Here is a 288,358-nt window from a genome sequence, read left to right as displayed (position 1 = left end):
ATTTGCAACAACATGGATGGATATAGAGGTATTATGCTAAGTGAGATAAGCTAGAAAGAGAAAGTCAAATACTATATGATATAACTTATATGTGGAATCTAAGAAGAAAATAAAGAAAACAAGCAGACTTATAGATACAGAAAACAAACTGATAATTGCCAGATGGCAGGAGACTTGGGGGACAGGGTGAAAAAGAGGAAGGGATTAAGAAGTACAGATTGGTAGCTATAAAATAACCACAGGGATTTGAAGTACAGCAGAGAGAATATAGTCAATATTTTAATAACTATGTATGGTTCCTGGTGAGTACTGAACTACTTGAACTTATTATTTAATTATATAAATGTTAAACCACTTTTGTGTATACCTGAAACCAGTATAAAATAATACTGAATGTAATGAGAATCAAAGACATTTTAAAATACTCTAAAAATAATAAACAAACAGACAGACAGACAGACACGATACCATCTGGCAATTGCATTGCTGGGCATTTATCCCAAAGACATAAAAACATTTGTCCACTCTAAAACTTGTAGTCAGTTTCTCATAGCACTAAAATAAATCTAGGTTTCTTTTATTCATAATAGCCCAAACCTGGAAACATCTCCAGGTTCTTTAATATGCGAATGGTGAAACAAACTGGTATATTCGTACCATGGTATTCTATTCAGCAAGAGTAGAACTGCAATTTATAACGTCAAAGAGAGTATGTAGAATTTTCAACTCACACAAAACTATCCCTTAGCTATCTGCTTGCACAGTACTCCTCTTTACGTGTTATATTTCTGTGTTCATCTGAATGTAAATATTATCCAATTTTCTCCCCCTAATTTTCATAAGCAGAATAATAGTATTAGAAAACATTTATACTCATCGATGCTTTTAATTAATTATCATGCATAACTTTAAACATCATGTCTTTTTTTTTAAATTAAGTTTATTGGGGTAAGATTGGTTAATACAGTTATATAATTTTTAGGTGTACATTATAATTTGACATCTGTATATTCTATTGTGTGTATACCACTCAAAGCCCGGATTCCTTCAGCTACCATATATTTGATCCATTTTACCCACTTCACCCTACCCTTACCCCCTTATTTTTGACCCCCTTTACCCCATCTACCTCCCAGTTCCTCCCTCAGCCCCTACCCTCTGATAACTACTAGTCTATAGTTCATGTCCACGAGTCCCTGTTGTTTGTTCTATTCATTCATTGCTTTTAGATTTATATCCCACATATAAGTGATATGCAATTTTCAACTTTTTCTGTCTGGCTTATTTCACTTAGCATGATTATCTTGAGGTCCATCCATATGGTCGCAAATGGTAGTATTTCATCTCTTCTTATAGCTGAGTAATATTCCGTTGTATATGTGTACCACAACTTCTTTAGCCAATCATCTATGGTAGGACACTTCGGTTATTTCCACGTCCTGGCCACTGTGAATGCTGCTATGAATATCGGTGTACAAATATCTTTTTGGATATGGGTTTTCAAGTCATTGGACCAAATACCCAGTAGAGGGATTGCTGGACCATATGGTAAATCAATTCTTAGTTTTTTGAGAAACCCCCATACTGTTTTCCATAGTGGCTGTACCTATTTGCAGTCACACCAGCAGTGTATGAGGGTTTGTTTTTCTCCACATCCTCTCCAACATTTGTTATTACTTGTCCTGTTGATTATAGCTATTGTAACAGGTGTTAGATGGTATCTCACTGTGGTTTTGATTTGCATTTCCCTAATAGTTAGTGATGTTGAACATCTTTTCAAATATATGTTGGCCATTTGTATGTCCTCTAGGAAGAAGTGTCTGTTTAGGTTCTCTGTTCTTTTTTTGATTGTGTGGGATTTGTTGTTGTTGTCGTTGTTATTGAGTTGTATGAGTTCTTTGCATATTTTGGACATTAGGCCCTTATCGGAGGCATTACTGCCAAATATATTTTCTTATTCGGATGCTTGTAATTTTTGCTGAACAAAAGTTTTTTAGTTTGATGTAGTCCCATTCATTTATTTTAGGTTTTACTTTCCTTGTTTTTGAGGTCAAATTCATGAAATCTTCTTTAAGTCCAAGGTCCTTGAGTTTAGTTCCTGTTTTCTTCTATGTATTTTATTGTTTCAAGTCTTATATTCAGGTCTTTATTCCATTTTGAGTTACTTTTGGCATATGGTGATAGACAACAGTCTAGTTTAGTCTAGTTTCTTTCCTTTGCAGGTGGCTTCCCAGCACCATTTATTGAAGAGGCTTTCCTTTTTCCACTGTATCTTTTTGGCTGTCTCCTCGAAAATTATTTGCCCATATACATATGGGCTTACTTCTCGACTCTCGATTCTGTTCCACTCATCCTTGTGTCTGTCTTGCTGTCAATAACATGTCTTTTTGATTACTGTCACTTTGTAGTATAATTTGAAGTTGGGCAGAGTGATGCCTCCAGCCTCATTCTTTTATCTGAGGATGTCTTTTCCAATTTGGGGTCTTTTGTGGTTCCATACAAATTGGACAATTTTTTGTTATTTTTCTTTAAAAAATTCCGATGGGATTTAGATGGAGAATGCATTAAATCTGTATAATGCTTTAGGTAATATGGTCATTTTAACAATGTCGATTTTTCCAATCCAAGAACCTGGAATATCTTTCCATTTTTCTGTATCTTCTTCGATTTCTTTTAATAGGATCTTGTAGTTTTCATAATGTAGTCCTTCACAGGCTTCGTTAAATTTATTCCTAGGTATTTTATTCTTTTTGTTGCAATTGCAGAAGGAATTAATTTTTCTACTTCTTTTTCTGACACTCCATTATTAGAGTATAGGAATGCTATGAATTTTTGAACATTAATTTTTTTCCCAGGAACTTTACTGTATTAGCTTATTGTTTCTAGTAGTGTTCTTGTGGAGTCTTTAGGGTTTTCTATATAGAGAATCATGTCAAATAGTGATAGTTTGACATCTTCCTTTCCTATTTGGATGTCTTTTATATCTTTCTCTTGTGTGATTGGTCTGATTGCACTTGCTAGGACCTCTAATGTTATATTGAATAACAGTGACAATAGTGGACAGCCTTGCCTTGTTCGTGATCTTAGAGGGAAGGTTTTTTAGTTTTTCACCATTAAGTATAATGTTGGCTGAGGTTTTGTCATATATGGCCTTTATTATATTAAGGTACTTTCCTTCTATACTAATTTTGCTAAGTGTTTTGATCATAGATGAATGGTGTATCTTGTCAGCGGCTTTTTTCTGCATCTATTGATATGATCATATGATTCTTATTTTTAAATTTGTTAATGTGGATATCACATGAATCAGTTTGCATATGTTGAACCATCCCTGTGCTTCTGGGATGAAGCCACTTTATCTTCATGTATAATCTTTTTAACATGTTGTATTTGGTTCTCTAGTATCTTATTTAGGATTTCTGCATCTGTGTTCATGAGAGATATTGGTCTGTCCTTTTTTTGTGCATGTTATCCTTACTAAATTTGCTAGCAGAGTACTATTGGCCTCATATAATGAGTTGGGAAATATTGCCTCCTCTTCAATTTTCTGGAAGGTTTTGAGAATAGGTATTAAATCTTCTTTGCATGTTTGGTAAAATTCACTGGTGAAACCATCTGGTGCTGGAATTTTAATTTTTGATAGGTATTAATGACTGTTTCAATTTCCATACTGCTGATAGGTTTATTTAGATTTTCCAGATCTTCTTGATTTAGTTTAGGAAGGTTATATTTTCCTAAGTACTATTCCATTTCTTCTAGGTTATTAAATTTGGTGTTATATACTTTCTCATAGTATTTTTACATGATCCTTGGTATGTCTACAATATCAGTTGCAATTTCTCCTCTTTCATCCCTGATTTTGTTTATTTGTGTTCTTTCTATTTTTTTCTTTAGTGAGTCTAGCCAGTGGTTTGTCAATTTTATTACCCTTGTCAAAGAACCAGTTCTTTATTGCATTTATTTTTTCGATTGTTTTTTGTTTGTTTTCAATTTGATTTCTTTCTGTTCTAATTTTTATTATTTCTTTCCTTCTTAGACATCATTTGTTCTTTTATATCTAGTTTTTTTTTACAGTGAAGAGTTAGGTTTTTTATTTGGGCTTGTTCTTGTTTTTGGAGGTAGGCCTATGATATGAACTTTCCTCTTATGACCGCTTTTGCAGTGTCCCAAAAGTTTTGTTATGTTGTGCTATCACTATCATTCATTTCTATGTATCTCTTGTCTCTCTTTTTATGTCTTCTCTGACCCAGTTATTCTTCAGTAGCATGTTGTTTAATCTCCATGTATTTGTAGTTCTTTCCAATTTTTTTTTTGTCATCGATATCCAGTTTCAAAGCATTATGATCAGAGAATATGGTTGGCATGATTTCAACCCTCTTATATTTATTGAGGCTGTCTCTGTGTCCCAGTATGTGGTTGATTCTTGAGAATGTCCCATGTGCACTAGAGAAGATTGTATAAGCCGCATTTTTGGATTGGAAGGCTCTGTAAATGTCAATTATGACCAGTTGGTCCAATTTTTTTTTGGAATGTTACTTCCTTTTTGATTTTCTGTTTTGATGATTTGTCCATATCCAGCAGTTGGGTATTTAGTTCCCCTACTACAATATTGATTTTGTCTGTTTCTCCCTTTAGTTCTGTTAATAATTGCTTTAAATATTTAGGGGCTCCCTGATTGAGAGCATAGATATTAATAAGTGTTATGCCTTCTTGGTGCCTTATTCCTTTTGTCATTATGAATTATCCCTCAGTAGTTTTCTTTACCTTTTTTATTTTGAAGTATATTTTGTCTGATATTAGTACCACTATCCCTGCTTTTCTCTGAATGCCATTTGCTTGAAGTATCATTTTCCATCCTTTCACTTTGAGTTTATATTTGTCTTTGGAGCTGAGATGTGTCTCCTGGAAGCAGTACATGGTTGGGTTCTGTTTTTTGATCCATTCTACAATTCTGTGCCTTTTTATTGGTAGCTCAGTCTATTTACACTTAGGATGATTATTGATATATGAGGTTGCCCTATAACCATTTTATGTTTTTCTTTATGTTAGCTCAGTGTTTCCATTGTTTCCTTGTCCTTGTGTGCCTGTTTTTTTAATTTTGGTTGGCTTTTGTGGGTTTTCCCTCTGGTCCTTCTTGTTTAATGTTATATACTTCAGTTCTGAAACTTTGACATGTGGTTACCATTGTGAACATGTAGAGGATGGTTATATATATATATATATATATATATATATATATATATATACACACACACACACACACATACATACATACATATATAGACTATATATATATGGACTATATATGTATGGACTAATATATATATGACATTCAGAGAAAAGCAGAAGTAGTGGTACTAATAACAGACAAAATTAACTTCAAAATAAAAAGATATATGTATATTATATATATAAAATATCTCTATATATGGACTAATTACATATACATACATAAATGGACCAGTTATATATATTATATTATATATATATTATATATAAGTAGTCCATTTTCTTCTGCGTGTGCCTTATCTCCATTTCCCTTTATGAATTTGGATCTTTGATTACTCCCTTTTTCTGTTATTGTTGTCTCAATTTGTCCTTGTGTATGCTGAACATTTATTGCTATCTTGCTATTGGAAATTTCTTCTTATTGTTTTAGCTTATAATTCCCTGTTCTTAATAAGGGTTTCACCCTTCTATTTCTATCTGTCTGCTAGTCGCCTAACTCTTAGTTATGCATTTTTTGTTATTTTGTTTTTGGTGAGCTGACCCCCTTCAGTATTTCCTGTAGTACAGGCCTCATAGTGGAGAATTTCCTCAATTTTTGTATGACTGGAAAGGTCTTTATTTCTTTTTCATATCTAAAGGAGAGCTTAGCTGGATACATTATTCTATGCTGGTAGTTACTTTCACTTAATACTTTGAATATTTGATTCAACTCCTTTCTGGTTTATAAGGTTTGTGCTGAGATGTCTGATGATAATCTAATGGATTTTTCTTTATAGGGTATCATCTGCTTTTCCATGGCTGCCCTGAGAATTATGTCTTTATCGTTGATTTTTGATAATTTTAATACAATCTTTCTTGAAGAAGGCCTTTTTTGGTTGAGATAATTGGGTGTTCTGTTGACTTCTTGAATTCCAAGCTCCAACTCATCAGCTTTGGAAAATTCTCATCAACTATTTGTCTGAAAATGTTTTCTAATCCCTGCTCCTTTTCCTTCCCTTTGAGAATTCCCATTATTCTTATGTTTCCTTTCCTGATAGTACTAGCTAGTTCTTGTATTTCTCTTTCATTGTTTTTCATTCTTCAATTTCTCTCTTCTTCTGATTTATTTCTAGATTTCTATCTTTCATGTCTCTTTGCTGGTCTACTCTATTTCCTAAGCTTGATATTCCATTTTTCTTCTCTTGCAGTGTGTTCTTCATCTCCAGAGGTTATATTTGGTTCTTTTTGAGGGTTTCAATCTCCTTGCTAAAGAACTCATTCTGCTTATTGAGTTGTATTTTCAAATCCTGAAATTGTTGATATTAATCATTTTGGATCTCACTGAGTTTTTTTCAGAAGTATCATCCTGAAGTCTTGTCATTTAAGTCACACATTTCTATGTCCATTAAGGTTTTTTTCTGGAGATTTTTCTTTTTCTTTCTGAGATGCTTTGTCACCTTGGTTGTTCATGGTGTTTATTCGACTATTTCTCCACCTGGGCATTGACAAAAGTGTGTTCTCCTTTTTTTCCAGAAAGATGATTTGTTATATAAAGGTCTCTCTTTAGCCTGTTGTAAAGAAGGCATTTTTCTTTCAGCTTCCATTAGGTGGCGTCTAAGCCTCTTGGATCCCTGCTTTATATAAAGCTTTAAAAATGCCTTTTTTTATTTCCTAATAAATATTTAATCATGCTCACTACCCTTGGTTTCAGTCCCTGTCATTGTTAGTTTCATTTTCAGTAACATTTCTTAGGTTCCCCTGGGGATCTGGGGTGTTTGGTCTTGGAGTATATTGGGTGAGAGGCCTCTGGTTTGGGGGGTGGGGACAGCGGATTAGCCTCAAATTTGCAACCATGGCTGGAAATAATCAACTATTGTTTCTCTGCCATCCACACTTCTCTGCTTTCTGCCCTGATGCCTAGATCTGCCAACAGACATGTGGAGCTCCAAGCTCTCCCAGGCAGGGCTGTTCATGGAAACTGCCACACCCTCTCCCCTCTCCCTTCTCCTGCAGGGAGCTTTGGCTGCAAGAGACAGCTTCTTTGTTTCTCCTAGTGTACCTCCTGCCTCCCGGGATTCTGACCTGTGGCACCTTTATGCTCAGATCCCACCCTCAGATGTGCTGGCATACAATTTTGGTGTATTTTTTTATTGAATTTTATATGTTCAGCTTATTGTTGTTTCAAGGGGAGCGGTCTGAGGACATCTCTCATTCCACCATGTTTCTCCAATTTGTATTTCTTAATCCCTTCCCCCTTTTTCACCAACCCCTAAGACTCTCCTACTGGTAACCCTAAAAATGTTCTCTGTATCTATGAGTTTGTTTTTGTTTTTGTTTCTTTTGCTCTTTAGATTCCACATATATGTACAATCATATAGCATTTATCTTCCTCTATCTGACTTACTCCACTAAGCACACTATCTTCTAGGTCCATCATGCAATATCTTTTTTCATTCCATTGCTTTTAGTCTGTGTGTGTCTATTAATATGAAGCAAGTCTCTTGTAGGCAGCCAATGTAAGGGTCTCAGCTTCTTATCCATTCAGCCACCCTATCTTTTGATTGTAGCATTTAATTATTTTTCTTTTAAAGCACTTGTTGATAGATATATAGATATTGCCATTCTGTATTTAGACTTTGATACATATTTTTTTCTTCTTAAAGAAGTCCTTCCAACATTTCCTGTAATACTAGCTTTGCGGTGATGAACTCCATTAGTTTTTTCTTGTCTGGGAAGCTCTTTCTTTGTTTGTCCTTCCATTATAAATGATAGCATTGCTGCATACAGTAATCTTGGTTTTAGGTGTTTGTTTTCTGTTGCTTTGAATATTTTGTGCCAATCCATTCTGGCCTGCGAAGATTCTGTTGAAGAAACAGCTGACAGTTTTATAAGTGCACCCTTGTAGGTAACTACTTTTCTCTTGATGCTTTTAAGATTTTCTCTTTGAATTGAAACTTTGGCATTTTAATGATGATGTGTCTTGGTGTGGGTCTCTTTGAGTTTATCTTGTTTGAGACTCTCTGAACTTCCTAGGATTGTATGTGTATTGCCCTCATCAGGTTAGGGAAGTTTTCTGTCATTATTTTTTCAAATAGGTTTTCAATTCCTTGCTCTCTTATTTCTCCTTTTGGTACCCCTACGATGCAAATGTTGTTATGCTTGATGTTGTCCCAGAGGCTACTTAAACTATCTTCATTTTTTTGAATTCTTTTTTCTTGTTGCTATTCTGATTGGGTATCCTCTGCTACCTAATCCTCTATGTCACTGATTCAATCCTGTCTCATCCAATATGTTGATTCCCTCTAATGTATTCTTCATCTCCAATACTTATTCTTCATTTCTGACTGTCTCCCTTTTATGTTTTCCATATTCATTTTTATGTTTTCTATCTCTTTGTTAAAGTTCTCACTGAGTTACTCTACTCTTTCCTTAAGTTTCTTGAGCATCCTTATAACCAGTGTTTTGAACTCTGCATCTGGTAGATTGCTTGTCTCCATTTTGTTGAATCCTTTTCCTGGAGCTTTGTTCTGTTCTCTTCTATGGGATATGCTTCCTTGTTTCCCCATTTTGGCTGCCTCCCTGTGTCTGTTTCTGTTCCTATGTATTAGGAGTCATAAGTCTCCTAGTCTTAGTAGAGTGGCTTTATATAGTAGGTGTGCTGGGTTCCCCCTGGCATAGACCTGGGAGTGGTCCAGCTTCAGGTCAAGTTTAGCCACAGCCTGTGCACCTCTAGGGCCAGAGTCACCAAGCAAACTACATATGGATGCCACTTGTGCTGAGCTTATAGGTGCTTTGAGGGGCCAAGTCAGAAACTGAGCACGGCTGGTGCATGGCTTGGGGCTTGAGATACTGTTGTAGAAAGTGACACTCATCAGAGGAAATTGGATGTTCAGACAACTTTGTTAGAGGAAGGAGAATTTACTGCTGGTGGAGAGCACCGGGCATTCAACAGACCCATAGCACGAGTTCCATTTGGTTAGATTTATCAGCTTATATACCCCTGCAGTGTTCATGCAAGGGACACATGATTCCTTTGTCTGAGGTTCTACGTGCACTTCGTGACTCACGATGGGGAGAGAAAGCTTCAGTTGGGGGGCTGCAAGGGGGGAGGAATTTCCAGACCACTGGTCTTATCTATTTACAGGTCATTTTGCCTTTTAGAACCCACAACCTTGCAGTTATCAACACTGTTATAGGATTCTTGGAGAGACAGGCCATTGAGGCTCTCAGCAAGAAGTAGCACTTATTGATGCTGGCACAAGCTCAGTGGATTCCTATCCAAAGGCTGAGCACTGATTGTAACATAACAGGCAGTTTTATACAGTCTTGTTATTCCTACACAGCTACAGAGATAAGGAAGAACATTAGTTGAATAGCAAGCTATGAATCAACAGAAATGAGCTAGAGAGTCCTTGAGGTTGGGAGAGCAGTCAAGAATGGACTTTAACCGGCTGAGTTGGTCATTTCTGCAAGCCCTTTCTTTTGCATTTTTTCAGATGCCTCCTCTCCTCTCTTAGTATTGTGCACGCTGAGACCAGATACTGCTTATTTGGGTTTTGTGAGCTTTTGAGAGATTTTAGGAAAGTTCACAGCAGGAGACAAGACAGCCCATTTGTATGGAATGAATCACTGGAAGTGGCTTGGATGGGCCCACAAGTTGGGAGAGGCAGTGTCTCAGGGAATCCTCTTGGCAGAGCAACTAGTGTTATCTAGGTTATGGTACCTGCATCTGCAGGCTGGTAGTGTGGATGACTCAGCAAAGGAATAATGGCTTCTGCTTGCACCTCTGTTCGGGAGCAAGCCACCCCTCCAAAATTTCTCTGAAGCTCAACAGCTCAGCACTCTTTGTATGTCTCTTGTTCCCCTTTAGCAGCTGCCACAGTGCTGGAGCTCAGAGAAAGTGAGTCCATCAGTGAGTATGTCTCGTGAGTTCTTAAAGAGGAAAGTCTCTACTCTCTGAAGCCCTCTGTGTCACTCAGCCACAACCTCTGCTGTTTTTCACAGCCAGAGGATGCGGGGACTTTTCTCTTTGGCACTGGAATCTTAGGCTGAGGAATCCAGAGTGCAGCTGGGACTCCTTAGTTCTTAACTGGGGAGTGACTCTGTAGTCAAGATATCCCTCCCGATTCTTGATCACCACATGTAGTTGTGAGACTTGGCAGTTTTGCATTTTCTCCCCTTCTACTGTTTTGAGGTGACCTATTATTTGAGGTGATCTAGTTGTATGGATTCTGTTCAGCCAGACCTCTAGAAACTCTGCATATTGGTGGCTCTGTAGTTTTGTTATAATTTTGGTGTGTCACTAGAGGAGTGCATCGGTGTTCAAATATCTTTTCAGATATGAGTTTTCAAGTCTTTGGGGTAAATACCCAGTAGAGGGATTGCTGGATCATATGGTAGATCAAGTCTTAGTTTTTTGAGGAACCTTAATACTTTTTTCCATAGTGGCTGTACCAATTTGCAGTTCAACCAGCAGAAAATGAGAATTTTTTTCTCCACATCCTCTCCAACAGTTGTTATTACATATCCTGTTGATGACAGTTATTCTAACAAGAGTGAGATGGGATCTCATTGTGATTTTGAAATGCATTTCCCTAATAGCTAGCGATGTTGAGCATCTTTTCATGTTTGTTGGCCATTTGTTTGTCGAACAAACAAATGTTGTCTATAACCACACCAAAATTAACTCAAAATGGATTAAGGACCTGCATATAAGACCTGAAACAATAATAGTCCATTCTATATATGTACCACTTCTTTTTTATCTGTTAATCTACTGATGGACACCATGGTTGCCTCCATATCTTGGCTATGGTAAATAATGCTGCAATGAACACATAGATTCACATGTTCCCTCAAAGTAGCATTTCAGGTTTGTTCAGATAAATACACAAAAGTTGGATTACTGGGTCCTTCTTTGTATCTCATTATAGTCTTTGTTTTAAGGTCTATTTTGTCTAATATAAGTATTGCTACCCCAGGTTTTTTTGTGTATTTTTCCATTTTGATAAAATATCTTTTCCATCATTTTACTTTTAGTCTGTGTGTGTCTTTTGCTCTGAAGTGAGTCTCTTTTATCCAGGATATGTAAAGGTTTTGTTTCCTTATTCATTCAACACTGCATTTTGATTGGAGTGTTTAATTCATTTACTTTTAAAGTAATTGTTGATAGACATGTAGTTATTGTCATTTTATTAGTCATATTTTTGATCCTCCTCCTCCTCCTCCTCCTCCTCCTCCTCCTCCTCCTTAAATAAGTTCCTCTAACATTTCTTTTAATACTGGTTTGGTGGTGATAAACGCCTTTAGCTTTTTGTTTTGTCTGGGAAGATCTTTACCTGTTCTTCAATTCTAAATGATAGTTTCACTGGGTAATATTGGTTGTAAGTCCTTGCTTTTCATCACTTTGAATATTTTGTGCTAGTCCACTCTGGTCTGCAAAGTTTCTGTTGAGAAATCAGTTGACAGTCTTATGGGAACTGCTCTACAGGTAAATGATTGTTTTTCTTGTACTTATTTTAAGATTCTTTCTTTAAATTTAACATTCGGCATTTTAATTATGATGCATCTTGGTGTGAGCCACTTTAGGTTCATCTTGTTCGGGACTCCACACATCCTGGGCTCGTATGACTATTTGCTTTGCCAGGTTAGAGAAGTTTTCCATCATTATTTCTTCAGATAAGTTTTCTATCCCTTGCTCTTTCTCTTCTCCCTCTGGTACCCCTATCACACAAATGTTGGTATGCTTAATGTTGTTCCAGAGGCTCCTTAAACTATCCTCATTTGTTGGATTCTTTTTTCTAGTTGCTATTCTGATTGGCTATTCTCTGCTACTTCATCTTCTAGATCACTGATTTGATCCTCTGCTTCATCTAATCTACTTTTGATATCTTATAATGAATTCTTCATTTCAGTTATTGTAGTCTTCATCTCTGACTGGTTCTTTTTTACATTTTTATGCTATTTTTTATGTTTTCTCTCTTGTTAAAGTTTTCATTGCATTCACCTACTCTTCCCCTAATTTCATTGACCATCCTTATAATCAGTGTTTTGAACTCTGTATCCGGTGGATTGCTTATTTCCTTTTTTTTTTTTTTTGGAGCATTGCTCTGTTTTTCATTTGGAACATTTTTTTGTCCCCTCATTTAAGCTGCCTCCTTGTGTTTGTTTCTATATATTAGATAGGGTTGGGATGTTTCCTGGTCTTAGAGTGGCCTTATATAGTAAGTGTCCTGTGGGGCCCAATGGTGCAGTCTCCCTTTTCACCTATTCTGGGTGTTCCGTATGTGGCCCTTGTATGGGTTGTGTGTGCCTTCTTTTTGTAGTTGAGCCATGGTTACTGTTTGCACTTCATTGGGAGGGACCGACCCTTGAGCCAATTAGTTTTGAGGATTGGATGTTGAGGGATAGACCCTATGGAGCAGAATTTTCTTTAGCAGCACTCTAGTGTCTTCCTAGTCTGACCTTTGGGCGTATCATCCTTGGATGCAGGCCAAGATGATACTCGAGCTTGATCTAAAGCTAGCCTCTGTGGGTATCAGCTCCAGTGCCTCCTAGGTGGGGTCCCACCACAAGCAAAGTTTAGCCCCTGCCTGTGCACTGCCCAGGGACTTCTGGCAAGTGTCACCAAGCAATTTGCAGATATCTTCCACCCACACTGAGCTTGGAGGCATCTCAACGGGCCAAACTGTTAACTGAGGCCTACTGCCTACCACTAGTGCTGGGCTTAGGACTACTCAGCAGAGGTACAGAGCACGCCGAGGTCAAATGCTACTTGTTGAGATTTTGTGAATCTTTGAGATATTTTAGGAAATTCCATAGCATGAGCCAATACAGGTCATTTGTATGGAAAAACCACTGAATGTGCCTTGGGTGGGCCTGAAAGTTGGGTAGAGTGAGGTCTCAGGGAATCACCAGGGGGAAATGAACAGTGCAAGCCCATTTGATTGAGTCTCAGAAATGAAGGATGCTTGTGCCTGCATGTCTATAGGGGACTATGTTCAACAAAGAAACAATGGATTCTGCCCTCATTGCTCTCTGCAGGAAACCTGCCCCTCCAGCCCTAGTCCTGAGCTAGACATTTCAATTCCTCCCCATATGTCCCTGGTACCTTTCAATCTGCTTCCCCAGATCTGGGCCTTTTAAGGTACTGCCCCAGTGCTGAAGCTTTGATAGAGTGATTTCCTCAGCAATTAAGTCTGTGCACAGGCTTTTTAAGAGGAATGTCTGTGACTCGAGCCGCCCTCAGTCTCACTCATCCACAATCTTTACTGGTTTTCACAGCCTGAAATTGTGGGACTTCTCTTCTCAACACTGAAGCCCTGAGTTGAAAAGCCAGGTGTGGGTTTGGGACACCCTCACTCCACCTAGGAGCCCTCCAAATCAAGATATCCCTCCTGATTCTCGACCATCAGACATGGGTGTGGGACCAGCCCATTTTGTGTGTCCACCCCACCAACCAATCTTGTGGTGGCCTCTTTTGTATGTCTCCAGTTATAGGACTTCTGTTCAGCTAGATTCTAGGTGACTCCTAATGGTGATATTCTGTAGGTTAGTTGTAATTTTAATGTGGTCGTGAGAAAAGGCAAGCCCATTATTTACCTATTCTGCCATCTTGACTGGAAGCTCTATATGTTTTCTTAAGATAAATTTGTTAGTGTTGCTTTCAAATATATTAGGTCCTTAAAATATTCGTCTACCTACGTTACTGACTACTGACATTTAAAATATTTTCCAGAGTGATTTTAGAAACATGGGGAAGTGAGAGACGTCCCAGATATCTCACTTTGAAAGAATAATAAACTGAAAATCTAAAACTCAATAAAAAACACCCAAGCTGCACATCTGAGCATAGGATCACTGGATAAGAGCTACCACATTTCAGAATCTTGGGAATCAAGCAGTAGACTGGGAGAAACGAAGAAGCTGTCTCTCACAGTCTGACACTCTACAAAAAAAAACAGGAAAGGGAGAAGATGCGGTGGGTTCTCTGAACAGCCTAACCTGGAAGAACAGTGAGTTTCACATGGCCAGCAGCAATACCCAGGCATAGGGGCAGAAAGCAGAGAAAACGGGATGGCAGAGAAACAAAATGTGATTTATAACAGCTGCAGTTGCAAAACCGAAGCTGAGCCACAACCCCCAACTTCTAACCCAGAGGGCCACTCCCCACATATTCTCCAAGATAAAACACCATGGTGCCCCAGGGTAATCTGAGTAAACACTACCAAAACAGTCGCTAACACTGACAGGGATTGAGACTGAGGGTAGAAAGTGTGATCGAATATCTATAAAAAATAAAAAAAGGCATTATTAAGGATTTACATAAAGCAGGGATCCAAGAGGCTTAGACGCCACCTACTGGAACCAAAAGTAAAACGCCTTCTTTGCAACAGGCTAAAGAGAGACCTTTATGTAATAAATCTTCCGGGGCGGGAGAGGGCGGGGAGGAGAAGCAGAATACACTTCCACTGGTGCCAAGGCAGAGAAATAGTCCATTAAGCACCATGAACAACCAAGATGACAAGGCATCTCAGAAAGAAAGAAAAATCTCCAGAAAATAAGCTAACAGACATAGAAATATATGACTTAAATGACAGACAATTCAGGACAATACTTCTGAAAAAAACACAGTGAGACCTGAAATGAGTCATAGCAACAAGTTCAAGAATTGAAAAAACAACTAGATGAGCAGAATGAGTGCTTTAGCAAAGAGATCGAAACCTTCAAAAAGAACAAAATGGAAATTCCCGAGATGAAGAACACACTAAAAGAGGTAAAAGATGAAATAGCAAGCTTGGGAAATAGAGCTGGCCAAATGGAGGAAAGGATCAGTGATATCAAAGACAGAAATATTAAAATAAACCAGAAGGAAGAAGAGAAAAACTGAAGAATGAAAGAGAAATACAAGAACTGATGATATCATCAGGAAAGGAAACATAAGAATAATGGGCATTCTTGAAGGGGAGGAAAAGGAGCAGAGATTAGAAAGTATTTTCAGACATAAAGTTGACGAGAATTTCCCAAATCTAAGGAATGAGCTGGAGCTTGGAATTCAAGAAGTCAATAGAACACCCAATTATCTCAAACCAAAAAGGCCTTCTCCAAGACACATTATATTAAAATTATCAAAAACCAATGACAAAGGAAGAATTCTCTGAGCAGCCAAGGAAAAGAAGATGGTAACCCATAAAGGAAAACCCATTAGATTATCATTGGACATCTCAGCACAAACCTTCTATGTCAGAAACGAGTGGAATCAAATATTCAAATTATTAAATGAAAAGAAGAACAAGCCAAGAATAATGTATCTAGCAAAGCTCTCCTTTATATATGAAGAAGAAATAAAGACCTTTCCAGACATACAAAAATTGAAGGAATTCTCCACTATGAGGCCTGCATTATGGGAAATACTGAAAGGAGTCAGTTCACTTGTGGGTCCCAGGTTTAGCTGTGATCCAGGCTCACGGCTAGGGATAGGACTCCGGATTTAAAGTGTTACTTTAAGGTGGTTGGGCACATGCACCTAACTTATGTAAGTATGATTCGTTTTATTGTATTACGCACATGTGGCAGAATGCCACCATTGTTCTCTGACGTATATAAATCTCATGAGGCCCCCAAGCGCAGAAGCTCATGCTCCCCACAATAAAGTTGGTGCCTGCCATTTCATTCTCAGGTCAGCTCCTTGTGAATTCTTTCAACTAGGCCTCTCACCACTGAATCCTTCTGTTCTTGATCAGCTTTGGGTCTGACACCTGGTGTAGCTAGCAGGATGAGGTGAGTACAGCCTTCGGCACTCTGGATGGTCCCTGGGTGGAGGATAACTGGGTGAAGGACATGTGGCCACCTGCCTCCCAGTGGTATCCAATGACTGCATATCTAGCTACATGGACATCCCTAGAGGATTGGGATGGAGTGAAGATGCATCTGGAGGATGTCTGTAAAGCTCTGGAGATGCTGGAGCTGAATGTTCTGACCACTCACCAGGAAGCAGTGGGTCAGGTGGCCTGGATGTTCTTGGTGGTGCTGCTCAGGCCAGCCTGGAGGTTAAGGACCAGGCTCAGTGGGTGCAACAAGTGCAACGTCAGGAAGAAGCACTGGAAAGGTGGCTGGTGGCAGCAGAACACATGCTGCAGGGCCTTGACTGGTCGCTGTCATCATCCTTGTCTGGAAGCCCTTCGGTAATATTGCATCAGTTATGGCCAGTGATGCAGCAGCAGAAGAGCAGCCATTGGCCCCAGAGGGGACAAGCTGGTGGCACCTCTCAGGTTAAAAAACATACACTGTGATTCAATACACCCCCGCCGAACTCTGAGACCTGATGAAACAGATACAGCAGCGAGCCTGGGAGACAGTTCCGGGGTGGCTGTTGCAGCTGTGGGTTGACAGGACTGAAGGGACTGAATTATCTCCAGAAGAAATGGCTCAGCTGGCCTCTGTAATGGTGATACCATTCCTCAGGCAGCACCTCCAGAATGTGGCACATATGATGTAGCGTGCAGGGAACCACTCTCTCATTAACTGTCTCATGCCTGCTGCATGGACAGTGTGTGTCAACCCTGGGGAGCTGCCAGAGAGAGTGAACAGATGGACTATGTACTTAGATATGGTCCAGATAACTCAGGAAATAGGCTTGAGACAGATGATGTTTCGTGCCCAGTACAGTAACCCTGATGAGGATGTATTTACAACCCATACGAAAGTCTTTATCTTGACTTCTGGCCTGGCTGGTACTTTTGGCACCATGGCAGCACTGCCATATATTTGTTGGCCATTTCTTTGTCCTCTAGGGAGAAGTATCTGTTCAGATCCTTTGCCCATTTTTTGATTGGATCATTTCTTGGTTTTTTGTTGTTATTGAGTTGTATGAGTTCTTTGTATATTTTGGATATTAGGCCCTTATTGGAGGGGATGCTTGCAAATATTTTTTCTTATTCAGATGGTCATCTCTTTACCTTGTTGACAATATCTTTTTCTGAGCAGAAGCTTTTTAGTTTGATGTAGTCCCATTCATTTATTTTTGCTTTTACTTCCCTTGCTTTTGAGGTCAAGTTCATACAATCCTCTTTAGGTCCAAGGCCCTTGAGTTTAGTTCTTATGTTTTCTTCTATGCAATTTATTGTTTCAAGTATTAAATTCAGGTCCTTAATCCATTCTGAGTCAATTTTGATGTTTGGTGATAGGCAACAGTCAAGTTTCATTCTTTTGCAGGTGACTTTCCAGTTTTCCCAGCACCATTTATTGAAGAGGTTTTCATTTCTCCACTGTACGTTTTTGGATTTTTTCTTTGTCGAAAATTATTTTCCCATATAAATATGGGCTTACTTCTCGACTCTCGATTCTATCCCACTCGTTCGTGTGTCTGTTTTGCTGCCAACCATGCTGTTTGATTACTGTCATTTTGTAGTATAATTTGAAGTTAGGCAGATTGATGCCTCTAGCCTCATTCCTTTTTCTCAGGATGACTTTGGCAATTCGGGGACTTTCGTGATTCCATACAAATCTAATCATTTTTTTCTATTTCTTTAAAAAATGCCAATGTGATTTTGATGGGAATTGCATTAAATCTATATAATGCTTTAGGTAATATGGTCATGTTAAGTATATTGATTCTTCCAATCCAAGAACATGGAATATATTTCCATTCCTTTGTATCTTCTTCAATGTCTTTTAATAGGGTCTTGTAGTTTTCATTTTATACGACCTTCACAAGTTTTGTTAGATTTATTCTTAGGTATTTTATTCTGTTTTTTGCAATTGCAAAAGGGATTATATTTTCCACTTCTTTTTTTTCTAACACTTCATTATTAGAGTATAGGAACACTGTGGATTTTTGAACATTGGTTTTGTATCCAGAGACTTTACTGTATTTGCTTTTGGTTTCTTGTGGAATCTTTGGAGTTTTCTATATAGAAAATCATGACATTCACAAATAGTGACAATTTGACTTCTTTGTTTCCTATTTGGATGCCTTTTATATCTTTCTCTTATCTGATTGCACTTGCTAGGACCTCCAATGTTGTATTGAATAACACTGGTGATAGTGGACAGACTTGCCTTGCTCGTGATCTCAGAGTGAATGTTTTTAGTTTTTCACCATTAAGTATAAGGTTGACTGAGGTTTTGTCATATATGGTCTTAATTATGGTAAAGTACTTTTCTCTCATACCGATTTTATTAAGTTTTTTATCATAAATGTGTGCTGTATCTTCTTGAAGGCTTTCTCTGTATCTATTGATATGATCATATGATTCTTATTTTTTAATTTGTTTATGTGGTGTATCACATGAATCAATTTGCATATTTTGAACCATTTCTGTGCCCCAGGGATGAAGAACACTTGATTGTGGTATATAATCTTTTTTAATATGTTGTATTTGGTTCTCTAGTATCTTATTTAGGATCTTTGCATCTTTGTTTATAAGAGATATTGATCTGGAGTATTTTTTTTGTGTGTTGTCTTTACCAGGTTTGGGTATCAGAATAATATTGAACTCATAAAATGCATTAGGAACTCTCACTTTCTCTTCAATATTTTAGAAGAGTTTGAGGAGAATAGGTATTAAATTTTCTTTGAATGTTTGGTACAATTCACTATTGAAGCCATCTGGTCCTACACTTTTCATTTTCGATAGGTTTTTGATGATTGTTTCAATTTTCATACTTCTGATTGGTCTATTTAGATTTTCTAGTTCTTGATTCAATCTAGGAAGGTTGTATTTGTCTAAGTACTGGTTCATATCTTCTAGGTTATTAAATTTGGTGTTATATTCCTTTTCATAGTATTCTTGTGTGATCCCTTGTATTTCTGCAATGTCTGTCATACTTTCTCCTCTTTCATCCTTGATGTTCTTTATATGTGTCCTTTCTCTTTTTTCTTTAGTGAGTCTAGCCAGGGGTTTGTCAATTTTGTTAACTTTCTCAAAGAACAGCTCTTTGTTGCATTTATTTTTTTTTCTATTTTTTGTTTCGTTTTCAATTTCATTTAATTTTGCTCTAATTATTATTTCTTTTCTTTTGCTGACTTTAGGCTTCAATTGTTCTTCCTTTTCTAGTTTCTTAAGATGAAGTGTTAGATTGTTTATTTGGGCTCGTTCTTCTTTTTTGAGACATGCCTGTAATGATATCAACTTTTCTCTTATGACCACTTTTTGCAATGTCTCAATAGTTTTGATCTGTTGTACTATCATTATCATTTATTTCTATGCATCTCTCGATCTGTCTTTTTATTTCTTTCTGACCCAGTTATGCTTCAGTAGCATGTTGCTTAATCTCCATGTATTTGTGCTTCTTCCTGATTTCTTTTTGTAGTTGTTCTCTAGTTTCAGAGTATTATGATTATAGAATATGGTTAGTAAGATTTTGACCCTCTTATATTTGTTGACGCTCTCTCTGTGTCCCAGTATGTGGTCAATTTTTGAGAATGTTGAATGTGTACTAGAAAATAATGTAGAAGCATCTGTTTTGGGCTGAAGAGCTCTATAAATGCCATTATGTCCAGTTAGTCTAATGTATCATTTAATGATGTTATTTCTGTTTTGATTTTCTGTTTGAATGATCTGTCCATATCCAACAGTTGGGTATTTGGTGTGTTTTTTCCTTTAGGTCTGTTAGTAATTGCTTTATATATTTTGGGTATCTATGATTGGGAGTATAGATATTAAGAAGTTTATGATTTCTTGGTGTATGACTTCCTTTATCATTATGAAGTGTCCCTTGGTATCTTTATTTAACTTTTTATTTTAAAGTCTATTTCATATGATAATACTGCGGCTACTCCCTCTTTTCTCCGACTGTCATTTACTTGAAATATCATTTTTCACCCTTTCACTTTGAGTCTATATTTTTCTTTGGTACTGAGATATGTCTCCTGGAGTCAGCATATGTTTGGGTTTTGTTTTTTGGTTCAATCTGCAAATCTGTGCCTTTTTATTAGTGAGATCAGTCCATTTATATTTAGGGTGATTATTGAAATAAAATGATTTCCTATAACCATTTTATGTTTTGCTTTCTGTTAGCTCAGTGTTTTCACTGTTTCCTTGTCCTTTTGTTTCTGTTTTTTTTCCATTGGGTTTTGTGGGTTTTCCTCTGATGTTTCTTGTTATATGCTTAAGTTCTGAATATTTGGCATGTGGTTACCTTTAGAATATGTAGAGGACAGTTACATGTATATAGTAGTCCATTTTCTTCTGCATGTGCCTTATCTCTATTTCCCTTTGTGAAATTGAATCTTTGATTTCTCATTTTTCAGTCATCGTTGTCTCAATTTGTCCCTATGTATGCCGAATGTTCATGACTATTTTGCTATAACAAATCTGTTCTTATTGTCTAAGCTTATAATATCTTGTTCTAAGTAATGTTTGCAGTTCTCTCTTTGTAACTGCCTGCTTGTCACCTTATTCTTAGTTATGTATTTTGTCATTTTGTTTTAGGTGAACTGACCCCTTTCAGTATTTCCTATAATGCAGGCCTCATAGTGGAGAATTCCTTCAATTTTTGTATGTCTGGAAAGGTCTTTATTTCTTCTTCATATTTAGATACATTATTCTTGGCTTGTTCTTCTTTTCATTTAATAATTTGAATATTTGATTCCACTCGTTTCTGACATAGAAGGTTTGTGCTGAGATGTCCAATGATAATCTAATGGGTTTTCCTTTATGGGTTACCATCTTCTTTTCCTTGGCTGCTCAGAGAATTCTTCCTTTGTCATTGGTTTTTGATAATTTTAATATAATGTGTCTTGGAGAAGGCCTTTTTGGTTTGAGATAATTGGGTGTTCTATTGACTTCTTGAATTCCAAGCTCCAGCTCATTCCTTAGATTTGGGAAATTCTCGTCAACTGTATGTCTGAAAATACTTTCTAATCTCTGCTCCTTTTCCTCCCCTTCAAGAATGCCCATTATTCTTGTTTCCCTTCCTGATGATATCATCAGTTCTTGTATTTCTCTTTCATTCTTCAGTTTTTCTCTTCTTCCTTCTGGTTTATTTTAATATTTCTGTCTTTGATATCACTGATCCTTTCCTCCATTTGGCCAGCTCTATTTCCCAAGCTTGCTATTTCATCTTTTACCTCTTTTAGTGTGTTCTTCATCTCGGGAATTTCCATTTTGTTCTTTTTGAAGGTTTCGATCTCTTTGCTAAAGCACTCATTCTGCTCATCTAGTTGTTTTTTCAATTCTTGAACTTGTTGCTATGACTCATTTCAGGTCTCACTGTGTTTTTTTCAGAAGTATTGTCCTGAATTGTCTGTCATTTAAGTCATATATTTCTATGTCTGTTAGCTTATTTTCTGGAGATTTTTCTTTCTTTCTGAGATGCCTTGTCATCTTGGTTGTTCATGGTGCTTAATGGACTATTTCTCTGCCTTGGCACCAGTGGAAGTGTATTCTGCTTCTCCTCCCCGCCCTCTCCCGCCCCGGAAGATTTATTACATAAAGGTCTCTCTTTAGCCTGTTGCAAAGAAGGCGTTTTACTTTTGGTTCCAGTAGGTGGCGTCTAAGCCTCTTGGATCCCTGCTTTATGTAAATCCTTAATAATGCCTTTTTTTATTTTTTATAGATATTCGATCACACTTTCTACCCTCAGTCTCAATCTCTGTCAGTGTGAGCGACAGTTTCAATAGAATGTTTGTTCTTGGAGAACATGGGATTAGGGACCCTCTGGGTTTGGGTATGGGGGCTGCAGGTTGGCCTCGTGTTTTGCAACCATGGCTGGTAATAATCACTGTTGCTTCTCTTCCACTCTACTTCTCTGCTTTCTGCCTGATCCCTGAGCACTAACGCTGCATGGAGCTCACAGATCTCTCAGGCATGGGTTGTTCAGGAATCCTGCCACACCTTCTCCCCTCCCCCTCCTCCTGCTGGGAACTCTGGCTGCAAGAGACAGCTTCTTTTTTCTCCCAGTCTACCATCCGATTTCCAGAGTTCTGACTTGTGGTAGCTCTTATGCATAGATCCCACACTCAGATGTGCTGGTGTGCATTTGCGTGTTTTTTGCTAAGTTTTAGATATTCAGCTTATTGTTTCAAGGGGAGAGATCTAGGAATGTCTCTCATTCTGCCACGTTTCTGATTTCACTCCAAATTGATTCTTTCTGTAGGAAAGAAGACACTCCTCACTCTTTCTTGGCCTGTGAAATCTGGCTTACCTCAGAATAGTAGGGGCTTTCAGAAGTTCAGACTGTGTGTCCTTGTCCAAGATTGGAAGTGCTTCATCTGGAGTTCCGTCCAGTATGCATAATGAGGCCTTGAGACCCAGCCCCATTCCCCCTGTTCTCCCTGGGGTCAGAAACATGGGGAACCACATTGCTTAGGCATAGTTCTGGAGATGCCCTTAACACTGTACCCTGAGCAAGCCACACATCAGTGTGGAAAAGATGGGTTCCAGCAACTCCAGGAGTATAGGCTACCCAGGGTCCAGAAGTGGACAGATGTGTGATAAGAACAGAATAATGCCATTTTCACCTTTTATTTTTGTTCACACATCCAATACTTGGATCTTTTATTCATTGGAAGGAAGGTTTTCAGTGATAAGCTACTTACAATAATAGGCAGAATACTGAGGTCAGTCCTCACAGGTCATCCTGTAGTAGGTGATACCAGCAATGAGGCTTCACCCTCTAGTGGACATCAAAGGAATTGGCAGAGGCCTGGATAGATTCATGGAATCTGTTGGAGAAGCCATAGAAAGGATGGATATATGAGGCCTTTTCAAAGTCTCTGTAAAGCTACTCCTTATCAGCAGAGAGCCTATTCCTGTCTTGCTGATGGGCCAGGTTGTACACGAAACGAGCTCCCTGGGGAAGGGAGGAAGTATCAATTTTCTTTATAGTAACAGAACCACTGGCTTAATTCAATGATAGAGAAAAATTATTATCACCAATAAGAGGATGGATGGTTTGTGTTTCAGGTCAGATCAGTTTCCTGGCTCAGCAATATTACAAAGAAAACGGGTTACTTCCATATGACTACCCACCCATATTCACTCCACTGACATGTCCTCATTCTGTACCCCTCAGGGTACCAAAATTATGCATATACTTCCAGGTACCACAATTAGAGAATAAACACATATAAAAAATTTGGAAAAAAATTTAAAAATCATTTCTATGCTACCTAGATGGAAATTTTACGTGTTTGCTTTTTCTTTCTTACCACGCATATGCGCGCGCGCACACACACACACACACACATACATATACATGTAGACAGACACATATGTTTATAAGTGTTTATTATAATTATTCTACTAAAACAGATATTATAAGACTTTCACTTGTAAGTGTTCCCACTTTTACTGTTTGTATATAATATCCTCATCTCACCCAAATAAACAAAAGTTACATAATAGCATGTAATATTTAAATTAAACCACTATTCTCAAAAATGTATTATAGAAGTATTTTTTGTAGTGAAGTTGTCTTTTTTATTTTAATTTTTCAATTAGAGTTGACATTTAATATTATTTTATATTAGTTTCAGGTATACTGTATAATGGTTAGACAATTATATACTTTATGAACCAATCCCCCTGATTAGTCTAGTACTCACCTGGCAATATACATAGTTATTATATACTATTGACTATATTCTCTATGCCATAATTCACATTCCCATGACTATTTTGTAACTGCCAATTTGTATTTCTTAATCCCTTCAAAATTTTCATCCAGCCCCCAATGCCCCTCATATGCATGGAAGCAGGAATGGATATTGGTGAGGAGTCAGGAAGAATAGTCACATCCATATCTCCAGAACCCAAGAAAGGACAGTTGGTAAAGATATTCTAAATGCTAAGCTGCCCAAGGTATCTCCAGCCTATATCAAGCAACAGAGAGTCCTGTCATTGCTATTATTATTATTATAACACTGACATTGCTATTATTATTATCATTATTATTATTAAGTACAACCTAATGATTCAATATTTGTATATTTTGTGAAATGATCACCACAATATGTCTAGTTATAATCTAGCACAATTTGTAGTTACAATTTTATCGTGATGATAACTTTTAACCCATTTTTCATTTGCCCTTAGAATACTCTCAACAGCACTTGAAACTGCAGCATTTACCCCAAGATGCCTCACAGATTACAGTTCTAATCTCACTCCTAAAGTTTGCAATGAAATATCTCATTTTTATTATTATTTTCACATAGCTCTAGTATATTGATAGTCTTTGGAAACAAATGACATCATTCTATTTATAGCATTCTGTTTTTAGTAGTGGTATTTCCATTTAAAAAGTATAGTAATTCTCACAATTATTTCCAAAGGAAATGTATCAACCAGTTGTATTGATCATAACAACTCCAAAGAAGGATGAATTCTGACAGTAACATTCTCTAACATGTTCTATAATAGGCAATAACGTAAATACTACTCATCAAACTAACTTTCTAACTATAGTGTAAATAGTGCATATTAAACAGAAACTGGAAAAATGAGATATGTGTCATCTGATTTGCTTAAAATGTCAGAGGATAGAATGATTAGACCATTAATAAACATATATTTGGTCTCGCTAAAGTATTGCCCACAATTTTTAGCTAGTAAACTCAGTTCAAACATGGAAATCAACCCTATTGAGACAACTATGGGATGAAGACAGAGGAAAAAAGTTGCTACACTAACCTGAGAAGCTCTTGTGAAAAAAAAAACCTCCTTTTTTGCTGATAAAAGTCTATTTTGGGCATAAAGAAAGTGAGTTGGGCATAAGAAAGTGAGTAGGGCAACCCTGGGTAGTTAGAAGCATTTTGAGTTACTGCTAGATACTGGGTCCAGTTTTGTGATCAAACTTTTAGGATGCAGATATGTGAGTTAAGGTGCATACAATACTGTCAGAGTCCAGGCAGATGATGCAGATATCAAATATGACAGAGGGAGGGGCCATAGACTTGTTCAGAGTCTTAAAAATATATGTGACTTAGGAAAGTATAAAAAGTATTTTGAACCCCCATAAGAACGTCTGCCAGTTTTTCAATGGAAAATTTGCAAGCTAGAATGGACTGACAAGAAATATTCAAAGTTATGAAAAACAAGAATCTATACCACGAATACTCTACCCAACAAGGCTTTCAATTAAATTGGAAGGTAACACAAAGACCTTCCAAGACAAGAAAAAGCTTAAGAAATTTAACACCAACAAGCCAGTATTACAAGAAATGTTAAAGGGACATCTGTAAAAAGAGAAGGGGTAAAAAAGAAAATAGAAATAACAAATACGAATAATAAAATGGCAATAACTATGTACCCTATCACTAATCACTTTAAATGTAAATGGATTAAATGTTCCAATCAAAAGACATAGGGTAGATGAATAGTTAAGAAAATAAGACCCACGCATATGTTGTCTACAAGAGACCCACTTCAGATTAAATGATACTCACAGACTGAAAGTAAAGAGATGGAAAAAGATATTTCACACAAATGGAAATGAAAAAAAAGCGCCAGGGTAGCAATACTTATATCAGATGAAATAGACTTTAAAACAAAGGCTATAATAAGAGACAATGAAGGGCATTACATAATGATAAAGGGATCAATAAATCGAGAGGTCATAACCCTAGTAAACATATATGCACCCAACATAGATACTCCTACATACATAAAAGGAGACATCAACAGTAACACACTAATAGTAGGAGATTTTAACACCCTGTTTATACCAATGGACAGATCTTCAAGCCAAAAAAACAACAACAAAGAAACAGTGGGCCTAAAAGACTCACTAGACCAGATGAATTTAATAGATATTTTTATTTTACCCCAAAGCAACAAGTATACATTCTTCTCAAGTGCACATAGAACATTTTCCAGGATAGACTACATGTTAGGACACAAATCAAGTCTCCATAAATTTAAGATGATTGAAATCATATCAGCCATCTTCTGTGATCAAATGGTATGAAACTAGATATCAGCTACAAGAAAAAGCTGGAAAATACAAACCCATAGAGGTTAAATAACTTGATACTAAGCAATACATGGGTTATTAATGACATCAAGGAAGAAATTAAAAGATACTGAAAGACAAATGAAAATGAAAACACAATGACTCAAAATCTATGGAACACAGTGAAAGCAGTTCTAAGAGGAAAATTCATAGCAATACAGGCCTACCTCAAGAAACAAGGAAAAGCTCAAATAAACAATCTAACCTTATACTTAAAAGAACTAGAAAAAGAACATTAAACAAAGCCCAAAGTGAATAGAAGGAAGGAAAAGATAAAGAACAGAGCACAAGTAAACGAAATAGAGTCTAGAAAAACAATACAAAAGATGAATGAAGCCAAGAGCTGGTTTTTTGAAAGGATAAACAAAACTGACTGACCTATAACTAAACTCATAAAGGTAAAAAGTGAGAGAACTCAAATGAAAGAGGAGCAATAACTACAAACTCCAGAGAAATGCAATGGATCATAAGAAAACACTATGAGCAATTATACGCCAACAAATTTTAAAATCTTGAAGAAATGGACACATTCCTGGAAACATACAATCTCCCAAGACTGAGTCAAGAAGAATCAGAAAATCTGAACCAACTGATTACTATCAATTTAATAGAATCAGTAATCAAAAACCTCCCAAAAAACAAGTCCTGATCCAGATGGCTTCATAGGCAAATTTTACCACACATTCAAAGAAGAATGAACAGCTATCCTTCTCAAACTATTCAAAAAAATTCAAGAAGAGGGAAGGCTCCCTAACTCCTTTTATGAGACCACCATTACCTTAATTCCAAATCCAGACAAAGACATTACAAAAAAAGAAAACTGTAGGCCAATATCTCTTATGAACATTGATGCAAAATGACTCAACAAAATATTAGCAAACCAAATTCAACAATACATTAAAAATATCATACACCATGATCAAGTTGGATTTATTCCTGGGATGCAAAGTTGGTAATACAATATCCACAAATCTATTAATGTGATATATTACATTAACAAATTGAAAGTTAAAAACCGTATGATTATATCTATAGATGGAGAAAAAGCATTTGACAAAATCCAGCATCAATTTATGACAAAAACTCTCAGCAAAGGGGAATAGAGGGAACATACCTCAACATAATAATGGCTATATATGACAAACTTACAACTAACTTCATATTCAATGGGGAAAAGCTAAAAGCATTTTCCGTAAGATAAGGAACAAGACAAGAATACCTACTTTTGCCACTCTCTTTAACATTGTATTGGAAATCTTTGCCACGGCAATAAGACAAGAAAGAAAAATAAAAGATATCTCTCTGAATTGGAAAGGAAGAAGTAAAACTCTCACTATTTGCTGATGTCATGATACTGTATATAGAGAATCCTAAAGATTCTGCCAAAAAACTGTTAGAACTGATCAATGAAATCGGTAAAGTAACAGGTTACAAAATAAATATTCAGAAGTCAGTGGCATTTTTATATACCAAAGATGAACTTTCAGAAAGAGAAATTAAGAAAACAATCCCATTTACAGTTGCATCTAAAACTATAAAACACCTGGGAATCAAATTAACCAAAGAGGTAAAACACCTGTTCTCAGAAAATTATGTCATTGAAAAAAGAAACTGAAGAAGATAAAAATAAATGGAAGCATTTACTATGCTCATGGGTAGGATGAATCAACATTGTTAAAATGGCCATACTACCAAAAGCAATCTACAGATTTAATGCAATCCCTATCAAAATAACAATGACATTTTTCAGAGAGCTAGGACAAATAATCTTAAAATTTATATGGAACCATAAAAGACCCTGAATAGCCATGAGAGTCTTGAGAAAGATGAACAAAGTTAAAGGTATCACACTACCTGATATCAAACTATAAGACTACAGTAATCAAAACAGCCTGGTACTGACATAAAAATAGATACATCGATCAATGGAACAGAATAGAGAGCCCATAAATAAATCCACACCTGTGCACTCACTTAATATATGAAAAAAGAGGCAAGAATATACAATGGGCTAAACACAGTCTCTTCAATAAATGGTGTTGGGAAAATTGAATAGATACATGCAAAAAAAAAGAAGAAGAACAAAGAAACTGGACCACCTTCTTACACTGTTTACAAAAATAGACTCAAAATGGATTAAAGACTTAAATGTAAAACCTGAAACCATAAAACTTCTAGAATAAAACGTAGGCAGTAAACTCTCTGATATTGCTAACAGTAATTTCTTCTTGGGTATATCTCCTTGGGCAAGGGAAACAAAAGAAAAAAAATAAACAAATGAGCTTACATCAAACTAAAAGTTTTTTGTACAGCAAAGGAAACCATCAACAAAACAAAAAGACAACCAACTGATTGGGACAAGATATTTGCTAATGATACATCTGATAAGAGATTAATATCCAAAATATATAAAGAACTCACAGACTTGGCAACAACAAAAAATTAATTTAAAAAATGGGCAGAAGACCTGTACAGATATTTCTCCAAAGAAGAAATACGGATGGCCAATAGACATATGAAAAGATGCTCAAGGTCACTAAACATCAGAGAAATGCAAATTGAAACCAAAATGGGATATCATCTGACACCAGTCAGAATAGCTATCATCAATAAATCAAAGAACGACAAGTGGAGAAAATGGAACCCTCATATACTTTTGGTGGGACTGCAAATTGGTACAGCAACTATGGAAAACAGTTTGGAGGTTTCTCAAAAAGTTAAACATGGAAATATCTTTTGACCCAGCATTTGCACTTCTGGGTATTTATCCAAGGGAAACAAAAATAATAATTCATAAAGATCTATGCACCCATATTTTCATGGCAACACAATTTACAATAGCCAAGATACAGAAGCAACATAAATGCCATAAACAGATAATTGGATAAAAACGTTATGGTTCATATATACAATGAATTTTACTCAGCCATTAAAAAAAAGTGAAATCCAATCACTTGCAACGACATGGATGGTTATTATGCTGAGTGAAATAAGTCAGGCAGAGAAAGATAAATATCATATTATTTCACTTATATGTGACATCTAAGGAACAAAAAGAACAAACTAATCAAAAACAAACTCACAAATATATGACAATCTGATAATGGCCAGAGGGGATGGGGTTTTGGGGGCCACAAGAATGGTGTAAAAAGTTAAAGAAATACAAATCAGTAGTTGATAGATAGTCATGGGGATGGGGAGCACAGCATAGGGAATGCAGTTAGCATTAATGTAATTGCTAGGTAGAGAGCCAGAGGAGAGAAAGAGCAATTAAGGGAATCGTTTTATAAACTATATAAATTTCTAACCAATGCACTGTATATTTGAAACCAATAAAATTAAATTAAATTAAAATTATTTTGAATGGAAGAATTTATTGTCTAGAAGCAGATGAACTTTGTAAAATTCTAGGATCTGCCACTGACTAGGAGTGTGCCCTTGGACGAGTTTCTTAAATACTCTAAAGTCTTATTTTTCTTATGACATGAGAATGGTAATATTTGCTTCAGAGTTATTGTCAATAACTCATTGTATGAAAGCACAATGTTTATTCTAAAATGCTTCAAAATTCAAAGTGTTCAGATATATCTTTAATTCCTTATTTAATCAAAGTGAATAGTTCTGCTTGATAAAAGAAACAATGTAGAAAATGTTATTGTTAATGAAAGGGGGTCAAATATATGGTGACAGAAGGAAATTTGACTTTGGGAGATGAACACATAATAAAATATGCATATGATATATTATTGAATGGTACACTTGAAAACTATAGAATTTTATTAACCAATGTCAAATCTAATTAAAATAAATGAAATTAAAAGTATGAAAATATAAATCTGGGAGATTACTTTGTAAGTTATATAAATGTCTAACTACTATGCTATATACCTGAAACTAATATAATATTAGATATCAACTGTAATGAAAAAATTCTAAAGCAAAATGATGTATTGGTATAGTTTCTATATGTGAAAATGACGTTTTTAATTCTAAAAGTCTGTAAGCGTTTTTTATGGGGATGTGACATGTTCAGAAATTCCTTGTAAGCATTTGTCTAATTAGTTTTTGATATGCACTGATTGCTTGAATTATATGTTTCATGTGCAGTGGTGATAGCAACAACAATAATGATGATAATGTTTTGTATTTCCAAGGCACTCCTGATTCATTTACTAGATGTTTCCAATAGTTGTGCCTTTACTCTTGAATGTTAAATACATTTATTGCTTGGACCACAGTGTTCAGTTTCCATGGTTTCCCTGAACTTCACAAACTGTTGCTTAGCAATCCCACTTGTCATCCAGCTATTTTCTCTTTGTACTGTCTACACATTCATTATGTCTCCAGTAAAATGTAGCCGAGCCTATTGGCAAGGGAACATACTAGTCTCTGGGCAAAGTTTAATCTTTACACTTTTGGCAATTTTCTTTCCTTGTATTTTCTTCTTTCTTAAAAATCAGAATGCCATATGTCCAAAGGCTTTATAGATTAGTGGTAAAAATAAGATCCGTGGAGTCATATAGACTTGGATTCACAGCTTGGGTATACTGATTTATTAAGTGTTTGACCTGTAGTCTGTCTCTCTGTGTCTCACAATCCTCATCTATAAAATGTGATAATTATATTTATAACATAAGTATATAGTGAGGATTAAATAGGATAATATTTTAAAAATACACCTGATGCTTAATAAGGTTTCAATAATTGTTATCTACATCAAGAGAGAAGTAAATTGTAAAAATCCATTTTCCAAATGTGCAACTATAGCAAACTGATATAATTTACTGGTGAGTGTTTAAAAATACCACACCAACTACTAGATTTGAATTACCTAGTTTTGATAGGTAGTACAAAGTTATAATATAATTCTGTTTTTATAACCAGCTTGTAATCACTGAAACACTGGTCAATACATTCCCTTTGGTCCAAATGCCAGTTTCCATTGGTCTGATGACTTTAATACCTAGAGGAGAGACATCATACTGTATCGATTTTACACTTTATTTGCTTATAACTGCTCCTAAAATATATCTGTGAATGGTTATCTTAGTGGATACTGCTAATGAAATAACATAATACTCAATGTGTCCATCCTACTGAACAATAACTAATATGTTCATTTACATTGTATAAGGTTCGGCCACTCAACAGACAGAGTCTGACTCAGGAATAACAGGCATCCTTTATTGAAAGGCGAGTGGTCCCAGGCAAGTGGTCCCAGGCTCAGGAATAACAGGCGTCCTTTATTGAAAGTGGTCCGAGGAAAGGGGCCAGAGAAGTCGCACCCAGGCGGGGTCAGGGCAGTGTTTTAAGGGTCCCATCCAGGAAGGGGAAGATTCAAAAAAGGCAAAGCATAGCGTGGGGTTCTTTCATCGGTGCAGAGGTGTGGCACCACGGGTGTAGTCCTGGCACCCGCAGATTGGTCTATGGGCTTCAGGTGGCTAGTAGGTGGGAGCTAGGGGCAGGGACCTGCCCCTGGGCAAGCCTTGGGGCCTTTTCTGGGAGCACTGGCCTTACACATTGCATATGCATTTATAGGAAAAATAGTTACTTAAAACTGCCTTTTAAGGAGGGTAAGTTCTGCTAGATGGAGGACATATAAACTTCCTGTCTAGACATACTCTCGATACTCATTCCATTTCAAAAAGGGCACATGTGTTAGACAAAAGCTAGACTAAAATGGGTTTAATTATAAGGCTGTTAGTAGGCAGAATCTGGAAGTGCCAAGAGTCTAAACTGAGCCCAAGATTTAAAAGAGTGGATTAAGGGCGGATTGAGATGTAAATCAATATGGAGTAGTAGAACTTGAAAGGGGCTGGGCACTGTGGGAAAGACAAAAACAGAATGACTTAAAGAGGTGTGAGATGTAGAATTTGAGAAAAGGTTTAGGCAGTCTTGATTCAATGACATCATGCTCTACTCTCTTGTCTCTCAAATTTATGGTTCTGCTTTCTTTGTTGTTTCTTTCTGGCATTCAGGCAGGGACTGTACATTAACATTTGCATTGTAGGGAATCATGGTTAAGTTGTGTCTTGGCTGTCTGTGAAAACACTCTGTTCCGTGCCCTTCCCACTACAGTCTACCTGCAACTGTCCTTTGTGGGATTAGGAGCTTCAGTAAGTTTAAAATGATAGTGCTGTCTCTACTTCCCAAATATTAACTAAGATAAAAGAATCTATCCTGGTGCACTTTTGAGAAAAGGAAAGGGAAGGTGGTTGACTTCTTCTGTTTTGGAAATCAAGGCAGTGTCAAGTAAACTCAATGAAAAGAAGTGCTCATACTTATGACTCATCTTACTGGCTCTACCATTATGTGTCCTCTTTTAATATGGGAGGGTGTTGGGTGAGGGGACTGACAAAATGGATGCAGTCAGGCTCCCTCCCAGCAAGCCATGCAGTTCCCATGCAGCCTTAGACACAGTGTCCTATACAACCTGCAGATTGTGATTGATTATAGTGCCTGCCCTTAAGCCACTATTATGCACCTTGTTATAAGAACAGCTTCACCTGTGCAGGCTGGGAGGAGGGTGGTAGAGCTGGGGTGGAGCTGGAGCTTGGAGCTGTGCCTGTGCCTTGCTGTGTCCTGCTATGCCTGAATAAAGCTATGTTACATTTGCCCACAGCTCCTCCCATATTCTTACAGCTGCTAGAATCACACACCACAAGCTTCGGTACCCGGAGCCTGCAAACAGAGGGTGAGGGGGGAAAGAACACTTTCCACTGTCCCATAACTGAAGGAATAAATTCTTAATTATTCTCCCACTTCTTCATCTTTTTAAATTTAATAATTCTTCTATAGCTACAAATAATTATTAAATTAATTTTAAAATGCAGCATAATTTTCCAAAAATGAATTAAAGTTTAAAATTAAAATATTCTTTAAAATTGGGAAAATGTTAATTCTGTCATAAGAGTTGTAAGAGATGACTTGAACTGGTTATTTTTCTCAATGAATATGAAAAAATAAGCAGAAGTGATCACAAGGAAATTCCACCAATGAGAGGGGAGTTCTCTCAGAAGAGGATGTCTTTCTGCAGTGCATGAGAAAATCTCTTTATTTATTCAATGATCGGGACTTAGCAAGGAAAAGTCAGTGTAAATCTATTTGCAGTGTCCTGTCTTGGTGAAGACCATTCAAAATGTATTTGTGTTTTCAGAGATTTGGTAGTGTCTTAAAAGATTTGACAGTGTCTTAAAAGCTAATAAAATAATTTTGAGTTAGATTTGTCAAATAAAATACAAGAAAACCAGTTAAATTTGAATTTTATATAAATAATGAACAAATTTTAGTGTAAATACGTTTCATTATTAATTGTTTATCTGAAATACAAATTTAACTGTATATTGTATTTATTTGTTCTCTGGCAAGCCTAATCTTTGTGTCCTGAGTAAATGAAGATCACACAGAAAGATGTGAAGAGATTAAAGTAGCATGCGATATTCATATTAAAAGAGAAAAACCTACATACATGAAAATAAAATATAAAATCCAAATGGTAAGAAATTATTACTAGCCAGCAATAAATTTAAAAATATAAAAGGCAATAATTTTTCCCAAAAAGTATAAAATAGTTTTAAATTCTGTATAAGTTGTATAATAGTAGACAAAATTTAAGGTAGCCCTAAATAATCTCCGCCTTCCGATATTCACATCCTTGGGTAGTCCTCTGTTACACTGTGCCAGGACTGGTCTGTGTGACCAATAGAATACAGCAGAAGTAAGAGGTACTAGAAGTAAGAGGTGCTAAGACTAGGTTATAAAAGATAATGCAGTCTCTCTCTCTCTCTCTTTTTCTCTCTCTCTCTCTCTCACACACACACACACACATACACACACGCACACACACACACACACACCACACACACACACACACACATACACACACCCCGTGTCATGAAGAGCCTTATGGAGTAACCCAAGTAGCAAAAATACAAAGGGTCCTGATAATAGCTGTATGATTGAGTCATCTTGGAAGATAATCCTCCAGGCCTAAGGATGCCTTCAGATGGCTAATGTAAAAATATATGCAAATTATGCAAAAGTGTGAACCAATGATTGAAGACATTATTCTTGGACCAACCTGAAAAATTAAAAATTCATTAAAGCATTGCTAAGTAAGCTGGCTTACGATAAGATGTGAACAATCTTAAGCAACTCATTAAACTCTGATAATTAATTCCCTGCCAGAAGAAGACTCATATCTTGTCTCTCATAACACAAGATTGTTTCAACCAGCACTGGGATGTTTTACTTCTGACTCTCAGGAATGATCATCACACATTCGGACCAGGGCCTTCACCTTTTCTCCTCAAAATATGAAGCAGAACTATATGTGGAATATGATGCCATGGATTGAAAAAGTTAGGTAAATATGTTAAATAAATTATAACATGAGGACAGCAATGACAGCAACGAAACATGATGATTGCAATAATAAGTAGGTAAAGTAGAGATTCCTCACTCATGATTTTTTTAGGTATATAATATTTGGAAATTCAATATATTGTGTACAAAAAGGACACAAATGTCAAAAGGATTTTGGATACATTCATCTTCAATTAACTTGCAAATTATTTTATCAAAACATTAACAACAAAAAGAATAATTGAGATAAAATTTATTGAAACCTAAAAATTACAAGAAAATAAAAGTTTAAAATTTCTAAAAATATAAAATATAATTAAATATACCAATTACAGGCTTAAAATGGCCCCACAGAACTTAAATTTATCACAAAGTTGACAGTGAAAGATCATAATCAGGTTAATATTTTTAAAGTGCTAAAAATTGTGTTTTAATTTCCTGTATAGTAACATACTCCTTTTGTAGCTTTCTACCTCCGAGACTGAACAATTAAGCTTATTACCCTAGATAAAAATGTTTTAGAAAAACAATAAACTTATTTTTCTAACTGACAGGAGAATTTAAAGTATTTCTCCAAATACATAGAGAAAACATCCCTGTCTGCCATTAAATGTTAGCTTTAATATTTAGAAGAAGGAGGGAATGCTATTAAAAGAAGAAAGGTCTCCACTGAGGACCAGGAAATTGGGGGAAGGAGAGAGAGAGAGAGAGAGAGAGAGAGAGAGAGAGAGAGAGAGAGAGAGAGAGAAGCTTCTGGACCCGAATTTCTATCTCTTAGGAGGTGTTTTAATAGTTATGAAGAATCCTAAGGGAATGGGAGACTTTGCTCAGTTGCAGTTTTGTACTCTACACAGGTGGAACAAAACAAAACCCCAACAAAATTATCTGTTATATTAAACCTCAACTATATCAATAATTAAATTAGAATTTAAGTACAAAAAATGCTCTAATTAAAAGGCAATGTTCACCATACTGGATTTAAAAAAAATCTAACTCAGAGCATATCTAGGTTGAAAGTAAAGGGCCAAAAACTATTTACCATGCAAAGACTAATCCAAAATTGTTAATATAGCTATTTAATTAAAAAAAATAGACTATAGCAAAAAGAATGAACACAGATAAAGAAGATCACTTCATAAAGATCTTGGCCTCAATTTTCCAGAAATACACTAGTATAAACTTACATGCACCTAATAATATAACTTTGGATTATATAAAGCAAAGTTGACATAAATATAAGGACAAATTGACAAACTAACAATTTTATTGGAAAATATTTTATTTTATTTTTTAATTCATTTTATGTTTTACTATTTTTTAAAATTTATTTATTCATTTTTAATTCTTTAAAGTCAATACATATTTGGCCTCATATTTGGCCACTCTGCCAGATGACCATGAGGAAATAGGACTCACCATTCTGAAGCTGGAAGAAGCCGGTGCCATTTGTGCTCATAGCCAGTACAACTCCCCCATGTGGCCAGTGAAGAAGCCTGACGGCTTCTGGTGCATGACAGTTGACTATTGGGAGCTGAATAAGGTTTTGCTGTCTCGGCATGCCACTGTACCGAATGTCACATGTGTCATGGACTGGTTGTCACATAAACTTGGACGATACCATTATGTGGTGGACTTGGCAAACACTTTTTTCTCTATTGCCATAGCCCCAGAAAGTCAAGAACAGTTTGTCTTCACTTGGGAAAGGTGAGAGTGGAAATTTCTTGTCCTTTCTCAGGGCTATCTGCACAGTCATATTTTGTGCCATGGTCTCGTGGCTCAAGATTTAACAATGTGGAAATGACCGCCCACATTGCACTTGTATCATTATATTGATGATATAATACTAACCTCCAATCCTCTTACAGAACTAGAAGTAGTGGGGACCAACCTGCAAGAAGCTCTCGCTGACTGGGTTTGGGCAGTCAACGAGGATAAGGTCCAGGGACCTGGGTTCTCTGTCCAATTCTTGGGAGTTGTCTGATCAGGAAAGACAAAAGTAATGCCAGAGGCAGTGATTGATAAGATACAGGCATATCCCTGACCCAAAACCATGAAGCAGCTCTAAATCTATTTGGGACTGCTGGGGTTTTGGAGAGTGTTCATTTCTCATTGAGCCTCCTTGATGCAACCCCTGCACTACATAGTAGGATGGGTGCTCAGTGGGATTGGACTCCTAAGAAAGAAGAGGACTTTAAGGCTACAAAGCAAGCTGTAGCACAAGCCCAAACTCTATGGGTAGTAGATCCATCCCTCCCATTCCTGCTTACAGTGCAGGTGGATACTGCAAGATTAGGATAGGGTTTATGGCAGAAGCATGGTTCCCAGAAGGTGCTGATAGGCTTCTGGTCCCAGTTATTGAAAAGCACAAAAGTGTGGTATTCTCTGATAGAGAAGCAGCTGGCAGCCATATATGCAGCCCTTCTGGCCAGTGAGGCCATCACTGGCCCTAATCCTGTGACCATACCGTCTGTGTACCCCGTGTAAGGATGGCTATGATCTTGGCTGAAGACTCCCCATATGGGAATTTTACATATCCCTACACTGACCAAATTGGGGGTACAGTTCTTGGCAAGCCCCTTGTCAGGTCAACTGCAGTCTCTATTGAGACCAGTGCAATTTCAAGCAGAGCTCCTGGCAAAATCTACTAAAATGGGGGATGTACTAAGTCCCTATGTAGTGGGGTTGGGCTCCCATCCCTGAGGACACCTGGTACACGGATGGCTCATGTCACGGGCAGACCCTGATGTGGGCTACCGTGGTGTTACAGCCATCCACAAAAACCTTTTGGTATGAGATTGGTGCTGGTAAATCCAGCCTATGGGTGGAGCTTTGTGCTGTGTGGTTGGTCCTCATGAATGAAACTGGCCCAGTGCACATCTGCACTGACAGTTGGGCTGTGTATCAAGGTCTAACTCTGTGTCTGCTCTGATGGGCTGCCCAGGAGTGGAAGATAGGTCACTGCTCCTTATGGGCCTGGGGGTTGTGGGAAGACCTCTGGAAGCGGAGTCTTCAACAGGGGGTCCACCATAAGCCATGTTCTCAGCCATTGGCCATTACAAGCCCCAGGCAATGATGCAGCTGATGCGCTGGCACAAGTCTGTTCCACCCATGTACCACTGGCTCTGGCAGACATTGGCCCCTGGCTCCACTGAAAACTGGGGCATGTAGGGCCCTGTACCATGGAACAGGTAGTGAGACAATGGGGGCTATCGTTGACCCGGACACAAGCACAAGTTGCAGTGTCACAATGGCCCTGGTGTGCTGAGCAGCACCCAGAGAGATGACAGGTAAAGAGTACCATAGGGGTGCTGTCCCACAGGGCTAAGCCACTCCAAGAATGGCAAGTAGACTACATAGAGCCTTTGCCCACAAATCAAGCACACCATTATGTGTTCACAGATGTGGATATGACTACTGGTCTAGGGTTTGCATGGCTGGTGGCAGCTGCTGATCAGTGCCATACCGTGACTGTTTTCGAGCACCTCACAGTGACCTATGGCCAGCCCTTGTTAATCTCCAGTTACAGAGGCACTCATTTTACTGGACAGGAGGTGGAGACCTGGGCCCACACCAGTGATGTGTGGTGGCAATTACATGTTCTTTATCACCCACAGGTAGCTGGAATGGTAGAGTGGTTCAATGGCTTGCTGAAGGACAAACTGCGCACCTTGGTGGTATGTGCCTTGGGCCCAGGCTGGCACCATTGATACACAAACCTCCTACAGGCTATACGCCTTCTGAATGAGCGGCTCCAGTGAATGGGATTGTCTTCCCTCAACAGGATTGTAGCAGGCTTGCCACAAGCTATCAAAGTGTGCCCAGGCACCACTGATAAACAGTTCTTGCCTTGGGCCTACCAGGGAGTTTTGCTCTCACCAGCCCTGGAACCTTTGGCAGCAGGTAAGCAGGCCACCTGGTCGCAGCCCTGGACTATACAGGTAAAAAAAGAGCCATGGGTGACCCTGGTAGAGACCTGGGGACAGGGTTTATGCAATGAGTTGTGGGTAGAACCATGGATTTGCATTTGGCCCTCACCCTTGTGTCACTGTTGATGACTGTGAAGGGTTCACTGTTAACAGGGAGTTTTGTCCTTAGTTTCTGGCCCATTCTTCTATATTGTAATGTCAGTGGAGACCCCTTTGCCTGCTACCCTTGGAGAAACTGTCTAGTACCACAGGATAAGGGAAGCTCCTCTCCCAGCCACACTTCTATCTCAAGATGGGCAGGTGGCCTGTGTCCTTCCAGAAGGATAGGACTTGCCCCTAATGGTTCCTTTGTCTGCTCCATCCTAACACCCAGACTGACAACAAGGAACAGTGTCATGTCCTGGGCTCATGTGTTTGCTGCTGTCCACAATGTTTACCGCTGCTGGGTGTGTACTGAACTACCAGCGGAAGCAGCCAAGAGACTGCTGTGGGACATTACTCCGGCTACGGCTGAGAATTAGATGTGGCTGCGTACCTGGAACACTACACTTGAATGGGACCAGTGACGGTGGACAGTGGAAGCGCTGTTCCACCATGATCATTGCAACTCCCCACCCCTTATAGGCTATGCCATTTCTAATAGGTGGGGATGGCTGGCAGAACATGTGGAATTGCAGGAGCAGGCCCCTCAATGCATAGAGCAAGAAAGATCTGTGCTCAACCATATCATGGGGTGGTTACCCCCTAAGCTGTGTGCTAACACCACCCTTGATAATATTTCCAAGATCTAGTGGAATGGGCAACGTTATGTTGGTACAGAGCCTACTGACTGGCTACCTGCAGGTATCTCTGGGACTGGAGACACTAAGGCTGGCCCTACTTGCCCATTGATTGATTCAGCCATTGTACCTGGGGACGTCCATATTTAGCTGGATGCATCCTATCCACCTTACCCCAATTGCCACATAATCAGGATCCCATATATCACTGCTGGCACTGGAAGAAATGGAGAGCATGGTGATTCTATACCCTGGCGTTATTCATTCTAAGGGTGGGATCCATAGACATAGAATGGCAGGTAGGAGCTTTAGCCCAGCACACCATATAGGCATCGAATGCTATGTGTCAGTCTATAACCCTTTTAATGGATGAAGCCATGCAAATGCAGAAAGTAGTTCTACAAAGCCGCATGGCCCTCGATCTGCCAACGGCTATCCAGGGTGGCACCTGTGCCCTACTCCATGTAGAATGCTGTCTACATTCTTGATCATGCCAAGAAGGCACAGGCAGCTCTCCAGGAAATGGATGCTGAAATCCAAGCCATACATGCCCTGGGATAAGACTCCTTGACAACTTAGTGGAATTCCTTAAAGTCCTCCTGGTGCTGGACTGTATAGCTGTCCTAGCCCTTGTAGCCTTTAAACTCATAGTATTTTGTTGTTCTTTATTTTGTTGTTGTTGATTGTGGGCCCAAGAAGTGCCCTCTGGGCCAGATCCTGCACTGGAATCCTGTATGTATGGAGTGTGAGTCCCAAATCTGGCTGTGGTCCAGGTTTGCAGATAAGGATTGGACTCCAGATTTAAAATGTTACATTAATGTAGTAGGGCACCTGTGCCTAACTTATGTAAGTATGACTAAGCTTATTGTATTACACATATGAGGCAGAATGCCACAATAGTTCTATGACATTTATAAAGCCCATGAGGTCCACTAGTGCAGAAGCACACACTACGCAATAAAGTTTGTGAATGCCATTTCATTCTCATGTCAGCCCCTCGTGCATTCTTTCAACTAGACATCTCACCACCGAACATTCCCTTCTTGATCAGCTCAGCACTGACATCACATAAAACAAAATGACCAAAAAAAATTATAACTAGGAGTAAGACTACTAGCAGGCAGATAGAAGCAGAGTGTAACCCTTACAAAGAACAAGAGATTATAAGCTTGGCAATAAGAAGAGATTTGCTATGGCAAGATAGTAATGAACGTTCATCATATATAGGGAAAAAATGAGACAACAGTGGCAGAAAAGGAGAGGATTCAAAGATCCAAATACACAAAGGGGAATGGAGGTAAGGCACACAAAGAAGAAAATTAACTAATATATATATATATATATATATATATATATATACACACACACACACACACACATATATATATATATATAAACTAGCCTCTACATAATCATAATTGTAACAACACACCAAAAATTCAGAAGTGAAATATATAACAAAAACAAGAAGGACCAGGAAAAAAAACCACAAAGCCCAACCAAAATTTAAAAAAACAGACACACAAGGACAAGAAAGGAATGGAAACACTGAGCAACAAGAAAGCAAAACATAAAATGGTTATAGGAGAGCCTCATATTTCAATAATCACCCTAAATGTAAATGAAATGAACTCACCAATAAAAACACACAGAGTAGCAGATTGGATCAAAAAACAAAAGCCAACCATATGCTGCCTCCAGGAGACACATCTCAGTTCCAAAGACAAATATAGGCTCAAAGTGAAAGGGTGGAAAATGATATTTCAAGCAAATGGCATTCAGAGAAAAGTAGGAGTAGCCTTATTAATATTGAATGAAATATATTTCAAAATAAAAAGGGTAAAGAAAACTACTGAGGGACACTTCATAATGATAAAGGGAATCATGCACCAAGAAGACATAACACTTATTAATATCTATGCTACCAATTAGGGAGCCCCAAAACATGTAAAGCAATTACTAACAGAACTAAAGGAAGAAAGAGAGCAAAAGACTATTGTAGTAGGGGAACTAAGTACCCCACTGTTGGAGAAGGACAGATCATCCAAGCAGAAAATAAATAAGGAAATAACATCTTTAAATGACACATTAGACCAACTGGACATAATAGACATTTACAGAGCCTTCCATCCCAAAACAGCTGCTTATACAATCTTCTTTAGTGCAAATAAAACATTCTCAAGGATTGACCACATACTGGGACACAGAGATAACTTCAAGAAATATAAGAGGGTTGAAATCATAGCTAACGTGTGCTCCGATCATAATGCTTTGAACCTGGAGTTCAACTGTAAAAAGAAAGTGGGAAGAACCACAAATACCTAGAGATTAAACAACATGCTACCAAAGAATAACTGAGTCAGAGAAGAAATAAAAAGAGAGATCAAGAGATACATAGAAACGAATAATAGTGATAGTACAACATATCAAAACTTTTGGGACATGGTAAAAGCAGTCATAAGAGGAAAGTTCATATCATTACAGGCCTATCTCAAAAAACAAGAAAGAGCCCAAATAAATAACCTAACCTTTCATCTTAAAAAACTAGGAAGTGAAGAATAAATAGAGCCTAAAATATAGCAGAAGAAAAGAAATAATCAAAATTAGAGCAGAATTAAATGAAATTGAAAACAAACAAAAAAAGATAGAAAAATAAATGCAACAAAGAACTGGTTCTTTGACAAGGGTAATGAAATGGACAAACCCATGGCTAGACTCACTAAAGAAGAAAGGGAAAGGAGACAAATAAACAAAATCAAGAATGAAAGAGGGGAAATTATGACAGATTCCACAGAAATACAAAGGATCATACAAAAATACTATGAAAAAATACATAACGCCAAATTCAATAACCTAGAAGAAATGGAATTGTACTTAGGAAAATGCAATCTTCCTAGACTGAATCAAGAAAAACTGGAAAATATAATAGATCGATCAGCAGTATGGAAATTGAAACTATCATTAAAAACCTACCAAAATGTAAAATTCCCAACCAGATGGCTTCTCCAGTGAATTCTACTAAACATTTAAAGAAGATTTAATACCTATTCTCTTCAAACACTTCAAAAGATCAAAGAGGAGGAACTACTTCCCAACTCATTTTACGAGGCCAATATTACCTTGATACCAAAGTTGGTAAAGATAACACAAACAAAGAAAACTACGCACCGATACCTTTCATGAACACAAGCGCAGAAATCCTAAATAAGATACTAGCAAACCTAATACAGTAGCATATTAAAAAAATTAGATACCATGATCAAGTGGGCTTCATCTTAGGGGCACAAGGATGGTTCAATGTATGCAAATCAATTAATGTGATATACCACATAAACAAATTAAAATATAAGAAGCATATGATCATATCAATAGATGCAGAAAAAGCCTTCAACAAGATACAGCATCCATTTAGGATCAAAACACTTAACAAAATCAGTATAGAAGGAAAGTACCTTAACATAATAAAGGCCATCTATGACAAACTCTCAGCCAACATTATACTTAAAGGTTAAAAACTAAAAACCTATCTCCTAAGATCAGGAACAGGACCAGGCTGTCCACTATTGCCACTGTTATTCAATATACATTGGAGGTCCCAGCGAGTGCAATAAACAAGAGAAAGATATAAAGGACATCCAAATAGGAAACAAAGAAGTCAAACTGTCACTATTTGCAGATAACATGATTCTCTATATAGAAAACCCTAAAGATTCCACAAGAACACTACTAAAAGCATTTAGCAGATACTGTAAATTTTTTGGATACGAAATCAATGTTCAAAAATCCATAGCATTCCTATACTCTAATAATGAAGTGTCGGAAAAAAGAAGGGAAAAAATAATTCCCTTTGCAATTGCAATGAGAAGAATAAAATACCTAGGAATAAATTTACTGAAACATGTGAAGGACCTACATAATGAAAACTACAAGACTCTATTAAAAAATCAAAGAAGATACAAAGAAATGGAAAGATATTCCATGTCGTTGGATTGGAAGAACCAACATAGTTAAAATGACTATATTACCTAAAGCATTATACAGATTTAATATAATCCCTATCAACATCCAATTGGCATTTTTAAAAAGAAATAGAACAAAAAATTATCAGATTTGAATGGAAGCAAAAAAAAAAAAAAACCACCCCAAATTGCTAAATCCATCCTGAGGAAAAAGAATGAAGCTGGAGGCATCACTCTGCCTGACTTCAAATGATACTACAAAATGACAGTAATCAAAACGGCATGGTACTGGCAGCAAAACAGACACACGGTCCAGGGGAACAGAATCGAGAGTCCAGAAGTAAAACATTTATATGGACAGATAATTTTCGACAAAAAAGCCAAAAACACGCAATGGAGAAAGGAAAGCCTCTTCAATAAATGGTGCTGGGACAACTGGAAAGCCGCCTGTAAAAGAATGAAACTAGACTGTTGTCTATCACCACTCACACAAATTAACTCAAAATGGATTACGGACCTTACTATAAGACCTGAAACAATAAAATACATAGAAGAAAACATAGGAACTAAACTCATGGACCTCGAAGAGGGTTCTATAAATTTTACCTCAAAGGCAAGAAAAGTAAAAGCTAAATAAATGAATGGAACTACATCAAACTATAAAGCTTTTGCTCAGCAAAAGAAACTGTCGACGTGGAAAAGAGACAACCATTCGAGTTGGAAAATATATTTGCAAACAACGCCTTCAACAAGGGCCTAATATCCAAACTAAACAAAGAACTCATACAACTCAATAACAACAACACCAAAATGATCCAATCAAAACAATGGGCAGAGGACCTGAACAGACACTTCTCCGTAGAGGATATACAAATCGCCAATAAATATCTGAAAAGATGCTCAACATCACTAGCTATTAGGGAAATGCATATCAACAGTATAATGAGATATCACTTCACATCTGTTAGAACAACTATAACCAACAGGACAAGAAATAACAAGTGTTGGAGAAGATGCAGAGGAAAAGGAACCCTTGTACGTTGCTGGTGAGATTGCAAATTGGTATAGCCACTAAGGAAAACAGTATGGAGGTTCCTCAAAAAACTAAGAATTGATCTATCATATAATCCAGCAATATCTCTACTGGGTATTTACCCCAAAGACTTGAAAACCCATATCTGAAAAGATATTTGCACACTGATGTTCATAGCAGCATTATTCACAGTGGCCAGGACATGGAAGCAACTGAAGTGTCCTACGATAGATGATTGAATAAAGAATAAGAAGAGATGAAATACTGTCATTTGAGACATTATGGATGGACCTTGAGATAATTATGCTAAGCGAAATAAACCAGACAGAAAAAGTTGAAAACAACATAACACTTATATGTGGGATATGAACCTAAAAGCAACAAATGATCAGGACAGAGACTCATAGATGTGGACTATGGAATAGTAGTTATCAGGGGATAGGGTGTGGTGGGGAGGAGGAAGGTAAACAGGTAAAGGGGGTCAAATATGTGGTGACAGAAAGTAATTTAACTATGAGAGGTGAACACACAGTGTAAATATGTGTGTGTGTGTTACTGTTAAAGTGTATAGCTTAAACTATTGGATTTCGTTAATCAATGTTGCCATACAAAATGAAATAATTAATTAAATAAAAATAATAGAAAATAGAAAATTAAAACAAAGGAGATGTTGTATTTCACCTACCAGATCACTAATTAGTAATTTGCTAGGGCAAGTGTTTATGTGGAAAAACAGTTGCTTTCTCACACTGTGAAAGGACACAAGCATTCAAGGAAGTCAAGTTGTTAGCGTGCATCAGAGTTTAATTGTACAAAAACTATCTAAGAAGAATTTCCACTACTACAAATTTATTTTAACTAAATGGATATGTGTACAAAAAAGTATAGACAAGGGTGATGACAATAGTATTGTTTCTAAAAGTGATCAAGTTCCCTCAATGTACAGCATAAAAATTGGGTTGAATAAAATATGTTACTTCCATGCAATAGAATTCTATGCTGTCAAAACTCTAACTGTGTCTCAAGATCATCAGGCCACAGTTATGGTATTTATAAAGGAAATAAAACCACTTGAGAGAAGGGGTTAACACCACCAGAATCCATGAATGTGTGACTGTATCCATTTTGGCTTTCAGTTTCTCAAATACTGTGCATAAAACACTTTCCCTTATTCTCCTCAGCCTTCAGGTTTCAGCTCACAAGTTACTTACTTCCTCCTGGTTGTTTTCAATGACTACACAAAACTAGTTTTTCTCCCTGCCCCATGCAGGCAGAGAGTACAGTATTTTCCTAATCTAAAAAACTATTTGTCAAATTCCTCTTTATCCACCTTTTTCTCCTTTTATTTCCTGAGAGTTTAAGTTTGTAATCCCCAATGCCTTGTCAAATGTCCAGCAAACAGTGAACGCTCCATGATATTGAATGCATAAAGTGGCTGCTAAATAAGCAACAGTCATTATGACTGTTGATATTATTCTATTCAGAAAGGAGCACTATGAAAGGAAGTGAGTCAATGAGAATTTTGTGCATTGCTGATCACCAGAGTCTGGATCCTGAGGGGAGAAGTACTGAGATATCAGCACCAATACTGAGCTAGAACAGAAAAGTCAGGAGTAATCATAGCTCCTCCTTCTCTGTGTGGAATTATTTGTTTGTTAAATTACTGTGATATCTGAAGAGACAAAAAAAATGGCATAGATGATTGAGGCTCAGTTCATCCCTCTGGCAACCAAATCAAAGTTGTGACAGAAACAAGGTGCAAACAACAAAGAAAACCACCTGGTATCTAGATGAACAAGTCATATAATTAGAGAGAGAAATAAGAAATCTCCCTGCAGTGAAAGGAGGGAGGACGGGGCAAGGACACGAGGATGCCCAGTCCTGAGTGGCTGAGTGGGATGGAGGCTATGGGCAGCTGCAACCAGCAGTTGCAGACACCTCTTAAAGGAGCCATGTCCACAAGTGGACTTTTGCTGTAATGCTTGCTCTGAGCACCAGATCTGGGTGGGCTGTGCAGGGGGCACCAGGGATTTATAGGGGGACACTGAGTCATCAGAGTGAAGGCCAAAGTGAGACTCACTCTGTACAAAAATGCTCGTGGTATCCATTGTTCCTCTGTTGGGCCCTCCCTACTCCCAGAGTGCAGACTCAGTGCCACCATAGCTGAGACGTCATCGTGCTGCATAGCAGAGGTCGCTCCATCCACAGGAGTCCCTGAAACTCCACCTCCCCCAACTCGTGGCCCCACTCAAGCCACATACAGGTGTGCCCTCACTTTGTCAGGTGCCCCTTGCTGAGAAGTGCCTAGACTCACACTGGTGGCAGCTAGTCTCGGTTTCTGGAGTGGCTTTTTGAGGACACTGTAAGCACAGCATCTGTGGATTGCTTGTTGAATCCTAACAGGTGGCCCCGAAGGGACACTGGCTGTGGCTAGATTTGGCCTGCAGCCGAGCCCCTCTCAGAACTTTGCCACTGGATACCTACCTCACAAAGCCACACTAATAAGACTGGGAGACTTAAGATCTTTGTTTAGTACATAGAAACAGACACAGGAAGGCAGCCAAAATGGGAACACAAAGAAGGAGAAACCATATGAGAGAACAGAATAGAGATCCAGAAATAATGGAGTCAAGCAATCTAACAGATGCAGAGTTGAAAATACTGGTTATAAAGATGCTCAATGAACTTATGGGAAGTGTAGATGGATTCACTGAGAACTTTAACAAAGAGATAAAAAACATCAAAATGGAAATGGAAATTATAAAGGGAACCAGTCAGAAATGAAGAACACATTATCTGAGATGAGAATCATATTAAATGTAATAAACAGAATTACTAAATAAGAGGATCAAATGACCCACATAGAGGATGGGAAAGCCAAGGACACTCAGCCAAAGTGGCAAGAAAAAAAAAGCCAAGACTATAATAATAATTTAAGGAACCTATGGGACAATACTAAAGGTAAAAATATCCATGGCATAGGGGTACCGGGAAAAAGAAAAAAAAGACATTGAAGAGATGTCTGAAGAAATAATGATGAAAAACTTCCCTATCCTGGTGGAGGAAATAGACATAAAACCCCAGGAAGGTCAGAGAGTCCCAAAAACTGGGAACCCAAAGAGGCCCACACCAGGACATGTCATAATTAAAATGCCAAAGGTTAAATACAAAGAGAGAATTTTTAAAGCAGTAAGAGAAAAGCAGTAGTTACCTACAAGGGAACCGCCCCCCCATAAGACTGGCAGCTGATTTCTCAAAAGAAACTATGCAGGACAGAATGGTTTGGCACAAAATATTCAATGTGATGGAAACCCAGGATCTACAATCAAGAATACTTTATCCAGCAAAGCTACCATTTAGAGTCAAAGGACAGATAAAGATCTTCCCAGACAAAAATAAGCTAAAGAAATTTATCACCACCAAGCCAGTATTACAGGAAATGTTGGAGGGATATCTTTAAGAAGAAAAAAAAAATGTATCAAAAAAAACAGGAATAAAGAATGGTAATAACTACATTCCTATCCACAAGTACCTCAAATGAAAAAGAATTAAGTGCTTCAACCAAAAGATAGAGTGGCTGAATGGATGAGAAACAAGATCTCTGCATATGCTGCCTACAAGAGACTCCCTTCAGATTAAAAGACACACACCGCCTAAAAGGAAAGGATGGCAAGAGCTACTGCCTTGATGGATCTAGAGGGCATTGTGCTGAATGAAATGGGTCAGATAGAGAAAGACAAATGTCGCGTGATTTCACATACATGCTCAATCTAAAGAACAAAATCAACAACAACAAGAACAAAATTGGAAATAAACTCATAGATACAGAAAATACTTTGTGGGATACTAGATCGGAGGCGGGTTATGGGGGACAAAAATAGGCGAAGGGATTAAGAGGTGCAAATGGATTGTTGCAGAATAGACATGGAGATGCAGAGTGTAGCATGGGGAAGATGGTTAATGTTGTAATAAATATGTAAGGGGGAAGAGGGGTACTAGATTTAGTGGGTGATCACTTTGTGAGTTATGTGGATCTCTGATCACTATGCTATAGAACTAAAACTGGTATATTATTGTAAGCCAACTATAATTGAAAAAATTCTCATTGAATTGTATGATGTAAATACAAACAACTAATTGTCTATTATATTCCAATAGAGACGGAAAAAAATGTGATGAGACTGGTAAAGAATAAACAACTAAAAACGTTTTAAAAAAAGAACTTGGGATGTTCTGTTAGAGGACACTGTCAAAAGTGAGGGATAATTTTGTGATTGAGGATTATATAATTGTTATTTATAAGGTGAGAAGCTAGAACCAAGCTCAAAACTTTGGCTGGTAAAAGAGCAGCAGTCACTCCCATTAAGCAAGATAAGGAATGTTAGTGGTAAAGGGGAAAATGTGTGCTAATGAATTGAAAAACATTGTGTCTTGGGCAGAAGCTGTCTTCTGCAGTTGCAATAGCATGATGGCACTAACAGTACTTGATAAGTCGTTTTCCAGGCCAGTTTTTTCTTGATGACCTTTTTCCCCCCAGAAGGTTAACTCTCCAGGTGTTAGGTCATGCTAGGTGCATGTTTCAGAAATGAAACTTGAGCAAGTTGGTGGCAAATCTGGAGGCATCATATAAGTGCTCAGCAGTAACCATAAAATTACCCTACCAATGTTGGTTCTATATCATTACCAGCTGATCTTTACTATTGTGAGCAATGCATAAAAGCAATTTTCTAAACTCTGCTTATTGTGGCAATCTCTTCAGGTAATTGGCAAACATGCCAAGGTTCTTTAACTTGCTGCCCATTTTATGGGGTTCCTAAACAGTCTTGAAAACTCTTTGTTTCCAAAATATTTCAGAGTTATAGACTGACCCTAAATCATACCTGTAATCAGTATAAATTTTTGACCATTTTTCTTTTCTCGGCAGGCAGGACTAAGCCAGGGGAATTAATTTGGCCATGTGAACTGCCAAGAAGTGCTAAGTGTTCTGTCAATAGAATATTCTGCACAACTTTGGAAACCATTAAGTTTAGTGGTGACCCTAAAACTAAATTAGCTGAAGTTTTTACACATTTGGTTCTTGCTGTTATTATTCTTAAGCAAGGTGGATATGTTTTAACTAGCAGATCTAATGAAAGACTGAAATAAGTAAGAGGCCTCTGATGATTCCTACGTAGCCGAGTCAGCCCTTCTAGTGGTTTTTATTTTTTAGACTTCTGCTGAAAAAAAATGGAAAAAATGATTTGATAATCTGGAATCCTACAAAGATTTATTTTGGGGTATAGTTATTCTGCCAGTCTTTGTGTTTAAGCTTGCATATGCTTCTTTTAACCTGAAAAGTGTACAATCTTTGAAATGTGTTTATATTGGAATAGTTTACTTGGGTAAAATTAACCCAAGTAGGTAAACTTTTATTTTAATTTTCAGTGTTTTCCCATGATTTTTGTAAACAAAATATCATTCCTACTATTTTAATCAACTAATATTTATAGAAAATTTTGAATAAACCTAATTATTCCTATGGTTATACCTTTTATAGGGCAAAGGAACAAATCGTTGTGTTCCCTTATGGTCATTTTGACAAAGTACATAAGAGTTTAGGCCTAAAAGTCAAGGATGATCAAAACCAAAGAAAGGCAAGCTAAAAAACATTTGGTGGAGAAGGCCATATATAAGTCCTAAGTATCTGAGGATAAGTATATGAAATTAATTAAATAAGGAGGACATTTGACTGATGTAGCTCTAATGTCATGGAGGCCTATATCAGCAAACCAAAGTCTAAGCCTGTAAATACCTCAAGGTTATGAAACCAAAATGCTAAGGACAACCAATCCCAAACAGCCAACCAAGCTTTAAGCTGTAGCCAATCAAGTGATTTACTTTCCCTGCTTCCACATTTTCTCTACATAAGTCTTCTAGCTGGCTCCTGTCAGTGGAGTGCTTCTAACCACATCTGGCTTGACGCTGCCTGATTCTAATCAACCTTTGCTCAAATAAACTCTTAACAGTTTTAGTATGTCTCAGTTTATTTTTTGACAGTTCTGATGTCAGAAGAGGGAAACGAAGAAAAAACCCAATGGCCCCAGTAGCAATGGGCGACCAGATGTAGGTATCTGCTGAGCTCTTAGAACACACTGCTTTCTTGTTACCTCTAGAGGTCTTGGGTAAGTCCCCGTCAGATTCTAGCATGGCAGCTTTATTGGATCGTTTCTTTTTCCAGACTGGGTTCAGAAAATGATCAGATTTGGACTGGGTCTGATATGGAAAACAGACTGGGTCCAGTGTAAGACCTCAGGTGAATAAAATTTTGTGTTAAAGTTGAATAAGTAAAGCAATCTTACAAAAGATAATCTTGGAATACAGTGGCCACGGTGGAGAACCTCTAACCTAGATAAGCTTATCCATTCATAAATCACCTAGAATAAAAGGGGGTCTCAGCCAAGCACTCACTATAAAGGGTAGAGGGAAAATTATTCTTCCTTCTCTACAGTTTTTGGTGACTAGGATGAGACCCGTGGGAACACCACACTTGCTCCAGAGGCTGCAGAAGAGATCCTGGAAAACTGGCAGAAGAAAAAAAGGGTGCAAATTCTTACCAAAGTCAGTCTTCCTGTATCTCTGTCTGTGGCGCCCAGTCAAGAGATGAAGGTCAAATTTCACATTGTCCCTTCCTTTCCAAATTCACAATGGCAAAAAAAAAATTTGTAAAACTAGATCTTGGACTAAGGAAGGTCATAAGTATGGAAGTGCGAGGGACCTCCCTAGATCTCTCCCCTTGAAATAACAACAAGCTGAATATCTACAACTCAACAAATAACACCCAACCTGCAAACAAGCATGTCTTAGAAATCTGCACATCAGAGCATCGGAAGGTCAAAATCACATCAGTCTAGGAGGGTAGATTGGGAGAAAGAAAGGAACTACCATATGCAGCTGGAGCTCCCTGCAGGAGGAGGGGTTAGAGATGTCAGGGCTGGTTCCCCAAATGGTGCTGCCTGAGTGATCAGTGTGTTCCACACAGCAGAACCCAGGGATCAGGGCAGAGAGCAGAAAGGGGACTGAATGTGGAGAGGCAACAGATATCTCTTAACAGCTGCCTTTGCCAAGTAGGAGTTCAAGTCACAGAGTCTGGCCATGCCTCCCCTAACCAACCCAGAGTGCGCCCTCCCCTCCCCAACTCCATATGCACTCAGAGCTAACACCTTCAAGCCCCAGGGGAAATTGGTATTGAAACACACAATACAGCCAGTGCCATAGACAAGTGCTGTGATATTGAAGCAGAACAGCTGAGACCAGGAAGGGAAGCAGTCACACATACTGCAGGCCTCTCCCCGACCGAGGCAGGCTGAGTCAGAAGGAAACAGGGGAACATTGCATCTAACTGTTAGGGCAGTAACAAGACTTCAAGACCTCTTCAGAGTCCCAGACCCCCCAATGCCCTTTGCACCCTGTCACCAGGACAGAGCCCTGGGACCGAGCTCACCTGATCGCAGAAAGACTATACAGCCTACCTGAGATAAAGGAACATTTTTAGCCCCAAAGCAGAGACCCAAGACACTTGGACAACACCTACTGGGTATCGAAAGAAAATCCCCTTCTTATCAGCCTGCTAAGGCAGATTGCAACATGATAAATTTTCTTTTTGGAAAAAAAAAAGAGCACACTCCCATGAATGCCCAGGTGGAGAAATAGTCCATCGAATACCATGATCAACTAAGGCGACAAGGCAGCTCAGAAAAAAAAAAGGAAGAATCTCTGGAAAATAAGCTGAGAGACATAGAAATGTACAATTTAAATGAGAGAGAATTCAGGATTGCCCTTCTGATACCACTCAATGCGATGCAAGAAAAGGCTTATCTACAATTCCAATAAATTAGAAACAAAATAAACCAACAAAATGAATACTTCAGCAAGGAGATTGAAACCCTAAAAAGGGACCAAATGGAACTCCTGGAGATGAAGAACACATTAAATGAGTTGAAGAATGAAGTAGCAAACTTAGGAAATAAAGGTGACCAGATGAAGGAAAGAGTTAGTTATATCAAAGACGGAAATCTGAAAATGACACAGAAGGAAGAAGAGAGAAATTTTGGAATAAAAAATAGTGAAAGAACTCTACAAGAACTGTCTGTCACCATCAGGAAAAGCAACATAAGAATAATTGGTATACCAGAAGGAGAAGAGAGAGAGAGAAGGAAATACAGAGCATATTCAAACAAATAGTTGAGAATTTCCGAGATCTATGGAAAGTGCTGGATCTTTGAATCCAGCAAGCAAACAGAACATCCAATTATCTTTTTCCAAAAATGTATCCTCCAGGAAATATTATATTAAAATTTTCTAAAGTTAATTACAAATACAGAAGTTTTCAGGAGCTGGGGAAAGATGACAGTCACTAAATAAGGAAAACTCATTAAACTATTTTTTGAATCTCATAACAAACATTACAAGCAAAGAACAAATGAAATCAAACATTAAAAGTATTGAAAGAGAAAAATATTATCAGCCAAGAAGAGTATATACAGAAAAGCTCTCCTTTAAATATAGAGAATTTAAGACCTTCCCAGTCATACAAAATGTGAGTGAATTTTCCACCACAAAACCACAATTACAGGAAATACTGAAGTGGTCATTCTACCTGAAACAAAAAACAAAAAAAAATATATAGCTATGAGTATAATGAATAAAAGGTGGATGGAAGCAGGAAATTCAAAATAAGCATAAATATTACATAATGGTTAAAGGTCAAAACAAACACTCTTAAAAGAGAGAAGATAACAGCTGCTGGAAGTTAGAAATGAATGCTCAGCATACATAGTGTTAATTGAGAGAACGAAATTAGATAAAGGGAGGGAGTAAAGACCCAAATTCAAAACATGGAATGGAGATAAGGCACATAAGGATAAAATGTGTGTGTGTGTGTGTGTGTGTGTGTGTGTGTCCTTTACATAAACTTAATGGTAACCACACTCCATAAATCTTGAACTGAATTACTTAGCATCAGACTGGAGGGAACAGAGGGAAAATCCATATATACCACCAAATTAAAATAACAGACAAAACACAAGGACAAATAAACAATGGGAAAACTAAACTACCAGAAAACAAAAGATAGAATGGCTATAGGAAAGCCTCATATTTCAATAACCACCTTAAATGTAAATGAACTAAATTCACCAATCAAAAGTGATAAAGTAGCAAAAACAAAACCCAACCATAGGCTGCATTCAGGGAACACATCTCAGCTGCAAGGACAAAGACTCAAAGTAAAAGGGTGGAAAATGATACTCCAAGCCAATAGCATCTAGAGAAAATTGGGTGTAGCTGTGCTTATAGCCAATGAAAAAGACTTCAAGATTTTAAAAAAAAACTATGATGAGAATACAAATAAATAGAAGCATATTCTGTGCTCATGGGTAGGAAGAATCAACATCATTAAAATAGCCATACTATCCAAAGCAATCTATAGATTCAGTGTGATCTCTATCCAAATAACAATGGCATTTTTCAGAGAACTAGAATAAACAATCCTAAAATTTATGTGGAACCATAAAAGACCCCAAATAGCCACGGCAATCCTGAGAAAGAAGAACAAAGTTGAAGGTATCACACTATCTGATATCAAACTATACTACAAGGCTACAGTAATCAAACAGTATGTTACTGGCATAAAAACAGATACATTCATCAGTGGAACAGAATACAGAGCCCAGAAATAAATCCACACCTATACACTCACTTAATATATGACAAAGGAGATTAGAATATACGATGAGGTAAAAACTGTCTTTTCAATAAATGGTGTTGGGAAAATTGGACAAATACATGCAGAGAGAGAGAGGAAGAGAGGGAGAGGGAGAGGGAGAGAGAGAGAGAGAGAGAGAGAGAGAGAGAGAGAGAGAGAGAGAAGAAAGAAAGGAAGGAAGGAAGGAAGGAAGGAAGGAAGGAAGGAAGGAAGGAAGGAAGGAAGGAAGGAAGGAAGGAAGGAAGAAGGAAGGAAGAAAAGAAAGAAACTAGACCACCTCCTTATATCGTACACAAGAATAGACTCAAAATGGAATAAAGACTTAAATGTAAGACTTGAAATCATACAACTTCCAGAATAAAACATAAGTAGTAAAGTCTCTGATGTTGCTAACAGTAATTTCTTCTTGGATATATCTTTTTGGGCAAGGGAAAAAAAGAATAAATAAACAAATGGGTCTACATCAAACTAAAAAGGCTTTGTACAGCAAAGGAAACCATCAACAAAACAAAAAGACAACTGACTGATTGGGAGAAAATATTTGTTAATGTTACATCTAATAAGAGGTTATTATCCAAAATATATAAAGAACTTACACAATTCAAGAACAACAACAACAAAAAAAACAATCCAATTAAAAAATAGGCAGAAGACCATAACAGATACTTCTCCAAAGAGGAAATACAGATGGCCAATAGACATATGAAAAGATGATCAAGGTCAATAATCATAAGGCAAATGTAAATTAAAACCACAATGAGATATCACTTGACAGCAGTCAGATGGCTATCATCAATAAATCAAAGAACAAGTTTTGATGAGGCTTCTGAGGAAAGCATACCCACATACATTGCTGGTGGCACTGTAAATTGGTACAGCCACTATGGAAAATAATCTGGAGATTTCTCAAAAAATTAAAAATGAATTTACCTTTTGATCCACAATTGCACTTCTGGATATTCATTCAAAGAAAACCAAAACAATAATTTGTAACAGTCTATGCACTCCCATATTCATGGCAGCACAATTTACATTAGCCAAGACATAGAAGCAATCTAAATGCCCGTATGTTCATATATACAATGGAATATTACACAGTTGTTAAAAAATGAAATCCTACCATTTGCAATGACATGGATGGACCGAAAGTTTATTATGCTGAGTGAATTACTCAGACACAGAAAGATAAATACCATATGATTTCACTTATATAGAGAATCTAAGAAAAAAAATCAAAAACAGACTCACAAATATAGAGGACAATCTGGTAAGTGGCAAGCAGGGTGATGGGTTGGGGGCCTGAGAGAATGGGGCGAAGGGTTAAAGAAGTAAAAACTAGTAGTTACTAGATGGTCACAGGGATGTGGAGCACGGCATATAGAATGCAGTTAGCATTAATGTATCAGTTAGGTGGAAATCAGAGGAGAGAAGAAGCAATTAGGAGGATTGTTTCACAAACTACATAAATGTCTAACCAATGTACTGTACTTGAAGCTAATTAAATTTAAAATTCTTTTCAAGGTGAAGAGAGACAATAATGGATACTTTATAATGATAAAGCAGCCCATGTATCAAGAAGACCTAACACTATCAGTATATATGTTCCCAATCAGGGAGCATCAAAATATGTAAAGCATCTATGAATAGAATTGGGGGAAAAAAACTAACAAAAAAGACAATCATAGTAAGGGACCTAAATACTCCAATGTCAGAGATCATCCAAACAGAGTATCAATAAGGAAATAATATCCTTAAATGATACATTAACCAAAAGGACATAATCAACATTTACAGAGTGTTTCATCATGAAACACCAGGTTATACATTCCTCTCTAGTGCATATTGAACATCCTCAAGGATAGACCATCTGTTGGGACACAAAACTAACCTCAACAAATTTAAGAAGATTGAAATTATACCAAGCATATCCTCTGATCATAATGCTTTGAAGCTGGAGATCAACTGTGAAAAGAAAGTGGGAAGAACCACAAATACGCAGAGATTAAACATGTTACTGAAGAATTACTGGGTCAGAGAAGAAATCAAAGGAGCAATCAAGAGATACATAGAAATGAATGAGAATGAAAGTTCAACATATCAAAACTTTTGGGACATGACAAAAGCGGTAATAAGTGGAAAGTTCATATCATTATGTGCCTATCTCGAGAAACAAGAACGAACCCAAATAAGGAACCTAATATTACATCTTAAAAAACTAGAACAGATGAAGCCTAAAATCAGCAGAAGGAAAGAAACAATCAAAATTAGAGCAGAATTAAATGAAATTTAGAATGAAAAGACAATAGAAAACAGTAATGCAAAAAAAGCTGGTTCTTTGAAAAGATTAATAAAATTGACAAACCCCTGGCTAGACTCACTAAGGAACAAAAGAAGACATGAAAAACTAAATCAAGAATGAAAGAAAGTTATAATAGATATCACTGAAATACAAAAATCATATATAATAATACTAGGAAAAATTATATGACACCAAACTTTATAATATAGAAGAAATAGACAAGTTCTTAGAAATTTACATCCTTCCTAGACTGAATTATGAAGAATTAGAAAATCCAAATAGACCAAACAGCAATAGAGAAATTGAAACAATCATCAAAATCCTTCCCAAAAATAAAAGTCTAGGACCAGATGGCTTCACCTATAAATTCTACCAAACATTCAAAGATTTAATACCTATTCTTCTCAGACTCTTCCAAAAAATTGAAGAAGAGGAAACACTTCCTAAATTATTTTATGAGGTTAATATTACCCTGATACCAAAGTTTGGTAAAGATACTGGATTAGTGGTTATGAGAAGGAAAGAAAGGAGGAGTAAGATAGATAGGAGTAAAATACGTCAAATATTTGGTAACAGAAGGAAATCTAACTCTAGGTGGTGGTGAACACACAATGCAATATATATATATACAATTTACTGCCGAATGATACACATGAAATTTATTCAATTTTGTTAACCAATGTCACCCCAATAATTTTTAATAAAAAATTTGTACACTTAAATAAATTAGAACTTTGAATTGTGAACTGTGAATTTACTTTTGTGTATCCTTTTGTTATGGACTCTTTCTTTCCTGTGGAGGGCTATTGCCTTCTTTTTTGTCTTGTTTTGCATCCTGAGAACTTGAGTAGGCTTTCAGCCTATCTGGGGCATGCAGGTTGTTCAAGTAGGTCAACTATCAGGTTGAGGGCCCAAAAATTTGGCTGAACAGAAATGTGGATTGCACTCCATTTTTGGCTAGGGTTCTACTGACTGTTCTCATATCTCATGGAAATTTTCTAAATTTTTTTTCTTTTAGTTAAGTTTGGGAATGGGTCTTGAAAGGGGTAGTATATTTTTCACCCTCTTTGGAGATGCTTCTTGCATCCATGGGGTTGTTCAACACTTCCAGGAATATCTATAGTTTATCCTAGATGAAACTTGACAATATAGCCAAAAGTGTTTGGAGTGGGGTGTTGTTTTGTTTTGTTTTGTTTTAAGTAGCTCTTTGGTTAAAAGTTTGCCAAGTTGGAAGCTGACATTGAGCCTGATAGGAAATTTTTTCAGGCCATCTCTCCTAAGCTAAAGTGAAACTGTGTATTCAGAGAGAAAGAAAAATAACATTTTGAAGCTCTTTCGGAAGGATTTACTGAAATGTTCCAAAGACGCACAGTTCTAAATTTAAAACATAGGGATATTTTTGCTTCCCATCATAGTTGATGATTTTCTCCCTGATATAAAGAAACAAATTGAAGATAATGTAGTTGGATGGGTGGGTTCATTCAGGTTGCAACCTAATTCTTGAGGAATTAGAAACTTGTCTTCCAAATTGAATCTTATGATAACAGAAATGTGGCTCTAGAAACAATTCAAAGCCCACTCATCTTTTTTACCAGACCCCAAGTCTCCCCTATTATTTCAAAGGCTTGCAGATATTGTAGAAGATCTGGACTTGGCAGACAAAGACAAATACCATATGATGTCACTTATATGTGGAATCTAAAACAAAACAAAACAAAATAAATAAACAAAGCAGAAATAGACTCAGATGTAGAGAACAAACTGATGGTTGCCTTATGGGAGCAGCATTGGGGGACTGGGTGAATAAAGTGAAGAAATTAAGAAGTACAAATTGGCAGTTACAAAATAGTTATGGGGACATAAATTACAGCATAAGGAATATAGTCAGTAATATTGTATTAACTATATATGATGCCACGTGTGTAATAGACTTATCAGGGGGATCACTTTGTAAATTATATAAATGTCAAAACATTATGTTATACACTAATATAATGTTGAATGTCAACTGTAATTGACAATTTTTTAATTTAAAAAAAGATCTGAACTTGGGAAACAAAAGGTCTTCTTGGAGAAATTTACATTTATTCTCTGTGCCTGTGAGATATAAATGTTTTAACTGGTCTTCTCTACAAACCCAGGGCCATCTCTTGAAATGAAAACATCAAGGAGATAATGATTATCAGAAAAAAACCTATTTAGAAATTAGACAAATGAAAAATCTTAAAAGTCTTTCCCACAGATATCAGTAAACAGCTTTAGCCATCTGAGAAGGTAAACTTAAGGTATTCTATCTGCCAGAAACACAATTTGGATTCAACTGTCCTTTTATAAACTAGTGAGTAATGTATTATTGTACTTGGCTCATGGTAAAAATTTTAAAACAAAAGCTGTAGGATTTCTTTTTGTGTCTGTTAGTACATTTACATATGTCTATATACGTTATAGATGTATGATATTTACTAACTCTAGGTGGTATTGTTTTAATTTTTATTTTTCAATTACTGTTGAAATTCCATAATACTTTATATTCGTTTCAGGTGTACAGCATAGTGTGAAGATATTCATATAATTTATGAAATGATCCCCTCAATTAGTCTAGTACCCACCTGGCACTGTACATAGTTATTACAATATTATTGACTATATTCTCTATGCTGTACTTCACATCTCCATCTCCATGACTATTTTGTAACTGCCAATTTGTACTCCTTAATCCCTTCAATTTTTTTTACCAAGCCCCCAACCACCCCACCCATCTGACAACCATTAATTGATTGTATAGATTTATGAGCCTGTTTCTGTTCTGTTTGTTCATTTATTTCATTCTTCATATTCCACATGTAAATGAGATCATATGTAATATTTGTCTTTCTCTGTCTGACTTATTTCCCTTAGCATAATACCCTATAAGTCCATCCATGTTGTAACAAATTATCATTTCCTTTTTATGGCCAAGTAATATTCCATTGTATATATATACCACTTCTTCTTTATCCATTTGTCTTTTGATGGGCACTTAGGTTGCTTCCATATCTTGGCTACTGTAAATTGCACTGCAGTGAACATAGTGGTGCATATCTCTTTTTGAATTAGTGTTTTGGATTTCTTCAGATAAATACTCAGAAGTGGAATTGCTGAGTCATAAGGTACATCTATTATTTAATATTTTGAGGAAGCTCCAAACTGTTTTCCATAGTAGCTGCATCAATTTGCAATCCCACCACCAGTACACAAGGGCTCTCATTTCTCCAAATCCTAGCCAACATTTGTTTTTTGAATTTCGATGATAGCCATTCTGATAGGTGTAAGGTGATATCTCCTTGTGATTTTAATTTGCATTCCTCTGATGATTAGTGACTTGAATCTCTTTTCATATGTCTTTTGGCCAATTGTATGTCTTCTTAAGAGAAATGTCTATTCAGGTCCTCTTAATTTTTACATTTTTATTTTTTTCAATTATAGTTGACATACAATATTATATTAGCTTCAGGTTTACAACACAGTGATTAGACATTTACATAATGTATGAAGTGATCATCCAAATAAATCTAGTACCCAATGACACCATCCATAGTTATTACAATTAGTTATTACAATACTGTTGACTATATTCTTCATACTACATTCTACTTTTCCATGATTATTCTGTAACTATCAATTTGTACTTATTAATTCCTTCCCTTTTTGCACTGACCTGCCCAACACCCCTTCCATCTGGCAACCATAAAAATATTCTTCATACCTATAAGCCTGTTTCCATTGTTTGTTTCTTAATCTTGTTCTCTAGATTCTACATATCACATTTTTCTTTTTCGATCTGACTTACTCCACTCAGAACAATACCCTCTAGGTCCATCCATGTTATTGCAGATGGAAAGATTTTATTCTTTTTTTATGGTTGAGTAATAGTCCATTATGTATATGTATGTGTATGTGTGTGTGTGTGTGTGTGTGTGTGTGTGTGTATAGCCCATTTGTTCTCCATTTATCCATTTGTGACACCTTAGATGCCTCCATATCTTGGCTAATGTAAATAATGCTGCAAAAAAAATATATGAATTCACATGTCCCTTAAAAGTAGTGTTTGGATTTCTACAGATAATACTCAGAAGTGGAATAACTGGGTAGTTCTTTGTCTCTTATTATAGCCCCTGTTTTAAAGCCTATTTTGGAGTTGCTGCTCCTGTTGCTAATCTGGAGATCACGATTTGAAAATTACTAATGTAGAAGAAGACTGTCAACTTGGAAAAAGACAGGATATTACAAATGTACCATGAACATGTTATGAGAATACGTGATGCACCACTTCTGATCAAGGTTCTCATGAGGACTTCAGTGATGTCAGAAACATGGTGAAATGAGAGATGTCCCCAGAACTCTCCCCTTGAAAAAACAATAAGTTAAACATCTAAAACTCAACAAATAAACACAAAACCTGTACACAAGCACGTCTGAGTGAGATTCTGTGATTAAGAACTACCATGGGTCAGAACTCCTAGAGTTAGGCAGTAGATAGGGAGAAATGAAGAAGCTCACTCTCACAGTCAGAGCTCCCTACAGGAGCAAGGAGAGGGGAAAAAAGTGTGGCATGTTCCATGAACATCCCAGCCTGAGAGAGCTGTGAGCTCCACCCAATGGCAGCCCAGGGAACAGGACAGAAAGCAGAGAAGCGGAGACAGCAGAGTAGTGGGAACAACAGAGAAGCAACAGTTGATTATTACCAGCTCTGGTTGCAAAACATGAGGCCGAGCCGCAGCCCCTATTCCCAAACCCAGTGAGCCTCTCACCCCATATCCTCCAAGACCCGACACAGCAGAGCCCCCAAGATAATATGAGCAAACACTAACAAAACTTTCTCTGACACTGACACAGACAGAGGCTGAAGGTAGCAAGTGTGATTGAATATTTATAAGAAAAAATAAAGGCATTATTAAGACTTCACATAAAGCAGGGATCCAAGAAGCTTAGATGCCACCTAATGGAAACCAAAAGAAAAATTCCATCTTACCAACAGTTTAAAGAGAGACCATTACATAATAAATCATCTTTCTGGGGGAAAAAAAAGCAGCATATACTTTCATTAATACCCAAGCAAAGAAATAACCCATTAAACACCATGAACAACCAAGGTGACAAGGCATCTCAGAAAGAAAGAGAAAACTCTCCAGAAAATAAACTTGAAGACAGAAATATGTGACTTAAATGACAGAGAATTCAGGATGGTACTTCTGAAAAAAAACTTAATGAGAACCAAAATAATTCATATCAACAATTCCATGAATTCAAAAAACAACTCGATTGGCAAAATCAGTTTTTGAGCAAGGAGATAGAAACCCTTAAAAAGAACCAAATAGAACTTCTGGAGATGAAGAACACACTGAAAGAAATGAAAAAATAAAATATATATATGCCTTACTGTTAAAGTGTACAGTTGGAACTTCTTGGATTTCATTAACCAATGTCACCATAAAAAATAAAATAAACAAATATTTTTAAAAACAACAAAGGCTATAATAAGAGACAAATAAGGGCATTGTATAATTATAAAGGGATTAATAAATCAAGAGGACATAATCCTAGTAAACATATATGCACCCAACACAGGAGCACGTACATACATAGAGCAATTATTGACTGACATAAAAGGAGAGATCAACAGAAATACACTCGTAGTAGGAGACTTTAACATCCCATTGACACCAATGGACAGATCTTCCAGGAAAAAAATCAACAAGGAAAAAATGGGCCTAAAGGATGCACTAGACCAGATGGATTTAATAGATATTTTTAGAGCATTTCACACCAAAGCAGCAAAATATACATTCTTCTCAAGTACACATGGAATATTTTCCAGGATAGACCACATGTTAAGTCACAAAACAATTCTCAATAAATTTAAGAAGATTGAAATGATATTAACCAACTTCTCTGATCATAACGGTATGAAACTAGAAATCAACTACAAGAAAAATACTGGAAAATACACAAACACATGGAGGATAAATAACATGCTATCAAACAATGAATGGGTATTAATGAGATCAAAGAAGAAATCAAAAGATACCTAGAGAGAAATGAAAATGAAAACACAACGATTCAAAATCTATGGGACACAGCAAAAGCAGTTCTAAGACAGAAATTTATAGCAATACACGCCTACCTCAAGAAACAAGAAAAAGCTGAAATAAATGATCTAACGTTACACTTAAAATAGCTAGACAAAAACAGCAAACAAAGTCAAAGTGAATAGAAGGAAGGAAATAATAAAGATCAGAGCAGAAATAAATGAAATAGAGGCTCGAAAAACAATACAAAAGATGAATGAAACCAAGAGCTAGTTCTTTGTTAGGCACTCAGCCAAACTCATCAAGGAAAAAGGAGAGAGGTCTCAAATAAAGAAAATCAGAAATGAGGGAGGAGAAATAACTATGGACTCCTTAGAAACACAAAGGATCATAAGAAAAAACTATGAGCAATTATATGCCAACAAATTGTACAATCTGCAAGAAATGGACACATTCCTGGAAACATACAATCTCCCAAGCCTGAGTCAAGAAGAATCAGAAAATCTGAACCAATCAATTACCACCAATGAAATAGAATTAGTAATCAAAAACCACCCAAAAAGCATAATTCCTGGATGAGATGGCTTCATAGGTGAATTTTACCAAACAGTCAAAGAAAAATTATCACCTATTCTTCTCAAACTATTCCAAAAAGTTTAAGAAGAGGGAAAGCTTCCTAGCTCTTTTTATGATACCAAATTACCTTGATTCCAAAATCAGACAAAGACATTACAAAAAAAAATGAAAACTGTAGGTTGTTATCTTTTATGAACATTGATGCAAAAATCCTCAACAAAATATTAGCAAACCGAATTCAGCAATACATTAAAAATATCATACACCATGATCAAGTTGAACAAGATCCAGCATACATTTATGATAAAAACTCTCAGCAAAGTGGGAATAGAGGGAACTTGCCTCAACATAATAAATAAAGACCATATATAACAAAACTACAGCTAACATCATACTCAATGCAGAAAGGCTCAAAGCATTTTCCTTAAGATCAGGAACAAGACAAGGAAGCCCACTTCTACCACTCCTGTTCAACATTGTATTGGAAGACCTAGCTACAACAATAAGACAAGAAAAAGAAATAGAAGATATCTGAAATGGAAAGGAAGAGGGAAAACTCTCACTATTTGCTGATGACATGATACTATATAGAGAGAACACTAAAGATTCCACTAAAATACTGATAGAACCAATCAACAAATTCAGTAAAGTTGCAGGTTATAAAATAAATATTCAGAAGTCAGTGGCATCTTTATACACCAATGATGATCTTTTGGAAAGAGAAATTAAGAAAACAATCCCATTTACGATTGTATCTAAAACTATTAAACACCTGGGAATCAAATTAGTAAAGGAGGTAAAAGACTTGTTTTCAGAAAATTATAAGTCATTGAAAAAGGAATTGAAGAAGATATAAATAATGGAACCATATACCGTGCTCATGGGTCAGAATAATTAACATCATTAAACGGTCATACAACCCAAAGCAATCTATAGATTTAATGCAATGCCTGTCAAAATACCAATAACATTTTTCAGAGAGTTAGAATGAATAATTCTAAAATTTATGTGGAACCATAAAAGACCCCAAATAGCCATGACAATCTTGAGAAAGAAGAACAAAGTTGGAGGTATCACACTACCTGATATCAAACTATACTACAAGGCTACAGTAATCATAACAGGGTGATACTGGTGTAAAAACAAAACATTAATCAATGGAACAGTATAGTGTACCCAGAAATAAATCCACACCTATACACTCACTTAATATATGACAAAGATGCCAAGAACATACAATAGGGTAAAAACAGTCTCTTCGGTAAATAGTGTTGGGAAAATTGGACAGATACATGCAAAAAACTGAAAAGAAACTGGACCACCTTCTTATAGCTATACAAGAATGGATTCAAAATGGATTAAAGGCTTAAATTTAAGACTTTAAATCATAAAACTTATAGAAGAAAACATAGGCAATAAACTCTCTGATGTTACTAACAATAATTTCTTTTCAAATATATCTCCCTGGTCAAGGGAAACTAAAGAAAAATAAACAAATGGGACTACATCAAAATGAAAAGGTTTTGTACAACAAAGGAAACCATCCATAAATCAAAACGACAACCTACTGATTGAGAGATGATATTTGTTAATGTTACATCTGATAAGAAGTTAATATCTAAAATATACAAAGAATCATACAACTCAAGAACAAAAACAAACAAACAATCCATTTAAAAAATAGGTAGAAGACCTGAACAGATACTTCTCCAAAGAGGAAATACAGATGGCCAATAGACATATGAAAAGATGTGCAAGGTCAATAATCAACAGAGAAATGCAAATTAAAACCATAATTAGATCTCACCTAGCAACAGTCAGAATGTCTATCATCAATAAATCAAAGAACGGCAAGTGTTGGTGAGGATCAGAAAAAAAGGGGACCCTCATACAATGTCGATGGGATTAAAAATTGGTACATCTACTTGAAAAACAATCTAGAGGTTTCTCAAAAAAAAAATTGATATACCTTTTGACCCAGCAATTGCACTTCTGGATATTTATCCAAAGAAAATGAAAACAATAATTCACAATGATCTATGCACCCCAATATTTGTGGAAGCACAATTTATAATAGTCAAGATATGGAAGCAACCCAAATGCCCATCAACAGGCAATTGAATAAAGAAGCTGTGGTTCATATATATAATGGAATATTACTCTCCCATTTAAAAAACATCCTACCATTTGCAATGACATGGATGGACCTAGAGGTTATTATACTGAGCGAAATAAGTCAGACAGCGAAAGATAAATACCACATGATTTCACTTATATGTGGAATCTAAGGACCACAAAGAACAAACTAATCAAAAATAGACTCACAAATATAAAGGACAATTTGGCGAAGTACAGAGAGGATGGGGTTGGAGGGGTGGAAGAATGGGGTGAAGAATTAAAGTATAAATTAGTAGTTGATAGATGGTCACGGGGATGGGGATCACAGCATAGAGAATGCAGTTAGCATTAATATATTGCCTTGGTGGAAAACCAGAGGAGAGAAAGAGCAATTAGGGGGATTGTTTTATAAACTATATAAATGTCTAACCAATGAACTATATACTTGAAACTAATAAAAACTTTTAAAAATATTAACAGATACACTCAACTGTATATCTGAAAAAGTGCAGATATACATCTAAAATTGTTTACATAGCATTCAAATAGAAAAAAATACTCTTGCATTGAGCTGCCTGCAGCAGTCATGAGAGTACAGTCTATACACCAGGGGCAGCAATGTATAAGAAATGGTGATGTTTTCAGATTACATTTCCATCAGACTCTGATATTTGACCAAAAACAAACATTAATTAAGCATTGAAAGTCCTATATTTTGGTAACAATTTTAGGGAGATTAAAGGAGGACCTTTGGGAGAAGGGGTTGATTGGTGTAATTTGTACCTGTATTGCATTTATTTATTTATTTGTTAGTTAGTTAGTTAGTTAGTTAGTTAGTTAGTTTTAAATTTTATTACTGTTTTCTTTTCTTTTTTTAAGTTTATTGAGGTAATATTGGTTAATACAATTATATAATTTTCAGGTGTACACTATAATTTGACATCTGTATATTCTATTGTATGTTTACCACCCAAGGTCCAGTTTCCTTCAGCTATCATATATTGAATCCCCTTTGACTCACTTCACCCTCCCCTACTCCTTATATTTGACCCCCTTTAATCATCTACCTACCCCTCCTTCCCCACACCCTACCTTCTGGTAACCTAGTCTATAGTTCATGTCCGTGAGTCTGTTTCTTAGTCCTGTTCATTTCTTGCTTTTAGTTTTATATCCCACATATAAGTGATATCATGTGATTTTCAACATTTTTTGCCTGGCTTATTTCACTTAGCATAATTATCTCGCAGTCCATTCGTGTTGTCGCAAATGGCAGTATTTCAACTCTTCTTATGCTGAATAATATTCCATTGTATATATGTACCACAGCTTCACACGCATTCATTTTGATGTTGCACAAGGACACCATGACACCCCACACACCCATTCAGATATTTCCCTCTCAGTGAGATGAAGCCATTACATATATGAACACTGCCATGCGATGTGGACACCAGGGAATATGAATACTTACTGAGGGCAAAATTTCATGAAGCCTGTGACAGAGCAAATGCTATGGAGCTGAATACAGAGACCTTGATAAACATTGTATGCATACGATTCAGATTCTAGGAAGGCCAGACATTAGGAGTAAGAACCATGTCCTAGAATAAATGCCACACTATAGAGTTCAGTTGAAAATTGATAAATACTCACTCTTACAAAGAATAAAAGCAAGGCTGACAGAACCAAAGGTACCAAAAAGCAACTTAGCTACCTACCAGAACAAAATTGAACAACTTTTATGGAAAATAATAAAGTAAAAATACAACAATGTATCATTCAAAATGTACTGCATGAAATTAAAATATATACATATTTTAATATTTTAATATATATTTTAATATATATTTTAATATATATTATTAAATATTTTTATATGTGTATATATATATTTTAAGCATGTCAAGAAGGAAGGATGTGTGAGCCAGAATCAACAAAAACAGTAACTAAAAGTTCAGACTTTAAGATATCTAAACTATTATAATTAGCAGAAAAGTTAAAGAAAAGCATGCCTCTTCTGCCTTGTCTTGCCACCATAGCTATCAATAGTGATCTGTGTGAATCAAAGATGTTTGTTTAATAACTTGCTCAAAGTCACACAGCCAATGGTGGAGCCAGGATTTGATCCAAAAGATTTTTTACACTATGCTGGTATTAGTGATCATTTCTGACTCAGAAACTTCTTCCATGCATAAAAGTCTTGGAAATAGGAGTCCGGACTAAGGCACAATGGTGGCAGCCCTTCCAGCCCTTCTCTGCTGCCAGGTAATGCAGACTTTCTCAGAATGATTCCCACGCAAGCCTCTGACCCACCTCTGGTGTCCTGGGATGGTTACCAAATAGAATTCTTCTCTATCTTCAAAATGAAAAAAAAAAAACTTACCTTAATATAAAGATAAGAGAAACATAGTGAGTGAGAGACGTCCCCAGATCTCTCCCCTTGAAACAACAATACGCTGAACATCTAAAACTCAACAAAAAACATCCAAACTGCATATCAGCACATATGACCGTGGGATCTGTGCATAAGAACTACCAGAGGTTAGAACCCTGAATGTCAAGCAGCGGACTGGTAGAAATAAAGAAGCTTCCTCTTGCAGCTGTGGGAGCTCCCTGCAGGAGAAGGGGGAGGAGAGAATGTGCAGAGAGTTCCCTGAACAGCCCTGCCTGGGTGTGCTGTGAGCTCCACATGGCTGGCGGCAGAGCCCAGAAATCAGGGCAGAAAACAGAGAAGTTGGGGACAGAGAAACAACAGATGATTTTTACTGGCCACTAGGTTGCAAAACCAAGGCTGAGCCACAGCCCACAACCCCCAACTCAGAGGGCCCCTCCACCCATACACTCCCAGACTGAACACTGAGGAACACCAGGGGAATCTGAGCAAGTGCTACCGAAAATGTTGCTAAAAATGACAGAGACTGAAACTGAGGGTAGTCAGCATGATTAAATATCTACAAGAAAATAAAAAAGCATCATTAAGGTTTTATATAAAGCAGAGATCCAAAAGGCTTAGACACCACCTACTGGAACCCAAAAGAAAAGCGACTTTTTTGCAGCAGTCTAAGAAAGAGACCTATATATAATAAATCTTTCTGGAAAAAAAGCAGAATACACTTCCATTAATGCCCAGGCAAAGAAATATTTGATTAAGCACCGTGAACAACCAAGATGACAAGTCATCTCAGAAATAAAAAGAAAGATCCCCAGAAAACAAGCTTACAGACATAGAAATATGCAACTTAAATGATAGAGAATTCAGGATGGTACTTCTGAAAATCTCAATGAGTTCCAAAACAAGTCATATTGACAATTTCAGGAAGTGAAAAACACCTGGATGAGCAGAGCAAGGAGATGAAAACCCTCAAAAAGAAAAGAACAGATCTTCTGAAGATTTAAAAAACACAGTGCAAGAGTTGAAAAAATGCAGTAGCAAGCTTGGGAAATAGAGTCGACCAAATGGAGGAAAGAATCAGTGATATCGAAGACAAAAATCTAGAAATAAATCAGAAGAAAGAAGAGAGAAACCTAAAAATGAAAAATAATGAAAGAGAAATAGAAGAACTATCTGATACCATCAGGAGAGGAAACATGAGAATAATGGGCATTATCGAAGGAGAAGAGAAGGAGCAGGGACTAGAAAGCATTTTCAGACAAATAGTTGATGAGAATTTCCCAAATCTAAGGAATGAGCTAGAGTTTGGAATTCAAGAATTCAACAGAACACTCAATTATCTCAGCCCAAAATGGCCTTCACTACAACCCATTGTATTAAAATTATCAAAAATCTATGACAAAGTCGAAATTCTCAGGGCAGCCAGAGAGAATAAAATAATAATGTATAAAGTAAAACCCATTTAGATTATCCTTGGACTTATCAGCACAAACCTTACAGGCCAGAAAGGAATGGAATCAAATATTCAAAACATTAAGTGAAAAGAACTACCAGCCTAGAATCATGTATCAAGCTAAGCTCTCCTTTAGATATGAAGGAGAAATTAAGACTTTTCCGGATATAAAAAATTGAGGGAATTCTCCACTATGAGGCCTGCACTACAGGAAATATTGAAAGTGGTAAGCACACCTAAAATAAAATTACAAAAAATTTAAATAATTAGGAGTAAAGTGACTATCAGGAAAATAGAAGCAGAAGAGTGCAACCTTTACGAAGAACAAGGCATTTTAAGCTTGAATAATAGGAAGAGAATTGCTATAGCAAAATATTAATGAACGTTCAGCATACATAGAGACAAACTGAGACAACAGTGTCTGAAAAGGGAAGGATTCAAAGACCCAAATTTGCAAAGTAGAATGGAAATTAGGTACGTGCTGAGGAAAATGGATGACTGTATACATATAACTATCCTTTACATATTCGCAATGGTAACCACACACAGAAGATTTAGCGCTGAAGTATATAACATAAAACAAGAAGAACCAAAGGGAAAACCCACAAATGCCAATCAAAATAAAGAAAACAGACACATGAGGACAAGGAAGTAATGGGAACACTGAGCTACCAGAAAGCAAAAGATAAAATGGCTATAAGAAAACCTCATATTTCAATAATCACCCTAAATGTAAATGGACTGAACTCACCAATAAAAAGGCACAGAGTTGCAGATTCGATCAAAAAACAAACCCAAAACATATGCTGCCTCCGGGAGACACATTTTAGCTCCAAAGGCAAATATAGACTTAAAGTGTAAGGTTGGAAAATGATATTCCTAGAAAATGGCAATTCGAGAAAAGCTGAAGTAGTGGTATTAATATCTGAGAAAATAGACTTCAAAATAAAAAAGTTAAAGAAAGATACTGAGGGACACTACATAGTGATAAAGAAAATCATGAACCAAGAAGACATAACACTAATTAATATCTATGCTCCCAATCAAGGAACCCCGAAATATGTAAAGGTATTACTAACAGACCTAAAGGGAGAAACAGACCAAAACATTATCATAGTAGTGGACCTAAATACCCCACTGTCAGAAATGGACAGAGCATACAAACAGAAAATCAATAAGGAAATAACATCCTTAAATGATACATTAGATGAATTAAATATAATTGACATTTACAGAGCATTCCATCAGAAAACATTTGCTTATACTCTGTTTTCTAGTGCACATAGAACATTCCCGAGGATTGAAAACATACTGGGACAGAGAGATAGCCTCAACAAATATAAGTTGAAATCATACCAACCATATTCTCTGATCATAATGCCTTGAAACTAGAGATCAACTGCAAAAAGACAGCAGGAAGTACCACAAATATATGGAGAATAAATGACATGCTACTGAAGAATAACTGAGTCAGAGAAGAAATAAAAAGAGAGATGAAGACATATATAGAAATGAATGAAAATGATAGTACAACACATCAAAACTTTTGAGACATGGTAAAAGCAGTTGTAAGAGGAAAGTTCATATGACTAAAGGCCTATCTCTGAAAATAAGATCAAGCCCAAATAAACAACCTAATGTTTCATGTTTAAAAAAAACTAGAAAAGGAAGAACGAATGAGGGCTAATGTCAGCAGAAGGAAAGGAATCATCAAAATTAGAGCAGAAATAAATGAAATTAAAAAAAAACAATACAGCAAATAAATTCAACAAAGAGCTGGCTCTTTGAGAAGGTTAATAAAATTGTCAAATCCCTGGCTAGACTCACTAAAGAAAATAGAGAAAGGGCACATATAAACAAAATTAGAGAAGAAAGAGGGGGAAATTACGACTGATATTACAGAAATACAAAGGATTATACAAGAACACTATGAAAAATTACATACCACCAAATTTAATAACCTAGAAGAAATCCACCAGTACTTAGAAATATACAGCCTTCCTAGACTGAATCAAGAACTGAAAAATCTAAATAGATTGATCAGCATTAGGGAAATTGAAACAGTCATCAAAAACCTATGAAAACTAAAAGTCCAGGACCAGATTTCCACCAAACATTCAAAGAAGATTTAATATCTATTCTCCTCAAAGTCTTCCAAAAAATTGAAAAGGAGGCAATACTTCCTAACTCATTTTATGAGGCCAGTATTACTCTAGTAACAAAACCTGGTAAAGATCACACACACACACACACATACACACACACACACACACACACACACACACACAAAACTACAAACCAATATCTCTCATGAACTCAGATGCAAAAATCCTAAATAAGACACTAGTGAACAAAATACAGTAACATATTAAAAACATTATATAACACAATCGAGTGGGCTTCATCCCAGGGGCACAGGGATGGGTCAACATATGCAAATCAATCAATGTGATACACCACATAAAGAAAGTAAAATATAAGAAGCATATGATCATATCAATAGATGAAGAAAAAGCCTTTGACAACATACAGCATGCATTTAGGATCAAAACACTTAAGAAAATTGGTATAGAAGGAAAGTACCTTAACATAATAAAGGCCATCTATGACAAGCCCTCAGCCAACATTATGCTTAATGGTGAAAAACTAAAAACTATCCCTCTAAGATCATGATCAAGGTAAGGCTGTCCAATCATCACTATTATTCAGTATAACAATGGAGGTCCTAGTGAGTGCAATCAGACAAGAGAAATTTATAAAAGTCATCCAAATAAGAAATGAAGAAATCAAATTGTCACTATTTGCAGATGACATGATTTTCTATATAGAAAATTGTAAAAACAAGAACACTACTAGAAACAATGGGCAGATACAGTAAAGTCTCTGGATACAAAATCAATGTTCAAAAATCCATAGCATTCCTATTATCTAATAATGAAGTGTCAGAAAAAGAAGTGGAAAAATTAATTCCTTCTGCAATAGCAATGAAAAGAATAAAATACCTAGGAATAAATTTAATGAAACATGTGAAGGACCTATATAATGAAAACTACAAGACCCTATGAAAAGAAATTGAAGCAGATACAAAGAAATGGAAAGACATTTCATGTTCTTTGAATGGTAAAATCAACATAGTAAAAATGATCATATTACCTACAGCATTATAAAGATTTAATGCAATCCCCATGAAAATCCCATTTTCTAGAGAAATAGCACAAAAAATCATCAGATTTGTATGGAAACACAAAAGTCCCCGAATTGCTAAAGCCATCCTGAGAAAAAAGAACAAGGCTGGAGGCATTACTCTGCCTGACTTCAAATACCTAGGAATAAATTTAATGAAACATGTGAAGGACCTATAAAACGAAAACTACAAAGTGAAAGTAATCAAAACGGCATGGTATTGGCAGCAAAACAGACACACGGACCAGTGGAATAGAATCGAGAGTCCAGAAGTAAACCCATGTTTATACAGGCAAATCATTTTCAAAAAAATAACCAAAAACATACAGTAGAGAAAGGAAAGTCTCCTCAATAAATGGTGCCTGGAGAACTCAAAAGCCACCTGCAAAAGAATGAAACTAGACTGTTGTATATTACCACACATCAAAATTAACTCAAAATGGATTAAAGACTGAATATAAGACCTGGAACAATAAAATGCCTAGAAGAAAACATAAGAACTAAGCTCAAGAACCTTGGACTTAAAGAGAATTTTATGAATTTGACCTCAAAAGCAAGGAAAGTAAAAGCTAAAATAAATGAATGAGACTACATCAAACTAAAAAGCTTCTGCTCAGCAAAAAAAAAAAATCATCGACAAGGTAAAGAGGCAACCATCTGAATGGGAAAATATATTTGCAAGCAATGCCTTCAACAAGGGCCTAATATCCAAAATATACAAAGAGCTCATATGACTCTATAACAACAAAAACACAAACGATCTAATCAAAAAATGGGCAGAGGACCTGAACAGACACTTCTCCCTAGAGGATATACAAATGGCCAACAAATATTTGAAAAGATGCTCAACTTCGTTAGCTATTAGGCAAATGCAAATCAAAACCACAGTGCGATACCATCTCATACCTGTTAGATTAGCTATAATCAACAAGACACTTAATAACAAATGTTGGAGAGGATGTGGAGAAAAAGGAGCCCTCATACACTGCTGATGGGACTGTAAACTGGTACAGACACTATGGAAAATGGTATGAAGTTTCTTTAAAAAACTAAGAATTAATCTACTATATGATTCAGCAATCTCTCTTCTGGGTATTTACCCGAAAGACTTGAAAACCCATATCTGAAGATATTTGCACTACGATGTTCATAGCAGCATTACTCACAGTTTCCAGGACATGAAAGCAACCAAAGTGTCCTATGACAGAAGATTGGCTAAAGAAGCTGTGGTAAATATATACAATAGAATATTACTCAGCCATAAGAAGAGATGAAATACTGCCATTTGTGACATGTGAGATATAAACCTAAAAGTAACAAATTAACAGGACAAACAAACCAACAGAGAATCATGAACATAGACTATAGACTAGTGTTTACCAGAGGGTAGGGGATGGGGGAGGACGGGATAGGTAGACAGTTAAAGAGGGTCAAATATAGGGGGGTATGGGGAGGGTGAAGTTCATAAATGAGATCAAATATACAGTAGCTGAAGGAAACTGGAATTTGGGTGGTAAACACACAATAGAATATATAGATATTAAATTATAATGTACACCTGAAAATTATATAATTGTATTAACCAATGTTACCACAATAAACTTAATTTAAAAATTTTTTTAAAAAAACATTTTAAAAAAATGAAGTACATATTTGTGGTTTGAAAATTGTCACGGGGATGTGAAGTGCTGCATAGGGAATATAGTTAATAATATTAATAATTATGTATAGTGCCAGGTGGATACTAAACTAATTAGGGGTATCACTTCATAACATATATGAATGTCTAACTACTATGCTATATATCTGAAACTAATATAAAATTATGTTAAATGTCAACTAATTGAAAAGTAAATTAAATTAAAAGTACATAAATGAAAGAAAGAAAGAACTTGAAAGATATTTCTGCAAAGATATACAAGTGACTAACCAGCATAAGAAAAGATGCTCAACATCACTAATCATTAGGGAAATGCAAAGCAAAACCACAATGAGATGCCACTTCACACTGATTATAATAGCAATAGATATGATTTTTAAAAAAAGGGGGTAAGTGTGGATGTGGAAGAATTAGAATCCTGCTACGTTACTGGTGTTATTGTAATTGTGCAGTCACTATGGAAAACAGTATGGCTGTTCCTCAAAAAGTTAAACATAAATTACTATAAAATTCATCAGTTCCACTACTGAACATATATCCAAATGAATGGAAAGCAGGGAATCAAATAGATATTTGTACACTAATGTTCATAGCAGCATTATTCACAGTAGCCAAATGGTCGTAACAACCCAAATGCCCATCAACAGATAAATGGATAAATATGTGGTATATACATACAATGGAACATTATTCAAACTTAAAAAGAAATTAAATTCCAATACATCCTATAACATGGATGAACCTTGAAAAACATGTTAAGTAAAGTAAGTTGGGTACAAATAGACAAATATTTTATGTTTCCACTTATATTAGATATCTAGAATTGGTAAATTCATAGAAACAGACTATATAATAGAAATTACCGGTGGCTGCGGGGAGAGAGAGATGGGGAGTTATTGTTTAATGGGCAAAGAGTTTCTGTTTGGGATGATGAAAAAATTCTGGAGATAGATGGTGATGATGGTTGCACAACATTGTGAATTTACTCAATGCCATTGAATTGTACACTTAAAATGGTAACATGCTATGAGAAGTACAAAGGAGACTAGCTATAATAAAAAAAAATACATCAAAATTGCATAGTACTTTAAAGTATACAAAATGCATGGCACATTCTAAATTCTATATTTAAAAATGATTAAAATGTTAAATTTCATGTTAAGTTTATTTTACCACATGCACATACACAAACATACAAAGAAAATTGAAGAGAGACATGGTGGGAATCATGAGAATCACTGGACCAGCCTCACCACCCTGTGACATTCCCTTGGGAGTAACATTGATCTCAGAAGTGATGGTCATGACAATAATAACTAACATTTATTGATCACTTAATATATGTCAGGCATTTTGCTAAGCACTTTACAAGGACTCTTTCCTTTCTCACAACTGCCCTTGAGTTAGGTCATCATTGTACTTTCTCAGAGGAATCATCTGGAGTTGAGAAATAAAATATAATTCTTTTAAGGTCACATGACCAGAAAGTAGAGGATCTAGGATTGGGACCCATGTCTGTCTCCAGAGCCCTCACTTTTATTGACTATGCCAGTGTTTCCTAGACTTTTACCACCTTTACTCTTTTTGCTAAAACCTTTAGGATTTTTGCCTTAACCTAACTCCCTTATTTCCCCATGTCTGCTCTCTGGGTTCAAGAACTACTTCAGCAACTTTAGAGATAAAATATTTTTTCTAAGTGGGACTGAAAACAAGAGCCATCAAATATAACATTGTTTCTATGGCAAACCAATTTTTTCAGGAAATGAATAAAAGTTACATGTCCATTTTTCAAGAATCCATTCTCAAGTTAGCAGCTTCACATTTCTTTGACTTTCATTTGGCAAATTTAATTTGGGGGTGGGAGATAGGTAATTAGGGAAAGGCTGAACCTGCCTAAAAAACACAAGATGACAATGATCCCCTCCAAATTCCTCCCCATATCCCCAGTAGATGTCTCTGAGCCCAAAGGAGAAAGCATGGGAAGGAGAAAGCTTACCCAACTCTGTTCTCTGCCCATACAATTTACACAGTCTTAATATATAAAAACTGTTTTTTTTCTTTATCTGTTTAATAGATGGTACAGGATATTCACTTTATGTCTAAAAATCATCATTTCTCAACAAAGAGAATTTTAGGGTACCTATCCTGTTTGGGTTAGAGATTGATTAGGTTAAACTGGCTTGATTAGAAACATCATTTGTCTCTTCTAGCTATAAAACTTAAATATGCTCTTTTATTTACTCTCCCTGAAGTAATAGGCTCAACATTGTCAGATCTAGCATATGTTCATTGAAATACTGTGTCATTGGACATAAACAAGTTGTCAATTTATGCTTGATGATAACTTTTTACATGGAGTCAAATTTTCTGAGGTTTTTATAGTTTCATAATTTACTAGGTATTATTATTCAAATGCCTTGAGATTCCATATTAGGTATTTGAAATTCTTGCATGTAATACCTAAAAATTAGCAGTTTATAATTAGGAAATTTGTTGTAGTAGTTCATGTATGAGTTAAGGAGGCAGTAATAAAGATGAACAGAAGTAAATAGAACTGAGATATATTTTTAAAAGTAACATCATAGCAGCATTATTTGCAAAAGTCAAAAGGTGAAAACAATACAAACATCCATGGAAAGAGAAACAAAAATGTAGCATATACCTACAACAGAACATTGTTCAGCCTTAAAAAGGAAGGAAATTCTATACACATGCTATAACATGGGTGAACTTTAAAGGCATTATGCTAAGTGAAATAAGGCAATCACAGAAGGACAAATACTGTATTTCATTTATATGAGGTACCTAGAGAAGTCTAATTCATAAAGACAGAAAGTAGAATGGTGGTTGGTGGGAGCTAGGGGAAGGGGGAATGAACAGTTATTGTTTAATGGGTATAGAGTTTCAGTTTGGTACATGAAAAAGTTCTAGAGAAGGTAGGAGGTGATGATTGTACCGGATGTAAATGTATTTAATGCCATTGAATCAAATACCTAAAAACGGTTACAATGATAAACATTATGTTATGTATATTTTACCACTTACTTCCTTTCCTAAAGTCTGCTTCCAGAATAAGTTTTCTATACATAAGTTCTTTATTATACCTATATGCATTATTATTATTTAGGTTTTAAAGAGAACATTCCAGTAGTAACAAGGAGTAAGAACTGAGTGGGCCAGTGAAGAGGCAGGGCCAAAAAAAGAGTCAAGGCTCGAATTGGGAGGAATCAATATTCATAGTATCTATTACAATGACTTTTCTGTCATGGATTTTCTTGTGATTGAAAAGATTGTGCTTTGATTAAGTCTTTGCCACATACATTGTATTCATTGAGTTTTTCACTGGCATGGATGACTGATGCTTAATCGGGCCTGAGGCTGATTGAAGGCCTGATGTATAGATGACAAAGAGCTTCACATCACTATGAATCTTTTGAGTCTTATAAGGTTGGACCTCTAAGTAAAGTGTTGTTTTGTTTTGTTTTGTTTTTACCCATAGATATTGTATCCATAGGATTTTTTCCACTATTGATTTTTTATAGTTAACAAGATTAAGAGCTTCTGCTAAAGGCCTTTTCCACAGTCACTGCATTTATAGGTCTTTTCCACTTTGTGAATTTTCTGATAGAGGATAAGAATTGAATTTCATCTAAAAGCCTTCAAAAACCAGTTACTCTAGTAAGGTCTTTCCTTAAGACTAATTCTCTGGCTCCCTAAAAATTCTGAGTTGGTATGATGGTGAAATCTTGTGAATTGTTACACCAGACTCTTTGGCCTATAGCCACTTTCCTTGGATCATGAGACTTGAGTTATTTGCATAGATGTTATTTTCAGGGACTCTCCTAACTGCTGTTTAGTGATATAACTGAAAATTTTTTCTTGGAAAGAAGCATCTATCAAGCTCTGTCCCACCTGCTACTTTAACTTGCCTTAATACTCAGAAGTGTTCCAGAGTTGGGGGCCTGGGGAGTAACCCTACTGGTAACATCTCCAGGAGTTCTTCTATGACAGGCATTTCCTGCTTTGGAATAGAACTTTTATTAATCTCATCATCTGAAAAAAATTAACAGGCATATGTGACAGTTGGCTTTGGTACACTGAACCCTCTTAGAACTCAGTCCTGGCCATACAGGAGAATTTACAGGAAAAAAATACAGACTGGAGAGTTTATGAGAACTAAAATATAGCTTCCCATGAATCTGAGAGGATGGGGATTGTCAGGGACATGAGCACATGTATTGAGACTGAAGAATGAGGCCCAAGTCTGGAACAACTAGGCAGTTTTGCCTCCATGAATCCCTGTGAATTACACTAATCCAAGAAAGTAACCAATATCCCCATTGTCTGAGAACAAGAAAAAACAAGACACAGAGAAAACCATTTTATGTTCCTTTTTCATACATTCATTCAACAAATATTTGTTGAATGCCTACTATAGTCCAAGATTTATTTTAGGTTACTAGACATACAAATAAAGTCAAACAGTATATGAACTTTGCCCTGCCATTGAAGAGCTTAAAGTCTTGTAGACACATAAACAGGGGATCAAGGAGGCACAGAGGAGGGACATTTGTCACCGTCAAAGGTGAGTGGCAAGTTAAAGAAGGTTTCTGGGGTAGATGTTATCTAAAATGAATCTTAAAGAACAAGTAAGTTATTAAGCAAAACCAAAACAACAAATAAAGGTAGATTAGAAAAGGTAATTCTAGGCAGAGAGAAGAGTATAAAGACAAGGAGGAAAAAGAGTAGAGTTGAACAAAGGAAAACTTGCATGGAAGTGTCAACAGGTAAGACATAAGATGAAAGCAGATGAGAGTTCATGAATGGCTTTTTAAGCCTGTAAAAATATCTGTTTTGTTTTCTTTCATGGCAACTATGGGAAGCCATTGAGGGAGTCTAAACAGCAGAATGACATGTTCAGATTTCTGAGATAGAAAGATCATGCCAACAGCCAGTGGGGATAATGCAAATGATGATGCCTGAAATGAGATATATATTTTGGAGAGAGATAAGGAATTAGTAAAAGAAATAAAAGTGAAAACAAATGAAAAGGGCATTTGCTGATGGCTTTCTGTATGTCATGCATTATGTTAAAATTTTCATTTTTCACTCTTTTACACCTCATAAAAACTCTATCAGGTAGATTCTATCAGTATTTCCATATTATAGACAAGGAAACTGAAGCTCAGAGAGGTTAAGTAGCCACCCAAGTTCACATAGTTAATGAATGGCAGAACACAGGCAGTCTGGTGCCAGGGCTCATGTTCTTAATCACTATTCATTCTGGTACTGAAACTTAGAAAAACCAAGCACCAGGATAAGATCTCATCCTCCAAAAATTAACTGAACAAGTAATTCCAACTCTTCTTGTTTTCTATAATATCTGGGGAACTTACTGTTCCTGAAGCACAGTAAACAATTTTAAACCTCTCTAATTGTGTTGATATTGCACCTTCTGCTTGGATTGCCCTTCCCTCTCCTCTACCTGGTAAAGTCATGCTTCATAACTTATTTTAAAATATCATCTTTTCTCTGCAGTGTTTCCTGAAACACACTAAGCACTTTCAAACTTCTTTGCCTTTTGTTTATTTTGTTCTCTCTCTGCTTGCTGAATATGGGGTTGAGAAAGAAAATGTTTTTGTTTACCAAAAACCAGAAAACTATAAACAGTAAACTGCATACGTCTTCAAGTCATTTTTATGTAAACTGAAGGAAATGTTTCTCTGCACAACAGAGAAACATATAGGACCGTCATATAATTCACATGTCACACATGCCATGACACAAAATGTAACTTTCTTTATGAAACGCATACTTTTGCTATGATAATGCTGTAGTGAAAATTATTGTTGTTAGATCAATGATCATACTCGTACTAAAAAAGGCCAAATATAAACATTTTCAGCAGCTCACTTTGCAATCTCAGAATGCTCTTCAATTAAACAGTGATAGTAAATAGAGCTTTACCTAGAATTTAAAGCAAAAAGAAGTTCAGGCATTATTCCAAAATATCCTAAAATTTAATATGAGAATATGTGAGATTTCGTTGAACATTTGACATTGTTAGGTAGGATTAATGAAACACCACTTGTATCAGGATATACCCCAGGACTTTTCTGAATTCTTATAATAGGAAAATATTACAATTAAGCATAAAGATTATTTATAAAAGAAAGAATATGGTCTGACCATTGAACATCTTTTCTCCAATACTAAATGTTAGAAAGCCACAAAATAATATTTACAATAGTCTGATGGAGAAAAGACTGTATTTTAGAATTTTATACCTAACCAAAAATCTGAACAGAATTTTTTGTATTACTCTGTTTTTAAAAAATATATATCAATTACTAAATTGATGGGGAAGAAGCTAAATATTCATATAAATAAATAACCATGGAAACCATTGGACATGTTGTCAAATAACAACCCAACCGCCACCACTAAATGACAGTGGGTTCAGGTGATTATCTTGGCTGGTTCTATCAAATATTAAAAAAACAAATGTGTTATTTAAATTAAACTAGAAACTACAAAACCATTTTACAAAAAGAAGGAACCATGACACATCTTGGACATGGCTATCAGAAATCATGAGGATATAGGCTGCTCTCTAAATTTCACTGCAAAATCTTGGTAGGAGGGATAGGTAATGGAGGAGAGAGATGCTGATAAAAAAGACTGACCCTTCAGGTAGTAACCTAAGAAAGCTCAGTGTGTTCCTCAACCCATATTTGTCACAGATGGTTGGGTCTATCTGGTATGTCCTTTTAGAGAGCTATTTGATAACATGCATGAAAAAAAGCTTTTAAAGGTTCACATCCTTTGATCAAGTAATTCCACCTCTAAAATTAATACTAGAATTTCATTGTTGTCATGGCTGCACAATTCTGTAAATATACTAATACTGAATCTTACACATAAAATAGATAAATTTTATGGTATATAAATTATACCTCAATAAAACTCTTAGAAAATTAATATTAAGAAAGTAATCCAAGATGCAAATATTTAAGCACCATCATGTTCATTGCAGTGCAGCTGCAAAGTGAAAAGTTGAAATGCCAAAATCATAGAAGTGTATTCAATAAAACACCATCTAAATTTCTATTCATTTCCAGGTTGACAATGAGCATACAGAAATGAATCAGATTTAGGTTGAACACAGAGGAATTCCAAGGCAGGTAGAAGTCAGCCAAGTCATAGATAAAATCAGTGCAGGAAGAGAAGAAACTGTGGAGAGGAAGTTCAGGGAGATGTTCCCTGAGGAGATGCCATAAGAGCATCTGGGACTGGAACTCACTCCACCAGCCCACCCACCTAGATTCTATTGTCTCTCTAGAAGATCACACCCACAAAAGCACCACCCACAGCGAAAAAAAGAGATTTCTGGTGAAGATGGCAGAGTAGGTAGGCACTGTGCTTGCCTCCTCTCACAACCACATCAAAATTATAACTAAACTACATATGACCCATCATTGAGATTTGCCTGAAATCAACCTGGATGGAAATTCTATAACTAAGGATATACAAAAGAAGCCATGTGGAGACTGGTAGGAGCAGCAGAGATGCAAAATGGGCTGATCTCACACCCATGTGTGGCAGTTAAAAATTAGAAGGGATATCTCAACTGCAGAGGTCCCCCTAAGGAGCAAAGGGTCCCAACCCAGCACAGGTTCCCTATGCCAGAAACAAAAGTTCCCACAACTTCAGGCAGTAAAACCCAGTGGAGATTATGGGTGAGTGGGACAACGGGCTGCGGAAGTCTCAAGTATCCCACTTCAAGGGCCCAGGCATGAACTAACTTGCTGACAGACTCACTTGCTCTGAGCTCCAGCAATGGGGCAGCAGCTTGAAAGGCACCAGGGACATATGGGGAAGAACTGAGTTATCTGACTTCAGGGCGAAGGCTAGGGGGATAGCTTTATCCCAAACAAAACTGCTGGCAGAATTCACTGTTGCTTTGTTGAGCCCTCCTCTCTCTTGGTCTGCAGGAGCCATATCTGATTCTTCATCAGCCTGGCTAACACTGGTTGCCCTACCCTGGAGATTCCTTGAGACACCAACTCACACGAATTGCAGGCCCACCCAAGCCACTTTCGGTGGCTTTTCCATACAAATGGCATGTCTTGGCTCATGCTGTGGACTGTCCTAAAATTTCTCAAAGGTTCACAAAGCTCGGACAAGCAATACTTGACCCCAGCTTGCCCTGTACTTCTTGCCCGAGCAGCCTCAAGTCTGACAATACCGGCAGCCAGCCTTAGTTCCCAGCTTGGCCTCTCAAGGCACTTCTAAGCCCATCTGCAGATTACTTCATGGCTCATTCCAGGTAGCCCCAGGCAGGGCACAGCCTGCAACTGAATTTTGCCTGTGACAGGGCCCCTTAAAAGAGGCCTTGGCCTGCATCCTCAGTGGCTAGCTTCAGACTGATCCAGAGGACCATCTGAGATGCATCTGAGGATGACACACCCAAAGGGCAGACTGCGCAGGCACCAGAGCCCTGCTAAATCAAATCCTGCTTTGTAGGGTCAACAGTTGCACAATAGCTCCTCCACTGTAGTCATCAGCCTGTCCTCACAACAAATCAGTCTGAGGTTCAATGCCTCTCGTTGATGTTCAAACAGCAACAAAGGCTCAACTACAACAGGAAGGCACATGCAACCCATATTATGGACACACCTGGAGCACCTGGCCCAGGGACACTGTGCCATTGGGCTGGAAACCTACTATATAAGGCCACTCTACTAATACTAGGAGACATAGCAGCCCTACTTAATACATAGAAACAAACCAAAATGGGGAGACCAAGAAACATGTTCCAAATGAAAGAACAGAACAAAGCTCTAGAAAAACAACTAAACAAAATAAATACGAGCAATTCACCAGACACAGAGTTCAAAACACTGATTATAAGGATGGTCAATGAACTTAAAGGAAGAGTAGATGAACTCATTGAGAACTTTAACGAGGAGATAGAAAACATAAAAATGGAGATAGGAAACATAAAAAAGAATCGGTAATAAAAAATAGTACAATAACTGAAATGAAGAATACCTTAGGAGGAATAAATAGTAGATTAGATGAAGGAGAAAATCAAATCAGTGATTTGGAAGATAAGACAACAGAAAACACTCAATCTTTACAGCAACAGGAAATAGACATATTAGTCCAGGAAGCACAGATAGTCCCAAACAAGATGAACACAAGGAGACCCACCCCAAGATACATCATAATTAAAATGCCAAAGGTTAAAGACAAAAAGAGAAACTTAAAAGCAGCATGAGAAAAGCAATTAGTGACCTACAAAGGACCCCCCCCATAAAACTTCCAGCTGACTTCTCGACAGAAACATTGGAAGCCAGAAGGAACTGGCACGAAATAGTCAAAGTGATGAAAAGTAAGGACCTACTACCAAGATTGCTCTACCAGCAAAGCTATCATTTAGAATCAAAGGACAGATAAAGTGCTTCCCAGACAAAAACAAAAAAGCTAAATACCTGAAATGCTAAAGGTTAAAGATGAAAAGAGAATCTTAAGAGCAGCAAAAGAAAAGCAGCTAGTTACCTACAAGGGAGCTCCCACAAGACCATCAGCTGATTTCTCAACAGAAACTTTGCAGGACAGAAAGAATTGACACAAAATATTCAAAATGATGAAAAGCAAGGACCTGCAGTCAAGATTACTCTACTTAGCAAAGCTGTCATTTAAAATTGAAGGACAGATAAAGTGCTTCCCAGACAAGAAAAAGCTAAAGAAGTTCAACACCGAGCCAGTATTACAGAAAATGTTGGAGAGACAAAAAAGAAAGGGAAAGAGGAGAAATAGGAGGATGCGGAGGAGGAGGAGTAGGAGGAGGAGGGGGAGGAGGAAGAGGAGGAAGAGGAGACATCAAAAATATGAATAATAAAATGGCAATAACTACATATCTATCAACAATTACTTCAAATATAAATGAGTTAAATGTGTCAATGAACAAATAGGATGGCTGAATGGATAAGAAAACAAGACCCGTACATACACTGCCTACAAGAGACTCACTTCAGATAGAAAGACACACACAGTCTATGGCCATGCTACCCTGAACAAGCCCAATCCCATCTCATCTCATGAAGCTAAGGAGGGTCAGGCCTAGTTAGTACTTGGATGGGGGACCACCTAGGAAGACTAGGTGCTGTAGGCATAAAAAGTTTTTAAAAAATAAGGGATTGTAAGCTGACAAGGTCCTTGCGATTTGTGAGGCCAACCAAGGATTGCCTCGCCGCTCCCCCCCCCAAAAAAAGACGTACAAACTGAAAATAAAGAGATGGAAAAAGATATTTCATGAAAATGGAAATAAAAAAACTGTGTTAACAATATTTACTTCAGACAAAATAGACTTTAAAACAAAGGCTATAACCAGAGACAAAGAAGGATCCAGTAATCCCACTTCTGGGTATTTATTCAAAGTAACCCAAAACACTACTTTGAAGGGATATATGAATCCATATGTTCATTGAAGCATTATTTACAATAGCCAAGATATGGAAGCAACCTGGGTGTCCATCAATAGATAAATAAATAAAGAAGATTATATATATATATGTGTGTGTTTGTATATATATATTTATATTGTATTTATATATATTTATATATATATTTATATTTGTATCGTATTTATATATATTTATATTTATATATATTCAGATATATATAAAAAGATATGGTATACACACAATGGAATATTGCTTAGAAATAAAAACAATGAAATCTTGCCATCTGCAACAGCATGGATGGAGGTATTGTTCTTGCAGGGTAAGTCAGACGAGAATGACAAATGGCGTATGACTTCACTTACATGTGGAATCTAAAGAACAAAATAAAGAAACAAACAAAACAAAAACAAACTCATAAATACAGAGAATATTTTGCTGGTTGCCAGATGAGAAGGGGTTAGAGGGGTGGGTGAAAAAGAGGCAAGGATTAGAAAGTACAAATTGGTACTTACAAAATAGCCATGGGGATGTAGAGAATAGCATAAGGAATATAGTAAAACATACTGTAATAATGCTATGCATGGTGTTAAATGCATACTAGATTTATCGGGGTGATCACTTCATAAGTTATGTAAATGTCTAATCACTATGTTGTAAGTTATTTTTAAAAAGAGAGTAAAAGAGGCAACATTATCCCTGCAAAGGAGAGGTGGTGTCAGTCACAACCACAGCGACCCTCTCTCACGTATTCACCTGGACCAAGAATAGTACAGAGAAGCTTCCTAAGCACCTATCCCATTACCTGAGGAGTCTCATAAACTTCTAGGGCACTTCATGTGCTTTTCTAGGACACCTGTGAGGTCTGCCACCACTCTCAATAGATTTTTATACCCCAGTTCTTTTCCTAGGTACAAGCAGAACAAGTGGGAAGATCAGAGCAAATGCAATTGAATGCAGCAAATATTTCTGACAGCTCTTCTTGTCAATGGTTCTATGTCCTTATCTTCAGGTTGCTTAAGGTCTTATGGAGGAGAAATAATACAAAATATTGATATTACAGTGTAGTAAGTACTGGCATGGAGGTTTGGGAGGCCAAAAAAGTGGTGCCAGACCCAATGTGGGGATTAAGAAAGGCTTCCCAAGTTTGATGATATCTAAGCTCATTTTCCAATGTCACAAATGGTTAACTAACTAGAGTTGGAGGTCAAGGTTATTGAAAATTTATTTGAATATCTTCCAGAACTGGAGACAATCTTTACTTTTAAAAAATGGTTAAGTACATCATGCTAGACTCACACTCTCCAATTCTATGCAGCTGTATCCCAAGTACATAACACATTGCCTGGTGCACTGTTGACACTCAATAAATATTTGTTGAGTGCATTGATGAATCCAGGTGGAGCAACAAATATCACAGAAAATAAGATTAATACCTATACTAGTCAAAGGTCTCCAACCCTAAAAGGAAGCTATAAACAACAGCAATAATAATAGTTACATCTCATCCTCACAACAACCCTATGGGGTAGATTCTATGACTTCCCCATCTTACAGAGAGCAAGCTGAAGTTTAGTGAACCACACAGCTACTGAGTAAAATAACCTGGGTGAATCTGACTTCAGAGCTCATACTTTTAGACTACTACTCTTTATTAGCAACACATCCCCAAAGTGGGCAAAGAACGAGATTGGGCAATTCACAAAAGGAAATAAATGATTAAAAAAAACATGAAAAAATTGAGCAATCTTGTTAATAATGAAAGAAAAGCAAACAAAGCAATGCTGAGATAGCACATCTAGTGGCTATCATATTAACAAACATTTTAAAAGTTAATAAAAATAAGTGGTGGTGGCAAGTTGGTAAGAGATCAGATATGCACACTCTTATGTACCATTGGTGGGGATGTATAGGATATGCATAGGGAAAATTGACAGTATCAAGATTTTAAATATCTATATACTCTTTGACTCAAGATTTTTGGGGGGATTCTACCTTAGAAAATATATTATCATATATGCCCAAAGGTGTTTATTGCAACAGTATTCATAATTGAGGGAGGAATCCCTGGAAGTAACCTAAATTCCATTAATAAGAAAGTGTTTAAATAAATTATGACAACATTCATATCTGAAATATTATAACTCCACTAAATAGAAAGAATTTGTGTGGAAATACCTATGTGGCATATGGTCAAATGGATAAAAGGAAATTGCAGATCAATATAGAGAGTATGATCTCATCTGTGTAACTATGATGTTAATGATGATAATCTTCCCCACAGATGAAATTGCCTGGTTATGACATAGTCCTGTTGCCTTACGATTGAGAAGGGAAGAAGACAGTGAGAAGAAAGGAAGAAAAATTAAAAAGGAATGAGAAAAATATAATAGAAAAGAGAACTTCAAATTTTTAAACTGTATATTCTGAAAGAAAGAATAGTACTTGAAGAGTGGAACCAGACTGCCTGGGTTCATAATTAATCTACGTACATAATAGCTGGATAATTATCAGTTAATTACCTCACTTCTCTGAGCCTCAGTTTCCTCATCTGTAACGTGGATAATAAATATCTTTTAAGGTCCTTATGAGGATAGACTAAATTAATCCACGTAAAGCACTTAACAAAAGGCCTGATGCATAGTAAGCACTCAGTCAATATTGTTATTATTTCTTTGGATCAGGAACTGTGCTTAGTGTTTCCTGTATATGATGCTGTTGAATTGTTACAATGTCCTAGAGGTCGTCCTTGGAAGCCGACTGTTAGACAGTCCTTCCCACTTGTACTACAGTTGTTTTTGAGTTTTATTGCCTTCCTTTTATAGTTGAGGAAACAGGGTCAGAGAGGTTGTTTTGCTCAAGTTGTCCTAGCTATACATGAATAGTCTGATTCCAAAGCCCAGCAGGTTCATTTTACTACTCCAGAGAGAGAAGGGAAAGAAAATAGAGAGGGCAGAGCCCGTACTGGGTGATGGGGAGGAGGCAAGAGGGGACTACACTAGGTTTTATCTCTAGGCTAAGATACCTTTGAGGCCAATGCAAGGCCAGACCAGCAGAAGGCAGGGTGGGTGGAGCTGAGCCAAGAAGGAAGGGATAAATGCCAAGTCCTGACCCACAGCGCCCACTTGTCCTTCGTTCGTCCTCAGTGCAGGGCAACAGGTAAGAGTCACTTTCAACCTGGTATCCTCTTTCTGGTCTGCCTGTACACCTCAAGGCTGCACATGTTGACTGTCTGGCTTGGCTATATCTGACTTGGTTTTTTGAAATCTGTCTCTGTCATTTTCTTTCTTTCCCTTCTATGTTTTTTTCCTACCTTTCCCAATTTTAGCTTTCCTTTGTTTTTCTTCTCTCATTTCCTCCCCTTTGTTAGTTTTCAACATTACTCACTTCACTTCATCTCTCTCTGACACTCCAGCTTTCTCTTATTTTTCTTTCATCTGAGTTCTGTCTGTATATTTTTCTTTAAATCTCTCTTTTTTTCCTTTCTGTCTCTTCTACTCTGTATCTCTCGATCTCACTGTCTATCTGTCTCTCTCTTCCTCTCTTTTGTCTCTCAGGAAGATGTCTTGATATTTCTTCCAGCAATTCTCCATTCTTTTCTCACTTTAACTCTTTTTTTCTGCTCAACTGACAGCAGAGCTCATTGGGTCAGAGGTAGAGAGAGAATGTGGAAATGATGGGAATGATGAATTGGGTAGGGGAGATTTGAAGGAACTGAGAGATAATTAGAAGAAGTAAGGGGAAAGGGGAAAGAGGAATGTCATGTCACTGAAATGGCCCTATGCAGAAAGTCAATAGATTTGTATTCTTGCCCTAATTAATTGTGCGACCCTAGGCAAGTCATTCACCCTCTAAAAAAGTGGTTTGGCCTTTGATTTCCACAGTCTTTCCTAATTTTGATTTTGTGGTCTTCTAAGTTTTCATTTCTAAGAATTTCTGATTCTTTGCCTCCAGGCATCTAAAACTATTTATGATTCTTTCATGATGGCAAGAAGGTGCTAGGAGGGGAAATAAAGCCTGATGCTACCAACTCCTGAAATGAAGTGAACATTCCCTCCAGACTTAACTGATTGTTACAAAGCAGTCTACAAGGGCAGAGAAGGGGAAGGAATGCTGCAATGAGTGGTTTCTGTTTCTCTGCTGGGATAGAGTTGTGGTTGGCTCTTCTGATCTCTGTGACTATAGATTGGCTGCCAGCATAAGAGAGGACTTTAAGGTGCAGGGGAAACCTTCTAATCATTTGGCCCAAGACTTCACCATTATCTTTTTGAGTAAAAGTGTTGTTTTAGGAAGACCCATGGCAGGGATTGCCAGACAATGGGTCTATAAGTTGTTAAGTGGTGGAATTAAATGAATGAATGAATGAATGTTCACCAGTACCTGAAATTCTACTTCAGTTAAAAATCTGTTTCTTTGGTCACAGTCCAAAATCAAATGTCCCAGAAAGGGGCCTGTTAGTGCAGAGAGGGGATTAACCTCTGGAGTCAGGCTCTTAGTCAAGAAAATATGCAGTAATATTTGAATCATAGATCCACATTGGTTAAGTTAGTAGGCTCTGGAACCAGATCCCCTAGGTTCAAATACTGGTTCTCCTGCTTATTATCTCTGTGACCTGTACAGGTTAGTTAATCTTTTGGGGCCCCAGTTTCCTCATCTTTGAAATAAAGTTGATATTAGTGTCTACCTCACAGGGTTGTCATGGGGGTTAAATTAGTCAATGTATGTGAAGATGGACAGACAGCCTGGGGCAAGGGAAATTCCCAGAAAGGATGATGAGAACAGAGAAACTGAAACTGAAGCTTGAAAGAACTTAATAGTTCAACAAATTCCAAGAAGTAGTCTATATTTTTTGAGATCCCTGAGAATATCATGGCAAAAAGCCCCTTAGCAATGATGAGTGTATTGTACTTGTTCCATTTTTATGAGGGAGTAGGAACAGACTTTAATCCACCATCATCCTAAAGCAAGACTGGACTTTGCTTCCAATCTTGAAGGCTTTCATTACCATTACATACTTCAATATTGTCATTACTGACAAAATGAATGTTGCAGAAAGGAGTTTACAAGAGCCTGGAATCTGGCCATCTGCCTTGCCTGGCTCTCCCTGGGCTATCCACTCCTCCTCACCATTAATAGCCAGGGTCAGCCAAAGCCAGATGCTCAGACATGATTTTAGAAAGGAGCTCCTCTTCTGTCCCACACCCTGGTATCATCTTGGGAGTGGTCAAACCCCAATGGAGATAAACTCTGGGGACTTTATCTGTGGTTTGCAGGCTCAGCCCCAAGTGCTTTAGCTTTAGCAAGCAGGCAGAGGAAGGGAAACTCATCTCCAGATACAAGGTAGGCATTGGCTCCAATTCATTACCTACCATATGAGATAGGCATAAATACCTTACATTTAGCAGCTGATGAAAGCTGAGACCCAGAGAGTGGAAGTGACTTTTCAAGAATGTTCAACAGAAAGTTGGGAATCTGGAATTGAAATTTTTTTGAAAAGCTAGCATTTATTGAAAACTTACTTTATGCCAGGCACTGACCTGAAGGCTTAACATGATGGGTTTCCTTTAGTCCTTTAAATATCCCTTGGCCTTTCCCAATTTCAGGGCTCACACACCCTGCCCCACATACTAATCTATGTTCCTATGACATCCTATGAGAGTTAGAGGGGAGGATGCTCTGGGATGGAACAAGGGGAAGAGATTTCTTTGTGAATTAGGGGGAGGGTGCTTGCTTTATGAGATCTGGAAGGGAGGGGTGTTGCTCTATAGGAAGTGAAGGAGGTTGCTGTATGAAGAAGAAAGGGCCATGAGTTCCTCCTGTTCACCTATCTCCCATAACCTAAGACCAACAGGATTAGAGGTGCTATTAGATTTTACTTGGTAGCTCTCCTGGTGGTGCCAGGACCTTAGTCTTTCCACATTCCTCCATATCTTTCCCATTGTCCTATCCCATATCTTCTTTCTTTATCTTCTGACACTAGATATTCACTTTGCTTTTTCTTTTAATCTATTTCTCCCTCTTACTCTTTCTAGCTGTCTTTGTGTATCTCTCAGCCCTCCCTCATCCCAACCCCAATCCGTCTTAGCCACTTCTTTATCTTTTGATGTTGTCTCTACTCCTTTCTCTCTGTCACTCAGTCTTTCTGTCATCTCCCTCAGCAAGGCCAAGCTTCTCTTCACCTACCTCTTTTTTGTTGTTCTCCCCCATTCCCACCATTTCTGGTAGCATTTCTCTATTTTTGTTCCTGACTGACACTCTGCTACTGCTAGATTCTCTCCTCTCCTGCTCTGTTTTCTGAATGTTTATATATGTTCTGTGATCTCTCCTCATGTCCCCTTTGTATCCTATATATATGTCTCTGCCTCTATCTCTGCTTTCTCTGTTACTCAATCTCTCTCTCTCTCTCTCTCTCTCTCTCTCTCTCTATTTCTCTCTCCTTTCATCCCCTCTTTCTACCCTCCCTCACACTCTCTTTTGGTTATCTCTTTCATCTTTGTCTCTTTCCCAACCCTTCTGTATTTCCCACCATCCTTTTGTCCTCTGTTTTTCCTGAATCAGTTCTCTTTCCTTTGTTCTTAACTCTACCCTGTCCCCTTTCCCTCTGGCTTTTACCTCTTTCTCTTCCACAATTTCTGTACTTCTAACTCCACTACTACCACTGCACCTTTGTTCGCTCTCACTTTCCTTCTTTCCCTCTTTTTTCCTTTTTAATTTTATTTCTTCTGACTCTTCCCCTACTCTCCTTGTTTTCTCCATTTGAGTCCCTGATCGCTCATTAATTTACTCCCAAATCCAAATATTTATTAAACACCTACTATGTGTGTTTCGTTCCTGTTTATGATCTTCTCTCTGTCCCCTTTCTCTTTTCTGTCTTAGCCTCCACCTCTTTCATTCACCCATAAATTGTTTTCCACATCCCTTTGGTCTTGCTTTCCCCTCCTTCTCTATTGGTGCTTTTCCATGAGCCAAGAGCAAATCCAAAAACAGCAAAATACCAGCCTGGTGGCACATGGCCTGAAGGTCTTAAGGCTTGCCCTTTCATCCTATTCCCTAAATCTACTTAAGCTTGCACTTGTAGCCTTAAATTACTTCTCCCTCTCTGCCTGTTCCTGCTCAGGAAAAAACTCTGGGCTGAGCCTCAGGAACCCTGGTCAATGTGATCTGCCTGAATTGTCAGGCTGAATTGTCACTTGGCTGAGGTCAATATTCTTAGAAAAATTCTTGGTCTTAAGGTGTTGATCAAAGGGTTTGTAGGTTATCAACTCTCATCATACCACACACAATCACACTTCAACAACCTTAACTGTCACAAAGGGGGTCAGTGGCAGTTTGAATCAGAATTCAGGCTTTCTGACCACCAGTTGGAACTCCTTTTTTCACCCCTTTGTCTAACAGTCAGGTTCCTATTTCTTACTCTCTGATGATCTATTGAGACATTTTAACATTGGGAAATTTTTACCTTGGAAGGACAATAAGGGAATTTCTGGGGAGGGCAGCAAGCATTGGGTGGAAAGCTAAAGGCAAATGATAAAACACAGAAATGACCTTTGGCTTTTGGCCAAGACTTCATAATGGAATCTCATCTCTCCCACATCTTCTGCAGGACTTTAGGCTCAAGATGGTGGCAGCAGCTATGTTGCTACAGCGCTGCCCAGTACTTGCCCAGGGGCCCACAGGCCTCCTGAACAAGGTGATTAAGATTCATCAGTTCCTGTTTGGTATTGGACGCTGTCCCATCCTGGCCACCCAAGGACCAACCTGTTCTCAAATTCACCTTAAGGCAACCAAGGCTGGAGGAGGTAAGAAGGAGCTGTTGCCAAGTGGGGAGAATGTCTGGGTCCTGGAGAAAGTTTCCACGTCATACTGGCCATGAGAAGAATGTCAAGGCAGAATGAGCTGGCCTAAAAATATACCTGGGATTCTGCCAGTATCTCTAAAGAGTCTCACTCACCCTCATGCCCCTCGTACTCTATATACTCTTGCCATTATGAAACTACTTAAAATTCACTAGATCAATTTTGTTGTCTCAAGCTCTGTGCCTTTGCTTCTGTCAAATGACCTTCTCTCATAGCCTTTACCAGAGTATCTCATATTTCTCATGAGACACTTAACTTGGGCATCTCCTCCTCCATGAAGCCCGCCTAGACCTCAAGCTCATCCAATTCCACTTCTGAGTATTGTGCCCTCCTTCTTCTAGACTTCCATAGCTTATGCTCTCTCTCATCCCAGCACTGTTCATAATGTGTCTTCAGTGTGTTTCTTCCCTGCCAGTTTAGGAGCTTCCCTAGCACAGGGCCCAGATATCCATCTTTGTGTCTCTACCATAGCTTAAGACGGAGATTTGGAATATAATAGGTCTCAGTAATAATTGTTAAACTGAACTTACAATGAGAAATGCATTTCCACTTACTCTCTTACCTTTTCATAGACTCTCCAACTTGGGCCAAGGGCCACTGTCCCTTCATGCTGTCTGAATTCCAGGATGGGAAGAGCAAAATTGTGCAGAAGGCGGCACCAGAAGTCCAGGAGGATGTAAAGACTTTCAAGACAGGTTGGAGTCAAATTCCATCACATCCAACCTCTACTCCTAACACTAGAATTCATTTCACTATAGTCCTGAGATAGGCTAATCCAAGGGCAGCTACTATACATCTCATGATGGGAAGTTCAGTCTTTCCAGGGAAACCATGGTAGGCAATAGCTTAGACTGTGCACTGAAATGCATCCTCCCTAACACACATACATGCAGGGGTTCCTGTAACTTTTAGCCATTAGTCTAAATGAAGCCCTTTAACATTCTGCCTCTTCTCTCTCAAGTGGCTAAATGGATCCCAACAAGCTGGGCTTCTAGGTTTAAGCAATACTGCTCTATGACAATCTAACTTTGCATTAAAGAATAAATGTTGGAAGCAGGTACAGCTTATGCAAGGGTATGGAGCCTCAAATCAATTTAAATGGTACAGACCACTCAAGATAAGCACACTTGAGAGATGGCCACATTGTTGAAATCTGTTATAGACCCTTTTGGGATATCACTAAAGGTAAAATTTTCAAAACTGAATTTTAATGACATTGAGAAAAGAAGAATTAGTTACACCATACTACCTCCCACGTGTAAGACTCAGGGTGGCTGCCCTAGTTACTTTGCCCAAGGGAAAGTCCTGGTGGAGAGAAGTGTAATTCACCTCACAGAAGGTTTACTGACATAGGAGTCTCCACTTGGGGAGATGAATAGGGGCTCACTTTGCAGAACATTTTTTTTCTCTCTGCAGAAGGCTTCCCTGGTTCATAAAATTGAATTATCATGTGTTGTACTGAGTTTAAAGAGGAAAATGCATGCTTTCTTTATGCCCTCTCTCTTCATGGCCAATGTATCTCATACTCTCTCTCAGACCTACCCAGCTCCCTTGTCTCAACCAGCCTGAGGAAGCCATTCTCCAGTCCACAGGAGACAAAGGAAATTTCAGAGGTCACATACCTGATTCAGAACCACATAACTGGTGAGTGTTGAGGTGGAAATAAAGGGGATTGAGAACATGAAAGGAATACTGAAAGGGCTTCTGACATGGTATAGGAAATAGCAAGGAAGGACTTTGAAACCAATAGGAGTCTGAGTTTAATGCTGGCACTTGCTAGATCTGTGTGCTTTGGCAACTTAAATCACTACCCTTTCATAGGATTTTAATACTTGTCTCAACAGGTTATGATAAGCAAGAAATAAAATTACTTTTATAGATGTGTCTCTAGGTCATTGTGAGGCCTCATTAAATATTTTATTTTTTCCTATTAGTTTTTCTCTATGCTTCCCTTAGACACTCTCATCCTTCATAAAGCCTTTCTCCTCTTTTGTATGTGTTTATATTCATTTTCAAATAGAATTTGTTTATTTTCTTAGTATAAAAGGAATATGGTTCATTGTAAAATTTCCAACAGATACAGGAAAGTATAAAGAAATTTAAATCAGAGTTCTACTATCCACCATTAACTTTTTGTTGTATTTTCTTCCAGATATTTCTCTGTGTCTAAAACACACATACACACACACACACACACACACACACACACACACACACATCCTAGACTCCCTTCCACACACATTTTTATTAGGAATGTCATCTTATTGTACCCAGAGTTTGTTATTTTTCTTTGTTCACTTAACATTATGTTATGAGCATCATTCACTGTCTCTAAACATAAAGCTGCATAATAATTATTAATGGTTGAAGTGTGTTCTTTAACAGTTAATCAAGCACCTATGTTTCAAGACATTGTTTCCAATTTTTTGTGTGTATTCTTCCAGTTTATATTGTATGTTGGTTTTACATACATATAAATATGTTCCAATATAATATATGGTATTGTCTTAGACTTAGTATAAATATACTAGGGATTATTTATCTATTCCTCTCCTGGATAGCTTCTAATCTTTCCTATTACAAACAGTAGTGCAGCAAACATCATTGAATGTACCTCCTCTTCATGCACATAGGTGTTTCCTTAGGATAGACACTAAGAGGAGGAAATTTTGGGGATATAAATGTGTGTATATTTTCAATATTAATAAATATTGCCAATTAGCCCTCTAAAGTGATGTACCAGTTATCGAAGAGAGTATCCATAGTCTCTTTAGCACTTGATATTCTCAAGCTTTTAAATCTTTATCAATTTGATGGGTGAAAATTTGTTTTTGCAGTTTGATTTTCCCAAGTAAGCATCTTTTTCTACATTTGTTGAATTTTCTGTTTATATTCTTTGCCCACTTTTCTACTGGGTTGAAAATTTTTCATAGTAATTTTTCATTTTTTTAAAAATAAATTCTGGACATCAATAATGTTTCTGTTAAATATGCTGTAAAATTTCTCTAGGTATGTCAACAAGTGCATTTTAAAAACTACTGATACATATTTCCAAACATCCCTTCAGCAAAGATGCTACCAATTTACATCCCTACCTCATAAGTTCCCATTTGCAACAATCATGATTTCTGTCTCATATATAAAGTTCTAGAGTTTAACAAGCCCTTTCACACATGTTATTTCAATTTATCATAAAAATAGGGTTGCTCCATTTTGTAGTGGTAGTAGTTAAAGAAGTGGAGACTCTAGGTCACTTACTTGTAGGCCACTTACTTGCTGCATGACCTTGGTCAAGTTACCTAACCTCTCTATGCCTCAGTCTCCTTATTTGTAGAATGAAAATACCAATAGAACTTTCCACATGGGAAAGTTGTGAGAAATACATGCAACAATACCTATAAAATTCCTAAGAGAGGGCATTACATGTACTCGGCACTCATTAAATATTGGCTACAATAATATAATTAAATATTAGTTATTAGTATTATTAACACTACTAATTATTACTATAGTCATAATACTGCTATGTGCCAGATGTTAGTTTGGGTGTATTACATTCTAATTGTCATCAGATGCTCACAATTCATCAAGGAAGGTATTATTAGCCTCATTCTATAGATGAGGAAATTAAAGCTAAGAGAGAGGATTCATGACTTGCTCAAGGTCACACAACTAGGAAGTGGCAGCATGATTACTAGTAACTAGATCTGTTGATATTACTTCCCCTGAAACTGGAAGTAGTGGTTTCAGTAAGGAGGCTTCCACAGTAATCTCAGGAAAAGAGATGAGGCCATGCCAAGGATAAAAAGCATGAGTGAATGTAAAAATAAATCACTGAGTCAATGAGTAAGTTAAAGAAGAAAAGGGATCATTGAATCCTCGAAGTAGTGGGGAATTAATGTGGCTCAGCAAGTTAATGACTGATCACGTAAATGAATAAATGGAAAGCAAATTGGAAAATGCAAAATCAACAGTGTGAATAAAATATAGACTAGCCAGGAAGTGATTTGAAATGAATTCTTTTCATCCCCATCTCTACTTCTACAGGAAACCATGTCTTTGGTTATGACCAGTTTTTCAGGGACAAGATCATGGAAAAGAAACAGGACCACACCTACCGTGTGTTCAAGACCGTGAACCGCTGGGCTGATGCATACCCTTTTGCCCAACACTTCTCTGAGGCATCTGTGGCCTCAAAGGATGTGTCTGTCTGGTGCAGTAATGACTACCTGGGCATGAGTCGGCACCCTCGGGTCTTGCAAGCCACACAGTGAGTAGTTGGTGGGGGCCATGAGCTGTGTGGACACATCCAGAAAACAGCCAAAGGCACACATGGAAGGAAAAAGCAGAGCTGGCAGAGAAAGCCTGGGTTACACCATCACCTCTTTTGTACAAGTCCTCCAGCATATTTAATCGTCAGATATGAACTAAATCAGTCAACAAACCATGTTTTCTAAACTCTTGGGTATCCAGTGCTATGGAGGAGAAGATGGGAAACAATGTAAGCCCATTCTCTATGAGCTCTTATTCTGGCTATAGAATGAGTATTGTCAGAGATGGTATGTGACCTCCTAGAGAAGTTCTTCCAACTTGCTCAACTTCAGCCTAGCTTCTCCGTCCATCCCTGGGTGCCTTCGGCCTGAGAAGGAGGGCCCATGTCTCTCTATAATCCCCATCCTGCCCTCTACTTGGCCACATAGGACACAGCTTGCACAGGATCACTAAGTCAATATTAATCCCCATTAATGAAGAGAAACCTACCCAGTTCTTCAGTGTCTGACAAAAGATTTCATCTTCTTCTTGGGCACTGTTTTGTTTGTTTTTTTTTTTTTGTTGCTGTTGTTTTTGCCTGGCTAGGGAGACCCTGCAGCGTCATGGAGCTGGAGCTGGTGGTACTCGCAACATCTCAGGTACCAGTAAGTTTCATGTGGAGCTGGAGCAGGAGCTGGCTGAACTGCACCAGAAGGACTCAGCCCTGCTCTTCTCTTCCTGCTTTGTGGCCAATGACTCTACTCTCTTCACCTTGGCTAAAATCCTGCCTGGTAAGCCTGGGGCCTGAGCTTTTATCAGGGCTGGTATCCTGCACTATGGCATCCAGTCTCACTGTCTCCATCACTCATTCCTTCAATTCTGAGTTCATTTGCTCCCATTTATCTTCCTTCTTACAAACCTTACACATCATCAACACTGGATGACCATATCCTTCTCTTTTCTCCCCTTCCATACATAGGCTGAAGCCACTACTGGGGAGCATTGCCCAATCTCACAGAAAAGTAATAACATAAATTTGTCACCTCCCAACTCAACTGGGCTCTTAAAACTCATAAACAGTAATTTTATGACCCTACATTTGCTTTTTAAAACTTCCTTCCCCTTCTAAAACCTTCACTCTTAGCAAATTATCTCACATCTTACATCACCAGTCACCAGACAGGGACTCCTTTAACGTATAGCCGCCAAACCTACAAACTTATCTGATTGTTCATCTAAGCTTCTCTTGTTCCTTCCTTTTAAAATTTGAAGGTACATCTCTCCTTCTGCCTAAAGTCAATTCCTTTCCATATACACTGGATCCCACCTTCTCGCTCCCCCACTCTCAATCTCCTTAACTCATATGCCTGCCATCCTTCCATCACAGCCCCAACTTCAGATGAATATAACTCTCCACCTACTCTGTCAATCTTGGGCTTATACAATTGTTCAGATGAGAGTCACTAAAAAATTTATGGTGCCCAATCTCTACCAGGTCCTCTATATTCACAATCCTGTTTCCATGGTCAACTCTCCAAGTCTCCAGGGAAACTTTGCCAATCCTCATTCCCCTCAGCCCACCTCACCCTTATTCACATGAACATCCCCACATGTCCTTGCCTTGTTCCTTCTCTCCTGTCACAATGGGAGATGTGTCCTTTTTCTCATTGACTAATCCTGCCACTGGTGTTCTGTGTTCCATTCCCCTCTGCCTCCTCAGGAACTTTGATCTATCAGCTCCCTCTCTCCCTCCTGCATCTTCAGCCTTTCCCTTTCTTTAAACATGTTGAAGTTTCTTGCATCTAAAAAAAAATTCCCTCATCACTCTCTAGCTACTGCCCTATTTCTCTCCTTAAAACTGGAAAAAGTACGTGAAAGAAGTCTCCCCACTTGCTATCTACTTCCTCACTTCCTGCTGATTCTTCAGCACACTATAAACATCATTACTGCTTCTCAGAAACTTTTCCCAAGGTAACACATATCCCCAACAGAATTGTTTTCAGTGAACCACTTTCTCAACCATTACAATTCAACTTCTTTTCATTTCCACTGCCACTACCCTAATCTAGACACATATAATTTTTTATTTCACCTGTGCCCTCCTGAAATCTGTTCTTCACATCAGGCAGAATGATATTTTTAAAAAGCAAACCTATCTTTGTTACCCACTTGCACAAGATCCTTTAATAGATCCCCATTGCCCTTAGGACCAAATCCAGATTCTTTATCATGGCTTCTAAAGCCCTAAATAATCTGGCCTCTACCTACCTCTTCAGCCTCATCTTTTGACATTCCTCTTATTCTTTCATTCAGTAATATATTCATTCATATGTTCATTCACTCACTTACAAATCAGTTATGTTTATTCATCCATTCGTTCAAGAAATGTTTACTTAGCATCTACTGTGTACTTAGCCTTATACTGTGTATCAGAGACAGAAAGATAAAAAGATGTGATTCCTGCTCTCAAGAAACTCCTAGTCTACTTGTTCTTCATAGCAGGTCCACCATGAAGTCATGCCTGATTTCCTCAGGTATAAGTGATCCCTTACTCTAATGAAAGCCCAGAGTTACTTGATGTCAGTGTAATTTAGGGGACCAGGAATCAGCTCCCTCCACCAATTTTCCACCTCTAGCTGTCCTCCTAGCATTGCCTAGTAAACAGCCTTACATTCATCAGGTCCTAGAGAAAGGTCTTCCCCTCTCTGGACCTTAGCTTCCTCACTTATACATTGAAGGGGCTGGATCCCATGGTCGTTAATGGCCCTTCCTACTCTGACTTGCTGTAAGCTTATGATTCAAACTGTGAACATCTGATAAGTATCCACGTCATAACTATAAACAGAGGGATACTACCTAGAAAGGTGGGATTTCATCTGGACCAAGAAGAATCTAGCACCAGTTCAAGTCAACAAGCATTCTCTAGGATAAACTCCTTTCCAAGGCTTGATCTTACATGTCTAGGAGAATGAACCTAGGTCCTAGGTCCTCTAGGGAACTCTAGAGCTTCTGAGGAAATTAAAATTTCCTCTACCCCCAAAGAATCAGAGGCCAGACCAGGGTTAGAAATGACTGGAGATGTAGAGGTCAGAATTTCAGGACAGGAAAGTTCTTCCACGGGAGGAAGAGGTGTCAAAAAGACTTCTAGAGGAGGAGGAAGCAGAGCAGGGTCTTCAAAGGAAGGAAGGGGTTGGCACTCTGCCCCTGTTGCATCAGTCCCAAGGTTGAAATAGGAATACTGGGACAGAAGATTAAGAATTATGCATGTGGTTCCTCAGGGTGTGAGATTTACTCAGATGCAGGCAACCATGCTTCAATGATCCAAGGTATCCGCAACAGTGGAGCAGCCAAGTTTGTCTTCAGGCACAATGACCCTGACCACCTGAAGAAACTTCTAAAGAAGTCCAATCCTAAGACACCCAAAATTGTGGCCTTTGAGACTGTTCACTCCATGGATGGTATGTATATGTGTGTGTATGTTCGCCAACATTGGTCTCACAAAAACAAAGATAACAGCCAACATTTACAGAGTGCTTATTATGTACCAAGAAAATTTATTAGTATTTTATGTTTATTAATTTACTGAATCCTCACAATTCTATGAGGTAGGTACTATTATTTATTATTTGTATTCATTTACATAAGGAAATTGAGACACAAACAAGTGAAGTAATTTTCCCAAGAGCACACAGCCAGTAAATGCCAAAGGATAGAGGTAGTTATTATGCTGATCTTGCAGGTTAAGAAATTAAAGTTCAGAAACAGCACACAGTTTATCTTGGGTGATTCAGTAAATTGGCGCCAAAGTGTGTATTTGCTCCATAGGACATATGATTCCATTTCCTTCACACAACACTCCCTCCATGAGAAATGATGAGCAAATCAATGATCCCAGTGTCTATTTTCTACAATGGAAATTTTTACAAACCATTGCTTAGGAGTTTTTTCAAGATCCAGTATGAAGCAATGGAATCAAAACAGTTTTTAAGTCATACAGATCTGCGTTCAAAATCCCACCTCTGGCACTTACTGGCTCTATTACATTGGGTAACTCTAACTATTTGAACCTGTTTTCCCCAAGGTAAATATCTAGTTGTAAGAATTAGAGATGAAAGAAGTCATTTCATTTATTATGATTTAAGTAGAAATAAATGACCTTTACCCTCCCACCTTTTTCCCCCTAACTGAAACAATGCCCAAATCATTCTATTGCTACCCCTCTTGAGCAGAAATCACGAGTTTTAGGCATCATCTTCTGAATTTATTAAAGGGAAGAGGTCTTCACTTCATTTCAATTTGTCACTTTTCAACAAAGAAAAAGAAGAGTCCATAGTATTCCCCGATTTAGCCAGCATAAATGCTGCCAGCATCGTGTAATGGTGATACACAGCCTGTAGAACTAGACTATTAGTGTTCAAATCTCAGCATGACAGCTTAATAGCTTGGGCAACTTTCTTAATTGCTCTGTATCTCTGTTGCCTTATTTGAAAAATGGAGGTGATAATGACAGAGTAGCTGTAAGAATTAAATAAATTAATATATATGAAGAGCTTATTATTGTGCCTACTCCCACATTTCTACAACTAGCAATTAATTAAAACCATCCAATGATTGTATTTCTACAGGCAAGACTACTCTAATTCATTATTTCTCTAGCGGAAACCATGTTAGGACCATTCTACTTCCTTATATTTACAAAAGAATGGTTTCTTATTTTTGATGGAAACTGCCTAAACTGTCAATCCTAGGGTGGAAGTTCTTCCATGAAGCCATCACACTGTCCCCTTTGTCTCCGATTCCACCTCCTGTGGTTATCTCCCCTCATGTTGCCCTACCAGTTGTTCACATTCTTTAATCCTGACCTGGAGGCTGCTTCCACCTGAAGAAGCTTCTTCTGTATTCCAACTCTCTGCACCTCAGCAGTTTCTAGGGATGGAGAAAGTGTGGACTCATATCTGCGGAATGGCCAAAACGTCTACATATGAGATTCACAGCCATTTGAAGATGTTATAAACAAATATCAGCATAGAAGATGTCTAGAATAACATGGAAAATGATAAATCTGTATGAAAAATGGAGAGGAACATACATATCACTTCTAATTCATTTTCATTCAATAGATTGAGACTAAGCCTATGAGAGGCAAGGTGCCCTCATATAACAACATTGACAGAAATAAGAAATACACTCCAACAGAGGCATAGAAAAGACAGAGATAAAGGCACAAAGAAATACAGAAAGAGACACAGAGGTACAGAGAAAGTATGAAGCAGAGAGATAGAGTGGTAGACCGAAAGGGACACAAACAGTGAGAAAGAATGGAGGGAGGAAGGAGGGAAAGAGACAAAAAGAGAGGAAGGAAGGGGAGTGGGGGAAGGAAAACCAAGGCAGAAACAGAAAAACAGAGATATAGAAACAAAGACAGAAATGACCACAAAAGATAGTGACAGAAAGACAGAAAAATAGAAACAGGGAGGACCAGTGAAGAATAAATATATTGACAGAGCTGCCAACAGTACCAATTTTCATACAGATTTATCTGAAATCAGGACTGCATTAACCTATAGCGAAAGGTGACTTTTTTCAATTTATTTACACAAAGGTATCACATAGGCTAGTGCCAACCCTAAATGGAAATAGGAAGACTTGTAGGGAAAAAAAATAAAAGAAAGCATAGAGATGCTGGAAAATGGCATAAACAAGAAAATGCCATTTCAGAATGAAGTAAAAATAGAAAGGCAAGCCTTGATCATAAACTGGAGAGTGGGGGGGGGAGAGAGAAGCAAGTTGGGAGGTGAGGAGAGGGAGAGAGAAAGAAAGGAAGGAGGTAGGGAGGGAAGGAGAGATAAAATGGGAGAGCTAGCACACTTGAGCGTGAGTGAGTTGAAGGCAGTCAATACACATAAGGTTTGGAATAGTCCTAAAGTAGTTGTGGGTTGTAAATTCCAAGCTGTAAATGGAGCTGGGGAAGGGTTATGACCTCCTACCTCTATTCCTTGTTTTTGCTCAGGTGCCATCTGTCCTCTTGAGGACTTGTGTGACATAGCCCATCAGTATGGGGCTCTGACATTCGTGGATGAGGTTCATGCTGTAGGACTATATGGTTCCCGGGGTGCTGGGATTGGGGAGCGTGATGGAATTATGCACAAGATCGACATCATTTCTGGAACTCTTGGTGAGTGCCTTGGACTGCTGTTACATACAATCCAGAAAGGAGTTCCCTGCAAGACCCTTTTCTTTCTCCTCTCCAAAGCCGCAGGAGCTATTTGAGTAGAATTCACAGCCCAAGCTATGGAACTCCAGGATTCCTTCTTTCTAGTCTGTCCTCACAGCAGAGCTGCTGGAAAAAAAAATCTGGGTTTTTTGAAAAGACCCTGAGCTGGGCCAGATAGCCAGGTTCTACTCAGTAAGTGGAGAGTTGTAGTTCTAAACTCCTTTCCCACCCAGCCCCAAGCTTCATCTTAGCTCCACTTTTGGGCCTAACCAGATGAAGATCCCCACCTACCTCCTGCCTATCTTGTCACTGCAGATGGCAAGGCCTTGAAAGCCCTATCGCAAAGCAGCAGAATTATCAGCTCTGTCTGCCTTGTCATGGAAGGGTGTATAGAACTCCAGCTTCTAGTGTACATCCTTGTGTTACCTGGGGCATGACTCTGTTCCTCTGGGCACTGATAATGGGGTCTGTGCATATCCTCTTTCCGTCTTCAGGCAAGGCCTTTGGCTGTGTGGGTGGCTACATTGCCAGCACGCATAACTTGGTGGACATGGTGCGTTCCTATGCTGCTGGCTTCATCTTCACCACTTCACTGCCTCCCATGGTACTCTCTGGGGCTCTGGAATCTGTGCGGTTGCTCAAGGGAGAGGAGGGCCAAGCCCTGCGGCGGGCCCACCAACGCAATGTCAAGCACATGCGCCAGCTACTAATGGACAAGGGCCTTCCTGTTATCCCCTGCCCCAGCCACATCATCCCCATCCGGGTGAGAACCCCACCCTTCCCATTGCCTTCCCCTCCTATCTCTTCTGGAAGCCTTCCTACACCCTACAAACAAATTACTGCTCCTGTCATCAACTCTTTGCTTTGCTATTAACACTTTTTGAAAAATTATCAGCTGTTCTGGATTAGCCAGTTTTTATGGCATTAGCTATTATGTCATGATTATTAGACTGTCCAGACACTCACAATATTGTGTACCCATGACTTATAATTCAGTGTTTTTTAAACTGTGCATCAAGACTAGTGGGTCATAACATTACTTTAGTAGGTTATGACTAATATTAACAAATAGAAATTGTTGGAGTATATTACACATAGTAATGATATCATTTTATGAGAAATATGTTTCAGTTTTGTATATAATTATATGTGCACGCATGTATATATGTGTATGTGTATATCTGTATAGTACAGTCATGGTGTGAAACCTATTTCTTACTGAAATTGAAGTCAGAAAATATAAAATCAAAAGCCATGGGACTAGCTGCTATTTTGGATTTCTAACAAAGTGTTTACTGCCTTTAAAAATGAACTGCTACTTCTTTCTTAAATAACATTTACTTGTGTGTGCTGGTAAGTCAGGGTGTGGAGAGGATACTTCTCTGTTACTATTTTATAGATGAGAAACAGTCATTGCTCCTTGGGCTAACCCAATATTCACTTGACCTGGTTCAATCCACCTGCTTAATGGTAGTGATAGGAGGGTTCAGGGAGGCAGATACTGACAGGTTTTTCTCCTGAGCCTAGGTGGGCGATGCAGCACTGAACAGCAAGATCTGTGATCTCCTGCTCTCCAAGCATAGCATTTATGTGCAGGCCATCAACTACCCAACTGTCCCCCGGGGTGAGGAGCTTCTGCGTCTGGCACCCTCCCCACACCATAGCCCTCAGATGATGGAAGACTTTGTGGGTAAGTCTTCAACATGGTTGCCTACAGCACTCTCCCTCCTTTTGGCCCCAGGACCTGAAAAAGTTGAGATAATGGATGCCATTCACTTTAAAAATATATTTTTGGAACATATATTATGTGCCAGACCCTACTGCAGTCATAAATGAATGAGAAACAGTCCATAGACTTGTAGGGCTCCATTTTGGTTAAGGAGGTCATAGCATACACAATGACTTTAAAGAGTGATCAAATTTCAACAAAGACAGTGCATGGGGGAGTTGCAGGGGCAGAGAGAAGGGGCCAGACCCAACCTATGGGATTCAAGACAGTTTTCCTAGTGGAGATTAACACCTGAGCTGAGTCTTTCAAAGTGAATGGTACAGGGCCAAGAGAAGAAAGAGGGTATAGAAGGAGTATTCCTAGGAGAAGGAAGAACATGAAGAAAGGTAAGGAGGAGGGTGAGAAGCAGCCTGGGATATATCAAGAATAAGTAGGTGTTACTGGAATGTAGGATAGCAGCAATGAAGTAGGTGAGGGAAGTGTTGATCTATGAGTCTACAGAGAAGACACAAAACAGGGACTGGATTGAGCAACTTGTAGAGCTGACTGACGAGCGTGAGTTTTATCCTGAAAGATGGAAGTTTAATCAATTCAACTAAAGTTTACTGGGATCCTGTTGGGTACAGATTTTAGCACAGGGCCTAGAATAGGCAGGTGCTCATTCTAGGTCTGTTAGGTGATAGACACGTAGGCAGTCAATGGTCTAGAGGAGGAGACAGACACAGATATGAAAGTCCTCGTGTGGTACCTTAAAGTGCATATATGGTGTAAGGCATTCCAGAATAAGGGAATTTCATCAGCAAGGACCTAGAGATAGGAAAACAGAAGGCATGCATTGGCAACAGTCACTCTGTTTGTCTGGAGCGCAGACAGTATATGAGTTCAAGGAAGACAAGATAGGAGGTACCATTCATTCATTCGTACAAAAACATTAAATAATGCTAGCCAACATTCATTAAGTACTTATCATGTACCAAGCACCATTCTAAACACTTTACATGTATTAACTCATGTAATCTTCATGGGCTAGTGATGCTATTATTAGGACTTCCATTTTACATATGTGAAAATTGAAGCATAAAAATATATAGTAACTAGTCCAAGGTCACACAGCTACTAGATTTGAACTGGGGAGTCTGTTTCTACCTCCATGGTCATAACCACTCAGACTATTACTTCTCTGAGCTGATGATCCAGATTTCTGAACCTTCATCTTAGTCTTCTCAGTTGTTCTGGGCTTCAATTATAGAGCTCTCAGCACCTTCAGTTCACTGAGTGTCCACTTATACTGGGTGCTTGCAGGAAAGAAATATAAGTGTTATCCACCATGACTCCACCAGTCCTTCATACCTACAGCCAACCCATACTGAAATATTGCAAATGTTTTCTACAATCTCTCTCAAATCTATTCTTTTCTCCATGGATACTTTTTAAATCTATATAAATGTAATTTTCCCCCCTAATTTTTCTTCACTCTTGCTTCTTTCTAATCCCTTTTCCATACTGATCACCTGGGGAATTTTTCTAAAAATCTGACCATATAGCTCCCTTGCTTAAGCCTCTTCATGTTTCCCTTTTGTCTAGACTACAGCAGTGGTCTCCAAGGTGAGGTATGTAAGAGGATGATCCATAAAGTGAGGGAATTTATTAGAATCTTATGTTAACTCTTTAATCTTAAAAATAGGAAATTGAGCATTAGTAATATTGATCTTTAACATATAGAATGGCAATGATACTTGTATAGGGTATATAAACAAACATATATAGTTTGGTAGTACATGCTAAAATGTTTTTACTGATAGAATGTATAGTCCAAAACTTGGAGACCACTGGTATGTAGAGCACTCGAAGCACCTTGGCATGACATTCAGTGCCTTCAACCTGGTGATCCTTATGCCCTCATTTTTTCACCCACATTCACTTTATTTCTTCAGCTACACTGAATAACTTGTAGTTCCCTCATTTTGCTCTATTCTCTTATGTAACTCTGAGACTTTGCTAATAACTCTCCCTTCTGTTTGGAATGCCCTCCCTCAACCCTTCCTCTGACTTACTTCATTTTCTTTTATCTTCTTTACTTAATTACACATTCTTTTATTCATTCATTCAACAAATATTTATTGAATATCTACTGTGTACTAGACACTGTGTTCTAGGTACTGGGGAATTCAGTAGTAAACAACAGACAAAATTCCTATCCTTCTGGTGCTTAATTTCTAGTAGAAGGAAATAGTAAAAAAAAAATACTTTAAAAATAAGAATCATAGTTGACCCTTAAACAACACAGGCTAGAATTGTGCAGGTCCACTTCTACACGGATTTGTAAATATATATGTGTACACACACACACACACACACACAGACACACACACAGAGGCCAGGATGGTACAGATATAAATTATATCATATAAGTGTTTCCCAAACGTTTATATACCACAGCACTCATATACAAATGGTAACATTGATAACACACAATGGAGCAAATAGGAAGCTACTTCTGGTTCCATCTTGAAGGGTTGAGGGGATCAATATCTTGTCACATCTGTACTGTGACACAGGGATTAAGAAGACTTAGTCTAACCAATTCTGTCCTTCCCCTTCTCCCGACCACTTTCAGAGAAGCTGATGGTAGCTTGGACTGAGGTGGGGCTGCCCCTCCAGGATGTGACTATTGCTGCCTGCAATTTCTGTCGCCGTCCTGTGCACTTCGAGCTCATGAGTGAGTGGGAACGCTCCTACTTTGGGAACATGGGGCCCCAGTATGTCACCACCTATGCCTGAAAAGCCATCTACCTCAGATTCCCACCCCACCTGCACTTCACTTGGAACTGCACCTCCTGTCCTCTGCTTTGTTGTGTGCTTCCAGCTGACCTGAATCTGAAAACAAATAAAGAGCAAACTGCAGCATTTGTAGCCCCCTGTTGGATAGAGAACAGACAACTGCACTACACCTGATGCCCTAAGACAAGTGGCAGAACCATTAGGAAACCATAGATCACTTGTTGGTCTAACCATTCCATTTTACTGACAGGAAAAGTGAAATCCAGAAAAAGATGGCCAAACTACCCAGTAAAGTTGCACGAATTGCTGAGACACTTGGCATATTATTTGAAATGGCTCTTTTCCAATTATTTAAAAAAAAATCTGGGGACTGACTCTTCACTGGTAGGCCTGGAAACTTGGGCCTTAGATAGCCTCTGAAGTCAGGGAATAGAGTTGGCCGTAACCAAACTGCCTAGAAGAGTAGCAGTTCCCCAAAACATTGGAGGTATTTTCCATCAGAGGGAATGGATGTCTTTCTCAATCCATTATCCTCTTTCCTTCCCATAATACTTTATAGAACAAGACTTATCAGCCCCATTTCATTTTCCAAGGTGAGAAAGAGGTTGACTATAGTAAGCAACTTGTTCAAGGCAGGTCACAGCACAGTAAAACATTGGCATGGCACACTTGGGTCGACTAGGAGGCATTCTTTCCTGACACTTGTGCCTGGAAACTCTAAAGCTGAAGGACCTACCTCTTTGTACTCTGTAACTCATTTGTGGCAGCTGTTGGACAAACCAGTTGAGAAATGCTGATTTATGGCCACAAAGCCCACTTAAGCTTTCTGCCACACCATACCCACCTCCCTTGCTGATCCAACCTCAGCAGTGCAGAGAACCTCTACAACTCAGCAGAGCCCTTTATGTTGAGCATCACTCCTCCTTCCTCTCCGCACCCTGAGAGCTATAGGCAGTTGACAAACCTAATATTAAGAAAACATCTGACTCAAATTCATAGAGCATATCCAAAATGTCCACATGACATGGTGCACTAAAACAGAGGCTTTATTTAGGCACAGATACATTTTCCAAGGAAGGAAAGAGTTTAAAATCTTCTTAAAGCAACTGGTTCCTATGTACTTCCTACAGGAAAGGTGGGAAGTGGGCTGGGGGACTGGGTCACAACATTAAAGCACTAGAAGCTCACCAATGAAGAGGAGCTTGGCAGGGAGAAGAGAGAGGAAGAGAGACCTTAGAGGAGGAAGGGAAAAAAGAAACAGAAGGGTCCCTGAGGTAGGTGGAAGAGGAGAAGGCTGGGAAAGAAGCCTTGAAGGAGGAGGTGGCAGCTTAGGAGTGTGGGCCTCAGATCATGTACAGGGTTGACCATGCCAGACATCCCTAGGCCTGCGTTGGTTCAGCTGGGCCTGCTCCAAAGAAAGAAGTTGCAGCGGGAAGAGGGATCAGTGGGAGGACCCCGGGGCCTGGCGCACATGTAGAAGTGGCGGCCCAGGTTGGGTCCTGGCTTCTTCACAGTTCGCATCACACATGGCTCCCCATGGCCCCTGCAGAGGGGCATGGGTAAGGGCCCCCCCAACACTGACTTCCAAAACGAGGTCCGTAGGTCCTTCTCATCTTCTGCCTTTGAAGCCTTGGTCTGTACCTCCACCACTTTGGCCATTACCTTGTCTTCTGTGGTCTTTGGAGTCACAAGGGCATCCAGGCTAGGAAGCTCCAAGTTAGGAGAAACCTGAGGATGGCTGGAGGGCAGCTGGAAGTAGCTCATCAGTTTTTTTTGGCCTTTGCTGGAGCCAGCCTGACTTGGCCGAGGCCTGGTTGAACGCATGTGGGCTTTGTTTTGGCGCATCTGTACCTGGGTTTGATTGCTGAGCTGCAGCGCTGACTGCTTGAACATAGGATCTTGTTTGTGATGAACTAGGAAGTGAAGGATCTTGAGCTGGGTGCCTGCAAACTCGGGGAGGAAGCGGGTGCAAAGAGGTGGGCACTGTTTGGCAGGCACAGAGGACACACTCAAGACTGCACCCACAGGGCAATGGTCAGAGCCCATCACCTCGGGCAGCAGGAAGGAGGCCTGGAAGGTGTCTATAACCAGGGTCCTGTCCCCCAGTACATAGTCAAGCCGGGAGCCATAGTTCAGATGGCGGGCACCAGTGACTACTGACCAACAGGTGAAGGCCCCCTCCTGCTTGGGCTGGAAGCAGCGGTAGCTATCAATGAAGTGCCCTACATGGGACCCAGCCTGGCAACCCAGATTACTGACCAAGCCATCCATCCACTTGCGTCCGGGGTCCTCTTCAAAGCATTCCTGGAAAAGGGGAAAGGAGATAAAGAAAGAAATAGAACTAGATGACTAAAACTGGAAGGGACTAAGACTAACTGCTTCAATTGATGGACAAGAAAACATGGTTATTCCAAAGACTACTGCTCAAGGTCACACAGTCCAAAATTGGCAAAGCTGGGATTCAATTTCCCTCCTTACTGATTTGTTATTTGCTTAATCAAAGCAATTCTCAGAATTGCTCACCAAAAGAATGGAAAATAGGAAGTTAAAAGTGGTTGCCTCTACAAAGTAGGGCTAGGGCCAGGAGTTAAGAAGACTATTGCCTTTTCGTGTAAACCCTCTGGCTCTATTTGGCTTATCTTGTGTCAAAGCCCTAACTGACCATCTCTCCATGAGGTGAGGGCTCCAAAGATCCATGTCTTAATAGTTCCTTTGGCTCTGCTCCCCAGTTCATCCATCTATCCAATCCACCCACTCACTCATTCGATGAAACAAATGTTCAAAGAACACTGATTATGTGCCAGGTATGAAGCTAGGGACAGAGTGGGAAACTGATCTCCTTCTGGGGATGAACAAGGTTTCCTTTCAAGAAGTGATCTGGAGTTGAGAAGTAAAGGCTGTACAAAAGTAATCCAGCATAGAGTGTTACAAATTGAGAGAAGACAGGCCCGTGGAAGGAAGGGACAGCATACCCCCCCAAAATTGAGGGGAGACCAGACTTGGGGCCAGAATACCAGCAGGAGATAATAATTTTAGTTCATGCAAGCAAGAGATGACAGATTTTTAGATTAGGGTGGTGCTAGATGAACAGAAAAATGAAATTAAAAGATAATTTGGAGCTAGACTCTACAATACATGTTGACCAACTAAATGTGGGAAAGAGGGTAGAGAAGGACAATACTAACACAATTCCCAGGCTTCTGGTTAGAGCAACCATAGGGATGATGGTGCTATTTAGGGAGATAAGAAGACTAGAAGAATCGGTCTTGCAGGAAGTGGGCATATTCTGCTATTTTGGAAAGAGTGTCATGTGACCCAGTTGTATTGGTTCCCTTTTCCTGAAAGGAAGAGGATAAGAGGTACACTTAGATCTAGGATAGTTCTTAACTAAGGAGAGAAGGCACATGACACTATCACGGGAAGCAAAAAAGAACAAGCTGAGTAAATGTCTGATGAGGAAAAAGGTAGGGAGGGACTGAAGGCTTATACTCTGTAGTGTACACCCCCTTCCCCATCGCACCACCACCACCATTATCTCATTTCTGCTCATTTTACCAGCTGAGAGCCACATCTACGTTTATGTGGCTCTTCTGCAAATTAATCAATAAATCTTCTTACAGCCCCTTCTTTGGGACAAAGCAAGTGCTGAGTTGAACTATGCCAACCAAAGTTACCAAACCTCCCCACCCCCAACTCATGAGGCAAGGCAAAATGAGAACTGGCTTCTAGATATAGGGAAGTAGTTCTCAAACCTGACTGTACAATAAAATCAGCCTGGGAGCTTTTAAAACATACTGCTACCTTGTCCTGACACCCAAAAGTTTGATTTAATTGGTCAAGGTATTGATATTTTTGTAAAAGCTCCTTCTTATAACATGCTTTCAGGAGTTTAGAACCATTGGCCTAGAAGCACTCAGGGGAAAAAAAAAACAAAAGGAAGGGGATGTCCATCAATTCAGAGTATAGCGAGAAAAGCGAAAATTAGAATAATTTTTCAATGGAAAGACAGAAGACAACCTGGATGAAGTGGACAGAGTGGATAGAGGTACTAAAGATGAAAATGGAGGGGGGAAAAAGTGGCATAGATGATAGAGGCTCTGTTCATCCCTCTGGCAACCAAATCAAAGTTGTGACGGAAACAAGAAACAGCAAGGAAAAATGTCCTGGGATCTTGATGAACGAGCCATACAAATAAGGAAAACTCTAAGAAATCACCCTGCAACAGCAGAAAGTAAGAAGGGGCGAGGATGCAGGGCTGCCTACTCTCCAGCGGCTGAGTGAGATGGAGGTTGTGGCAGAAGCCTCTTAAAGGGGCCACGTCTGTGAGCGAATTTTCACGGTGACAGACCTCCTCACTTGGAGCACCAATGCTGATTTGTCTGTGCGCAGGGGGCACCAGGGACTTACAGGGAGGCATTGTCGGGGTGAGGGCCAAGGCAAGACTCCTCTGTACAGAAGTGCTGGCAGTATCCCTTGTTCCCTGTTGAACCCTCCCCTCTCCCAGGGCACAGACACAGCGTTGCCATAGCCTTGAAGTCATCAAACTGGATAACAGAGGTCGTTCCACTCAGAGGATTCCCTGAAACCCCTGCTCCCACAACTCGCAGGCCCACCTAAGCCACATCCAGGGGTATCCTTGGCGAGTCAGGTACTTCTTGCTGTGCAGTGCCTAGACTCACACTGGAGGCAGCTGACTGTGGTTCCTGGTGTGGCCTTTTGAGGCAACTATTAGCAAAGCATCTGTGGATTGCTTGCTGAATCTTAACAGGTGGCCCCGGAGGGGTAGAGATTTGGACTAAATTTGGCCTACAGCTAAACCCCTCTCAGGACTGTGCTACTAGATACCTACTTCACAAATCCACACTAATAAGACTGGGAGACTTAAGAGCTTTGCTTAGTACATAGAAACAGACGCAGAAAGGCAGCCAAAATGGGAAGACAGAAGTAGAAACCATATGAGAGAACAGAGCAGAGATCAAGATATAATGGAGTCAAGTAATCTAACATATGCAGAGTTCAAAACACTCATTATAAAAATGTTCAATGAACTTTTGGGAAGTATAGATAAATTCAGCAAAGAGATAAAAAAAACATAAAAATGGCAATGGAAATTATAAAAGGTAACTGGTCTGAAATGAAGAACATTACCTGAGATGAGAAGTATATTAAATGGAATAAACAAAGGAACAAACAAAGTGAATAAAGAAAAGGATCAAATGTCCTACCTAGAGGATGGGAAAGCCAAGGACACACAATCAGAATGGCAAGAGATAAGATGCCAAGACTATAAAAATAATTTAAGAGGATATAGGACACTATTAAGGGTCCGAATATCTGATCGGTGTAACTGAAGAAAATCAAGATGTTGAACAGTTGTTCAAAGAAATAATGATGGAAAACTTCCCTAACCTGGTGAAGGAAATGGACATAAAACCTCAGGAAGGTCAGAGAATTCTAAAACTCAGGTATCCAAAGAGGCCCACACCAAAATACATTATAATTAAAATTCCCAAGGTTAAATACAAAGAAAAAATATTAAAAGCAGCAAGAGGAAAACAGATAATTACTCAAAAGGGAATACCCATAAGACTGGCAGCTGATTTCTCAAAAGAAACTATGCAGGACAGAAGGGCTTGGCAAAAAATATTCAAGGGGATGAAGACCCAGTATCTACAACTAAGAATAATTCATCCAGCAAAGCTATCATTTAGACTTGAAGGACAGATAAAGAGTTTCCCAGACAAAAATAAGCTAAAGGAATTTATCACTACCAAGCCAGTTTTACAGGAAATGTTGGAGGTACTTCTTTAAGAAGAAAAAACATGTATCAAAAACAGGAATAACTACATTCCTATCAGAAAGTACCTTAAATGGAAAAGAATGAAGAGCTCCAACCAAAATATAGAGTAGCTGAGAGGATAAGAAAACAAGGCCCCTACACATGAAAAGAAAAGGAATGGAAAAAGATACTGCTTTGATGGACTTAGAAGGTATTTAAGTCAGACAGAGAAAGATAAACACTATACGATTTCGCTTATATGCGGAATCTAAGGAATAAAAAAAACAAACTAATCAAAAACAGACTCAAATATAGTGGACAATTTGGTGACAGGGGGAGATTTGGGGGGCTGTGAGAATGGGGTGAAAGGTTAAAGAAGAACAAATCAGTAGCTGATAGATGGTCACGGGGATGGGGAACACAGTATAGGGAATGCAGTAGCATTAATACATTGGCTAGGTGGAGGGTCAGGAAAGGGAGGGAGCAACTGGGGGGGATCATTTTACGAACTATATAGATGTCTATCCAATGTACTATACACTTGAAACTAAAATAAAAATAATTTTAAAAAAGTGGGGGAAAAAGATGAGCATAGACCAGAAAGAGCCTTGAATGCAAAACCTAGATGTTTTCTCTACATCAGAGGTAACAAGGAGGTGTTGAAGGTTCATAAGCAGGAAAATGACCAAGGCAATGTCAAGTTTAAGGCCCTTAAAATCTTGCCCCCAAAGGAGCCCCATTTCCTGCCTCTCATCTCCTTTCCCATGTTACCCACTAACAGCTCCCCACGCACACCAGGCAAATTCTCACCTCACAGCCTTTTCTCATGCTAGAATGCATTGCTGCCCTCACCCCAAAGCTCTATTCTACTAATCTTTTAAGATTCAAACATTTTAAATGCCTCTCCTTATGTCCAGCCTGGCGCAAGAATCCCATTCTGGTCTCCCTAGCCTCCTGGGCTTCTATCTCTGCCTCAAGCCTAAAGACACCATTCCATAATTGGCTGGTTATGTGTCCATAGCCTATCACCACACAGAGAGCTTAGAAGGGTCAAGGCCCAGAACCAAGTGGGAACTGAGTCCACAGCATATTGCTCAGGGCCAGGGGAAGGTAGGGTCAGTAATGTCTTTTGAATGAATGAACAATCCTCAGTGCTTCGAGAATACTATTTTTACTTTTCCATGAAGGAAGCTGCCCTGGGCCAAAAGACCAGCATTGGTTTGCTGGCTGAACAGAACCACAGTCAGGAGGCCGAAGGCCTAGAATAAGGCTTACCATGTTGACTGCATCCCAGTGGTCAATGGGGCGGTGGGCTGTGTTCAGGTCACCGAGAATGATCACATGGCTGTAAAACATAATATGGATTATCAACTGGTCATTGAAGAGAGAGAAGCAGTAGTCCTGGCCCATCTATTTCCTCCTGGACCCAAGAGCTCAGATAGACCACCTCACATATTGAGGCCAAGGTAAGAGCCAACAGCAACTCATAGCATCCTACCTCATCAACCATACCATAACCTTGCTGCCTTTTACACCTGATCAACCCAATTCTGACCTCCAAAGGTGACATCATTCCGTCTGACATTACTTTCTCAGTGATCTCTGCCTAATGGCATCTTTCTGGTCCTTCAAAGTTGAGCTCAGATACTACCTCCTCTAGGAAGAATCCCTTGGTTTAACCCCCCTCACTTTCCTGTCCCTCCCTGAGATAACACTTTTTATTTGCTCCCAGGCACTTTATCTTCCTCATCTCATTTCATCCTTAAAACTATTCTATGAGGTAGGGATTCATACATTCATTTGGCAAAAGAGAAAATAAAGGCAGGACCACTTTTGGGGCTCTCAGTAAGTAAAAGGAGGAGGTGGGATAGGTATCTGAACACAAAACTCATATTTATGTCTTCCTCACAGCTCTTAGAGAGCAAGGCCTATTCAGCTAGGTATGCTGGTGTCTGCAATTAGCCTGTGAAGAAACTCAAAAGACAAAGATCCCAAGACAAACTCAAGGAAGCCTTGCCGCCCACCTTTGCAGTACCTGCCAGCTGCCAGGAGGGCTTCTGCTCGGATCTGCAGCAAGTGATAGAAGCGCATCTTAAAGGCTAGCCGCTCAGGCTTCCCAGGGTCCGCGTGCGGACAGTACACGTTGATTAGGGTCAAGGTCTTCTCCTTCCCTTCCCATGTGCTGGGGATTAGAGACAGCCCCCCCCCCAAAGGAGTCATTTTCAAGCCTCTACTCCACACATCATATGGCTTACAATGAATGGTTGTCTGTGGGATGAACACAGACAGACATGAATGAGCTGGCATGCACAGGACTTGGGGACTAACTATGGATGAAGCAAGGAGAGGGGCATCTGGGATGACACCCAGATAAACCAGGTGATGGTGCTGCCATTTGCAAAGATAAGACACCCAGAAAAAGAGCAGCTTGGGGCAATGAATTAGTGTTGGCTAAGCTGCTTTTGGAGTGCCTCTGGTAATAAGAGCTGGACCTACTGGTCATCCACCCACTGCAGAGATGGGGAACTCAAGGCTCAAAGGGGAATAGGATTTGCCCAGGGTCGTATAGTGAGTAGTCCGCTAGAACTGAAGTCCAGGAAATGCAAGTTTGGGAAGTTTTCTACCGTGAATGCATGTCTAGCCTCAGAATCACCACAGAGTAGAACCAGCAGTGCTCAGTGACAGGGTAATGGGGGCTATTACCGGATCTTGTGTTGTGTGAGGAGGGCTCGACCCTCACTATCCAGAGCCCGAAGCTCCTCTTGCGTGAATGCCTCCATGTTTCCATAGCAACCCACATTCCCATGCTGAGTGGCAAGCAGGCCACTCAGGCCTTCTTCAGCAGCCACTGGGGTAGCACTGTCCTTACAGAAAGTGGCTACACCTGGGGACAGACAGAGTACTCTAAACAGGCCTGGCAACCAACAGCCTGTTGCACAGACTTTTGCCCCCACACACTTCACCTGAGTCATCTTCATCAAGTATGGCTGTATTAACAATTCTCCTAACTCAAAGGCCATTGATAGTTCTCTAGAGCCTGGGGCAATTCTACTCAAACCCTGGTGTCTTGATTCCTTCATCTACGAAAGCCACAGATTTGTAACAACTAATATTCTAAGTGTTGCACACAGATATAAGAAGTGTCCAAAAGATGTTAGCTATTATCATTCCAATGTGAACTAATTAGGTTAATCCTTGTAATAGCCCTAGGAGGTAGGCATTATCCCCATTTTCCAGCTCAGGAACCTGAGGCATAAAGAGATTAATTTGCCAGAGGGTACACAGCTAGGAAGTGAGCTAGGATTCAAACCCGGGCTCCAGAGCTCAAGCAATTAACCACCACACTATTGTGCTTCTGAGATTCAATAAGATAATTTTATACTTCACATAATTTTACATGGCTTTAGCTCTGTGGACTAAAAGCCTAAATTTCATATTACCCTCTGATCAAATATTGGAAACCCTTTCCCCCTATCTGCCTCCATCACTAATTTAAAGTCCCAAGAAAGTCCCATTTACCAGAATAGCCACTACGGTTGCGGCTGAAGCTGAAATAGGAGTTATAGCCCTCAATGATAGCCAGGGGCTCTGTCAGTACATCCCCTGGGAAAAAAGATATAAGATTATGTCAGAGATAAAACTAAGACCCAGGACATACAAAGGCTGGAATTACAGTTGTAGGTTAATTATTTATACACGTCAGAGTCAGAGTTGAGAAAGAAAATGAAGCATCTATGATTAGAGGAGGAGCTAGAAAAGTGTGGACTAGAGAGGGAATTAATATCAGAATTAGAAGGAGGGGAATCTATAAAATGAGAGGAGATGAGGTGACTAGGTGACAGGAGGGAGCTAGGAGTGGAAAATGGGGATCTGAGCTGGAGGTAGAAGGTAGGAAAGAGAGTGAAGTAGAGGATCTGAACTGGAGAGATGGAAGGAAAAGTAGTTAGGGGGTCTCAGAAGGGAGTTGCATGGGGTAGGGAAGGAATCAGGGGAGTGAGTGGGGGTAGAAGATGGGTGGGAAGGAGAGTTAATTTGGAAGTCTGATCTTGGGGTGGGGCTGAGGTAAGAATGACGAGAGGTGCTGACCTGGAGAGAAGAGATGGGACAAGAGATGGGGGTAGAGATAGGGGAAACCAGGGATCTGACTTGAAGCTGTAAAAAAGACGAAATTAAGGAGTCTGACCTGGGAACAAAAATGGGGTAGGAATTAAAGGATCTGAGCTGAGGGTAGGAAGGAGGAACTGGGGAGTGTGACTTGAGAGTGAGAGATGGGACACAGTGTGGAAGGAAAAAATTAGGGAGACTGAGCAGGGGCGGGAGAATGAATGGGAGTTAGAGGATGAGAGAGGATGGAAGTTGCAAGGGGTAGGGAATTAAGGTTCTGCTGAGGACAGGAGGTGTAGTGGAAATTAGGAGATCTAGTCGAAGTGAGAAATAGGGGCTTGAATGGGAGGGGATCAGGATTCTAAATTGGGTCTAAGGGGAGGCCTCTGAAGACAGAGAAATGAGAAAGTGAAGTGAGATGGAGCAGAGGCTGGGAAATTTAGCATAAAGGGGAAAATATGGTAGGGATCCTGGATTCTTGAGCGCTCACTGGTCACTTTGGTCTCCTGGAGACAGACGATGTCAGCATCCAGCTTGTCCAAAATGCGCCCCATGGCCATGGCGGAACAGTTGCTGGGTTCCTCATAAACTACCCCCTGGAGGGGACTTCGGATCCCATTAATGTTCCAGCTCACCACGCGCAACATCTTGACAACAAAACGCAACACCTCCCAAACCGCGCCGAACCTACGGGAAAGAGAATCGCCGGACTCTCGGAGGACGTACAGGCCCGTCCTTCCGCGCGCATTTGCGCAGGCTTTCTCGTGCGTGCGACGGCAGAGTAGGACGCACGTGGGGCGGGGCTTCGAGCCTCTCAGTTCCCATTGGCGAGAGGGGCGGAAGCTGAAGGGGGCGGTGCAGATGCCTAGAAGGAATGAATGGCGGGAGAAAGTCCTCCAGTTTGGGTTTTGCTCCTTTCACCTAAGAACCTTAGCTTGGCTGCGTTTCTGCCCTGCTCAAAAGTCCCTTTGGTGCTTCCAACTACTTACAAGTGGAATTTCGCCACTTTTTAAGCAGAGGAACCTTGAGCAAAACCGCGCAGCGACCGAAGCCCCGCCTCCAGTGTGACAGATCGCCCGGCAAGCGCGCAAATGGCTGCGGGCTGCCTCCCTAGGAGTAGCTGACGTAACTGCTTCGGTTGGGAGGGCGACACGCGAAGGGAACATCGCCGCCAGTGGAGGGAGCAGTAAGAAGTGCTCTGATAGAATAAGACTTAGGAGAGGTCCTCTGGCTTTATTGGGCAGGGGGCTAAGAATGGGGGTGGGGTTGTCTCAAGCCCGTCCTGTAGTCATTAGTTATCTTGGGCCTTATAGCATATCTAAGGACATGGCCTGACACATACCTTCTCTTGGGTCCATTTCTCAGTTGAGTAAAATCGAGGCTCCGAGAATTTAAGTGAGCTACCCAAGCTCCAAAACCGCACTGTCTCGCAGTGTTGCCCATAGCTCTTCCGTATGCATTATCTCATTCTCAGGACAACCCTTCAAGGAGTATTAACGCTAAGTAAGAGAGTTTGAGTGAATTCTCCCCAGTCTCACAGAAGTGGTAGAGCCAGGATTCAAACCCTTTCCAATTCAGCTCAAGGGATATTTTCTGGAGTAAGTTTTTCCTAACCACACACCTACCCAGTTAGATCTTTTCCTCTGGGCCCCCACTGCACGCTATGGTCCATCTGTCACAGCATTTATCACATTGCACAGCTACCATTGATTTCTGTTTCTATCACTAGACTGCCAGCAACTTGAGATAGCAGTGACCATGTCTGATTCATCTTGTTAGCCCCCTCACCAAGAGCATCAACAGGTTAGTGGCCTGTTTTGGAGAACTCAAAAATAGAAATAATAGATATGTCCAATGTCCGGGAAAAGTCATAGCTTTGCACCTTAGGTTCCTCACCCAGAATTGCAACATAATTATCCCCCCTCCCAGAATTCTATAGCCTTAGATTCATCGTCCTCAAATCTGCAGAAAAGACTCGATGAGCTGCTTTTCCTCCTGGAGAACTTAAAGGTTACTTTCCAGTTGTTATCTCAGAAAATACCTCTGTGATTAAATTTTTTAAAATGATGCTTTGAGCTTTTTCATGCTTTGGTGGTTATTAGTTCAAGATTGAGTCCCAGGAGTGGGATAACTAGGACAAAGGACATGAACATTTTTATTGCTCTTGCTTTATATTGCCACATTGCTTTCCAGTAAGGGATTGTGCCCATTTACACTGAAGACCAGTCCGAAACTCAGCCCCAAGGAAATACCGATCTTGCCTGTCTCAGTTGCTGGTTTTAATTTCCCCATTCTTTAGTGGCTTGTTAATATTAGTTCTGACCTTTGGGGCAAGGTGAACACATGATTGGCATGAAGAGAAAAAGCTTCGGGTGGCTGAGAAACTTCTTTGGCAACTACAACATCTGATATTTCAACAGAGCACACACACCCCTCTCTTACTAAGGGTACTTCCCCAGCCTTCCCAGGGAACCAACGAAGGACTGACTCCAAGCTTCCTCTTTGATGCCACCCACTGGACTTGCTTTGGGGGTCTAAATGCAAGAAAGCCGTGTGTTGGATAATTAGCAATGGAAGAAAAAACTTATAGGAGAACAGGTAGGTGAAACATAAGGAAAAATATATAGAAGTTGCACAAATCCAAATTTGTTCTGTAGACTGGAGAGTATTTTTGTTTTGGGGTTTGTTTTTTTGTTTGTTTCGATATAGGTGGTCACTTGAAGTGTGCATTATAGGGTGTAGGAAAGTTGGGGAAAAGATGATATCTATATCTAATTACCTATCTACCTATCTATTATCCATTCTGATCTGTCTTTGTGGGACACTGGCCCAAAAGGCAGTTCCCTAGTACCTTTAGAAGGCTCTCTAATTTGAGGTTTTAATTTACTGGATTATAGAGATTATATCTCTTACCTCCTCCTGATATATAAGGTAGGGCTGGTTTGCTATGGCATCTTGAACAAGGTTTTTAGCTTCTCTGGGCTTTAATAGCCTACTCACTAAAAATGAAAATTGATGTTTTTAGCCCGCTTCCTTCAGAGGGTTGTCTCAAGGTGAAGAGGAGTGGGAGGACAGGAACCAGAGCTCTTTTGAGATATTTTAGTAAATCTGTGCTCTTTCTGAGATTAGTGATCCTGATTTTTCTGTAGCCTTCACAGGCAGTACCACCCACAAACCTCCAGCCCTTCTCCTTGAGTAACTAAAGTCTGTGAAGAGCCACTCCTAGGACTAGAATGCAGTGAGCCTTGGGTCCTAGACATGGGGCTGAAAATAGTAGGGGTATGGTCGGCTAAAGCAGTAGCTAAGAAGGAAGTAGATCCTAGCCTGCTGCCACAAAAGACCTGATACTTATATAAAGGCACCTGACCTATAAGGATGTGGCCAATCTCCCCTCCACACCCTGATCCCCCACATATGCATTCACACCCACACACTCCCAAGAATTACTGATAGGGAGATCCCATTAGTGATTTTGTTACCCATCAGTCCTATCAATACCCCTTTTAATGGGATTCCTCCACATACCTCATACTTTGGGAGGATGGTATACTGTATGCTTTCCCTCCCTAGAGTTAAACCCATTGTAGAATTTGTGGCTCTCGGCTCTTGAGTGAGTCTCTAATACTGAGTAAACCATTTTACTTTTAACAGTTAATTGGACCCTTTCAGAGAGGACTTCATTCTTTTGTTTATTCTGTCCTGCCCCATTCAAAGTTGTGAAACTTTCTGGATGCCAGCTTCTACCTTCATGCCAAGTTAGTTCCTCCATCCAGGGCCTTGCATAGCTCTCCGTATAACACTTACCTTGTTGAATGGGGATTATTTGTCCACATGTTCATTTCATCTAGGGCAAAGAGATGTAGATTGTACAAACACTCAGCTGTCTCCTCTGTGCCACGACCTTAGCTGGACACTGGAAACACAGATCACAAAAAAACAGATCCAGTCCCCATTCTCAAGGAGCTCACAGTCTATTAGGGAAGTAGACCAACAAAACACAGATAAATACTTGCTCAGATAGTCAGAAGCATATAGGCAATATGAGAACCAAAGACAAAGCCTGTCCTGAAGATATAGGAAAGCTTCCCAGATGAGCTGAACTTTGAACCAGGTGTTGAAGAGTGAGTCATATTTTGTTGAGACTGGAAGTGAGTAGAAGGCATTCTTAAGCTGAGAAAGGCCCAGATACAAAAAAAAATAAAAAGTACACAGTTTGTTTTGAGTCAGCCAGTGCAGTTAAAGCATTGGGGACAAAAGAGAGACATGACTGGAGAGGCAGTTTGGGGTTCGATTGACAAGAGCCAGGCTGAGGCCTTGCTATAAGTCTTGTTTAGTACTGCTTCTGGGACCAGAATTGACAACAGTAGTAAAAAGGAAAAAATAGCTAATTCCAGATAGTTTAAAGTTGGATTTTTAAGCCTGGACCCTAGGTTTACCCTTTCGGACCTTGTCAAAAGCTCGCTAGCCTCCTATCTCAGGTTTCCTGCTGCTAAAATTATCTTTCTGCCTCTTGGCAGGATCATGAGGAAAAATTATAAACATAGAAGAGGGTTCATGTGACTGGTTCAATTACCTTGAACAAGCCACTTCCCCTTCCTAGGCCTCAGTTTCTCTGTGAGGCTAGTGAGGATGTTTGTAAGGAGCAACCAAGATAAGGAATGACTTGTTGCTTTGTGGGCCATGAAAAACATACACATAAAGCATTAAGATTATTAGCATTAGCAGAGTGATACATATTAAGAGACTTATAAGGATTAAGAGAGACCTTTCAAAGTCTAGTTCTGAAACTCAAGGTTCTAAGCTAATCTAGATGACCACATTCTTAAATCAAGCTAGATTGATCAGTTAATCCAACAAAAGCCCTGGACTGTTATAAATCAGGTCCCCAGTGTTCTACTCCTGACTTGGTGACTTATTTGCTGCAGGACGTTAGGAAAATACTTTCTCTCTCTAGGCCTCCATTTTCTCACCTGAGAAGATTGAATGTAATGATTTTTAGCAGGCTTGTGTTTAAAAAAACCCAAAATGTAAAAGTGAATTCATTTTTCTAGTTGATTGGCAGGAGGTCTTTATTATAAATATCAATCCTTTGTCATAATATCGTAAGTTTTATTTACTGAGTGTTTTCTGTATGCTCAGCATTATATTAGAAGTTGCAGATTAGCCAAAAAAGGTGCTTGATCATTTACTTCACAGTGTTATGTGATATATATTGAGCATTTCCCAGGTTGCTTTATATGTATTAATATGTTGAATCTTCAACAACCCTAAGGGGGTAGGTACTCTTACCAGATGAAAAAACTGAGGCACTGAGAAATTAAGTCTTCTGCGCAAGGTCTCATAACAAAGGGCAGAAGGTAGTATGGTTCCAAGAGCCCGTTGCTTTTAACCATTGTTATCCACTGCCTCAGTAAATTCATTTACATGGGCAGCCTCTGAAATGTGTTGAAAGTTTGGTATGATTTATACACAACAACTGGAGGGAATCTAACCCTTGTGTAGACTAGGACACTGAGAATGTATTTTAGGGAACTTCTTAAAAGGCAAAGTGGAGCTGGGAGCATTGGAGGGCAGGGATTGGAGATTTCTATCCCCAAGAGATTACCCCTATGTGGCCCAGCTCAGTGGAAGAAAGTTGAGCTTCCTCATAGCCAATCACCGGAGGTGCATCAGGGGGTGGGAAGGTTGCAAAACAATGAAGTAAGAGCACTCTTGGACATCTTCCAGGTAAGCCTGCCATTAGATGAGTTCTACACACAAAAACCTCAACACAACCAGGGAGTGAGGGAGAGTAAAGTGGATACATTTGGATGTAGTGTTGTACTTTGAAGCCATTTCTCCCTGCTTCCCACACTCCACCTGCTGCAGCCTTTGCCCTAAACCTTCATCCCCACGGCCTGACCTGAGGAATTTTAGCCAGTTTCTGCATCAGGTCGCAACTCCTTTCTCCCTAGGGCACCTGATGGCAGCTGGCAACCATGTGAGCAGTGCTTACCATCTCTCCCCCAACAAAGGCTGTGTTCATTTTTCTTCCCATAGGTGTCAGGTTTACTCTGATTTATTTAGCCTTGACTGGAGAGAGCAGAAATATGATCAAATAGTGCCCATCTCTCCAAGAGTGCCCCAGCAGCATATTTTAGGAGGGAGAGGGCATGCCATAGGAATAGCAGCAAAATTCAGGGGAAGACAAGGGTTTCAATGCCATTTTGTGGGGGAATGTGGGGCAGCAAGGCAGTGAACCTTCTTCCATCTCCAATGCAGGCCTTTGATTGCTAGATCAAAACAATGCATTTTTTCAGTATGGACTTTGTGTGTTTGTACTTTGGAACCTTGAATTTCTGATGCAGATCTCTGTTTCTGGGTTGATACTTGACATTGTACCTGGGCCTGTTATTTTATTCCAAAGCTGTAAAAGCTGCTGAGACCTCCCTCCAACATCTTTGCCTCCCCACCCCACACGGGATGTAAGCACATGATCTTTGGTCTTTTATTTGCATATTCTACTAGTCCTGTCTTCATTGGAGGAAAGTGACTGGCCAGACAGAGGCTGTCTTGCTGGCTGCTTTCCTTGCTGGAAGGAACTTATCTCCTATGTACACAGCTCTTGGAGTTCAGAGGCCTTTACTGACCTCTGCCCAACCTCTCACTCTCTGCATCTAAGCCCCCATTGGTACACACAGGAACAGAGGCAGGCAAGGACTAGGGAAGAGAAGAGAAAGCTGGGGGCAGGCTGCCAGAGGGCTCAGAAGCCCAGTGCACCTCCCTCTCACAACTCTCTCCACCTACTGATGTGCCACAGCAACAAAAGAAACAGCAAGACAGGAAGTGAGGTCTGGTACTTTGTAGACAGTGGCGTCATTAGCTGTGACACCTAAGATGTCTCGAGAGATGGGAGAGCTCACCCAAACCAGGTTGCAGAAGATCTGGATTCCACACAGCAGCGGCAGCAGCAGGATGCAACAGAGGAGGGGCTGTAAGTGGGGTTTGCTTTCATGGGCTTCAAGGTGGTGGTGGTAAAGTGGGTATAAAAGAACAAAGGACATGACCCCTCATCTATCCCCACCCCAACCTGAAAGTTGGAATAGATGAGCAGCTCTGTAAATTAGCTGTAGAATAACAGGAAGGCTATTGTCAGAAAAGATAGAGAAAAAGAAAAAAAAGATGTTTGGGTAAAAGACCATTTAATCAGGGATTTTTGACTAGGAACTTTTCTTTATCCAGAGCTTATTTGGAATGCTTCTTGTTTGAAATTTGACATTCATAGTTTGGAAACGTTCAGCGCTTAGCCTAGAATGTTTCATTTTGGTGACCTCAATGAAGTTTCTGAAAATTTTTCCTGTCTTATAGTGCTCGGGTAAAATAAGGCGATGGTTCCTGGAATCATTTCTCAGGGGACAGGTGCTGGGTACACAGCAGTACCATGTCATTGGTCAGTTTTCCTCCTCCCCTTTCTCAAGCCTCTTCTAATAAGTCTATATCTGACTGGGTTGGGAAAGGCTTGGTGTCCTATCTCCTGCATTGCCTTCTTGGCACATGTCGACAATTTTGCTGCTTTCTCCAGAGAGAGGGAGAAGACACCTAGTCTTCTCAGGAACAGCCTGTTGGTATAATGTTCACTTTGAAAATTTAAGAAAGAGAAAAGTCAAAGAGAAGCAAACAAAATCTCCATGTGTGTGCGTGTGCGTGCGTGTGTGTGTGTGTGTGTATTTAACTGTAGTATGCCATTTCCCATAGATAACAGGACAGTTGTGGACCAAGGTGCTTCCAGCCCAACTATTATGGCCTGAGGATCCATAAGGTGGGTGGAGATAAGACAGCTGTGGACTGTAGGACTCAGACATCTCAAGGACCAGTTGACCAAGCTTCTACTATGCTAATGATAGAGGAGGTCCAGGGTCTGGGCTAGTAGGGAGAAAGGTAGTTGCTTAGAGGATCCAGGAAGATGTAGGATGTTAAATATAGTATGTAGGATGTAAAGTGTGAATGGAAGAAGAGGAAGAGTGGAAAAAATCCCAGCCTCCTGTTCTCCTTATTCCTCTTTTCCACCAGCAGTTTTTCTTACTCGTCTGGAAAGGAACCTGGATGAGACAGAATTACATCCTACCCTCACCCACCCAGCCACTCTTGATCCTTTCCATGGGGCTGTTGGGTTTAGCTGTCAAACAGACAACCCACTCTGCATACCTGGGAACTTCATCTTTCAGGTTGGAGAAATAACATACATAAATCACCTAATATAGTCTCTGTCACATAAAGGGTACAAAATAAATATGTGCTCACTTTAGTTCTGAGCTGCTCTTTCCTGAGCTGTAAAAAAGGTTTAGTATCTACTCCACCCCTACATTGTTGGAGTGATTCAGTGATTCAGAGGTTCTGGATTCAGACTACCTAGGTTTGAGTCCCAGCTCCTGCCTCTATGACCTTAGACAAATCTCTTAATTTCTTTGTGTTTCCATTTCCTCAGCTGTAAAAATAAGTTAGTAATAGAGCTGTTGTGATGATTAGAGAGCTAAAGCATATAAAATGCTTAAGAGTTTCTAGTTCATAGTAAACACTCAATAAATATTAGTTATCATTATTTAAACAAGAAGGTGAATGTGTGGTCTTTTTGTCCATCACATCCCCAGCATCAGGCCCACAGCATGGCACAGAGCAGGTGCTCAGTAAATGGTCATTCTATGCTGCTTCCACTCTACCGCTTACCATAGGCAAGCATGGGGCTCTGTATGCATAAGACTCATTAGGATTGATTGAATTATGACAGATCACAAGTGCAATAAACTTAGATAGCAGTTTCCTCTTCCTGCCTCGGGCAATGTGTGCCTCACCTTTTTTCCTGGAGATGCCAGGCTATTTACCCCAGAAATGTCTGAATTATTTTTTGTTTGGAGCATCCTCTCTAGAAGACATACCTGGTCCCAAAGGGGATGGTGAGGAATGGGAGGCACACAATCACTTAATGAGGTCGTTCTGAGGATTAAATGTGTTAATGTTTGTAAAGTACTTGAACACCTGTGTATGTTCATCTGTGACTTGTTTTTCTCACCTTTATGTTTTGATCACCATCTATATTATTATTGCATGTAAGTGTAGCTTGTTTATTCTCCTTGCTGTATAATGTTACATTTTTTTAATATCCCACAGTTTATTTTTCCATCTTACTGTTCATGAGCATTTAGGTAGTTTCTCGTTTTTGGTTATGAAATTCTATTAAATTAAATGAAGTTTTGTCCCCACAAATTTTGTAATAAGCTTATCAAGTTACACACACACACACACACACAACTTTTAGGATTTTGATTGGAATTATGTTTGATCTGTAGATCAATTTGAGGAGAGTTAATGTCTTTGCAATATTGAGTTCTGTAAACATGGTATGCCTCTCCATCTATTACACATTTTTTTATGTTATTTGAGGGAAATTTTGTAATTTAAAATGACTTGCACATCATTGTAAGAAATGCTTTTGCTTATTTTATTGCTATTGTAAATGATACTCTTAGAAAATTACATTTTATAGCAATTTATTGCTAATGCATACAAATGTAATTGGGTTTCTGTGTATTGCATTTGTAACTAACAAAACTGATCAACTTATTAATTTGGATAATTTGTAAGTAATAGTTGTCTTTTTTTCCCTTCTCATCTTCCTTTCTTAAGTCCCTTTTTCATATATCACTACACTGCTTTAATACACACACACACACACACACACACCATTTTCAGTGCAGTGTTGACTAGAAATGTTAATAGCGTGCAATCTTATGTTGATCCTAATTTTAAAGGGAATGTTTTTAAAATTTTACCATTGAGTAAGTTTGCTGTAGTTTTTTTTTTCTTTTTGTAGATACCATTTAACAGGTTAAGGAAGATCCCTTTATTCTTAATTTGTCAATAGGATTATTTTTAAATGAGTAGATGCTCAATATTATTTTATTTATTTTCCACATTGAATTTGTCCTAATTTATTATCAGTATAAAAAGCAAACATCTAGCATGTGTATCATTCAAACCTGCACAATATGGGCATTTAGAGATCCTGTTCCATTTCAGTTAACTTTAACAATCAATAGATGTAATCTTAGATTATTTGTATTTCATAGTCTCTTTTTCTTAAAAGAATATTTTTATTTTTCAATTATAGTTGTCATACAATATTAATTTCAGGTGTACAACATAATGGTTAGACATCTCTAAAACTCACGAATAAATCTAGTACCCATCTGACACCATACATAGTTATTAAAATATTATTGACTGCATTCCCTATGCTATATGTTCCATCCCTATTTTTCGACTTTGTAACTACCAATTTGTAATTCGTAATCTCTTCCCTCTTTTTCACCCACCGCCCTCAACTGCCCTCCCACCTTGTAACCCTCAAAATGTTCTCTGTATCTATAAGTTTGTTTCTGTTTTATTGTGTTCTTTAGATTCCACGTATAAGTAAAATCATATGGCATTCCTCTATCTGACTTACTCCACTTAGCACAATACCCTCATGTCCATCCATGTTACAGATACAAAGATTTTATTTATTTATTTATTTATTTATTTATTTATTTATTTAATGGCTGAGTAATATTTCATTGTATATATGTACCACCTTCTCTTTAGCCATTCATCAATTGATGGATACCCGGATTGCCTCCATGTTTTGGCTATTGTAAATAATGCTGCAATGAACACATGAATGCACATGTCCCTTTCTTTGTCTCTTGTTATAGCCTTTTTATTAAAGTCTACTTTGTCTGGCATAAGTATTACTATCAGCTTTTTATTTTTCATTTCAATTTTCATGAAATATCTTTTCCCATCCCTTTACTTTTGGTCTGTATGTGTCTTTTGCTCTGAAGTGAGTTAATTGTACACAGCATACGTAAGGGTCTTATTTTCTTATCCATTCAGCCACCCTACCTTTTGATCGGAGCATTTAATTTTTTTTTCATTTCAAATACTTGTTGCTAAGTATGTAGTTTTTGCTATTTTATCATTTATATTTTTGATACATATTTTTTTTCTTCTTAAAGAAGTCCCTCCAACATTTCTTATAGTACTGGTGTGATGGTGATGAACTCCTTTAGCTTTTTCTTTTTTTTTTTGTCTGGCAAGCTCTTTATCTGTTTTTTGATTCTGAGCAATAGCTTTGCTTGGTAGAGTAGTCTTTGTAGTAGCCTTGCTTTTCATCACTTTGTATATTTTCTGCCAGTCCCTTTGGGCCTGCAAAATTTCTGTTGAGAAATCAGCTGATAGTCTCATGGGAGCTCCCTTGTAGGTAACTAATTGATTTTCTCTTGCTATTTTTAAGATGTTCTTTTTGTCCTTAATCTTTGGCATTTTAATTATGATGTGTCTTGGTGTGGACCTCTTTGGATTCATCTTGTTTGGGACTCTCAGTGCTTCCTGAGCCTATATGTATATTTCCTTTGCTCGGTTAGGGACGTTTTTGTTATTATTTCTTGAAATAGAATTTAAATTCCATGCTGTCTATCTTCTCCTTCTGGTATCCCTGCGATGTGAATGTTGGTACAGTTGATGTTGTCCCAGAGACCCCTTAAACTATCCTCATATTTTTTTTATTCTTTTTTCTTGTTGCTGTTATGATTGAGTGTCCTTTGTTACCCCATCCTCTAAATCAGGGGTCCCGAACCCGCAGCCTGCAGACTGGTAGCAGCCTATGGCCCGTTAGGAACCAGGCTGCACAGCAGGAGGTGAGTGGTGGGTCAGTGAGCGAAACTACTTTTGTATGTGCAGCTGCTCCCAGCGCTAGCATCACTACCTCAGCTCCACCTCAGACCATCAGGCATTAGATTCTCATAGGAGCACCGGTCCCTGGTGCCAAAAAGGTTGGAGACTGCTGCTTTAAATTGCTTATTTGACCCTCTGCTTCATCCAATCTGTTGATTCCCTCTGTTGTACTCTTCATCTCAGATATTGTATTCTTCATTTCTCACTGGTTCCCTTTTACATTTTCTATCTCCATTTTTATGTTTTCTGTCACTTTGTTAAAGTTCTCACTGAGTTCATCTACTCCTCTGCTAAGTTCATTGAGCATCTTTATAACCAGTGTTTTGAACTCTACATCTGGCATATTGCTTATCTCCATTTTGTTGAGTTCTTTTCCTGTAGGACATGTTTCTTTCTTTGTCTCCCCATTTTGGCTGTCTCTCTGTGTTTGTTTCTATGTATTAGGTAGGGCTCCTAAGTCTCCCAGTCTTAGAAGAGTGTCTTTATGTAGTAGGTGTCCTGTGGGGCCCAATAGCACAGTCTTCCCTGGTCTCTTGAGCAAGGCACTCAAGGTGTGTCTTTTGTATGAGTTGTATGTGCCCTCCTGTTGTAGTTTAGACTTGGTTACTGTTTGCATGTTGATGGGAGGGATTGACTCTTGAGCTGATTGCTTATATGGTTTGGCCAGTGAGCAGCTGACCCTACAGAGCAGGATTCACTTTAGCAGGGCTCTCATGCCTGCCCATTCTGCCCTTCAAGTGTGTCCTTCTCAGATACAGTTCTGGGTAGTCCTCCGGCTCTGGTGCTGGTCAAAACAAGCCACCAGGTGTTTCGGCCCACCTGGGAGGGTCCCAGCTGCAGACCAAGTTTAGCCACAGCCTGGTCACTTCCAGGGCCAACTGGTAAGAGCCTCCAAGCAATTCTCAGATGGCTACCACCCGTGCTCAGCTTGTAGGTGCCTCAAGAGGCCAAGCCACGAATCAAGACTAGCTTCTGCTAGTACCATACTTGGGGTTGCTCAGCAAGAAGTACATGGCATGCCAAGACAAGATGCTGCTGCTTTGAGTTTTGTGAGCTTTTGGGAGATTTTAGGAAAGTCCACAAAATGAGCCAAGACAGGCCAAATGTATAGAATAAACCACTGGAGGCAACTTAGGTGGACCTACAAGTTGAGAGAAGTGGGCAGAGCAACCTGTGTTAAACAAGTTGGAGATGATGCAGATATGGTGGCTGCCTGAGTCTGCACGCTAGGAGGGGGTTAGAGCTCAACAAAGGAACAATGGATACTGCCAGCACTTTTGTTCAGGTGAAAACCACCCCGCCAGCCTTTGCCATGAAGCCAGACAACTCAGTTCCTCCCCTTGTGTTCCTGTCGCTCTTCGAGCAGCTGCCCACCACTGGAGATCAGAACAAATGAGTCTACCACCGATTAAGTTCACACAGGCCCTTTAAGAGGAGCATCTGCTACTCCAGTGGCCCTCCGTCTCACTCAGCCACAATCTCTGCTGGCTGCTCTTCCCAGCACTAGAACCCTGGGCTGGGGACGCCTTGCTCCTCTGTGGGTGAGAGAGCTCTGCAGCCAAGATAACCCTCCTGATTCTCGACCATTACCCATGGTTGTGGGACCAGGCCATTTCACATTTCCTCCCCTCCTACCAGCCTGGAGGTGACCTCTTATGTATGTTCCCAGCTATAGGACTTCTGTTCAGCCAGACCTCAGTTGAATCCCAGTGATGGTTTTTCTGTAGTTTCATTATAATTTTGGTGTGGTCGGGAGAGGAGGTGAGCACAGAGTTTACTGTCTACGCCCTCTTGACCAGACCCCTGAGTTTTATTAAAGGTACTTTCTGTATCCACTGAGATGATATGTTGATTGTATATTTTGATCTGTTAATGTATATTACATTAGAATTTTTTTATTGCATTGAACTAATCTTGCAGTCCTAGGGTAAACAAAAACTACTTGGATTTAGTTTATTAATATTTTGTTTAGAAATTTGACATTTTATTCATGAAAGAGATTGGCCTGTAATTTTTCCATTCTCATGTTTTTCTGTTTTGGTGTCATAAAATGAAGTGGGAACTAGTTCTTTTCATTATAATATTTTCTGACAGAGGTTGTGCAAGGAACTATTTGCTCTTTAAATATTTGGCACAACTTCAGGTAAAAATATCAGGGCCTGACATCATCTTCATAAGAAATATTTTAACTGATACAGTCTTTTAAATAATTATTGAATCACTCCAGTTTGCTATTTCTATTTGTCAGTTTTATTAAGTTATGTTATCTAGAAATTTTTTCTATTTCACATCACTTTTTAAATGTATTTGCATAAATTTCTTATTTTTGTGTTTTTTAAATCTGTTGCATTTACAGTTATATCTTTTGTTCTGATATTGTTTCTTTGTGCCTTCTTTTATTTATTTTTGACCAATCTTGCCAGAGGTTGTTCACTTTGATAAATTTTTTAAAATAATTAACTTTTGACTTTCTGATTCCTTCTATTATGTCTTTGTTTTCTATTGAACCATTTTTCTTATCCTGTTTCACTATCTTTAGATTTATTCTGTTCTTCTTTTTTAATCTCTAGAGTTAGATACTCAGCTTGTTAGTTATCAGACTTCTTTTTAAATATAACCATCTTATGCTATAATTGGCCTACTAAACAGGGCTGATATTATACAGATGCACAATTGCATCGACATATGAATTTGAAAAATATTTCCAGAAAATTTATAAAGTAGTCACAGCTCTGGGATTTCTTAGTCTCTTTACCACTTACACAGTTGCCCTGATCACCTCAGTCCATTTTCCAAGACTGCTGAGACCTACCAATTATCATCTGGCAACTAAAGGGCTAAGTCTGGCACAGCAGGAGGCCTCCTGTAATGGTGCCAGCCCTTGGGCCAGGACTAGCTTCCATTTTAACAGATCATTTCCCTTGCCATTTCCAGTTTGATTCAAGTCTCTTCAGAGAACAAACTATGATTTCGGTTCATAAAATCTACTGAGATTTTGCTTTATAGACCAACATATGAAAATTTTTGGTGAATGTTCTATGAGCACTTGAAAAATATGTACCTATTACAGTTGGATTCAGTTTAGTATATACTTAAGTCATGTTTTTCTGGCTAAAATGCTCTATATTCTTCTGGGGTTTTGTCTGCTTATTGATTTTAAAAATTTGTTAATGTTTCCTTATAACAACATCAATTTTGAAGCATGGCTACAAATTTAGAATTCCTATATCTTCCTGGTGACTTGAATATTTTACTAGTGTGTAAGAGAATATTTCTGGTAATCTAATATATTGGCATTTTTTCCTGTAATCAATTTTTTTCTAATCTTAATATACATAGATTAGTTTTATTTAGCTTAATATTTGCCTGGTATATCATTTCATATACCTTAAAATTTTTGTTTTTAATAGAGATTTAATTAACATACCATAAAATCTACCATTTTAAAATGTACAACTTAGTGGTATTTAGTGCATTCACATGGTTGTGTACCATCACCACTAATTCCAGAACATGTTCATCACCCCAAAAGAAACTGCATACCTTTTTTTAACATATTAATAACATTAGTAACTTTTACAGCTCATCAAAGACAATTCTTTTTTTAACAATTCTTTTTAATTATGGTTGACATACAATATTATATTAGTTTTCAGTATACAAAATAGTGATTAGATATTTATATGACTTACAAAGTGATCAGAAAACAAGACCCTTACATATGCTGCCTACAAGAGGCATCACATCGAAAGACACACACAGACTAGAGGTAAAGGGCTGGAAAAAGATATTTCATGAAAATGGGAATGAAAAAGAAACCACATAACCTTTACAATCATTCCAGATTCCCTTCACCCCTCACCCCCTAGCAACCACTAATCTACTTATTGTCTCTATAGATTTGCTTGTTCTGGACATTTCATATAAATGGAATCAAACAGTGCATTGCCTTTTGTTTCTGGCTCCTTCATTCGGCATAATATTTTCAAGGTTGATCCATGTTGTAGCATGTATAGATACTTTATTCTTGTTTATAGTTGAATAATACTCCATTGTACAGACATACCACATTTTATTTATCCATTCATGAATTGATGGACATTTGGGTTGTTTCCAGTTTGTGCTATTATGAGTAATGCTATCATGAACATACTTGTACAAGTTTTTGTGTGGACATATGTTTTCATTTCTCTTGAATATATACCTAGGAATGGAATCAGTTATGTGGTAACTCTACAGAACACTCCTCCCCTTATCCACATGGGATACAATCTAGTACCGCCAGTGCATGTCTGAAACTGCAGATAGTAAAAAGTCCTATATATACTATGTTTTTTTCTTATATATACATACCTATGATAAATGTTCACTTATAAATTAACCTTAGTAAGAGATTAATAACAACTAATAAAAATGAAATAATCGTAAGAACGTACTGTAATAAAAGTTGCATGAATGTGGTCTCTCAAAATATCCTATTGTATTGTACTCACCTTTTTTTTCTAAATTAAGCTTTCTTTCTTCCTTCCTTTATTTTTATTATGGTGATATTGGTTAATGAAATCCAGTAAGTTTCAGGTGTACAATTTAACAGTAAGGCACATATATATTGCATTGTGTGTTCCTCTCCCATAGTTAGATTTCTTTCTGTCACCACATATTTGACCCCTATTTTCCTCATCTATCTCCTCCCCTCCCCCTCTATCCCACCCTCTGGTGACCACTAATCTATTATCCATGTCCATGAGTCTCTGTTTGTTTGTCCTGGTCTTTTGTTACTTTTAGGTTTATATCCCACATATAAGTGATATTATATGATTTTCAACTTTTTCTGTCTGACATTTCACTTAGCATGATTATCTTGAATTCCATCCATGTTGTCACAAATGTACTCGCCTTTTTACTTAAAGGAAGCACTCTATGGCTTCTCTTCGGCATATCCAATTGCCAGCAGCACTGTTCTTGTGCTTTGGGGCCATTATATTATGTTAAATAAGGGTTACTTGAACACAGGCGCTTTGATATCATGATGTCTATCTGAAAACAGACAGCTACTAAGGGACCGACTTACAGGAGGAGAGTATATACAGCGTGGATACGCTGGACAAAGGGATGATTCATGTCTCAGGTAGGATGAAACTAGATGATGTGAGATTTCATTACACAGATTGGTGTGCAATTTTTAATTTATGAATTGTTCGTTATTGGAATTTTCCATTTAATATTTTCAGATGATGGTCAAGCACATATAACTCAAACCAAGGAAAGTGAAACCCAGGATTAGTGGGGACTACTGTATAATGAATGCTTTGAGAAACTGCCAAACTTTTTCAAAGTGGCTTTACCATTTTACATTACAAAAGCAACATAGAAGGATTCTAATTTTTCTATATCCTCACTAACACTTGTCGTCCAAATTTTATTATAGACATTCTAAGTGGATATGAAATTTCTCATTATGATTTTCATTTGCATTTCCTAATGACTAATGATGTTGAACATTTTTTTATGTATTTATTGGCTATCTCTATATTTTCTCCAGAGAAATGTGTATTCAAATACTTTGCCCATTTTTTAATGGGGATATTTGTCTTTTTTATTTGTGTGGATTTGTAAGAGTTGAAAATCAATTGATCATAAATTTGAAAGTTTATTTCTGGGCTCTCAGTCCTATTCCATTGGTTTATATATCTATCTTTATGCTAGTACCACACTATCTTTATTATTATAGCTTTTTTATTAAGTTTCTAAATTGAGAAGTGCAAGTCCTCCAACTTTGGTTTTTTTTATTCCCCAAGATAATCTTGGCTTTTCTAGTCCGCTTGAACTTCCATACGAATTTTTGGATCAGCTTGTCTGTTTCTGCAAAGAAGTTAGCTAGGATTTTGATAGGGATTTTGTTGAATCTATAGATCAATAAGAGAGTATTGCCATCTTAACAATTAAGTCTTAGTTCCATGAACATAATATTTTGTTTATTTAGATCCTCTTTATTTTTTTCAACAATGTTTTGTAGTTTTCAGAGTATAAGATTTGTATTTCTTTTACTTATTCCTAAATATTTTTTCTTTAAATATCAATTTCTTCATTTTTTATTAATTTCTATTTTTTTTAATTCTTTAATGTCACCACATATCTGACCCCTTTTACCCCCATCTCCCTCCTACCTCCCCCTCCCCCTCCCTACCCTCTGGTAACCACTAGTCTATAGTCCATGTCCATCAATCTCTGTTTCTCCTGTTCGTTTGTTGCTTTTAGGTTTATATCCCACATATTAGTGATATCATGTGGTTTTCAAGTTTTTCTGTCTGGCTTATTTCACTTAGCATGATTATCTTGAGGTCCGTTTTTTATGCAATTGTAAAATAAATTGTTTTCTTTATTTTGTTTGTTCCTGCTTCTTTATAGAAGTATTATTCATTTTTATCCTACAAGATCAATATTGATCTTGTATCCTACAACATTGTTGAACTCATTTATTAGTCCTAATAGATTTTTTTTAGTGGATTCCTTGGGGTTTTCTGTATATAAGGTTATGTCATGTGCAAATAAAGATAGTCTTTTCCTATCTGGGTGCCTTTTATTTATTTCTTTTTCTTGCCTAATTTCCCTTACTAGAACCTCTAATACAATGTTGAAAACATGAGGTGAGGACATCTTTTTCTTTTTTTCTGATTTTAGGGAGACTACATTCAACCTTTCGCCATTAAGTGTAAATTAATCTTGGGTTTTTAGAGATGTCCTTTATCACCTGAGGAACTTCTGTTTCATTCTTAGTTTCTTGTGTGGTTTTATCATGAAGAAGTGTTTAATTTTTCAAAAGCTGTTTCTATGTCTACATAGTTTTTGTCCTTTATTCCACTGATGTGCTCTGTTACATTACTTGATTTTCAGAGGTCTAACCAATCTTTCATTCCTATAATACAGCTAAGTTAACAATAGTGTATAATCCTTTTTGTACTTTGCTGGATTCAGTTTGCTAGTATACTTTGAGAAGTTTTGCATCTACATTCATATCATATTGATCTATAATTTCTTTGCCTCTGATGTCTTTGTTTGCCTTTGGTATCACAGAAATATAGGCCTCAAGGAATGAGGTAAAAAATATTCCCTCTTCTTCTGTTTCTTGAAAGAGGTTTTGAAGATTTGGTGTTAATTCTTTAAATGTTTGATGGAATTCATCAATGAAGCCATCTAATCCCAGACTTTTCTTTGTGGCGAGCTTTTTTGATTACTTAATCAATCTCTTGTTATAGATCAATTTGGATTAATTTCCTTCTTGAGTCTACTTTGGGAGTTTATCATTCTAATCATTTGTGCACTTTAAGTCATTCATTGTGTTGGCATACAGTTGCTTAAAATATTCCCTTATATACTTTTTTTATTTCTGTAAGGTCAGTAATAATACCCACGCTTTCATTCCTGAATTAATTAATTTTGGTTTTCTCTCTCTTTCTTGGTCAACTTAGCTAAAGGTTGTAGCAATAGTGGTGTAAACAAATTTACTGTCATATAAAAGTATAGGACATAAAATTATGTACAGGATATGATACTTGATAATAAACAACTGTTACTGGTTTATGTGTTTACTATGCTTTTTATCATTATTTGTAGAGTATATGCTTTCTACTTATAAAAAAAGTTTGCTGTAAAACAATATGCTGTGTTACACTGACAGCAGCCTCATACATCTTATATTTACTGCATCTCTTGATTGCATCATTTTCTCTTGTGCTTGATTTAATCTCATGTTTTTGTTCATCACGGCTTCTAAGCATACAGAATTCACTGCTAATGTTTCCAGTAAGAGGCTACATCAAATGATTGACCTTGAAACAAAATTAAAAGTGATTAAGTACTATAAAAGTGGAAAATCAGTAATGGTTATTGCTCACCAGTCAGGCATGTCTCATACTACCAAAGCTACAATCTTGAAGAACAAGGACAAAATAATGGAAGCTGTTAAAGCATCTGCTTCACTGAAAGCAGATGAGACTAACAAAAATGTGATAAGGGCCTGTATCAGATGTGGAGAAACTTCCAGTGACCTGATTGAAGATCAGATACAGAAGTGTATCTCACTCAGCACCATAACAATTATGACCAAAGCAAAAATTTTATTTGCAATGTTGAAAGAAAAGGCTGGACATGACTACAATGTTGAATATACTGCTAACTTCGAGTGGTTCAAATAACTCAAGAATCATCATTTATTACATGATGTGAAAGTGAGTGGTGCATCTGTTAGTGCTAATGTGAGAAAGGTGAAGAATTTTTGGAAGTTCTAGTTAAGCCGATTGTGGAGGAAAATTACTTGCCAGGGCAAAATATGGATGAAACCTCCCTATTCTGGAAACAGATGACTGAAAGGACTTTCATCCACAGGGAGGCCACATTAATGCCAGGTATCAAGCCTTTTAAGGACAGGATAATAATCTTGCTTGGGGGCAATGTTGCAGGCTACAAACTGAAACCTTTTGTGATCTGGCACAGCGAGAACCCCAGTGTCTTCAAGCATGTTAATCAACATACTGTGCATACTGCCTGCCAGTGTCCTACAGGAGCAATAAGTTATGGATGGTCCAGTTCCACTTCTGAAATGCCCCCCTGAATTGCTATGTCAGCAAAACAGAGACATATTATTTGGAGAATTACATACTTTCAAGATTTTGCTTAATGTTGATTTTGCTCTTTTACATCCTTTTATTGATGATCTTTGTCCCAATATCAAAGTGATGTTTCTCCCTCCACACACTACCTCTTTGATCCAACCAATATACAGCTTTTAAGGCCTTTTGCCTGAGAACATTTTCCTGGACTATTGCTACAACTGAGGAAGACACTGAAAAGACACTAATGCAATTCCAGAAGGCTTACAAAATCTATGACTTCATCAAGAAACCTGCTTGGTCTTGGGGTGATATCACCAAAGAGTGTTCATCACTCAAGAGGTTTGTCCATGACTTCAAAAAAAGAATTTGCCATATATAGGCGGGGAAACATGGTGGAGTGAGAGACATCCTCAGTTCTCTCCCCTTGAAACAACAATAAGCTGAACATCTAAAACTCAACAACAACAAAAAACACCCAAACTGCAACCAGCATGTCTCAGCGTGGAATCTGTGCACAATAACTACCACAGGTCAGAACCCAGGGTGTTGGGCAGTGGACTGGGAGAAATAAAGAAGTTGTCTCTCGCAGCCGCAGGAGCTCCTTGCAGGAGGAGGGGAAGGGGTGAAGGTGTGGTGACTTCCCTGATCAGCCTGCCTTGATGTGCCAGAACTTCTTCACAGCCGGCAGCATGGCCCAGTCATCAGGGCAGAAAGCAGAGAAGCAGGATGGGACAGCAGAGAAACAATATTAGATTTTTACCATCCCTGGCTGCAAAACTGAGGCTGAGTTGCAGCACCCAACCCACAACCCAGAGGGACCTTCCCCTCATACTCACCATACATACCAAACATCACAAAGCTCCAAGGGAATCTGAGCAAAAGCTGCCAAGACTGAAGCTACCTCTCGCAGCCTCTGCAGCTCCCTGCAGGAGGAAGGGGAAGAGAGAAGGTGGGGTGACTTCCCTGAATAGCCCTGCCTGGAAGTGCCGGGACTCCTATGCACCAGGCAGCAGTGCATAGCCATCAGGGCAGAAAGTAGAGAAGCGGGGCGAGACAGCAGAGAAACAACAGTTAATTTTTTCTGGCCCTGGTTGCAAAATTGAGGCTGCGCCACAACCCCCAACTCCCAAATCAGAGCCCCCCTCCCATACCCTCCGAGACCATTCACCACAGAGCCCCAGGGGAATCTGAGCAAACACTACTGAAACTGTTGCTAACACGGACAAGGACTGAAAATGAGAGTAGCAAGTGTGATTAATATCTACAAGAAAATAAAAAAGACACTTAGGTAAAGCAGGATCTAAGAGGCTGAGGCGTCACCTACTGGAAATGAAAAGAAAAGCGCCTTCTTACAGCAGGCTAAAGAGAGAACTTTATGTAATAAATCTTTCTAGAAAAACAGAAAAATACACTTCCATTAATGCCCAGGGGAAGAAATAGTTTATTAAACACTAGGAACAACCACATTGACAAGGTATCTCAGAATGAGAAATAAAAACCTCCAGAAAATAAGCTTACAGACATAGAAATATGTGAATTAAATGAAAGAGATTTCAGGATGGTACTCCTGAAAAAACTCAGATCCAAAACGAGTCACATCAATACTTTCAGGAATTGAAAAACACCTGGATGAGCAGAGCAGGGAGATTGAAACCCTCAAAAAGAACAGCATAGATCTTCTGGAGATTAAATACACAATGCAAGAGTTGAAAAATGAAATAGCAAGCTTGGAAAATAGAGTCAGTCAAAAGGAGAAAAGGATCAGTGATATCGAAGACAGAAATCTAGAAATAAATCAGAAGGAAAAAGGGAGAAACCAAAGAATGAAAAAGAATGAGAGAAATACAAGAACTAGCTGATACCATCAGGAGACAAAACATAAGAATAATGGGCATTCTCGAAGGCAAGGAGAAGGAGCAGGGACTCAAAAGCATTTTCAGACAAATAGTTGATGAGAATTTCCCAAAACTGAGGAATGAGATGGAGCTTGTAATTCAAGAAGTCAACAGAACACTCAATGATCTCAACCCAAAAATGCTCTCAGCAAGACACATTACATTAAAATTATCAAAAATCAACAAGAAAGACAGAATTCTCCGGGAAGCCAGGGAGAAGAAATGGTAATTTATCAAGGAAAACTCATTAGTTTATCCTTGGACTTCTCAGCACGCAAACCTTACAGGCCAGAAAGGAATGGAATCAAATATTCAAAATATTAAGTGAAAAGAACGACTAGCCTAGAATAATGTATCCAGCTAAGCTCTCCTTTAGATATGAAAGAGAAATTAAGACCTTTTCAGACATACAAAAATTGAGAGAATTTTCCACTACAAGGCCTGTACTACAGGAAATACTGACAGGGGTCAGTTCACCCCTTTTAAAACAATAACAAAAAAATACAAAATAAGGAGTAAAGGGACTATCAGACAAATAGAAGCATAGGAGCGCAACCCTTACTAAAAACAGGGCATTATAAGCTTAAATAATAAGAAGAGAATTGCTATAGCAAAATAGTAATGAACGTTCAGCATACATAGGAATATTGAGATAACAATGACTGAAAAGGGTTGGATTCGAGATCCAAATTCACAAAAGGAGAAAAGAGATAAGGCACACGCAGAAGAAAATGGATGACTGTGTGTGTGTGTGTGTATAAACTATCCTTGTCATATTTATAATGGTAACCACACGCCAAAGATTCAGAATTGAAGTATATAACATAAACAAGAAGAAACAGAGGCAAAACTCACAAAAGCCAACTAAAATAAAGAAAACAGAAACACAAGGGCAAAGAAGCAATGGAAACACTGAGCTACCAGAAAGCAAAAGATACAATGGCTATAAGAAGACCTCATATTTCAATAATAATCAATGTAAATGGACTGATCTCACAAATAAAAAGGCACAGAGTTGCAGAATGGATCAAAAAACAAAACCCAACCATACACTGCCTCCAGGAGACACATCTCTGCTCCAAAGACAAATATGGACTCAAAGCGAAAGGGTGGAAAATTATATTTCAAATAAATAGCATTCAGAAAAAAGCAGGAGTAGTGATACTAATATCGGATGAAATAGACGTCACAAAAAAAAAGGTAAAGAAAGACACTTTATAATGATAAAAGGAATCATGCACCAAGAAGGCATAACACTTATTAATATCTATGCTCTCAATCAGGGAGCCCCGAAATATGTAAAGCAATTACTACAAAACTGAAGGGAGAAACAGACCAAAACACTATCATAGTAGAGGACCTAAATACCCTACTATATCCAAACAGAAAATCAATAAGGAAATAACATCCTTAAATGACACATTAGACCAACTGGACATACTTGACATTTATAGAGCCTTCCATCCCAAAACAACTACTTATACATTCTTCTATAGTGCACATGTAACATTCTCAAGAAGTGACCACATACTGGGACACAGAGATAGCCTCAACAAATATAAGAGGATGGAAATCATACCAACCATATTCTCTGATCATAATGCTTTGAAACTAGGGATCAACTGCAAAAAGAAATCAGGAAGAACCACAAATACATGGAGATAAACAACATGCTACTGAAGAATAACTGGGTCAGGGAAGAAATAAAGAGAGATAAACAGATACATAGAAACGAATGACAATGATACTACAACATATCAAAACTTTTGGAACACGGCAAAAGTGGTCATAAAAGGAATGATCATATCATTACAGGCTTATCTCAAAAACAAGGACAAGCCCAAATAAATGATCTATGCTTCATCTTTAAAAACTACAAAAGGAAAAATGAAGCCTAAAGTCAGCAGAAAGAAAGAAATCATTAAAATTAGAGCAGAAATACATGAAAATGAAAATAACAACCCCAACAAAAAAAATAGAAAAAAATAAATACAACAAGAATCTGTTTCTTTGAGAAGGTTAATAAAATTGGCAAACCTCTGGCTAGATTCATTAAAAAAAAAAGAGTAAGGACACAAATAAACAAAATCAGGGATGAAAGAGGGAAAATTATGATTGACATTGCAGAAATACAAAGGATCATGCATGAGTAATGTGAAAAAGTATATAAAACCAAATTTAACAACCTAGAATAAATGGACCAGTACTTAGAAAAATACAACCTTCCTACACTGAATCAAGAAGAACTGGAAAATTTAAATAGACATATCAGCAGTATGGAAATTGAAACAATCATCAAAAACCTACCAAAAAGTAAAAGTCCAGGACCAGACGCCTTTACCAGTGAATTCTACCAAACATTCAAAGAAGATTTAATACCTATTCTCCTCAAACTCTCCCAAATATCGAAGAGGAGTCAATACTTCCCAACTCATTTTATGAAGCCAATATCACCCTGATACCAAAACCTGGTAAAGATAACACAAAGAAAGAAAACTACAGACCAATCTCTCTCATGCACACAGATGCAAAAATCATAAATAAGATACTTGTGAACTGAATACAGCAACATATTAAAAAGAATATACACCATGATCAAGTGGGCTTCATCCCAGGGTCACTGGGATGGTTCAACATACATAAATCAATCAATGTGATACACCACATAAACAAATTTAAAAAATAAGAACCATATTATTATATCAATAGATGCAGAAAAAGCCTTCGACAAGATACAACATACATTTAGGATCAAAACACTTAACAAAATCAGTATAGAAGGAAAGTACCTTAACATAATAAAGGTCATATATGACAAGTCCTCAATTTTACTTAATGGTGAAAAACTAGAAACATTCCCTCTAAGATCAGGAACAAGGCAAGGCTGTCCACTATTGCCACTGTTATTCAATATAACATTGGAGGTCCTAGCGAGTACAATCAGGCAAGAGAAAGAGATAAAAAACATCCAAATAGGAAACAAAGAAGTCAAATTGTCACTATTTGCAGATGACGTGATTATATAGAAAACCCTAATGACTCCACAAGAACACTACTAGAAACAATAAGCAAATACAGTAAAGTCTCTGGATACAAAATCAACATTCAAAAATCCACAGCGTTCCTATACTCTAATTATGAAGTATCAGAAAAAGAAGTGGAAAAAATAATTCCTTTTGCAATTGCAGCAAAAGAATAAAATACCTAAGAATAAATTTAACAAAACATGTGAAGGACCTATATAATGAAAACTACAAGACCTTATTAAAAGAAATCAAAGAAGATACAAAGAAATTGAAAGATATTCTGTGTTCTTGGATTGGAAGAATCAACACAGTTTAAATGACCATATTACCTAAAGCATTATACAGACTTAATGCAATCCCCATCAAAATCGCATCGGCATTTTTTAAAGGAATAGAACAATAAATCAGATTTCTATGGAAGCACAAAAGTCCTCGAATTGCTGAAGCCATCCTGAGAAAACATAATGAGGCTGGAGGAATCACTCTGCCCAACTCCAAATTATACTAAAAACGAAAGTAATCAAAACGGCATGGTATTGGCAGCGAAACAGACACATGGACCAAAAACATACAGTGGAGAAAGGAAAGCCTCTTCAATAAATGGTGCTGGGAAAATTGGAAGGCCACCTACAAAATAATGAAACTAGACTGTTGTCTATCATTACACAACAAAATTAACTCAAAATGGATTAAGGACCTGAATATAAGACCAGAATCAATAAAATGCATAGAAGAAAACATAGAAACTAAGCTCATGGACCTTGGACTAAAAGAGAATTTTATAAATCTGACCTCAAAGGCAAGGGAAGTAAAAGCAAAAATAAATGAAAGGGACTACATCAAACTAAAAAGCTTCTGCTCAGCAAAATAAACCATCAACAAGGTAAAGAGACAACCATTTGAATGGGAAAGTATATTTGCAAGCAATGCCTCTGATAAGGGCCTAATATACAAAATATACAAATAACTCATATGACTCAATAACAACAAAAACACAAACGATCTAATCAAAAAATGGGCAGAGGACCTGAACAGTCGCTTCTCCCTAGAGGACATACAAATGGCCAACAAACATATGAAAAGATGCTCAACATCACTAGCTATTAGGGAAATGCAAATCAAAACCACAATGAGATACCATCTCACAGACAAGTAATAACAAATGTTGGAGAGGATGCAGAGAAAAAGAAACCCACTTATGCTACTGGTGGGACTGAAAATTGGTATAGCCACTATGGAAAACAATATGGAGTTTCCTTAAAAAACTAAGAATTGATCTACCATATAATCCAGCAATCCCTCTACTGGGTATTTACCCCAAAGACTTGAAGACCGATATCCAAAAAGATATTTGCACACCGATATTCATAGCAGCACTATTCACAGTGGCCAGGACATGGAAGCAACCGATGTATTCTACGGTAGAATATTGTCTAAAGAAGCTGTGGTACATATATACCTTTGAATATTACTCAGCCATAAGAAGAGATGAAATACTGTCATTTGTGATAACATGGACGGACCTCAAGATAAGCCAGAAATAAGCCAGACTGAAAAAGTTGAAAATCACATGATATCACTTTTTATGTGGGATATAAATCTAAAAGCAACAAATGAACAGGACAAATGAATAGAGACTCATGGACATGGACTATAGACTATTAGTTACCAGAGGGTGGGGGGATGTGAGAGGAGGGAAGAGGTAGACAGGGCAAAGGGGGTCATATATATGAGGATTGGGGAAGGGTGAAGTGGATAAAGGAGATCAAATATATGGTAGCTGAAGGAAACTTTGGGTGGGAAACACACAATAGAATATATAGATGTCAAATTATAATGTACACCTGAAAATTATATATTAACCAATGTTACCCCAATAAATTTAATTTAAAAAATTAATAAGATAAAACATAATTAAAAAAAAGAATAAAAGAATTTACCAAGGATGATGAGGTTGCAAAAACCAACAAGGCTGTGGTCGAGATTGCAAACAACTATAACCTGGGTATATAGATAAAGATAACTTTGAGAACCTTCCATAGGTGGTTCCTGAGGAATTGGAACTGGGACACGAACACATAGCTGAAGAATAAGCAAGTTGGGGGAAAAAACTGCAGGAGAAGAAAATGAAGAGCCCACTAGAAAATTCACAGTGAAGGGTTTAGCAGAACTTTTGCAGACCTCAATAAGCTCTTTAAAAGGTTTCAAAACATGGAACCCAACACCAAAAGGTTTTCATTAGCAGAGAGAAATGTTCATGGTGCTTACAAACAAATCTATGATGAAAAAAGAAACAAACCAAGCAAACCACCATGAACATATTTCTGAAAAGAGTGATGCTCCTTCCAAAAGAGCCTGAGGCAAGTACTTCAGGAGGTATGTCAGGAGAAGGCATTATTATCATAGGACATGACAACTCTATGTATGGTATCGCCCCTGAAGACCATCCCATTGGACAGGAGTGGAGATGGAAGACGGTGATATTGACAATTCTGACCCTGTGTAGGCCTAGGCTAATGTGCATGTTTGTGTCTTTAAAAAAAAGTTTGAAACTAAGTTTAAAAGTAAGAAATAGCAAAAGAAATATTTAACAAAAGAAGTTTGAAAGAAATAAAATTTTTAAAGTAGGAGAAAGCTCAGAATAAAGATATTAAGAAATAAAATATTTTTGTACAGCTGTATCATATGCTTTTAGTTGTGAGTCAAAAGTTTAAAACAATTTAAAAATTTATAAAGTAAAACATTAAAGTAATCTAAGGTTAATTTATTATTGAAGAAAAATATTTGTATAAACTAATGTATCTTAAGTGTACAGTGCTTATGAAACCTACAATAGTGTACAGTAATGTCCCACACCTTCACATTCACTCACTATCACTGACTCACTGAGCAACTTCCATTTGTGCCAAAGCTCCATTCATATTAAGTGCCCAAACAGGTGTACTATTTTTTATCTTTTATACTGTATTTTCCTGTTTGTTTTCTATATGTAGATATGTTTAGATACACAAATGCTTACCATTTTATTATAATTGCCTACAGTATTTAATACAGAAACATGCTGTGCATGTTTGTAGCATAGGAGCAATAGGCTAAGTGTGTAGTAGGCTCTACTTTCTATGTTTGTGTAAATGCTCTTTATGATGTTCACACAATGACAAAATTGAATAATGATTCATTTCTCAGAACATGTCCTCATTGTTAAACAATTCATAACTGTATAAATCTTTGCTCTGTCACTTGGTTAAGCTATTATAGTAAAGTCTGTTTCCCTGCAGTGTTACTCTTGGAGCCTTTTTGCTCACTTTCACTCTTTTCTTGATTTCTCTATTAAGCTCTCAGTCTCAACTGTTATTATGCACTAGGCTCCACTAATTACTAGCTAATTGCTCTATTTTTTTTTAAAGAAAAGGTTTTTTTTATATAGTATTTGCCAGTTTTCCTTGTTTCACTGGGAAGTGGGTCCTATGGATGGACGTGAACGTCTCACAATTGATTTTTATGCGTTGATCTTGTATCTGCAACCTCGTTGAGTTCATGGTAGTTCTAGGGTTTTTTTTATAGCTTTGGGGAATGTCTATGTGTATAATCATGGCATCTGCATATAGGGAATATTTTATTCTTTCTTTTCCAAACTGTATGCCTTTTATATCCTCTTACCGTTTTATTGCAGTGTTTAGAATTTCCATTACTGTCATAATTGTGGAGAGAGTGGACATCATTACATGGGTTCAATCTTAGGGGAAAAGCATTCAGTCTTTCATTTTAAGGGTAGTGATGACGGTAGGGTTTTGTTATAAAGGTTCCTTATCAAATTTAAGTAATTCATCTCTACTCCTAACTTGCTGATAATTTTTTATAATTAATAGATGTCTAATTTATGAGTACTTTTTCTGTATGAATTGATATATTTTTCTTCTTTAGCTTGTCAGTATTGTAGGTTATGTTGATTGATTTTTTTAAACATTCATCTACCCTTGCATACTTGGACTGAATCCCACCATGATTCTTTTTATGCATTGTTGGATTCTATTCCTCAATATTTTCTTGAAGATTTTTTGCATTTGAGTTCATGAGAGATACTGGACTCTAGGGCTTTTTTTTTATATTCTGTCTTGTTTTGTTATCAGGGTAACTATGACCTCATAAAAATAGTTGGGAATGCTTCCTCCTCTTCTTGCTTTCTTGAAGATATTGTATAAAATTTGTGTTAATTCTTTAAATGTGTGGTAGACTTCTCAAACAAATATTATCTGGGCCTAGAGATTTCTATTTCTGGAGATTTTATTTTTAATCCAATTACTTTAATAATTATAGCACTATTCAGATTGCCTATGTTATCTTGGTTGAGTTGTGGGAGGTTGTAATTTCCAAGGAATTGGTCCGTATGTTCTAAGTAGTCATTATAAGTGTAAAATTGTTTGTAGTATTCTCTTATTAGCTTTTTAATGACTACAGGATATGTAGTGATATCCCCTATTCCATTTCTCGTTATGTCCTCCCTCTTTTTATATTTGTCAGTCTTGCTAGAGGTTTATACATTGACTTTTTTTTTGGGGGGGGGGAAACCAGCTTTTTGTTCATTTTTTAAGAATCAGCTTTTTAAAAATTTTCTCTATTTTTTCTGCTTCTGATAGCATTGATTTCTGTTCTCATCTATTATTTCCTTCATTCTGCTTGCTTTTGTTTATTTTGCTCTTATTTTTCCAGTTTTTTGAAGTGGGAACTTAGATCATTGATTTGAGATTTTTTTTTCTCGTTTCCAAAATAAGTAGTTCTATAAATTCCCCTGTCAGTACTGCTTCAGCTGCATTCCTCATGTTTTGAAAAGTTGTATTTTTACTTTCAGTCAGTTTTATGCATAGTTTAAAATTTTCTTTTGAGACTTCTTTTTTCAGTTGTGGATTACTTATAAGTATTTTCTTTAATTTCCAAGGATTTAGAGACTTTCCAGTCTTCTTTGGTCAATTTTTAGTTTGATTCCAGTATGATCAGAAAACACACTATGTGTGTAAAATTACTATGTGTAATTTCAATCATTTTCAATTTACTGAGTATTGTTTAATGGCTCAGAACATGGTGAATGTACCATGTGCACTTGAGCAAAATATTTATTCTGGTATTTCTGGGTTGCGTTTTATACATGTCAATTAGATACTGCTAATCGTGTTGTTTAGATCTATATTCTTGCTGATTCTCTTTCTAATAATTCTCTCAATTATTGAGAATATGTGTTGGAGTCCTCAAACATACTTGTATATTTGTCTATATCTCCTTTCAGCTCTATCAGTTTTTAAATTAAATGTATTGGGGTAACACTGGTTAAAAACATTATATAAGATTTAGGTATACAAAATTAGTAGTTGATAGATGGTCACAGGGATGGGCAGCACAACATAGGGAATGCAGCTAGCATTAATGTAATGGCTAGGTGGAGAGCCAGAGGAAAGAAAGAGCAATCAGGGAGATCATTTATAAACTATATAAATGCCTAACCAATATACTGTATACTTGAAACTAATAATAAAATAAAAGTAAAAAAAAAAGCAATGTGCCATTTGTACATAAATAATCAGAAGGATGATGGCACCAAAAAATAAAATTGGACCTAAGTATATAATGGAGGTATAGTATATTATATGGTAAATTAAATTACAGGGGAACAATAGAGTTTTTGATTAATATTTTGAAGACAATTCAATAGTCATTTTTTTAATCTAAAATTGAACCTGTATGTTGTAACTTTTACTAGGATAAACTCCAAATAGATCAGAGATATAAATATTTAAAAGAAATTATGCAAGTACCAAAAGAAAACATTTATTAATTATCATGTCAAAGTTGGAAAGTCTAAGTAATAATGTCTCAAAATTCTGCAGCAATAAATAAAATATGAAACACACACACAAATGCACACACAAAAAGATTTAGATATACACTTTTATAATACATCATCTTTATATTGCATTGTGTGCTTGCCACCCAAAATCTAGTTTCCTTTTGTCACCGTATATTTGACCCCTTTTATCCTCTTTATCCTCCCCCCGCCACCTTCCCCTATGGTAACCACCATATTGTTGTCTGTGTCTATGAGTTTGTTTTTGTTTTGTTTTGTTTGGCGCTTTCTTATTTTGCTTTGTTTATTTTGAGGGCCTGTTTTCTGATGTACATACATTTTGGATTTTTGTATCTTCCTAGAATTCTTGACCCTTTTATCATATGTAATGTCCTCTTTCACATGTAGTAATTTTCTTTGACTTGAAGTCTAACTTACTGGATATTAATATAACCACTCTTCCTTTTTTGTAAATTAGTGATTGCATGGTATATCTTTTTGTTTGTTTAAAATATACATTTAACCCATTTAAATTGAAAATAATAAACCTATTACATGTTAGCCTAAATAGCATATTGTTCACAAAAAAAATAACTTTATTTTCTAAAAAATTAAGTGGGAAGGAAAAATTGTTTTATATATTTACAAATCTATTTTATGTCTGGCTTAATAGAAGATATGTTCCCATATCTTCTGCATTTAATCTGTCACAATGTATTATCTTGGTTGAACTGTATAAAAAAAATCATTTCCCACACAGAAGCTGGGAAAAACAGCAATATACTGATAACCTTTGTTTCTATATCAATTTTTATTTTTCTTTAATATAATAAAATTAGGCAATTGATAGTTTCTTTTTATAATGTAGCAAGAACACTTAGCAAGACCTGCCCTCTTAACAAAATTTTAAGTGCACAATACAGTATTGTTAATTATAAGTGCAATGTACAGTAGATCTCAAGAACTTACTCATTTTGCATAGCTCAAACTCTATAGCCATTAACAGCAACTCCCCATTTCCTAAGAGTAACCATTCTACTCTCTGCTTTTGAATTTGATGATTTTAGATACTTCATATAAGTGGAATCATGCAGTATTTTTACTTCTGTGATTGGCTTATATCATTTAGTGTTACGTCCCCCAGGTTCATCCATGTTGTCATATATGAGAAGATTCTCCACTTTTCAAAGGCATAATAATATTCCATTATAAATATATATCACATTTTTTAATCCATTCCAGTTCACGGGTTTTTAGGTTGTTTCTATATCATGTCTTTGGTGAATAATGCTGCAATGAACATGGAAATGCAGATATTTCTTTAAGATCTTGATTTCAAGGATAGTCTCTTCATCAAATGGTATTGGTAATACTGGATATCCATATACAAAATAATGGAATTGGACTTTTATCTTACAACATACAGAAAAATCTAGTCAAAATTGATTAAAGATTTAAATATAAGACCTGAAACTATTAAACACCTAGAAGAAAACATAGGGGGAAACCTTCATGACATTGGTCTAGGTGGTGATTTCTTAGATATTCACCAACAGCATAAGCAACAAAAGGAAAAATAAATAAATGGGAGTACATCAAGCTAAAAAGCATGGCAAAAAAATCAACAGAGTGAAAAGTGCAATCAGTGGAATGGGAGAAACTATTTGTAGATCACATATCTAACACAGGTTAATATTCAAAATATATAAAGAACACTTACAACTCAATAACAAAAAATAAAATAGCTTGATTTGGAAATAGTCAAAGGTCTTGAATAGACATTTCTCCAAAGAAGACATACCAGTGGCCAATAGATATATGTAAAGTTGCTCAACATCACTTCTCATCAAGGAAATGCTCATCCAACTCAGAATGAGATATCACCTGAGACATGTTAGTATAGCTATTAAAAAAAAGATAACAAGTGTTGGGAGGATGTGGAGAAATTGGAACCCTTTTACACTGGTGGTGGGAAAGTAAAATGGTGCAGCTACTGTGGAAAACAGTATGGAGATTCCTTAAAAATTAAAATAGGACTACCATATGGTCTAGTAATCCCACTTCTACCTATGTCACTGAATTGGAAGTTAATTTCTTATAGACAGTATAATGATGAGTCACATTCTTTTGGAGGGGTCACATTTTTTTTTACTTTGCCAGTCTTTTAATTGGTATCATCAGACTATTTAAGGTTATTATTGATAAGTTAGTGCTTAAGTGTATAATTTAAAATTTTCCTTTATCTGTCTGTTTCACTTAGCATAATACCCTCTATGTCCGCTCATGTTGTAAATGGAAAAATTTCATTCTTTTTTATTGCTAAATAATAGTCCATTGTGCAGATATCACATACAGTATGATTTCACTTATATGTGTAATCAAAACAAACAAACAAGAGAAACAGACTCATAGATACAGAAAACAAATGATGGTTACCAGAGGGGAAGATGTCAGGGGATAGCTGAAAAAGATGAAAGGGATTAGGAGCTATAAATTTTTCAGTTATAAAATAAATAAGTCATAAATATGTGGCATACAACAAAGGTAATATAGTCAATAAGATTGTAAAAACTTTGTACAGTAACAGGTAGTTACTAGACTTATTGTGGTGGTCACATCATAAGGCTTATAAATGTAGAATCACTATGTTGTACACCTGAAATTAATATAATATTGTATTCAACTATAATAAGAAAAAAAGTCTCCAGGAAGCATGTTCCAGGTAGAAGGGAAAGCAAGTGCAAAAGGCATTGAGGTGGGGATAAGTTCTGGTATTTTTCTGGAAACAGAAAAGTCTGCTGTGGCCTTGAAGTACTAAAGCATTTCTTTCACATTTCCAGTTTATTTAAGTGAAAAGCACTGTATATAAAGTCATAAAACCTATGCTCTGTCTTTATCCCATTAGCTCTGTGACCTCTCTCAAGTCACAACCTATTTCAGTCTATTTCCTCATAACTATTGGAAAATTAATAAATAGTACCTATTTTCCATGGTTTATTTGTAGATAAATATGATAAGGTATGACAGAACACTTTGTAAATTGTGAAATACTATACACATATGTATTATTATTGCATAAATAAAGTGTTTTCATGTGGTCTGTGTTTGCAACAACAAAAAAATCTTCTTTCCCCCTACACTTTAGCAAGTGTTTTCTCTTCATTGTGTTTGTTCTCTCCTCATCTTTTTCTGCCATCTCTGATTTTAACTGAGCATTTTATGTAATTCAATTCTATCTCCTCTCAAGTTATGGTGAGACTTCCTTTTTATATGTGGGATATAAACCTAAAAGTAACAAATGAACAAGACAAACATAGATTTGTGGACATAGACAATAGACTAGTGGTCACCAGAGGGTGGGGGGTGGAGGTAGTTAGGGGAAAAGGGGTCAAATATGTGGTGACAGAAAGAAATCAACCATAGGTGGTGAACACACAATGTACTGTTAAACTGTACACTTGAAACTTACTGGATTTCATTAACCAATGTCACCATAATATAAACAAACAAACAAACAAACAAAGAACCATTTTAATGGTTTCCCTAGAGGTCAAAATATACACTTTTAATACATTTTTTCTTTTTTAACAAATGCAAACATTACTAGATATAGCATTATTATTTTTTAGTAGATTGAAAAAAGTTGATTTCCAACCTATATAAAATATCAATGAGAGAAAAAACACTTTGAACCCCCCAAAGGAAAATAGTAAAGTGCTATGCAAATATTTACCACCACTACCTACTTACCACTGGTTACTTTTAACAGGAGGATATTTTGATTCATTGGTTAATCTTCAGTAGAGAAATCGTGTTCTTATGTGTTTTGTGTAAATGTGAGGCATTTTGGAGACAGGAAATGGTAAAGGGAATTAAGGAATAATTGCCATTTAAAATTTGGGCAAAAAAATTAAATAGCTTGGTTATAGTTCAAATATATATATTTATATATATACAATTTTAAATAATATATATACAATTTTATATAATATATAATATATATATACACAATTTTAAATAATTTAAGACCATCTTCAAATATCACTACTGCTTCAGGTGTAATGCAGGTACCTTATACCAATTCATTCCCAATCCCTCCATCATTTCCCTTGTTATTTGTTTCACTTATTTATATACCATAATCACCCAATACTTTGTTATTATTATTGCTTTATAAAGACAATTATCTTTTAGCTCAATTAAGAATATGAAAAGTAAGTGTTTTTTATCTTTATTCCTTTTCCAACTTTATTTATGTAGATCCAAATTTCTGAGATTCATGATTTTCCTTTTGCCTTATTAAGTTTTAATATTTCTTGCAGGGCAGTTCCACTAGAGTCTTAATCAATCTAGGCTGCTATAAAATAATGCCATAGTGCCTTATAAACAACAGAAATTTATTTCTTACAGTTCTGGATGCTGGGAAGTACAGGACGAAGACACTGGGAGAGTTAGTATCTGGTGAAGGCCAACTTCCTGATTCATAAATGACTATCTCTTTACTGTCCTCACATGGCAGATGGGGCAAAAGAGCTCTCTCTTAAAAGAGTACTAATCCTATATATGAGGGTTTCACCCTCATGATCTAATCACCTCCCAAGGGTCTCACCTCAGTTACCATCACAATGGGCATTAGGATTTAACATATAAGATTTGGGGGGAAATAAACATTCAATGTATAGCAACTAGCAATGAATTCATATTTTTCATTTATATAAGAAATTCTTTATTCTCCACTTTTTAAAGAAAGTTTTGCTGAATATTGATTTAGGATTTTTTTCTTTCAATACTTCAAAAATTTTACTCCACTGTCTTCTTGCTTACATGAAGTCTGCTGTAGTTTCTATCATTGTTTCCCTGTAGGTAAAGTGCCTTTCCCATCCCCTTATGGCTTCCTTCAAGATTTTCTCTTTGTCTCAGATTTTCTGAAGTTGATTGTAGCTAAGTTACAAGAGGCTTTGAATTCCTCTAATGACCTTTTTTGTCTCTCCTTGTGGGTTTTAAGCTTCCCTTTTGGTTGTGCTTCCAAGAGAGTTTTTCTTTTGTACTTTCCCAGTTATAATTGCTGTTATTATTACTGAAGGCATATTAGTATAGTGGAAAGGTGTGAGAGAAGGGGGCTGTTCTTTAATCCTCTGATTAAGTTTTAGTCTTTGGATTACACAGTGGGCCTGTGTCTTGGGGCTGTGTCTATAATAATTATTTTTGTCCTTTGGCTACAACATTCCCAGTCTATTTCCTTGAAGCTCTTTCTCCTGTTGATGATGGCTTTTATTTTTCTCCTTAGGTGATATATGAATACTGGACCAAGTTCCTATGGGTCATATTTTTCTTTCCATAGCTGTTGTAAAATTTTAGAATTCCTTTTGGAATTAAGGCCTTTGTTAGGGAAAAAGAGCCTGAGAGAGGATCATAACACTACTCTTGTCCTCATTCTGCCAGTGTCACACAGGGAGATTTCTTATATCCCCACAGCAAAAACCTTGTAGAATTCCTGAAAGAAAATCTTGCAAAAGTGTGGAGACTCCCTAAGATCACAGCCCCCAGGAGCTTCTCACTCTCATGCTAGTCCACACAGTCTCCAGCAGTTTGTCAAATTACTATTTAAGTGTTCCTAATAATTTCTGGCATCAAGTGCCTTCTGCTCCAGGTAAGTAAATCTCAGATGCTGTCTGTCTCTACAAGTGCTTGACTTTATATTTTAGGGTGGCAGTTTTCTATATGACCTTAGTTCTCTGATAGGTCCAAGCAAAGTCATTGATTTTCAGTTCAAACAAATTTGTCTTTTAAAAATGAGAGCAATAACTTTCAAGCTGTCGGAACTGAAACTGGGAGTCTTTTGGTTGTTTTATAAATCCACGAAGTAGACATTTTTATTATTGTTATTTCCCAAGTTGGTCTTGGCTTAGTTGTTTTGGCCTATGTTTACCATTTTACTTGCTCAACATTCCTCCTTCTCTCTTAGCCATTCCTTCTGCAACTATTTTTCTTCTTCCTGAAGTACAACCCATAGAACCCCTCGTATTGAAGGTCTGTTGATAATAAATTCTCCAGTTGTTTGTCTGAAAATGTATTTTTTGATCTTCATTCTTGAAGAGAATTTTGATGAATATACAATTCTGTGTTAATAGTTATTTTCTCAGAGGACTTTGATAATATTATTCCACTATCTCTGGTTTTCATTATTGCCTTTGAGAAGTCAATTGCAAATCTAATTGCTACCCTTGTTAGGTAATCTGTCTTTTCTGATAGCTTTTAAGATCTGTTAGGCTTTAGCATTCAGAAATTTTATGATTTTTCTAAATGTTGCTTTTCATTTTTATTTTTTAAGCTGGGCTTTCCTTGCCTGAGAACTAGTATCTTTCATCCATTCTGAAAAATTCTTTCACATAAAATTTATTCAAATAGTTTTTCCTATATTATCTCTATCCTCTTCTTCTGCAACCCTGGCAATTAGACCAACGGTAGACTTTCTCAGTCTAGCCCTGTATTTTAATTTCTATTTCATATTTTTATATATCTTCTTTTCCTAGAGTACATTCTTTCTAAGTTCTTTAGATTTGTATTTCAGTTCACTAGTACTTCTCACCTCTGTTTAATTTTCTGTTTAAACCATACATTGTATTTTTCATTTTAATGCTTTTATTTTTAATTTCTGTAAGTTTTATTTAATTCTTTTAAAAATTTGTGATTTTTTTATAGTCTCATATTTCTTTGACATACTTTTGATACCTGTTTCCACTTTTTAAATGCTTCACACATGCTTATTTTATAGTATGCATCAGATAATTCCAGTTGCAATTTTTGCAATTCTGATTCTTCAGTTTGTTGTTCCTGTGGATTCTTGTTCATACAGGTTATTTCTTCCTGGTGTTTGTGAATTGTTTTGTTTTTGTTTTGTTTTGTTTGTTTTGTTTTGTTTTGTTTTCCCCACAGAAGCAATGTACATTCCAGTCCCAATCCCACATGAATTGAGACTTTGGTTAGGAAATCTCAGGAACGCCTATTTATATTTCTGTTTTGCTTCATACATACAAGATGAGACAGTTTTTATCAGTTGGGCACTTTTTCTTCACTCACTGACTATATGACCATTTTTGGGTCCAGACTTTATTCAGAATCTCTGATCCAGCTTCCCATTTTGAGCCTACTTTGTTTAATATCCCTTGTATATGCTATCTCTTAAAGCCCAAATTCTAAGCCAGGAATGTTTCAAACTTTTGACAGTGATCGTCTCCAGAAGAAATATTTACTTTGCTACTCAATAAACACAGACACATATATGTGTATGTATGTATAGGTTAAATTTAAAAATGTTTTTGCGACCCACTATATGATTTGTCTATTGCTATGTAACAAATTACTACAAAACTTGGCTTATAATAGCAAACGTCTATTATTTCACAGTTTGTTTCCAAGATCAGTACACAGTTTAGCTAGGTCCTTTTCCTCAGGATCTCTCATAAGGCTACAATCAAGATGCTGACTGAGGTGGCATTCATATCAAGGCTCTACAGTTAGAAGATACCATTTCCAAGCTCACTCATATGGTCGTTGGAAAGATTCAGTTTCTCACCATCTATTCGAATGAGGACCTGTTTTTCACTGGCTGTTGGCCAGAGACTACCTTCAAATCCTTGCCACATTGGCCTCTCTGTATGGAAGCTCACAGCATGAGAGCTGGCTTCCATTAGCACAAACCAGTCAGGGAGCAAGATAGCACTAACAAGATAGAGGCCAGAGTCTTTTTGTGATAAAACCTCAGAAGTAATATCACATCACATTTGCCCTTTTATATTGGTTAATAGCAAGTCACTAGACTCAGCCTACACTCAAGGGGAAGTGACAATATAATGTCATGAATAACAAGAGGTATAGATCATTAGGATATATGTTATATGCTGCCGATTATACCTGCTACTTTGATTTCATGTCCTACCGATGGGTTCATGATCCAGTGTTTGTAAAACTGATCCAGGCTACCAGGGTAAATATAGCTTGTAGGTGCTAGTTTATCTCTAGGATCTATACTTTTTTCTCAGTTCTGGCTTCAGGGGATTTCCATTACTTTTACACCAGCTCAGCCATGCTTAATTGTTTTAAATTTAGTATTTGTAGATGTTTTGTACTGGGAAGGGTTCTTTGCAAATCAAGCCCAAAATATTGCCAAACATGGAAATATCTCCTAAATGTTTTCTACCATATACAAATGAGTAAAATACTGTACTACTTTAAATTATCTGGAAGTTTGCAGAAGAATATGAGGAGAATGTGACTAGCTGTTATAAGATCTTTTCCTTAGGAAAAGGAAAAGATTTGGTGGCAGGAAAAATAAGTTTTATCCACCTGAAGTCACTAGATAGGTAGAGAAAGAATTAAGAAAGTAGATGGCCACCTAAGCCAGTCCTAGGAGTAAGCCTTTTATTTTTTAACTTTTTATTTTGAAATAATTTTAGATGTATAGAGTTACTCTATATACAACATCTAGCTTCCACTAATGTTAGCCCTTTACATAGAATAATACATTTTGTCAAAACTAAGAAATAAACATTGATAATTCCAACTAACTGAGCTAAAGAATTTATTCCATTTTCTTTAATTTTCTTACTAATGTCTTTTTCTATGTTTCAAGATCCAAGCTAGCATACAACATTGAGTTTAACTGTTATATCTCCTTAGAATCCTCAAATCTGTGACAGTTTTTCAGTCTTTACTTGTTTTTCATGAACTTGACAATTTTGTAGAGGTATTTGGTAGAATAACCCTCAACTGGGATTGTCTGATATTTTGTCATGTTTAGACTAGGTTATGGGTTTCAGGAGGAATACAACAGAGAAAAAGTACCCTTCACATCACATTATATTGGAGGGGATATGATATAAATATGACTTATTACTGATGATATTATATACTTAGATTAAGTAGAGTCTACCAGGTTATTATTTTTCTTTTTCATACTCTTCTTTTGGGAATGAGTTGCTGAGTCTATCCCTCACTCAAGAGGAGAGGAATCAACCACTACCTCCTGGAGAAAAGAACATTAAATAATTTGCAGAAATAAATTAAAACCACCACAGTAATTTGAGAATAATTATTTGGGGCTATGCAGTTATCCAGATACTCCTTAAAGTTTCACTAACCAATTTTAGCATTCATCAGTAGATTGTGCCTGCATCAGTTATTGTTGTGGTGTTCTACTAGTGATTTTCTGTTTACCATCATTCTACATTTATTATTTAGAATCCCCCTAGACAGAAGATTTATCCCTTCTCCCTATTTGTTTATTTATTCAATTATTTATATATAACTACATGAACTCACAAATATTTAGTTTATTCTTTGGGTTATAACTCTATACTATACTTATTTATTTTCCTACTCAACTTATTCCAGCTTTAGCCATTAGGAGCCATTTTAGGTTAACTCCTCTGTCCTTTTGACATGCTCTCATCTTCATACCCCTTTTCTAAAGCACCTCCTTACTTCATTACACTACAATATACTCCAACCATTTCTCTAAAGATTCAGGATTCTTTTCATTGAAGAATAGTATTTAGAAACCAAGATCTGGATGGCAGATGTGCTTTCTACTATTAGAGTGTCACTGCTTTTAGTCCTCTCAACAGACAGAACTAGGGAGTCTATGTACACATACTAACACATGCATACACACATCTATATTTCTGTATCTATCTATTTGTGAATACATTAAAATAAACATTAAAATACTAATATTTATGACCGTAAACCAGCACTACTACAAGGTTCATTCTAGATCTTCCCCCTTTTCTTGTTTGTAAATTCTTAGACAGTGAGATGTTTATCCCGCATTACCTACTATTTGTTCATTCATTCAGTACTAGTACAGTGGTAGTTTCAGAATTATTAACCCATACCCCTGCTAGAAACATATTGATCAGCTAGAGTACAATGTCTATGTACAGATGTTTTCTGTCATTAACCTTACAGTATCCAGTCAAAACACTATTTTCCATAGTTACTTATTTCAGGTATTCTGTGTCCACCCCACTCAGTGAGGTTATGCTTTAGTTAGATTCATTTGTCACAAACTGCATTCGGTACTAGGTTACCAAGATATTTTGTTCATTTTTAAAAATTTAATACAATGAAATTCAATTCTGTGGATTTTGACAAGTACATAGAATCAGATATTTTCTTCCACAGTACCAAACAGAACTATTCCATCACCCTAAATTTATCTCATACAGCCCACTACAACCAGCTCCTCTGACTTCCACTAACCCCTCACAACTACTAATCTGTTCCCATATTTTTTTCTTTCCTAGGATATATAAATGGGATTATGTCATGTGCTAGCTCTTGGATTTGGCTTCTTTTAGCATACTGCATTTGATATTAACCTAGTTGTTATGTGAATCAATGGTCCCCTTAATGCCGAATTGTTTCTGTTTTATTAATGTACCACTGTTTGCCCATTCACAAATTAAAGAACATCTTGGTTGTTTCTAGTATTTAGCAATTTTCAATAAGACTCTATGAGTAGTCTCATATATGGTTTTCTGTAAACCTAACTTTTCAATTCACTACCCAAAATACATTTCACTCCTAGTGTAAGTGCTAGGTCATAAAGAAAGAATATGTTGAATTTTATGAGTAACTGCCAGACTGTTTTCCAAAATGCCTGAACTGTTTTATATTACTGCTAGCAATGAATGAAAATATCTTTTGCTCTACATCCTCACCAACATTTGGTATTATCATAGTTATGTGTCACTGTGTATCTCATTGCAGTTTAATTTTCATTTCCTTAATGATAGATTATATTAAACATCTTTTAATATACTTATTTGCCATCCGTATGTTTGGATTGGTGGAATATTTGTTCAAAAATTTTGCCAATTTTTGAAATTAGATTTTCTCTTTTAATGTTAAATTTTAAGTGTTCTTTATATATTCCGTATATACCAGATATTTGAAAATATGTTCTCCCAATCTACAGCATTTGTTGTTATTCTTTTAACAGTCTTTTACAAATAAACATTTTAAAATTATGTCATTCAATTTATTAACTTTTTTATGAATAATGCTTTCTGTGATGCAACTAACAACTCATTGCCAAAACCAATATTATGCACATTTTCTCCTGTGTTTCCTTTTAGAAGTTTTATAGCTTTATATTTTATATTTAGGCCAATGCTCCATTTTTTAATTACATTTATTGGGGATAATATTGGTTAATAAAATTATATAATTTTCTGGTATACATTATAATTTGACATCTATATATTCTATTGTGTGTTTACCACGAAGAGTCTAGTTTCCTTCAGCTACCATATATTTGATCCATTTTACCCATTTCGCCCTCTCCCTAACCCACTATATTCAACCGATTTTACTGCATCTACCTCCCACCTCCTAGTCCATCCCCTACTCTTGAATAACCACTAGTATATAATCCATGTGTATGAGTCTCTGATAGTTTGTTCTGTTCCTTTGTTGCTTTTAGGTCTCTATCCCACGTAAAAGTGATATCATGTGATTTTCACTTTTTCAGTCTGGCTTATTCCATTTAGCATGATTACCTCGAGGTCCATCCAGGCTGTTGCAAATGACAGTATTTCATCTCTTCTTGTGGCTGAGTAATAGTCAATTGTAAATATGTACCACAGCTTCTTTAGCCAATCATCTATCATACGACACTTTGGTAGCTTCCATGTCATGGCCACCGTGAATAACACTGCTATGAACATTGGTGTGCAAATATCTATTTGGATATGAGCTTTCAAGTCTTTGGCTAAATACCCAGTAGAGGGATTGCTGGATCATACGGTAGATCAATTCTTAGTTTTTTAAGGAAACTTCATACTGTTTGCCATAGTGGCTGTACCAATTTGCAGTCCCACCAAAAGTGTATCAGGGTTCCTTCTCCACATCCTCTCCAACATTTGTTATTACTTGTACTGTTGATTACAGGTATTCTAACAGGTGTGAGATGGTATCTCATTGCGGTTTTGATTTGCATTTCCCTAATAGCTAGTGCTGTTGAACATCCTTTCATGTATCTGGTGGCCATTTGAATGTATGCTAGGGAAAAGTGTCTGTTCAGATCCTCTGCACATTCGGGGTCTTTTGCACTTCCATACTAATCTGATGATTTTTTGTTCTACTTCTGTAAAAAATGCCAATGAGATTTTGATGGAGATTGCATTAAGTCTGTATAATGCTTTAGGTAATATGGCCATTTAAAATGTGTTGATTCTTCCAATCCAAGAACACAGAATATCTTTCCACTTCTTTGTATCTTCTTTGATTACTTTTAATAGGGTCTTGCAGTTTTCATTACATAGGTCCTTCATATATTTCGTCAAATTTATTCCTAGGTATTTTATTCTACTTGTTGCAATTGCAAAAGGAATTTTTTTCCACTTATTTTTCTGACACTTCATTATTAGACTATAGGAATGCTATGGATTTTTGAACGTTAATTTTGTATCCAGAGACTTTACTGTACTTGCTTATTGTTTCTAATAGTGTTCTTGTGGAGTCTTTAGGGTTTTCTACATAGAGAATCATGTCATCCACAAATAGTTATAGTTTGACTTCTTCGTTTCCTATTTGTATGCCTTTTATGTCTTTCTCTTGCATAATTGTACTTGCTAGGACCTCCAGTGTTATATTGAATAACAATGGCAGTAGTGGACAGCCTTGCCTTGTTCCTGATCTTAGAGGGAAAGTTTTCAGCTTTGCACCATTAAGTATAATGTTGGCTGAGGGTTTGTCATATATGGTCTTTACTATGTTAAGGTACTTTCCTTCTATAGCAATTTTGGTAAGTGTTTTAATCCTAAATAGATGCTGTATCTTGTCGAAGGCTTTTTCTGCATCTATCGATATGATCATATGATTCTTATTTTTTAATATTTTATATGGAACATAACATTGATTGATTTGCATATGTTGAACAATCCCTATGCCCTTGGGATGAAGACAACTTGATCATGCTGTATAATCTTTTTAATATGATGCTGTATTTGGTTTGCTAGTATCTTATTTAGGATTTTTGCATCTGTGTTCGTGAGAGATATCGGTCTGTAGTTTTCTTTCTTTGTGTTATCTTTACCAGGTTTTTGTATCACAGTGATATTGGCCTCATAAAATGAGTTGGGAAGTATTGACTCCTCTTCGATATTTGGAAGAGTATGAGGAGAATAGGTATTAAATCTTCTTTGAACGTTTGATAGAATTCATTGGTGAGGTCATCTGGTCCTGGATTTTTACATTTTTAAGTTTTTGATGATTGTTTCATTTTCCATACTGCTGATCGGTCTATTTAGATTTTCCAGATCTTCTTGATTCAGTCTAGGAAGACTGTATTTTTCTAAGTACTGGTCTATTTCTTCTAGGATATTAAATTTGGTGTTATATACTTTTTCATAGTACTCTTGCACAATCCTTTGTATTTCTGCAATGTCAATCATAATTTCCCCTCTTTCATCCCTGATTTTGTCTATTTGTGTCCTTTCTCTTATTTATTTAGTGAGTCTAGCAAGGGATTTGTCAATTTTTTTAACCTTCTCAAAGAACAAACTCCTTGTGTATTTATTTTTTCTACTGTTTTTTTTGTTTGTTTCAATTTCATATATTTATACACTAATTTTGATTATTTCTTTCTTTCTGCTGACTTTAGGCCTCATTTGCTCTTCCTCTTTCAGTTTTTTGCTGAAGCATCTGGTTGTTTATTTGGGCTCACTTTTGTTTTTGGAGATAGGCCTGTAATGATGTGAACATTTCTCTTATGACCGCTCTTGCTGTGTTCAAAAAGTTTTGATATGTTGTATTATCACTATCAATCATTTCTATGTATCTCTTGACCTGTCTTTTTATTTCTTCACTGACTCAGTTATTCTTCAGTAGCATGTTATTTAATCTCCATGTATTTGTGGTTCTTCCTGATTTCTTTTTGCAGTTGATCCCTAGTTTCAAAGCATTATGATCAGAGAATATGAGTGATATAATTTTAACCTTCATTTATACTTTGAGGCTATCTCTGTCCCAGTATATAGTCATTTCTTGAGAATGTTCCACGTGTACTAGAGAAGAATGCATAAGCACCTGTTTTGGCATGGAAGGATCTGTAAATGTCCATTATGTCCAGATGGTCTAATGCATCATTTAAAGATATTACTTCCTTATTGATTTTTGGTTTGGATGATTTGTCTGTTTCCAACAGTGCGGTATTTAGGTCTCCTACTACAATAGTATTTTGGTCTGTTTCTCCCTTTAGTTCTGTTAGTAATTGCTTTACATATTTCAGGGCTCCCTGATTGAAAGTATAGATATTAATAAGTCTTATATTTTCTTAGTGCATGATTCCTTTTATCATTATGAAGTGTGCCTCGTATCTTTCTTACCTTTTATATTTTGAATTCTATCTCATCTGATATTAGTACCATTACTCCTCCTTTTCTCTGAATACCATTTGCTTGAAATATCATTCTCTACCTTTTCACTTTCAGTCTATGTTGTTTTTGGAGCTGGGGTATGTCCCCAGAGGCAGCATATGGTTAGGTTTAGTTTCTTAATCCATTCTGCAACTCTGTGTCTTTTTATTGGTGAGTTCAGTCCATTTACATTCAGAGTGATTATTGAAATATGAAGTCTTTCTATACCCATTTTATCTTTTGCTTTCTAGTAGCTAAGTGTTTCCATTGCTTCCTTGTCTTTGTATTTCTCTATTCTTTATTTTGGTTGTGTTTTGTTTGGTTATCCCTCTGATTCCTCTTGTTTTATATTATGTACTTCATTTCTTAGTCTTTGGTGTGTGCTTATCATTATCAATATGTAAAGGATAGTTTTATATATATATATGTATATATATGTGTGTATATATATACATATATATATATAGTTGTTCATTTTATTCTGCGCATGCCTTATTCCCATTCCACTTTGCAAATGTGGATCTTTGAATCTTCCCCTTTTCAGTCATTGTTTTCTCAATTTGTTCCTATATATGATGAACGTTCATTACTATCTTGCTATAACAATTCTGTTCTTATTATTTAAGCTTATGATGCCCTGTTCTTAGTAAGAGTTGCACTCCTCTGCTTCTATCTGCCTGCTAGTCACTTTACTCATAATTATTATTTTTGTTGTTGTTGTTGTTATTTTGTTTTAGATGAGCTATCACCTTTCAGTATTTCCTGTAATGCAGGCCCCATAGTGGAGAAATCCCTGAATTTTTGTATACCTGGAAAGGTCTTAATTTCTCCTTCATATCTAAAAGAGAGCTTAGCTGGATATATTATTCTAGGATGATAGTTCCTTCCCCTTAATAATTTGAATATTTGATTCCATTCCTTTCTGGCTTGAAAGGTCTGCACTGAAAAATCTGAGGATAACCTAATGGGTTTTCCCTTATAAGTTACCGTTTTCTTCTCCCTGTCTGCCCTGAGAATTCTGCCTTTGTCATTGATTTTTGATAATTTTAATACAGTGTGTCTTGCTGAAGGTCTTTTTGGGGTGAGATAATTGGGTGTTTTATTGACTTCCTGAATTCCAAGCCCCAGCTCACTCCTTAGATTTGGGAAATTCTAATCAACTATTTGTCTGAAAATGCTTTCTAGTCCCTGCTCCTTCTCCTCACCTTCGAGAATGCCCATTAATCTTGTGTCCTGATGGTATCAGCTAGTTCTTGTATTCCTCTTTCATTATTTTACATTCTTCAATTTCTCTCTTCTTCCTTTTTATTTATTTCTAGACTTCTGTCTATGATATCACTGATCCTTTCCTTCATTTGTTCAACTCTATTTCCCAAGCTTGCTATTGCATTTTTTCACTCTTGCATTGTGTTTTTACCTCCAGAGATCTATTCCGTTATTTTTGAGAGTTTCAATCTCCTTGCTCTGCTCATCCAGGTGTTTTTTAATTCCTGAAATTGTTGATATGACTCATTTTGGATCTCACTGAGTTTTTTCAGAAGTACCATCCTGAATTCTCTGTCATTTAAGTCATATATTTCTATGTCTGTAAGCTTATTTCCTGGAGATATTTCTCTTTCTTTCTGAGTTGCCTTGTCACCTTGGTTGTTCACGGTGTTTCATGAACTATTTTTTTGCCTGGACATTAATGGAAATGTATTCTACTTTTTTTCCAGAAAGATTTGTTATACAAAAGTCTCTTTATCTTGCTGCAATGAAGCCACTTTTCTTTTGGTTTCCAGTAGGTGGCGTCTAAGCCTCTTGGATCCCTGCTTCCTATAAAGCGTTAATAATGCCTTTTTATTTTCTTGTAGATATTTAATCACACTCACTACCATCAGTTTTAGTCCCTGTCAGTATTAGTATCAGTTTCGGTAGTGTTTGGTCAGATTCCCCTGGCACTATGCGGTGATCAGTCTCAGAGGGTATTGGGGGAGGGGCTCTTTGAGTTAGGTGTTGGAAGCTGCAGCTCAGCTTCGGTTATACAGGCACAGCTGGTAAAAATAAACTCTTGTTTCTCTGCCATCTGCTTCCCTTCTTTATACCCTGATATCTGTGTCCTGCTGCTGGCTGCTTGGAACTCATAAACTCTCCCAGGCTTGCTGCTCAAGGAACTCACTGCACCCTCTCTCCTCCCCCTCCTCCTACAGGTAGCTGGCTGCATGGAACTCATAAACTCTCCCAGGCTTGCTGCTCAAGGAACTCACTGCACCCTCTCTCCTCCTCCTCCTCCTACAGGTAGCTTTAGCGGTGGTGAAAAGCAGCTTCTTTATTTTTCCCAGTCCACCATCTGACACCCCGGGTTCTGACCTGTGGTAGCTCTTATGTGCAGATCCCACGCTCAAACATATTGGTGTGCAGTTTGAGTGTTTTTGTTGAGTTTTAGATGTTCAGCTTATTATTGTTTCAAGGGGAGAGATCTGGGAATGTCTTTCACTCCACCATGTTTCCTTTCCTCCTTTTTGTAACTTTTTAAATGGTTTTTGTGCCAAGGTAATGCTGGCCTCAAAAAATAAGTTGAGAAGTGTTTTCCTGTTTTCTAGTTACCTGAAGAGATTGTGTAGAATCTTCTACCTATATTCGGGCAATGGATTTTTAATCCAAACTGTATTTGGTTATCTCTTAATTGATATGCTTCTATTATTTACCTTTAATGTGATTATTGATATATTTATATTTAGATGTACTATTTTCTTGTATTTTTTCTGTTATCCTTTTTTTTTGATTTTGCCCTTTTCCTGCCTTTGGTTAATTTGAACAGTTTTTCTAATTTCATTTTACTTTAACTATTGTGATTTTTACTATTTGTCTTGGCATAATTTGTAGTAGTTTCTCTAGGAATTTCAAAATACACACTTAAATTTTCAGTCTGTATAGAATCAGTCTGCTACTACTTCAATATGAATGTATAAACATTATCACCAAATATGTCATTTTATGCTTCCCCCTTCATGCTATGTTTGTCTTATATATTATGTCTATATACATTGAGAATTTCCCTTGTACAATGTTATACAATGTTACATTTTTGCTTTCTAGCATCCAATATGTTTTAAGGAACTCAAAAAATGCAGAAAAACCTATTGCATTTATCCAGATATTTACCACTTCTGTGGCACTTCCTTCATTCTCCTACATTCTTAGCTTCCTTCTGCTATCATTTCTTTTTTGTCTGAAGAAATTCTTTTAGCATTTCTTTTAGTGAAATTCTGCCAGCTACGAATTCTTAGTTTCCCTTCCTGAGAAAGTTTTTATTTCACCTTCTTTAATGATGAATATTTTAGCTGGATATAGAATTGTAGGTTGACAACTCTTTTCTTTCAGTACTTTAAAAAATTTGTGCCACTTTGCTCTGGTCAATATGGTCTGTGCTAACAATCTATAGTGATTTGAATCATTGTTGTTCCCTTATAGGTAATGTGTCATTTTTCTACAATTACCTTCTACATTATTTTTTTCCTTAGTTTTAAACAATTCAATTATTTTGCATCTGGATGGGATTTTATGGTTTTATCCTATTTAGGATTTCCTCAGCCTCTTCACTCTATTTTTTTTTTTAATGTATGCTCGGTCGAAGCAAGCACTTGAATCTCTAAGTTTGTGTTTTTCATCAACTCGGGAAGCTTTTAGTCATAATTTAGTCATAATTTTCATCAACTCGGGAAGCTTTTAGTCATACATTTTACTCCCTTCTCTTTCTACTCTCCATGCGGAACCCCAATAACATAAATATTAGTCTTTTTTTTTTTGATACACAGGATCCTGAATCTGTTCTTTTAAGTTTTTTCAATATTTCATTTTTTTGTTTTTGTTCATATTGGTTAATGTCTATTGATGGATCTTTGAGTTTTTTTCCTCTATTCTCTATCATTTCTATTCTGCTATTCAGTGAGTTTTTTGTTGTTGCTATTGTACTTTTCAATTTCAAAATTTCTACTTGATTTATAGAAAATCTTCTATTTCTTTGTTGAGTTGTTATATTTTAATGTTTTTTAAGATTTTTGTGATTGCTTATTCAGCATTTTTATAATAGATAATTTAAGAAAATCCTAATATATGTGTCATTTCATTATTTAGATCTGTTGATGGTCTTTTTCCATGTAAGTTGAGATTTCATGGTTATTTGTATGTTGATTGATTTTAATTTGTATCTTGAACATTATTACTGTTGTCTGAGACCCAGATATCCTATGGAGGTTAATATCATAGTTTACCTTTCAATACTGTGGTTCCAATATCAGTTCAGTTTTCAAAATGTTTATAGTACTGTTTAGATCAGTCCTGTATGTGCACCACTTCATGGTCAGTATGGGATTTAGATGGAGGTTTACTTGCTAGTTCAATTTCCAAATCTTTGGTATGCTAATTAGAAACAGATCAAAGTACTCACTGGTCAGAAGTCAACCCAGAGGTTCAAAACAACTTAATGTGGTTGCTTTTCTAAATTGTTCCCTCTCCCTTATTTTTTCATGTTCCCTGGGCTCCCATTTTCTGTCCTCTGTTTCGAAACCACCCACTGTCTTGGCTGTACCACTTTCATAAACAATTTTCGGGTAAGAGAGAGGAAAAACTAGTATGAAATTTAGTTTTATCTCCTTGAAGCCATGGCTACACCTAGAGAAAGGACCTCATTCCTTAGAGTTTTGATTTCTAAAGGCTCACATTATGGACAACTCTTGCTTCTGGGTTACCTTTACTGTTGCTACCCCACTGTGGGACTGAAGAAGTAAACAAAAACCTTAGGAATTTTCCACATTGTTTCTGAACTTTAGGACTTCTCTTTTCCACATCTCAGGCCAGAACTTCAAGCCTTCTCCTGTATTTCACTCTGTCTGCTAAAAACAATGCTTAATTCTGGATTCCATGTCATGTTCAATTCAGGCTCAGGATGCTGGAAGGAAAAAAATGTTAATGTTGAACTCACAACTTTTTAGGTGATATTTCAAACTCTGGTGTTCTCCCCTAATCCACCTGCCCATATTTACATTTTAGTTTTCAAACATGTATCCATACATCTTATCAAGGTTTTATAGTTGAGTTAGTGAGAGATAAAACAAGATCCTAGAACAGGACCCAACTGTATGTGATTAGTAGACAGCATGTAGTTGGGTGCTTTTTAAATCCAATCTGACAATCTGTCTTTTAATTGACATGTTTATACAATTCACATTTAAAGTTTTATTGATATAGTTAAATTCAAATCTACCATCTTACTGTTTTCTATTTATTGCATTTGGTCTTTGTTTCTTTTTTCTTTCTTTTTTTTCTTTTGCCTTAATAATGACCTACAATATTTCATATATAAGGTAGGTCTGCCCCTGGTGTGTTTCCTATTTTCCTTTGTCAGAGGGAAAAAAACCTTTATTTTGCCTTCATATTTGAAGGACACTTTTGCTGAATTTATAATTCTGGATCGGCAGGGGTTTTTCGTTGTTTGTACTTTCAATACTTGTTTTTATTATTTGAATAGCTTTATTGTGGCATAATTTGTACACAAAAAGCTGCACATATTTAATATTTTTAAAATTAGTTTCAGGTATACAGTACATTGGTCAGACTTTTATATAGTTTATGAAGTAATCCCTCCTGATTACTCCGTCACACATCTGGCTCTACACATAACCATTGCAATACTATTGACTATTTTCCATATGCTGTACTCTACATTCTCATGACTATTTTATAACTACTAATTTCTAATTTTTACTTCTTCATCACTTCACCTTTTTCTCCCAGCCCCTAAACCCCCCACATTTGGCAGTCAACAGATTGTCCTCTATATTTGTCATTCTGATTTTGTTTAGTTTGTTCCTTTTCTTCCTTACATTCTGCATATGAGTGAAATCATATGGTATTTAACTTTCTCTGATTTATTTCACTCAGCATAACCTCTATGTCCATCCATGTCGTTGCAAATGGTAGGATTTCATTTTTAATGGCTGAGTTATATTCCATCTTATATATGAGCCACAACTTCATTATCCACTTCTCTTCATGGGCATTTAAGTTGCTTCCATATCTTGGTTATTGTGAATAGCACTGCTGTGAACATAGGAGTTCATATATCTTTATGAATTAGTGTTTTGTTTCTCTTTGGATAAATACTCAGAAGTGCAATTGATGGGTCAAAAGGTAGATCCATTTTCAATATTTTGAGGAACATTCAGACTGTTTCCCATAGTGGCTGCACCAATCTGCAATACCACCAATAGTGTATGAGCGTTCCCTTTTCTCCATATCCTCGCCAACACTTGTTTTTCAATTACATTCTGACAGGTGTCTTTAATTTGAATTTTAATTTGCATTTCCCTCATGATTAGTAACCTTGAGCATCTTTTCATATGTCTATTAGCCATATGACATTTCCTTATTGGAAAAATACCTGTTCAGGTCTTCTGCCCATTTTTCAATTGGAGTGTGTGTGTATGTGTGTGCGTGTGTGTGTATATTTGATGTTGAATTGTATTATGTTCTTTATAAATATTGCTATTAACTCCTTATCAGCTGTATCATTGGCAAATATCTTCTCCCATTCAGTAGGTTGTCTTTTTGTTTGTTGGTGGTTTCATTTGCTGTGAAAAAACTTTTTACTTTGATGAAATCCCATTTGTATGTTTTTTCTTTTGTTTCCCGTACCTGAAGAGATATATCAGAGAAGAAATTACTGTTAGCAATATCAGAGATTTTTTTGCCTATGTTTTCTTCTATAAGTTTTATGGTTTCATATATTAAATTTAAGTTTTTAATCTATTTTGAGTTTATTCTTGTAATATGGTGTAGGAAGGTGGTTCAGTTTTATTTTTTGCATGTATCTGTCCAGTTTTTTAAAAATCATTTATTGAATATACTGTCTTTACCCCATTGTATATTCTTGCTTCCTTTGTCAAAGATTAAATGACCATATAGGCATGGACTTAGTTCTGGGCTCTCTATTCTATTCCATTGATCTATGTATCTGTTTTTATGCCAGTACCATTCTTTTTTGATTACTATTGCCTTGGAGTATAGCTTCATATCAAGTAGTGTGATACTTCCTACTTCAGTCTTCTTTTTCAAGATTGCCATGGCTATTTGGGATATTTTATGATTCCATAGAAATTTTTGGATTATTTGCTCTAATTCTGTGAAAAATGCCATTGGTATTTTGATAGGAATTTAATTTAATGTATAGATTGCTTTGGGTAGCATGGACATTTTAACAATATTTATTCTTCCTATTCATGGGCACAGTATATGCTTCCATTTATTTGTATTTTCAATTTCTTTGTTCAATGACATAATTTTTCAAATACAGGTCTTTTACCTCCTTGATTAATTTGATTCCTATGGGGTTTTTTTTCATGCAATTGTCAATGGGATTATTTTCTTAATTTCTCATTCTGAAAGTTCATCATTGATGTATAAAATGCAACTGACTTCTGAATATCAATATTGTATCCTGCTAATTTACTGAATTCATTTATCAGTTCTAACTGTTTTGGGTGGAAGCTTTAGGGTTCTATATATATAGTATCATGTCTCCTGGAAATAATGACAGTTTTACTTCTTTCTTTCCAATTTGGCTGCCTTTTATTTCTCTTTCTTGTATGATTGCTGTGACTTCCAATACTATGTTGAATAAAAGTGTAAAAGTAGAAAATCCTTGTCTTGTTCCTAATCTTAAGGAAAACATTTTTAGCTTTTCCTCATTGGGTATGATGTTAACTGTGATGTTTTCATATATGGCCTTTATTATGTTTATTATATGTTTCCTCTATTCCCACTTTGCTTAAGGTGTTTATCATAAATAGATGCTGGATTTTGTTCAATGACTTTTTTGCATCTATTACTATGATCATATGATTTTTATCTTACAGTTTGTTAATATGGTGTATCACAATAATTGATTTGCAAATATTGAACCAAACTTTCATTACAGGAATAAATCCAACTTGATTATGGTGTATGATATTTTTAATGTATTACTGAAATTGGTTTACTAATATTTTGTTAAGCATTTTTGAATCGATGTTCTTCAGGGATATCAGCCTATTTTCTACTTATGTAATGTCTTTGTCTTATTTTGGAATCGGGGTAATGGTGACCCCATAAAAATAATTAGGGAGCTTTCCCTCCTCTTGAATTTTCTGGAATAGTTTTAGAAGCATAGGTGTTCATTCTTCTTTGAATGTTTGATAAAATTTGCCTATGAAGCCATCTGATCCAGGACTTTTGTTATTTGGAAGATTTTGATTAATTATTCAATTTCATTGATGGTAATCATCAGTTGGTTCAGAATTTCGGTTTCTTCTTGACTCAGTCTTGGGAGATTGTATGTTTTTGGGAATGTATGAATTTCTTCCAAATTGTCCAATTTGTTGGCATGTAATTGTTCATAGTATCTACTTATAATCCTTTGTATTTCTGTAGTTACTTTTCCCCTTTCATTTCTGATTTAATTTATTTGGGTTCTCTCTTTTTATTTTTGGGGGGAGCTTTATTGAAATATAATAAACAATTGGTTGCTCATATTTACATTGTACAATTCAATTAGATTTTTTCTATTATAGCTGACATAGAATAATATACCAGTTTCAGATGTACAGCCTAGTGAATAGAAATACGCATAACTCACAAAGCAATCACCCCTTAAACCTAGTATCCCTCTTCCCCCTTACATATTTTACAATATTATTAACCATCTTCCCCATGCTACACCCTACATCTCCATGTCTATTCTGCAACTATCCGTTTCTACCGCTTAATCCATTTGCCTTTTTTTGCTAACCCTCCACAACCCCTTTCACATCTAGTAGCCCTCAAAATATTCTCTGTATTTATGAGTTTATTTTTACTTTTATTGTCATTGTTGTTTATTTTGTTCTTTAGATTCCACATGTATGTGAAGTCACGCAATATGTCTTTCTCTATCCGATTCATTTCATTCAAAACAACACCCTCTAAGTCCATCAAGGCAATATATTTTTCCATCTCTTTCCATTCAGTCTGTGTGTGTCTTTTAATCTGAAGTGAGTCTCTTGTAGGTAGCATATGTAGTAATCTTGTTTTCTTATCCATTTAGCCACTCTATCTTTTGGTCGTAGCATTAATTCTTTTCCATTTGAGGCACTTCTTGACAGAAATGTAGTTATTACTATTCTTTATTCCTGTTTATGATATATGTTTTTTCTTCTTAAAAAAGCTCCTCCAACATTTTCTGTAATACTGGCTTGGTGTTGATAAATTCCTTTAGCTTACTTTTGACTGGGAAGCTCTTTTCTGTTCTTCGACTCTAAATGGTAGCTTTGCTGGATAAAGTATTCTTGGTTTTAGTTCCTGGGTTTTCATCACATTGACTATTTTGTGCCAAGCTCTTCTGTCCTACATAATTTCTATTGAAAATCAGCTGCCAGTTTTATAGGCACTACCTTAAGGTAACCAACTGCTTTTCTCTTGATGCTTTTAAGATTCTCTCTTTGTATTTAAGCTTTGAGTTTTTAATTATAACGTGTCTAGCTGTGAGTCTCTTTGGGTTTCTCTTTCTTGGGATCATCTGAACTTCCTGGGGTTGTATGTATATTTTCTTCACCACATTAGGGAAGTTTTCTATCATTATTTCTTTAAATAGCTCTTCAATGTCTTGTTTTCCTTCAGGTATCCCTATGATATGCATATTTTTACATTTAATTGTGTCCCATAGGCTCCTTATTACAGTCTTGGGTTTTTTTTCTTGCCATTCTGACTGAGTGTTCTTTGCTTCCCCATCCTCTGTATCAGTGGTTTGATCCTCTTCTTCATCCACTGTTTGTTCCATCTAATATATTCTTCATCTCAGATAATGTGCTCTTCATTTCTGACTGGTTCCCTTGTATAATTTCCATTTACATTTTTATGTTTTTTTTTTTATCTCTTTGTTAAATTTCTCACCGAATTCATCTACACTTCGCCTAAGTTCACTGAGCATCTTTATAACCAGTGTTTTGAACTCTGCATCTGATAGATTATTTGACTCCATTATTCCTGGATCTCTGCTCTGTTCTCTCATATGGTTTCTGCTTCTTTGTCTTCCAATTTTGGCTGCCTTTCTGTATCTGTTTCTATGTACTAAGCAAAGCTCCTAAGTCTTCCAGTCTAATTAGTGCAGCTTTGTGTAGTAGGTGTCCAGCTGCACAGTTCTGAGAGTGGGTCAGCTGCAGGCCAAGTTTAGCTCCAGCCTGTGCCCCTCTGGGCCATGTGTTAAAATTTGGCAAGCAGTCTACAGATGCAGTGCTTATAATTACCTCAAGAGGCCATGCTAGAAACCGAGGCCAGCTTCCCCCAGTATGAGTCTTGGGATTGGCTCAGCAAAGAGCACCTGACTCGCGGAGGACACACGAGGATGTGGCTTTGTTGGGACCATGAGTTGGAGGAGGTGGAGTTTCAGGGAATTGTCTGGGCAGAGAAACCTCTGTTATCCAGTTTGATGATGTCTCAGCTATGGCAGCTCTACATCCACACACTGGGAGCAGGGAGGGCTCAAAAGAGGAACAATGGATACCACCGGCTCTTCTGTCCAGGAGAAATCTTCACCTCCACTCTCAATCCAACAACTCAGTGTCCCTCTGTAGTAAGTCCCTGGTGCCCCCAGAACAACTGATCCAGCGCTGGTGCTCAGAGCAAGCAGGTTCATCACCACCGAAAGTCCGCTCATGGACATGGCCCCTTTATGAGGTATCTGTAGCTGCCGGCTGCCACTGCTGTAGCATCTGTCCCACTCAGCAGCTTGGAACCAGGCAGCCTTGCATCCTCGCCTCTTCTTACCTCCTCACACTGCAGGGTGATTTCTTATTTCTCTCTTGCTAGTTGTAGAGCTTGTTCATCTAAACCCCAGGAGACTCTGCTTGCTGTTTGCTCCATATTTCTGTCATGACTTTAATTTGGTTGCAAGAGGGATGACCAAAGCCTCTATCATCTACGCCATTTTTTTTTTTGGCAACTTCACCCTTTTTTTCTCGATTCTGGTTAAGGGTTTATCAATTTCATTTATCCTTTCAAAAATCCATCTCTTGGTTTCATTAATTTTTTATATTGTTTTTCTAGGATCTAATTTGTTTATTTCCACTCTAATCTTTATTATTTTCTTCTTTTTACTCACTTTAAGCTTTGTTTTTTGTTCTTTTTCTTTTTTTAAGGGTAAGGTTCGATCGTTTATTTAGGATTTTTCTTGTTTCTTGAGGTAGGCTCGTATTGCTATAAATTTGCCTCTTAGGACTGCTTTCGCTGTGTCCCATAGATTAAGTCACTGTGTTTTTATTTTAATTTGTCTCTAGGTGCATTTTGATTTCTTCCTTGATCTCATCGTTAACCCTTTCATTGTTTGGTAGCATGTTGTTTAGCCTCCATGTGTTTGTGTGTTTTCCAGTTTTTTTCTTGACTTCTAGTTTCATACCATTGTCATTGGAGAAGTCGTTTGATAGGGCTTCGATCTTCTTAAAGTTATTGATACTTGTTTTGTGGCCTACCATGTAGTCTATCATGAAAATTTTCCATGTACACTCAAGAAGATTGTATATTCTACTTGTGTCACTGCAGGTTCAAGGTACTAAGGTAAGGGATACAAGGCTCAGGCAGTTGAAAGAAAATGGAGGGAGCTATAGGTAACTGCGACATAGCTCTTTATTCTAGCAAGGGCACAGCCAGTCTTGCAGGATGGTGGTGTCTTTTTATACACAGATTAAATAATAGTGGCACACTACCAAGTTACAGAAGCCTGTGCATGTGTACTGGGCACATGGTTACATAAGGGAGAGAAGTGATGAGTTACTTCTACCCAGAAGCTGCTGAGGGTGTCAGAAGGGAGCCTGACTATAACCATATTTCTTTCTCCTCACACTCAACACCTTCAGGGTTCCTCCCTTATAACTATATAAGCTTGGTAGATGATCACTATAGGAGGGCAAAGCCCTGTATCCACATGCCACGATAACAATACAGAGAACAACAACATGCCACTAGGAGGTAGGCTCCATCTCCTAGGAGAGCTAAGACCCAGCACCAAGTGGATGTTAGGCTTGCCCACCTCTCCTGCAGAGGATCCCCAGTGAGCCACCAGACTTCCTGTATTTCTTGGGAGAAACCTGCCAAAGCTTGTGAGATGTTGTGCTGGTGGTCTGGGATATAAATATAACATTGAGTGTCGAGAACAGCACAAGTGCCCCCTTGGACAGCAGTTAAGATGTCCAAAGCCATATGATTTTGCAGTACTGCTTTTCTAATTTGATCAACTTTATCAGTCACCAGATTAAGGGCTCTATGAGTATAATTCAAGGCTCTAGCAGTATGTCTTGCCAAAGCTGACACTTGAGTTTCAACTACCACATCACCTGCCACAGGCAGAAAGATGGCTAAATTGTAATACCACCATGGGGTCCACTTAGTGTAGGTATGTTGCAAATAACATGCATCCCAATTTCTGGAGCACCATGGGAGCATCTCCCACACAGCTACTGGCAAATATAGGCATCCCCAAATCCAGTGACCTGTCCAATTCAAGGGAATGTAGGGCCATCCTTGGGCCCCACTTACCCATAGGCTTCCTGGGGGCATGATCATAGTTGGGTTTTCAAGTCTATTTTGTGTGATATAAGTTTTCCTGCCCCAGCTTTTTTTTTTTTCATTTCTATTTGTGCGAACCACCTTTTTCCATCCCTTTACTTTCAGTCTATGAGTGTCATTTGATCTGAAGTGGGTCACTTTTAGACAGTATATGCATGGGTCTTGTTTTATTATCCATTTGGCTATCCTATGTGTTTTGATTGGAGCATTTATCCATTTACATTTAAAATGATTATTGGTAGGTACATAGTTATTGCCATTTTATTATTGATATTTATAGGCTTTTCTCCTCTTCTTTTTACAGAAGTCATGTTAACATTTCTTATAATACTGGCTCGTTGGCGATGAATTCCTTTAGTCTTTTCCTGTCTTGGAAGGTCTTTATTTCACCATCCATATTAATTGATAGCCTTGCTGAGTAGAGTAGTCTTGGTTACAGGTGTTTATTTTTCATTACTTTGAATATTTCTTGCCAAGGCCTTCTGGCCTGCAAAGTTTTTGTTGAAAAATCAGCCTCCATTCTTATGGGAGTGCCCTTGTAAGTAACTAGCTGCCTTTCTCTTGCTGCTTTTAAGAGTCTCTCTTTGTCTTTGATGTTTGGTATTTTAATTGTAATGTGTCTTATCGTGGGCCTGTTTGAGATCCTCCTATTGGGGACTCTGCACTTCCTAAATTTGTATATTTAATTCCTTCACCAGGATAGGGAAATTTTCCCTCATTATTTCCTCAAATAGATTCTCAATCCCTTGCTCTCTCCCTCTTCTCCTTCTGGTACCTCTACGATGCAGATGTTGGTCCACTTGATGTTGTCCCAGGGGTCTCTTAAACTATCTTTATTTAATTTTTTTTCTTTTTGCTCTTCTGATTGGGTGTTTTCTGCAACTCACTAATTTGATATTCTGCTTCATCCAATCTACTGTTGATTTCTTCTAGTGTATACTTCCTTTCAATTTCTGACTGGTTCTTTTTTATGGTTTCTGTCCTTTTCATGCTTGCTATCTCTTTGTTGTTCTCACTGAAATAATTTATTCTCCCTCCCCCTAAGTTCACTGAGCATCCTTATAACCATTGTTTTGAACTCTGTCACTGGTAGGTTTCTTGTCTCCATTTTCTATAGATTTTTTTCTGGAGTTTTCTCCTGTTGTTGCATTTGTGGCATGCTTCTTTGTTTTCTCATTTTAGTTGCTACTCTGTGTTTTTTTTCTATGTGTTAGGAAGATTTATTATGTCTCCCAGCCTTGGCCAGATGGCCTTGTGTAGTAGATGTTCTATGTGGCTCAGTGCCACAGTCTCCCTAATCACCTGCACTGGGTTCTCTGGGCATGTTCTTTGTGTGAGTTGTGTGTCTTCTCCTGTTATAGCTAAGCCTTTATTGCCGTTAGCATATCAGTGGATGGGATTGACTTTTGAGCTGACTGACTGTGGGAATTGGCCATGCCCACAAGGTATGAGTTGCTGTGTGGGGGCAGACCCCTCAGAGTGGTATTTGCCCTAGTAGACTTGTATACTTGTTGAGACTACTCTTTGAGTGTATGGATTATGGGGCTAGTCAGGTGTTGCTCTCTTGTGGTCTGGCACCAGCCTCCAGGTGGCCCCTTGAGAGCTGCCTCTGAGTAGGCTAAGGTCAGCTGCTGCCTTCGATTGCTCAGTGCTACATAATGGGAACTACAATGAGATATGCAGATAGTTACTGCCTATACTAAATCTAAAGGCAAGTGGGAGAGACAGTGCTGCAGGCTCCAGATCAGTTACCCCCCGTACCGAGCCTGGGGTAGCTTAGAAAAAAATCCAGTGCACCTCAAGGCCTAAGGATGCCTGCTATTTACCGGTGAGACTCTGCAGCTGGAAGAGCCTTTGGGTGGTATGCAAGTTGGATGGTGTGGGGATCCGGGGAATCAACAGAGTATAGTGAGCAGATTTTTCCCAGCCAATGTAGTGTCAGTTTTCATGCCAGTACAGTCTCTGTGGCTTCCTATAAAAGTCTCAGATTGCAGCAAGACCACCCACTACCCATCTCAGGCCTGCAGACACCAGAGATCTGTTCAAGAAATAATATCATTTGGGGCAGGGTTTGTGGCCCACCACCAAAAATTTCTCCCAGAACGCACAGGTCTTGTGCAGGCTGCATGAGCTGAGTGCTATTATTTGCTGTCTTATTTGCAGCCCAAGGAAAGCACAGGGTGGGGCTGGCTGTCTGGGAATGGACTTATCATAGGTAATTTGTGGGTTGGGTAGGATGGGGTCCCAGGGGAACACAGGATGGAGCAAACCAATCCTATCAGGCCAACACAGCATCAGATTTGCTGCTAGGTCTGAGTCTGCAGGCTCCTTCAAGTCACAGATTACAGTGAGGCCACCTGCCATCTGCATTGGGTCTGCAGAACCCCATGACCTCCCTAAGAGATACTGCAGCTCCTGCTGCCAGCAGTGGTACACAACCAAATGTCTTCCTGGAAATGTGCGCACCACATGAGCCAAGGTTCCTTTCCAGTGCAGAATGCATGGCCCCAGGAAGGGGCAGGGTGGGAGTAAATGTGGGAAAATGGGCCTGCCACAGACAATTTGTGGGTTGGGTGAGGCAGGGTCTCAGGGAGACATGGGGTGGGGCCAATCAAGCTAATGCAGCTTCATAATTGGCTGAGCAGAGGGGAGGGTTCAACACAGGCAAGATGGCACCCATATGTAGACTTTCCAGTAGGGAGGCCCAACAAAAGAGCAATGGCAGCTGTCCCTCCAGCCATTGTCCTGGCATTACACAACTCAGTCTTTCCTTGTATGTCTCTCCCGCCTCCCAAGCTGCTGACCCTCCACCAGTGCTCAGGTTAAGTGTCTGTGAACGAGTGAGTCTGTGTGTGAGCCCTTTAAGGGTGATGTCTGGGTTTTCAGGTTCCTTTTATCTCACCTGGATGACCAGAATCTCCACTGACTTTTACAGTTAGATTTTGTGGGGATTTCTCTTCCTGGGAGTGGAACTCTGGGCTGGGGAGCCTCTGTGTATTGCCAGGACTCCTCTCTCCTTCGGCAGGGGGTGGGTGGGGGAGGGAGGGTGGGGCTCTGCAGCCACACTCTCCTTCACAGTGATCAACTGCCACACATGGATGCAGAATCAGCTTATTTCACGTCTCACCCCTCATATTGGTTGCTGTGTCATTTTTCTTTATATTCTCAGATGTATATGTTATGATCAGATTGACTTCATGTCGATTGTTTTATAATTTGGTTGTCATTTTACTTCAGTTCTGAGAGGAGGAGAACCTCGTTTTTACATAGCCCACCATCTTGACCTCCCTCCCATTTTCAGTACTTTAAAGATTTCATTCCACTGACTTTTTGCTTGTGTCTTCTGGAAAGAAGTCTAGTGTAATTTTTCTCTTTGTTCTATAAGTAAGATGTTCCTCCACCTATTTTTTTCCCTCAATATTTCAGTTTTGCTTGAGTTCCTATAGTTTGAATTTCATATGCCTGGGTGTGATGTGGTTCTTTCAAATATTTTATTTACCCTGCTTGGTGTTCTCTGAGATACTTGGATCTTTGGTTTGGTATCAATCACTAATTTTGGAAGATTTTGGCAATTATTTATTTTAATATTTCTCCTCCCCATTATCTTTCTGATATTCTAATTACAGATATGTTACACTATTTGATAGTGTCCCAAAGTTATTGGATGTTTTCTTCTGTTTTCTTTTTTCTCTCTGAATTTCAGTTTGTATAATTTCTCGTGGTCTATCTTCAAGTTCACTGGTTCTTCAGCTGTGTCAAGTCCTCTAATGAGCACATTTAAGGCATTTTTTCAGATATATTACTCTTTTTTCTCTTGCAATACATTTGATTCTCTTATATTTTCCATTCCCCTGCTGAAATTACCTATTTGATCTTGCATGTTGTCTACCTTTTCCAATAAAGCCTTTAATATAGTAATCATCACTATTTTATTTTTATTTTTAATCAAACTTATTAGGGTGACACTGGTTAATAAAATTATATAGATTTCAAATGTACAATTCAATAATACATCATATTTATATCGCATTGTATGTTCACCACCCAAAGTTAAATCTCCTTCTGTCACCATATATTTGAACCCCTTTATTCTTATCTACCTCCCTCCACTCCCCCCTTTCCCTCTGGTAACCACTAAACTGTTGTTCATGTCCATGAGTCTCTGTTTCTCTTGTTTCTTTCCATTTTATATCCCACATAAAGTGAAATTTATGGTTCTTATTTTTTTCTGACGTCTCACTTAGCACGATTATCTCAAGATCCACCCACGTTGTCACAAATGCCAGTATTTTATCTTTTCTTATGCCTGAGTAATATTGCATTGTATATATTTTAGTTATCCAATTGTCTATTAAATGACACTTTGATTTTTTCCATGTCTTAGCCACCATGGATAATGCAGTAATGAACATCAGGGTGCATATTCCTTATGAATAAATGTTTTCAAATTTGGGAGGTAGATACCCAGAAGAGGGATTGCTAAATCATATGGTAATTCTATTGTTATTTTTTGAAGACCCTCCATACTGTTTTCCACAGTACGAGGGTTTCTATCCCCCACTCATCACCTCTCTAACACTTGTTATTACTTGTCCTGTTGATGATAACCATTCTAACATGTGTAAGACGGCATCTCACAGTGGTTGTGATTTGTATTTCCCTAATAGCTAGTAAAGTTGAGCATCTTTTCATATGTCTTCTTGAGAGAACTGCCTGTTCAAGTCGTCTGCCTATTTTTAAATTAAATTGTAGGGAGAGGTGTTGAGTTATATGAATGCTTTGTATATTTTGAGTATTAGGCCCTTATTGGAGGTTTTATGTGCAAATATCTTATCCCATTCAGCTGGTTGCCTCTGTGTTTTGTTATTTCTTTTGTTGCACAAAAGCTTTTTCGTCTGACATAGTTCCATTCATTTCTTTTTGCCTTTATTTCTCTTCCCTTAGAGGTAAAATTCATAAATTCCTCTCTAAACCCAAGGTCTATGAGTTAAGTACCTGTGTTTTCTTCTATGCAATTTATTGTTTCATGTCTTACAATTAGTTCTTTGATCCATTTAGAGTTAATTTTGATGTATGATGACGGATAGCAGTCTAGTTTCCTTCTTTTGCATGTAGCTTTCCAATTTTCTTAGCACCATTTATTGAAGGGGCTTTTTGTTTTCTGCATTTTATATTTTTGGCTTCTTTGTCGAAAATTATTTGCCCATATATGTGTGGGTTTATTTCTGGGCTCTCAGTTCTGTTCTGTTTGTGTGTGACTGTTTTTTGGTCAATACCATGCCATTTTGATTATTGTCACTTTGTAGTATGATTTGAAGTCAGGCAGTGTGATATTTTTGGTCATGGTCCCCCCACCTCAGGATTGCTTTGGCTATTCAGGGTCTTTTATGTTTCCATACAAATCTGATGATTTTTTGTTCTATTTCTTTAAAAAAATCCATTGGGATTTTGATGGGGATTGCATTCAATCTATATTTTGCTTTGAGTGATATGGCCATTTTAACTATGTTGATTCTTCTAATCCATGAACATAGAATATCTTAATCATAGCTATTTTAAATTTCCTGTCTGATAATTCCAAAATATGTGTCATAACTGAGTCTGGTCCTGATGATTTCTTTGTCTCTTCAGACTGTTTTCTTTTTACCTTGATTTTTCCCTTTGTGCTTCTCTCTGGAGACAATTTATTTCTTGCATTCTTTAATGATGTAGTCCATTTTTATTTCACTACATTTGTTTAGCCTAGTAGAGGGAATAGGGGACTAAAAATATTCTATGCTATTCTGATTATGCCTTTGTCTTAGGCAGGCTAATCCTGAGTCTTGGAGGTGTGACCTTCCCAAGTGTTCCTGATCCTCCTCTAAATATAATGGTGGGCCTAGTACATATTCTTGCCTCTCCTGTATTAGCATATTTTTTACATTTTTCTTCTCCAGTATATTGAATTTCTATCAGTGCCCTCAGTTCCTCTCGTACTTCCTTCTGCAGATTAGGCTTATTAGGGGAGATAGAGAACTTTGGTCTGGGGACAGTTTCAGTGGTGTTGGGCACTCCTCTCTGCCAGCTGCAGTGAATTTCCACCAGTGCTCTTAAGCTACAATTTTATTGCTTTCCCCCATGATGATTAAGGCTGTTATTTCATAATGTACATAGGGATAATGGTCTGGAAACAATTTAAGCAATGGCTCCAGTTATATTTCCCTCCCCAAGCCTGAACCACAAGCTATCTTTCTCAGGATTCTTCCAGTCTAACCTGTCAGTTTTGGGTTGATTGCCTAGAGGAAAAGTCTATAAGAGGATACAAAAGCACCTATGTCTGCAGCCCCAGTGTCTTCATGTTCTTATACTAGCCCACAACCAACCTTGAGTAATTCATTAACCATTTTTAGCTGAATCTTCTTATGTGTTTATATGTTGTTCAGTAGTATCCACAAAAGACCAACAAATGTCTGGGCCCTGTTGCTCTCTGCATATGCCTGTCTCTACTGATTTTGGATTAGCCGATTACACTGCAATCTCAGCTTTCTGACGAATTCAAGAGAAATCAATTTGCAATTTTCCAGAGTTTTTTTCCCCCTATTATAATGGTTATAGAGATGGTTCTTCCAATTCTACATCCTTCAACTGATAACAGAAAATCATGTGAACCTGGAGGTTCTGTTTGTCTTCCAGCATCCATACCCCAGTTTACCAATTCCCCCACAATGGTGATTATGGTGGGTTTGCCAGCTCGAGGAAAGACTTACATCTCCACGAAGCTCACCCGTTATCTCAACTGGATAGGAACACCAACTAAAGGTATGTCTCTAAAACCTTTTGTTTTACACCTGCCTACAGGACTCTGGCTGAAAACAGACTAAGGTAACAGGCCCCAGAAGGGACAAAGCTCTCAGTACCAGGAATGTCTTGATTATTACCAATATTAGGACTATTACTAGTACTATGACTACAACTACTACTAATACTAATACTACCACCACCACCACCACACTCTTATAAATATTAAAATTTCTTGGGGACATACTCTTTGCCCAAACCTGTGCAAGGGAGGAAAACTACTAAGATTAAATCTCTTTCCTCAAGGTATTCCATTACTGCAAGACCTCACAACAACTCTCTGAATAACATACTATTTGTATTACTATTTCCATTATTACCACAACAATCTTACTATTATTATTTCTTCTTACATTACCATTTCTTCATAACCATACGGTTGTCTTCAAAGGATAGGGGTGTGTGGAGACAAGCACATTGAAGTCGTAGCCCAGAGAGCCCCACAGGGTCTTTACTAAATAAAGATGGACACTGTAACTCACCTCGTCTTTTTGAGTCCAGAAGGCGTCTGCTCTCTCCAACCCTCTCTTTAGGTCTGAGCCCGTCCGCTAACTCCTCCCTGGCCGGAAGTGGTCCTGCCTCTTTCCACCCCCAGAGGGGTCTCCTTACCTGCCTGTCAACCTCCTGCCTGCTTCCTACTTCCATCTTTCCATTCTCCTTAATATGGTCTCTTTTCTGCTTACCAACCCTTGATCAACAATCACTCTCGCTTATTCTCCAGTTGATTTCTCTGCTCCCCACTATATATCCCCATCCTATTTGATTCCTCTGTTCTCCCTCAGAGGAACGTGCTGCTCTGAGCTCCCACACCAACCCTTGCTACAGCCCCTTCTATGCCAACACAAATTACGTAGTGTGTTGCTGTAGTGTGTGTCTGGTCTCTCTCCCCAGGAGCTGCTCTGGGGGTGGACAGGGAACTAGGTCATATTCATTTCTGTCTCTCAAGTATGACAAGATTAAAACTAAACACTAAAAAATAGGATGCCCCCACATCATGTGCAATTCAGAATAAAAACAGTAAATGTAAGAAAGTCTGCTAAAGGTTTGTATTTATTTCCTGATTGACTATATTGATGCTTTTAAAGAATATCAACATAACTGAAAAATTTTATTAGGGCCATGTTCCTCCTTTACTTGTGCACTACACAATTAGTTAGACTCTCTCTCCTTCCCTCTTTCTTTCCCTCCTTCCCTCCCTCCCTCCCTCCCTCCCTCCATCTCTCTCTCTCTCTTTCTCTCTCTCTCTCTCTCTCTCTCTCTCTCAGAAAACAGGTCTCCTCAGCATTCATTTATTCACTCAATCATTAAATATTTGTGAGCATGCAGCTGTGTCAAAGCCCTTGTTGGATGTTGGGCAAACAAAGACAAGTAAGATAGGATGTCTACCCTCAAAGAACTCACATCTATTCTTAAGTTCTGAAACACCCATGAAGGAGGAAGCAGTGTTATTATCATCTCATAGCTGATGAAATTAATGCCTGAGAGGTGAAGCGCCTTGTCTAAAGGCACATGACCAGTAAGTGATGGAACAAGGACATGACCCCACATCTGGTTGCATCCAAAACCTGACACTCACTGTGCCAGGACTGATATTTGGCTCCACTGGTGGGAAGAGAAAAGAATTCCATATTGGCCCTGTACTTTTTTCTCCATTCTCTTTCTCTCTTTTCTCTTGCCCAAGCTAACACCTTTATCTATCTGCTCTCTTTTCTCCCTCTCTCCAAGTTTTCTCCTCTCTTTCTCTCTTTTCTTCTTTCCCTTCTTCTTTTCCTTCTCTAATTCACCAGTGAAGTTTCCCAGTGCTCTTCCATGTATCAAAACCCATGCTAGGTCTTGGAGATGCAAAAATGGATGAGAGTCACATCCTGTCCTTGAAGAGTTCTCCATCTGGTTGGGATGCCTAAGAGTATTTTGTGTCACCTAGGAACCCCAGAACAGGGTAGTGAGGGGGCTCACAGAGCAAATCACCAGGAGGAAGGGCAATGAAAGCTTCCAGATAGGGTATATGTGATCTGGGTCCTGTGGGAGGAGTAAGACATTTGCAGAAAAGAAGGGGAGAAGGAACAGTTCTCCTGGAGAATGGCGGGCTCTGAGGAGCCCCTCCTGAGTGTAGGGCCACATGCCTCAGTGGCGGATGGGTCTCTGCCCTAGTGTGCCTGCTTCCTGTCTGCTCCACTCCACTCCATTCTCACAGAGGCCCTCACAGTCATGTTTCGAAGCACAAAGTTGACCATACCTATAGGCTTCCAAGGGTCCCCATGGCCTGAAAGTTTAAACCTAAGCTCCTTAGCCTGTCATTCAAGACTGTCCCCCATTGGCCCATGTCAGGCTCTCAGGCCTCAGTCACAGTAGATGACTCACCATCCCCCAAACATGTTCTGCCTTCTTCCAATGCCATACCTTTATTGAAGCTGTTCCTCTATCTGAAATATCTATGTTCTCCACTCCATCCCCTTCCCATGCCTACTTGTAAAAGACCTGTCCTCCTGAAAGCACTTTTTCAAATGCTGTTTCCTCCAGGAAACTTTCTCAAATTACTCTAAGTTAATTAGTCCTTCCTTCCCTCTTACTCTTTTGCATGATTCTGTCAGAGTACTAAAACTGGATGAGAGCTCTCTGTTTACTGATTTGCTCTCTGTCCTATCTGCTGGATTCAGAGCTGTTGAGGGGCCCAACATACAGATCTGGTTCATCTCTGAAACTCCAGAACTAATGTCCTGCTTCACAGGGTAGGCATCAGAACAGATTTATTGAATGAAAGAATGAAATATTATGTTACTTATTTGCCTATTATTCCTTTCCTTTCTTCCTCTCTGATTTTTCACCACTACAAATGAGATAATGTGGCATATAGAGGGCATATATTTAGATTTTCTGTCATGCTGTAGAAAAATCTAATGACATTGGACCAGGATTCAGAAAGCCCAGTCCAGTTCTGACTCATTGTTTGAACTTTGATGATTGATTTTACTCCCTTTTCCTCAGTTTGTATAGTTTTCCAATGGAATAGGGCCTGAAAATGGTTGGAGTTTATGATAAAATATAGTAATGGAAAGACCACCAGCTCTGGAGCCAAACAGACCCAGGTTCGAATCCCAGTTCCCCAATAATTATCTTTGGAAGTTAATTTATTTTCTCTGAACTTAGGTTTTCTATTTGTAAAATGGGAATGGCGATTTCTACATTTTAGGATTGCTGTGAATAATAAATGAGCTGTTAGCCATAATTTGAAGTTTATAACCATATTATATAGCTACTTATTATACCTTCTTCTACCTCTAAAATCCCTGCCAGCAGGGCCATGTTCTTTGCCACTGTAATCTTCCTAACCTCTTTACCAGTGTTCCCTGCTTTCAGTGTTTAACTTAGGCCAGTATCGACGAGAGGCAGTTAGCTACAAGAACTACGAATTCTTTCTTCCAGACAACATGGAGGCCCTAGTTATCAGAAAGTAAGTATGTAACATTTTAGGTACCTGTGTTGCTCCCTAGCTAATGGAGGGCTTTGCTCAGATAATGGAGGAGTGAAGCAGAGCAACTTGGTTTAGCAAGAAAGCCCTCTAGACTCAGAAGGTTTGGACAGCCCTTCTACTATTTTACTCAAAGCTTGTTCCTGGCCATCGCCATCCCCTGCTCAAGAACTTTAAACAGTCTCCTACTTCTGACAGTTAAAAATGGAAACTTCTCAGCCTAGCATTTGAGACAAGAGTATCAATAGCTTGGCCCACTCCAGTCTCTTCAGTCTCATCCATTCAGCTTCAAAGTCTCTCTCTATAAGACTGAGCACTTCCAGAACAGAGCTTGTTTCTCATTAATCGATCCTTACCCTCATAATAAAGCCCTGCATAGAGTAATCACTAAGTAGATTTTTGTTAAAACCATAAATAACATTTCCAATATCATACCTATCCTTGTACTGTTACCCATGCTAAGGATGCCTTCTCCTTTGCAGACCATATACTTAGGCTCTAAATGGGTTTAAGAACCAGTTCAGCTTGGGTTCTATTAGCTAAAGAGTTGGAACCTTTAATTTTATGGCTTCTGTCATTATTAAATTTTTCTTGTGTGTGCCACTTTATGCCTCTCCCTATGATGTATATACAGAGCCACTTTCAACTGTGTGACCTCTCTGTGCTTGCCATGGTGCCTACAGAATAGAACACCCTGTATAGATGTTCAATAGATGAATAATTTAATGTAGGACATCTGAGAGATGGTGCAAAAGATAATGTAGAAAAATAGAAAGGAACCTATCTTGGGGATATGTCTTGTTTCTGTTTCTTTCTCCATTGTTTTCAGGCAGTGTGCCCTGGCAGCCTTGAAGGATGTTCATGCCTATCTCAGCTGTGAGGAAGGTCATGTTGCGGTAAAGAAATTTGTATTTTTCCTTAGGGTTTCTGCTGGAATGGAGAAAAGCTAATATGTATTGAGCATATACTATGTTTCACATATTATTCTAAGTAATTTACATACATTGATTTAATTTCACCTTCTCCTATGAGACAGATATTATTATTATTATACTCCCGTTTATATCCCAGAAGAATGTCACACGGAGAGAGTAAATAATGTCCCAAAATGGCACAGTATGTATGTGGCAGACCAGAACTGAAATCCAGGTTGTATAGCTCCAGAACCTACACTTTTAACCACTATACCTACCACTCAACCTCCAAGAATTCAGCAGGACTACATTAGAATTTAAAAGTGCACTACAAACATTTTTGAGTTCTGGGATTTACCTCAACATCTTAGTTAATTGAAATCTCATAGACCATTGTGGTAGCATTTGCAAATTCTAAAAGCGGGTGGTGGTAGTGGTGGGGGATCTTAAATATGCAAATTGTCCTACCAGAGGTGTTGAGGATATGCAGTTGTTTCGTGTCCTTAAAGAGCTTTAAAGTCATAGGGAAAGAAGAAGCCTCACCTAGGAGTTGGGAAATCAGTTCTAGCTCTACTCTGTAAGCAACTCTCAGCGGCTTTGGTTAAGGCAAATCCTTCTTTTAAGGCTAAGCTATTTAACCTGTAAAATGACCCTAATAACTCAATTCTCCTCTTGCCTTATACCTGCAGAGTCTGCTACATTTCTGGATAGACAGCAGGGCTTAATGAGTGCTTGAGAAATAGAAATTGACACAATTCCAAATTTTTCCTATCCTTCACCATCCTGTTCTAGTTTTATTCTCTCCTAGTAGCATTCTACTTAGCTGACCACAGAAATGGTCAAAGAGTAGGTGTTCTATCAGCACCAGACTCACAGTAAACCAATCTCATCATCTGCCTCTAGGTTTTTGACGCCACTAACACTACCAGAGAACGACGGTCACTGATTTTGCAGTTTGCTAAAGAACATGGTTACAAGGTACAGTAACACTCCTTTCCTTATCTAAAGCCTGAATACCCAGGACAAATCTCAAGAAAAGGCTAACCAGAGGACTCATAGATGCCAAATCAGCTACCATAGACTCAACATTTTGATTTAGTTGAGATAGCCTTCCAGATCACAGTTAGGAGCAGCAAAACAACAGAACAGAAAAGGAGAGGTACCACATTAGGCAATGAAAGATGATTGCTAACAGGCTGACACTGTGAGGGTGGGGTGCGGATAAGGAAAGAGGAGAGAGAACCACTTCAAAAAGCATATATAAAAACTAAAAACCAGTAAACACAGCAAAGGAAACCATTAACATAATGAAAAGACAAGTACTGAATGGGAGAAGATATTTGTGATATATCCAATAAGGGGTTAATATCCAAAAATATAAGGAATTCATACAGCCCAACATCCAGAAAACAATCTAATTAAAGAATGGGTAGCAGACTTGAATAGATATTTCTCCATAGCAGACCTACAAATGGCCAACAGACATATGAAAAGATACTTAACATCACTAACCAACAGGGGAATGCAAATCAAAACCACAATGAGAAACCAGCTAACACTGGCCAGAATAGCTATCATCAAAAAGTCAAAAAATAATAATAATAATAATAATAATAACAACAACAAGTGCTGGTGAGGATGTAGAGAAAAGGAAAACCTTATGCACTTTTGGTGGGATCGTAAATTGGTGCCACCACTATGGCAAACAGTATAGAGATTCCACAAAAAATTAAAAACAAAATTGCCATATGACCCAACAATACCACTTCTGTGTATTTATCCAAAAATATCCAAAACACTAATTTGAAAAGTTATATGCACCATTATATTCATTGTGTCAATACTTACAGTAGCCAAGATATGGAAGCAACCTAGGTATCAATCAATAGATAAATAGATAAAGAAGATATGGTATATATATTTTCAGATATATATAAGAACATATGGTATTCACACACAATAGAATATTACTCAGCAATGAAAAGAATGAAATCTTGCTATTAACAACAACATGGATGGACCTAGAGGGTATTATGCTAAGTGAACTATGTCACACAGAAGAAAACAAATACCAAATGATTTCACTTATTTGTGGAATCGAACAAAACAAAAATAAATAAACAAAAGAAAATAGAAACAGACCCATAGATACAGAGGACAAACTGATAATTGCCAGAGGAGAAGGAGAGATTGAGGGGGTGGGTATAAAAGGTTAAGGAGAATTTTTTTAAGTTTTATTTGCAAAAAAAAAATGAGAAAGAACCACTGTTGTAGAAAATGGTAATTTTAGCTGAATTAATTAGGTAAATTGGCATCAGGAGAATTGACTTCAGGTGAGCTAAATCCCCATCACGACCTTAGCATGCTACTTGCAAAATGTCCCTCTCTCATTGTATTATGCCCTTCTAAGAACCTAATTCATTTTGTAAACATTACTTACAGGGTCCTACTTAAAAATTTAAAAAAAACAACAACAGAAAAAACACAAAACATTCTGGAGCTATTCAATTTAGAGCCAATCTGCCCCATAAAACTCAGAATCCTAAAAGCACCACTGTATGAAATTATGTTGTCAGAGATGCCTCTAGGGTTAACTCATTGAGAAGGGGTCAAGCTATGTTTGGCTCCTATCAAATATAATCACTTGACAGAAATCTCTCTTTTGTTTCTTTTATAGGTGTTTTTCATTGAGTCCATCTGTAATGACCCTGGCATCATTGCAGAAAACATCAGGGTAAGAAGCATCAGTTACCTTTTCTCCTTACTTTTCCTCAGGCTTGAATAATGTCTAAAAATACATCTGTTAGATTAAAGGAGGTGTTCTTCCCCATTTTCCTCCCCCTTCCCATAGGTAGCATTCCCTGACCACTGCGGCATACAATGATCTTATGAAATTAAATGAAGCCAGCATATACAGAGTCCTTCACATGTACCAGGCATGAAGTCTAACTCATTGATTTTTCCGAACAAACTTGCATGTTAGGAATCATGTTGGAGAGAGGAAACTAAGGTTCCAAGAGAAGTGAGTTGTTAAGGGTTCATATAGTCAGAAAAAGGTAGAACTGGGAGTAGACCTCAGGCTTGGATATCTACCCCAAAAGTTCTTTATCCTGCTCCACAATTCATATCAGAGCAATCCCTGCTCTTAGATTCTAGGCATGTGGTCTAGAACTAGATCACTTACCAAATATTGTTGTTTCTTATTTCATCAAATTACTGGAGCTCAGGGACAGAAGAGACCTTAAAAGTCACCTCCTCCAACCTTCCATCAGGTACTTGAAATCTCAACTAAATCTTTCTCTGGATTTTTTCTTCATACCTCTAGTGACAAGAGGCTCATTGCCTTAATCAAATGTAGCCCAATCAAGCTGAAATATGTCTCCTTGTCATTTCCACTCATTGGTCTTCTTTTCACCTCTTGGGGCACAGAGCATGTCCAATCTCTCTCTTTCTTCTTCATCCATCCATCTTCCCATTTATTTACTGATTCAACAGGAAGTGAATCCATCCACCTGCACTGGGACACTCTGGGTCTTAAAGATGTATAAATGGATAGGGGAGAGTCTTGCCTTGAGCTCACAGTCTAGTGAGAGAGACTAACAAGTTTATAGACATATCTCTGTGAGATTGGTACTAAGATGTGGGACAAAGGAGGATGTGGGAGTACAGTGTTAAGGACCTAACCTTGCATGGAAGGGGCAGAGTGTATCAGGGAAGGCTTTTCAATGAAGGTAATAGCTGACCTGCATCTTGAAGAATGCATAGGAATTTGGCAGGTGAAGAATGGGAAATAAGGGAATGGCATATAGTAAGTATGGCATCTCCAGGGATCTATAAATAGCTTAGGTTGGCTAAAACAAAGTGTGTCAAGGAATAGGAGAGCAATGGGAGATGAGAATGAAGAAATTATTCAGGGCCCAATCGTGACAAGCCATGAGTCATCCGCTAAAATATTTCATACTTTGTCCTAAAGGATATGAGAAAATGGCGAAAAGATTTAAGCAAGGGAATTCCACATTCAGAAGTACATGTTAGAACTATCCTTCTGGCTACTAGTATGTATAATACACCAGAAGTAACAAGATCATAGAGAGAGTAATCAGTCACAAAGCTATAGTGAGTATCCAGGCAAGAGAAAATGAAAGCCAATTGGAGAGACGTTTAGAAGATGCAGTGGAGGCAATTTTGGTGCATGCTGAGAAGTGGGGAATGATAGAAAGAGATACATCCAGGATGACTCTCAGATTCCTTTTAGACTCAAGTAACAGTAGATGATAATGCCATTCACTGAGATGGGGAATGTGGGTGGAGAAAGTGAGTATTAGGGAAACTGGAGATGCCAGACCTTCAGAAATCTAAAGCCAACATATGCCGTGTTCTCCCAGTAAACACTCAATATATTTAAGCCATTATGGCCCCTGGACAAGATCTCCTGTTCCTCTTCAACCATTTATCACATCACAATTTCTAGTCCTATTATAAATGTTATTCTTAAACAGTGCGTGCTCTAGGACTGAATATAATGTGACATACTTTGTTTGACTATGCAGAAGTAAATAAAAAGGAATCACACAGTCCAGACCTTTTCTTGGGCAAGACCCTTTCTCCAAGTCTCAACTTCACCATCTTAATTATATGGGATGCTGTACTCAATGATCTCTAAAGGCCCTTACCAAGGGCACGGTCAGAGTATCTATCTTCTATGGTCCCTGTGTCCTTCTCCCTTATTCTAGCAAGTGAAACTCGGCAGCCCCGACTACATAGATTGTGACGGGGAAAAGGTCCTGGAAGACTTTCTAAAAAGAATTGAATGCTATGAGGTCAACTATCAACCCTTGGATGATGAACTGGACAGGTAAGAGCCCAGAACCCCACAGTCCAGGTCTTGATCCTTACTCCTGTGTTGATGTCCTGTAGGACCTTGGGAAAATTCTTCCCTCTCTGGATCTCAGCTTCTCTATCTATAATATCAGGGAGCCAGATTTGATCATCTGTCTTCAAGGGCCCTCCTAGCTCTAATTATCAATGAGGTTGTGATTCCTTGACATGTAAGGTGTTCACAAGAGGAATGAAGTAGTATTTTCCTGAGCAATATGAACAGATGGGGGACCTCATCTCTGGGGGAATAAATGCATCTCTCCTGTGGTTGTTGCTATTATTTTTTTCAAAAGTATTCTTCATATATGGATGGCACTTTAGTTTCCAAACATGCTCACCTTCTTTGTTTCATGGAATCCCCTCAGAACCCATGTAAAGGAGGCTAAAATATGTCTTATGACCATAAATTTTCAGGAAGAGGATATTGAGTCTTAGAGAGCTAAAGCCACTTGCCCAAGCTCCCACCATAAGTCAGTGGTAAAGCTAAGATTCTGACCACATATTTTGTCTCTTAGTCATGTTTCTTCTCACAATGCTCATATACCTCTTCAATCAATAGGCATTTGGCTCCTTTGGGCTGTGGTATACATAGATAATGTAAATAAGGGCAAAATAGGTGAGTTCTATCATCAGGTAGCTTCCATAGTGCCTTGAAATATGGGAAGATGTGAAAAAAAATTGAAACTTTCATTATTAATACCAGCTAAAGACAGGACAGGTATTAGCTGGAAGTACAGGAAAGACATAAGTTTTAGACATAGAGTGTTCCCAGGCCCCTACTCTCTTTCAAAATGGATTGTGCTGAGAAGAGACTCTCAGAGTCACTCAGAATCTTAGGAACCTAGGTGCAGGTGAAAAGATTAGGTTTCAAATAGTCATTACCACTTGAAGAAGTTTAAAGAACATCATTGCAACTTTGTCCAATTGAAATCCTAAAAGATGAGTGTTGTTACTGCCTTACTCCTTAGATAAGGAAACTAGAGAAACAGAGATCAAGAGCAAGGCAAGGGCTTACCTGAGGCCACACAATGAATCAGTTGCAGAATATATACTCAAACCCTTATCTTAAAACCTCCAGCCTGGTTCTTCCCCTCCCACATTCCTATATCATAGAAAGCATCCCATGAGGCTTAGACACTCAGTGCAAGGGACAGGACCTTACATACAATTGTAAAGACTATAATTCACTGTGCAAGGACATTCAGTTAAAGGGTACACTTGCTTTTCTCACCAAGGCATGTATACTGGAGCAAGGCTGTTTCTGTCTTGCAGAAAGTATAACTTTTTCAGATTTCCACAAAGACACCATAGGGGCTAGTAGCATACCATGAAAGAAGTTTGAAGAAGGGGAGCTGAGGTAAAAGAATGACATTTAGAAAACTTCTAGCCTTTGATCTCACTTCCTGCAGGCGCTCAGTTAAAGTTCGATGAATCAGTTTAGACCTGAAGATAACTGATTATGCAGGTTGACTTTATTTAATTATTTTTATATTAATAGACATTTACAGTCCATGTATCAGGACCCAGCCCTAAACTGTGCCCTAAGAACCCAAAGAGAGAAGGGCTGCCCCTGCTTTGATAGAATGACCACTTTGTTGGGAAAGACAATGAATTGGTCAGAATTCTGGAGATGAAAAAACAAGTGGACTAGAGGAAGGGGACCCAGCCCAGCTTGGAGGAAGAGGTATAGAAGAGTGGGTTTACTGAGTAGGTAGACTAGACATGTGTTTAGGGTACCAGGAAGGCAGAGGCTACCAAAAAATAAGGAGAAAATAATCTTTAAAGCTTTTATTATTTTATATTTGGAAGCATCAAGGTAGTCAAAATGGAAAAAATAAAACCAGAACTTGATAGAACCTCCTCATATTATAATCTAGTTTATAATTTTTTATTTTAAATTATACATTGTGTGGTAGGCTACTATAATACTTTTGGTGTTAAGTACCTCTAAATGACTTCACATGATCCTGTGCTTAAAGAAATCTTCCTAGAGAGAATGAACATACTGACTCTTGAAGGATGTATGATTAGGAGATCGACTTTGGAAATCAGACAAAGATCACTTTTTCAGGGAAAGAGAACAGCACTTTGTAATGATCTAGTTAAATCCAAATAAGACTAGAAAATTACAGAGAATGTTCCAGCAAAGGCATGAAAGCTAGAGTGAAACAGAGACAGTATGAGCATAGGCATGGGACAGTGAGGTGAAGCCAAGTGAAACCAGTGTTTGAAGGCACCTGGAATGTCAGACTAACCTCAAAAGAATTTGGAGGTTCTCCTAGAGCCTCCAAGAACCAGTAACCAGGCAACAAAGCTAGATCAGATATTTTCTACCCCTAAGCTCTGAGAGTGATGGGAGAGTTTGACCTCAGGCAAATCACTGCCTCTCTCTGTTTCAGTTTCCTCACCTATAAAACAGAGATAATAATCTTTGCTTCTAAGGATGGTTATGAGGATTCACACACTTTAAAGTCTCTACTCCTTGCCAGAAGCCACCCAAGTGTTAATATATAAGTGCAAATATAAGTGCCCTTATAAGTGAGAACGGTTGGACATGAATGAATGACAGGGATGAGCATGATGAGCTCAGTACATATAGAAAAGCCTTCTTTAGAAAGATCAGAGAGGCTTTCTGAAATCAAATCCATCAGCCACTGCCTTACCTGCCTTGGGTTAGTGCAGCTATTTCCATTCACTTGGTTTTGTTAGCATGCACATAGGGTTGCTGGTGTGTCACCCCATTGCCCAAGCCTCCCCCACCTTTTTCCAGGATCACCCTGAACTCCTTACAATCAAACAACTAAAGAATTAATGCCTGACACAGCAGGTGCCTCAGCAGTATCAGGGAGGTGCTCCAGGATTCTAGTCTTCTGATTAATCAGTGTCCCCCATATCAAGCTCTTCTGCAGACAGATTATTGAATAATTTGATTATCACTCTGTATGTAATTATTAGTTCATGACAGAGCACAGAATTGAGGGGATGAAAAAGAGACTTGAAGTAGGGACCACAACTTCCTGACTGATGTTATGAATCACCTCTGTATCCTCACACCCCAGTACTTGGCACACCTTATAGTGAGTGACCATGGAATGGGCGCTGAGCATTGATCTTACATTTCTAAGCATATATTCCTGACTGGCCTAAGAGCTCCCAAAGGGCAAATTCTGAGTATCCACCCCAAGCACAATGCTTAAAACAAACAAAGATGTGTTTGTTGACTGCATGAAAGATAGAAAAAGAGACATACACACACCAAGCCACAAGCACACAGAGATATCATCTGTCAGCTGCCTGTAGGGTGTCAAGTACAATATATCATAGCAGAGCTTCAAAAAACAGACAGGCAGAGCTTAGCTCATGACTTGACAAGTTAGGAGCAACCAGTGACATATTGGAAGTACCCAGGGACAGAAGATTACTGCTTCTCTCTGACTATGTCAGGAGTATGCACCACAGAGGAGAGAACTCGAGGTGCCTGGAATGTGATAAATAAAGGTGAAAAGACAACCTGGCTCAAGCTGAGACCGAGGAAAGGAGACAGACAGAAATGGCAACAGGCAATGAGCTCCTAAAGGTAGCCAGGAGCCAAGTTTCTAGAACAGGTACCCAGAACAGGGCAAGGCATAGTATCTTGTTAGAGAGCTGGGTTGTGGAGAAGGCTTGAAGGCAGGGAATATGGTTGGTGCTTTCTCTTGGGACTAGCCTCTCAACCATCAGCCCCTAAGCTGCCCTTGCTCTTGTTCGGGCTGGCCCAGCCACCTGTCCTACATCAAGATCTTCGACGTGGGAACGCGCTACATGGTGAACCGAGTGCAGGACCATATCCAGAGCCGCACAGTCTATTATCTCATGAACATCCACGTCACACCCCGCTCCATCTACCTATGCCGGCATGGTGAGAGTGAACTCAACCTAAGAGGCCGCATTGGAGGTGACTCTGGCCTCTCAGCTCGGGGCAAGCAGGTAGGGAGGGCCTTATACACCTAGAGGCATTGGCTGAGCTGGACCAGTTGAGCCATGGATGGGTGGGGTTGCCACTGCCTGGGTCCTGAGAATGGGGAGACTCTGTGATGGGGTAGATGTAGGTTCTGGTTACTCTCACTCTTTTGCCCTGTCAGCCACTCAGTCTTGACCCATCCTTGAATGGCTCCAATGTGTCCACAGCATCTGAAACTCTGAGCTTGATCCTGGTACTCCAAACCTGCCCAGATTGGCTACTCCTCCAGCCCCATTACAATGAGCGCCCTTCACCGCTGCCTGACTGGTCCCCTCATCTTACTCACAACTCTGTGTCTTTGCTTATGCAGTTCCCCAGCCTAGGCTGCCCTCCTCTGTCAGCTGGTGACCACCACTTTGCACAGACAGCTGCCCTCAAGTGCCCCACCTTTGAATCTATCTTCTCCTCCCTTACCTGGGGCTGATGCTACACCCCACACCACCATACTGCAGGTCATCACACTGTCAGCACTTGTCTCACACCAGTTACTGCTTCTTTTCTGCCTCCCCTCCCCCACTCTCATCCAGGGTACAGCTTTTATGTCATACTCTGGTCTACGAAGCTCTCCCTTATCACCTCCTTCCCTCAGGCCCATGCCCTGAGCTCCATCTCTCCCAATACTGGCCCATTTCTGACTCTATGGCATGAGTCCTTTCTCTCCAGCTATGCACAGCGACCTGCATATTACAAGTGCTGGTTCAATAAAAGGACACATTCTCTCCAATGTTTGGCCCTGTGCCTGGGCTTGTTAGTTCAGGTTCTTGCTGGGGTGATCACTTGGGGGTGGGACAAGTGGGAAGAGGAATGCAGGATGGAGGAAGCACCCTCATTTATTGGACACTAGTGTACATGCACAGTACATGAGTGGCCTCGTTTAATCTTCACAGCAGCTCTGTGGGGTGGGCATTACTGTCACCAGTTTATGGATGAAGAAACTGAGGCCCGGACAGGAGCAGAGAGTGGCCTTAGGTCACACAGAGCCAAGACTCAAAATCTGGCCTTCCTACCTGCCCCTCAGCATTCAGCCCCCACCTACAGATATAGCAATGTCCCAGGCAAGGAACACCAGATGTCCTATCCTCATTCCTGTGGCTCCCTATCTGTTGCCTTCAGAAAGGCAGCCAAATTTCAAGATCTCCACCAGAGGACTCTGACCTGACTCCCACCTCTCGCTCCTCAGAGCAGAGTTCAGAGGCCACCAGAGGTATCACCCCTACCCCATAGCACCACCTGCAGCCAGGGAGCTCTTTGTTGGGGCCAGCCACAGCCCTGCCCGTACACCTCAGTGCCCAGTTTGAACATGGGCCATCTCCACATGGTGTGCCTCTCTCAACACAAACATGTGCGTGTACACACCTGCCTGGCACCAACCTTCACACTCATGGACACAGCACACTGTGCAGGGTTTACTAAGCACTTTCCCATTGACTGTTACCCACATCAATTACAGTATCTCTCACCTACTATGTGCCAGGGAGTCCTCTGGGCACTCCCCATCCACTCTCTAACCTGCCACTCACAAAGACCAGGCCGAATGAGCTAATGTTGTTTGCATCTTACAGACAGGCGATACAAGGCCAGAGAGGGGCAGGGATGCATCCCAGGGCACATAGGGACTGTGTAAGGGAGCTGAAGCAGTTTACCCCCATCGCCTACCTCCCAGTCAAGAACTCCTTCCACCAGAGCATACTGACTGCTAACTCATAATCCATAATTAAAATGTGTGTACACAATGCCCCTATTTGTGCATATAAATGTGCCTATATGTATGCATTTGTGCAGATGTTCCCCACATGCCAATCTTTGACTAATAACATGCCTAAATGCAGAAGAAGAGTGAATCACTTGCTCATCTGGGCTCCCACAGCCCTTTGTGGTCCCTCTCAGTGCTGTCATTGTTTCCCTCACTCGACTGGCTTTGTCTTAAGAACAGGACACCACATTACCCAGCACAGGGCCACACACACCCAGTACATGTTTAAATGCCCTTAGAACCTGGATACCCCTGCTCAAGCAATGACGAGTCAAAGAGTCAAAGACAAATGTCCCCAAAATCCTACCCCACCACTTCTAGACCATATTCTGAGTACCCAGAACCCTGGAAACCCCTGCCCTTATGGTCCAGAGTCTGTTTCCAGTGCCTATATGGCCCAATCCCAGTGTCTGTCCACCTGAATGCTGGCCACAGCACACAGGAGTGTTCACTCCTAGGTGAAGGGGTGGCCAAAGAATCATTGTCTGTGGTCTATGGGGATCGGTGAAGCTATGATGTGGACAGAACTTAGTCATGTAACTGGAGTATCCACAAACACATACCCAAGGTGTCTGTGAGTTCACGATGAAGGCAGGAAGAGAAGGGAGCTGGATTGGGGGTGGAGTGCCTCCATATGTACTCTTATTCCAGTCTCCACAAATGTTAGATGTGGGTTGTTTGATGAATGAATAACCAAGTAGGGGGTTCAGTGAGCAACCATCAATGAACAAACACAAATATACAAACATAAATACACATATTCTTTTCTATTCTATTGGTCCTTAGTCACATGGGCAAGAGTATCACTTTCTATAAATTGGAAATATTTAAACTCTGTACTCTTGTATGTTCATCAGCAATCCATCATTTTTGACAGATCTGAGCTTGTTCTCATGGCTACCGTTGTCTTCTTTCGTTTCTCTCTTTCTTCCCTCCTCTTCTCCTATGCACCCTGCCCCGTTTCCAGTATGCTTATGCCCTGGCCAACTTCATTCAGTCCCAGGGCATCAGCTCCCTGAAGGTGTGGACCAGCCACATGAAGAGGACTATCCAGACAGCTGAGGCCCTGGGTGTCCCCTATGAGCAGTGGAAGGCCCTGAATGAGATTGATGCGGTGAGATGTAGAGGGATGAATTTCCTGGTGGGGCTTGACTTTGGGCTTATCTCCTGGATTATTGCTGCTCTGGCTCCTATGGGTAACCTAATTCATTCAACAAACATTTCTCAACAACCAGTCATGTACCAGAAACTATTCTGTGTGTTGGGGATCCAGTGAAGGCCAGAACAGACAAGGTCTCTGCTCTCATAAATCCCAAAGGTAGACAGTAAGGTAAGACATCACATCTCATGTGACAAAGAGTTGTGAGATGGGAAGTACAAGGGACTATGAAAACTCAGAAGGTAAAGGTGCACTGACAAGACTTGGTGGTGGGAGATTTATAAGGAAAGCTTCCTAGATGAAGCTAGAGGTGAGACCAGAAGCAGGCTGGAAGTGAGAGAATAAACTTAATTTCTGGGATAGAGAACAGTTCATATGAAGGCCTAGGGGTGAGAAGAGAACATGGTATGTTCAGAGAACCAAGGAAAGAAAAGCAGAGGCTGGGACAGTGATAATGAGGTCTAGAGATAAAGGAGATAGGTTTGGAAAGGAAGGCAGCTCATATGACTTTATATCATGTTGAGGGATTTGGATGCTACTGTAAAAATGGGAAGCTGTTGATGTGGTCTAAGTCAACCACAACATTATAGATGCAACATTGCTTCCCTTCCCCACCAGCAAGGAGGAGTGGCTTGAATGTGATTCACATTTGAAAAAAAGAAAACAAAAGACCACTCTGGCCATGTGTGGAGACTACAGAGGAAGAGGACCAAAATTAGCATGTAGACCAGTATGAAGATGGCCACATTAGTCCAGGCAAAAGATGAGGATGTGAGGGACCAGAGTAGTGGCATGGGAGATGGAACAAAGAAGAAGGACCTGGGGAATATTTCATCTGACCCTTGTAACATGGCATTCTCTCTTCAGGGTCAGGTTTTTCCATAAGCTCTTTGAGAAGGCATTGTTACCTCTCCATTGTCTTACCTGCACTATAGATACACTGACATCTGGTAGCAACATACAGGTTATGATTGTTATACCTCAAAGTAAAAGCTTCACTACAGATGTAGATAACTTGCATTTAGGTAAGGTTAACTCACTTTCCTACTAGATATACTTCTGTAAATATAGACAAGTATGTGTGTATATACATACATATATATGTACTTAACTATAGATATAGAGAGATACGCATACAGAAAAGAGATGTACAATGTTGTTCTACATATCACATATATTTGCTACAAAATAAAGGCAAGCAAATGTGTAAACTGTTTATAAGAGCTCAGTTATGGTTCATTTGTGACATACACACGAAGTAAACATTTATTGGATATCCATTTTGTTTCATTACTGGGGTTATGTCGGAGGTGGAGATTGGTTCCTGTCTTCACTGAGTTTTCAGGCTAAACAGGGTACATGAGGAATAAACAGGAATAAAAAACAATTCTTATAGCTAGACTGTGGGCACACAGATATCAGGGCAGGGCATCTGATCCAGCCAGGATCCGCTTGGAGGAAGTGTTGCCAGTGTTAACCTGGAGGGTTAATAATGAGCCCAGTAGAGAGGATCAGGAGTGGTATGTCAGGCAGAGAGAGCAGCATAAGCAAAGATGGTATTGTGTGTGTGTGCGGAACTGCTAAGGTTGTAGCGATGGGGACTAAAAGGGAGGAGAAAGGAATAGAATTGATAGAGATTTAGGAGGTAGAATCATAGCAATGAGTTATGAGGGAATGGGTGAGAAAGAAGCAAGAATTTAGAATGATGCTTAAGTTTCTGGTTTGTCTTCCATGATCAATAATATATTAATAGTTAATTCCACTGGTTGAGTCTTTAAAATGTACCTTGTACATCCTATACTAGTCTCTTTTACATATATTATCTCTAATATTCAAAACACTTTTGTGCAGTAATTGTAATTCTCCTAATTTTGCAGAAGAAGAAAATAAAATTCAGAGAAGTTAGGCAATTTGCCTTAAATCAATGAGTCAGGGACCATTTTCACAGGCAACAGTTTCCCAACTTGCCTCAGAATAGAAAGTCGAAGCCACTCTGGAAGAACCTTGTATATCCAGAAGAGCGCACTTACTCGCATGGACAGTGTCAGCTAGAGAAGTTTCACAATGCAGAGCCGTTTGTGGGCTGGGGCAGAGATGAACCTGACCCCTAAGGCAAGCCTAGTAGATGGCTCAAAAGACAACCGCAGCCCACTGTTTCCCCTACAGGAGGGTTTAATTGGAATCCACACAACCAGAAGGAAATCTTATAAACACAGCATTGCTTCCCTTCCCCATCAGAAGCCACCTCACTTATGGGAATTTCTCAGTGGACTTGGCACTCTTATATGCTCTTGAAGAACAGTCTCTGAGCCCTTGATTCTTTCTTTGGGGTGAGGCCCACTCTGAAACCATTAGGAATTTACTAATTATTGCCTTCTGAAATGTCTCTGGATACCTGTTTATTTACCTGCCAGCGGTCCTGGAGCAGAGGTAGTGGCAGGGGGGATGAGAAATATTATAAAATGTGAGAGCCCTGCTGTGGATGTATACACATGCATGTACTTGCATACACAGTCACAGACACTCACCACAGGTAAACTTATACTCACAGACATGTACTTCACAGACACATGGACCCACTAGTCAGACACAGGCTCCCTTTCAGACACATCGATCAGTCACACCTGCACCATACACACACACACACGCACACATGTACGGACACAACTAGAAATACATATGGACACAATCACAATCACCATAGACACACAAGAAATTTTCACTTATATCTATATCACATGGACACAGAGGCATATCATGGACACATACACAGTACAACACATCCCTTCAAGCATATTACCACAAATACATGAAGACCTCAGACACAGGCACACAGATGTTCACTCTTATACACCAGGGATATAGTCAGGGACATATATACTCACAGATACATAAGCCACAGACACACTGAGATACACATGGAAAGACAGACTACATAAAAACACCCACACAGGCACAATCTCAGATGCTCAGATACCCTATACACACACAATCACACAAGCACACTACATATGATGAGACAAATACACAAACACAAAGCATAGGTCCCTAAACATACCATAGGTATACATTATAAGCATTCTGCACACACACACATGTAAATAACGACAAATCTTTAAACTGATACATTTATAAAAATACATATGTATATATAAAATGTACACCTACAAACTTATTGAGGCAATCATAGAAACACCACAGATACCCACCATCCTGAGCACATCTATACCCATGCACTCACCCTCACATCTGCACAGCCACATAACTTGTGTACACACACACATATACACTCAGGCAACAAGCACAAACCTAGAGCTGTGTTCACAGAAACCCAAGTGCATACTGTTCTACAATCCTTGGCCTCACAACTATGGTAAAGGCTGTACAGATTTCTCCTTATAAATAGTTTTGTCACCAAATATTTGTTCTCAGGGTGTCTGTGAGGAAATGACCTATGAAGAAATCCAGGAACACTACCCTGAAGAATTTGCACTACGGGACCAAGACAAATATCGCTACCGCTATCCCAAGGGAGAGGTAAGGTTTGAAGGGTGGACTGATTCCTAGAACTCCTCCCCAGTATCACCACTCAAACTGTCAGGATGCCACAGTTTCCTAAGTAACTTTAGAAATAGGATAAAGCATATTTTGCAACAACTGCCATCCCACGAGGCATATGATTATCTGGCCTTTGGCTGTCTCAGATTTTTGGCTATAGGCAACAGATTTCTCTTTTTAAAAATCTATATACTTGCCTGTTTATTTTCTCTCTGCTTTCAGGACTCACTTAATCCTAGACTTTGTTTCTGGTGTCCTTTCACTAAAGGCACTTGAAATAATTCAACATACTCTAATTTCCTGATGTTTTATTGTCAAGTTGCCTAAAGTTCCATCCTCTCTGGGAAGTGGATTGGAGACAATGGCTAATAGTTTAACCAACTTCTTTGCCACCACACGAACCAGATCATCAGTTACTTATCCCCATATGAGGTGAATCCTCATTGCTTTCAATTTAGCCAGTTCTACATTTTAGAGTATGTATTAGTCATACTCTGTTGCTGATACGAATTACTGGTAACAATGATCAGAAAGCCTGGATATCAGGGAAGATAAAATCATAGATATCCTGTGTTACAAAACATTTTTATTTCTATCTTCATCCTCAGAAATGACATTACAAAGTCAGTCTGAGTTTGCCCTCATTTTCCTTTATACATTTTCAGGCTATGTTACTAGAGACATATAAATTTAAAGCAATTATATCTTCATAATGAGTTGTATATTTTATTATTACATAGTAAGCAAACTCCTTTTCCTCTAATAATGCTTTTTAACTAAAAGTATATTTTATTTAATATTAATATAGCTATATAAGATTTATTTCTGGTCAGTGTTTGCCTAGTTCATCTTTACTCATTTAGTTTCAACTTCTCTTTGTATTTTTATTTATGTCTTTTGTAAACAGTGTATAGTTGTCTTTTGTCACTTACAAACTGAAAATATATGTCTTTTGAATGATAGCTTCGGTACATTAACTTTTATTGTAATTACCGATTTATTTCAGCTTATTTCTATTCTCTTGTTTTGAGTTCTCTATGCTTATTTTATGTTTTTCTCCTTTTCTTCCCTTCAGAATTGGTGGAATTTTTACATCTATATTTGAGTTATCTGATCTTTTTCTATCCTTTTAGAGGTTACTTTTAACATTTTAATATACATGGTTAACAAAACCTAAAATCAATATTTCCATCTTCCCCATAAATCAAAATAAGAACTTTAAAATTCTGGCCACTCCCTCTCCTAACTTACATATTTATTATTTTTTGTATTTTGCAAACCTTGTGTCTTACTCTCCAAATGAATTCTTATTGTTATTATTAAACTTATTCTATATGGTCAGTGTTTATTTAGATTTAACCACATGTTTACCAATTATTTTGATCACCTTTTCTCCTTGCATCTCAAGTTTTCTTTCTGGGTTCAATTTCCATCTTCCTTTAGAATTTTCTTTAGGGATGACCTGTTGGTAGTAAACTCACCTTTTGTTCTTGCTGTTGTTTAAAAATGTCTTTGGGGTAGTGCCAGATGGGTGCTAGAGTAATCAGGGGGATGATACTTCATAAGTTATATAAATGTCTAATAATTGTACTGTATATCTGAAACTAATGTAAAATAATAAATAAATGTATTTGGGGGTTTGGTCCTAGATGATACTCTGGGTATAAAACTCTAGGTTTTTTTTTCTCTCAGCACTTTAAAGATATTGACCCCACTCTCTTCTGACTTCTAATGTGGCTAAGAACTCTTCCATCAGTCTAATCAATGTTTCTTTTCTCTCTGGCTGTTTTTAAGGTCCTGGTATTTTTATTGCTTTTAAGTTTCACTGTGATATGTTTAAATATTAATTTCTTTGCATTTATCTTGCTTGGGATTAGTTGGACTCCTGAATCTAATGATTAGGATTCTTCATCAATCTTGAAAACTCTTAGACATTATACCTTAAATTATTCCTCTCTCATATTCTCTCTATTTTCTCCTTCTGGAAATATAATTATATTTTTGTTAGTCTTCTCACTATCCTTGATGGCTCCTAACTTTTTCTTCTTATTTTCAATCTCTTTGCTACATTTCGAGTAATTTCTTCAGCTCTGTCTTCCAAATCCCTATGTCTTAAGTTGTATCTAAACTGCTGTTTACTCCATTTATCGAGTTTTCAATTTTAATAAATATGTTTGTTTCCATAAACTCAGGTTTGTTTGTTTGTTTTCAAATCTACCTCATATATTTGGTAGTATCTTTTTTCTTCTTTACATTTTTTATGCCATCTTTTTCTTTAAAAATTTCTAACATATTTGTTTTATATTTTGGATCCTATATCTTAAGTTTTTAAGTTTTTTCTCTTGTTTTTTTCTGCTTATTTTCACTAATGATAGCTTATTTTCCTTGTGTGTTATGTGAGCTTTAGTTTGACGAAAATTTATTTGTGAGAATCCCGTGTGGTATGAGTTGGGAGAATCCAGAGAAATGTTCTGTTGGCTTCTTCCGAACAATTCTGGGAGCTAACAATTTGAAATCACTTTTTATTTAACTTTCAGCTTAATATTTTCTATAACACATGGATAGTGCAATTCTGAACTACAAACCCACCTGAAGATAGACTTGTGGTTATACAATTTTATAGGAGGCATTTTTAAATTTTTTCTAAGAGTCAAGCCCGGACAGTTACATATTCTTATTGTTTCCCTTTGCCTATATATACATTTTTTTCTAGTTCACGCTTTTACTAAGGATGTAGCCCTTTGAGTGTCTCAGGTTTATTTGAGAATTTCAGTCCCAACTCCCTACCTTGTGCATACTGAATACCTTGTCTCCTGTATCTATAAGGTTTTAAAAACTCAAGCCTCTTGGATAATGTGACTGGCAGTTGCCACCAGGGCAGCTGTGGCTTCTACATCTGCTTATCATCACTTTTTTCCAAGTTTTTCTTCACTTTGGATCTCAATATTTATAATGTTTACTTTAGTTTCTTGAATAAAGGCATTTATTTTATCTAGCTTTTCTAGAAATTTTTGTAGCGGGAAGTTTTATTATTGATATCTAGTCAAATATAGTGATTTCCCCCTCCCATTTAATAGATGAGAAATTAAAACCCTAAGAAGGAAATGAGTTGCCTAAGATCACACAACTGAACTGGCACAACAACCAAGTTTTCCTGATTCCTAGTCTAGGGTTCCTCTGCTCTGGGCAAGTGTGCCTTACCTCCCTTTCTTACCCTAATATTTCTCTTACTTTCAGTCCTATGAGGACTTGGTTCAACGTCTGGAGCCAGTTATAATGGAGCTAGAACGGCAGGAAAATGTACTGGTAATCTGCCACCAGGCTGTCATGCGATGCCTCCTGGCCTACTTCCTGGATAAGAGCTCAGGTACCACTCTTCTCTCTGTTCCTGGCTCGGGGAGCTCGATGTTATTTGAAAACCTGACAACAACAATTGGTGGTTTATATCTTTGTAGTTAAGAGGACAATATCTAGAACCAAGGTGCCTGACTTCAAGTTCTTGCCCTGTCATGTACTAGCTTTGGCAAATTACTTTAACCTCTCTGACCTGCTTCCTCTTCTGTAAATCTCATCTGTAATGATGAAATTTAAGTAAATCAAGATACGACACATAGCAGTGGGCTACATAAGTGTTAGCTGCTGTTAATATTAATATCATTCTGAGCAAACATTTTTCAACTTTAACAGTATACCTAAACCTGAAAAAGCTAAGCCAGTATTTCTCTGAATCATTCTGTCATCAGATGGTAATGGACCTTTCATGGCCCCGTGATCCTGATTATAGGTTTCTTTCTTTGCTGTGGAGATGATTTCCTCAAGATAGTGATGTTTTCATTTTAAAATTTTAAAATATTTTTAAATATCCAGACATTGTAATTTACAGAGTGTTTACACACTGACTGCATATACCGAATCATAAATTAGGGCAGGTGACCTCTCAAGGGACTGTTGTGTCACCTTCAGGTTTTAGAGTCCATTTCTGATGTGCATGCTGAAGCACTGGCATCTCCAGAATACTGTGAGGGTGTGTTAGGATAGTGCAAAGTCATATTTGAAGTGTGCGATGTCCTGCAGATATGTATCATTTCTGTGTTGCTACATTCAAAATCAAGGGCACTTGTAATATGGAGTCATCCAGAATTAGAACCTGAGGAACTTGAGAACCTGACATTGGAAAAGTTATTTTCTCTGCTGGGTTCTCAATCTCTTCACTAGAAAAAGGTGATGGGATTAGGATGGGGGTCCTTGTGGTGCTGACACCATTCACATATCTACTACTCAGTGTTGTCTTTTGAGACTGTGGGGTGGGCAATGTAACCTGACTGCGCAGATAAGGAAATGGAGGCTCTGAGAGGTGAAGTGACTTACCCAAGGTCACAAGGCTCAAGAGGACAGGGAGGGACATCAATCTCAGATGCATTCTGGATGCCCTCCCAAGATATGTATGGAGTGTGTGGGCAGTACATGCATGTCCTGTTTGCATATTGCTTTACACATTTCTTACTTGCTTTCATGTACAGTCTACACCAGCTACTGACAGGGCTGAGCACATGCTCTTACTCCTATGCCTCAGGTGAGTAAACCAAGGCCCAGAGAGATGATGTAACTAATAAAACAGACCTCAGAGCTTGGGCACCCTCAGAGTACATCTAGTCCAATCCTGTGCCTTGAGAGATGAGAACTCTAAGGGCCAGAGAGAGAAAAGATGGGGCCAAGTTCACTTGTGGAGATAGAGACAGAGCTAACTCAGAGACCCCAGGCAAGTCGCTTCCCTTCTCTGAGTCTGTTCTGCCATGTGTGCCATGAGGAACAGTAACCCCTGCAGAGTATCAGCGAGATCAGAAGGAGATAGTGCACCAAAGAACTAGGCCTGGGACCTGGTGCTGATGGTGACAAAGATGAGGAGGAGGAGCAAGATAGATGCCCAGGCAATCGCCAAACCAGATGTCTCAGGGGGCTAGGAGGGTGCTGGCAGGATGAACCTCGGTGGTAGGAAGCCATAATGGATGGGGTTCTGGCTAAATGAAGGAAAAGGTAGGGGCAGCCTGGGTGGGTGGGAGGGTGGGTGTCATCAGAGAGTGGTGAGAGGTGGTGCTATTTTTCCCAACAATATCAGGAGCAGAGTGCAGTGGGCAGAGCACACAGTTGAATCAGAGGGTTCTGGATTCGAGGCCCAGTGCTGCTGCTTCCTGGCTGTATGCCTTAGGGCGAGTGTCTTCCCTCTCAGAGCCTCACTTTCCTCATCTGTGGAATGGGCCTGATCATCTTCACTCAGGGCTGTCTGGTTAAGTAAAACCTAGGCCCATACAAGAAACAGTAAGTGAATGTTCAGAAAACTTTATGCACAATAGTCAATAACTAGAAACAAGTGAATCGGGGAATGCTTGTCCATCAACAAGAGTGAGAGGAGTCAGTGGGCGCAGGCCTGGGTGGGGAGAAAGCTGTGGGAGCTGCCCAGGTACACGCACACCTCATCCAAGGGCCCTGGCGATGAGTAGGGTCTCAGAAAGCCCTTGCTGGGATGCATCTTGGGGAAGCCTGTGGAAGGCCCAAGGCTGAGGCAGGAGGGAGGCCTGCCTTGGTGTTATGGTTGCCCTGTGACTGAGGTGATAGGCCACCTCCAAGGCAACCAGTCTAACCCTCTTAGGGGACCCACAGTCTGGCTGCATTCCCCATGGCCCTCCTGACTACTCTCTGCTCTCCTCCTCCCTGACAAGGCTGCTCTCAGCACTGCCCCCTGCAGGGTGGGAGGGAGTGGGCCCCTAGGAGGCTGACACTAGGGAAGGTAGAGTGGTCAGGAGAAAGTGTTATAATCTGCAGGCCTAGGGACTTGGTGCCCTCCCCAGCACCCTGTCTCTGATGCTGCTTTCTCCTCCTTTCCAGATGAGCTTCCATATCTCAACTGTCCTTTGCACACAGTGCTCAAACTCACACCTGTGGCTTATGGTGAGCACTCCCATCTTCATCTGGGGAAAGGCACATAGAGGCCATGAGCGTGCCTGCAGTGCCTACCATTTGTCCAGCAGAGTCATGGGGGAGGTTCATTGGGTGGGTAGTTAGATGTCCTAGTGGAGGCAGGACTGGTGGTAGCAAGATGAGAATAGAGGACTAGGATGACCTCTAAAATAGGGCCTGCCCCCAACTTTGTCTGTCTTTACCAGAACACTGATAATAGAACACCAAGTTATACAGGCAGCAGTGGGTCCTAGAAGAGGACCAGAAGAGTAAGTGTAGGTTGGGGCCAGATTGAAGAAAAGGCACAAAGACCAGCCTGGACAATTTAGATTCTCTTGGGATATTAGTTAGCTGCAAAATGTTTATGAGCAGGTAAGAGAGAGGCCCAAATTTCTTCTAGGGTGTGAACAGAGAAGACTATTCTGAAGCTCAGAGTAGAGTGCAATCCACAGGCATGGAGTTCAGTGGGCTTCCACAGGCATTGGGCCCCCTCTGCCATCCCAGGCCCCAATGATACTACCCCCAGAACTCCTTTATGACCTCGCATATGGGTAACTATTCTCCTTTAAATAAAATTTATCTGGGACTGGTGGCCCCAAGACGATGGTCCCAGGACTCTTCCACCACTTTAGCACCTAGCACAGCTCGGAGGACCAGCTGAGCTCCATCATTGTTATGTAGATTACTGTCTCACAGACCACAACAGTTGAAGGAAGCCACAAGGATCATCTCTTCTCATCTCCTTCCCATTGACAATTGAGCAGCTGAGGCTCAGAGAACCTAAGACTATTAGGGGAAGAGCTGGGAGGACATCTCTTAGGCCCAGTGTCTTCCCCACACATTACAGAGCTGGTCTAAATTCCCCACCCTACGGGGCAGTCACAACTGCACACAGTAAGGAACTGGGGGTGTGAGTGGTGATGGGTTAGGGAAGGAATGACACTTCAGGGAAGACCTGTGCTGCCCTTGGGGGTTTATGGATGGATGGGTTGTTCTTTTTGAGGCTGCAAAGTGGAGTCCATCTACCTGAATGTGGAAGCTGTAAACACACACCGGGAGAAGCCTGAGGTAGGTGAGGGACTCCGACGCCTAAGCTGGCACATGACAAAAGTACCCTTCCCTACAGAAAGGCCACTCCCATCCCACAGAGCTTGGGTATTTCATACCATAAAGTAGAATAACCAGCACCCAGAAATGCTAGAACCACAGCCCAGACTTGGAGGTACCATAGAGATGCGAGGCCAATAAGGCCTCAGGCTGAGATTCCCCCAGGCCTGCCTGAGAAAAAGGTCAGGATCCAGGCCTATCTGAAGAAGGGGAGCCTTGACAGAGAGGAAAACAGACAAGGGAGGGTTTGGGACTCCACACTGCTGTCTCCTTCCTATTAATCCTGGTTCTCTCCACTCAGAATGTGGATATCACCCGAGAACCTGAGGAAGCCCTGGACACCGTCCCTGCCCACTACTGAGCCCTTTCCAAGAGGTCAAACTTCCTCTTTCCTCACTGTCTTCCACCTTTAAGAACTGCTATCCTTGTTTTTCTCTTACTCTGAGAATACTTTGTACTTCACCTCACTGAGAGCCCTGCTTCCAGTGAAGAAGCCTTCAGCAGCCCCAAGACAGGTCTTGATTTTTATTCCTTGATCAATAAAAACTTCTCTTACTGCCAACAAAAGGAGAGAGTAAGTCATCTTGAACCTTCTACCACAAGATCAAGATTCTGACCCTGTGAAGTAGCTCTGGTGCTGTGGGGGTGTGGAATGGGTGAGAGCTTCTTGGAGCAAAGGGTTCTGGGGTAGGTCTGTGTGACTGCCTATGGGCCTTGTTCTTTGGTGGGCAGTGTGGCTGGAAATATGACAGCATCATCCCTATACTCAGAGAAGCTATACTTGGACCAAAGTGCTCTTATCTCCAATTCTTGCTGCCATCCTGAACGATATCACTGTCCAAATAAATTGTGCAAACAATACCCTGATCTCCCAGTCCCCTCACCCAGTCAACTTCACTGAGTACCCACTACATGGATGTTGGCATCATCTAGACATCTCCCCGGTCTGAATTCTTAAAGACAAGCATCCTATTATCTGACTACCAACCCCTAGTCCTTACAATGCTCTGTGTCATCCACAGGATCTCTGGAACCATACCTCCCATACAGTAGGCATTTCTGGGCAGGTACTAGCAACCCAGTGATGAAAAGACATACTTAAACACTCACTGCCTTTGTTCCTTTGTCTTTCTATCACCACCACCAGCAAGACCCAAACCTTGTATAATCCACATTGCCTTTTTTTGTTGTTGTTGGAATCTACTACAGGGTAGCTATTGAAGTAAATCTACATTTATCTGTTTCCACAGCCACCCTTAAATCCTGTTCAAAGTCAAGGTCACCCTCTATTTTCTGGCACTCTATCCTATCCCACCTTCTCAGGGATGGACTACTTCAGTCAATTTTTAAATATTCCTTATCTATTTCCTGTCCTTTCTGTTGGCTTTTGCCTCCAGTCTATACAATGTGTTCAGGTCTCTCTCCTGTCCCAATAAAACCCTCCCTTTTTCCCTTGTCCACCTCTACTTACCTCCCTCTCTATCCCTTCATTCTTTCACAAATATCTCAAAAAAGAATCTATAATACTGTCCAGAACCCTCTCCCTCTGCCTTCTGTTCCAGGTTTTCCCCCTCCATATCTTCGTTCAAGCTATTATTGCCTTGCCTACCATGCTTTCCTCAGGGTTCTCTCCTACTGAAATCATACTTGCCTTTTAGCCTAAAGCTGGAGCCCACCTACCCAAATGGCTATGCCGATCTCTAGCTCTTCTGTGAACCCAAAATGTCTCACAACAGCCTACATACAATAAAATAAAGAAAAAAACTCCAATTAATTTTGCAAATTTAATGTAACTCTGATACCAAAATATGACAGCACACAAAAAGCAAACAATAAAGTAGAATCAGCAGCAATATTTTTCATAGCTCGCCACTTTCAGCTGATTGGTAGTATATGCTGAGACTGCTGTGTGAACAAAGATTCCAAGGATGTACCTTGGCTCCATGGGATGGACTGCTGCAACTCATTAGTGGTATCTGTAAACATGGGAAATAAAACTGAAAACAAAATGCCAAAAAGAAACATATTTTAGCACTAACTATACTGTTGTTTCATACTTCATTGTCCTTATCTCCCACCCTGCCCTCCTGCCTCAGGGTTTCTTATAACATCTCCCAGTTCTTATATCCATACCCATGGGCCTTGGCTGTAGAAATGCTATAATTACCTGAAACCTCACTAGCCATAGGAGAAGCTACAGGCACCAAGGCTAGTGGCTCCACCACTAAAGCCAGCACTGTTGCTCAGTCCACTGCCAAAGCCAGCACCACTGCTCAGTCCACCGCTGAAGCCAATGACAGAACTGGGTCCACCACTGAAGTCAGTGCTGGTGCTGGGTTCACCAGTAAAGCCAATGCTGGTGTTGGAACCGCTGCCAAAGCCAATGATGGTACTCAGTTCTCCATCGAAGTTGGTATTGAGCCCACTGCCAAAGCCATCACTGATGCTGAGGCTACCACTAAAGCCAGCACTAGTGCCGCGTGTGCTGCCAAAACCAGCATTGGTGCCCACTCCACCAAGGCCATTGCCAAAGCTAAAACCCACACTGGTTTTGGGTCCATTGACAAAACTGGCACTGGCAGTTCCACTAAAGCAGTTGCTGGTGCTAGGAGGGCCACCAAACCCAATGCTGGTGCTGGGAGCACTGCCAAAGTCTGTAGTGGTGCTTTGGTGGCACACTCAGCACCAGTGCCAGCTTCAGCAGCACAACCAGTATTAGCTTTAGTAGCACACCCAGTACTACAGACTTTGGCATTTGGTGGCAGACTGAGCACTGGTGCTCAGTCTGCCACCAAATGCAGTGCTGGTGCTTAAACCATTGCCTGCTCTGCCACTAAAGCCACAACTGGGGCTGGGTACACCACTGAAGCTAATAATAGCACCATCATGGAAGCTAGCTCCCACACTAGCTCCTCTGCTGAAGTCGATGTTGGTGCTGGCATCTGCATTTTCTTGAGCTCTGGCCTCAATTTCAAATGAAATTCTGCTCCAGGCCTGAGCATCATCACCTAACTCTTCCCTTGTTAGGCAGTCGATATCCACGTCATCCCAATTCCAGGGCCCAGCCACAGCTTCCTCTCCAATTCCCATTTGGGCTCTTGCCTCAGCCCTGGCCTCAGCCTCAGCCACAGCCACAGCTGCAGCCTGGACTTCTATCTCCACTGCCTCCCGGTACTGAGCAGCCCAATCTTTGGGATCTTTCTTCTGTACCTGAAATGGGAATGATAATCATTATAAGGAAAACAACATTTATAATCATATATTAAGTACCTTCAGTGGGCACTGTATAAAACTAATAGCAGTAATTTTTTCCAGTTCTTAGATATTGGGGCTCTATCATGGGTCAGTCTTGAGATCCAATTTCAGCTCTGATAACTTAGGTGCTGTGTGACCTTGGATACATGGTTTAACATATTGAGCATAGTGTCTTCATCTGTAATATGGAAAATATTATGAATTTAATGTCCATATACCCCCAAAATGCATATGTTGAAGCACCAGGCACCAATGGGACTGTATTTAGAGATAGGGTCTTTATGATGGAAAGTTAAATGAGGTCATAAGGATGAGGCCTTGATCCAAGAGCATTATTATCCTTATAAGAAGAGGCTCTCTCTCCACCATGTGTGAACATGTAAGAAAGTATCCGTCTACAAGCCAGGAAGAGAGGCTTCAATAGAAACTCACTCTGCTGAACCTTAATATGGGACTTCCAGCCTCCAGGACTGGGAGAAAATAAATTTCTGTCATTTAAGCCACCTAGTCTTTTTTTTATGGCAGTCTGAGCAGACTACTTAATACAAAGTATGAAGAATGAATGAAAAATGTAAACTTTATGTTAAGCAGCATTCTGGTACATAAATGAACTTCCATATGTTTATATATGAACCACAAGCTGAACTATACCTGCCCATCTCTGCACATACCCTGCTCCAATCAAGGGCAACCCATACCCTTCATATGCCAAATCAGGGCAGGTTTCCTATTACCTTGCATGCAAACTTGAGGACTTTCATCTTGCTAGTCTCATAGTAGGAGCGCAAGCCCCAGAAGAACTCATATTCAGGTGGTCTGCTGTTGGGGACCCTCTTGTACTCCAGGTACCTTGGAGAAAGGAAATTAAACTGGCTTCTAACCAAGCAAATCTGTTGTCAAACCACTGGGCACCAGCTGGCAACCTCCTTCAAATACTAAACTTAGCTCCTAGAGAAGGATTTCCAAGACCTTCCTTCCCCAGACTCACTCCCAAAAACTGTTCGTGGTCTTGGCCTCCAATATTGAGCCATTTACCACTGGCTCTGTGCAAAGGAGTCACTTTGTGCTGTATAGAGCATGATGTCACAGGAAAGCCAAAGTATCCTGCCATCTGTGAGACCTAAACCCAAGTTCCTGTTCAGTGCGTTGTAAACAAAGGAGCCGTTATTCAGCACCCTGCTCTGAGCACACCCCATAACAAGGGTGGCCTTGTGTTTGATCTGGCCCAGCCCTGGAATCATCCACCAATGGGAATTATGGACAGGACTGGTTTAGGGCACAAGATGCCCATACCTCTAAAGCTAGGGTAAAAAAAAGGGGCTGCCCAAGTGCTTTCTGAACCATACCAGCAAACCCAGAACACTTCAGGGCCTGACGAACACCACTTACTTCTGCTTCACAAACTCATCTGTGATGAGTTTCCTCACTTCCCCAAAGAGCGAATGCCTCACCCTAACAATGGGAAACAATAACCCATGAACAGAGGTCAAAACTTTCCAGATGAGGGCAGAGGCATTTCGCAAAATGGAAGAGACCTCTCCAGCATATGACGCCATCTCAACGAAGCCAGGAAAGTAGTCAACAGATACATGGTCACTAGAAGCAGGTAGTTGAGGCTAAATGGTTCTTTGTCAGGGAGGCCCTGAAGGTATCTCTTAAATCTCATCTCAGAACAAACGGGACATAGGGGAGAGAGGGAGCAGAGAATAAAGGACCATTTCCCCATCTACCCAGATCAGAGCTCTGGGCCCTCTACCCAGTCAGCCACCCTTGCCCACTCCACCAGACCACCAGGCTGATACAATCCTGGGACCATCCTCTCTTGCCAAAGGATGACATGGACAGCAAGTGCTGAAAGCGTCCAATCATACCCAGGGCACAGCCCCAACTTGCGCAGCACCTCCCAGATGACAGCTGCAAGGGGTGGCGAGAGGACACAGGGACAGAAATTGAACATGTGGAATTCCAACCATAGTCACCCATTCAGCTGCATGCCCAGCCACTCACCCTCATTGGCCTTGTTGCCATTCATAACAATGACACTCAGAATCACCATGAGAAGACCTAATTTTGGTGTATCCTTGGTCCTAGGGGAACAATAGGATAGAGAGAATATTTATGTCCAGCAGCCATCTGCAAAAAACATCAGCCAGCTCACTAGGCTAGCCTCTCCCAGATTCCTCAGATATGGGAGAGTTCTGCCCAGTCTATGCCTCAAGCTCTATGTGACCCTGGGCAAGGCACTTAGACTCTTGAGCCTCGGTCTCCTATTCAGTAAAATTGGAAAATCACATCCTCCCCTCCCCAGGTTGCTGAGAGGAAGGAAGAGATCCTATCGACCAAGTATGATCCAGGTACTCAGTCAATGTGAGTCCCTTCTTTTTCTCCCAGAACCCTCAGTCCCAAGAGAATTCTAGGCACAGCTTCATTGAAGCTCTTGCCCTTAGAGCATCATCATCTACCCACACCAGGATGCCCACCCTTGAGAACCACTCTACCAAGGCCGGTAGGAAGAGAAGCAATGACAGGTCTGCTTTCCTGGGAAGCTTCTGCAGAAACAGAAAACTTGACAGTAGGAATGCCCTGCCCCAGGCTTCCACACCCTTTATTCAATCATAACCAGGCACAACTATTGTGTGCAGGGCTCCAAGTACATGCAGGAGCTGGAACAGGGGCTTTCTAGGCCCTGTCTTTCCTGGCCCCCCTCCCACCCTAGCCCTTTCCCAGCTTATGTTCCCAGTATGCCTGAAGAGGATTCCTGAGTGCTGATGAGAATATACAAGCTACTCTGCTTATCAATTTCCTTCAGATCGACTCAGAACATCTGCCAAGTAAACGAATAACCTGTAAGATCACAAAATTCAGCCTACACATCAATGAGCTTCCTGAACATCCCACAGCTTTCCATTTACCTAGGTGTGTGTGTGTGTGTGTGTGTGTGTGTGTGTGTGTGTGTGTGTGAAATCCATAAGATAACGCATATAAAGCACTTAGCTAAGTGGCCAGCACACAGCAAACAGGCAACAAATGTGCTATTATTATCAACATCATCCTTGTGATTAGTGGGAATCTAGGGAGACAGAGACTGAGGAATGGAAGGTAGAGGTGAATATGTGAAACACATTATAAGACTTGTCCAGCAACAGACAGAAACCAAGACTAAGTTAGCTGGCTTGAGTCCTACCTGTACTTTATCACTGACTTGCTGCGTGATGCTGGACTATTCTATAAGCCTCCCTAGGCTACCATCTGCCCATCTGCACAGTGATGGAGCTGGATTAGAATGTCTCTGTGGTCCCGCAAGAAGAGATACATATGCCTTTGTTTGATTCAAGGCTTTGTCATTGCATTCATTCCCCCAGGGCTGCCCCTTCAACTTCTCCAGAGCGTAGCTTGCTCATTCAATGATCTCTGGGAAATATTCATCATATTCTTGGATGATATCCTTCAGCATATCTGCAGAAAGGGAGAAGTGGGAGCAACTGGACTGAGCAAGAGCCACAGAGCTGCAGCCCTTTAGCCAGCCCTTTGGGGTCAGTGCAGTCTGAATCCTAAACTGTGTTAATGGAAGATGTCAGCCATGGCAGAGTGTGAAAAGGATAGGAGGAAGACATGAGAGAATTAGGAGGGCATAAATATAAATAGTTACCCCCAGGGCATGGGGGAAAGAGGAATAGAGAGAGCTCAGAGAGGAGGATTCATAAGACTCTACCTGAGCACTTGATGGGGATCTTTGTCTGGTCTTTAGCCAACAGGTATTTCACGAACTTATTTGCCTGGGAGAAGAAGAGTACATGGAGAAACCTCAATATATTTTCAGAAAACTTGGAAGGATGACAGAGAAAAAAAGCAGATGAAGACGAGAAGAGACTGGGCAACATAGGATTCTTACCCTTTCTTGCGAAATGGCCACATCTTGGGGTGGCGGAGGCCTCCAGCCCCATGGGATCCACCTGTAATTACCGCCACCTCTCTCATCCCCATTCAGATGCTTGCACTGCATCATCAGAAAAAAGGAAGGTCCAGAGTCACCAAGTGAAAGAGATGGCTCTGTCTCCTAACCTTGCCTCCTCCTGAAAGTCCCCTAATCCCTCACTGTATTGGGTCCTGATCTTACCATTGGCCAACCTGAGTCCTAGAATTGTCTTTCACTCTCTTCCGGGCAGGAGTTTCATTTCTCTCCAAGGACAGGAGCAACCTAAGGACAGGGCCTGAGGTTCCCCTTCTTCTTTTGGCCGCTACTGACTCTGCTAGCTGTACCTCTTAGACAAGTCACTTCACCTCTCTGGGACTCAGTTTTCTTATTTGTAAAACTTGGATCTATGATTCCTAGCTGGAAAGAGTTACTTTCAAAACATACCCTGTGTGACTGCACACATCACAAAGCCTGGCACATGGTAACTACTATGTAAATACAAGTTGAAATTATATTCAGGTTGCAGCTAAGTGTATGGGTGTCTTATTTCTCCATCAATCTGTGAACTTTCAGGGAGCAGGAACTATATCACATACTCCTCAACATCTCTCATAGCCTATCTGAACACAGGGACTAGCTCAGAGTAAAAAGGCTCAGTAATATTGTATAGAATAAATTAACAAACTAGGAGGATAAGAATGGAAACAAAGTACAAAATTAAGGATGGTGATGTCAGAGATCTCACCTTTTGGTTCCTCTTGCCCCTGGTCCCGGTTGTGGGCTCCAGACTCAATTGAGCCAGCTAGTCATCTGCCAGGGCCTGGACAGTGGCAGCAACCTGAGTCTCAAGGGCACTTATGTTGGTCTTGGAGCTGGCCATCTTGGCCTGAGCCCCTTGGTTAACAATTTGAGTCTGGCTTTCAGCTGCCCTGCACTTTGCAGTCTTTCGGGCCCTGGACCTTCTCTTAACCTGGAGGGTGGCTGTTAGGACTTGGTTTGTGATCATTTAAGTGGCAGGTAGGGCCTCAGAGATCTCATAGGCAGAATTTATGCCTCTATTTGCAGCCTTCTTGCCTTTGGATTTTTCGGGCTGGATAACTGCTGCTGAGGTCTCATTCTGCCTGATAGCTCTCTCAAGGGCACTTGAGGCCTCTGGGAGCTTAGTGTCAGTATCGTCAGTATTTGTGCATTTAACAGATGCTTTCTTGTCTTTGGAGGCTTTTTTAGTTTGACTGGAGGCCGCTGTAGCCTGGGTATTAGCTGTCTTATTGGTAATTTGGCCTTGGGTAGTAGCTGTGTGGATGGTGGTTAAAGCTAGCGAAATCTCAGTGGCACTGGCTATGGCCTTATCGGCAGCCTTTTTGACCTTGGAAGCTTTCTTAGGCTTGGTTGGTGCTTTCAAGGCCTGGGAATTGGCTGATTCGCTGGCAAGTGGAGCCTGGATAGTCTCTGAGATGACTGGTACATTTAGGGCTTGCAAGGGTGATTTGATATGTGTAGTGACATTCTCACTGTCAGCTGAAGATTGGGAGCCTTGGATTGCCTTAGTAGTGTCTCTCTTTGTTTTATTGGCTTTCGTAGGCTGAGTGGTGACTGAAGAAGCCTGAGTATTGGCTTCCTCAGTGGTAGCTGACGCTTGGTTAATCTGGGGGATGATTGGAAGTTTTAAAGCTTGTGAAGGTATTTTAGACTTGTTGGTAGTAATCACATTGGCAGATGGGACTGGAGAGGCAGTGGTTATGGTATTAGTAATAGCCTTAGTAGGGACCTTCTTGGTCTTGCAATTCTTAGGCCAGTTGGCAACTGGTGGGTCCATGGCCAGGGGTCTTTTGTTGCTACCAAGAGAGTATGCATCAGCAAGACACTGTCCTCTTCAAGTGGTCTCAGCTTGTACATCTGGAGGGAAGTGAAGCCCCAAGCTCCCAAGGGGAAGCAGAGGGCCCTACACTCTTAGGATTATGATCTGCTATCCATCTGACCTCCCTACAGCCCACCCTTTCCATGAAGTCACCCCTTCCTCTGAGCAGTGATTGAAAAGGAGGATGAGGTAAGAAGAAAAGGACAAACAAGTCAGGTAGGTTTTTTTCTCCTCCACCATCATGCAGGGGAGGACTGAGAAAGGTGGGAAATTATGCAACTACATAGTGTTAGGGGGTTCAAGAGCATGAAGTGAACCCCAGATGGGGCAGATGGCCTGGCGAGTATGCAGAGTGGCCTCACCTGGAATAGGGACATCTTATAACTGTAGTCTTTTCTCCTATCCATTTTTCTGGGAGGCCAGGTAACAGCTGAGCCTGATGGGAAGGGTTATGAGTTAGGGTAGAATCACAGGGAAGTGAGATTCATCAGACCTTCTTCCTATCCTGAAGGAAAGGGGAATCTCATATAACCTTGAGCCTCAATTTCAACCCCTGGTTGTCATACCTCGAAACCCAGGCTATGTGGTTTCCAAACCCTAGATCCTTTTGCTTACAAGAAACCACAAGCCAGATCTACCACTCCACCCCTTTACCCCACATACGTCCCTTACTGCAACTTTATAGTGTGTATGTGCACTAACAAGATTGGCGGGGCACCGCAGGCTCAGGCCTTTAGCACACAAGCGGCTTTGGTGGACAGAATAGTATGACCACCTCAATCCTAAATACACCTCCTGCTCTCAGAGTAGAACACCTTGGTCCACTCCTCAGCCACTCTTTTCAACTGCATCATATCTCAGTCCAACACTTCCTCCCCCACCCGCCCTGCCCCCTGCCCCCACACACACCTGTCTCCTCCCTCTGCTCTGCAGTACCTCTTGGCACCACCCCTTCTCCAACACCGCCCACCTTCTCTTCTGCCGTAAGGCCACCCACTGCCCCTTCCCAATATGCCCCCTCCCTCCGCTCAGCAGTACTTCTCCACACCTCCCCTTCCTTTAACATGCACCCTCCCCCTGCTCTCCAGTAAGTCCTTGCACCGTCCCTTCCCCAACACCACTCCCCCATATCCACGTCTGCAAGCCACCAGTCTCGCCCTTTCTGCGACATAGACACCCCACTCATAAATCCAACAGTAATACGTGTTTGTGTATTCCATGATCCCGAACCCTACCAGGTTCTTTCCCTTCCCGCTTCAAACCAAATCAACCGGGTACTAGTCCCTATATTCTCCTGTCTGAGTCAGGTCTTTGCAGCTTTTCAAAAGGGGTTCTGACTCATCCTTTTGCCAAGACTTGATTCCTATTTTCTGTGGCTCAACCCACGTACTGACCTAAGAGAGTCCTGAAATCGCCTAACTCCCGCCTGAACTGGATTCTGCTCTTCTTTCTACCGCCTGAAAGATTTCTTGATCTCTCCTTTCAGCAGTACCAAACGGGTCTGCATCCTTCCTTTCTGAGCCGGAACAGATTCCACATCCCTCCTTTATATGGCCCGAAGGAGATTCTGTCCCCTACTTTCTTCCGTGCGAAATCGGCTCCAGGCACTTCTAAACCTAACCAATGCGATGCAGTTAGCTCCCCCACGCCTAGCAGATTTTCTTCAAATCTTAGGGACTATGGAGTCAAGCACATCGAAGTCGTAGCCCAGAGAGCCCCACAGGGTCTTTACTAAATAAAGATGGACACTGTAACTCACCTCGTCTTTTTGAGCCCAGAAGGCGTCTGCTCTCTCCAACCCTCTCTTTAGGTCTGAGCCCGTCCGCTAACTCCTCCCTGGCCGGAAGTGGTCCTGCCTCTTTCCACCCCCAGAGGGGTCTCCTTACCTGCCTGTCAACCTCCTGCCTGCTTCCTACTTCCATCTTTCCATTCTCCTTAATATGGTCTCTTTTCTGCTTACCAACCCTTGATCAACAATCACTCTCGCTTATTCTCCAGTTGATTTCTCTGCCCCCCACTATATATCCCCATTCCTATTTGATTCCTCTGTTCTCCCTCAGAGGACCGTGCTGCTCTGAGCTCCCACACCAACCCTTGCTACAGCCCCTTCTATGCCAACACAAATTACGTAGTGTGTTGCTGTAGTGTGTGTCTGGTCTCTCTCCCCAGGAGCTGCTCTGGGGGTGGACAGGGAACTAGATCATATTCATTTCTGTCTCCCAAGTATGACAAAATTAAAACTAAACACTAAAAAATAGGATGCCCCCACATCACATGCAATTCAGAATAAAAACAGTAAATGTAAGAAAGTCTGCTAAAGGTTTGTATTTATTTCCTGATTGACTATATTGATGCTTTTAAAGAATATCAACATAACTGAAAAATTTTATTAGGGCCATGTTCCTCCTTTACTTGTGCACTACACAATTAGTTAGACTCTCTCTCCTTCCCTCTTTCTTTCCCTTCTTCCCTCCCTCCATCCCTCCCTCCCTCCCTCCATCTCTCTCTCTCCCTCCCTCTCCCTCCCTCTCCCTCTCCCTCTCCCATCTTTCCATCTCTCCCTCTCCCTCTCCTTCTCCTCTCCCTCTCCCTCTCCTCTCCCTCTCCCTCTCCCTCTCCCTCTCCCTCTCCCTCTCCCTCTCCCTCTTCCTCTCTCTCTCTCTCTCTCTCTCTCTCTCTCTCTCTCTCTCTCTCTCGCAGAAAACAGGTCTCCTCAGCATTCATTTATTCACTCAATCATTAAATATTTGTGAGCATGCAGCTATGTCAAAGCCCTTGTTGGATGTTGGGCAAACAAAGACAAGTAAGATAGGATGTCTACCCTCAAAGAACTCACATCTATTCTTAAGTTCTGAAACACCCATGAAGGAGGAAGTAGTGTTATCATCATCTCATAGCTGATGAAATTAATGCCTGAGAGGTGAAGCGCCTTGTCTAGTAAGTGATGGAACAAGGACATGACCCCACATCTGGTTGCATCCAAAACCTGACACTCACTGTGCCAGGACTGATATTTGGCTCCACTGGTGGGAAGAGAAAAGAATTCCATATTGGCCCTGTACTTTTTTTCTCCGTTCTCTTTCTCTCTTTTCACTTGCCCATCCTAACACCTTTATCTATCTGCTCTCTTTTCTCCCTCTCTCCAAGTTTTCTCCTCTCTTTCTCTCTTTTCTTCTTTCCCTTCACATACCTTTTCCTTCTCTAATTCACCAGTGAAGAGTTTCCCAGTGCTCTTCCATGTATCAAAACCTATGCTAGGTCTTGGAGATGCAAAAATGGACGAGAGTCACATCCTGTCCTTGAAGAGTTCTCCATCTGGTTGGGATGCCTAAGAGTATTTTGTGTCACCTAGGAACCCCAGAACAGGGTAGTGAGGGGGCTCACAGAACAAATCACCAGGAGGAAGGGCAATGAAAGCTTCCAGATAGGGTATATGTGATCTGGGTCCTGTGGGAGGAGTAAGACATTTGCAGAAAAGAAGGGGAGAAGGAACAGTTCTCCTGGAGAATGGCGGGCTCTGAGGAGCCCCTCCTGAGTGTAGGGCCACATGCCTCAGTGGCGGATGGGTCTCTGCCCTAGTGTGCCTGCTTCCTGTCTGCTCCACTCCACTCCATTCTCACAGAGGCCCTCACAGTCATGTTTCGAAGTACAAAGCTGACCATACCTATAGGCTTCCAAGGGTCCCCATGGCCTGAAAGTTTAAACCTAAGCTCCTTAGCCTGTCATTCAAGACTGTCCCCCATTGGCCCATGTCAGGCTCTCAGGCCTCAGTCACAGTAGATGACTCACCATCCCCCAAACATGTTCTGCCTTCTTCCAATGCCATACCTTTATTGAAGCTGTTCCTCTATCTGAAATATCTATGTTCTCCACTCCATCCCCTTCCCATGCCTACTTGTAAAAGACCTGTCCTCCTAAAAGCACTTTTTCAAATGCTGTTTCCTCCAGGAAACTTTCTCAAATTACTCTAAGTTAATTAGTCCTTCCTTCCCTCTTACTCTTTTGCATGATTCTGTCAGAGTACTAAAACTGGATGAGAGCTCTCTGTTTACTGATTTGCTCTCTGTCCTATCTGCTGGATTCAGAGCTGTTGAGGGGCCCAACATACAGATCTGGTTCATCTCTGAAACTCCAGAACTAATGTCCTGCTTCACAGGGTAGGCATCAGAATATAAAATTATATTACGTCCTCTTCTTTGCTTTCTCCTCTGCTATTTATCCCCTGTCTCCTCCCTTAATTTCTTCTTTTCTTCCATCATCATTTCTTTTAGTTTTTGCATTAAGACATGCCAAAATCCAGTGCTATCCCTCAACTTTTCCCCACTCGGTTTAAGTGATACAGCTCCCACTCATTTTAAATCAGTTTAGTTTGTATTTTTCTCTTATGTGCAGCCAAAAGCATACTTTCACAGAAATTGTACCAAGTTTTTACTGGTAGAGACTGCAGCATAGGAAGCAAGTTATAAAAATACAGAATATGAGAGTATGTTGTCTACATCTAGGGGTCTTCAAAGAAATTACTACAAAAAATAAAAACTGCTCTGAAATGGCCAGAATGATAACCAATAAGCATATAATTATGAAAATACAAACTACCATAAAATAAGATACAACTTTTATCTAATTAATGAAAACTAAATAAAAAACTAAAAAATCTTTTAAAAAGAAAGATTTATTATATGTAGTATTGGGAAGAGTATGAGTCTCTCATTCAGTATCTGTGCAGGTGTACCTTTGCCCAACTACATTACCTAGTAAAATTAAAGATGAATATAACCTAAAACCCAAAATTTCACTACAAGGTAGTATCCAAGAGAAATGTGTTCCTAAGGATTCATGAAGATGAAGGTTTATTGCAGAATCATTTAAAATACAACAGAGTTAGAAGGCTGCCCAAAATTTTTTAAAAAGAAGCAGGCAATTTGATAAATAAATTGTGACATATTCATTCAATGAGATACTACTATACAAGAGTTAAACTATGTATCAAAAAGGACATTTACCTACTGATATGTTCAGTATGACACCAGTATTATGAAGTTTGAAATCATGCAACACTATGCTATGCATTATTTATGGATACATATATATATATATATATTAATAATATGAAAGGATACACAGAAGGGAAGGGTAAATAAGATTTGGACAAATGTACACAAGTATCTTTAACTATATCTAACATATCCTACATATTTAAAATATATATAAATCAAGCAGAACTAGGTAGGCATTGAGCTAATAGAAATAGGGAGCCAAGGATAATTCTCATTATTTGGTGTCTATGTCATCACCAAATAATGAGAATTATTAGCTAGTTGACTATTGCCTATGGAAACAAACCTTATAAAATATTAGGCTTTGATAGGTATATGTAGTATGTTAACAAGTGTTTGTTATGTTATAATCTGTACCTTAATACATCTTAAATATTTCAAAATAAAACCTAACATTCTATTAAAAGATATAAAAAAGATGACCTGAGTACATGGATAGATATACCACATTTATGGGTTGAATGATTTTGCATTATAAAAATTTTAATATCTCCCAAATTTATCTATAAATTGAGTGTCATCTAATTTAAATCCCAGCAAGGATTTTTTGAAGGGACAACTAGACAAATTAATTCTAACTTATATATAGAAGGATAGTGACACATACAGCTAAAACAAATTTGAAAAAGAAAAGCAAAAATGATGGGATCCTTCTACCAGATGTAAAGAATACTGCAAATACATAGTTTTGTTTTATAAAGTGTGCTACTAACACAGTAGCAGATCAATTAAATATCATTAGAACGAGGTAACTAATCGAGAAACAGATCCATGTTATAGGGGTACTTGATGTATTGTAGCAATAAATCAAAGGGGGGCAGTGATAGATTATGTAGGAAATGATGCTGGGAAAATTGGCTTCTACGTATACAAAAATAAATAAATTTTTATCTCTACCTCCCACTGTATACAAAAATTTTTAAGTTTCAGACATTTAAAAGGACAAGACCACATGATTTTACTCATGTGTGGAATATAAAACAGAAAGTAACAAACAAACAAACAACTCAATAGACACAGACAACAGTATGGTGGTTACCAGAGGGGACTTGTGAGAATATGCAAGTATAAAGGTTTTGAGGATATCTTTATAATGGAAAGTATATTTCTGATTTTTGAAGTCAGAAAGGATTTGTTAAAAAAGACCCGAAGAGCACAATCCATAATGAGAAAATGTATAGAAATGCATAAAAATTAAGTATTTTTTTGGAAATAAGCAAAATAAACAGATGGGTAAAAGAATGGCAGAAAATCGCAATGTCTCTTAAAAATTACTAATATCTAGAATACATAAAGAATTTCTAAAAATCAGCAAAAAAATGCACAAAATCCTTTTTGTACTGGAAAAATCAAATTGAAAATAAGTCAGATCAACAGACATTTCACAAAGTGTATAACCTAATAGTTAATAAATACATGAGAAATGCCTATTACCACTGGTAATCAGATAAATGCAAATTTTAAAAAACGAGACTTCAGTTGACATCTATCAAATGAGAAGAATTAGCAAATCAGATGATGTCAGCTGATGGTGAGGATATGGGGAAATAGAAATTCTCAGTTACTTCAGTTGAGAATGTATATAAGTGAAGTGATCTTGAAGAAGAATCTTGCAGTGTTAAATGAACTATAGAATCTATTCACACTGTAACTGAGCAGTGCTACTCCAGGGAAGGTCTCTCAAGTCTACCAAGTAACATATACTGGATGTTTATCACAGTATTAATTGTAGTAGCAAAAAGGGCAAACTAGAAATGTATAATCATAAAAAAATGTAAAATATTGTATGAACATTTGATTAAATCCCATTCAATAGAGATACTCAATTAAATATACATATAATAACAGAGAAATTAAGCATGATGTATAAAGTAATGCTTAACATAAAACTTGTCAGTGTCCATTAAACTGTGTTTCTGAACATGAAAATTAAAAACAGAGTTATCAACATAATGTTGAATAAAAGATAAGAAATAGAATGATATTTAAAATATAGTGCCCTTGGGAGATCCCATTCTGTAATGAGAGTGTAAGCCCTGTGACAAGCAACCCCCCCACTATTAATTATACCGGTAAACTCTAACAAAATTTTGAAAAGAAATTCTGCCTGAAGACTTAGAACTAACCAAGAGCAGGAAAACAGTGGAGGAGAGTGAAACCATAGAAAAGCAACCTGCATGAGAATAAGTTACCCAAGTTTTTTTCCTCCTCAGCCTTGCAATGAGAGTATGAGCCACTCATAGATTGGAGCAGTGCAAGAAGCCAAAATTCAGATGAAAATCCTGCCATTTTTCTGACCAGAGGAACCACAAAAAGGAGCCTGGGTAAGATGTAGTGTGAATGAGAAATCTCAGAAGGAAAAAAAATAGAGAAATAATTCCCATTTCTGTGAATTAAACCACACAACCCTCAACCTAACCACTGAACAATGCACATTCAGCAATTAGCCAAACAAGTGAATCAAAGGCTTTGAGAAATGAACTGAGATTCGAACCACTCACAAAAATTTCAGCCTAATTCCTAAACCACATATTCAAATCAACAAATGAAAAGCGTTGAAAAACAGATTTTAACTACTGCCTGAAAAAAGGCACAACAGAACTTATGACCCAAATCTACCATGTTGATTGCCTGGTAAAAACAAAAAATCAACATTTTTTAGTAAATTATAACAGACCTACAAGTCTATGCAAAATAACATTTGCAATGTTCCGGATACAACAGAAAATTAATAAAAGAACTAGAAAGTATGTCCCATTCTCAAAGGAAAAGAATATCAACAGATGACAAACAAGAAGAAACCCAGATATTGGAATTACGGGGCATAACACTAAAGCAGCTGCTATAACTATCTGAGGTACAGAAAAAGACACTTAACATAAATGAAGGGGGAAAAAATCTTAGACGAGAAATAGGAACTGTAAGACCAATTGGAAATTTTAGAAACAAAAAAAAAATACAATATCTGAAGTAAAACTATATTGGATGAGCTCAATAACAGAATGGAAATTACAGAGGGAAAAATTGTGAAATCGATAATAGATTGATAGGAATTACCTAAGCTGAATAACACAGAAAAAGTTTTGGGAAAAATAAACAGAGACTGAGAGACCTATTGGGCATTTTTAAAAGGACTGACGTAGGTATAGTTGGAGTTTCAAAGAGGAGAAGTAGATCAGGGTGGAAAATATATCTGAAGAAATGATAACCAAAAGATTATTCAATTATTGAAAGATAAATTTCTGTATATGAGAAGCCCAATGAACCTTCAAAGAAAGCCAAGTCTAAAAGTCAAAAATATGTTTAAAACATTGAAAATGGCTAGAGAAAAATGACGTATTACATTACACAGGAAAAGACTTAGATGAATGTGAACTTCTAATAAGACATCATGAAAGACAGAAGGCAGTAGATAAATATCTTTAAAGTGCAGAAATTTAAAAAAATGATTTTTTCAAAATTTTATAATTAGCAAAAATATACATCAAGAATGATGGTGAAATATTTTCAGATGAAGAATGACTAAGAGAATTTGTTGCCAGCAGAAATGCTTACTAAGAAATTCTAAAAAAAGTTCTTCAGTATGAAGAAACCTGGATCTTGAAAAATGAAAGAAGGTCATAAGAAATAAAAAATAGTCAAATAAATATTAAAGAATATTGTTTACACTTAAATTCATCAAAATATACATGATTGTTTAAAGCAAAATGTATAAAATTGTCTGCTGGGGTTTTCAATGTATGTGATGTAATATGTATGAATATTTTAACGAAGAAGTAAATAGAATGAGAATTAAAGAAGATTAATGGATAGATGGTTTCTACATTTTATATGAAGTGGTACAATATTAACTGTATTTTAAGCATATACATTATAATATCTAGAGCAGACACAAAAAATACAAAGAAATGTCACCAAAAATGCAAATGATTAATTAAAATGGATTACTAAAAATATTCATATAATCTAAAAGAAAGAAAGGGAAATAAAAGAAGCAACCAAAAGAAGACAAACAGAAAAGAAATAATAAAATGATAGACCATTCAGCCTTAAGCTGTTTAATGGTAATCCTCCACAAAATGATGTATAGATTCAACACAAACCAAATCAACATTCCAGGAGACATTTTTTAAAACTTGACAAGTGGACTCTAACCATTCCATGGAAATGCGAAGGACTTAGGATACCTAAAGCTATTTTTTTAAAAGTGAACAAAGTTGAAAAATTTACCTGATTTTAAGATTTTTCTCTTAGTCTTTGATCTTCTGCTGTTTGAAAATGGTATGCACAGGTGTAGATTATTTAGATATTTATACTGTTTGGTGTTCTCTGGGATTCCCGTACCAGTTGTTTAATGTCTGTGATTAATTTTAAAAAATTCTCAGTCACTATTGCTTCAAATATTTCTTCTGTTCCTTCCTCTCTTCTCCTTCTTGTATTCCCATTAACATATGTTATACCATTTGTAATTGTCCCACAGTTCTTCGATATTGTTATTTTTAATTATTTATTTTCTTTTTGCATTTCAGTTTTAGAAATTTGTATTGAAATTTCTTTAAGCTCACTGATTCGTTCCTCAGCTATGTCTAGTCTACTCATGAGTCTATCAAAGGCTTTCTTTATTTCTATTAGTGTTTTTTTCTCTAGCATTATTTTGGATGTGATTACATTTATTTTAGTGAATTAAAATATCACTTTTGTATGTAGTACCTTTTAGCGACAATAACTGTTCTTTATTTCAGACACTTTGTTGAAAAACTTATTTTCTTATCACAGTCAAGTGGAAATGGCTCTTCAAGTCAAAGTAAGTTTTAATTCACATTTTGGTGTGATGACTTAAAGATTTTTGTCTCTGTTCTTTTTTGCATTCTAGTGTTGTCATCAGATTAAGTATTGTAGAAGGACTATTTAAACAGTATTCTTTTTTTCCAGCTTTACTGAAATATAATAGACACTTAGTTGCTTGTATTTACATTGTACAATTCAATGAGGTTTTTTCAATTATAGTTGGCATACAATAATACACCAGTTTCAATTGTATAGCATAGTGATCAGAGATCCAGATGACTTGCAAAGTAACCACTCCACGAAATCTAGTACCCTTCTTCCCCTTACATATTTGTCACAACATTATTAACCATCTTCCCCATGCTACATTCTACATCTCCATGTCTATTCTTTATTTTTTTATTTGAGGTACTTGTTAATGGGAATGTAGTTATTACCATTCTTTATATTCCTGTTTTTGATACATGTTTTTCTTCTTAAAGAAGTCCCTCCAACATTTCCTGTAATACTGGCTTGGTGTTGATAAATTCCCTTACCTTACTTTTGTCTGGGGAGCTCTTTCTCTGTCCTTCAACTCTAAAAGATAGCTTTGCTGGATAAAGTATTCTTGGTTGTAGATCCTAGGGGTGTGTGTGTGTGTGTGTGTGTGTGTGTGTGTGTGTGTGTGTGCGCGCGCGCACGCGCGTGCACCAAGCCCTTCTGTACTGCATAGTTTCTTTTGAGAAATCATCTGCCAGCCTTATAGATAACTAACTGCTTTTCTCTTGCTGCTTTTAAGATTCTCTCTTTGTATTTAAGCTTTGACATTTTAATTATGATGAGTCTTGGTGTGGACATCTTTGGGTTCATTCTTTAGGGGACTCTCTGAGCTTCTTGGGGTTGTATGTCTATTTCCTTCACCAGGTTAGGGAAGTTTTTCATCATTATTTCTTCAAATATCTCTTCAACTCTTTTTTTTTTCCGGTACCCCTGTGACACAGATATTTTTACCTTTAATGGTGTCCCATAGGCTCGTTAAATTATTATAATCTTGTCTTCTTTTCTTTTGCCATTCTGATAAAGTGTCCTTGTCTTGCCTCCCCTCTATACAGGTCATTTGATCCTCTTTTTATTTACTCTGTTTATACCATTTAATATATTTCTCATCTCAGATAATGTGTTCTTCATTTCAGACTGGTTCCCTTTTATAATTTCCATTTCCAGTTTTTGAGTTTTTTATCTTTTTGTTAAAGTTCTCACTGAATTAATCTACCCTTCCACTAAGTTCATCGAGCATCTTTACAACCAGTGTTTTGAACTCTGCATCTGTTAGATTGCTTGACTCCATTATTCTTGGATCTCTGTTCTGTTCTCTCATATGGTTTCTGCTTCTTTGTTTTCCATTTTGGCTGCCTTTCTGTGTCTGTTTCTATGTACTAAACAAAGCTCTTAAGTGTCACAGTCTTATTAGTGTAGCTTTGTGAGGTAGGTGTCCAGTAGCACAGTCCTTAGAGAGGTTCAGCTGCAGGCCAAATTTAGCCCCAGCCTGCCCGCCCCCTGGGCCACCTGTTAAGATTAAGCAAGCAATCCACAGATGCTGTTCTTTTAGTTGCCTCAAGAGGCCATGCCAGAAACCGAGGTCAGCTGCCACCAGTGTGAGTCTAGGCACTGCTCAGCAAGCGGTACCCAACTCGCCAAGGACACACCTGTATGTGGCTTTGGTGGGGCTATGAGTTGGGAAGGCAGAGTTTTAGAGAACCCTCTTGGCAGAGCAACCTCTGTTATCCAGTTTGATGATGTTTCAGCTATAGTAGCACCGAGTCTGCACACTGGGAGAGGGGAGGGCTTAACAGAGGGACAATGGAGATCTCCGGCACTTCTGTACAGAGCGAGTCTCATTTCTGGCCCTCACTCCGACAACTCAGTGTCCTCCTGTAAGTCCCTGGTGGCCCCCGTGCAGCCCAACCGGCACTAGTGCTCAGAGTAAGCAGGTCTGTCACTGTGAAAGTCCACTTGCTGACACGGGCCCTTTAAGAGGCATCTACACCTGCCGGCTGCTTCTGCTATGGCCTCTGTCCGACTCAACCACTCAAAACTGGGCAGCCTCACGTCCTCACCCGTCCTACCTCCTCTTGTTGCAGGATTCTTTTTTATTTCTCTCCCTAGTTGTGAGACGTGTTCATCTAGTTCCCAGGCAATTTTCCTTGCTGTTTGCTCCATGTTTCTGTCACAACTTTGATTTGGTTGCCAGAGGGATGAACAGACCTCTATCACCTACATAATTTTTCTCTCCTCTAGCATTTCCTTTTGATTTTTTCTTAAAGCTTCCATTTCTCTGCTTACATTATCCATCTGTTCTTGCATTTTATCCACTTTTTCCATTAGAGTTCTTAGCATATTTTTCATAGTTATTTTAAATTACTAGCCTGATAATTCTAACATCTTTGCTATATCTGTGTTTGGTTCTGATGCTTTCGTTGTCTCATCAAACTGTGTTTTTCATCTTTTAGTATGACTTGTAATTTTCTGTTGAAAGATGGACATGATATACTGGCTAAAAGAAATTTAGGTAAATGGACTTTAGCATGAGGTTTTATTTTTATTCTATGGCTATGTCAGAGGCTAAAATTTTCCCTGCTATTCTTTTGTTGTCTCACTTGTTGCCTTTGGGATTTCCCACAGATTTCTTTTTAAATAAGGTCTGAAACATTCAGTTATTTCAGTTACATTCCACTGTGATTATACAGGAGCTCTATTGGTATAGTGATAAGGTATGGAGGAGAGAATCTTATACTCCTATTATTAGGTCTAAATCTTTTAGTCCATCTGCTCCCTGATCTGTGATCTTTGCAAGAGCTTCTCGGCTTATTTTTACCCTTTAGGTGGAAAAAGAAGGCTAGAGGTGGCTGGAGTTAATATTTTTTTTCTTTTCCTGGGGTTGTTAGCTTCTGGTACAACCCTAGTCTGTCAGGTTCTAATCAAATAGTTTCCCATAGTGGCAGGCATTGTTAAGGAAAAAACATTCAAAATATATTTCAAATTAGCTACTTTTTACCTTCCTCTACTGGAAACACGAGACTTTTCTCCAATATTTACTGTGAGAACCTGGTAGGTTTTTTGAAGGTAAAACTTATGAAAGTGTGGTACCCTTCCTACAAATGACCCACTGACATTCCTAACTCTCAATCTTGTCTATGCTGATCTTCCAGCAATTTGTTAATTACAATATAAGTTTTTCTACTCCAGTACTGGCCCCAATGGTAATTTCAGTTCTTGGCCTTTTGTTCTGGTATGCTGTGATTCTTTGCAACTGTCTGTCTGCCCCTCTTAATTATAGGTGCAGTGGTTTGCCTGTGACTGCAATTCTTTGATGAATCTAAAAAGAGTTGTTAATTTTCAGTTTGATCATCTTTGTTGTTGTTGTTGTCTTCGTCAGTATAGTAGTAATGACTTCCAAGGTACTTGCATATTTGACCAGAGGTCTACTTCGATTTAACAGTAAGAAGCTAAAATAATAATCATAGTTTTAAATTTGGAGGAATACAAAAGGAATATAAATTAATGAAGCAAACTAGAGTTCATTAATTAAGCCACACATTGTCAATTTATTTTTGACAAAGGTGCAAAGACAATTTAATAAAGGAAACCTATTCAACAAATGGTGCGGGGACAATGGTACAAAGCAGAGTTCAGAACAAGTAATAATATCAAGGATAAAGAAGAACGTTACAATGCAAAAAAAGCATTTGACAAAATCCAACATCCATTTATGATAAAAACTCTCAGCAAAATGGAAATAGAGGGAACACACTTCAACATAATAAAGGCCATACATGACAAACCCACAACTAATATCATACTCAATGAGGAAAAGCTGAAAACGTTTTCCTTTGGATCAGGAAGAAAACAAGGACATCCACTTTCACTACTTTTATTCAACATAGTGTTAGAAGTCCTAACCACAGCAATTAGACAATAAAAAGAAATAAAAAGTAGCCAGATTGAAAAGAAATAAGTAAAACTGTCATTGCAGCTGAAATGATACTACATAGGGAGAACCCTAAAGATGCCACAAAAAAAAACTATTAGAACTGATAAATCTGTAAAGTAGCAGGATGCAGAATTAATATTCAAAATTTGGTTGCATTTTTACATACCAGTAATGAACTCTCAGAAAGAGAAATTAAGAAAATAATTCCAGTTATAAATGAATAAAGAAAAATGCCTAGCAATAAATTTAACCAAGGAGATAAAATACCTGTACATGGAAATTATAAGACATTGAAAAAAGAAATTGAAGAAGATACAAATAAATGGAAGAAATAATATTGTTAAAAAGTTCATACTACCCAAAGAAATTTATAGATTCAGTGCAATCCCTATCAAAATATCAATGCCAATTTTCAAAGAACTGGAACAAATAATCCAAAAAGTTATATGAAAACAAAAAAGACCTCTAATAGCCATGGCAATTTTGAGAAAGAATAAAGTTGGAGGTATCGCACAACCTGATATCAAACTATACTACAAGTAATCGAACTATAGTAATCAAAACAGCATGGTACTCACATAAAAATAGATATAAAGACCAATGGAACAGAATAGAGAGCCTAGAAATAAATCCATAGCTATATGGTCATTTAATCTATGATAAAGGAGTCAAGAATATACTATGGCGGTAAAGATAGTCCCTTCAAAAGTGGTTTTGGGGAAACTGGACAGATACATGGAAAAAAATAAAACGGGACCACCTTTTTATACCACATACACAAATAAACTCTAAATGGATGAAGATTTAAATGCAAGACCCAGAGCCATAAAACTTGAAGAAAAAAAACATAAGCAGTAAACACTGACATTGTTCTTAGTTATATTTTTTTCTCATATATCTACTTAGGTGAGGGAAAAAAAAAGAAAAAATAAACAAAATGTATTACATCAAGCTATAAAGCCACATGATATCACTTACATATTGGATATAAACCTAAAAGCAATAAACAAATATGACAAACAAAAAGAGACTCATAGACATGAACAATAGCCCAGTGTTAACCAGAGTGTAGGCATTAGGGAGAGGTAGATGGGGCAAAAGGGGTCCAATATGTGGTGACAGAAAGAAATCTAACTGTGAGCAGTGAACATACAATGCAAAATATATGTGACTTACTGTTGAATTGTACACTTTAAACTTACTGGACTTTGTTAACCAATATCACCATAAAAAAAAACAACAACTATAAATCACAGCAAGAGACAATCCAGAAAACAAAAGGATAATTTACCAATTAGGAGAAGATATTCACCAGTGATATATCTGCGAGGGGGTTAACATACAAAATTTATAAAGAACTCATATATAACTCAACACACACAAAAAAAAAGAAAGAAAGAAACCCAACAATCCAATTTAAAAATGCACAGAGGACCTGAATAGACATTTCTCTAAAGAGGATATACGAATGGCCAATAGACATATAAAAAGATGCTCATTGTCATTAATCATCAAAGAAATGAAAGTTAAAACCTCAATGAGATGCCACCTCAAATCTTTCAGAATGACTCTCATCAATAAATCAAAAAACAAGTGTTGACAAGAATGTGGAGAAATGGGAATCCTTGTGCTGGTGGGCTTGCAAATTCGTGCAGACACTATGGAAAACAGTATGAAGGTTCCTCAAAAAGCTAAAAATAGAGCTACCTTATTACCCAGAGAAAACCAAAACATTAATTCAAAAAGATATATGTACTTCTGTGTTCACTGCAGTGCTATGTATGATAGCCAATACATACAAGCAACTTAAGTGTCTATCAACAGATGATTGGATAAATAAGAAGTGTAGCATATATAAAATGGAATGTTACTGGACCATAAAAAATGAAATCTTACCATTTGTGACATCATGGATGAACCTGGTAGTTATTATGCTAAGTGAACTAAGTCAAACAAAGAATGACAAATACTATGTGATCTCACTTATCTTTGGAATCTAAATAACAAAATAAATGAATAAACAAAACAGAAACGATCATGATCAAGTGGACTTTATTCCAGGGGCACGGGGGTGGTTTAACACATGTAAGTCAATTAATGTACTATACCACATAAACAAAATAAAGGATAAAAATCATATGATCATACTAATAGATGCAGATAAAGCATCTGACAAGATAAAGCATCCATTTATTGTTAAAACACTTAAGATAATGGGTACAGAATAAAGGTACCTCAAGATACCATCATAAAAGCCACATATGACAAACCCTCAACTAACATCATACTTACTTAATAGTGAAAAGCTAAAAATCTTCCCTCTAAAATCAGGAACAAGACAAGGCTGTCCACTATCACCAATATTATTCAAAATCATGTTGGAAGTCCTAGCTAGAGCAATCAAGCAAGAGAAAGAAATAAAAGACATCTGAATTGGAAATGCAGTAGTCAAATTGTCAGTTTTTGTAGATGATATGATTCTCTATACAGAAAACCCTAAAATCTTCACTAAAAAATCTATTAGAAATGATAAAAGAATACAGTAAAATTTCAGAATACAAAATCAATCTACAAAAATCCATAGCTTTCCTATATACTAACAATGACTTTTCAAAAAAATAAATAAAAAAAAACAATTTCTTAGACCTAGGAATAAACCTAAAGCATGTAAAGTATCTATACAGTGAAAACTATAAGACATTATTTTAAAAAATTGAACAAGACAAAAAGAAATGGAAAGATATTCTGCATTCTAGGATTGGGATAATTAACATTATTAAAATGATCTTATTGCCCAAAACAATAATGACATTTTAATGAAATCTCCATCAAAATCTTAATAGCATTTTTTAAAGAAATAGAACAAAAAATAATCAGATTTCTATGAAAGCACAAAAAATCCTGAATAGCCAAAGCAATCCTGAGGAAAAAAGAACAAGGTCAGAGGGATCACTCAGGCTGACTTCAAATTATACTACAAAGTGATAATAATCAAAACGGCATGTCATTGGCAGAAAAACAGACACATGGACAAATGGAACAGAATCGAGTGCTCACATATCTAAGCAAATAATTTTTGACAAAGGAAAGAAGAAAAACCTCTTCAATAAATGGTGCTGGGAAAATTGGAAAGCCACATACAAAAAAAATGAAATTTGAATGCTATCTGTCACCATACACCAAAATTAACTCAAAATGGACCAAAGACCTAACTATAATACCTGAAATAATAAATTGCATAGAAGAAAACATAGGTACAAGACTCGCGGACCTTGGATTTAGAGAGGATTTTATGAATTTAACATCAAAGACAAGGGAAGTAAAAGCAGAAAGAAATCAATGGGACTATACCAAACTAAAAAGCTTCTGCACAGCAAAAGAAACCATCAACAAAACAGAGGCAACCATCCAAATGGGAGACGATTTTGCAAACAATGCCTTCATTAAGAGCCTAATATTCAAAATATACAAAGAACTCATACAATTCAACCATAAAATACTGTCCAATTAAAAAATGGGCAGAGGACCTGAACAGACATTTCTCCCAAGAAGACATACAAATAGCCAAAAGACATGAAAAGATGATCAACTTCACTAGCTACTAGGGAAATGCAAACCAAAACCACCATGAGATACCACCTCACACTTGTGAAAATGACTATCATCAATAGGACAATTAAGAACAAGTGTTGGAAAGGTTGTGGGAAAAAAGGAACCCTCGCACATGGCTGATGGGAATGTAAATTGTTACAGCACTGTGGAAAACAGTATGGAGGTTCCTCAAAAAATTAAGAATAGAATTACCAGAGGATTCAAGATGGCATAGAAAATAGTGGCTGTGTACTACACCAAGCAATCACACCAAGATTATAACAAAACTGCAGAGCAACCAATAAGTAGAGTCACCAGAGGTCTGGTTGAACAGAAGCCCTACAACTAGATCACCTCAAATAACAGGTCACCTCAAAATGGTAGGGGATCAGAGACACCAAATAGCCAGTCCCACATCTGCATATGGCGATGGACAATTGGAAGGACTATATTGGCTACAGAGCCCCCTCTACCACCTGAGGAGTGAGGGGTCCCTGCCAAACACTGGGTTCCCCAGCTCAGGATTCCAGTGCCATAAAGAGAAGTCTCCACAACCTCTGGCTGTGAAAAGCAGTGAAGGTTGCAGCTGAGTGAAACAAAGGGCAGCAGGAAGTCAAGACTTTCCTCTTAAAGGGCCCACACTCAGCCTTACGCACTGATGGACTCACTCGCTCTGACCTCCACCTCTGGGGCAGCTGCTTGAGGGGAACCAGGGACATACGGGGATGCGATGAGCTATCACGCTTCAGAGTGAGGGCTGGAGGGACAGCTTGCACCTGTACAGAGATGCACGCAAAAGCCATTGTTCCTTTGTTGAGTCCACCGCCTTTCAGCCTACAAATGCAGGTGCCATCAATCTGGATAACAAAGGTTGCTATGCCCAGGGGATCCCTGAGACTCTGCCTGTCCCAACTTGTGGGCCTGTTAAAGCCGCTTTCAGTTATTTATTTCATACAAATGGGCTGTCTTTACTCCTGCTGCAGATATTCATAAAATCAAAGGCTCACAAAACCCAAAGAAGCAGCATCTGGCCTCAGCATGCCTTGCTGAGCAGCTCGAATCCCACAGCAGTGGTAGCTAGCCTTGGTTTCTGACTTGGCCCCTCGAGGCACCTATAAGCTCAGCATGGGTGGTAGTCATATGTGGATTGCTTGGTGACTCATACCAGGTGGCCCCAGTGGTGCACAGGCTGTGGCTGAACTTGACTGCCAGCTAGAACCCTGCTAGGTCTGTGCAAAGGAACCCCACAGCACACCTCCTACAAAAAGCCACTCTACCAAGACTGGGAGACTTAAGAACCCTACCTAATATATAGAAACATATACAAGAAGGAAGACAAAATGGGGAGACAAAGAAGCATGATCCTGAGGTAGCAATACTTTAAAATGAAGGCTATAATAAGAGACAAAGAAAGGCATTACATAATGATAAAGGGATCAATAAATCAAGAGGACATAACCCTAGTAAACATATGTATCCAACATAGGAGCATCTATATACAGAAAACAAATACTGACTGACATAAAAGGAGAGATCAACAGGAATACACTCATAGTAGGAGACTTTAACACCCTGTTGACACCAATGGACAAATCTTCACGGCAAAAATATTCAACAAGTAAACAATGGGCCTACAGGACACACTAGATCAGATGGATTTAACAGATATTTTCAGAACATTTCACCCCAAAGCAGCAAAATAAACATTCTTCTCAAGGGCACATGGGACATTTTCCAGGACAGACGACATCTTAGGACACAAAACAAGTATCAATAAATTTAAGAAGACTGAAATCATGTCAACCATCTTCTCCGATCACAATGGTATGAAACTAGAAATCAAATACAAGAAAAAAACTGGAATACACAAACATATGAAGGATAAGTAACATGTAATTAAACAATGAATAGGTTATCAATGAGATCAAGGAAAAAGTCAAAAGACACCTAAAGAGAAATGAAAATGGAAACACAATGACCAAAATCTATGGGACAGAGAGAAAGCAGTCCTAAGAAGGAAATTTATAACAATACAGGCCTAACCCAACAAACAAGAGAAAGCTCAAATAAACAATTTAACCTTACGCTGAAAAGAACTAGAAAAAGAACAGTAAACAAAGTGAAAGCAAATAGAAGAAAGGAACTAATAAAGATCAGAGTGGAAATAAACGAAATAGAGTCTAGAAAAACAATACAAAAGATTAATGAAACCAAGAACTGGTTCTTTGAAAGGATAAATAAAATTGACAGACCCTTAACCAGACTTATCAAGGAAAAAAGAGAGGATTCAAATAAATAAAACCAGAAATAAAAGAGGGGACATAACCACGGACTCCACAGAAATACAAAGGATCATAAGAAAATACTACGAGCCAACAAATTGGACAATGTGGAAGAAACGGATACATTCCTAGAAACATGCAATCTTCCATGACTGAGTCAAGAAGAAACAGAAAATCTGAACTGACCAATTACCACCAATGAAATAGAATCAGTAATCAAAAACCTCCAAGAAAACAAAAGTCCCAAACCAGATGGTTTCATAGGCAAATTTTACCAAACATTTAAAGAAGAATTAACACTTATTCTCAAAATATTTCAAAAAATTCCAGAAGACAGAAGGCTCCCTAACTCCTTCTATGGAGCCTCCATTACCTTGATTCCAAATTCAGACAATTACAAAAAAAAGAAAACTAAGGCTGATATCTCGTATGAACATTGATATAAAATTCCTCAACAAAATTTTAGCATATCGAATTCAGCAATACATTAAAAAGATCATACGCCATGATCAAGTTGGATTTATTCCTGGGATGCAAGGTTGGTACAATATCTACAAATCAATTAATGTGATACACCACCTTTGCAAATCAAAAGATAAAAACCATATGATTATATTGATAGATGCAGAAAAAGCATTCGACAAATTCCAGCATCCATTTATAATTAAAATTCTCAGGAAAGTGAGAATAGAGGGAGCATATCTCAACATAATAAAGGCTATTTTATAACCAATCTACAGCTAACATCATTCTCAATAGGGAAAGGCTAATATCACTTTCCTTGAGATCAGGAACAAGACAAAGATGCTCACTTTTACCAATCCTCTTCGACATTGTATTGGAAGTCCTAGCCACAACAATAAGACAAGAAATAGAAATGAAAGGTATCTGAATTGAAAAGGAAGAAGTAAAACTCTCAGTATTTGATGATGACATGATACTATAGAGAGAGGACCCTAAAAATTCCACCTAAAAAACTATTAGAACTGATAGATGAATTCAGTAAAGTAGCAAGATAAAAAATTAATATCCAGAAGTCAGTGCATTTTTGTATACCAATATCGAACTTTCAGAAAGAGAAATTAAGAGAAAAATACCACTTACAATTGCATTGAAAACAATAAAATACCTGAGAATAAAATTAACCAAGGAGATAAAAGATATGTTTTCAGAAAATTATAAGTCACTGAAGAAAAAAAAAAACTGAAGATGACACAAATAAATGGAAGCATACACCATGCCCATGAGTAGGAAGAATCAACATCATTAAAATGGCCATACTACCCAAAGCAACCTATAGATTCAGTGCAATCCCTATCAAAATACCAATGACATTTTTCAGAGAGCTAGAACAAATAACCCTAAAATTTATATGGAACCAAAAAAAAATCTCGAATAGCCACAGCAATCTTCAGAAAGAACAAAGTTGGAGGTATCGCACTACTTGATATCAAAATATACTACAAGGCTCCCATAATCAAAACAGCATGATACTCACATAAAAACAGATATATTGATCAATGGAATAGAATAGAGAGCTCATAAATAAATCCATGCCTATATGTTCATTTAATATATGACAAAGGTGGCAAGACTATACAATGAAGTAAAGACAGTCTCTTCTATAAATAATGTTGGGAAAATTGAAACTAAACCACCTCTTACACCATATATAAGAATAGACTCAAAATGTATTAAAGACTTAAATATAAGACCTGAAACCATAAAATTTCTAGAAAAAAACATAGGCAGTAAACATTCTGATATTGCTAACAGTAGTTTCTTTACAGATATATCTCCTTAGACAAGGGAAACAAAAGAAAAAATAAATAAATGGGACTATTTGAAACTAAAAAGGTTTGATATAACAAAAGAAACCATCAACCAAATAAAAAACAACTGACTGAATAGGGAAGATATTCACTTATGACTCATATGATAAGAGGTTAATATCCTACAATACGTAAAGAACTCCTACAACTCAACGAGGAAAACAAACAAATAATTCAATTTAAAAATTGGCAGAAGACCCAGAAAGATATTTCTCCAAAGAGGAAATGCAGATGGCCAATAGACATATGAAAAGATGCTCAAGGACACTAATCATCAGAGAAATGCCAATTAAAACCACCATGAGATATCACCTCACACCTGTCAGAATGGCTATCATCAATAAATCAAAGAACAAGTATTGGTGAGGATGTGGAGAAAAGGGAACCCTCATACACTGTTGGTGGGATTGCAAATTGGTACAGCCTCTATAAAAAACAGTCTGGAGGTTTCTCAAAAAATTAAAAATGGATATACCTTCGGACCCAGCATTTGCACTTCTGGGTATTTATTCAAAGAAAACCAAAACAATAATTCGTGAAGATCTAAGCACCCCTATGTTCACAAAAGCACAATTTATAATAGCCAAGATGTGGAAGCAACCTAAATGCCCATCAACAGATGATTAGATAAAAAGTTATGGTTCATATAGACAATGGAATATTACTCAACCATTAAAAAATATGAAATTCTAACATTTGCAACGACATAGATGGACCTAGAGGTTATTATGCTAAGTGAAATAAGTCAGACCGAGAAAGATAACCACTATGATTTCATTCATATGCAGAGTCTTAGGAACAAAAAGAACAAACTAATCAAAAACAGACTCACAAATATAGAAGACAATCTGGTGATGGTCAGAGGGGAGAGGGGTCGGGGGGTGGGACAAAAGGGTGAATAGTTAAAGAAGTACAACTTAGTAGTTGATTGATAGTCATGGGGATGGGGAGTTTGGCATAAGGAATGTAGTTACCATTAATGTAATGGCTAGGTGGAGAGCCAGAAGAGAGAAAGAGAAATTAGGATGACCATTTTGAATGTCTAACCAATGTACTGTATGCTTGAAACTAATAATAAAATAAAATAAAAGAAGCATGTCTCACATGAAAAAAAAAAAAAAAACAGAACAAAGCTCCAGAAGAATTTACTAATTTGGAGACAAGCAATATACCAGATGCAGAGTTCAAAGCACTGTTTATAAGGATGGTCATGGAACTCAGGGGAAGAGTAGATGAACTCTGTGAGAACTTTAACAAAGAGATTTAAAAATAAAAATAAAAATAGATATGGAAAACATAATAGGAAGCCAGTCAGAAATGAAGAATACGATATCCGAAATGAGTACATTAGATGGAATCAACAGAGTGGATAAAACAAAGGATCAAATCAGTGACATAAAGGATGGGGTAGCAGAGAACACCCAATCAGAATAGCAACAAGAAAAAAGAATCCAAAAAAATAAGGATAATTTAAGGAACCTCTGTCAATGTCAAGTGTAACAACATTTGCATCATAGGAGTACCAGAAGGAGAAGAGAGAGAGCAAGGAATTGAAAAGCTATTTGAAAAAATAGTGATGGAAAAGTTTCCTAACTTGGTGAAGAAAATAGACACACAACCCTAGGAAGTTCAGCAAATCCCAAACAAGGTGTACCCAAAGAGGGCCACACCAAGATACATCAAAATAAAAGTGCCAAAGTTTCAATTCAAAGAGAGAATCTTAAAAGCAGCAAAAGAAAAGCAATTAGTTACATACAAGGGAATGCCCATAAGACTGTCAGCTGATTTATCAACAGAAATTTTGCAGGCCAGAAGGAAAAGGTATGAAATATTCAAAGTGATGAAAAGCAGAACCTACAACCAAGATTACTTTACCCAGCAAAGTTATCATTTAGAATTGAAAGATAGATAAAGAACTTCTCAGACAAGAAAAAGCTAAAGGAGTTTATCACCAGCAGGTCAATATTACAGGAAATGTTGGAGGGACGTTTTTAAGAAGAAGAAAATATGCATCAAAAATCTAAATAAAGAATGGCAATAACTACATATCTATCAACAAGTACTTCAACTGAAAAAAATTAATTACTCCAACCAAAAGATAGGGTGGTTGAGTGGATAAGAAAACAAGACCCTTACATATGCTGCATATAAGAGACTCACTTCAGATTAAAAGCACACAGAGACTAAACTTAAGGAAATGAAAAAAGATATATCGCCCTCATGATAACTAGATGGTATTGTGCTGAGTGGAGTAAGTCAGATAGAGGAAGACAAATGCCATATGATTGAACGTATATGTGGAATCTACAGAACAAAATAAAGAGACAAAAAAGCAGAAACAAACTCAGACACAGAGAACATTTTGAGAGTTACCAGATAGAAGAGAATTTGGGGGGTCAGTATAAAAGGAGGAAGGGATCTAAATGTACAAATTGGTAATTATGAAATAGTATTGGAGATAGAAAGTATAGCATAAGGAATATAGCCAATAATATTGTAATAACTATGCATGGTGTCAGAGAGGGATTAGATTTATTGGGGTGAGCATTTTGTAAGTTATATAGATGTCTAATCACTTTGTTGTACACCTGAAACTAATATAGAATTGTATGCCAATTATAATGAAAAATAAAAAATATATATTATTAATGTAAAAGAAAGAATAGAATTACTATATGACCCAGCAATCCCTCTTCTGGGTATTTACCCCCAAAAAAAACTTGAAAACACTTATCCACAAAGATATATGCACCCTGATATTTACAGTAGCATTATTCATGGTGGCTACAACATGGAAACAACTAAAATGTCCTTCAATAGGTAATTGGATAAAGAAGATGTGGTCCATATATACAATGGAATATTACTCGGCCATAAGAAAAGACGAAATAGTGCCATTTGTGACAACATGTATGGATGTTGAGATTATTATGCTAAGTGAAATATGTCAGACAGGAAAAGAGCCATATGATTTCACTTATATATGGGATATAAAACTGAAAGTAACAAACATGACAAAGACTCATGGACACGGACAGTGGATTAGTGGTCATCAGAGGTAAATGAGGTTATAGATAAGGGTAAAGGGAGTCAAATTTATGGCGACAGAAGGAAATTTCACTTTGGTGAACGCAATGTGATATATGTATAACAAACTGTTGAATTGAACACATGAAACTTATTTAATTTTATTAATCAATATCACCTCAATAATTTTAATAAATAAATAAATGCAAGTATAAATAAAAGTAAGGTTGTATTAAGTTTGTGTATGTTGTGCACTTAGTATACATTTATACTCATATTTAGTGTTGCTTCTTTCCTTGAAGTAGAAGGAAAATAAAGTTTACATTTATTGTGTATGGAAAAAAACAGAAACATATTCATAGATACAGAGAACAACTAATGGTTGCCAGATGAGAGGGAGTTTTGGGGGCGGGGGCTGGACAAAAAAGGTGAAGGAATTAAGAAGTATAAATTGGTAATTATGAAATAGTCAAGGAGATATAAAGAACAGCCTAGGAAATATAGTCAATAATGTTGTAATAACTATGTATGGTGCCAGGTGAGTAGTAGACTTAACCGGGGGAATCACTTCATAAATTATATAAATGTTTAACTACTATGTTGTACACCTTAAACTTATATAAAATAAATGTTAACAGTAATTGAGAAATTTTTAAAAAATAAATTAAGTTGTAAGTGATGACTTGCAGTATGTGGTAAATTTACCAGATGTCCAGTGGGCAAGAACTGAGAGAGAGAGAAGAGGGAGAGAGAGCAAATAATGGATTAATGGTCTCTCTACCTGCCCCTTTATGATCCAGGGTCAAAGGTGTTTTCTAACATCCTGGGTTTTTTTTTCTCTTTCCGCAGCCACATGAGCAGAATAACCAGTTCTTACAGCAATAACTTTACCATTTTTCCAGTCCTCCCAGTGTCGTATATACATGTCCCTGATATCATGCTTATGTGACTCAGCAGTTTTCTTTATGCTCTTTGTGTATTCCTAGAACATCTACTCCCTGATACATAGGCCATGACAGGAGGACAAACTTAGGAGTTGTCACTTCATATTTATGATCATTATCATCAATATTCATAATTTCCCAAATCAAACACAGCTAGACAGCCAAAGATGGTACTACTTATAATCTCCCAGCCCTCTCTCTCAATTCTTTGCTGCTCAAAATTTCCAATAGCTGTGTTACCCAGGGGTAGGCAAATGGGAATAAAAGGTAGAATAAGATGTACTGAACTCCCCAAGAACCCCAAAATGCTGGCTCAGCATCTGACTTCACATCTGAGGCAGTTTCATCCAGAGAGTGGCCAGTCACTTTTTCATGCAACTGTGAGGCTCCATAATGACAAGCTTACTTTTTCCCTGCATATATCACATCCACTTAATAATGGATGCTTGTTGGGCAAAATCCACTTTATTGGTGTTCTCATTTCTGACCCATCCCCTGGTAGGGATATCAGAGTGTAACAACACTGCTGTTGCTTTGTTAGTTTATCAGAGTCCACCAGTGTCCAATAACAAGCCAGTAATAGTTTCTTAAGTGGGGTATACTAGGTAGTCATATCGGACAATATAGTCAAAACCTAAGGGAATGCTATTACCTAATGGCCACATCTTTCTGTCACAGGTTCCAGTATACATAACTGTTAATCACTGATACTTGTAGCTCAAAAAACTCCTTAAGTTTGAATGCTCCAAGAAGAAAGGTAGTCTGAACAGCCTGTGGGATAGTTTCTTTAAGCACTCCTGTTTCTACTAGCTCTTTAATCAAGACAGATCTTCCTTTCTACTGTCTTCCCTTTCCATGGTATCCTATACTGTTTTAGTGATACGACATGGCTGGGCTCACAATTGTGTACTTGTCCCACTACCATTGTTCTAATTGTGAGGTTTACCTCCTGGGAAAATCCCTTATAAGCAAGAGAATTATTACACACATTTAACGGATCTACTCCCACAAATAATAAAGCAGTTATCAGTTAAAACCACGTGAATATACATAGGCCCAAAAGGCACTCGAAAATTACATCAGTGCATTATAAAATACAAGAGTTATTTCTAAATTCATTTAAAGCAATTTTCCAACCATGTCCATGGGTGCTGCCCAGCACTACAGTAGCTTGTGTTCCAGTGTCCAAAAGAGCCGAAACTTTTAACAATCTTAGTTGCTGACAAGTCCTCAACACACCTTGACCAGTGCACAAAGCCTTCAGTTCCTCTTAGGAAAAGAGGGACCTCAGCCTTTGTCATAGTCCTGTTTGTTCTTGAAGGGAGCAATTTCTGGGTAAAGAGATGGTGTTTAAATGTTAGATCAACACTAGTTTGAATAGCACAAACTTTGGCAAGGTCCTCTTGGTCATCCTCCTGTTTTTCCAGAGTAAATGCCAAAACCGGCCTGGGGTCCTTCCCTCCTACAGTCAGAATCCTATTAAAACAGGATCCCTACTACAGTCAGTCTGATTATGGTTTAATAGTGAGAGAGATTTTCTCTCATGAACAAATTGGGGGACCCCCCTGCCATAATAGTGAGGTCCACATGATCATACAGTCTATGATTTCAATTGATTTCTTTTCTACACATTAGCCTGAAGAGCATTTTCCTAGTCCTATGTTCAGGCTACCATTCTGGTAGTTTGTTGCCCAGAAGCTAAGTAGTTTTTCAAAGGCTATACATGGGGAATGAAAGATTTTTTTTGTCCCTGGAAGCCTGGTGATGCCAATTGAACAAGTCAGTAAATCTGAGCCTGGATGACTATCTCACCTTCTGAGCACTGATGTTCTTCATTGTAAATCCAGTCTGGAGTTGCATTGGTCAAATGAAACCATGTGTCCATGTCATTGTAGTAATGGGAGGGGTTGTGATTCTTTAAGGAGGTGGGATAGGAGCTAGAGCTAGGAATTCATTATCCCTTCTCCAACCAGAGACTCCTGTCTCTCCAGCTAAGTTGAGAACTAGATCTTTGATATAGTTTCTTGTTGCCTTCACTCTCCCAGAAACTTTTTATCCTGTAGGAGAGGAAAATTTTTTCTTCTTCCCTTCTAGGTTCTTTGGTTGGCCTAGTTAAATTGATGTAAGACAGGAAAACAGGGAAAAAACAAATTTAACTTTGTATGTGTGGTGGCTCCACAAAAATATGAGACTCAAAAAAGCGATTAAAGCAGGAAGCTTTTATACCTTCTAGATAAAGAAACAGTATATTTGTGAAGAATCAACAAGACGAGGGGATTTTGGCTTGGGGTGGTAAATTAGTGAAGAGGTAGCAAGGTTTGTTTATACAACTTTCTTTGCCTTAAATACCCTATTTCTAGTGATAAGGATGCCTTCTATCTTTCGGTCACAGGGAGAGTACCTTTTACATGGGAGATTTATATCCTGCTTTCAAGGGAACAAAGGAGGGTCAGAGTATCTTTCTTGCAACTGCTGTTTCTCAAATAATTTTAATTCAAAATAATTAATATACCAAAGTGGCATATTTGGGGGCAACATATTCCATTCCCCTTCAGTTCCATCCTGTAAGATATCAGGGTCAGAAATACATTGGGATGGCCTGGTGAATGTTTAGCCACAGGGATACTGAGCTCCAAGAGCTACCAATGTTTTTCCTCCCTCTATAGAGTGTAGCTCAGGCCCAGTTCCATTTCCTGCCAGGGACTGGGAGTTTGAAAGGCCTCCTTCTCCTCCTGAAACCTCCCTTATGCTGTTGCTGGGAAGAGCAGGGAGGGGAGGATTGAGCAGAGGCCGAGTGAGCTATTCTTCAGAGGGGATTGGTTTGACCAGGTACAGATGCCTAAGGCTGTGGGAAATGCAATTGGCTGCCTCTGCAGAGCCTGGGGGCTAGGACAGCTGAAGAAAAGAGAGGGGGAGCTTGGAGGGCCCCCAGGACCAGTGTCTCCTCAACCGAGGGAAGTATAGGCTTGCTGAGGGTCAGTACTCCCCCGAATCCTAAAACATGTTATTCCGTGGCATAATCAGCATATTCCTTTCTCCGCTATTCAAGCACTCCTGGATCACGAGGCTGAACAACTATCTCCTCCTCTCAAGTGGAAAGGGGAGAAGGGAGGACAGTACCGAAAAGTCTCTTTCATGACACCCAGGCAACCTTGCATGTATCCACATTGGCAATGCTTCAACCACAGTTACACTGAACATTGGTTGAATTCCTTTGATCCTCCAAGGACATGAGATGATGGGCCTGTGAGGAGCCTCCATAAGGCCATCTCCCACTTGCTTCACTATCTCCCATAAGAGGCTATTATAAGACAATTTCTAATTGACTCCTGGGTTCTGATGAGGTATGAGGCTTCCTGTATCATCTCCTTTGGAATAGAACTGAAAAATATAAAACCACTTACCTGAAGTCTACAGTTGGCTCCTCAACACTAGAGTATCCGAAACAGATATTACAGGTATTTACCTCTATCTTTTTCTTAATTTATTTTTTATTATGGTGACATTGGTTAACAAAATCTAGTAAGTTCCAAGTGTACAGTTCAACAGTAAGGCATATATATACTGCATTGTGTGTTCACCACCACTGTTATATTTCTTTCTGTCACCATGTATTGGACTCCTTTTACCCCATCTACCTCCCCTCTCTTTCCCCATCACCTGGTAATCACTAGTCTATTGTCCACAGCCATGAGTCTCTCTTTGTCCAGTTTGTTTCTTGCTTTTAGGTTTATATCCCACATATAAGTGATATGTTGTTTTCAACTTTTTATGTCTGGGTTATTTCACTTAGCATAATTACTTTGAGGTCCATCTATACTGTTGCAAATGGCAGTATTTCATTTCTTCTTATGGCTGAGTAATATTCTATTTTATGTATGTACCACAGCTTCTGTTTTTAATTTCTTTGTTAATTTTATTGGGGTAACATTGGTTAAAACAATTATATAATTTTCAGCTGTACATTATAATTTGGCACCTATACATTCTATTGTGTGATTACCACCCAAAGTCAAGTTTCTTTCAGCTACCATATATATGATCCCCTTTACTCACTTCACCCTACTCCTACCCCCCCCACACACACATATTTGACCCCTTTTACCCCATCTACCTCCTTCCTCTGCCCCTACCCCCTACCCTCTGGTAACCACTAATCCATTGTCCATGTCTCTGTTTGTCCTGTTCATTTGTTGCTTTTAGGTTTATATCCCACACATAACTGATATGTGATTTTCTACTTTTTCTGTCTGGCTTATTTCAATTAGCATGATTATCTCAAGGATCATCCAGGTTGTCACAAATGACAGTATTTCATCTCTTCTTATGGCTATATAATATTTCATCTGTTGTAGGACAATTCGGTTGCTTCCATGTCCTGGCCACTGTGAATAATGCTGCTATGAACATCAGTGTGCAAATATCTTTTTGGATCTGGGTTTTCAAGTCTTTGGGGTAAATACCCAGTAGAGGGATTGCTGTATCATATGGCAGATGAATTCTTAGCTTTTGAGGAACCTCCATACTGTTTTCCATAGTGGCTGTGCCAATTTGCAGTCCCACCAACAGTGTATGAGGTTTCTTTTTTTCTGCATGCTCTCCAACATTTGTTATTACTTGTCCTGTTGATTATAGCTATTCTAACAGGTCTGAGATGATATCTCATTGTGGTTGTAATTTGCATTTCCCTAATAGCTAGCGATGTTGAGCATCTTTTCATATATTTGTTGTCCATTTGTATGTCCTCTAGGGAGAAGTGTCTGTTCAGGTATTCTACCCATTTTTTGATTGGATCGTCTGTTTTTTGTTGTTGTTGTTATTGAATTGTATGAGTTCTTTGCATGTTTTAGATATTAGACCCTTATCAGAGTTGTTGCTTGCAAATATATTTTCCCATTCTGATGGTTGTCTCTTTACCTTGTTGAAAATTTCTTTTGCTGAGCAGAAGCTTTTTAGTTTGATGTAGTCCCATTCATTTATTTTGGCTTTTACTTCTCTTGCCTTTCAGGTCAAATTTATAAAATCCTCTGAAAGTCCAGGTCCTTGAGTTTCATTATTATCTTTTCCTTTATACATTTTCTTGTTTCAGGTCTTTAATACATTTTGAGTTAACTTTGGTGTGTGGTGATAGACAAAAGTCTAGTTTTGTATTTGGCAGAAGGCTTTCTAGTTTTCCCAGAATCGCTCATTGAAGAGGCTTTCCTTCTGCGCTGTATGTTTTTGGCTTTTTGTCAAAAAATTATTTGCCCATATAAATATGGGTTTACTTTTGGACTCTCAATTCTGTTCCACTGGTCCATGTGTCTGTTTTTCTGCCAGTACCCTGCTGTTTTGATTACTGTCACTTTGTAGTATAATTTGAAGTCATGATGTCTCCAACCTCATTCTTTTTTCTCAGGATGGCTTTGGCAATGGGGTCTTTTGTGCTTCCATAAAAATCTGGTGACTTTTTGTTTTATATCTTTAAAAAAGAAAAAAAAAAAGCCGATAGGATTTTGATGGGGGTTGCATTAAATCTGTATAATGCTTTAGGTAATATGGTCATTTTAACTATGCTGATTCTTCCAATCCAAGAACATGGAATATATTTCCATTTCTTTGTATTTTCTTCAATTTCCTTTACTAAGGTCTTATAGTTTTCATATACAGGTCCTTCACATGTTCCGTTAGATTTATTCCTAGGTATTTTTTGTTGTTGTTGCAGCAATCGCAAAAGGAATTATTTTTCCCAATTCTTTTTCTGACACTTCATTATTAGCATATAGGAATGCTATGGATTTTTGAATATCGGTTTTGTATCCAGAGACATTACTATATTTCTTTATTGTTTCTAATAGTGTTATTATGGAGTCTTTAGGGTTTTCTATATAAAGAATCATGTCATCCACAAATAGTTACAGTTTTACTTCTTTGTTTCCTATTTGGATGCTTTTTATATCTTTCTCTTTTCTGATTGCACTCGCTAGCACCTACAATGTTATATTGAATAACTAACGATAGTGGACACCTTTGCCATGTTCTTGATCTTAGAGGGAAGGTTTTTAGTTTTTCACCATTTAGTACAATGTTGGCTGAGGATTTTTCATATATGGCCTTTATCATATTAAGTTGCATTCCATCGATACTGATTTTTGTTGTTGTTTTTTTTTTATCATAAATGGATGCTGTATCTTGTCGAAGGCTTTCTCTGCATCTCTTGATATAATCATGTGATTCTTATTTTTCAATTTGTTTATGTGGTGTATCACATTGATTGATTTGCGTATGTTGAACCATCCCTGTGCTCCTGGAATGAAGCCCACTTGATCACGGCGTATAATCTTTTTAATATGTTGCTGTTTTCAGTTTGCTAGTATCTCATTTAGGATTTTTGCATCTGAGTTTATGAGAGATATTGGTCTGTAGTTTTCTCCTTTCGTGTTATCTTTACCAAGTTTTGGTATCGGAGTAATATTGGACTCATAAAATGAGGTGGGAAGTAGTGCCTCCTCTTCAATTTTTTGGAAGAGTCTGAGGAGAATAGGTATTAAATCTTCTTTGAATGTTTAGTAGAATTCACTGGTGAAGCCATCTGATCCTGGACTTTTACTTTTTTGTAGGTTTTTGATAATTGCTTCAATTTTAATATTGCTTATCTGTCTATTTAGAGTTTCCAGTTCTTCTTGATTCAGTCTAGGAAGGTTGTATTTCTTCTAGGCTATCATATTTGGTGTTGTATATTTTTCATAGTATTCTTGTATGATCCTTTATATTTCTGCAATGTCTTTTGTAATTCCCCCTCTTTCATCCCTGATTTTGTTTATTTGTGTCATTTCTCTTTTTTTCTTTAGTGAATATAGCCAGGGGGTTGTCTATTTTATTAACCTTCTCAAAGAACCAGATCATTTTGCATTTATTTGTTCTATGTTTTTTTTTGTTTTGTTTTTGGTGCGTGTGGTTTTTGTTTTTGTTTTTGTTTTTGTTTTTTGATTTTCAATTTCATTTATTTCTGTTCTAATTTTGATTATTTCTTTCCTTCTGCTGATGTTAGGATTCATTTGTTCTTCCTTTTCAAGTTTTTAAAGATGAAGCCTTAGGTTCTTTATATGGACTCGTTATTGCTTTTGGAGATAAGCTTGTAATGCTATGAATTTTCCTCTTATGACCACTTTTGCCATGTCCCAAAAGTTTTAATATGTTGTACTATCATTATCATTTGTTTCTATTTAGCTCTTGATCTCTCTTTTAATTTCTTCTGTGACTATAAAACAGTACTATGTTGTTTAATCTCCATATATTTGTGGTTCTTTCCATTCACTTTTTACAGGTGATCTCTACTTTTAAAGCATTGTGATCAGAGAATATGGTTAGAATGATTTCAACCCTCTTATATTTGTTGAGGCTATCTCTGCATCCCAGTATGTGTTCGATTCTTGAGAATGTTCCATGCATACTAGAAAAGAATGTATAAGAGGCTGTTTCGTGATGGAAAGCTCTATAAGTGTCAGCTATGTCCAGTTAGTGTAATGTGTCATTAAAGATGTTACTTCCATATTGATTTTCAGTTGGATGATCTTTTCTAGTCCATTTTCTTCTTCATGTTGGATGTCCTTTTTCAACAGTGGGGTATTTAGGTCCCCTACTACAATAGTGTTTTGGTCTGTTTCTGCCCTTAGTTCAGTTAGTAATTGCTTTATATATTCCAGGGTTCCCTCATTGTGAGTATAGATATTAATAAGTGTTATGTCTTCTTGGTACATGATTCACTTTATCATTATAAAGTGTCCCTCAGTATCTTTCTTTACCTTTTTTACTTTGAAATCTATTTCATCCAATATTAGTACTGATACTTCCGCTTTTTTCTGAATGCCATTTGCTTTAAATATCATTTTCCACCCTTTCCCATTGAGTCTGTATTTGTCTTTAGAACTTAGATATGTCTTTGAAGGCAGCGTATAGTTGGGTTTTGTTTTTTGATCCAATCTGAAATTCTGTGCCTTTTTATTGGTGAGTTCAGTCCATTTACATTTAGGGTGATTATTGAAATATGAGATCTTCTTATAGCCATTTTATCTTTTGCTTTCTGGTCACTCAGTGTTTCCATTGCTTCCTTATCCTTGTGTTTCTTCCATTTTTGTTTTATTTTGGTTGGGTTTTGTGGATTTTCCCTTTGGTCCTTCTTGTTTTATGTTATGTACTTCAGTTCTGAATCTTTGGTGTGTGGTTACCATTACAGATATGTAGAGGATAATTTTATGTGTGGGGGGGTTATGTGTATTAGTCCATTTTATTCTTCATGTGCCTTATCTCCATTCCCCTTTGAGAATTTGTATCTTTGAATCTTCCCTTTTTCTGTTATTGTTGTCTCAATTTGTTCCTATGTATGCTGAACGTTCATTACTATTTTGCAATAACAAATCTCTTCTCATTATTTAAGCTTATAATGCCCTGTTCTTAATAATGGTTGCACTCCTCTGCTTATATCTGCCTGTTCATCTCCTCGCTCATAGTTTATGTACCTTTTTGTCATTTCATTTTAAGTGAGCTGATGCCTTTCAGTATTTTCTATAATGCAGGCCTCATAGCGGAGAATTCCCTAAATTTTTGTATGTCTGGAAATGTCTTTATTTCTCCTTCATATCTAAAGGAGAGCTTGGCTGGATACATTATCCTTGGCTGGTAGCTCCTTTCATTTAATAGTTAGAATAATTGATTCCACTCCTTTCTGGTTTGTAAGGTTTGTGCTGAGAAGTCTGATGATAATCTAATGGGTTTTCCTTTATAAGTTACTCTCTTCTTTTCCCTGACTGCTGTAAGAATTGTTTCTTTGTCATTGGTTTTTGATAATTTTAATATAATGTGTCTTGGAAAAGGCCTTTGTGGGTTGATGTAATTGGGTATTCTTTTGACCTCTTGAATTCCAAGCTCCAGCTCATTCCTTAGATTTGGGAAATTCTTGTCAACTGTCTGAAAATGTTTTTTAATCCCTGCTACTTTTCCTTCCCTTCAAGAATGTCCATTATTCTTATGTTTTCCTTCCTCATGGTATCAGATAGTTGTTGTATTTATCTTTCATTTTTTGTTGTTCTTTGGTTTCTCTCTTCTTCCTTCTGATTTATTTTTAAATTTCTGTTTTTGATATCACTGATATTTTCCTCTATCTTGTCAACTTTATTTCCCAAGTTCGCTATTCCAGTATTCATTTCCTTTAGTGTGTTCTTCAGCTCCAGAAATTCTATTTGGTTCTTTTTAAGAGTTTCAATCTCCTTGCTGATATGGAATACAAATTATTTTGGATCTCATTGAGTTTTTTTCAGAAGTACCATCCTGAATTCTCTGTCATTTAAGTCACATGTTTCTATGTCTTTAAGCATATTTTCTGGAGATTTTTCTTTTTCTTTCTGAGATGCCTTGTCACCTTGGTTGTTCATGGTATTTAATGAATTATTTATTTGCCTGGGTGCTAATGGAAGTGTATTCTTCTTTTTTTTCCAGAAAGAAGATTTATTATATAAAAGTCTCTCTAGCCTGTTGCTAAGAAGGCATTTTTATATCGCTTTCCAGTAGATGGTATCTAAGCTTCTTGTATCCCTGCTTTGTATAAAGCCTTAATAATGCTTTTTTTTCCTTATAAATGTTCAATCACACTCACTACCCTCAGTCTTAGTCTCTGTCAGTAGCATTCGTTCAGATTCCCCTGTGCCTCCAGTGTGTTCAGTCTTGAAGAATATGAGAGGAGGTGCCCTCTGGGTTTGAGAACGGGGCCTCTGACTGAGCCTCACATTTTGCAATGGGGGCTGATGATAATCAGCTGTTGCTTCTCTGCTGTCCCCACTTCTCTGTTTTCTGCCTTGATCACTGGGCACTGCCACTGCCCATGTGGAGCTCCAAGCTCTCCCAGGCATGGTTGTTCAGAGAACCCACCACCGCACTTTCTCCCTTCCCCTTCCTTCTGCAAGGAGCCCCAGATGCGAGAGGCAGGTTCTTTGTTTCTCCTTGTCTACCACCTGACTCCCAGAGTTCTGACATGCAGTAGCTCTTATTTTCAGATCTCTCACTCTGACATGCTTGTGTGCAGGTTGGGTGTTTTTGTTGAGTTTTAGGTGTTCAGCTTATTGTTGTTTCAAGGGGAGAGATCTGGGAACATCTCTCACTCCACTATGCTTCTCTGCCTTTTTTATGTTAGTGTCATCCTTTTACTGTGTGCAGCAAGGACCCAGGGAATGGCATCTTTGGCTACTCTTCCTTTTGTTGTCTATGTAAGTAATAAATAATCTGAATCTAAACATGTTTCATTGTTCTAAAGATAAATAAATCATTTTCTTCTCTGTGTCCGGTCTAATAATTTTAGCAATAATCCTTTTGGGCCTGAGAAATCCCCAGAAAGAGCCCAAGCTTATTCTAGTTCCCTCGCCATCCCCCTCTGATCTCATGTCTAGGTAAGTTAGAAGAGATACTAGTAAAATCACTCACCTGTCTGGAGTGATGCTATCCCCATGGTCGAAGACTTTCCTTAGGCTCATGATCATGTCCCAGAACTTACAAACGAGCTCAGCAACCTCTCACAGTTCCCTAAAAAGCCATTCTAAACATTTATCTCTTTCCTCCATCTCTCTTTGTCTCACCCAAATATATACTCCTATCTAGATACACCCCCTTTTAGAAGGCATGTTGCCTTCACTCTATCTGGGATAGGAAGTCATAGCCAAAGTAAGAAAAGAGCAAAGTCAGTTTTGGCTTTTGACTTTAAAAATTATTTGTCTAGCCATACGACTAACTTCTAAAATCTTAAATGAACAGCCTGAATCATTTTTTTCTTTTCGAGATTAGGTTAAAATTTCCCAGTCTAAGAGAAGAGAAAAGACTCAAAGACAAAGCAAAGAAAGACTAGATAACACTGTGGACTCTGAGAAGGGAACCTATATATTGCCAAAACTCAGACTAAAACTCTAGAACTCCCAGATTACTCTGAATATCAGAAAGGATAATTAAGTGTTGTTTTCCCTCCTTACTATAAAAGACAGGTACCTGGAGAGGTCCCAGACTCTCCCAGTTCATCACAATTTGCATGAAAAAAGAGAAATGCTATGAACCTAAAGAGGTCCACACCAAGACACATCATCATTAAAATGCCAAAGGTTAAAGACGAAGAGAGAATCTTAAAAGCAATAAGAGAAAAGCAGATAGTTACCAACAAGGGAGCACCCATAAGACTGGCAGCTGATTCTCAAAAAAAAAAAAACTATTCAAGACAGTAGGAACTGGTAAAAATATTCAACATGATGAAAACGCAGGATCTACAACCAAGAATACTTTATCCAAGGAAAGCAAATATGGTGAAGTGAGAGATGTTCCCAGATTTTCACCCTAGAAAAAACAATGAGCTGAACAACTAAAACTCAACAACAACAACAACAACAACAACAATGACACCCAAACTACACACCAGCACATCTGAGCATGGAATCTTCACATAAGAACTACCACAAGTCAGAACCCTGAGTGTTGGCCAGTGGACTAGGAGAAATAAAGAAGCTGCCTCTTGCAGCCCCTAGACCTCCCAGCAGGAGGAGGGGAAGGGGAGAAAGTGTGCCAACTTCCCTGAACAGCCCTGCTTGAGAGTTCTGTGCTTTCACGCAAGCATGCAAGGGCCCAGCCATCAGGGGAGAAAGCAGAGAAGCAGAACAGGAAAGCAGAGAAATAGCAGTTGATTTATACCAGCCCCAGTTGCAAAACTGAGGCTGAGCTGCAGCCTCGAACTCCCAACACAGAGGGCCCCTCAACCCCATACCCTCCAGGACGGACCAATCACTGCAGAACCACAGAAGAATCTGAGCAAACGCTGTCGAGACTGTCACTGACACTGACAGAGACTGAATCTGAGGGTAGCAAGCGTGATTAAACATCTCCAAGAAAATTTAAAAGGCATTATTAAGGCTTTATATAAAGCAGGGATCCAAGAGGCTTAGACACCACCTACTGGAACCCAAAAGAAAAGCAACTTCTTTGCAGCAGCCTAAGAGAGAGACCTTTATATAATAAATTTTTCTAGAAAAAAAAGCAGAATACATTTTCATTAATGCCGAGGCCAAGAAATAGTACATAAAACACCATGAACAACCAAAGTGACAAGACATCTCAGAAAGAAAGAGAAAAATCTTCAGAAAATAGGCTTACAGAAATAGAAATATGTGACTTAAATGACAGAGAATTCAGGGTGGTATTTCTGAAAAAAACTCAATGAGTTCCGAAATGAGTCATATCAACAATTTCAGGAATTGAAAAACCAACTAGATAAGCAAAGCAAGGAGATTGAAACCCTCAAAAAGAACCAAATAGAACTTCTGGAGATGAAGAACACACTGCAAGAGTTGAAAAATGAAATAGCAAGCCTGAGAAATAGAGTCGACCAAATGGAGGAAAGGCTCAGTGATATTGAAGACAAAAATCTAGAAATGCATCAGAAAGAGGAAGAAAGAAACCAAATAATGAAAAATAATAAAAGAGAAATACAAGAACTACCTGATACCGTCAGGAGAGGAAACAAGAATAATAGGCATTATCTAAGGTGAGGAAAAGGAGCAGGGACTAGAAAGCATTTTCAGACAAAACCTTGACTTGAATTTCCCAAATCTAAGGAATGAACTGGAGCTTGGAATTCAAAAAGTCAACAGAACAGCAAATTATCTCAACCTAAAAAGACCTTCACCAAGACATGTTGTATTAAAGTTATGAAAAATCAATGACAGAGATAGAATTCTCAACCAGCTAGAGAGAAGAAAATGGTAACATATAAAGGTAAACCCATTAGATTACCATCGGACTTCTCAGCACAAACCTTACAAGAGAGAAAGGAATGGAATCAAATATTTAAACTATTAAGTGAAAGGAAATACCAGCCTAAAATAATGTATCCAGCTACACAATCCTTTAGATATGAAGGAGAAATAAAGACATTTCCAGACATACAAAAAATGAGGGAATTCTCCAATACAAGACTTGCACTACAGTAAATAATGAAAGGGATCAGCTCACCTAAAACAAAATAACAACAACAACACAAATACATAATTAAGAGTAAAGTGACTATCAGCCAACTAGAAGCAGTGCAACCCTTACTAAGTATAGGGGATTATAGCTTAAATAATAAGAAGTGAATTGTTATAACAAGATAGTAATGAATGTTCAGCATACATAGGGATAAATTGGGAAATTAATGACTAAAAATGAGAGAATTCAAAGATCCAAATTTGCAAAGGGGAATGAAGATAAGGCATGTGCAAAAGAAGATGCATGATTGTGTATATATAACTATCTTTTTCATATTCATAATGGTAAACACACACCAAAGATTCAGAACTGAAGTACATAACATAAAACAAAACAAAACAGAAGGAAAACCAACAAAAGCCAAAAAAATTAAGAAAACAGAAACACAAGAAAAAGGAAGCAATAGAAACATTGAGTTACCAGAAAGCAAAAGATAAAATAGCTATAAGAAGACGTCATATTTCAATAATCACTCTAAATGTAAATGGACTTAACTCACCAATAAAAAGGCACAGAGTTACAAAATGGATCAAAAAAACAAAACCCAACCATATGCTGCCCCCAGGAGACACATCTCAGTTCCAAAAACAAATATGCACTCAAAGCGAAAGGTGAAAAATGATATTTCAAGCAAATGGCATTCAGAAAAAAGCAGGAGTAGCAGTACTAATTATCAATGAAATAGATTTCAAAATAAAAAAGATAAGGAAAGATACTGAGGCACACTTCATAATGAATCACTCGCCAATAAGACATAACACGTATTAATATCGATACTCACGATCAGGGAGCCCAGAAACATGTAAAGCAATTACTAATAGAACTAAAGGTAAAACAGACCAAAACACTATCATAGTAGGGGACCTAAATACCCCACTGTTGGATATGGACAGATCATCCAAACAGAAAATCAATAAGGAAATAACATCCTTTAATGACACAGACCAACTTGAAATAATTGATAGTTACAGAGCCTTCCATGCCAAAACAGCTGCTTATACATTCTTCTCTAGTGCACATGGAACATTCTCAAGGACTGACCACATATGGGGACTCAGAGATAGCCTCAACAAGTATAAGAGGTTCGAAATCATATGAACCATATTTTCTGATCATAGTGCTTTGCAACTAGAGATCAACAGTAGAAAGAAATCAGGAAAAACTACTAATATGTAGAGATTAAACAACATAATACTGAAGAATTACTGGGTCAGAGAAGAAACAAAAAGAATCAAGAGATACATAGAAACAAATAATAATGATAGTACAACATATTAAAACTTTTGGGACATGGCAAAAGTGGTCATAAGAGAAAAGTTCATATCATTACAGGCCTATCTCCAAAAACACGAATGAGCCCTAATAAATAACCTAATGCTTCACCTTAAAAAAAAAACCCTAGAAAACAAAGAATAAATGCGGCCTAAAGTGACAGAAGGAAAGAAATAATCAAAATTAGAACAGAAATAAATGAAATTGAAAACAAAACAAAAAAATAGAAAAATAAATGCAACAAAGAGCTAGTTCTTTGAGAAGGTTAATAAAATTGAAAAACCCCTGGCTAGTCTCACTAAACAAAAAGGAGAAAGGACACTAATAAACAAGATCAGGGATGAAAGAGGGGAAATTACGACTGACATCACAGAAATACAAAGAACTATACAATAATACTTTGAAAAAGTATATAACACCAAATTCAGTAACCTAGAAGAAATGGACCAGTACTTAGAAAAACACAACCTTCCTAGACTGAATCAAGAAGAACTGGAAAATCTAAATAGACAGATAAGCAATAAGGAAATTGAAGCAATCATCAAAAACCTACAAAAAAGTAAAAGTCCAGGACCAGATGGCTTCACCAGTGAATTCTACTAAACATTCAAAGAAGATTTAATACCCATTCTCCTCAGACTCTTCCAAAAAATTAAAGAGGAGGCACTACTTCCCACCTCATTTTATGAAACCAATATTACTCTGATGCCAAAACCTGGTAAAGAAAACAAAAAGAAGAAACCTACAGACCAATCTCTCTCATAAACACAGGTGAATAAATCCTAAATAAGATACTAGCAAACCGAAAACAGCAACATATTAAAAGATTATATACCACAATAAAGTGAGCTTAATCTCAGGGGCACAGGGTTGGTTCTACATACACAAATAGATTAATGTGTTACACCACATAAACAAATTAAAAAATAAGAACCATATGAACATAATAGATGCAAAAAAAAGCCTTCGACAAGATACAGCATCCATTGAGGATTAAAACACTTAACAAAATTGGTATAGAAGGAAAGTACCTAAACATAATAAAGGTCATCTACGAAAAGTCCTCAGCCAATATTATACTTAATGGTGAAAAACTAAAAACCTTCCCTCTAAGATCAGGAACAAGGCAAGGCTGTCCACTCTCACCACTGTTATTCAATATAACATTGGAGGTCCTAGTGAGTGCAATCAGACAAGAGAAATATATAAAAGGCATCCAAATAGGAAATGAAAAATTCAAACTGTCACTATTTGTGGATGATATGATCCTCTATATAGAAAACCCTAAAGACTCCACGAGAACACTACTAGAAACAATAAGCAAATACAGTAAAGTTTCTGGTTACAAAATCAACATTCAAAAATCCATAGTGTTCCTATAATGTAATAATGAATTCTCAGAAAAAGAAGTGGAAAAAAAATAATTCCTTTAGCAATTACAACGAGTAGAATAAAATACCTAGGAATAAATTTAATGAAACATGTGAAGGACCTATATAATGAAAACTGCAAGACTCTATTAAAAGAAATCAAAGTAGATACAAAGAAATGGAAATATATTCCATGTTCTTGGATTGGAAGAATCAATATATTTAACATGACCATATTACCTAAAGCATTATATAGATTTAATGCAATCCCCATCAAAATCCCATTGGCATTTTTTAAAGGAATAGAATAAAAAATCATCAGATTCATATGGAAGCACAAAAGACACTGAATTACCAAAGCCATTCTGAGAAAAAAAGAACGAGCCTGGAGGCATCACTCTGTCCAACTTCGAATTATAGTACAAAACGACAGTAATAAAAATGGCATGGTATTGGCAGCAAAAGAGACACATGGACCAGAGGGACAGCAATGAGAGTCCACATGTATACTCATATTTATATCAGCAAATATTTTTTGAGAAAAAAAAAATACAGTGGAGAAAGGAAAGTCTCTTCAATAAATTGTGCTGGGAAAAGTGGAAGGCCACCTGCAAAAGAATGAAACTAGACTGTTGTCTATCACTACATACCAAAATTAAGTCAAAATGGATTAAGGACATGAATATAATACTTGAAACAATAAAATGCATAGAATAAAACAGAGAAACCAAACTCAAGGACCTTGGGCTTAAAGAGGATTTTATGAATTTGACCTCAAAGGCAAGAGAAGTAAAAGCAAAAATAAATGAATGGGACTACATCAAATTAAAAAGCTTCTGCTCGGCAAAATAAATCATCAACAAGGTAAAGAGAGAACCATTCGAAAGAGAAAATATATTTTCAAGCAGCACCTCTGATAAGGGCCTAATATCCAAAATATACAAAGAACTCATGCAACTCAATAACAACAACAAAAACACAAACGATCCAGTCAACAAAGGGGCAGAGGACCTGAACAGACACTTCTCCCTAGAGGACATACAAATAGCCAACAAATATATGAAAAAATGCTCAACATCGCTAGCTCTTAGTGATATGCAAATCAAAATCACAATGAGATACCATCTCACACTTGTTAGAATAGGTGTAATCAACAGGTCAAGTAATAGCAAATGTTGGAGAGGATGCAGAGAAAAAAGAACCCTCATACACTGCTGGTGGGACTGCAAATTGGTACAATCAGTTTGGAAAACAGCATGGAGGTTCCTCAAAAAACTAAGAATTCATCTACCATATATATGATCTAGCAATCCGTCTACTGGGTATTTACCCCAAAGACTTGAAAACCCATATCCAAAAACATATTTGCACACCAATGTTCATAGCAGCATTATTCGTAGTGGTCAGAACATGGAAGCAACCGAAGTGTCCTACAATAGATGATTGGATAAAGAAGCTGTGGTACATATATACAATTGAATAGTACTCAGCCATAAGAAGAGATGAAATACAGTCATTTGCGACGACATGGATGGAACTCGAGATAATCATGCTAAGCAAAATAAGCCAGACAGAAAAGGTTGAAAATCACATGATATCACTTATACATGGGATATAAACCTAAAAGCAATGAAGAAACAGGACAGAGACTCATGGACATGGAATGTAGACTAGTGGTTACCAGAGAGGAGAGTGTGGAGGTGGTGGGGAGAGATAAATGGGATAAAGGGGGTCAAATAAAATGGGGTATGTAGAGGGTGAAGTAGGTAAAGAGCATCAAATATATGGTAGCTGGAAGAAACTGGACTTTGGGTGGTAAACACACAATAGAACATACAGATGTCAAATTATAATGTATACCTGAAAGATATATAATTGTATTAACCTATTTTACCCAGATAAACTTAGTTAATAAAAAGAATACTTTATCCAGCAAAGCTATCATTTAGAGTTGAAGGACAGATAAAGAGTTTCCCAGACAAAAATAAGCTAAAGGAATTTATCACCACCAAGCCAGTTTTACAAGAAACATTGGAGGTGCTTTTTTAAGAAGAAAAAACATGTATCAAAAACAGGAATAAAGAATGGTAACAACTACATTCCTACCACTAAGTACCTTAAATGGAGAAGAATTAAGTGCTCCAACCAAAAGGTAGAGTGGCTGAGTGGATAAGAAAACAAGATCTCTACCTATGCTGCCTACAAGAGATTCACTTCAGATTAAAAGACACACAAAGACTAAAAGGAAGGAGATAGAAAGAAGATATTGTTTTAATGGACCTAGAGGGTATTGTGTTCAATGAATTTGGTCAGATAAAGAAAGACAAATATCACATGATTTTACGTACATGTGGAATTTAAAGAACAAAATCAACAACAATAACAACAAAAGCAGAAATAAACTCAGATACAGAGAATATTTTGAAGGATACTAGATGAGAGGCTGTTGGGAAAAAAGAAGGCAAAGGGATTGAGAGGTGTAGGTGGATTTGCAAAATACACATGGAGATGTAGAGTATAGCATGGGGAAGATGGTTAACAATGTTGGAATGAAATTGTTGGGGGAGAGGGGTGCTAGATTTGATGGTGTGAGCATTTTGCGAGTTACGTGAATCTCTGATCAATATGCTGTACAGCTGAGGCTGGCGTGTTGTCTACCAATTATAATTGAAAAAAAACTTATTGAATTATACAATGTAAATGCAGGCAACTAGTTGTCTATTATATTTCAATAAAGACAAAAAACAATTACAAAAATAGAGGAGGAGAAGGAGGAGGAGGAGGAGGAGGAGGAGGAGGAGGAGGAGGAGGAGGAGAAGAAGAAGAAGAAGAAGAGAAGAAGAAGAAGAAGAAGAAGAAGAAGAAGAAGAAGAAGAAGAAGAAGAAGAAGAAGAAGAAGAAGAAGAAGAAGAAGAAGAAGAAGAAATGCCATGTGATATCTAGGAAAATAGATCTGTAGTCAAGAGCACCATAGAAGTAATGAAACATTTCCCAGGCAATGAAACTGAAGTTACTCTGTGATCAGAACAGGGAAGATATATCAGTTACTGGCATAGACATATGACCAAAGGCCACAGAAGAATATATTTCAATGATGCCATCATGGCTTTATGAGAACACAGTATATTAGAGGCCTAATTTTGTATCTTCCTTCCAGAATATAAATACGACCCTGATGAAAAGTGTAGAGTCGAAGGGGAAGGACTCCTTAAATAGCTGAAATTGTGTTTCCATATTCTTGTGTAATGGAGATGAAAAAAGAAAAGATTAGTGCTAGGAAAAAAAAATATAGTAAAAGTTCTTACATCCTTAAGTTTATGTACTTGGTTTATACTATTAATATAGGGAAGTTTAGAAACAGTTATAAGTAGAAAAAACTAACACATTTCTAAGTTAACTAATCATCTCTGTGCCTCAGAATACAAGAATAAAGCTTTTCCTGCCACCTGGTGGCAATGTACTCTAAAATGCAGGCTCCCGTTAGTTTTGCATGGATGAAATGCTTCCCCTCTACATGCCATGCTGTTTTATATTCCCATATTTCTACACACAGCATCCCCTCTAGCCAGAAACATCTTTCCCTGCATCTTGTTTTCCTAATGCAGGTGAGGTTCCATTTATCTTTTATATTTCAACTCAAATATCCCTTTTTCTATGAAGCCTTATCTGTCCTCCCATCTCTATCCTCCACCCTCAGCACAGGTAAAAATAACCTCTCCTTTCTTTGTGTTCCAATAAGCTGGTACATATGTCTATATGTCATAATGACCAATATTTGTTCACATATCTGCTTCCTTAAAGGCCTGTTAGCTCATCCAAGACATAAAGCTAGGTATAATTTTTGAGTCCTCAAATTACAAAGCAGATACAGAATATAAAAGCTCAGGAACAATTTGATGACATGTTTCATGGATATATGGAGAAAAAGATCAACATCCTCTATCTGAAAGTTGTGTGTGTGTATATATATATATATATATATATATATATATATATATATTTAATTTTTGAAGGTTTTTAAAAATTACTCTTTCAACTTTTTTTCTACTAAACATGCTCCATTTTGAAATAGAATTAAAATCTCTGCTATAGATGTATGTTTCCATTTCCCACTATACTAGTTTGGGTGATAGGTATTTAGCTCCTACGTCATTATGACTCCTTCAGAAAATGTGATTTGTGTTAATATTGATGACCATCTGTATCCTGTTTAGTAAATCTGAGGCTAATTTTACTTTGTCTAATACTAACACAGCTATTTCTTTTTATGTTATGTGAGCCAATAAATTGTGAGATTAGGGAACAGGAAAATACCCAGAGTTTCTCACGGAAGTATGTGAGAGAGGACAAGAGCTGGGCTTCCCACATCAGCTCTTTTAAATGTCTTAACAAGATGTCAATTGTCAAAGTAAATTGAGACTTAAAAAGATAAGACAACTTTACTTTTATATAGCTAGAAAGTAGAACAAGCATCACAGGCATCAACTCCAAAGCCCATACTCCCTCCACTTGCCTGGGCTCCCTCATCTAAACATATCTAATGATGTCTTCTATAGCCATATTATATTGAACCATTATGCCTAAGCTGGAGAAGGCAGATTGGCCTTACAGTGATGGGTAGAAGATGAAACAGATACAGGCTTTTCCCTTCTCAGTCCCGGTAGATAAGGGCAAATCAGTTTCACCTGTGTGGGTAAGCTGGTGAAGCATGGAGAGTGCTATTGTCTGAATATTTCTATCCCTCCAAAATTCACATGTTGAAATCCTAAGCCCCAAAGATAATAGTATCCAGAGGCAGGGTCTTTGAAGGGTACTTAAGTCAAAAGGGTGAAGCCCATATGAATGGGATTAGTAATTCATAAAAGAGACTCCACAGAGTTCACTAGCCCCTTTCATCATGTGAGAACACAATGAGAAGGTACCAGTTATGAGCCAGGAAGAGGGCCCTCAACAGAGGGTGACCATGCTGGTACCTTGATCTTGGACTTCCAAACTCTGCAATTGTAAGAAATAAATCTCTGTTGTTTATAAGCTATCCAGTCTGTAGTATTTTATTATACAAGCCTAAATGGACTAAGAAGACTTCCAGACAGAAAGCCAAGTAAAGGGACATGAAAAAGGGCAATAATCTCAAGAGGGCAAGAAGCACCACTTGCTACTCTACCTGCTTATAATGCCTTTCCACCTGCCCAGATAACACTTTCATCTATATCCTACAACAAGCACTTCCAGCAACCCCAGTCTGACAGACCCGGCCCTCCGCTCAACTCCCAGGATCTGGATGTCTCACTCTCGTGCACAACTTTGCACTGGCTCACTTGCCATGCATCCCAGGGCCCAGTCTCTGAAGAAATGCCATATTCCAAGGTAGTCCAGGAGCTTGAGTCTCCACTAAGAGAGGCCTGTACTGTATATTCTTAAGAGGGACAGACACACAGAAAAGTCCTAGATTTTTTCCTATTGCCCCTTACAGCTATGGGAAATTGCAATCTGTCAAGTTTCTCCTCTGGGTTAGAATGTCATGTCTTTTCTTCCCCACTCTGCCTTCTGACTTTCAGAATCACATGTGTGAATAAGCCTTTAGCGCCTCATGAAATCACAGATAAATTTCTGCTCATATTACCCTAATACCAAACACATAATAAATATAAAAGAATAGAAAGTATACAATGTGTGTTCTCAAACCACAATGAAATTAAACTAAAAATAAATAACAGAAAGATAGCAAAAAAATACCAAAATAGTTGAAGATTAAACAACACACTCTTTTCTTTTTTTATTTATTTTTTGTGTTTTTGATTTCTTTCATCAAATACAAAGTTTTTATTATTAATTTCAAGTATGCTGTGCATTGGTTAGACATTTATAATAGTTTATAAAACGATCCCCCTAATTGCTCTTTCTCGCCTCTGATTCTCCATCTAGCTATTACATTAATGCTAACTGCATTCCCTATGCCATGCTCTCCATCCTGGTGATCATGTATCAATTACCAATTTGTACTTCTTTAACCCTTTACCCCATTCTCTCAGCCTCCCTTATTGCTGTCACCAGATTGTCCTCTATATTTGTGAGTGTTTTTGATTAGTTTGTTTTTGTTTGTTTCTTAGATTCCACATATAAGTGAAATCATATGGTATTTATTTTCTCTACCTGACTTATTTTACTCAGCATAATAATATCTAGGTCTATCCATATCATTGCAAATGGTAGAATTTCATTTTTTATGGCTGAGTAATATTCCATTGTATATATGAACCATGTTGATGAGCATTAAGGTTGCTTCCACATCTTGGCTACTGTAAATTGTGCTGCCATGAATATAGGGGAGCTTGGATCTTCACGAATTATTGTTTTGGTTTTCTTTGAATAAATACCCAGAAAAAGTGCAAATACTGGGTTAAAAGGAAGATCCATTTTTAATGTTTTGAGAAAATTCAAGACTGTTTTTTATAGGGACTGTACCAATTTGCAATCCCACCAATAGTGTATGAGGGTTCCCTTTACTCCACATCCTCGCCAACACTTATTGGTCTTTGATTTATTGATGATAGCCATTCTGACAGGTATGAGGTGATATCTCATTGTGGTTGTAATTTGCATTTCTCCAATGATTGGTGTCTTTGAGCATCTTTTCATATGTCTATTGGCCATCTGTATTTCCTCTTTGGAGAAATATCTTTTCGGGTCTTTTGTTCATTTTTAAATTGGATTGTTTGTTTGTTTTTCTTGTTGACTTGTGCGAGTTCTTTATGTATTTTAGGATATTAATCTCTTATCAGATAAATTATAAGTGAATATCTTCCCCATTCAGTTGGTTGGGTTTTTTTATTTTGTTGATGGTTCCCTTTGCTGTACAAAAAGTTTTTTAGTTTGATATAGTCCCATTTGTTTATTTTTTCTTTTGTTTCCCTACCAAGAAGATATTCTTAAAAGAAATTACTGTTAGCTATATCAGAGAGTTTACTAACTACATTTTCTTCTAGAAGTTTTATGGTTTCAGGTCTTATATTTAAGTTTTCAATCCACTTTGAGTCTATTCTTTTATTCGATGTAAGAAGGTGGTCCAGTTTCTTTTTTTTCTTTTCTTTTTTTGCATATACAAGTCCAATTTTCCCAGCACCACTTATTGAAGAAACTGTCTTTAGCCCATTGTATTCTTGCCTCCTTTGTCATATATAAGTGAGCGTATAGGCGTGGATTTATTTCTGAGCTCTTTATTCTGTTCCATTGATCAATGTATCTGTTGTTATGCTAGTCTCATGCTGTTTTGATTAGTGTAGACTTGTATTATAGTTTAATATCAGGTAGTGTGGTACTTCCAACTTCGTTCTTCCTTCTCAAGATTGCTATGGCTATTCGGGGTCTTTTATGGTTCCATATAAATTTTAAGATTATTTGTGCTAGTTCTCTGAAAAATGCCATTGACAATTTGATAGGAATTTCATTGAGTCTATAGGTTGCATTGGGTAGTATAGCCATTTTAATGATATTGATTCTTCTTACTCATGAGCACGGTATATGCTTCCATTTATTTGTATCTTCAATTTCTTTTCTCAATGACATAATTTTCTGAAAACAGGTCTTTTACCTCCTTGGTTAATTTTATTCCCAGGTATTTTATTGTTTTTGACACAATTGTAAATGGGATTGTTTTAGTTAATCTTTTGGAAAGTCATCATTGGTGTATAAAAACAACATACTTTAAATAAATATTCAAAGAAAAAATCTCAAGAGAAATTAAACAGTATATTACACTAAATGAAAATGAAAATATAACATCAAAATTTCTGGGAAACAGCAAAAGCCGCACTTGGAGGGAAATTTATAACATGAATGCATACATTAGAGAAGAATGAAGATATAAAATCAGTCATCTAACTTAATTTAGACCCATTTATTTATTTATTTATTTATTTATTTATTTATTTACTTTCACTTGCCTGAGGAGCTATCTCCAAAAAAATATTGCTAAGAGCAGTGTCACAGAGTTTGTTTATGTTTTCTTCTAGGAGTTTTATGGTTTCAGGTCTTACATTTAAGTCTTATTTCCATTTTGAAAGTAGTCCAGTTTTGTTTTTTGCATGTGTCCATCCAGTTTTCCCAACACCATTTATTGAAGAGACCATCTTTACCCCACTGTGTTTTCTTGGCTCCTCTGTCATAGATTAAATGACCACATAGACGTGGGTTTATTTCTGGGTTCTCTATTCTGTTTTATTGATCTATATCCCAGTTTTTATGCCAGTACCATGCTGCTTTGATTACTCTATCCTTGTAATATAATTTGACATCAGGTAGCAGGGTACCTCCAACTTCATTCTTTCTCAAGATTGCTTTCACTATGTATATTATAGTATTATTTACAATAACCAAAATACGGAAGTAACTTAAGTATCCATAGGAAGATAAACGGATAAAGGTGTGGTACATATATACAATAGAATATTAGATCTAAAAAAAAATGAAATCGTGCGATTTGCGAGGAGATATCACCTCACGCCTGTCAGAATGGCTATCATCAGTACATCAAAAAACAAGTGTTGGCAAGAATGCGGAGAAAAAGGAACCCATGTACACTGCTGCTGGGATTGCAAATTGTTACAGCCACTATGGAAAATTAAAAATGGATCTACCTTTTGACCCAGCAATTGCACTTCTTTTGAGTCTTTATCCAAAGGAAAAAAAAACACTAATTCATAAAGATCTGTGCACCCCCATGTTCATGGCAGTGCTATTCACAATAGCCAAGATATGGAAGCAACCCAAATACCCATCAACAGACGACTGGATAAAGAAGTTATGGCTTATATATACAATGGAATATTACTCAGCCATAAAAATTAAATCCTACTATTTAGAATGACATGGATGGACTAAAAGGGTATTATGCTGAGTGAAGTGAGTGAGACAGAGAAAGAGAAATACCATGTGATTTCAGTTATATTTGGAATCTAAGAAATAAACAAAATGAACAAACTAAACAAAAATAGACTGATAGATATGGAGAACAAACTAGTGATTGCCAGGGGTGGGAGGAGGGGTGGCAATTTGGGGGGCTGAGTGAAAAATGTGAAGGGATGAAGAAGCACAATTTAATAGTTATACTGTATACCAGAAACTAATATAAAATAGTAATAATAAAAAGGAAATATATCAAAAAAAGAAAAGAATAGGTGCCTCTAAAGTATAGTGAATGCAGTAAATAAAATCCTGGAATAATAATTTTAAAAAACCAAGTAAGATATTTGGTGGATATCAAAAACAAATGTTTATATGAAAAGGAAAAAGACCCGGAACAGCCAATATGCATAAGTCAATTATTTTCCTATATACCAAGAGTGAATCCTAATATAAACTATTAGCTCTGGATGATAATGTATGTGTCAATGTAGGTTCATCAATTTTAGCAAATGTACCAGTCTGATGAAGAATGTTGATAATGTGGAAGTGTATGCACGTTTGAAGGTAGGGTATATATGAGGAATCTCAATTTTGCTATAAATCTAAAATTGCTCTAAAAAATAGTCTGTTCAACTCATAGATACAGAGAACAAACAAACTCATGATTGCTAGATGGAAAGGAGGTTGGAGATTGGGTGAAAGAGATGACTAGATTAAGAAGTACACATTAGTAGCTACAAGATAGTCATGGGGATGTGAATTACAGCATAGGGAATATAGTCAATAATATCATAATGGTTGTATATAGTGCCATGTGGGTACTAGACTAATCCAGGGGATCATTTCATAAATTATATAAATGTCTTACCATTGTGCTATACACCTGAAGCTAATATGAAATAAAATTAAATTAAAAATAATCTGTTCAATTTTTTTTAAGGGAGGAGAAAAAAAATTAAAAACCCAAAGGAAAATGTGAAAAAGACATTGAGAGAATTCACCAAAAAAACACAACAACAAAACATAAAAATAGCATTTGAACATATAAAAATTAAAATTTCAAGATACTATTTTTCATCTATCTAATTGGTAAAATTTAAAGAATGTCAACATATTCTATTGGTGAGGTTGCAGAGCAACAGATATTCATACATTTCTCGTGGAAATGCAAAATATCATGACCTTTACAGAAGAGAATTTGACAATATCTAACCAACCTATATATGTAGTTGGTTAAATTTTAACTCAGTAACTCAGTTCTTTAAAGTTACTCTGAAGGCACACTTCCAACAGCGCAAATGCACATGCACAAGGTTCTTTGTTACAGTATTACATTTAATTGCAAAATGTTAGACTAATCTAAATGCCTATAATAAGAAGAGTAGTTGAATAAACAATGGAATACTATGCACCTGTAAAAATGAATGATAAAATTTTCTATAAATAGATATAAATTGATTTTCAAGATTTAGTGTTAACTGAAGAAGGTACTTGCCAAAGATAGTGTTTGTTTGTTTGTTTGTATTTTTAAAAGGAGGGAGAATAAGAAAATATGTATATATCTGCTCACTTGTGCAAAAAGAAACACAGGAAAGATGAATCAAAACAAATTAGATTGGTTATCTAAGGGGTAAAAGTAGGGTAGAAATTATGGGATATTGGAGTTGGGAATGAGGTAGGAGAGATGAGGGGGGAATGACACATCTTAGAATGTACTCCTTTGTATTTTTCTGATTTTTGGAACTGTGCTAGTATTTCACAGACTCGAAATATTTTAAAAATTATTTAAGAATAAAGAAAACCCCTAAAATTGAGTACAAACAGAAATAAATGAACCTAATTGTACTTCAAGTGACAATAACATTTTAAATGTATTATCTTGACTCTCAAGCTAAATGCAAAAGAAACTATAAACAAATACTGAAAACTGAATTTCATTGTTTTTCACAATAATATGAGTTAGCAATTCTGAAACTTTTCTATGTATTCTAAGATTGAGCTATTAAGTAAATGTTGATAATGAGAGCAAAGTATCCTACTGTCAGAGTTACAAGTAAAGAAAGCTACGATAAACCTTCAGATGTTGAACTGGAATTTCAGACATTGTTATAAACTCATAGTCTTACAGATGATATAAAGACAGACAGAATACATATATGCATGCATGAACACATTTATAGAAATAGATAAAGGCGTATGAGATATGAGGGAGTTAGAAGAATATGTGTGGGTTTGGGTATATATTTTCTAGCTTCTGTCAGTTAAGAGAAAGAGCATTTAAATTCCAAAAGTTTTGAACAGTTGCAATGGTCAGGTCTTATTTTCTAAGTAAAAGTGTCCTCTAAAAGGAACCATGGATCCTTGAATAAATGGCTGATTCCATGGCTGGGATTAGGAAATACAAGCTGAGTGTATAATATCTTCCTGTACAAGAAAGTAAGGAGACGCTCAAGTAATGATGGAGACATGTCAAAAAGACACTGAAAGGATCTCTCAATGGCCAAATCTTGGGCAATTTGAGCATCAAAATAATTGTAATGTTTTAAAATACATTGAATAAAATAAGAATTCATGAGCCCATATTGTTTAGATAAATGAATGAATAAATAGACATTTACATACTCTCAAAATAACTCTTCATGAGATACTTATTAATTACAAAGGTAACAGTTGTAACATTAGAATGGAGAACTCTGGCAGATATTACCTTAATCAAGTAGTCAAAGTTAAAATCACCAATAATGGGCCAAATAGACATCATGTGCCTCCTGATATGATGCATGAAGGAGACAACATTCCCTCTGTGATGTTCCCGCCAAAAATTTATAACCTGAATTTAATTGCAAGGAAACCAGTCAAATACAAATTGAGAGACATTCTACTAAATAAATGCCCTGTAGTTCTCACAACTATCAAGGTAATGATTATTTAACTTTTCCAGATTAAAGAGGCAGACATGAACAGTAAAAGCAACACATGATCCTGGATCCTTCTGCCCCAATACAAATACAGAACAAAAGTTGTAAGCTGCTAGGAGAAGGAGAAAAAAAAAACGTAATGTTCTTAGGGCATGGGCGAAGATCCATTGGTTCTAGAAGAAAAGAACATAGATTAAAAGCCTCCACCCTTGGGAAGAGGCACAATTGTATTGGGTATAATTAGAGGCCTCCTACAGCTCAGGGAGAAGAAGGTGACTGAGATGTCTCCACCATCAAGAAGCAGGAACACAGTGCATGCCTAAAACTGAGGCTGAATAAGAACAACAGAGAATATCTTCCCCCTAGCTTCCAAATGGACTAACAAGTACTGAGTAACAACAGGAATCTACTGTTGGGAAAGGCACAATAGTATGGAAAGAGAACCTCTCTGAGGTCCAGATGAAAAGTGAAGACTTGACAATGTCCTCTAGCCAAAGACTACCAGTAACACAGCTATGATTGTTCATTTCAAGAATGGAGAACATACACAGTGAAGAATCATGGGATGTCTTAGTAAAATGGTGCTAAAAAAGATCCTGTTATAGGATTTGAGCTTTGGATAAGTGACTTGGGGAAAGCCTAAAGAAGTAGAGATTTACCATAGATTAGATGCTGTCATAGAAAAAGAGCAATTCTATGATTAGATGTCTCAATAACTCTCAAGTTTTGAACCACTTCTAGCTGTATTATTCCAACTATGGGAATTCCAGTTTACAGAGTACAATAAGAAGGAATCAGTTAGGCCCTCTGGATATTTTTCCAAAATATTATGTGCTTGCCTCACTTCGAAGCCTTATGAACATCCTTCTGTAGGACAAGTGATCCACTGGAAGGATGGCAACTTTAAATCTACAGGAAAAAAAGACTAGAATGAGGACAGAGTGGTAAAGAAATAGCAGTCATTTATTTTTGCCAAAAGTGGGCGTGTTTGATATTTTGTGGGTGGCACAGAGAGCTTGCTTTTGTGCTTACACAAAATTATGAAGTGGGCTGGCTTTGTCCCATTTTGTCACAACCTCTAAGTAACCTTGGTATTCTATGAGATTGTTTATGTCTAATAAAAGAATAATATGGCCTAACTGTTAATGCCAGGACAGCTTCTGAATGTCAGGGGCTGCCCTTTTATTTTTTTCTCAGTGCCCCTTTTGGCCAAGGGCAGATAAAGTCAAGCCACAGAACATTAATTCATGATATATAGATTTTTACCATTGCCAGGATCTAGTTGGTCAAAATCAGAACATAGTCTGTAGTTGATACAAGGTTAGCCTCTCTTTCTGTTGTAGGATGAGTTGTTGAATACTGTGAAATGAAAATGGCTATGCAATAACATTTAAGACTTTGCCACTTTATACATCTCACTTGTTTCTGATAAAAGAAGCAGCCAAATAAAAATCTTTGGACAGGATACACCAGCCAACTGCAGCATAGGCAATTATCAGAAACAAAATTATTAGTCCTTGTAGTAGGTCTTTAAATCAAAGACATAAATTCTAAAACCTGGGCAATAAAAATGTCACAGAATCCATCTGTTTGTTTTAGAAAGTCAGGTGGCTTTTTCTTTTAAGCCTAGTCACATATTGTTCTACTTTCCTGTAGTATTTATAAAGGTTCAACAAGAAGTGTTTGCTTTATCTCAAACTCCTCATTGTCTAGATAAGATGAAATCAACTGATGAAATCAAGGGCTATAGAATTGTCTTTGAAAACTCTAGATAATAAATTTAGATTCATTTATTGGGATCCCAGAGCAGAAGTAGTATCATTTATGGCTTCTGCTAAATTTAGAGACAAGGTTTGAACCATCTCTTCTAAGTTTATTTTCCCATTGTTGGAAATGCAGTTTGCAGAGTACACAGGAAGAGGGAATCTTTTATGCTTCCTGGAAGTTCTCTTGAATAACAAGTGTTTGCCTCACTCTGAAGGTTTCTAGATAACTTTCTGAAGGACATATAAACCACTGGAAGAATAGTAATTTTAGATATCTATAAATCTCTAATAATTAGTTTTAATACACTGAATAAGTTAACATGCATGGACAATCATAAATTAAATGCCCACATAAGAAATAGTATCCTAGTGTGAGCATAGATTATATTGGGAGTATATCATTCATCATAGTAGGAGTGAGCCATTTAGATATACAAATTCCTTGAATAGAATTAAACAGTTCCTGCAAAGCAGGCTGAAGTGTCTCTGAAGAGAACAAACTGAATACCACAGCCAGCTTAGCCACAATATTAATACCTATTCCTGATTGACTAGGCTTTGCTGATAATATTGTAATGATCTAAGTAAAAGCATTTTATTGATATGAGGTCAAGGTCCAATTTTTGAAAGACTAAAGGTTGATATTAATGAAGTAAGGAATACTTAATTACCAGAAGTGGCCTGTTGAAGGGAATTTGCCTTCTAAAATATTTATAAGAACAGCTATTAAATTTTTGTTAGTAGAGTCAGGTAAAGAGTGGCAGATCCAGCAATCAGTAGATTCAGATCAGTAGTATGGTATGGGGAAAATGTATGAAGTTTTGTTTTTTGTTAAGTGGTAGAAGGAGACCATAGGGAACCAGAAATGATGGTATAAAAATAAGAGAAATCAATTTGTGTTTGGCAGACAATAATGAAGAATAATAAGTAAAATTAGTAATAGAGCAAAGAGACGAAAAAGGTTTTGAGGAATCAGAAAATTTGTCTTGTTCCATTGTCTTGGGCTAAAGCTGTCCACTTCCAAAGTCACTACTTGTTTCATCATCTTGGGCAGAAGCTGTCCACTTCTAAAGTCAGCAACTTCTAGAAAATTTCTATGAATCCTAAGTTTAATGCCTTCAGATTAAATGTATCTCCAGTAGTCAGAAGGAAAGTATGTATGTCTTTTGAGCTGGGAAACATGAATCCAAGCATTAATACCTTGGAATTTTATTGTTTAAATCAGTTAAGAGTACCCGATAAGGTCCTTTACATCAAGACTTAATGACAGTTTCTCTCTGGTGTTTTTTTCAGAAGGTTACATTTCTAGGTTACCAATCACACAAAGGCTATTTGGTAGGTATTTGGAAATGTAGTTCATACCTCTTGATGATAAAACTGGAGGTATTGTATGAGTCCTTTGTAGTAATTAATTATGTTTACATCTGCTTGTAATAGGATAGAATCTAAGATTGAGTGGTGAAATTCTCAAATGTATGGAGCAGTCTGTCATTAATTCATTGGAGATAATATTTGGGTTCTAGAAAGGATTAATCTTACAGAGATTAAATCTATTTGATTATACTTTAGACCATGATAATTCAAGGCTTTCTGAGCTTTACTAATTTTAGCTTAGAATTATATTAGTCCTTTTTACTTTTCCTGAAAATCGTGGATGATAAGGACATTGAAGTTTCTGTGTAAAGGCAAAACTCTACAAAGTTATTTAATAATACTGTAGATAAAGTGATAAAAACAAATAATTTGGAATTCCCCAAGTTAAAAAATCAAAAGCAAGCAATGTTTCTGTTCCATTTGGGGCCATAGTTCTCAGGCAAAGAAAAGCTTCAACCCACCCCAAGAATAAACAGACAATAATCAGGACTTATTCACAACCTATTGCAAGGATGTATTTGTAAAAAGTCCATTTGGAGGTGTTCGAAGGAGCCCTCAAGGCTTTAGTTCCTGTTAATGGCCCACCTTTATAGTTTTACCATATTTATGTCATTGACAAGAGGACTTGTTTTGGAAAAATCCTGGGGAATATCTCAAAAATTATTCTACTCATGTTGATTTAATTTATCTTTGTCGTTTTTAGTAATATCATGAAGCATGTTAAACTACATTTTATTATATTTGGTATTACCAATCAGCTGTCTTTTTATTGAATTATAGTTAGCATACAATATCATATTAGTTTTAGTTACACATCACAGTGATTTGATATTTATATACATTATGAAATCATCATCACAAAAAGTTTAGTTACCATCTGTCACCTTACAAAGTTATTACAATATTATTGACTATATTCCCTATGTTGTACATTACCACTCAGCTATCTCAAGAACACAAATATTATCCTTATGTAATGATCAACCAATTTTTATTAACAAAGGAGTCTGTACAGCAGAGGAAAACATTAAATTTAGTGGAGACCCTAGAACTAAGTCTACCGAGGCTTCTACAAGCTTTGCTGCTGCTACTGCTATTGCTCTAAGACAAGAAGCCTCAAATGTACATTCTGTTACAGAATTGAGCATCCTGATGTATAAGCCTTGGCTATCAGAGCTAATGAGAAGACTGAAATAAGCAGTAAGCCTCTGTTGATTCCTTTTTAGCTGAGTCACTACCTCCAGTACTTTTGAAACCTTTCATGCACTTACACTTGTGTGTGCTTCTTTTAACCTGAAAAGTATACAATCATTGAAATATATTTCAATATACATAATTTCTATACAATTGAGTCAATACTCCTAGTGCTTGTCTATACCCTTCATGAAGAAGAAGTAAAGGGTTTAAAACAATACTAGGCAATCCCAGTGTTGGGGTTATTGTAGAACTTCAATAAATACACAGAATTAATCTTAGAATTTTTCTCATATTTTGAACATGGTAAACTATCATCATTTGAACCTAGTAAAATATCATTGTATGAGAAGAGAATCAAAAGTAAATTTCAAATCCTTGAAGTCCCAATAAATAATTCGAGAGAAATAAGAAAAGACTTTAGTAAATCCCAAAGGCATAACGGTCTGGGTATATTGTTGACTTTCCCATATTAAAAATAAGTATGGACTGTCTGGATCTAATGGGATACTAAAAAGATATAAGATAAATCCACCATAATGAAGCAGATGTCCTAGGGTGGTACCGAGGACAAAATAACACTTGTATTAGGGGCTAATAACTGGAAAACAAAGAATTATAATCTTATTTTTGAACTTAACACCTTACATAAATCAATATCCACGCCCATGAGTCTTTTTTATCAGGCAACATTGGAATAGTGCATGAACTAGTGCAAGAGACAATGGGTCACAATTTTATAAAATCTTTTGCAATGACCCTCTCAATCCTTCCTTAATTTTAGGTTTTAAAAGGTATCAAGCAACGTTAGGTAAAAAATTAAAGAAGCCACTTCCTATTTTGATGGTTTAACTCTAGAATTCTTCTCACATCAATAGAACTGAAGACCCAAAGAGAATCAGGAACCTCACATAAATCCTCAAATTGGGATTTGGCCAAACTTCTAAGAATAAGCAAATTGACATCTAATTGATTTATTAACAGATCATTCATTGGAGAATATACAAGTATTTCGAGAAATTGTCCACCTGAGAAGCATTTGATTTGACAATTCTAATTACAAATAAAAATGTCTAAATTAAAAGTACTGGTTGGTGTCACAGAGAAAAAAAGTTACAATCACACCTGTTAAAATGGCTATCATCAAAAAGACAAGAGATAACAAACTCTGGTGAGATAGTTCTCCTTGTAATTTAAGAAAATCGTTCTAAATGAAACACTATAATCCCCTTCACAATCCCTTTATAATTCCTTAAAAAGAGGAGCATTAACTCATTTTTCTTTTTAGTTAATAAAGGACAGTTATTGTTCCAGCGTACTTTTTATTTATAGTGTCAGCAAGTGTCTTTATGAAAGGAAATGTGTTTTTTATCTAATGATGGAGAGGAAGATCTATTCAAATCCACAAAGTTAGTTTTGGGTTTCATTTTTCTTTTTTGCTGTATAAATCATTTCAAAATGTTCAGCCAAATGCTAAAGTTCATACAGTGATGTATTTTAGCAGCCCATTTTTTTGTTGTTGTTTACATACATATCTGTAATTTTGGGCTTTAATTTTTTAAAGAAAAAGTAGAAAGAGCATTAGAAATGTCAACTTTGGAAGCTAACCTCGAATACTTTCTAAAAATGTTAATTAATCTGTCTCTGACTCTCTTATAAATTTATTCTTTTACTGCTTGAAAGATTGAGTCAAGGTCCAATATATTTTTGTAAGCAGAAAATACTTGTGGTATGGTTTATTTTTTTTCCTTTTGCATTTTTATTTTTAATTTATTTTTATGTTTTTATTAAGTTTATTGGGTGACATTGATTAATAAAATTATATTGGTTTCAAGTGTACAATTCTCTGATACATCTTCTGTATATTATATTGTGTATTCACAACAGAAAGTCAAATCTCCTTCCATCACCATATATCTGACCTTCTTTACCCTTTTCTACCTCTCCCTATCCCCTGTTTCTCTAGTAACCACTAAATTGTTGTCCGTATCTATGACCGCTTGTTTGTTTGTTTCTCTTCTTTGCTGCTTTCAGATTTATATATTCTACATGTGAGTGAAATCGTATGGTTCTCAACTTTTCCTGTCTAACTTATTTTACTTATCTAAAGGTTTCAGCATAATCATTGTGCTTTATGGTATCCTAATTGAGTAAAATGTATTTCCTTATTTTTTATTTTTTATTTTTAATTACAGTTGACATCCAACATCATTTTATATTAGTTTCAGGTATACAGCACAATGGTCAGATGTCCAGATAATTTACAAGGTGATCACTCCAAACGGTCCAGTACCCGCCTAGGACTATACGTAGTTATTATATAGTATTATTGACTGTGTTCTCTATACTATACTATGCTTTACATATCCTTGACTATTTTGTAACTACCAGTTTTTATCTTATAATTCTTTGACCTTATTCACCCAGCCCCCAAACCTCCCACCTATCTGGCAACCATAAGTTTATTGTCTGTATCTATGAGTCCATTTCTGTTTTGTTTGTTCATATATGTTCTTTAGATTCCACATGTTTCCTTTGCTTGAGAATATATATCAGAAAAAAATATTACTAAGAAAAATGTCAAAGAGTTAACTGCATGTTTTCTTTTGGAAGTTTTAAAATTTCAGGTCTTACATTTAAGTCTTTAATTAATTTTAAGTTTGTTCTTGTGTATGGTGTAAGAAGATGATCCAGTTTCATTTTTTGCATGTATCTGTCCAGTTTTTTCATAAACATTTATTAAATAAATTATCTTTACACGATAGTATATTCTTGCATCCTTTGTCATAGATTAATTGACCATGTAAGAATGGATTCATTTCTGGGGCTCTCTGTTCTGTTCCATTGATCAATCTGTTTGTTTGCCAGTACCATGCTGTTTTATCACTATAGACTTGTACTATAGTTCAATCTCACATAGCATGATATCTCCAACTTTGTTCTTTCTCAAGAATGCCATGGCTATTCAGGACCTTCAAATAAATACCCACATAAATTTTAAGATTATTTGTTCGAATTCTGTAAAAAATGCCATTGATATTTTGATAAGGATTGCATTGAATCTATAGATTGCTCTGGATAGTATGGACATTTTAACAATGTTAATTCTTCCTATCCATGAGCACAGTATATGCATACATTTATTTGTATCTTATTCAATTTTTTCAGTGACTTATAATTTTCCAAGTAAAGGTATTTTGACTCCGTGGTTAAATTTATTGCTAAGTATTAGCTAAGTATTATTTTATGCAATTGTAAATGAAATTTTTTTATTTCTCTTTCTGGTAGTTCATTATTAGTGTATAAATGTGCAACTGATTTCTGAATATTAATTTTGTATCCTGTTACTTTACTGAATTCATTTATTACTCCTAACAGTTTTTGGTGGAATCTTAGCAGACTTGAAGCTTCAAAGAGCTAAACTTGCCAAGATTCTTGGCACTTGTTGTTAGTATTCTGAGTCCCCTCGAAAGAAATATACAGGCAGTCAAATGAGGTTTTGAGGAAATTATATCACTAGAAAATCATGTCCAATGAATAAAGTTAATGATCCAGGACACTGATTCTACCTGGTCCTGGTATCAGCATCACCTACAAACTATAGAAACGTCAAATCTGAGACCTCAGTCTAGACCTCCAGAATCAGAAACTCTAAGGGAGGGGCCAGCAATACAGGGTTTAGTTAGCATCAAAGATACACAAAACCAGACAGTGGTTAAAGCAGTGAAAACAGATTTTATTCAGTCTCTATTGCCAGGAGAAGAAAGAGCTGACCCCATTCCCATTTGTGCAGAGGTGACTAGGCATTTTAAAGGAGGGAGAGGAGTAAGCAGGGGCTCAGTAGAGTCAGGGAAGTGAAAAAATTACAAAAAGTTGGTCAATGTAATTACAATTTGGCCAGCTGTGTCTGCTAGCTGACAATTATTGAAGTTAGGAGACTACCCTCTCACAAAACTAGGAGACAAAGGCCCTATAGGCTTCCTGATCATTACTTTTCATTTTTCTCATTTTTATTTTTTAATTCCAGTTGACTTACAATATTATATTAGCTTCAGGTGTATAACATAGTGATTAGAAATTTATATAACTTACAAAGTGATCACTCTGATAAATCTAGTACCCATCTAATACCACACATAATTATTACAAGATTACTGACTATATATCCTATGCTATACTTTACATCCCAATAACTAATTTATTTTTCATTAGTTTCAAGTGTACAGCATAATGCTTAGACATGTATGTAATTTACAAGTGATCCCCCTGATTATTTTACAGTTATTAGTCTATAATAACTATGTATAGTACCCACCTGGCACTATACATAGTTATTATAATATTATTGACTATATTCCCTGTGCTGTACTTTACATCCCCATGACTATCGTGTAACTACCAATTTGTACTTCTTAATCCCTTCCCATTTTCATCCAATCCCCCAAGCCCATTCCCATCTAGATTGCTGTCACCACTTTGTTCTCTGTATCTACGAGTCTGTTTTCATTTTGTTTGCTCGTTTATTTTGTCCTTTAGATTCTACATATAAGTGAAACCATATAGTATTTGTCTTTCTCTGTCTGACTTATTTCACTCACCATAATACCCTCTAGGTCCATCCGTGTTATTGCAAATAGTAAGGTTTCATTTTTTTATGGTTGAGTAATATACAATTGTACATATGTGCCATTACATCTTTATCCAATCATCTATTGGTGGGCACTTAGGTTGCTTCAATATCTTGGCTATTGTATTAAACAGCACTGTAGGAAACATAAGGGTGCATATTAAGGTTTTGGGTTTCTTTGGATAAATAAACAGAAGTGGAATTGCTGGGTAGTTCCATTTTTAACTTTTTGAGGAATCTCCAAACTGTTTTCCATAGTGGGTATACCAATTTGCAATTTCACCAGCAGTTTACATGGGTTCCTTTTTCTCCACATCCTTGCCAACACTTGTTGTTTTTTGATATACCAATGATAGCCATTCTGACAGGTGTAAAATGATATCTCTTTGTGGTTTTAATTTCATTTTTCTGATGATTTGTGATGTTGAGCATCTATTCATATACTTATTGGCCACCCGTATGTCCTCATTGAAGAAATAACTATTCAGGTCTTATGCTCATTTTTAATGTGATTGTTTTTTGTTGTTGAGTTGTATGAGTCCTTTATAAATTTTGAATATTAAACCCTCATCAGATGTATCATAGGCAAATATCTTCTCCTATTCGGTAGGTTGTCTTTTCATTTTGTTGATGTGAAAAAACTTTTAGTTTGATGTCATCCCATTTGTTTATTTTTTCTTTTGTTTCTCTGGCCTGAGAAGATATAGCATAAAAAATATTACTAAGAGCAATGTCAGAGAGTTTACTGCTTATGTTTTTGTCTAGGAGTTTTATGGTTTGGGGTCTTACATTTCAGTCTTTAATCCATTTTTTGTTAATTCTTGTAAATGAATAAGATGGTCATCCAGTTTCATTTTTTTACATGTATCAATTCAGTTTTCCCAACGCCACTTATTGAAGAGACCGCCTTTACCCCATTGTATATTCTTGCCTCCTTTGTCATACATTAAATAACCATATAGATGTGGATTTATTTTTGGGCTCTGTGTTCTGTTTCATTGGTCTATGTGTCTGTTTTATGTGAGTAACATGCCATTCTGATTGCTATAGCCTTGTAATATAGCTGGATATCAGGTAGCATGATACCTCCAATTTTGTTCTTTCTCAGGATTGCCGTGGCTATTCGGGGTCTTTTATGATTGCACATAAATTTTTGGATTATTTTTTCTACTTATGTGAAAAGTGGTATTGGTATTTTGATAGGAATTGCCTTGAACTTACAGATTGCAGTGGGTAGTATGACCATTTTAACGATGTTAATTCTTTCTATCCATGAGCATGGTATGTGCTTTCATTCATTTGTATCGTCTTCAATTTCTTTTTTCAATGACTTATAATTTTCCTAGTACAGATATTTTACCTCCTTGGTTAATTTGATTCCTAAATATTTTATTGTTTTTGATGTAATTGTAAATAGGATTGTTATTTTAATTTCTCTTTCTGATTGATTGTCATTGGTGTATAAAAACACAACTGATTTCTGAATATTAATATTGTATTCTGTTACTTTACGGAATTCATTTATCAGTTCTAACAGTTTTTTGATGGAATCTTTAGGATCCTCTCTATATAGTATCATTAATCTATAAATAATAACAGTTTTACTTTTTCTTTTCCAATATGGATGGATTTTATTTCTCTTTCTTGTCTGATTACTGTGGCTAGGACTTCCAACAGTATGTTGAGTAAGAGTGATAAAAGTGGACATTCTTGTCTTGTTTCTGATCTTAAGGAAAACACTTCTACTTTTTCACTGTTGAGTATGACATTAATTGTGGGTTTCTCAAATATAGCCTTTATAATGTTGAGGCACATTCCCTCTATTCCCACATTGCTGAGAGTTTTTATCATAAATTGTTGCTGGATTTTGTCAAATGCTTTTTCTGCATCTATTGATCATATGATTTTTATCTTTCAATTTGTTAATATAGTATATTGCATTAATTGATTCATGGGTATTGAACCAAACTGGCATTCCAGGAATAAATACCATTTAATCATGATGTATGATATTTCTAATGTATTACCAAATTTGGTTTGCTAATATGTTCTTGAGAATTTTTGCATCCTTGTCCATTAGCAATATTGGCCTATAATTTTCTTTTCTTGTAATGTCTTTGTTTGGTTTGTGAATCAGAGTAATGGTGGCCTTATAAAATGAACTTGTGAGTCTTCCCTCCTCTTGAATTTCTTGAAATAGTTTAGAAAGCATAGATGTTAATTCTTCTTTAAATATTTGGAAAAACTCACCTGTGAAGCCATCTGGTCCAGGACTTTTGTTTGTTGGGAGGTTTTTGATTACTAATTTGATTTTGTTAGTAGCAATGAGTTGGTTCAGATTTTCTGTTTCTTCTTGATTCAGTCTATTTCTAGGAATTTATCCATTGACCTATTTCTTTCTGATTGTTCAGTTTTTTTGTCATATAATTGCTCATAATTTTTCTTAAAATCCTTAGTATTTCTGTGGTGTCCATTGTCATTTCTCTTCTTTCATTTCTGATTTTATTTATTTGGATCCTGTCTTCCTCTCTCTCTCTCTCTCTCTCTCTCTCTCTCTCTCTCTCTCTTTGATGAGTCTGGTTAAAGGATTATCAATTTTGTTTATCTTTTCAAAGAACCAGCTCTTGGTTACATCGGTCTTTTGTATTTTTTTAAGAGTCTATATGATTTATTTTTGCTCTGATCTTTATTATTTCCTTCCTTCTACTCACTTTGGGCTTTTCTTGCTATTCCTTTTCTAGTTCCTTTAAGTGTAGGGTTAGATTGTTTATTCAAGATTTTTCTTGTATCTTAAGGTAGGCCTAATTTGCTATGAATTTGCCACTTAGGACTGTTTTTGCTGTGTCCCATAGATTTTGAGTCATTGTGTTTTCATTTTCATTTGTCTCAAGGTACCTTTTAATTTTTTTACTTGATGTCATTGTTAACCCATTCATTTTTTAGTAGCATGTTATTTAGCTTCCATGTGTTTGTGTATTTTTCAGTTTTTTCTTGTAATCGATTTCTAGTTTCATGCCTTTGTGGTCAAAGAAGATGCTTGATAAGATTTCAGTCTTCTTAAATGTATTGTTATTTGTTTTGTGGCAACGTGTGGTCTATCTTGAAAAATGTTCCATGTGTACTTGAGAAGAATGTATATTCTGCTGCTTTGGGATGAAATGTTCTAAAAATATTAATTAAATCCATCTGATCTAGTATGTTATTTAAGGCTGCCATTTCCTTGTTAACATTTGTCTTTATATGATTGGATTATTTCAATATCGTAATATCCACAAGTTTCATCAGCATTGTCACATGTTTCAGAAATTTTCTCCTTCATTAAGGCTGACTATAATGCCATTGTGTGTATATACCACATTTTCTTTATCCATTCACATGTCACTAAACATCTATGTTGCTTCTGCATCTTGGTTATTGTGGATAGTGCTGAAATGAACATGGGATTACAGATATTTCTTCAAGATAGTGATTTTGTTTCTTCTGGATATATACCCAGTGGTGGGATTGCTGGACCAAATAGCAGTTCTATTCTTTGTTTTAGGGGGGAAGGGGTTATTAATTAATTAATTAATTAATTAATTTTTATGGTGGCATTGGTTAATGAAATCCAGTAAGTTTCAACTGTACATTTTAACAGTAAGGCATATATGTATTTACATTGTGTGTCTACCACCCATACATAGTTAGATTTCTTTCTGTCACCACATATTTAACATCTTTTACCCCATCTACCTCCCCCCTTTTATTCCCCCCACCCTATTTTTAATTTTTAGGAATCTTCATACTGTCTTCCAAAGCAGCTGCGCAACTTTGCATTCCTAACAACAATGTACAAGAGTTTCAATTCCTCCATATCTTCGCCAACACTTGTTACTATGTCTATGTGTGTGTGTGTGTGTGTGTGTGTGTATAATAACCAGCCTGACAAGTGTGAAGTAAAATCTCATTGTACCTTGGATTTGCATTTTTCCTGATGACTAGTGATATTGAGCATTTTTTCATATTATTGCAAGAAGAGACACCCGACGGAGGAATTCAGACACTCAGACAACTTTGTTACAGGAAGGAGGATTTAATGCCAGCGGAGAGCGTGGGTCATGCAACAGACCCAAAGCACGATCTCCCCTTGGTTAGATTTCTTACAGCTTATATACCCTCACAATGTCCGTGCATGGGGTGCGTGATTTCTTTGTCTGAGGTTTTACATGTCCCTCCTTACTCAAAGTGGGGAGGAGGAACTTGGGGTGGGAGGGCTGCAAGGGAGGAATTTCCAGACTCTTGGTCTTACAGGTCGTTTGTTTTGTAGAGTCTGAGACCTTGGTGTTATCAGCACCTTTATCAGATTCTTGAACAAAGAGGTGGGACTCCTAGCTTACACACAGGGAGCAGCACTCATTGATGTCACGACTGCCCACTCAGCGGATTCCTTATCCAAAGGCTAAGCTCTAACACAACAAACAGTTCCCCACAGTCTTTACATTCATACACAGCTACAGAGATAGGGAAAGGGCTGGAGAATCCTTGAGGTGGGGGACGAAGCTGTGGAAAACATGTTAACTAAAGAGCAAAAGTCAGAATGGGAGAAGAGAGAGCAATTTTAACTAGCTGAATCAGTTATTTCTACAGGCCCTTTCCTTTTATCGATTTTTACTTTCAGATGCCTCCTCTCCTCTCTCAATATATCTGTTGTTCATTTGATACCTTCTTTAGAAAAATGTCTGTTCAAGTTCTTAGGCCATTTTTAAATATTTTTTATTGTTCAATTACAGTTGGCATACAATATTATATTAGTTTCAGTTGTACAACAAGTGGTATGTATATACAATGGCATATTACTCAGCCATAAAAAAAGAATGAAGACTTTCCATCTGCAACAACATGAATGAATTTAGCCCATTTTTAATTAGGTTATTAATTTTGTTTTATTTTGTTTGCTGTTAAGTTGTAAGGGTTCTTTGTATATTTTGGATAATAATCTCCTAACAGATATAAGGTTTGCAAATATTTTCTAACATTTTATAGGTTGCCTCCCTACTCTGTTGATTGTTTCCTTAACTCATATTCCTGGAATAAATCTCTCTGGGTCACTATGTATTATCCTTTCCATATATCATGAGATTCGATTTGCAAATAGTTTAGTTATAATTTTTACATGTTCATGAAAGTTAATAACCTATATTTTTCTTTACTTTTTTATTTTTACTATCTCCATTTTTATGCTTTCTATCTCTTTGTTAAAGTTCTCACTGAGTTCATCTACTTTTCTGCTAAGTTCATTGAGCAACCTTATAACCAGTGTTTTGAACTCTGCATCAGTATATTGTTTGTCTCCATTTTGTTGAGTTCTTTTCCTGGAGTTTTGTTCTGTTCTTTTGTGTGGGACATGTTTCTTTGTCTCCCCATTTTGGCTGCCTCCATGTGTTTATTTCAATGTATTAGGTAATGCTCCTAAGTCTCCCGGTCTTAGAACAGTATCTTTATGTAGTAGGTGTCCTGTGGGATCCAGTGGCACAGTCTTTCCTGGTCACCTGAGCCAGGTACTCAAAGTGCGTCCATTGTATGGGTTGTGGGTGCCCTCCTGTTGTCGTTGAGGTTTGGTTGCAATTTGAACATCGATGGGAGAAATTGACTCTCGGGTTGATTGGTTGTGAGTACTGGCTGGTAAGGGACCAATCCTACTGAGCAGCATTCACTTTAACATGGCTCCGGTGCCTGCCCTGTCTGCCTTTTGGGTCTGTCTTCCTCATATGCTCTAGCTCTGTCACTGGTTGAAGCAGGTCACTGAATTTGCCAGCATAAGGACCTCCGAGGAGAGGCCCAGCTCCGGGCCAAGGTCAGCCATAGCCCATGCACTTCCAGGGCCACCTGGTAAAAGTCACCAAGCAATCTGCAAATGACTGCCACCCATGCTGGGCTTATAGGTTCCTTGAAAAGCCAAGCCAGAAACCAAGGCCAGCCGCCACTACTGCCATGCTGGAAGTCACTCAGCAAATGGTGTGAGGCATGCAGAGGCCAGATGCTGCTTCTTTGGGTTTTGTGAGGTCTTGAGAGACCTTAGGAAAGTCCACAGCCAGTTGCATGGAATAACCCACTGGAGGCTGCTTGGATTGGTCCAGAAGCTGGGAGAGGCAAGATCTCAGAGAATTACCTAGGCAAAATAACCTGTGTTAACCAGGTTAATGGAGAATCAGATATAGTTGCAGCCTGCATCCGCACACAGGGAAGGGAGAAGCCTCAACAAAAGAGCAACGGTATGGCCAGCACTTCTGTCCAGAAGAAATCCACCCCTCTAGCCCCAGCGCTCAAGTCAGACAACTCAGTTCCTCCCCATGTGACACCGGTACTCTTTCTTAATGTTCTTAATATTTTTTTCATTTCTGCTGTTTTTCAACAGTTTACCTAAATGTAGTTTTCTTTCCGTTTTTGCTAATTAGTATCTCTCAGCTGTTAAAATCTGTCGATAATATATTTCATCATCTGCCTTTCTGCCACATGTTTCTAACACCTTACAATATTTTTATTATTATTTTGGACCTCTTTATCTCAGGTTGGATACTTTCTAGTGACATATCTTTGAAATCACTCATGCTGCTTCTAATACTAAAAATATAATATCTGAAATTAATTACTTACTACACAAAATTAAAAGTAGACTGGACACAGCAAAGGAAGGGTTATCTAAAGATACTATGGTTCAGAGGCTGAAAATCATTCTAATACTAAGAAACCTAGGTTTAACTAATCAGGGCTCTATGAGGTCAAGTATCCTAACATTACAGAGCTTCAATGCCCAATGGCTTTTTGAGGTCTTAAGCATCCAGGCACCAATGATAGTAAAATTCAATAGATCCTGCATCCTATACTTTGCATCCCAAGAGTACTATGGTTCAAAGCTTTAAGTTAAAAAGGCAGTACTGTCCCAGGACACTTGAACCTTATAATTCTAGAGTCCCAGAGTATTAAGGTTCAATATACTCTTTTAAGAACATTAAATATCCAGGCTCTAAAGTCAAAAATCTCTTTAGCCTATGGCTACAATATTCTGTTTCAAGGGTGCGCTGATAAAAGGGTTAGAAGATGTAAGTCTAGACGGACCCAACACTCTATGGTTTCAAAGCACTCTACTACAAGTAATGCAGGACAGAACAAATTTTCCTGAGTCGGGGATAGACCAAGGAATGCACTGACAGAAGAAGAAAGTCCTTTGGCAGAGAGTATAAAAAGAATTCAATACACATGCCAAAGACAGAGTCAAAAGGAAAGTTTATTAGAAAAGGGATAACACTCCATAGACAGAGTGTGGTTTTCTCACAGAGGCAGAGTGAGAAGGACAGTGAGGAGAACAGAGTAAAGGCACTGAGAGGAACCTTGAGTGTTCAATGAATATAGTGTATACCTCATACTTTAAAACCTGTGAGTTTAGTTTTAAAAAATTTGTTAACTCATCTTCTTTGATATGGACATACAGTGAGGAAGGGGAAGAGATTGTAGTGTGAAAAGGTAAGACTATGTAGAGTGAAGGGCCTGTTGGCAGTTCCCAGCCTTTAATCAATAGGTTTCCCACAGTTTAAGCCATAGGCAATGACTCTTGGTTCCTGTTTCCCTCTCATAGCTGTTTGAAATGGGTTGTTAGCAATTCCAGCAGAAATTTTCCTATGTACTGCATGTGAACTTCTGCCCTAGCTGCAGGGCTGACCAGCATATTACAATGTAGCTTAATTAACATTTTAATTTTCTTGCCTCCTCCTCAGGATACTAGTATACTGTGTTGTTATGGCTTTGAAGAAAAAATAATAATAAAAGGGAAAACCCGTGGCATAGAAAATGTTCAGAATCTAAAATACATAAGTACTTCTCGTTGACTCACATTTAACGATACAGAGTACTCTAGCTCAAAGGCACTTACTTGATTCTGAGACCTTATGAGCCCAGGAGTTTTGTGGTTGAGAATCTCAGCGGTTTCAAGTCCCAAGGTCCAATGCTTTAATATTCCTCAAATTCTGTGGCTCCAGGTCTACATGGCTCCAGATATGTAACATACCAGGACCCTAAGGTAGGCCCAGACCTGTAAGATCCAAGGGTGTTGGAATATAGGGCCTCTGGCCCCAGGGAACCAATGTTCCGGCATCGTCTGCTTGCTGAGACTTAGAAGAACTATGAAAGGTCCCCAAGGCCCTTGTTACCTGCTTCATCTTGGCACCAAACATGGAGCTGCCCACATCAATAACAAACACCACGTTTTTCTCAACAGGTGGGAGGCCTCTGGGGCCAAAGAAATGAACAAAATAGCCTTCGTAAATCTGGACAAAAAGAAATGAAACCAACAAGGACTGTAAAAGCTGGTCTAAATCAGGCCCCTTCTTATTCTCCCACATAACAAACTGCTCTTTTCCTTCCAAGGCCTTATCACTGTTTCTAGTTAAATAGGCATTTGTGCGATTGTTTGTTCAATGTCCATCTCCTCCCCCAGAACTGTGTCTCTGCCTTCACACTGTCAGTCCAGGAGCTGCCCCCAGAGCCGTGGAGTGATCTAGACTGGCCTGTGGCCCAAGGCTCCAAGGAGCAGGATCTCTGTAATATATGAGTTCCCGTCCATGAGAGCTGGGCTTGCACAGCCTTGAGGGCCCCTAGGGACATTGTGCCTGGGCTCCAGGAACTGTAAGTATTGTTTTAACCTCCCTCTATAGAGTAAGCCTGGGGC

General features: G+C 37.9%; 4 protein-coding genes, 1 non-coding gene and 1 pseudogene across 8 annotated transcripts; 3 read left to right on the top strand and 3 right to left on the bottom strand.

Annotated features, from left to right (window-relative positions):
* The first annotated feature begins 83,778 nt into the window (after positions 1–83,778).
* On the top strand, positions 83,779–83,898 carry LOC118608016 (annotated as a pseudogene).
* A 3,303-nt stretch (positions 83,899–87,201) lies between these two features.
* On the top strand, positions 87,202–107,144 carry ALAS2 (5'-aminolevulinate synthase 2). Its single transcript, XM_016137304.2, has 11 exons — positions 87,202–87,346; positions 91,791–91,986; positions 92,616–92,738; positions 93,580–93,687; positions 96,091–96,313; positions 96,901–97,085; positions 99,573–99,752; positions 102,305–102,469; positions 103,003–103,271; positions 104,036–104,198; positions 106,855–107,144. Exons 2-11 carry the CDS (start codon positions 91,806–91,808, stop codon positions 107,016–107,018), a joined length of 1,761 nt encoding a protein of 586 aa, XP_015992790.1. The 5' UTR covers positions 87,202–87,346; positions 91,791–91,805; the 3' UTR covers positions 107,019–107,144.
* An 897-nt stretch (positions 107,145–108,041) lies between these two features.
* On the bottom strand, positions 108,042–117,671 carry APEX2 (apurinic/apyrimidinic endodeoxyribonuclease 2). The gene is made up of 6 exons (XM_016137305.2): positions 117,392–117,671; positions 116,317–116,400; positions 115,501–115,681; positions 114,833–114,979; positions 114,073–114,142; positions 108,042–109,322 (listed from the first exon to the last, which is right to left on the bottom strand). The coding sequence occupies exons 1-6, from the start codon at positions 117,546–117,548 to the stop codon at positions 108,414–108,416; spliced, it is 1,548 nt and encodes a 515-aa protein (XP_015992791.1). The 5' UTR covers positions 117,549–117,671; the 3' UTR covers positions 108,042–108,413.
* A 161-nt stretch (positions 117,672–117,832) lies between these two features.
* Positions 117,833–209,245, top strand: PFKFB1 (6-phosphofructo-2-kinase/fructose-2,6-biphosphatase 1). 4 transcript variants are annotated; one of them, XM_016137309.2, is made up of 16 exons: positions 117,833–118,087; positions 118,631–118,704; positions 119,361–119,499; positions 181,726–181,851; positions 185,248–185,341; positions 186,189–186,255; positions 187,177–187,251; positions 188,951–189,007; positions 191,007–191,128; positions 194,910–195,117; positions 197,872–198,018; positions 201,496–201,600; positions 204,859–204,988; positions 207,505–207,567; positions 208,580–208,644; positions 208,985–209,245. In XM_016137309.2, exons 3-16 carry the CDS (start codon positions 119,472–119,474, stop codon positions 209,042–209,044), a joined length of 1,347 nt encoding a protein of 448 aa, XP_015992795.1. In that variant the 5' UTR covers positions 117,833–118,087; positions 118,631–118,704; positions 119,361–119,471; the 3' UTR covers positions 209,045–209,245. The 4 variants fall into 4 exon arrangements, with proteins under 4 accessions (XP_015992795.1, XP_036082587.1, XP_015992794.1 ...); XM_036226694.1 differs by lacking the exons at positions 117,833–118,087; positions 118,631–118,704 and having other exon boundaries at positions 119,032–119,499; XM_016137307.2 differs by lacking the exons at positions 117,833–118,087; positions 118,631–118,704; positions 119,361–119,499 and adding an exon at positions 123,437–123,874.
* A 1,528-nt stretch (positions 209,246–210,773) lies between these two features.
* Positions 210,774–235,921, bottom strand: LOC107506583 (trophinin). Its single transcript, XM_036226534.1, is given in 14 exon segments — positions 210,774–211,337; positions 211,431–211,893; positions 212,673–212,787; positions 213,328–213,390; positions 213,810–213,852; positions 213,946–214,025; positions 214,650–214,764; positions 215,317–215,394; positions 215,651–215,714; positions 215,831–215,935; positions 216,600–217,678; positions 217,681–217,729; positions 217,731–217,796; positions 235,787–235,921. Coding segments are annotated over 14 exon segments (2,931 nt in total). The 3' UTR covers positions 210,774–210,861.
* LOC118608174 lies at positions 213,005–213,132 on the bottom strand. The gene has a single exon (XR_004952965.1). It is a non-coding gene; the product is annotated as a small nucleolar RNA SNORA11 (small nucleolar RNA).
* Positions 235,922–288,358: the final 52,437 nt, after the last annotated feature.

This window comes from Rousettus aegyptiacus, unplaced genomic scaffold, assembly GCF_014176215.1.
Source record: "Rousettus aegyptiacus isolate mRouAeg1 unplaced genomic scaffold, mRouAeg1.p scaffold_m13_p_9, whole genome shotgun sequence".
In the NCBI taxonomy this organism is placed as follows: Eukaryota; Metazoa; Chordata; class Mammalia; order Chiroptera; family Pteropodidae; genus Rousettus; species Rousettus aegyptiacus.
The sequence above is the reverse complement of the archived record's forward strand: the minus strand, read 5'-3'. Positions and strand labels throughout refer to the sequence as shown.

Coding starts and splice junctions, on each gene's coding strand:
- APEX2 (XM_016137305.2), bottom strand. CDS start 117,548: ATGTTGCGCGTGGTGAGCTGGAACATTAATGGGATCCGAAGTCCCCTC. Junction 116,401..117,391: donor CCAGGAGACCAAAGTGACCA/GTGAGCGCTCAA, acceptor CTTTTTTCCCAG/GGGATGTACTGACAGAGCCC. Junction 115,682..116,316: donor CAACCGTAGTGGCTATTCTG/GTAAATGGGACT, acceptor GTCTGTCCCCAG/GTGTAGCCACTTTCTGTAAG.
- ALAS2 (XM_016137304.2), top strand. CDS start 91,806: ATGGTGGCAGCAGCTATGTTGCTACAGCGCTGCCCAGTACTTGCCCAG. Junction 102,470..103,002: donor CATCATTTCTGGAACTCTTG/GTGAGTGCCTTG, acceptor TTCCGTCTTCAG/GCAAGGCCTTTGGCTGTGTG. Junction 103,272..104,035: donor GCCACATCATCCCCATCCGG/GTGAGAACCCCA, acceptor TCCTGAGCCTAG/GTGGGCGATGCAGCACTGAA.
- PFKFB1 (XM_016137307.2), top strand. CDS start 123,778: ATGTCTCGAGAGATGGGAGAGCTCACCCAAACCAGGTTGCAGAAGATC. Junction 181,852..185,247: donor GATAGGAACACCAACTAAAG/GTATGTCTCTAA, acceptor CCCTGCTTTCAG/TGTTTAACTTAGGCCAGTAT. Junction 195,118..197,871: donor TCTCAGCTCGGGGCAAGCAG/GTAGGGAGGGCC, acceptor CCCCGTTTCCAG/TATGCTTATGCCCTGGCCAA.